The sequence below is a fragment of the Salvelinus alpinus genome, chromosome 16, assembly GCF_045679555.1.
Source record: "Salvelinus alpinus chromosome 16, SLU_Salpinus.1, whole genome shotgun sequence".
In the NCBI taxonomy this organism is placed as follows: Eukaryota; Metazoa; Chordata; class Actinopteri; order Salmoniformes; family Salmonidae; genus Salvelinus; species Salvelinus alpinus.
In genome coordinates this window covers 18,632,203-18,920,560 of record NC_092101.1, presented here as the reverse complement: position 1 = coordinate 18,920,560, position 288,358 = coordinate 18,632,203, and the positions used below count along the sequence as shown (strand labels likewise).

Genomic DNA, 288,358 nt, shown 5'->3' with positions numbered 1-288,358 from the left:
ATTCCCAAAGATTGGAAAGCAGCTGCGGTTATCCCCCTCTTCAAAGGGGGGGTCACTCTTGACCCTAACAGCTACAGACCTATATCTATCCTACCCTGCCTTTCTAAGGTCTTCGAAAGCCAAGTCAACAAACAGATTACCGACCATTTAGAATCCCACCATACCTTCTCCGCTATGCAATCTGGTTTCAGAGCTGGTCATGGGTGCACCTCAGCCACGCTCAAGGTCATAAACGATATCTTAACCGCCATCGATAGGAAACAATACTGTGCAGCCGTATTCATTGACCTGGCCAAGGCTTTTGACTCTGTCAATCACCACATCCTCATCGGCAGACTCGACAGCCTTGGTTTCTCTAATGATTGCCTCGCCTGGTTCACCAACTACTTCTCTGATCGAGTTCAGTGTGTCAAATCGGAGGGTCTGTTGTCCGGGCCTCTGGCAGTCTCTATGGGGGTGCCACAGGGTTCAATTCTTGGACCGACTCTCTTCTCTGTATACATCAATGATGTCGCTCTTGCTGCTGGTGATTCTCTGATCCACCTCTACGCAGACGACACTATTCTGTATACTTCTGGCCCTTCTTTTGACACTGTGTTAACAACCCTCCAGGCGAGCTTCAATGCCATACAACTCTCCTTCCGTGGCCTCCATTTGCTCTTAAATACAAGTAAAACTAAATGCATGCTCTTCAACCGATCGCTGCCTGCACCTGCCCGCCTGTCCAACATCACTACTCTGGACGGCTCTGACTTAGAATATGTGGACAACTACAAATACCTAGGTGTCTGGTTAGACTGTAAACTCTCCTTCCAGACTCACATCAAACATCTCCAATCCAAAGTTAAATCTAGAATTGGCTTCCTATTCCGCAACAAAGCATCCTTCACTCATGCTGCCAAACATACCCTTGTAAAACTGACCATCCTACTAATCCTCGACTTCGGTGATGTCATTTACAAAATAGCCTCCAAAACCCTACTCAATAAATTGGATGCAGTCTATCACAGTGCCATCCGTTTTGTCACCAAAGCCCCATATACTACCCACCACTGCGACCTGTACACTCTCGTTGGCTGGCCCTCGCTTCATACTCGTCGCCAAACCCACTGGCTCCAGGTCATCTACAAGACCCTGCTAGGTAAAGTCCCCCCTTATCTCAGCTCGCTGGTCACCATAGCAGCACCTACCTGTAGCACGCGCTCCAGCAGGTATATCTCTCTGGTCACCCCCAAAACCAATTCTTCCTTTGGCCGCCTCTCCTTCCAGTTCTCTGCTGCCAATGACTGGAACGAATTACAAAAATCTCTGAAACTGGAAACACTTATCTCCCTCACTAGCTTTAAGCACCAGCTGTCAAAGCAGCTCATAGATTACTGCACCTGTACATAGCCCATCTATAATTTAGCCCAAACAACTACCTCTTTACCTACTGTATTTATTTATTTATTTATTTTGCTCCTTTGCACCCCATTATTTCTATCTCTACTTTACACTTTCTTCCACTGCAAACCAACCATTCCAGTGTTTTTTTATTTATTTTTTACTTGCTATATTGTATTTACTTCGCCACCATGGCCTTTTTATATTTTTATTTATATATATATTTTGTTTGCCTTCACCTCCCTTATCTCACCTCACTTGCTCACATTGTATATAGACTTATTTTTCACTGTATTATTGACTGTATGTTTGTTTTACTCCATGTGTAACTATGTGTTGTTGTATGTGTCGAACTGCTTTGCTTTATCTTGGCCAGGTCGCAATTGTAAATGAGAACGTGTTCTCAATTTGCCTACCTGGTTAAATAAAGGTGAAATAAAATAAAATGTAAAAAAAACATCCAGTTTTGATTCTTTAACTACATTATTTATTTTATAGTTAACTGTAAATACTACAGTACATACTACAGTATTCACTGTAGTCTTTCCACAAAAACACTACAGTGAATACTACAGTAATGTCCACAAAAACACTAAAGTGAATACTATAATATTTATACCATAGTATAAAATAGTATTTTTTCATGTGGGAACCTGCTATGAAAATCACCTTGTATCAAAGTGGCGATGTGAAAAGAGTTTCCCGTGCCATTGCGCCGGAGGAAGCGCTCACTCAACTGTCGACCTCAGCCAGCTTGTAGGTGCCCGACCCGCCACAAGGAGTCGCTAGAGCACGATGAGACAAGGAAACCTTGCTGGTTATCTCTCCCCCACCCCGGACGGTGCTGGGCCAATGTGCGTCGCCCTATGGGACTCCCGGCCACAGCTGGACTCGATGATGATTTGTTCTCAGTGAACATGTGTTTGGAGTTACCTTTCTAGCTAATAGGCCATGTTAGAGTTTACACCTCTTCCAATTATGTGGGAAGGTCAAAATGATGAAAAACTATCTACCAAATCTATTCATTTCAAAATATTGATTATGTCTCCTTGCCATTATCATTCACCTGATAATAAGATCATTTGTTAATGTATGATGGAGTCCCTGGGTCGCAGGTTTGCCTGGGAGAGGGTTCCTGTGCAAAAAAAGGTTGAAGACCCCTGGTTTAGAATAATGTTTACTCATACCAGTGTCATTACAAATGTATTCTGACTCATAGCCTAATAGTAAATACATTTACTCTGATCGGGGTTAAATTGACTATGATCATGGTAAACACTGAAATGTTTTATTGTTACCCTAATACAGTGGCCTGAAACGCCTGTTTTGCAGTGATGTTTAATTCCTATCGGAATCCAGCCAGAGTGGGGATATCCAACAATTGTCATTTTTATTCACCCGCAACCTGCATTCAGAATGACTGCCAGGGGTAGTAAGATGAATAAAAGAGACTACCTAAACCATCTATACTGGAACAACCAGTGATGGGCGTAGTTCTGAGTGTTTTACTCAAAGTGAAAATGACACAATCACACTTAACTCTGGTAATTAACGACACCACTGAGTGTTAATTACACTCTTTGCAGAGTTAATTTATCTCTTTCAGTAAAATAATAGCAAATCTGCTGTAATGACTTTCTATTATTTCATGTGTATCAGAAGTGTGGGAAGAAAGCAAAATCAGTAAGTAGTCCGATTACTATAACTGCTATCAGTAAGTCAGACTACTATCTGTGAAATGTTTGAAAGGGCACTGGCCTAATGGTCCTACCAAGATACCCTTTGACCTGGGCCATTTGATCAACACAGTCCTGTTTCAGACTGACAGCAGCTAGTAGTTACTGAGTGTCTGTTGACAGTGTGAGAAGCACACAATGACTTTCTCAAAAAGCAGTTTTCCTGGTCTTAAGCACTGGAACCATGAACTGCACGGATGGACATAAACAGAGACACAGCCCAATGAAGCCGCAAAATAACAACGTAGGCCAAGGCGAAAAGAGACAATATGAGGCTGCACTTTAACATGCTCCAGTGTTTGCCCATGCATTCCAGCTTGGGACCACATGGTCGTCACAGTGTGAGTGAGTCTGACCAGAATTAGGTGTTCTGCAGGATGCAGCCACAGTCGCAAACACTGCAGCTAGAGCTGATTCTCTCTCTCAGATTTCTTCACTGCTTCCACAGCTGAGGTTTCTCTAACCCAGTGGTTCCCAAACTAGGGTTCATATGAAAATGGGGTTGTGGGAGAATTGACTAAATCCTGAAAAAAAATTATATACAGTATATACAGTACCAGTCAAATGTTTGGACACACCTACTCATTCAAGGGTTTGTCTTTATTCTTACTATTTTCTACATTGTAGAATAATAGTGAAGACATCAACACTATGAAATAACACATTTGGAATCATGTAGTAACCCAAAAAAGTGTTAAACAAATAAAAACATATTTTAGATTCTTCAAAGTAGCCACCCTTTAACTTGATGACTTTGCACACTCTTGGCATTCTCTCAACCAGCTTGAGGTCTCACCTGGAATGCTTTACCAACAGTCATGAAGGAGTTCTCACATATGCGGAGCACTTGTTGGCTGCTTTTCCTTTACTCTACGGTCCAACTCATCCCAAACCATCTCAATTGAGTTGAGGTCAGGTGATTGCGGAGGCCAGGTCATCTGATGCAGCACTCCATCACTCTCCTTCTTGGTTATATAGCCCTTACACAGCCTGGAGGTGTATTTTGGGTCATTGTCCTGTTGAAAAACTAATGATAGTCCCACTAAGAGCAAACCAGATGGGATGGCGTATCACTGCAGAATGCTGTGGTAGCCATGCTGGTTAAGTGTGCCTTGAATTCTAAATAAATCACAGACAGTGTCACTAGCCATGCACCCCCACACCATCACACCTCCTCCTCCATGCTTCATGGTAGGAACCACACATGCAGAGGTCATCCGTTCACCTACTCTGCGTCTCATAAAAATACACGGCGGTTGAAACCAAAAACCTAAAATTTGGACTCATCAGACCAAAGGACAGATTTCCACGGGTCTAATGTCCATTGCTAGTGTTTCTTGGCCCAAGCAAGTTTCTTCTTATAATTGGTGTCCTTTAGTAGTGGTTTCTTTGCAGAAATTCGACCATGAAGGCCTGATTCACGCAGTCTCCTCTGAACAGTCGATGTTGAGATGTACTTATCCTCTGCAGCAGAGGTAACTCTGGGTCTTCGTTTCCTGTGGCAATACTCATGAGAGCCAGTTTCATCATAGCGCTTGATGGTTTTTGCAACTGCACTTGAAGAAATGTTAAAAATTCTTGAAATTATCCAGATTGACTGACCTTCCTGTCTTAAAATAATGATGGACTGTTGTTTCTCTTTGCTTATTTGAGCTGTGCTTGCCATAATATTGACTTGGTCTTTTACCAAATAGGGATATCTTCTGTATGCCAACCCTACCTTGTCACAACACAATTGATTGGCTCAAACGCATTAAGAAGGAAAGAAATTAACAAGACTCACCTGTTAATTGAAATGCATTCCAGGTGATTACCTCATGAAGTTGGTTAAGAGAATGCCAAGAGCGTGTATAGCTGTCATCAAGGCAAAGGGTACTTTGAAGAATCTCAAATATAAAATATATTCTGATTTGTTTAACACTTTTTTGGTTACTACACGATTCCATATGTGCTATTTCATAGTTTTGAATTTGTCACGTTCTGACCATAGTTCTTGTGTGTTTTGCTTGTTTTAGTGTTGGTCAGGACGTGAGCTGGGTGGGCATTCTATGTTGTGTGTCTAGTTTGTCTGTTTCTATGTTTGGCCTAATATGGTTCTCAATCAGAGGCAGGTGTTTTGTGTTGTCTCTGATTGGGAATCATATATAGGTGGCTTGTTTTGTGTTGGGGTTTGTGGGTGGTTGTTTCCTGTCTCTGTGTTTTCTCTGCACCAGCTAGGACTGTATCGGTTTGCCACATTTTGTTATTTTTGTATTGTTGTAGTGTTCACAGTTCGTATTATTAAATATGTTGAGCACCAACTACGCTGTGTCTTGGTCCGATCCCTGCTACACCTCCTCTTCAGACGAAGAGGAGGAAGGCTGCCGTTACAGAACCAAACTCGGACCAAGCAGCGTAGTAACGGGCAGCAGCGACAGCAGCAGCAGCGGCCCAGTACACAGGACTCCTGGACATGGGAGGAAATTATGAACGGTAAAGGACCCTGGGCTAAGGTTGGAGAATATCGCCGCTCTCGTGAAGAGCTGGGGGCAGCTAAAGCCGAGGAGCGGTTGTATGAGGAGGAAACACGGCTGGCCAGGAAGCCCGAGAAGAAACCCCAAAAATTTATTGGGGGGGGGGGAGGCTAAAGGGGAGTGTGGCGAAGTCAGGTAGGAGACCTGCGCCAACTTCCCGGGCTTGCCGTGGAGAGCGAGAGTACGGGCAGACACCGTGTTGTGCGGAAAAGCGCACAACACGAAGAGGATGAAGAGGAGGAAGGCTGCCGTTACAGATGCCTTCACTATTATTCTACAATGTAGAAAATAGTACAAATAAAGAAAAACCCTGGAATGAGTAGGTGTGGTACTGTCTATACAAAAAAAAAAAATATTTTAATATCGTCTTTGTATCTCAAAATCATTGTAATGTGGTTAACCTTAAAAATCTAAATCTAAATTATTCAAATCTAAAAGATAAAATTCAACCAGAAAGCACCCTTAGATCATGGGAAAAGGCCGCACTTGACCGTTACACTTGAATCATTCCCACGGTGAATGTCTAGACCCGCTATGATATGAAACCGCACACTATTGCAGAGACTTTGATATTACTGGCCGCAAATGATACGGTGAAAACAATGTGTGGGGAGGCAGAGGCACAGAAACTCACATTAATACCTTTGTCAAATAACACTGTTAAACAAAGATTTTATGCTAATGCTAGCAACCAAGAGGAAACTGGCTAAACGACTCAAATACACTCCAGCTTAAGGCATCTGCATGCCTTAAAAAGAAAAAAGAAAAAGAAAGTGGAAATATACCCCCGGATAGTCGAGGGCGATGAGCTGCTAATAGCCATCTATGGTCAAACACGGAAGTAGGAAGACTCGGGAGGGAGAATAAAAGTATACACAGAGAGACACTTGGCTGGCGAAAAAATTGAAGTTGTGAGAATTGCCCTGGATCTACTAGATTTGATGTACCTAGCAACACATATAATAGTCGAACTACAGAGAAAGAAGATGCCCGCTACAGGTTCACAATGGGGGATGTAGGGGCATACGGCCGAGAAAGCTATGGTGGAGTGTTTCATGAGAGTCTTTTAGGTCCAAACTGCTGCAGAAGACCCTCGATTTACCCCCACCAGCTGTCCTGCCAGATACCACAAAGCCAAGTCCTTATGTTTTCCATGCATCACGTACCAAACAAACCAGCAGCAATATTTCTGGAGTAGCCTTTCCACCGGCATCTCCACTGTAGCCCTTGTTTCTTTTCCTTGCCTTGACAAACTTGTTGTGAACCCTACCCCACTTTTTCGAAGAAGTGGTTGGGTCGGACCCCAGTGTCTCCGATATCTCCCTCCAAGAATTGGCATTTACATGCTGGTTGTTATATAATGCATGGCTAGAATTGTAGTGGTGAAGGTACTTATGTACCTCATCGGTCCATCGATGCTCGAAGTTGTCGTTCACCATGTCGAGCAAAAACGACAAGAAGAAAAAACTTGAGTCACCCCTACAGTTGACCAATCACGGAATCGCTGAAGTTCAGCTGGCCTAAAGAAAAAAATGTGTGTGCCCGAACAGTCAACAAAGCCCTAGCCAAACACCAAAACTAACAAAAACGTCACAAAATGTTGTCATAATGTATGCACAAACTGTTCTGAACTGTTTCGGTTAGGAAGCATGCGGCCGCCTTTATGCTCTCCCAATTGGCATAAGCTGTGAGGGCCGAGATGCACATCTATTGACTTTGTTTGCTATACATGTCGTGGGATGCTATTTACGAGCTGTCATGTGACAAAATGCATTCATGGGTCACTACGGAGGAGTTTCGGTTCCTGACTCAAAGGGAATACCCTGCCGTCTCCCTCTGAGCATTAATGCCGCTTTCAAAACAACTGGGAACTCGGAACTGGGAACTCGTAAATCTCCGACTTGCGACTTCAAGACAACTGGGAACTTGGGAAAAAACGAGCTCCGACTGGAAAGAATCGGTCATCCAACTCGGAATTCCAACTCAGAACTCTGGCCTCTTTTTGGAGCTCCGACTTTCCAACCTGAAGATCACTGACGTCATGATTTGACTTCGAATTTCCCAGTTGTCTTGAGATCACCATTAATCTCATGGTACCCTTCGCCAGCTCATATCTGTGTGAAGCCGGATTCAGTGCTCTCGTCTGCATTAAAACCAAGTATCAATCCAGGTTGGATATGTCAGCAGAGATGAGATGTGCACTGTCAACCACCCCCCCTGACTTTGAGAACCTCCAACGTGACATGCATCAAGCACACCCATCTCATTAGTGGTGGTGAGATAAGATACATTATGTCAGACTAATTTACAATTGACTGTCAAATCCCCATATTAAAAGTATGTGATGGTGAGTTGAGAAGACAATCAGAAATACTGTTAGAATGTTTTTCAATTCACTGCCATAGCCCCAAATAAAAAAGTAAACATTGGCTGTTAATTACATAATTTATTTTACATTGTTGGGGTCACGAATATTATAAGATATCAAAATGGGGTCGTGTGCCAAAAAAGTTTGAGAACCCCTGTTCTAATCGCTCATTTGAGGAGCCACTTTTCACCATGCCCTGAGCCATTCACCGAATCTCAACTCCTGGACCATTTATGCCTTTGGAGCTCAGATGGGTTTTAATAAGGCATTGTGTGAATTGCTGTGTTATTAGTCATGTATGACAATTATGATGCCTGTATTTTGGATTCATATTGATATTTTTATAATACAAGCACACCTGCAAGGTTAGCACAGTCATATTTGTCAAGCGGTTACCTCCAGTCAGATCTGTGAATGTTCTTATTACAATGCTGAAATAAGGGGTTAAAATGTCGTAGCACTTCAGCTACAGGTCGGTAGCCTCTCACTCAGTGCTTGGAAACACAAAACAAGTTACTGTATATACATGAGTAGGACTTTCAAAATAAGTGACCAATATTGTTTTAAATGAGGGGTGACAGTGGTGTTCACTTGACCTGTCAATAAGACTTGCAAAAATGTCCCTGGGGTCTGATGCTCATGTCAATATAAATGTGTGTGTTCATTTTGGTTGAGACGTCCCATTCTACGGACCTTCTCTATGAGGGGGTAGGGGAGTCTTGCTCAACCTCTCCCAATCTCTGGCACTTGTTTTCAATTAGTCTTGCTGAAAAGCCAGGGATAAGTCAAGGGGGTTTTGTACTGAACTTGTAAAGCAGGACAGAGCTGGGGCTATGCATCAGCCACACGACAGGATGTCTCTAAGTTAGAAACACGTAAATCATGGATATGCCCAGTTGAGCTATATTCACGCCATGCATAGATAGCATCCTATGCAAAGCTGTGGGCTCTCAGGCACAAATCAAATGGATAACCTCATATTGCTACTGCTATGTCAAAATGCTCCGGAAATGTCAGTTGAAGCGTCCTAAGGTGTCCTGTGAATAGTTAGCATCTCCAAAGCTGTACTCCATCACAAACAAAGCTAACAACAGAAACCCAACAGCCATTCATGATTGTTACGTCCCTATTCATCTCATTAATGTACACAGGATACAATGGCTAGTGAAAATACTCATGGCCAAATGCACACAAACAGCGAAGAGGACACGGAAGAATCCCTAAACAGACCCTCCTCACACAAGAATAGGAAATCAGACAGGAGAACCATGGTAGTAGCAGAACTACTGGAAATCCCTTACTCATGGGAATTCCACTGTCAACAAGGAGGGATGTCAGGCTCATAGGGATTTCATTTCTATGGTCAGGCTTTTCTCTCTCCAAACAATACTCATTAAAGCAGATACCAATCCTTTATCAATGGATGAAAACGAGTTACTATGTGCATTTGTGAATTAAACCAAAACTTAATTTCTGAGTGAGACCTGCCACCTCGTATGTCAGTGCAGTGATTGAAATAATCAAGAGAACGGCAGGGAATCATGATTACTCAACAAGCTAGCTGGAGCATGCCCAGACAAGATGGCACGCTGATTTTATACCATCCTCATCACGATCTAAATCACTCAGAAACAATGTGACAACTCACAAGCCCCACAACCAATCCCATACTTGTGAAATATGTGTCGCAAGAGTGAAACCAGCATGGCATCTAATTATTTGATTACCTAATGACTGAATGAGTTCATTGGAATGCAAACTTATTTAATGTGGAATGGAATGCATGACAAATAATGTGTCAAAATTATGCATAAATCTAAGATTAAACCTTGATGAAAGCTACCCAGAGACCTTCCTGACAGGTCAAAATTTGACACAGCTGTTTAGTTAATATGAAAATATGACATTGAAACATCATGTATATTTGGTATTTATTTAGAATCCTTTTGTGTATACATAAACAGCTATGGCTAGATGAATGTACAGAACAGCATCATGTTTGACATACAGAGAATGGCCAACCAGGACCTATTCGAAGGCACCAATCCTAATGGAAATAGTTTGATTACATATGAAACACACACCACCCAGAACAAGGTTAACCGAGGGCCTTTTATGATGGAAACCTGGAGGTGACTCAAACACCATTACATTTTCATACTATTGTTTCATGGGTAAATTTGGTCTGGGGATTCAGTAATATACAGCTGAGACATTACACAACAACAACACTTCACTGAAGCTGCTCCAGGTGGTTCTCATTTCTGGAATTCAAAGCAGTCTTTAAAAGTCTGGAAGTCAGTAGGGACCAGGTCTCCGCAGGAGGCCCTTGCCATTCCACAGTCACAGGTCACTTCTCAGAGTCAGCTATCTGAGCCTCACAATCACTACCAGCTGACTGATATGTCGTCAGTCCTCCTGTGCCAAGCAGGGCCAGGCCGGACAGTCAGTGTACAGGAGCAGTTCTTCACAAATTAGCTCAATCAGTCCAGTCCAATCTTTGAACTTTGCACAGAACAGTATTAACAGCTTGCAACAAACGACTCGAATGGTAAGATGAATCATTACAACCCTTAAAGGCTCATGTTAAGGCATCTGGTTTGTGTTGTGAACTTGGAATCTGATCCATTTGTGGCAATCTTAAAGGGCACTAGTCCAGGAAGGCACTGGTTTGATATGGGCCACAGAACATGTACATGTGAGAAAAAAACAACATACTTACATGCATATTTACACACATTCTCCATGCAGTATGAAAAATGTCACAATATTAGAAGATACAGTATTTGTGGCTCATAGGGGCTAACAGGGGTGATCGTGATTGCAAAATAGCTGAACAGCGCTGGTATAATAGACATTTCCAACCTTGAGAATAAAGTAATCTATAATTAATCAATAAGGCACGAGGGGATGTGGTAAAGGGCCAATATTCCACGGCTAAGGGCTGTTCTGATGCACTATGCAACGCAGCGTGCCTGGATACAGCCTTAGCCGTGATATATTGGCCATATACCACAAACCCCCGAATTGCCTTATTGCTATTATAATCTGGTTACCAACATAATTAGAGCAGTACAAATAAATGTTTTGTCATACCCGTGGTATATGGTCTGATACATGACATCTTTCAGCCAAACAGCATTCATGGCTCAAACCACCCAGTTTATAATAGAAACTAAATTAGAAGGCCCTTCCAAATACCTTCAATTCATACCAAAGGAGCAATGTTACTGTTAAAACATTTATATATAAAAAAATAGAAAAGCCAGAATGGCATAGCTAAAAGCTGAATTTCTAATTTCCAAATTCAAAAATCTCTATGTCAAATTTTTGCAGTGATTGTTTGTGATCTAGTGGTATATGACTCTGGAACATCCAAGGAAAGCTTACACAATCAACAACATTTCTAACTCTCTGCACTCCATGTCACATAGGTGAAACATTCAACATATCAATCCCAAACTTCCACTGAAGTTCATATTACTCCTCCGACTAAGGTGCACTAATCTCCTCAGAGAACGGTCTCTTTCTTTCTAATGTGAATGTTTGCTACTCTCTCCTAATCTATTTTGTAAAATAACATTTTTTTTTAAAACATACAAAAAAATGTTTGTGAACATCAACCATGAGAAATATTAATGATTCAAAAACAGTCCTCTCCCATTCGTGGGGAGAGGGAGTCATGTCTTCGGAAGGGGGCTGGTGCACTCAGGCCATAGAGGGTTCTGGTATTGTGTGCAGCCCCTTCACTCAGCCCAGTGGTTTGTGGGAGTTTGTGGTGAGAGTGGTTGACATAGTCTGGGGGCCCCTGGGTTGGCCCCTCTCACACAGGCCCTGGGTAGCTGTAATGGTTGTTGTGCTCTGCATCTGCCATCTGCAGGCTGGGTTTGCGCTCCAGTTCCTCGCTCTCAGCCGTCTCTTGGCTGGAGCAGCGGGGAGGACGCTGCTTGAAGAAGTCTGATACGTGGCGCACCTGTAAGGAGAAGAGGGACATAGTGTGCGTCAGACAAAGTGAGAGGACCAAGGGCAGGGCTAGAAAGTATGATTGTATATGTCTGGTTGTGGAGGGCACCATGCAGCTGCTCCACATCTGACAGGAACACAGAGTTCGCTGCATAATCCCTCCAGCTCTCTAACCAGGCCAGAGACATCATAAAACATTGGGTCTGAGAGGGTTCCTAATTGCATACAGAAGTCTGAAATACGAATCGAGGCTTCGCTTTTCAATATGTATCCCCCACGTCTCCAAGACTTTCAAAAGGCGTTGCTGAAAGAGGTTCAATCAAAACAGGGAAGTCGGAACAATAAAAAGCCAGCAGGCAACACTCACGTTGAGGATGGCAATGAGAGCGCCTTGGAGGAAGCCCACCAGAACGTCGCTCCAGTGGTGCCTGTAATCAGACACGCGGGTGTAGCCCACGTACACCGCAAAGGCCACAAGGAAGAACTGGATTGTGGGTCTGAGAAGTCTTGCCCACTTAGCCCTCAGCCTCGCCTGGACGTACAACTAGAGAGAAAGAGGTTTTAGTTCTCTCATAAGTAGAGCTGTTTTGTAGACAATTTGCCTTTACTGCTGATTGAGGTCATTTGTGGTTTTTGTGTAGTAGTGAACCATCTTACCAAATAAGGCAATGTTATTTGACTGTAAACTGGCCCCAGTTACACTAAGCCTACCATCATGCCTCAATGAATGTCTCAAACACAGCATTTGTTAGTAAATGTTTCTTTCATGTAAACAGTGTGCAAGTCCATTCTTCAATTGGCTATGTAATATGAAAGCATGTTGTTTAGCTATTTCACAATGCTAACCATCACATCATCAGTACATGTAGACAAAAAAGGCAAGAATACATCAGTACATGTAGACAAAAAAAGGGCAAGAATGCATCTTTAAAGAGTTTGCCTTTTCATACTAAATCAACTCCCGAGCAAAAACAGATATGGTATGCTTAAAACCGCATAAAGCGTGAAAAGGTGTTGAATGTTGATCAAATTTATGCCTACGGACTGAAAACCCTTTTCACAGAAGAGGAGAGTTGCTGCCAGAATGTCTATCTGGCGCGCTCATTTCTCTGGGCTGCTACCAGGCTACTGCCGCAGTAGGTGTGTTAGTTGGCATCCATGCATGCCCCCCTACCACACATACACTCCATCTCAGAATTCAACACTGTAGGACACTTGTAGGGACATGGAGATATGAATCACGTATACTAGGGAACATCAAAGGGCCTGTGACATGACCAAATAAAGCAGAGGGAATGAATTACTAATTGCTTTGATTGGCATTGAGGGCCGGCCGTCTGCTCGAGGCGCCTGCCTGCTCTGTCTGTCCATAGACAAGGCCCAGCACACTTGAACTGGATTACTAGAACACGGGCCTTCATCTCCAGTCAATAACAGTCCAATCCAGCAGGGCATTAGCCTTTGTGTCCAAATTCCTCAGCTGAACTTCTGACTTGCCCTTATATGTGCACAATCCCTCTCTGTCTATCCTGTCCTATTCTGCATTTCATATTTTCCACATTAATCCTGTTTCAAATGGAGAGATATTGCATCAATTGACTCCCTTTGAGACGGCTGAATATGAGAGTGTGTGTGTAGTTTACTCACTGCTAGAAACAGCATACAGTACATCCCAAAGGAGGAGTGGCCGGAGTAGAAGGACAGCCTGGAAAATAGAGCGAAAACAAATATGCTGTTAAAACCTTTTTCTGTCATGGCTGTGTGAAGGCTACAGTGGATGTATTCTGTGTGTTTCTACCATAGCATAAAGCAGTGGTCACCAACCCTGGTTCTAGTCCTGCAGCGTATGCAGGCATTGGTTCCAGTACAGCACTAACCACTGGCATTGAGCAATGTACACATCAACAATATTTCCCTGACACCCTCTACTTCAGTAACTACCTGGACTCAGTGACGTCCCGAGGAATGCCGGTGCAGTTGATCTCCAGCATGTAGCCTTTGCAGACCTTGGGGTTGCAGACGGCCATGAAGTTGGGCCGAGGGCGTCCGATGGAGAACTTGGCCAGGTCCGTCAGTGATTGGCTGACAGCTGCCCCGAACAGGAAGGTACCCAGCACCTTGTAGAGTGCCGCCACGTACCCGTTGAACTCAGAGTTAGAGTGGATCCTCTTACTGTAGACGAGGTAGGCCTCTCCTGATGATATCTATTGGAAGAGAGAAAGAGGCTTAAATTACATCCAACACTCCAATATGACAGCTAATATCTGGTCCACTGGCTGCTCATAGAAACGGCTGTTTGTGAGACTGGTCTGGGAATCAGTGTAGTCAGATGTTATTTAGCTCACCTAGGTGTCAGCAAGGAAAGTATAGGGAGGGACTCACAATGATGACAGTGCAGGAGATGGTGACTGCAGCCAGCAAGCCGTGGGTGATGGTGTCAGGTTTGAGGGGGTACCTGATGTCCTCATCGTCACAGTACACACCCCTCAGGTAGGGCCGGAACACAACAGTCATGATGAGGAAGGGCAGAGCGGCTATGAGAAGAGAAAAACGACAGACAACTCGTTAATTCACTTCAACAGAGAATTTTATAACTGTTCGCAACACTGATATGCTCCCATTGATGACATCATTTCATACACTTTTTTCCTTTCAGGACCTGAACCAGCAGGATGTGAATTTTATTTATTTATTTCATTAATTCACTTCAACTACCAACATTGATTATTCCTATAATAAAGGGTGATAAAGTACACCGGGAATGATTGATGATAATGCTGTTGATCCAAGCTAACATACAAAGATTTTATGGGAGCATTCCATCTGTGAAATAACAGATATTTTCAATTTCCAGAAACCCAGACATTACATCACTATTCAATCTGGGAGGTTAAATGTTTCTTCAAGGTTTTCTGAGTAGATTTTTTCCTCCTTTCCTGAAGACCTTTTTCAGTGGAACAATGCTGTCCTGAAAATATACTACATTCATAGCCCAGAAAGGCACCGCATACCAAAGCAGAGCTCAGCACACATTGACGTAGGTTGTGAAATGTCATAGTACATCCGCACAGTAAGGGATTAAAAAACAAACAGTAGACTCAGATGTACACACACCTCCCTCCCCAGTGCACCTCCTTAGAAAACTGACTGATGTGGTGGTGTGCACAAACAAATATATCCGCTCAAGTTTACTGAGTGGATAGAAAATAGCCTTGAGACGTTCGGAAACGTCTCCAAAACCACACACTCTGGACATGTCTGATGTGTGATGCAAAGCCACAAACACACCATGAGGAAGGCATTACACGTTCGTTACTTCAGTTCCTGTTGATAAACTTAATGAATAATGCTCTTCCTAGTCTGCAAATTAAAACAGATATGTGAAAAAGACCTCATTGGCACAACTGTTAGGAATGTATTTTTTCTCTTCTCCTACAAGCCTGGAGCTCTTTTGTGTAAAACCAGGAGTGGAACAAAGAGTGGAACTCTCCCCACCCTGAAACCCTCCAGTCAGCTCCCCTACCCAGTATGGCAGACAGCCTTGAGTGTATAGAAATGCCATGAGTCTGCATACTAAATGAAAGAAAAATACTACATACACTGAAAAATGTAGTTTCAAAAGTATACATTTCTCATTCACTCCCACCCCTCCTCCCTTCTGAAGCACATCTGTTAATGACATAGTTCCAGGACAGTTTCCAGGACAGTTTCCAGGCAGAGTAACAGATAGAGCCAGGAGAACAATGCCACACTGAGAAGCTAACTGATGAAAATAATAATGTTGGATCTTAGACAGTGCTAGTAAAGCTGAGGCTCTAAACCGGCAGGGTTTCTCTGCTCTCTGAAGACATCTGTCTAGCTTATGGGTGTACAACTCCAGTCTAAGCATTGCAGTCCTTTTCATTTGTCCCTGGCAGGCTGGCAATCATAGATTGGTTTGCCGCCAAGAAGTCAACACATTTGCACCACAGGGAATGTTCTGGACAAACTACATTTAAGGTGGTGAGGACACATTCACTAGGACAAGGAATAAGCTTAGAGAAGAACAAGGTATATCTATCTACCTATATCTACGTAATTTGTGGTCTGGTTGACATGATTTCTACCTCACATGAGATGAGGAACGGCAATGTTTGGTTACATTTGCATGGCTATGCGGAAAATGTGCCTACTAACTAACTGACACCCTCCTTCTCTAAACAAAGAGAGCCATTGGATGTGTGGAGAATGCCAAGGACAAACAGTGAATACTAGAGCCTTTGTGTTCCTCAGAGAATGAACAAATGGCTACAGGATAAAGACGTATCAGTGTACACTGTGTCATACCGTCTAACCTTGCTAATAGGTTTCAGACACGACAAAACGCACAATGAGACAGACATTGGAGAGAGAAATCTCAACTAGAGATAGAAGATGAGATTCATAAAAGCTACAGTCCCTTCAGAGATTTTTTCCACATTTTGTTGTGTTACAGCCTGAGAATTGATTAAATTGAGATTGTGTTACTGATCTTCACACAATACACCATAATGTCAAGGTAGAATTGTTTTTAGAAATGTTTACAAATGAATAAAATTGAAAAGCTGAAATGTCTCGAGTCAATAAGCATTCAAATCAAACTTTATTTGCCACATGCGACGAATACAACAAGTGTAGACTTTACCGTGAAATGCTTACTTACAAGCCCTTAACCAACAGGTCAGTTCAAGAAGAAGAAAATATTTACCAAGTAGGCTAAAATAAAAAGTAACACAATAAGAATAACGAGGCTATATACAGGGGCACCAGTACCGAGTCAGTGTGCAGGTATTCAAGTACTCAACCCTTTTGTTATGGCAAGCCTAAAGTTCAGGAGTAATAATATACTTATCAAGTCACATAATAGTTGCATGGACTCCCTCTGTGTGCAATAATAGTGTTTAACATCATTTTAAAATGACTAACCCATCTCTGTACCCCACACACACACAATTATCTGTAAGGTCCCTCAGTCGAGCAGTACATTTCAAGCACAGATTCGACCACAAAGACCAGGGAGGTTTTCCAATGCCTCGCAAAGGGCACCTATTGGTAGATGGGTAAAAAAAGCAGATAGTGAATCTCCCTTTGAGCATGGTACAGTTAATAATTACACTTTGGATGGTATATCAATATAACCAGTCACTACAAAGATACAGGCGTCCTTCCTAACTCAGTTGCAGTAGAGGAAGGAAATCGCTCAGGGATTTCACCATGAAGTCAATGGGGACTTTAAAACAGTTACAGAGTTTAATGGCTGTGATAGGAGAAAACTGAGGAGAAAACTGAGGATGGATCAACAACAACATTGTAGTTACTCCACAATACTAACATAATTAATTCCGCTTTGTAACAACAAAATGTGGAAAAAGTCAAAGGGTGAGAATAGTTTATCTACAAAAAGGGTCCGTTGCGTTGCTAGCCTTCTGATATTAGTTCAAGAGGAATTTATGTTTATTACATGTAAATGCTAGCACCCACCATTATGAGCACCACAGACGGTGTCACCACCAAACAGGTGCCACTTAACTGGCTGATATTCCATATAGGAACCAAGTGGCAATGCTTTGTTCCCAACTAGCACCAACCATTAGCGTGTGTGTCAACACCAGCAGCTGTAGCCCACCTGCCAGCCACTCCATGTTTCCCACCAGTACAGGGCTGTTGTGGCAGTGTTTACACAGTGGAAGAAGGCCTTATGAGGGAATAGAACCACAGAATAAGTCTCAATGCCCCCAGGCCCTCAGCACCTTCATCCTGTCTGGTGGTGCCATAAGACAATGTGGCCATCCATAACATCCTGAGGGGATGCAGGGACATTGTGGGACAAGTGTGATGAGGCAATTCATTGGCCCCAAATCCTGCCTCCAGCGGGCATGGGCAAAGTCAGACAGAATCACACCAGAATGTCAAGGAACAAATGTCTCCAGCTTCCTTTTCCAAGTCCACACAGTGCTGGAAGCGAATCACAGAAAGAGTGAAGGACAAGAGGCTTTAGTGTTTCTTAGCTATTGTGACTATTCCTCCATCTCCCCAGATCCAGTGTCCACGATAACATGTGTTTGGTTTCTGGTTTCTGAATATTTTGCCATTGTTTTGTTCCAAACATCTGAGCTGAGTGTAACTTAATCAGGATAGGCTGATGAGCTCTCTGGAGGACACTAACTATCGTCACCATTTCACTTCTGAGTTCATCATAAAAGTCACTTTGAACAACACTTTGAACTACAACATACTCTTGATCTTTCATAATGTAACTTGCTTTGGATTGACACCAGCTGTCAAATTCTCTAATATATTCAGTAAAACAATATTTACCGGGAATATACATGGCCATAAATGTCTAATAAAAAGGGCTACTGAGGGCTACTGTGTGCAAGGCTGTCATTACTGTACAGTGGGAAATGTTTTAGACAGAATGACATGAAATCTGTCTCCACACACACACAGCCATTAAATACAAAATCCTATTTAGTAGGAATGTTCACATTTTGCAGGCAATCGAAAACAGAATAGAAATGCTGGAAAACTCCAGGCTTATTGATGCATGTATCTGGTTTGCATAGCCCATATGAGGAAACTTAGAATACATACAGCAAGTACTGTGAGCCTGAACACTGGTCTGGACCTCCAGCATGGTGGAAGTCATGTTAGAATGGTTTGTTTGTGCTTGATGCTGTGTAACAAAATCCGTGCTGCAATTGCAATCCTTTTAAGACAATCTTACAGAGTAGTCGGTCAGGACCATTAGTAGTGGCTAAGTAAGATAAAAATGTGATGCAAATTATGAAAGAAAATGTAAGTTGAAATACTGGTTCCTATAAGCTGATAGATGGAGGGAATGTCAAAGATGGAGGGAATGTAATTTTAAAATGGAAAAAGTAACAAGTTTCAGGGCAGAGCACAATAACACATAGGAGGGGAGAGAGGCAGGGTTGAATCTGAAACAAGTAAACATAACTCAAATATTTGTACAAAACTCTTCCATTAATATCAATGCATGAAAGTTGCATATAGTCTATCTCAAGTTTGGATCTAGCACTTCATTCGATATAGAGGCAACCATAATTTCCTTCACGCTGCCATTAGAGTAGACTGGGTATAAATCCCTGAATGCTTTGCCATGGTGTACGGGGTAGGCAGTGCAGCTGGCTTAAAACGACCCCGTCTAGGCTTCTTAGGTTGTGTACATCTTTATATTCTGTACTCATAACCCTGCATTTATACTGCAGATATCACTTTTAACAGATGAGACAAATCTAAAATTCAATATGAATATCTAGTCTGGTGTTGTGAAGTAGGGATGTCTAACAAACCTCTACAGAGGATATGAGACTTCCAAGCCTCTGAGCCCCAAAACATGCACACAGACAGACAAAAAGAAACACAGCCACACTGACAGGCAAAAACAGAAAAATAGGTCTCCAGGATACCACAAGAACATTTCACCGCCCAAACTGACAGTGCTCAAGAACGGCATCTTTACAGGAGGAAAGAAGGAAACTATGTCTTTTAACCGACCAAATGAAAGTCCTCACGGGAAAAGATAGAATAATAGAGGAAAGCAGGTTTGAAGGAGAGTGTATTCGCTCCATGATGACCATGAAAACACCTGACTCTACAGTTGGAGGAAATGAGGCCCTGCTGGGAATGCTGCCTGTGAAAGATCTCCTATTTGAGCCCATACTTAGGCCTTTTGAAGTCACAGGAAGCAGGAGTTCACATTTCCTGCTTCAGATGAAGGAATCCCATTTGAATAGCTTTTAGTCACACTTTGAGAAGCTAATGCTCCTTTTTCTCCTCTACCTTCATAATCATCTTCAATGCTTCTTAAAATGGGGTCTTGGGGAACAGAAATACAAGAGAGAGGGAAGGCAAATTACTCTTGAAGACAAGTGAGGGTTTAGACACAAACACATGGAACAAAAGCTTAAGTTAAAGCTATCCAGCACCTGCTCAATGCCATTGGATATGCATAAGCGATAGAGAGGGCTTAAGCTACCTGGCCTCTCTGAGCTGAGCAACAGAAATGAATTCTATTCCATCACACCACTAATTTCTCTCCTCCTTTGTGCCCCTCATTCTCTTATTTAGTCTCTCCATCTCATTCACTCTCGGTCATTCCTTCAATCCAAGTGTCCTCCCACACTCTCACACTCTGTAAATATAGAGGTCTGAATGGAGCCAGGCTTTTTTTAGACAGCTGATTACATGGGATGATTTTGGCCACAATCTTACTGGAAGCTAAGAGCCACTGAAATTCGTCACATCCTCTCTCTCTCTGCACAGTGGAGGGCAGGATTGGGGTCAATGCCCTTTCAATTCAGGAAGGGAATACAATTTCCAGCAAAAGAACCGAAGAGTCTTCATTGAAAATACATGGCTCTTTTTCAAATCTTGCATTGGAATTTAAATGTAAATTCATGCCACTGAGTGAACTAATGGAGGGGTCAGAGCCTGGACTCAAACACCTGGATCATTGTACTGCCCAACTCATCTGGACCACTGATTTAATTAGAAAAGCATTCTCCACCTGATACTTCACTGACACTGCACTATAGACCAGGCCTGTCCCTGCCTTTTACTCTGTGGAACCTGTACTGCTTTATGGACAGCCGGCCAAAATGATTAAAACATCCAGTCTGGGATTTCACTGTCCTTTGTGCCGATTATTTTTGACCTGACTGGTTCAGACTGGAGACAATGCTTTCCAACAGGGTCACAGCTGGGCCATGTGCTAGAACGCTCTCTGCTTTATTGGGATTGGATGGTCTGTCTTTCCACACTGCGAGGGTCATCTTGTGACTCTTTCTCCAGCGACTCTTCTCTGTCTCTCATTCAGTGCCTCTACTCTCTTTCTCCTTCCTCCAGTGCATCTCTATTCCCTTTCCTCTTCATGCCAATACTCTATTTCTCTGTCTATTTTCTCTCTCTTTCACCCACTGTTTAGTGTGTGGACCAGGGTCCTTCTCCCAGCACCACAGTCGACCTTGGCTAGACTGACTAATGTGGAAGGTATGTGCTGGGCGTAAAACCTAATTCACACGAGGAATGCCCAACTTCCCCTGTCAGTCACACTAAATCCTGCTACCCTTTGCATTCTGATCCCACTGTTTCTCTCTCGCTCTCCTCATCATTTACGCATTCTGAGCACCAAGTAGTGCGGATGGAGGGTAGTTAAATCTGGTCTGGGAAATAGTCTGAGTTTTGTTAGATCAAACAAATAGACCAGGCCACACATATTTTGATTATACATTTGGGAGCTAGATATATTAGTACAGTAGGCTCATGGTATAAAAAAACATGAAATCCCTTAAATGTAGATGCTGTTTATATGGTCATATGTTGTGAAATCTATGTTCCAATACTTCACCACACAAACCCATCTAAGGGTGTTTGTCCACCTCTTCTACTCTTTATTGAAATGTCTTCAGTTCCCATAACATTACTGCCTTGGGATAACCATTTCCTGTGCTGTCATCTGTGCATTTCTCATTGAGTGGAAACAGTTTGAGAACTCATGACAATACCTTTTCACAACCCAACTGGATGAGAATCCTGAATCCCCAGAGACAAGCTACATAGTTTCCTTCACAAGCCTCTTTCAAACACTTGAAACTTCAGGGCAGTCAGGTCAAAGAACATGGGAACATTTTATTGAGTCAAATCTTATTTAACATGAAGAGAAAAGCTTGCTTGCAGATGGCACTATGATGAAATGCCATAAAGTTCCCCTTGTGGCATTCATCAAAGGAGAAGGCACACTGAGTCATTCACTGATAGCACAGCATTTCCTTTGCTGTCCTGCACTCACTTCCTTGGTACTGCCAAGGATACTATGCTTAACAATGCTGTGCCTTTGAGTATGAGAGAAAAAAAAAACACAGCAAATCTCCCCAAGTCCCATGGTAAACCAGATGATTCCTCCTCGTTTCTCCTCAGTAACCGTGCCAAGCCCCTGGGGGTCCAGTAGTATGGATGTGGAGACCTAACACAACTCTGAGTCATACACTCACTCATATCCTCTGTCCTCTCAGCTGTCTCTGTGTTTGATTAGTGTACAACAGGGGAATAAAAATCACAGCAGAAGAAAAGCATCACCCTCTGGAGAGTGTGTGTGGTGAGTGTAACCTCTGCCTTGCTGGGGAGGCCATTTAGTCATCATACGTTGCTCAGAATACACTTTATTCATTAGAAACAGCACACAGCGATTCATATGGCCTGAAACGGAGTGCATAGAGTACAGCTATAAATGTAGACCATGCTATTCTCCTCTGCTGGCCTCTTTGTAGTGCTACCTATGAAAACTTCAGACAGGGAGAAGTTAAACCCAGCCCTTCCTCTGTGCAATAACCCAACACCCACTGTCTATTTGTGCTGAGTGTAGGTTTACACAGACAGAAGAGAGGGAGAGAAAGAGGGAGAGGGTGAGAGTGGTGGGAGTGAGGAGCCTATATTAAATGTCAAACTCAAGCTTAAACTAGGGCAGATATTTGAGTATCGCCCAAAACAGGTAACTATAGATGACTTACTAGCCGCTGAGGCCATCTAAGACATAGACAGAGAAAGAAATCTCTCTGAAGCATAGCGTCTTGTTTTAGGAACATCTAATCCCACAGTGAAATCCTGGCATGGGTGTTCCCTGGTTGTAAAGCAGGGGGCTTGTGAGGCCTCCAACTAGTGACTTTGAACCTGCCTCTTTGTCATTACTAATCACACACCTCACCTACCTTAAAGGTCCAATGCAGCTGTTTTTATCTCAATATAAAATCATTTTTTGGTAACAATAAATTACCTTTCTGTGATTTTTTGTTGACAATTTTAATTGAAAACAAAGAAAAATGCTTCTCAGCAAAGAGCAATTTCTCAAACACTAATTTTGACAGGACTGCCTGGGAGTGGTCTGAGTATGGAGGGGAAAACTGAAATATAGCTGTTATTGGCAGAGAGGTTTGGAACTCTTTCTTTCTGGTCTAAACAGGCTGAAATTTCAAGCGGCCTTTTCAAACAGCGCTTACACTTTATCATTTTTTAACAGTATTATTCCAACCTCAGTGTGGATACATATAAAACACAGGAAATCACATTTTTGACTGCACTGGGCCTTTAAGAACACATCAGCTGTTGATAGTTTGACCTGGGCTAGGCACTGGGCCTTTAAGAACACATCAGCTGTTGATAGTTTGACCTGGGCTAGGCGCTGGGCCTTTAAGAACACATCAGCTGTTGATAGTTTGACCTGGGCTAGGCACTGGGCCTTTAAGAACACAGCAGCTGTTGATAGTTTGACCTGGGCTAGGCACTGGGCCTTTAAGAACACAGCAGCTGTTGATAGTTTGACCTGGGCTAGGCACTGGGCCTTTAAGAACACAGCAGCTGTTGATAGTTTGACCTGGGCTAGGCACTGGGCATGATAAGCAATTACCCGCTTTATTGCTCTGTGATTACATCTAGCTTAGTGTAATGTCATTTAAATGTAATAATAGCCTACATTTATTAACAAATGATTCATTGAAAACCTTCGTTTTTTGGGGTGAATTTTTGTTTCATAATCTTAAAACACTCGTCATTGGCCGAAATTGAACACTGAAGGTTCCAGAGTATTCCAAAAATGTAAGTACCCCTACCCCACTACATTGACCAATTAGCAAGTGCTGACATGGAGAACTGGAAAGATAATGATTTGTGACTTGAATTGAGTTCCAGTTTTCCCACTCTACTTTTAATTGAACTGTGTTGTCATGGTAACTCAACCTAAACCCTAGGCATTAGCAGCAGGCTCTTTTTAACCCCAGGGCCAGCTGTAGAGAACCCAGCCTGAGTCCTGGTCTGAGAGCACACCTGCAGAGAGACCATGCAGAGAGCTAACCCTGGGGAATGGATAGCACCTCTTTGCGGTTCTGGCTTGTTACCATTCATTCACACTTCACAGTAACCTTCTAATAATTAAACTACAGACCACACCACTGCACACTCCCTTTATATCAACTTCCCCACGCCATTGTAGTGATTCAGTTTATTCTTAACTCTAACAATTTATGTCCTACGGGAAAGCCAGCAAAAACATTGTCATCATAGTATTGCTATGGAATTGGGCAGTGGAAAGACATTTTTGTGGTGGAACTACGGCCACACCATAACTGGTGTGTTCCATGCTTAAAATCTATTTTGTTAGGATCAGGAGCATGGATTTGACTTACTTCTCCTTTCTTTGGAGGGTGCATGGGGTGAGGTGGGTCATCTAAATTTGACCTAGAGATTTTAAGCCAAGGCTTGTGACATGGTGGGCTTTAGGAGGATTGGTGAGCCAGCGAGACTCTCTCTATGTAGCAGTCGGTCTGATGTTCTCACTCCTGGAAAAATCCCATGGTGGGATGGATCATATCCTGAAAGCCTGGGGATGCTGCTCTGGAGCAGGTCCCAAACAGCATTAGCCATTCTTCGCGAGAACGTGGAAGTAATCACACAATCCAGACATTAAAATGGAATTCAACAATATAAAAAACATGTATTGAAAATGAATACATTTTGGCCAAGTTGGCCAAGTTTATTGTAAGAATGCATCAACGGTTCGTATTTCCCGCAACTTTCTGAAGAGCCAATGAGAATTCCCTGTCTGTGTGGTGAGCCCGTCTACCACTTTGCGTAGCCGTTAGCGATGATGCTAATGAAAAGTATTCTGGTAGATGGAAAGGCTTTCCTAAAAACCTTCTCAATTAAATGTTAACTACAAAGGTCCCGTGTGGCTCAGTTGGTAGAGCATGGCGCTTGCAACGCCAGGGTTGTGGGTTCATTCCCCACGGTGGGACCAGGATGAATATGTATGAACTTTCCAATTTGTAAGTCGCTCTGGATAAGAGCGTCTGCTAAATGACTTAAATGTAAATGTAAAGTAGCCTATGCTTACTGGCAGAATGATATCATGATTATTTGCTTCAATCTAGTGGGTATTTGTTTAGCAAACTCTACCATCATGTGCACTACAAAACACTACTAAACAATATCCTCTTGCTAGGTGCACACTGGAATTAAAGGGCAACTACGCCCAAAAATATAAATGTATAAAAATGTTCCCAGACCTTAAAAGTAGTCTCCTGATGTGGTTTAAGCAAATATTGAACTGATTTTATAGGCATCTACCTTTGACCACACTGCACAAAAAACAAGGCAGGAATATGCCGCCAAAGGCCAGACCATCACGAAATCATAGTCTGCCAATGGTAAGTGCAGTTATCAGTTTACAGTTATCATAGCCCCCCAACCACACTCACTCAAAGGGACTGAGCGGGCCTGGATGACATGGGCAATGTGCTAAATAATAATGAGGAAGTCAGAGTGGATGATTGTTGTCATTGTCAAAATCCAACAATCTATGTATTTATTTAGCTTCACCTCAAATAACTGGAACATTTTCACTATAATTGATTCACTGTCACAACCTGCACTTTAAATGCCCAGCCAGAGTTCGTATTGAAGTAATTCAGTATTGAAGCAGCTGACCTGTCAAGCTGCTTCAATATCCTTGAAAAGGCTTTGAATGTGGAAAAGAGGCACATTGTTTGAGAGATTTTGGGCAAACCAAATATTGAGGAAAATAGGGGTGCATACCATATTTCCATAAACAAACATTGCATGATTTTACAGAGTTTCAGGAAGTTCAAACCCAGTCAGTGCAGAAGGAAAAGTCCCATCATGGGAATGATAATTATCTACGAACGATGCAAAACCAATAACAACGATAACAGCCATGGTGTGTGGGTGTATGACACTTGATGTTTGACTCCTGTCAAACATCAAGCGCGTCACATGTTAAGGGATCACGACAATATAATCCCAGCTACCTGGGGTGTGAAATCTTTAACATTCTAGCAATGGAGTTCATTTGCGTTGGGTCTGAATATGCAAAAGATACAGACCTAAATGCTGCGGTCACAAAATTCCAAGATTAGAATTTTGTATTTTTACCGCTGTAAAATTCAATAACAGTGGAAAAAGTACAATGATTACATCCTACAAGGACTTTCAAGCCTGATGTGAAGAATTCAACAACAGAGCTGGCTTGTATACACGGGGGCAAATAATTATCTTCGAAATCCAAAAGAGTGCGTCCGAATACTGGTTTTGGTTATTGGTTTTGCATTCAATATCTGATGACTTGCTTGTTTTTTGCTAGCTGTGTTATCACTAGCAGGGATGTAGATGGGATAGGCCTGATCTCAGAACATGCTCTTTATAATCTGCTCCAAAAACCTATTTCCTGGAATGGTTTACGATTTATTTGGTGTGCCTTTGAATATTTCTTGCATGTATTTTAGATGCGTGTCATGTATAGATTTATGCGTGTTTTATAGCCTGATAATGGTTCAATACTTATTTTAGTGTTTTTTTATGTATTATATATTTTCTGCATGTATTTTAGATGTGTGGCCTGTAGGGTTTTATGCTGTTTACACTCCCCTGCCTGAAAAGTAGCCAGATGGCTCTATTATTCCTTAAGTCGTTTCAAACTATTGCTTTAGACTGCCTACTATTTGTGATAATCTTCGTAGTTATGCTGCCATATAGAAGCGAGAGTTGCTGAAACAAGAACTAGCCAATGTTTGCAGTGGCGGAGCACTCACTGCACAGCAGCCTATCAAGGAGAGGAAGTGGCAGCGTAGGAAAATATTGTCCGTACTCGACAAATAAAAAATACTAGGCTCCCGTAAATTGTATGGTATGTGTGAGATACGTTCATAATAAGCAAGCTATAGCCTAGGGGCAATTCCAGGATAACGGAATTACGCTTTGACTCAGTTTTTTCACTTTCAAATATATGCCAAATAAAAACCATTGATTTCAAAAGTTTAACAAACCATTGATGTGGTTTGGGTTACTTTGAACAATTTCCACTGAAAATCTTTAAAAAATGTATTTTGTAGAAGAACTGTGCAGATGCAAACTTTGGTAATGTAATTACAGTCAAATCTCCCTGAGGTTTATATGCGACCACATTTTCCAAAAATGTTCATATCTGCTACGAATTAAGATCCAAAGATGTCTGCAGAAAGAATGTGGTGTCAGCTACGAAATGGCACCTTGAGTTTGAAACAATCTCTTTTGGTTATTGGACTACAGTAAGTGAAGTGGATTCAGAAGTTTGGACAGCACAGTAGAGTACAGTAGAGCACAGTGCAGTACAATACAGCTGTACTGTAATGTGCTATCCAAACTTGTATGTTTCACATCTATGATAGGTTCAGATTTGGTCCAGATTTGGTCCAGTCGGTGGACATTAACATCAAGGCCAGGGTGGACTAACCAAATGTTGAAAAAAAGTTTACATCCATGGACGTCCAGTGTCGGTGGGTGCTCAGTGGGTGAGGATGCTGGTTACAGTAAATGGAAAGACAGGAGGTAGGTGTCAGTAAGAGCTGGGAGAGGTGACATTAAGAGAGTGAGGGGTTGTCCAGGCAGACTGTTTTAACTCTTGGTTTCACCACCAGACAACAGAAAGAAAACAGTTATGAGCTGAATATAACAGTATGCCAGTGGAAGGGAGGACAGTATAAGGTGACCCAACTGTGAACTATTATGATTTGCAATTGTAGCCATTCTTTTGCAGTAATTCCGTTACAATTGTTTTTGTAATTCTGTTACCAAATATTTTTTTTGGGGGGGATTTTATTTAATATTTTATAAACAATATAAAACATATACATGCAAACATCATCATACAAACATCAACCACATTACACCTGCCCAGACCCACACCCCGATCTCCAGCGCCCACATCACTTTATGCCACATTGCCTCAAACTGCACCATTTTGTTTCTCTCCGTCGCCCACACACTTTACATTTTTTGGATAATATCACCCACAATAATAAAGCATTTGACCTTCTCATTGCGTTAACAATGGAGGATTGGTTGACTTCCAGTTAAGTATATGCTTTTTTAAAGTTGACGAGAAAAATATCATCCAAACCATCAGGTAAACTCACTCATATGCCATGTCTTGAAATATGCAGACAGACGGATTAACAGCACATTTACATTGTAATACTTCTGACAGCCAATGTTCGGACTTTATAACATTCCCAGAAGGCATGGATTATTTAGTCATTGTTAGTTTTACACTTTAGACATGACTCTGCTGTTGTGCTGTATAATGTGAATTTTGTCTCTTGTATAATAAATTCTATACATTAATTTATAATGGATTAAGCGTACATTTTCATTAACTAATTTCGTTAGTTACGTTCCAACATTCCCTCCCTCTTGTGCCAATATCAGTTAGTATATATATTTTTTAAGAGTTTGATAAGCTATAAAATAAAAACTTGGAGAGAGCCTACCTATCATATGAATATCATTTTCTGACTCAAATAAGATTCCCTCAAGATTGCTCTGATGTCCAAAAGATTTCAATTAAATTTAGTGATAAAACTTTCAAGTTGCATGTATTTGAAAATATATACATTGGTTAATCCAAAATGTAAAAAGTTTTTTCTATTATCAAATCATATTTGTCACATGCGCTGAAAACAACAGCCCTTAACCAACAATGCAGTTCAAGAAATAGAGTTAAGAAAATATTTACTAAATAAACTAAAGTTTTTTTTTAAAGTTACAAGAAAATTCCAGCACAATAACGAGGTTATATACAGGGGGTGTGCGGGGAATGTGCGGGGATACAGGTTAGTCGAGGTCAGTTGGTAAAGTGACTATGTATAGATAATAAACAGTGTGTAGCAGCAGTGTAAAAACAAAGGGGGGGGGGGTCAATGTAAATAGTCTGGTGGCCATTTGATTAATTGTTCAGCAGTCTTATGGCTTGGGGGTAGAAGCTGTTAAGGAGCCTTTTGGTCCTAGACTTGGTTCTCCGGTACCGCTTGCCATGCGGTAGCAGAGAGAACAGTCTGACTTGGGTGACTGGAGTCTTGTCTTTGACAATTTTTACGGTTTCTATGCCTTTAGTTTTTCTTGTGGACCAATTTATCGGTGAATTCTGAAAAGCGATCCAAGGATTGTTCCATAAGGTTGCAGTTTTTAGGGAGTGATATTGGTTCTTCTAGAATACATTACATTTAATGTTCTTAGATTCATTGTTTGAAAATAGACACGTAAAAAGATTTTGGGGATAAGCATGTGCATCTTCAACATGTACCCAATTGTTACTCTTTAGTGCTTTTAACTAACTATATGTCACAAGTAAAAGCCCAGGGTAGCAAGTTGATACAAATCTGGAAGACTAAAACCACCCTCAGATTTACGAAAATGTCCTTTTTATTCTATGAATGCATTGCCCATATAAAAACTTATTACTGAGTATACTTATTTAAAGAATATCTTTGGTGGGGTAATTGATATTACCGAGAGTAAGTATAAAAGCCATGCCATTCTGAAGAGGTTTATTCTACCTGTAAGATTTATAGAAAGATTGTACCATTTACAGTGGGGCAAAAAAGTATTTAGTCAGCCACCAATTGTGCAAGTTCTCCCACTTAAAAAGATGAGAGGCCTGTAATTTTCATCATAGGTACACTTCAACTATGACAGACAAAATGAGAAAAAAAATCCAGAAAATCACATTGTAGGATTTTTTATGAATTTATTTGCAAATGATGGTGGAAAATAAGTATTTTCAGAAGCTCGTCAAAGGTAAGGCATGAATTATATTTTTATTTCTGTGTTTTGTGTCACGCCTGCAGGGTTGAAATATGCTTCTCTCTCTTTGTTTACTATGGTGCTAACTCAGATAATAGCATCGTTTGCTTTCGCCAAAAAGCCCATTTGAATTCTGATATGTTGGCTGGATTCACAACAAGTGTAGCTTTAATTTGGTGTCTTTCATGTGTGATTTAATGAAAGTTAGATTTTTATAGTAATTTATTTGAATTTGGCGCTCTGCATTTGTACTGGCTTTTGGCCAAGTGGGACGTTAGCGTCCCACATATCCCAGAGAAGTTAAATAAAGGTGAAATAAAATTTAAAAAACTTCACATTGGTTTAGGTAGGGCTTCTAGTAGTTTTTTAAAATATAGATTGGATACAAAACCCCCACTTGTGTTCTAGCTACCTAAAAAGTGTATGGAATGGGAGTGGTTGACTCCATAAGTGCACATAGCGGTTCTTAACAGCAAATACATGTAAAAACTAATGAACCAGGTAAATTATACATGTTTTTTTTAGGTCATGAAAGGATAACAAACCATCATTCCTTTTGTCTGAAAGTTTATGAATTCGTTGTTCAGAACAGTGTTTAAAAATGATAGGTTTCCTTTCCAAAAGGTAGGGAGTCATTTATAAATATTATTGTTTGGGTATGCCATTGCACTTCCCAATTACCCAGTTTTTCGATTTGTTGCTAGGTCTGTATTGAGTGGGCAATGATTGGTCCAAACTGAGTACGGCAAAACTTAAAGGAAATTAAGGCAGAGAATAGTACATCTTCCATCTAGACCCCCAAAACCTTTGGGTTGCTGGTTCTTAGTAATTTCAATTCTGGGACGTTCCCCTCTCCATATAAAATTCAAGACTGAACTGTGAATCTTTACCCAGTACCCTAATGGCGTGGACAAAGGAACCATGCTAACAAAGAAATTTAGTCTAGGCGAGACATTCATTTTGACTATCGAGTTAGTAAGGATAAAGTGGACTCCAGTTCTTTTAATTTTTTTACTTGTTCAAACCAGAAGCAAATGTTATTTTAACTGAAAGCACGAACCACTGCATTTAACCAATGAACCCATTTTGTCAACCCACAGGAATCTATCATCATTCACAGGCTCTTTGTTAAGGATAAAGTAATGTAAATCATACCTGAATTTATTACAGAAATCCAAATTTTTTAAGAGTGTGAGATTAAATCTCCACCTTGTGGCACGATTTGGAGTATTGGTTGTAGACAATTTGCACAAGTTTGCATGTATGTACAATTTCCACCTTCTGAACAAAAATATAAACTGTTGCTGTGACGGTCACAAAATTTTGCCAGCATATGATTCTCAAGCAAATAACTGGTCGGTCTAATGGTAATTGACCGAATGATGAACATAAACACATTTAGCATCTCCTGGCTTCCTACAAGCCACTGATGCAGACCTTTGGAACATCTGAATGTTTTAAAGGTCTATTAAATCCATGTAATATAGCCAACACCATTACAATAAATATTCTGGTCAGACTTCGGAGGCGTGCACACCACCCACCGCTTCTGAGCATATTACTCGCTAATGTTCAGTCTCTAGATAACAAGGTAGACGAAATTAGGGCAAGGGTTGCTTTCCAGAGAGACATCAGGGATTGTAACATACTGTTTCACAGAAAAATGGCTCTCTCGGGATATGCTGTCGGAGTCGGTACAGCCACCTGAATTATTTGTACTTTGTGTGGACAGGAATAAACATCTCTCTGGGAAGAAGGGCGTGTATGTATGTATCATGATTAACTTTTTAGTGACGGGGCAGTATTCGGAAATTTGCTTGAATGATGTGCCCAAAGTAAACTGCCTGTTACGTACAATCTGAAATGGTCCACCCACACAGTGTGATGAAGGCGCAATAGCGTCTCTTCAACCTCAGGAGGCTGAAGAAATGTGGCTTGTCACTTAAAATCCTCACCAACTTTTACAGATGCACAATTGAGAGCATCCTGTCGGGCTGTATCACCGCCTTGTACGGTAACTGCACCACCCATAACTACAAGGCTCTCCAGAGGGAGGTGCGGTCCACACAGCGCATCACCAGGGCAAATTACCTGCCCTCCAGGACACCTACAGCACCCGATGTCACAGGAATGCCAAAAAAATCTAAGACAACAACCACCCGATCCACTGCCTGTTCACCCCGCTACCATCCAGAAGGCGAGGTCAGTACAGGTGCATCAAAGCTGGTACAGAGAGACTGAACAACAGCTTCCATCTCAAGGCCATCAGACTGTTAAACAGCCATCACTAACACAGAGAGGCTGCTGCCAACATACAGACTTGAAATCATTGGCCACTTTAATAAATGGATCACTAGTCACTTTAATAATGTTTACATATCTTGCATTACTCATCTCATATGTATATACTATATTTTATACCATCTATTTCATCTTGCCTATGCCACTCATCCATATATTTATGTATATATTCTTATTCCATTCCTTACATAGATGTGTGTATTAGGTAGTTGTGGAATTGTTAAATATTGCTGCATTGTCGGAACTAGAAGCACAAGCATTTCACTACACTCACAATAACATCTGCTAACCATGTGTATGTGACCTATAAAATGGTATTATTTATTTTAGACAGGACTAAATAAGCATGGTATGAAGAAAATGTAGTATTCTTCAGAAGACCAGAATAGCATACTCCTAATTGTCCTTATGTTAGGTCCTGATCTGGCTATGCCAAATGGCTGTGGGCTACACTAGTTCATTTAGCAGATTTGCTTAGATTTGCTTAGAATTCCGTAGCATTATTTTATAGTATAAAGAACACAATTGAATAAAGCTGAATAAAATAAAAAGGATATTTTCTCCAATCAATTTGAGGGAGTGCGCACATGCGGCTATTCTGTGTTGAGCAGTTAAAGAAATAGGTATTCCTATATGCTTAATTTAGTGTTATTAAATGTACGTTTAGTTGTGATAAACGTTGGGCTATATGTTTTGATTCTTAATACATTGTTAGGCTGCACGATGTCGAGTGAACTATCCCTTCACCTTGTTTTTTTAATAAAAAATGTTGTGACAGACGCTTACGTGACAACCAGAATGCATTGTATGACGTCAACAAACATGGCGCCACACATAGCTGCCAAATAGCTAAGCATTAGCTCACCATAATCAGCATAACCTTGAAAAAAGTATTTTAGATATCATGTGTCCATTACAATCTATGCAAGAATTGGAATGCATGAGTTGTCACCAGTACTTGAAAACATGTGAATAAAACAGTAAATGCATGATGCTCCATACATGCATACGGTATGTTACAGTATAAACACAATATACATAAAAAAATGCACTTACTTTGACAGGAAAGCACACATGTCCAAAGTTATTATTTGTAAGGAAAACAACAAAAGGTAATGTGGGCGCCAGCCAGAAAATGTGCCTGGGGGAAAAAGTTAGTGCAAGGCCTGTTCTGACTAGAGATGCGCAAATGTCTTCCTATTTGATCTGGGGAAACACTTGGGAAGGGATGGGGCTCTCGTTGAAGTGAGAAGTTTGTCTGGCTCAGTAAAGCCTCAAACATAAATTGTCCGCAAGAGTGAAATGTGAATTAATGAAGAGGAACACACCTCAATTCAAACTTTTGTTAGAAAATAAAAAACTTATTTGAAACTGACAAGTTGAAACATAGCCTATAGATAATTAGCAGGCAGCGTGCCTTGGTTTGAGGGCAACGCAGGTTAACTGTCCTGTTTCATAACAATCACATTTTGGAACAGTGATTGCATTCTGATATCACGTGTATAAAAAAAAAACTCACACTGGGGTGAATGTTAGAGATATGTAAAACTCACTCGTGGGGAAAAAAATAAATATATTTGTGGTGAAAAACTCATTCAGATTGGCTGGGCCTTGCTCCCCAGTGGGTGGGCATGGCTCCCAACTGGGTGGGCCTATGCTGTGCCCCTGCCCAGTCATATGAAAGTAATAGATTAGGGCCTAATTTATTTATTTCAATTGACTGATTTCCTTATATGAACTGTAACTCAGTAAAATCGCTGAAATTGTTGAGTTTATATTTTTGTTCAGCACAGATGCACTAACTGTGATAAAGTAATATGTAATCGATCCTTAAATGATCGGTGCCTAGCAGAGTAAAAATATATTATTCTACTGTATATGAAATATTCTTTCATCTGTGGATTATGCACTCTACATATATCTGCTAGTGCAAAATCAAAGACCATATTTCAGAACGCTATGGTGGATGGTGGTGCGGTACCCGATTTGTTAGATTTATCCATTGTCAGATTGAGTGTAGTATTCAAGTTACCATCCAAGACCACATGGAAATCAGATATTCCTGTAAATATTTTGGATAAAGAAACAAAACAAATAATCGTGAGTATTGGGGGCATATGCAGAAATAAAAGCTTTTCTTTGCCAGAAAAAATGCATTTCACATAGAAGGATTGCCTATCTTGATCATTGCCTTGGTCTAATATATGAAACTTGAGATTACGCTGAAACACAATAATTACCCCTTTTGTTTTATTATTAGCAGAAGAAAAGGCAGCCACCTTGGAAGTTGTTGTTTTTGATTTTGCTTATATAATCCTTCCTTATACGAGTTTCCTGGAGCATGGCAATATCTACTCCTTTCCTATTTAAAATATCAAAACAACTAGTATGCTTTTTATTTATTTTATTTATTCCAGGAAAGCATAGATAGCTTAACCATTACATTTGGAAAATACTTTGTTGCAAAGTTAGTGAGTACAATCCCCTTTAAAGTAAATAAACTCAGCAAAAAAAGAAACATCCTCTCACTGTCAACTGCGTTTATTTTCAGCAAACTTAACGTGTAAATATTTGTATGAACATTACAAGATTCAACAACTGAGACGTAAACTGAACAAGTTCCACAGACATGTGACTAACAGAAATGGAATAACGTGTCCCTGAACAAAGGGGGATATAAATCAAAAGTAACAGTCAGTATATGGTGTGGCCACCAGCTGCATTAAGTACTGCAGTGCATCTCCTCCTCATGGACTGCAACAGATTTGCCAGTTCTTGCTGTGATGTTACCCCACTCTTTCACCAAGGCACCTGCAAGTTCCTGGACATTTCTGGGGGGAATGGCCCTAGCCCTCACCCTCTGATCCAAAAGGTCTCAGACGTACTCAATGGGATTGAAATCCGGGCTCTTCACTGGCCATTGCAGAACACTGACATTCTTGTCTTGCAGGAAATCACGCACAGAACGAGCAGTATGGCTGGTGGCATTGTCATGCTGGAGGGTCATGTCAGGATGAGCCTGCAGGAAGGGTACCACATGAGGGAGGAGGATGTCTTCCCTGTAACGCACAGCGTTGAGATTGCCTGCAATGACAACAAGCGCAGTTCGATGATGCTGTGACACATCGCCCCAGACCATGATGGACCCTCCACCTCCAAATCGATCAGGCATCCAGAGTACAGGCCTCGGTGTAATGCTCATTCCTTCGACAATAAACGCAAATCCGACCATCACCCCTGGTGAGACAAAACCGTGACTCGTCAGAGAAGAGCACTTTTTGCCAGTCCTGTCTGGTCCAGCGACGGTGGGTTTGTGCCCATAGGCGACGTTGTTGCCGGTGATGTCTGGTGAGGACCTGCCTTACAACAGGCCTACAAGCCCTCAGTCCAGCCTCGCTCAGCCTATTGTGGACCGTCTGAGCACTGATGGAGGGATTGTGTGTTCCTGGTGTAACTTGGGCAGTTGTTGTTGCCATCCTGTACCTGTCCCGCAGGTGTGATGTTCGGATGTACCGATCCTGTGCAGGTGTTGTTACACGTGGTCTGCCACTGCGAGGACGATCAGCTGTCCGTCCTGTCTCCCTGTCTCACAGTACGGACATTGCAATTTATTGCCCTGGCCATATTTGCAGTCCTCATGCCTCCTTGCAGCATGCACGTTCACGCAGATGAGCAGGGACCCTGGTCATCCTTCTTTTGGTGTTTTTCAGAGTCAGTAGAAAGGCCTTTTTAGTGTCCTAAGTTTTCATAACTATGACCTTAATTGCCTTCCATCTGTAAACTGATAGTGTCTTAATGACTGTTCCACAGGTGCATGTTCATTAATTATTTATGGTTCATTGAACAAGCATGGGAAACAGTGTTTAAACCCTTTTCAATGAAGATCTGAAGTTATTTGGATTTTTCCGAATTATCTTTGAAAGACAGGGTCCTGAAAAAGGGACGTTTCTTTTTTTGCTGAGTTTAGATGAGTAATCAATAATCCGCATAGAATATGTAAAAAGAAAAAAAACATTTCCCAAGAGCCCTCCCAGATTGCAACTCATATAAACCTCCTCCTTTCCCTTCCCTTCCCTCCCACCAAAAAGGGAATACTTGTCAGTATATTGCAGCTGCATTAGCATCTTTGGAGGATCTCTAAATTTGCCATTTGTATTACTACGTCTGTCAATCTTATCAAATCTATGATTTTTGTCACCTGCTAAAATAAATAACTATCTGGATTTGATTTAATATAGCTTAAATCTAAACACCCCAGATTTGCCAATGTTGGGATATTGAGTTTTTGTATTTTATCCACTTTTTCTCTCCAATTTCGATCTTGTCTCATCGCTGCAACTCCCCAACGGGCTCGGGAGGCAAAAGTTGAGTCATGCACCCTCCGAAACATGACCCACCAAACTGCGCATCTTAACACGCGCCCGCTTAAAACGGAAGCCAGCCACACCAATGTGTCTGAGGAAACATTGTTCAACTGACGATCGAGGTCAGCCTGCAGGTGCCCGGCCCGCCACAAGGAGCTGCTACAGCGCAATGAGCCAAGTAAAGCCCCCCCCGGCCAAACCCTCCCCTAACCCGGATGATGCTGGGCCAATTGTGCGCCTCCCTATTGGACTCTCGATCACGGCCAGTTCTGATACAGCCCGGGATCGTCCCCGGGTCTGTAGTGACGCCTAAAGCACTGCGATGCAGTGCCTTAGACCGTTGTGCCACTCGGGAGGTCCCGTGTATTGAGTTTTAATAACTCAACAAAATTGACACTAATTGATAGGTGTACCTTCTTTACCTGTTACTTCTGTGAACTTTCACTATCCTCCCTCATGAGGGAGATTTTTTTTTAAATATCTTAAAGATATGTGGGTTTTTGGTAACGGAATTACAAGGCACGAGTCAGTATTTCTTACATACTGACCAGACGCACACGTGCGTGCGTCTGCGTGCGCATGTTGATTTTGTCCACCCACACCAGACGCAACCAGGACACGCAAGTTTAAATATCAAAACAAACTCTGAACCAATTACATTAATTTGGGGACAGGTCAAAAAGCATTAAACATTTATAGCAATTTAGCTAGCTAGCTAATTTGTCCTGGGATATAAACATTGGGTTGTTATTTTACCTGAAATGCACAAGGTCCTCTACTCCGACAATTTATCCAGTTAAAACAGTCAACCAAGTTCGTTTCTAGTAATCTCTCCTCCTTCAGGCTGTATTTGGGACAAGTCATTCACTAAACCTCAACAAAATCTTGTAAGAAATAATGTGGAAATTGAGCAAGTTGAGGTGACTAAAACTACTTGGGAGTAACCCTGGATTCTAAACTGTCATGGTCAAAACATGTGTATACAACAGTAGCTAAGATAGGGAGAAGTCTGTCCATAATAAAGCGCTCCTCTGCCTTTTTAACAACACTATCAACAAGGCAGGTCCTACAGGCTTCTAGTTGTCACACCTGAACTACTATTCAGTTGTGTAGTCAGGTGCCACAGAGACCTCGGGAAACTACAATTGGCTCAGAACAGGCAGCACAGCTTACCCTTAAAATGTACACGGAGTGCTAACATAAATAATATGCATGTAAATCTCTCATAACTCAAAGTGGAGGACAGATTGACTTCATCACTACTTGTTTTTGTAAGAAGTGTTGACATGCTGAATGCACCAAGGTGTCTGTTTAAACTACTAGCACGCACTTGACACACGTACACATGGATTTTGTATTGTAGATATGTGATAGTAGAGTGACCTGAGGGAACACACTTAATGTGTTGTGAAAAGTGTTATGAAATGTAATGTCATGTAATATTTTAAATTGTATATACCTGCCTTAATGTTGCTGGACCCAAGGAAGAGTAGCTACAGCCTTGGCTAATGTGGATCCTTATAAATACAAATTAGCACTGCAGGTAGGCCTATGTCACGCAAAAGCCTCACGAGTAGATATTTTTATAAACCTTTTATGGATAGGCTACTTGGCTAAAGAATGGCCAGGATAAGAAAGACACCGGACACATTGCTGTTGAACCAGCTTTCGTTACAGTAGGGTAAGAGTAGCCTATAAGGATTAGACCCACCCGTTGTATAATTGACATTAATGGAATGGTCTTTTTGAAACATTTCTTGCACATAACTGGTATGTTCCTATGAAAACGTTAGGTAATAACTTGAGACTCTTAAAGGAAAGTGCTCTAAAGTTGTGTTTACGTTTGTTGTTAGCTGGGTGGATAACCTTTCTATTTTACATCTATTGGTACTTCATCAGTCCAAAACTCAAATCAATATGCTATCGAGGCACATACATAGGTCTGGCTTGTGTAGACTATAGAATCGTTTCTATGTTCAAGCGCAGTGTGAAATTGATGCACGTCGCTACTGTAGGCTACTTACCTACTGCCACGCACATCACGTCCACCAAGACATACATCTTCTTTTTTCTCAAATCCATCATTTTATTCTATTGATAGAGGCTGCCAGTTGATAGGACACGTGTTTGGAAATTTAGTTTACGAGTGTTGCCATTGAGTCCGCTGGGTAAAACGTATGCAGCCAACCTGTATTGCGAGTTCTTCCGGTTTTTAAGCTACTTTCCTACCTGCCCACAGATGTTGACACCTATGTGTGCAATTTTGAAGTGCGAAAAATGCCTTCCAAACTTAGACTCTAGTCATCTCAATCGGCGACAGTGTTAAATTCTTACCCTCATATTTTTGTTGTAATGACAGGCTTGAAAAATAAACCTTCGTTTTACAGTAGTTGAGCCGTCCTACAAACCAATAACGTTACAACCCTCCACGCCACAGATCCCTCCTTCCCACTTCCTTGAAATTTTTTACTCCAACAATCTGACGTCGAATAGTAGGCCTACATTATCTGCTCCAAATTTGAATGTAAGAATTGACACTGACTTCAATAATAAAAGAAAGCTGAGCAGAAGTCTGTCTTGCTGGTGGTAAAGTAGTTAGTTTGAGTAGCCTACAGTGGACAGCAGCTGATTTGTGTGGAGGCGGATGTACTTCACTGTACTGTGTATTGATTGATAAATGAGCCATACAACTTTGGGGATATTTAAGAGCATTTCCATAGATCAGTATAAACTTACTGGGATTTTGGGGGAAACCCATGGTACTACATTCATGTTGACACGTGTGATAAATAATGTTTTATATCTTAATTAGAGTTGTTATATGATATTGCCTTGAGGGCATTCAAGGCAAGTAATAATTTATCACTCCAAACATGGCAATAACAATATCTTATATTCAATCATGACATAACCCAAATCTATCGACTGTAGCCAGTAGGCTACATACCTCAGCAGGCACGCCATTAGAGCTGGGCGATATGGATATTACGATAAATTGCCTGAATTGATGCAATAACAATAAATAGGACGATAAGTTTATAACAATGTGCACCACAGTTTTATTTATTTATTATCCTTTAAACTACTCCTACTAGGTTGATGGTTGTATCCATCAATTGTGCCATCATCCATATTAACAAACTTATTTCATTTCAAAATTAACATTTCTCTGGTATAGGCTACTTAACGTAAATAACGATATCAGCAAAATGCCTGCGATAAGTGATCGGTATGGTCAGGGGTGGATCATTTTCATTTAATCGTCCCAGCTCTACACCCCATGCATAGTTTCACTGTCCTGGGTCAATATTGCTTACTTGAATAACACGTGCATAGATTTCCATACAGTGCCTGATCCTTAATTCAGTAGGCTGTACAGTATTTAACATGCTATCCTCCAACAACAAAAAAGCCACAGGGATGCTGATTCACACATGACTGGAGTTGGCCGGTTGACGCTGGGTAGTAAAAACGAAATTGGGTCTAAATGTGACATTAGTTGTGGGCATTAATCAAAGCGGGGTGGACCCACGCTGAGTAATGGGCTCAGTATGTGGAAACATTAATACTCTGCGAAACAAGACAAACTTACAGTCTTACAAAAGCAAAATTACATTTACAAATCCTGCTGGGACTGTATAATTAACATTACCAAGCAACAGCAGGACTCCAAGAAGCTGGGATAACTTAAGGATTTCTGTTTCTTCATTAGGACTAGACTGGGGGTAGACTTATGTTCTAGCCTGGCATGACACCCTTCTAGCCTCGCTTATAACACAGGAGTAGCTAAATACCAGGAGTTAGACATGCATCAGTAGATAAGATGATATTTCAGCATATATTTGTAAAAGTTTATATATAGAACATATGATTAATATATTTTGAAGTACTTTTCATGTGGCCTTGCACTTTGACTTTGCCAGAAAGCACAGTAAGACACAATGGAAACCTCCGTGTGTAAAGATTTAGATGCACTATTGTAAAGTGGCTGTTCCACTGGATGTCATAAGGTGAATGCACCAATTTGTAAGTCGCTCTGGATAAGAGCGTCTGCTAAATGACTTAAATGTAAATGTAAATGTAAATAACAGAAACAAATGGAGGAAATCTGATAGAATAGCAAGGAACAGTAAATACAAATTCAAAACATTGCAGCCAGGGATCAGACATCCTAAGAAATGGAACTATCACTTATACTGACATGCAACAATTTCAAAGATTTTACTGAGTTTCAGTTCATATAAGGAAATGTAAATTGAAATAAATTCATTAGGACCTAATCTATGGATTTCACATGCCTGGGCATGTCTTGGCAAAGGAGACACACACTAACACCGATGTGCAAAATAATTGAAAGGAATAAGCTTTTGCATATGGAATTTGAAATGAAAAAAATTCAGATCATGAAACATGGGACCAACACTTTTTACATGTTGCGTTTATATTTTTGTTCATTGTGCATTCAAAATCAATAGGTTTCTGCCCCCTACTGGGTGAGTGGGGACAATGGGGCTGTATTTGAAATTATAATAATAACTTTAAACATGTAATATTGGCTTGACTAACAATAGCATTAAAGTGCAATACAGAGTAATCAATGAAAATAATACTTTCACAAAATGAGTCCTACTCTGTGTAGTTTCTTTTGACTTCCAGAGATCTTCAATGAGAGCATTTGTCTACAGATATGTGTAGTGGATCTGTGTTTTTCCATTTTGTAGTGCACAGTCCCATTTTGCTATCTGGCATTCAAAAGTACCCACCCCCTCAGTGAAAAAGACTGTGGTGTATTTAGTCTCGGTGTTCCAGGTTGACAGGCTACTATGTGCGGTGTCAGGGACTTAAGGTCAGAGATTCTGCTTTATCCTGCAGAGAACAGACACTGTTATCAGACTCTCAGACTAAGTGGAGGCCAGTCTGCAGTCTGCTGCTAATCAGCCAAGGAAACATGTGGGTCTGGTAGAATGCAGGAGGCTGATAAGACATGGGGAGAGTTGCACTGCAGGCCATCTAGGCTGCTCTCTCTATGGCTCTCTCACCTCTGTCTCCAATGTAGGCAGGTCAGCAGTATCAGGACAGTGAGCACATCAGGAATGGAACACAGCAGGATGGTGTCCACTGAATCGATGCCCTCTGGATTGGAACAAACACACACAACATACAGACACACATATGGATTAACATCCACAAACACATAAACAAGTGCACATAAACACACACATATGGATGAACAGCTGTCTACTCCAATGGAGGTAAGTCAATAGAATAGTTCCAACATCTCTGCCTGTCTTAGTCCTCACCTACAGCTGTTGGACCAACAGGACTCCTTCAATGTTGATCCTGTACAGTCCAGACAAACCACTCAACTGGTACCACAGCCGTTCTCCTGGTGTAACTACAACCTCAGGATTTCCTCTTCAATCTGGACGTAGAGGCTGTAGTTGCAGCTGAAGCCATGCCTCTGCTCCAGAGGAACAGACTCCCACTGCAGGACAACGTCTGCTCAGGTTCTGCACCACTGCCTTTGGGCCAGCAGAGTGGGCTGAAGAGTTAGTGTAAGAGGGTGAGTATAAAGGAATACAATACATCCACATAAAAATGTATTCATTATGGTGACAGCTACTGACAAATCAATGAATGAGCTGAGCTAAAGCCTAGGACATACATTAGGTCTGTGTTGTGTGTGTGTATTTTACCTCCTTGCCTGGTGTAGGCTTGTACTGACAGCTCCTACCCAGTCACTGCACCATACTCAGGCCTCACAGTCTAGCTGTAGCACAGCTCCGGCCACACGCCCTCTGACAACAACAATACTCCCACCCATGTTTAGAATGCCATTCCATGCAACAGCACATACTTGTCTGTCAAGTCTTTGTACATACAACACATACTGTAAAAGGTAGGGCCCAGAGTTTTTCCTGATCACATCACCAAATAGGGCCTTGGGTGCTGGGAGATCATACCATCAGTAAGACATATGTACCATTTTACATTGCATACACATTGGACACAATACAACTAAAACTATGCAAGTTTCTGGGCATTTGTTCAACTTCATATCAAGATCTGCACAAAGCTATCATCTTAATATGTTGCAAAGGTATTGACATCAATGATCAAATATAGTCAGAGTCTGTACCTGTGGGGGTAGGGTCAGGTGACAGGAAGTGTTGGACACACTCAGGGCATTGCAGTCACCTGTGTGCAGTGCATTCTGGAAACCCTCAGTACAGCAGGACATGTTAAACCACAGGACTGAGCATTTCACCTGACTCCTGGGCGAGGACTGCAAGACACACAAAGACAACTCAAACTGAATGTTTATAGAATACGCATGTAGACACTTTAAAATGAAATGGACCTGATTGAGCAGAGTGACTAGCTCTAGCATAGTGCCACCTCACCTTCCACAGCAAAGTCACTCATCTCATGTCTGCCCCACCTACAGGCTGAACGGTACTCCCGGCCAAACTGAACAATCTGGGGAGAAGGGCCTTGGTCAGGGAGGTGACCAAGAACCCGATGGTCACTCTGACAGAGCTCCGGAGTTCCTCTGTGGAGATGGGAGAAGCTTCCAAATGGACAACCATCTCTGCAGCACTCCACCAATCAGGCCTTTAGGGTAGAGTGGCCAGACAGAAGCCACTCCTTAGTAAAAGGCACATGACAGCCTACTTGGAGTTTGCCAAAAGGCACCTAAAGGACTCTCAGACCATGAGAAACAAGATTCTCTGGTTTGATGAAACCAATATTGAACACTTTGGCCTGAATGCCAAGCGTCAAATCTGGAGGAAACCTGCCACCATCCCTATGGTGAAGCATGGTTGTGGCAGCATCAAGTTGTGGGGATGTTTTTCAGCGTCAGAGACTGGGAGACTAATCAGAGTTGAGGGAAAGATGAACGGAGCAAAGTACAGAGAGATCCTTGATGAAAACCTGCTCCAGAGTGCTCAGGACCTCAGACTGGGGCGAAGGTTCACCTTCCAACAGGACAACGACCCTTAGCACACAACCAAAACAACATAGGAGTGGCTTCGGGACAAGTCTCAATGTCCTTGAGTGTCCCAGCCAGAGCCCGGACTTGAACATCTCTGGAGAGACCTGAAAATAGCTGTGCATCGAGGCTCCCCATCCAACCTGGCAGAGCTTGAAAGGATATGCAGAGAATAATGGGAGAACCCCCTCCCCCCCAAATACAGTTGTGCCAAGCTTGTAGTTCCGAACCCAAGAAGACTCGAGGCTGTAATCGCTGCATAAGGTGCTTTAACAAAGTACTGAGTAAAGTGTCTGAAAACTTACGTAAAAAGAAAAAATATATATATTCTAAAAAACAGTTTTTGCTTTTTCATTATGGGGTATAGTGTGTAGATTGAGGGGAAAAAACTATTGAATTAATTTTAGAATAAGGCTGTAACGTAACAAAATGTGGAAAAGTCAAGGGGTCTGAATACTTTCCGAATGCACTGTATGGAGGAAAAAACGGACAAAAACTTAATGCCAACACCTGCTGTAGACATACGGTGCCTTTAGAAAGTATTCACACCCCTTGACTTTTTCCACATTTTGTTGTTTTACAGCCTGAAACTTCTTCAGTCAATAAGTATTCAACCCCTTTGTTATGGCAAGCCTAAATAAGTACAGGAGTAAAGATTGCTTAACAAGTTACATGGATTCACTCTGTGTGCAATAATTGTGTTTAACATGATTTTTGAACGACTACCTCACCTCTGTACCCCACACATACATTTATCTGTCAGGTCCCGCAGTCGAGCAGTGAATTTAGAACAGATTCAACCACAAAGACCAGGGAGGTTTTCCAATGCCACACCTATTGGTAGATAGGTAAAAATGAAATCTCAGACATTGAATATCCCTTTGAGCATGGTGAAGGTATTAATTACACTTTGGATGGTGTATCAATACACCCAGTCACTAGAAAGATACCTTTGTAACACAGTTGCTGGAGAGGAAGAAAAACACTAAGGGATTTCACCATGAGTCCAATGGTTGACTTTAAAACAGTTAGAGTTTAATGGCTGTGATAGGAGAAAACTGAGGATGGATCAACAACATTTTAGTTATCCACAATACTAACCTAAATGACAGAGTGAAAAGAGAACCTGTACAGAATAAAAATACTACAAAACAAGCATCTTGTTTGCAATAAGGCACTAAAGTAAAACAGCAAAAAATGTGGCAAAGAAATTAACTTTATGTCCTGAATACAAAGCGTTATGTTTGGGGCAAATCAAACAACACATCATTGAGTACCACTCTTAATATTTTCAAGCATGGTGGTGGCTTCATCATGTTATGGGTATGCTTGTCATTGGCATGACTATGGAGTATTTTAGGATAAAAAGAAACAGAATAGAGCTAAGCACGGACAAAATCCTAGAGGAAAACCTGGTTCAGTCTGCTTTCCAACAGACACTGGGAGATGCTTACCAAGACAACAGTTAATGTTCCTGAGTGGCCTAGTTACAGTTTTGACCTAAATTGCCTTGAAAATCAATGGCAAGACTTGAAAATGGCTGTCTAGCAATGATCAACAACCAACTTGACAGAGCTTCAAGAATTTTAAAAAGAATAATGCGCAAATATTGTGCAATCCAGGTGTGCAAAGCTCTTAGAGACTTACCTAGAAAGACTCACAGATGTAATCGAGGCCAAAGGTGATTCTAACATGTATTGAATCAGGGGTGTGAATACTTACGTAAATGAGATATTTCTGTATTTAATTTTCAATACATTTGCAAACATTTCCAAAAACAGGTTTTCACTTTTAATCCCTTTTGAAATGAGTCTAACACAACAAAATGTGGAATATGTCAAGGGGTATTAATATTTTCATAAGGCACTGTACATATTATACACATCACACTCTATACCTTATATAGTCCTACAGTAACTGACAGATTGGAGATCACAGTGGGCCACACACCTGCTCCTTTGTGCTGTACAGCAGCTAGTACACCAGAGCACCAGAGGAGATACGGTTCTTGGACACCGGGAAGCTGGAATTTGTAGTCAACTGCAGCTTCAGGCATCTGGGTCTGCCTTTCACCGCTGACAGACTGGAGCTTGGGAGGACTGGGGTGGGCAGCTTCAATGAGGGGAGAGAGAGACCTAAAGATGTAAAGTAAGATTTGTGTTAAACGTGTGTATAGTCTATTGTATTTGACACTGTGTATTACCTGCGTATATTGTAACGGCTGGAATGGAATAAATGGAGTGGTATCAAACATATGGAAACCACATTTGACTCCGTTCCATTTATTCCATTCCAGCAATTAATGAGCCTGTCCTCATAGCTCCTTCCACCAGCCTCCTCTGGCTCCCATAGTAATAAGCAAAAAAAGAAACGTCCTCTCACTGTCAACTGCGTTTATTTTCAGCAAACTTAACATGTGTAAATATTTGTATGAACATAACAAGATTCAACAACTGGAGACATAAACTGAACAAGTTCCACAGACATGTGACTAACAGAAATTGAATAATGTGTCCCTGAACAAAGAGGGGGTCAAAATCAAAAGTAACAATCAGTATCTGGTGTGGCCACCAGCTGCATTAAGTACTGCAGTGCATCTCCTCCTCATGGACTGCAACAGATTTGTCAGTTCTTGCTGTGAGATGTTACCCCACTCTTCCACCAAGGCACCTGCAAGTTCCCAGACATTTCTGGGGGGAATGGCCCTAGCCCTCACCCTCCGATCCAAAAGGTCCCAGACGTGCTCAATGGGATTGAGATCCGGGCTCTTCACTGGCCATGGCAGAACACTGACATTCCTGTCTTGCAGGAAATCACGCACAGAACGAGCAGTATGGCTGGTGGCATTGTCATGCTGGAGGGTCATGTCAGGATGAGCCTGCAGGAAGGGTACCACATGAGGGAGGAGGATGTCTTCCCTGTAACGCACAGCGTTGAGATTGCCTGCAATGACAACAAGCTCAGTCCGATGATGCTGTGACACACCGCCCCAGACCATGACGGACCCTCCATCTCGATCAGGCATCCAGAGTACAGGCCTCAGTGTCATGCTCATTCCTTCGACGATAAACGCGAATCTGACCATCACCCCTGGTGAGACAAAACCGCGACTCGTCAGTGAAGAGCACTTTTTGCCAGTCCTGTCTGGTCCAGCAACGGTGGGTTTGTGCCCATAGGCGACGTTGTTGCCGGTGATGTCTGGTGAGGACCTGCCTTACAACAGGCCTACAAGCCCTCAGTCCAGCCTCTCTCAGCCTATTGTGGACCGTCTGAGCAGTGATGGAGGGATTATGCGTTCCTGGTGTAACTTGGGCAGTTGTTGTTGCCATCCTGTACCTGTCCTGCAGGTGTGATGTCCGGATGTACCGATCCTGTGCAGGTGTTGTTACACGTGGTCTGCCACTGCGAGGATGATCAGCTGTCCGTCCTGTCTCCCTGTAGCACTGTCTTAGGCGTCTCACAATACGGACATTGCAATTTATTGCCCTGGCCACATCTGCAGTCCTCATGCCTCCTTGCAGCATGCCTAAGGCACGTTCACACAGATGAGCAAGGACCCTGGGCATCTTTCTTTAGGTGTTTTTCAGAGTCAGTAGAACGGCCTCTTTAGTGTCCTAAGTTTTCATAACTGTGACCTTAATTGCCTACCGTCTGTAAACTGTTAGTGTTTTAACGACCGTTCCACAGGTGCATGTTCATTAATTGTTTATGGTTCATTGAACAAGCATGGGAAACAGTGTTTAAACCCTTTTCAATGAAGATCTGTGAAGTCATTTAGATTTTTACGAATTATTGTTGAAAGACAGGGTCCTGAAAAAGGGACGTTTCTTTTTTTGCTGAGTTTAGAATGAATCATTCTGTGGTGGCACCAGTGCTGGAACATGTCAGTCTGCCTTTGTTTCCCTCATGGTTGGGGAAATACATGTTGAAGGATTTACTGGCCTTTATTTCTAACTAATGCTGTCTATTTTTTATTTAACCTTTATTTAACTAGGCAAGTCAGTTAAGAACAAATTATTATATACAATGACGGCCTTCCCCAGCCAAACCCTAATCCCGGACAATGCTGGGCCAATTATGCGCCACCCTATGGGACTCCCAATCACGGCCGGTTGTGATACAGCCTGGAATCAAACCAAGATCTGTAGTGACACCTCTAGCACTGAGATGCAGCGCTTTAGACCGCTGTGCCACTTGGGAGGGGCCTAATATAATCACAAGCAGTTACTTGTGCAGTAGTATGTGATGGCATCTTACATATTGACCTACAGTGTGTAGTGTGTGTCTGGGGGAGAGCCCTGTCCAGGTGTCCAGTAGCAGGTCACATTGGCCCAGGCCATGAAGACACACTGAGGCTTGCTAGGGCTGAGGGAGAACTCTGCATGGACCAGACGGAAAAGAGAGGATATAGATGATTAAAGGTGTGTAGAAATAATGTTTCACTATTAAATCACAAATGGGAAGAGCACATTCTATATGTTATTGCTTGTCATTGGCTGAACAAACCACAGCTCTCCTTTTAGAGAGCTCTCAAGAAATACCAACAAATTATAGCCCTTTCTGATATACTCCCGGATGTTACTGTGCATTCCTTATTAATGTAATTATCTATTTAGTCTATATCATTTATATATCCAGGAAGTCATGTTGAGATTAACTAATCTCTTTTCCCCAAAAAAATTTATTGGTCGGCATACACATATTTAACAATGTTATTGTGGGTGTAGCGTAATGCTTGTAACAAAGTTGCTTAGGAGCCAGAAACAGAGCGGCCATGTCTATCAGCGCCATCAAATGAGACCTACAGTGAGGGGGAAAAGTATTTGATCCCCTGCTGATTTTGTACGTTTGCCCACTGACAAAGAAATTATCAGTCTATAATGTTAATGGTAGGTTTATTTGAACAGTGAGAGACAGAATAACAACAACAAAAATCCAGAAAAACGCATGTCAAAAATGTTATAAATTGATTTGCATTTTAATGAGGGGAAATAAGTATTTGACCCGCTCTCCATCAGAAAGATTTCTGGCTCCCAGGTGTCTTTTATACAGGTAACGAGCTGAGATTAGGAGCACACTCTTAAAGGGAGTGCTCCTAATCTCAGTTTGTTACCTGTATAAAAGACACCTGTCCACAGAGGCAATCAGTCAATCAGATTCCAAACTCTCCACCATGGCCAAGACCAAAGAGCTCTCCAAGGATGTCAGGGACAAGATTGTAGACCTACACAAGGCTGGAATGGGCTACAAGACCATTGCCAAGCAGCTGACAACAGTTGGTGCGATTATTCGCAAATGGAAGAAAAACAAAAGAACTGTCAATCTCCCTCAGCCTGGGACTCCATGCAAGATCTCACCTCGTGGAGTTGCAATGATCATGAGAACGGTGAGGAATCAGCCCAGAACTACACGGAAGGACCTTGTCAATGATCTCAAGGCAGCTGTGACCATAGTCACCAAGAAAACAATTGGTAACACACTACGCCGTGAAGGACTGAAATCCTGCAGCGCCCACAAGGTCCCATTGCTCAAGAATGCACATATACATGCCCATCTGAAGTTTGCCAATGAACATCTGAATGATTCAGAGGACAACTGGGTGAAAGTGTTATGGTCAGATGAGACCAAAATGGAGCTCTTTGGCATCAACTCAACTCGCCGTGTTTGGAGGAGGAGGAATGCTGCCTATGACCCCAAGAACACCATCCCCACCGTCAAACATGGAGGTGGAAACATGCTTTGGGGGTGTTTTTCTGCTAAGGGTTCAGGACAACTTCACCGCATCAAAGGGACGATGGACGGGGCCATGTACCGTCAAATCTTGGGTGAGAACCTCCTTCCCTCAGCCAGGGTATTGAAAATGGGTCGTGGATGGGTATTCCAGCATGACAATGACCCAAAACACACGGCCAAGGCAACAAAGGAGTGGCTCAAGAAGAAGCACATTAAGGTCCTGGAGTGGCCAAGCCAGTCTCCAGACCTTAATCCCATAGAAAATCTGTGGAGGGAGCTGAAGGTTTGAGTTGCCTCGAAACCTTAATGACTTGGAGAAGATCTGCAAAGAGGAGTGGGACAAAATCCCTCCTGAGATGTGTGCAAACCCGGTGGCCAACTACAAGAAACGTCTGACCTCTGTGATTGCCAACAAGGGTTTTGCCACCAAGTACTAAGTCATGTTTTGCAGAGGGGTCAAATAGTTATTTCCTTCATTAAAATGCAAATCAATTTATAACACTTTTGATTTTCTTTTTTGTTATTCTGTGTCTCACTGTTCAAATAAACCTACCATTAAAATTATAGACTGATCATTTCTTTGTCAGTGGGCAAACGTACAAAATCAGCAGGGGATCAAATACTTTCCCCCTCACTGTATATCCTGAAAGACAACACAAAATCAAGAAACAACATGTGGAAACATAAAACACAAAAAAGCAATACATTACAAAATTATTTTAAAAAACACAATGAAAATAAAACAATCCAAAACAATTGCATTCCTCCACAACCAAGCTCTGAATTAAGGTCCTGAATTCATTTAAAGGGGAAATCTGCAGTTGCTACAGTACATTAATATATACCCATTGATTCTTGAATATATATACCAGATGCTTCATCAGAGCCCAAAATATAAACGTGTTTGTTTGTATCATTTGTATTTAATGGTCAATCCTTGTATCCATAGCTCTGTCCGTGAGTCCATGAAACAGACTGCTGTAACCTAGCCTACTTCAGGTTATTGAGGGTCTAGCCTACACTCTGATAAGAAAGAAACCCTGTCGAGGTAGCAGCATGCCAATTTCACAACACCTAGTCCATCAAGGGCTCTTAAATAGCTAGTCTTTTTAAGAGAAGCAAGACTTGTTCCAACTTCCAATGCCTGTAGAACCACCACTCTGAAAAGTAAGACAAATTCTCACCTGAAGCAGTGCAAATATGAAGCCCTACAAGAAGAGCCATTAGTGCCAGACTCCTGTCGTCCAGCCTGAGTTAAGGTGAATCCCTATACCTCCAGCACCCCGAGTCTGCCTATCTGAACCCTCTCATTGGCCTGAGATATGGGTTATAAGAAGCTTGTCTTGCCTGTGTAAACAAATCTCAACACGCCTCATTAGAAAGGGGTCCGCTACCACGCATGGTGTACTCGGAGTCACACGACACAGAGCTCTGTGTAGACAGTGTGTAGAGATGTGTGACAGTCCCAAGAACCCCCCCCCCCCCCCCAGTTATGACAATGTCCTGTAGTAGCCTCTCATACAGTGGGCCAATAGGCTACACATACCAAGCTCACTATCTTGTTTATCAAATTGTGGATCACAGATCACAGCTCACATTAGAAAAACAATGTATGGGAATTAGTGGATGCCATATCCCTCCCACATTTCCTAATGAATGGTTATCGCTTCTTGCTAGGTGTTCACCTGTCAGTCACTTAGTCACTTTCCAAGGAATTAAGAATAATGAATGAGTTTACCTTTGAGGAAGTAAGCCTGTAATTTCTTGCTCTCTGTTGCATCAGTTCAAATAAACCAGATCCTGATTCAAAATAATGTAATGCAGAAATGTACAGAATATCCAGTTGAATTTGAAGCCTGGTTATATTGTAGGCATAGTGTAAGGCCAGTACATGAGTACTGTGGAGATTTGTTTGGGTATGTGTTATTCAGCTACTGGGTTATTCAGTGTGAGTTCCGGGTTAACCAAGTTTCTGAATCACTACAGATCTCCACAGTGTGGGTTATTCAGCTACTATACTGGCACCACCCAATCACAGGATATGTAAAAACATTTTGGTACAATCTTGGTTAGCCCAGAATTAAAATCTTGCATAATTTGGTCAGATACATAGTCTGTCCACAAGAGATTCATGTGGATACAATGTTGTTGGAAATTGAATTGAAGTACTAAAGTATTTTTCAACAGATTTGCACACAAGACTAAGATTCAAGTACTGGTGTGTGTATGCGTGCAATGACTTTCATTAATTGTCAAAATGTTTAATATATTTTGTTTGTACTTTTTAAAAAACAAAATATAATAATTATAATTACAAACCAATATAAACAGAAGCAGTATGATATAAATGCTAAAAAATAATAAACAAAAGGCAGTGTTTCTACTCCCCTTCCTGTCCCGATAGTCAACGTCCAGAACCTCCTGTAAACGGTTGAACAAAAACAAACAGATCTAGAACAGCTCAGGTCAGAGCAGGGAGTAGAGGGAAAACCCCACCTATAAAAATAGAAAATGGGGAATAAATAAATAAATTGAGTTTTCCTGCCGTCGGGACAGAGAGCACAGGGGACAGATTCTCTCCCCCTGAGCAGGGGGAACAAAGCAGGCAGGCAGGCTCTCTTCGGACTAAGCGACAGCCAAGGTCCTCTAGTGGCAGAATACAGTACAGCATCAGTGAAAAATGGCGTCTGTTCAGGAGGGTGCAACGGTACGGAATAAGCAAGCGTGTTAGCTCTGTATATCACATTCTCCATCTGCAATGTTCATAATGTTTCACCCTTCTGAACACACCCCTTTTGGGTCGATGTCCTTCAATGCCGTTGGGCTTTTTCAATGACTGTTATCCACAAGGTCGGATGGGTGGTTCAGGGCAATATTCAAACCTTAAATCACACAAAAACTGGAGTTGAGATACAGGGAAGAAGCCAGAGGCTACAGTACCTGTGTATTCAGTGACTTACCTACAGTAGCATGTACAATAATGCGCAAAACACACGCTAATGTGCCTTCCGTGGTTGTCAGGCAATTGTGGGAGTTTGGTACTGTACAAGACCTTTAAACGTCAACATAAACTGGAAAGAGAGAACACAAGGACTCCCATCACAAACTCAGGTTCCTTATTGCAAACCTGCCAATGAATACCTGAACAACTGGGAACAAATAACAACAAAATAAAAACATTGTGACAATCTCAAAAGCATAGTTTCATGGTATTCCTATACAGATCTTTCCTCTTAAACGTACTGTATACAAAACCTTCAGTTTCAGTTGTAGATGTGGAATCTCTCACAGTGAACCAGGGAGGCAGATCCTACCTAAGAGATCCACAGTCAGAGTGGTGATAAGTCATACAAGTGCAGACTGAACCCTGCTTCTAAAAACAGCCTTATCAGAACTGATAGAGAGGGAGAACATCTCTTGTGGACATCTGCTATAGTACAGCATCAAGGATTCCAGGTCATGCCTGTCTGCTGCTCACTGTTCCCAGTAAACGATGGGAAATCAGTGAGGGAGGTTAAATCACAGTCTCTAGTTCTGCTCTGAACGAGGCCACTGCAACAAACATCAGGCTAACTGTTTTGGCCTTGGAGCCATCAACGAGCCCACCAGCTTTTCCAGTCCCAACATTATATCTAAGAATTGTCTAAGAACTGGGAACGTCTCTGTAGAACTCCTGCTCTTCCAGAATAGACAGGTAGGTAAGCCATTGTGCTTGTGAGCAATGGGAGTCCCCTAGTAAACACTCTGATACAGGTAGGCCTATCTCCCGCGCAAAAATACCGTTTCTCTCCTGGGGAGCTTCACACCATCACATGGGTGAGCTCTGGTCCAAGTTAACTTCAACTGGCAGTACTTAGAAGTACAAACTACCCAGGCATTATTGGAATGTTCTCCAGGGTAAAGACACCCTTCTTTCTCCCCTCACTGGGTGAGAGAGCGGGAGTGCTGGACGGGAGGGGGGCACAGGGCCGAGGGACACAGGTAACTGCTGATGGCCCCAAAGTCAGAAGTGACGGAGGAGGATGGGGCAATGGCAGACAAGGGTGGGGGCTGGGGGACGGAGGGCAGGGAGAAGTCCACCTGCAGCCTCTGAGAGGCCCCACCCTCTGGCTCCATGGACAGGCCGTCTCGAAGGAAGGGCCCCAGCTGCACCCTCTGAGAGGCCCCACCCTCTGGCCCCATGGACAGGCCGTCTGGAAGGAAGGGCCCCAGTTGCAGCTGGTAGAAGCCAGAACCCAGGAGATGAGGCTCTGCTGGGGAGGATGTGGGGCTGCCGCTGGGCCGGGGGGAGGGGTGGAGCTGGGCAGGGGGAGAGGTGGGACAGCGGACCGGGCTAGGACAGTTCAGAGAGGGCTCCTGCTGCAGGTCCTTCAGAGAGGGGAGTGGAGATAAGTGTCTGAACAGCTGCTCCCTCTGTGGGCTTGGGCTGGGACAAGGAGCACCACACAGCTCCAAAACCTCCATCCGCAATTCAGCATCTAGACAAGGAGAGAAGAATTACAAAGAAGGACTTGAACAAGCACTACCTCAATGGTAACTGATCGAGTCATCACTGGCATTGACATTGGACAGTGGTTTCCCTTTTTTCTCCTTAATGTTACAATCAGCTCCACACAAAATCTTAGTTTCAGACAAAGTACAATTTAACAAAGCTGGTAAACATGGTAAGATAATTAGAACATAATTATAAAAAGAATGTTAATAAAATACTCATCAATCATTTTAGGTTACAATTCAGAAAGTATTGAGAGGAAGCCAATACAACATTTCTAAAATGCTAAGCCTCCAATAAAATAATTTTCATGAGCCCTGAGATTTGATTATGGTTTAGTATTTTATATTTCATACTTTCAACTTCCTGGCCTGAGAATCATAATGCCCTCAAAAATCTTTTGGAAAAGACCCTCTAGTTCTGACCACATGAAACTTGACCTCATGAAAACCTGACCTCATATCAAGCACTCCAGTGGGGTTAGTATAAGCTAGGTAGGGTTAGTGAAGTTTGTCCCCAGACCTCCCTCACCCCATCCCCTCTATCCCTCTCTCTGTCTGTCTTTACCTGGTGGCCCTACCTGTTTAGAGTCTTTACCTGCTGGCCCTGTCTGGTTAGAGTCTTTACCTGGTGGCCCTGTCTGGTTAGAGTCTTTACCTGGTGGCCCTGCCTGGTTAGAGTCTTTACCTGGTGGCCCTGTCTGGTTAGAGTCTTTACCTGGTGGCCCTGTCTGGTTAGAGTCTTTACCTGGTGGCCCTGCCTGTTTAGAGTCTTTACCTGGTGGCCCTGCCTGGTTAGAGTCTTTACCTGGTGGCCCTGCCTGATTAGAATCTTTACCTGGTGGCCCTGCCTGGTTAGAGTCTTTACCTGGTGGCCCTGCCTGTTTAGAGTCTTTACCTGGTGGCCCTGTCTGGTTAGAATCTTTACCTGGTGGCCCTGTCTGGTTAGAGTCTTTACCTGGTGGCCCTGTCTGGTTAGAATCTTTACCTGGTGGCCCTGCCTGGTTAGAATCTTTACCTGGTGGCCCTGCCTGGTTAGAGTCTTTACCTGGTGGCCCTGTCTGGTTAGACTCTTTACCTGGTGGCCCTGTCTAGTTAGAATCTTTACCCGGTGGCCCTGCCTGGTTAGAATCTTTACCTGGTGGCCCTGCCTGGTTAGAATCTTTACCTGGTGGCCCTGCCTGGTTAGAATCTTTACCTGGTGGCCCTGCCTGATTAGAGTGGCCTGTGTGTAGTGAGCTCAGGGCTTTAAGAGAAAGCGGGGCGTTCGTCTGCGACGAGGTCGGCCCTCCTCCTCTGCACCGCCATGTCAACACACAGGTAGAAACACCACAGACAAACACACACAAAGCAATGGGAAAACAGACACATAAAACAACACATAAAAATGCTTTAAATCATATGTTAATAAACACAACCCATCAAACAGACAAATAATGTAATCAAGAAAATAAATAATAAGACTCAAGTAATAAGACAGAGACAGGTGGATATGGGGTGATTTGGCATGACATATCTTTGAAATGGTACAGCAAGTGGGTGGATTCTAGAGGTCGATCGATTAATCGGAATGGCCGATTAATTAGGGCCGATTTCAAGTTTTCATAACAATCGGATATCGGTATTTTTGGACACCGATTTGGCCGTAAATTTTTTTGTTATACACCTTTATTTAACTAGGCAAGTCAGTTAAGAACACATTCTTATTTTCAATGACGACCTAGGAACGGTGGGTTAACTGCCTTGTTCAGGGGCAGAACGACAGATTTTTACCTTGTCAGCTCGGGGATTCGTTTTTGCAACCTTACAGTTAGTAGTCCAAAGCTCTAACCACCTGCCTTACATTGCACTCTACGAGGAGCCTGCGTGGCAGGCTGACTACCTGTTACTCGAGGGCAGCAAGAAGCCAAGGTAAGTTGCTAGCTAGCATTAAACTTATCTTATAAAAAACAATCAATCTTAACATAATCACTAGTTAACTACACATGGTTGATGATATTACTAGTTTATCTAGCGTGTCCTGCGTTGCATATAATCGATGCGGTGCCTGTTAATTTCTCATTGAATCACAGCCTACTTCGACAAACGGGTGATGATTTAACAAGCGCATTTGCGAAAAAAGCACTGTCGTTGCACCAATGTACCTAACCATAAACATCAATGCCTTTCTTTAAAATCAATACACAAGTATATATTTTTAAACCTGCATATTTAGTTAATATTGCCTGCTAACATTCATTTCTTATATTTAGGGAAATTGTGTCACTTCTCTTGCGTTCCGTGCAAGCAGTCAGGGTATATGCAGCAGTTTGGGCCGCCTGGCTCGTTGCGAACTGTGTGAAGTCCATTTATTCCTAACAAAGACCGTAATTAATTTGCCAGAATTGTACATAATTATGACATAACATTGAAGGTTGTACAATGTAACAGCAATATTGAAACTTAGGGATACCACCCGTTAGATAAAATACGGAATGGTTCCGCATTTCACTGAAAGAATAAACGTTTTGTTTTCGAAATGATAGTTTCCGGATCCAACATATTAATGACCAAAGGCTCGTATTTCTGTGTGTTATTATGTTATAATTAAGTCTATGATTTGATATTTGATAGAGCAGTCTGACTGAGCGATGGTAGGCAGCAGCAGGCTCGTACGCATTAATTCAAACAGCACTTTCGTGCGTTTTGCCAGCAGCTCTTCGCAATGCTTCAAGCATTGAGCTGTTTATGACTTCAAGCCTATCAACTCCCGAGATTAGGCTGGTGTAACCGATGTGAAATGGCTAGCTAGTTAGCGGGGTGCGCGCTAATAGCGTTTCAATCGGTGACGTCACTCGCTCTGAGACTTGGAGTAGTTGTTCCCCTTGCTCTGCAAGGGCCGCGGCTTTTGTGGAGCGATGGGTAACGATGCTTCGAGGGTGGCTGTTGTCGATGTGTTCCTGGATCGATCCCAGGTAGGGGCGAGGAGAGGGACGGAAGCTATACTGTTACACTGGCAATACTAAAGTGCCTATAAGAACATCCAATAACTACAACCTAAAACTTCTTACCTGGGAATATTGAAGCCTCATGTTAAAAGGAACCACCAGCTTTCATATGTTCTCATGTTCTGAGCAAGGAACTTAAACGTTAGCTTTTTTACATGGCACATATTGCACTTTTACTTTCTTCTCCAATACTTTGTTTTTGCATTATTTAAACCAAATTGAACATGTTTCATTATTTATTTGAGGCTAAATTGATTTTATTGATGTATTATATTAAGTTAAAATAAGTGTTCATTCAGTATTGTTGTCATTATTACAAATTATTTGTTTTATTTAAAAATATTTTAAAAAAAATCGGCCGATTAATCGGTATTGGCTTTTTTTGGTCCTCCAATAACTGATATCGGTATCGGCGTTGAAAAATCATAATCGGTCAACCTCTAGTTGATTCCTGCGACTTCAGAGGAGAGGGCATACAACTATCACTTATGGTTCTAGCTAACTCTTCTGACCGCAGTCCTTCAAACAAGCTGTAGTGTTTGTGGTCTGTCGGTCTCAGTAAAATTATCTGATGCAGGAATCAGGGCCAGAGCTGAGGTATAGGACTGGGGCTGGGACTACGGCTAGGGACCAGGAGTTACCTTGCTTGTCCAGGTCCATGACTGGTGGGGGTGAGTGGGGCTCAATCTGGGAGCACCCCTCCATCTCCCCAACCTCTCCATCCTGCTCTCCATCCTGCTCACCATCCTCCCTGGAAGACAACACAGTAGGAAACTTGTGTAAACAGTCCCAACTGCACATGAACTTGTCCAAGAAGAACATTCATTTCCGTTTTGAGTTTCAAACTCCCAGCATGATATGAGCTAAACATAATACAAATCTCTGGTCTGAAAACAATGACAATTGGGAGGTTATATTGTTTACTTGTCTCTACACCTGTTGTTTACATGCAGCTTTCCTGTTCTGATAAAGATGATCCTGTCACATTCCCATCATGGTAAAGATATGTCTACTGTGTCCACACTGTGTCCACTTTTCCTTTTCCTACACCATATTTAAATAATATATTCTGAGAACAATGTCATGCCAAGGAGAAGATCATAACAACAACAACATGATGGGGGCATGTGCTAATTTAGCCGACATTTAAATGCAGCTTGAGTGTCAAGTCTAGAAAGCAGGGATACAAACTGGTGAGGGCCCAAAAAGGTGACACTTTTTATTTTTTGCACTGAAACATGCAAAAAATCCCTGCCAGTGGGAAATGTAGGTTTTAACTAATTAAACAAAGAATATGATCTACATGATCAGTCTCTGTGTGTAAAATAAAAAGTGGTTAATGTGAACCTAACACACAGCTAAAAAATGTAAAGGAAGCATTCCAATGATATGTGTTGCCTAGACTTTACTGCAAATGACACTCAAGTCTTAAGAAGAAAAAAAAACAATACACTAATATTGCAGTTAGCCATGACAGCCTTTATAATAGAACACTTGTGACCACACACATCTAAATATTGCACTTGGGAAAAAAACATCTGAAGTAGAAATAGAATGAAACAAATAGGCATTCTATTTTTGCTCTATTCTAGTGGTCACTATAGCAGACATCGATCAAGTGCACAAGGCTACATGTGTGCAAAAATAATGTTCACTGAGTAAAAAATGTAATAATCCCCCCTCACTCACACAAGTGTTACTGTCAAGTTCAACACAACAAAAGCAATCATCTTTAGGCTACACTGCATATTATTACATTGTACAATTACTGCCAATTACAATGTGCCAGCAGAGCATGATACCCTTTGTTGGCATAATTGATCTTATTTCAGGCAGAGAGTACACCTGGCATACCCCTTTTTATTCACTCTATTGAAAAAGTGAGAAAGAGGGAAAGTGTGTGGCATCCAGTTTACCTCTATAGTGGCACCCAGTTTAAGCCAGGCCCAGCTCCACTTAACTGTTCAACAAGCAACGCCTCATTTTCACCTAATTCTCTCATTCTGAAAATGAACCACATAACTTACTGTAGTGGGAAAACATTAGTTCACAGATAGTAGTTCGTTCGTTAAGTTAGTTAACGTTAACATTTCACACAGATCGCCAGGGTCCAGTAAGTAACTAACGAGTTATAACTTGAGGAACGGCAAGGAGTCGTATAACGTTAACGTTACCAGTTAATACTATAGCGAGCGAATTGGTTAGGTTACTAACGTTAGCTCATCTGATGTTAGCTGTCTGACTTTTTTTAGCCTGCTAATTTTCACACCATAAACTCAATTATTTGATCAGTTCAGTTGGCTGATGTTGCTCAACATTTCTCTGGAAAGCTATAACGGATAATTCGATCCAGCTAGCAAGATACTTAACAATGCTAACAATACTTGTTCCACCACACTTTCTCCCTCACCTCAAACTTTCCAAATGACAGTTTTCGGTTACAGCTCATGAAGTACGCTTCATCACCTTCTCACCCCCGTCTCCGTGGTCAGGCTTCTCACCTACCTCTTCGTTATAGTTCAGGGGACCCGCTGCTGTAAATTAACAGTCAAACTGCCTTCCACGCCTCTTTCCAGAGCGCACACTGACGCTGTAACTAGCACATTGGTCGTATGTTCTCTCTTCAGTCGTGTCCTGCATTCTGTTTTTATGTGAACGATTGGCTGAGCCTTGGATACAGCCAGTACTGCTCCAAATGCGCATCACTCGTTCGCATACAGCCAGTAGTCATCCAAAGCACCCCACACCCATCGCCCAAAGTTTCCTCATCAGATCTACACGAATCACGTAGGTCACCTATTTTGGATTCAAAACGGTGAATTCTGCTGAAAGGTGACTAGTTTGCATCCCTGAGAAAGGGTCATTGAGAGACCGTCTCATATCTGCAGTGCTACTTACATGTTCCCTGACTGCAGACTGTACTTCTTGCGACCCAGCTTGGTGGTCTGCTGGGTAAAGTACTCATGGCGGTCCGACTTCTTCCACATGTAGTAATACTCCACACACTCCCCCACCGACCGTGTGCGTACCTGACATGTAAACACAGTGTGGTTTACTGTTTGCTGCAGTATGGAAATCAGTGAGTTTCCTGTCTGATCAATGCAGACAAGCAGGTTTGTACAGGTACGCCTCAGGTTATGACGAAGCAGCTGTCAACATTTGCATTTAAGGGGTAATGTATGATACCAGTCAATGTCATGACTGAAAAACAGAGAATTTCAGCTTTGTAGCAAATCAGGTTCTCCCCAAACCTGACGATGGAAGTTTCTGTTCTGCTCACCTTATTGGCCTGAATGAGGTGGAAGTTCTTCCCATGAACTCGATAGCCATGTTCAAAGTTTCGACACTCCTCCTCGCTCCAGGCACACAGCTCCTCTACACAGAAGACAACAGCAGTTAGGTGGGAATATACCCTAAAAGGAGACTTGAATTATTTGTAACTCATATTACAGCCATATTATAGTAACTCACCATGTCAAGATGATAACTGTAAATCCATTCACCCCATAAGCGCCACAAAGTTTGAATGCAATGATTTCCATTATCTATATTATAATACCGCAAAACAATCTCCCTATAGAGGTGGTCAGACAGAGACAAGGTCTTATTTAGAGAGTTGTTGCGTTGTTGAGAGTTGTTGTTACTGAAATAATTTGTCAGCCTACACTGGAGCGGGCACAATTAGCTACATTTTCACCTACACTCCCAGCTTGGATGTGCACAACGGAAATGCAGGATCAAAAACATTTTATAGCCTTAGTCAAGATGACAGACCATGGCCCATATTCAAAAAGGGTTTCAGGGTAGGACTGCTGATACGAATAAGACTCTTTGTGAAAATGAGCCCCGAGATTTAGCCTACATATTTGACCTAGGCCATTATATAGAATGAGTGTGTCTTCAAGTTGTTGGTAACATGGGTTCATGTTAGGTCTATCAAATAATTGCATTTCCAAGGGAAAGCAGAGGAAGTTCCAAAGATACCAAAGAAGTTCCATGATCCCACAAGAAATTTGGGACATATTTTTTTAAATGCTCTGAAATTGAAAATACTAGTAGCATCCAGAGACTAAACAGCTGGAGAGCATTAACAACACATTTTTGATTTACAGGGGTGGTTATTGAGTTGAAGGATCTTAATTCAACTCAATACAATTTTGTTTTTGAGGACCAACCACCACCACCCCAACATTGTATTGAGCTGAATTAATCAATCGCTTCCACTAGTGAGTTATTATTGATATTAGTTCATAGAGTTGTTGTTACTAGTAAGGTATCGCAAGAAGATGCCAATACATACTAGACAGCAGTAGTAAATGTGTAGTGAAAGGTCTTACCGCTGAATACTTTCACATTAAAGCGCAGTCTTCTCAGTGCCTCCTCTGCATTGAAGCTGCATTTCACCAGCTCATACAGAACCTGAGGGAAAGAGAAAAAAGGGGAAACAGTTGTGACTGAAATCTGTGACCTCGACCACAATGTGAACTGTGTAGAAGTCACTCAACATTCAAACAAAGTTAATTGGCCAACAAACGTATACTGGACAAAAATATAAACGCAACATGTAAAGTGTTGGTCCCATGTTTCATGAGCTAAAATAAAAAAATCACAGAAATGTTTCATACAGCAAAAAGCTTATTTCTCCAAAATGTTGCGCACAAATTTGTTTACATCCCTGTTAAGTGAGCATTTCTCCTTTGCCAAGATATGCCACACCTGTCAGGTGGATGGATTATCAAGAAGCTGATTAAACAGCATGATCATTACACAGGTGCACCTTGTCCTGGGGACAATAAAAAAACACTCTAAAATGAGCAGTTGTCGTCACACAACACAAAGCCACAGATGTTTAAAGTTTTGAGGGAGCGTGCAATTGGCATGCTGACTGCAGGTATGTCCACCAGAGCTGTTGCCAGATAATTTTATGTTAATTTCTCTACCATAAGCCACCTTCAATGTTGTTTTAAGGAACTTGTCAGTGTGTCCAACCTGCCTCACAACCGCAAACCACATGTAACCACACCAGCCCAGGACCTCCACATCCGGCTTTTTCACCTGCGGGATCATTCAAGACCAGCCAACCGGACAGCTGATGAAACTTAGGAGTATTCTGTCTGTAATAAAGGCTTTTTGCAGGGCAAATATTATTCTGATTGTGTCAGCGCCCCTGCCCAGTCATGTGAAATCCATAGATTAGGGCCTAATGAATTTATTTAAATTGACTGACTTCCTTATGAACTGTAACTCAGTAAAATCATAGAAATTCTTGCATGTCGCGTTCATATTTTTGTTCAGTATAGCTCTAGCCCCACTAAGTCCCACTCTGTTCCTGCTTTAGTCCCCAACCCGCTACAGTACCTGATCATTGTCTTTGATTATGTCCCCAGTGATAAGGGTGTCTTTAGTGCCCTCCTGGCCTCCCCATCTCTGGGCACTCAGTAAGAACTCCTCTACAGCCTGGCCTGACAGCATGTCTGGGGTCCACAGGAGCTGGTCCTCATTCTCATAGACTGGGAGCAGGAGATGGAGAGACACAGGTATAAGGATGTTTGTGAGACGGAGGCGAATCAAAAAGTGTCAACACACTAATCCAAAATATGCACTGATTCTGAAAGGGGAAATTTGGGGTTACCTCTCTCCTGGTCTGAGTATAGGCTGAGAGTAGGGATTTTGGCTTGGTACATTGAGCCCACCATGATGTCCTGGTAAAAGAACAACCATAGTTTCAGTCACACAGACAACAGGTTTTTATATTTACCTAAAGAGTAATTGTAGGGGATTTGAGCGCTGTTCAGTAGTCCCCAGTGTCTCACCTTGCGTCCATCGTTGGAGGGAATGGAGGTGTCGTCATCATTGTCTGAATCTTCTTCTGAGGTGCTGACTAAGGTGCCTTTGTCTCCACTTGCCAGGGAATGGGCTGGAGAACAAAAATGGGATCATTTGTTACACCACTATACAGTGGTGGAAAAAGTACACAAATGTCATACTTGAGTAAAAGTAAATACACCTTATTAGAAAATTATTCAAGTAAAAGTGAGTCACTCAGTGAAATACTACTTGAGTAAAAGTCTAAAAGTATTTGGTTTTAAACATACTTAAGTATCAAAAGTAAAAGTATAAATCACTTCAAATTCCTTATATTAAGCAAACCAGGCAGCACCATTTTCTGGTGTTTTTAATTTGCTGATAGCTAGGGGCACACCAACATAATTTACAAACAAAGCATGTGTGTTTAGTGAGTCAGCCAGATCAGAGGCAGTAGGGATGACCAGGGATGTTCTCTTGATAAATGTGTGAATTGAACCATTTTCCTCGCCTGCTAATCATTCAAAATGTAACAAGTACTTTTGGGTGTCAGGGAAAAAAGTACATTATTTTCCTTAGGAATGTAGTGAAGTAAAAGTAGTCAAAAATATAAATAGTAAAGTAACGTACAGATACCCCAAAAACCTTAAGTAGTACTTTAAAGTATTTTTACTTGAATACTTTACACCACTGCCAATATGTAGCATTCTCATAATACTACCCAATAACACCTTCCCGGTACAACAAATCAGTCTTGCCATAAATGAGCACTCGGACCATTTAAAAAAATATATTGATGTGATATGACAGGAAGGGGAATCTCCTGAGTGGTGGGCTGGGTGGGTGGAGGTCTGTTAATGGAAAGTGGTAGCTGTGCTGGGAAGGGAGGAAGTGTGTCATACCCATTATATAGTATGATACTGTATAAGACATCATTGGTTGTACCTCTTAGGTGGCGGCGGAGGAGGTCGGAGGCATGGGAGGTGACAGAGGGAGTGAGGTCATCAGCTGATGACTCCTCTTCATCTTCTCCTGAGAACAGATCCTTAGCTATCTGGTCCTGGAAGAATGGAACAGTCAATTACTGTCTCAATGGAACAGTCCACTACCTTCTCTCAGCATCACACACAGTAAAGTAAATGGCATTTATGATATATGAAAGTGATTCTGTAATTGTCATGTTTTCTGAGTGTTTATAGACAAGACAGGCCATCAAGAGGCAGTCTTAACTAATTTCTTTACGGACCAAGTAACAATTATCCATGAAAGAATCAATAGACATCATGTCAATGCCAAAACATGTATCATGCAATGCTTTTGAATGCAGGAGTACACAGCTCCACGACAATTACAGCTTACTCTATGCCTGTTTTCCACCTTGCCTTTTAATAAAATAAAAAAAAGTTTATTATTTATATATATTTTTTAATTTTTCTCCCCTTTTTCGTGGTATCCAATCGCTAGTAATTACTATCTTGTCTCATCGCTACAACTCCCGTACGGGCTCGGGAGAGACGAAGGTCAAAAGCCACGCGTCCTCCGAAGCACAACCCAACCGCACTGCTTCTTAACACAGCGCGCCTCCAACCCGGAAGCCAGCCGCACCAATGTGTCGGAGGAAACACCGTGCACCTGGCCCCCTTGGTTAGCGCGCACTGCGCCCGGCCCGCCACAGGAGTCGCTGGAGCGCGATGAGACAAGGATATCCCTACCGGCCAAACCCTCCCTAACCCGGACGACGCTAGCCCAATTGTGCGTCGCCCCACGGACCTCCCGGTCGCGGCCGGCTGCGACAAAGCCTGGGCGCGAACCCAGAGACTCCACCTTGCCTTTTAACTATTGATTGATTTCTGCCTGGAAAACCAGGTAGGTGCACCAATAACCAATTACTAACAAATTAATCAATGAAGTACTAAGAAGAAACAAAAACTGTCTGGACTGTGGAATTCGAGGGACTCAGCACCCTTGATCTGATGCTTTTTCTGGCTGTTTTTTCAGTTATCTGTCTCAGCTATGTCTAGGTATACCCAGGTCTCACCTTGTCCAGTGTCATGTCAGGCAGACTGGCTGACAGCTCATTGGGCTCCCTGTCCTGCTGTAGGAGGGGGTCAGACACCTCGTAGCCATACAACGCCAGCAGCTCCTCCAGGGGCATCTCACTGCCCTACACAGAGAGAAAGGGGGACAGAGAGAGAGAGAGAGTGATCGCTCTGGGTCAATGTGGGATTGGGCGATATAATTTTGAATGATGGAATAATTGATAATCTATTACATAGAATAATGTTATTCCCTACTGGTCTGGAGGGGTGCAGTGTGGTGAGGCTTTTGAACCTAGTTGGTTTAGCCACGGAAAAATACAGGAACCTTCCCGCTAGCCATGATTGACTGAGGTAATGGCTGGGCTGGACATGCCGAGAGATGAGTTCGGATTGGTCTGTCATGTAGCATCCGTCTGTCTATAACATGAGCTGCTCAGCATGTGTAGGTAATCCTTTATAATTCTGCTTTAAAAAAAAAAATCACGAAGAACTGCAAAAGTGTTGCTAATTTTCAGGAGGACCGAGTTTTGAAATCAGTGGAATGTCCGGTGGAAGCAGAGTATGATAGCTAAGGAGATGGAGAAAATTCTGTCGTTTCATTGCAAATATGCAGAGGGAGTTGAAACGAGAACACACTGTTGTATAAAACACCTGTCTCCGGATTACATCTTCAAACTAAGGGCAACCATGGCATCCGTGACAGAGAGGGAAAATCGTTGAACCATGTATACAGGTAAGAGAGTCTAGCTAGCTACATTTTAAGATATTCTGCATTTCTAATTTGTCAGAAAGTTGTTTTCATTGTTAGGTAAAGCGCACTGTTAGCTAGCTAGCTAACGTTACGTGTATGATCTGTGTAGTAATATTATTTGGATGTCAGTGTCACGACTTCTACCGAAGGTAACTCCTCTCCCTGTTCGGGCGGCACTCGGCGGTCGGCGTCGCCGGTTTACTAGCCACCACCGATCCCTTTTTCCTTTTCTGTTTGTTTTGTCTGTGATTCTTTTCACACCTGGTTTCAATTGCATTTATTTCTGTGTGTATATAGGGTACCTGTTGCCTGCCTTAGTTCGTGCGGGATTAGACTTGTGTGTATTGCGCTCGATTGTATTTGATGTTTGTTGTGTTCACGATTTACGCACGTTTATGTAAAGTGTCGGAACTGTGTTTGTTCCTCCGTGTGTTTGCACGAGTTGCTGAGTATCGTGAGCGTAGTTTTGGGATTTTCATCTGTGCCATTTTTGTATTGGTGGACTATATGATTAAACACGCTTCTCAGACATCCCTGCTCTCCTGCGCCTGACTCCTACATCTCTCACCGAGACGCACGTTATCACAGTCAGAGCCATTTGCATTGCTAGTTATAGCCTAATGTTAGCTAGCTAGCTAACATTGAACCTAGTTGGTTAGTTTTAGCTACCTGCAGATTCATGCAGGGTAGTAACGTTATGAATTGGGATTATGGATAATTGTTTAGCTAGCTAGCTACATGTCTTAACAAAAGACTCCACTATGCAAGTAACCATTTCACTGTACCGTTTACACCTTCTGTATCCTGTGCATGTGACAAACAAACTTTGATTTTATTTGACACTGTGTGTTTACCAGAGACAGTAATGTGAAGAACAACATGACCTGCACCAAAGTCAAATTAGGCTATAATGTTAGGCCAACGAGACAGTGTCCAAGTTCTAAAATTCTCCGGTAGAATGCCCTGCTTTAATTTTGTCAAACTAACAACCATAAGCTATTTTCTGTAATTAGCTCGCCATTAACTTGTAAATATTGATATTGTTGTGAGTTTATTTTTCTGTAATAATGACTACAAATTGTCTAAATTTAAGACGTTGTCAGCCATATGGTATGGTCATTATTTGAACTGGCTCTAGCCAGCTAACTTTACTTTAACTAGCTAGCTAACAAACCAAAACATTATTTAGAAAGTTGCTTTTAGTTGCCTGGTTTGCTAGATTGACATTTACTAAATTCATTTTTAAACGGATGGGTTTATTGGTGTTAACATACACCAGTTATGCTATTTTGGACAACCAGGCTGCTGATGTCATGCAGCCTGTCGTTTTTGTGTTTATACTTTTTCATAACGACAAGTTTGATGTCGGACGACAATAGAATGTTCATGATGTCCCTGCCGACAACTGTCTACAGACATGTCGATAGACGTAGTATAAACCAGCCTTTAGTCTTGAAATCTTTGGTTGTTTAGTACACTACCGTCGTACTCACTCTGTTTAGCATATGGCCTCGCATGTGAATCCTTAAAGAGATGGTTTTGGCTAAGGCTTAAGAGGGTGTGAACAATGCTGAATGGGTGTAGACAAAGCAGGGCTCTCCAGTAGGTGTACCAAACTTTCAAGGGCCATTTTCTCAAAAGTGGGGTTACAAGTTTATCAACTTTCAAAGCATAATTACTTTCCCATTGTTCCTCAACTGTAGTGTATGATATACATTTTTTTTTTAAACTTTTAACCAATGAAAAAAAATAAAAAATTCAAATGTTGCTACTTAAGACCGAATCAAGCCGGTTGGTCACATAGGTTATTTTATTTGTATTATATAGGCCTAAATCATAATTATATTGCAGGACATGTCTCTCCTTTTCTGACATGACTGGTTTATTCCGATTTATCAATCGTTCATTCAATACTATAGCCAAGCATGCTCGAAAGTAAATAGACTGGTAGCCTATTTAAAATATTTGAAAGTATGTGTAGGCTACAGCATTGTTGTGAGATAGAAGCACAACATAGCCCATTTAATCTCTGAGCCTACACCAAGGAAACAAAATCATCTACTGACAAACAAAATATTGAACAATTCGTATTTTGCATAGAAGTGTGGGCTGTAGCATTTACTTTTTAATTGTTTGAGAGGACAATCAATCTTGCAGAATGCGTGGCCAGTGTTTGAAAGTACCATCAGTCCTGCAGAATGCGTGGCCAGTGTTTGACAGGACAATCAGTCCTGCAGAATGCGTGGCCAGTGTTTGAAAGGACAATCAATCTTGCAGAATGCGTGGCCAGTGTTTGAAAGGACAATCAGACCTGCAGAATGCGTGGCCAGTGTTTGAAAGGACAATCAGACCTGCAGAATGCGTGGCCAGTGTTTGACAGGACAATCAGTCTTGCAGAATGCGTGGCCAGTGTTTGAAAGGACAATCAGTCTTGCAGAATGCGTGGCCAGTGTTTGAAAGGACAATCAGTCTTGCAGAATGCGTGGCCAGTGTTTGAAAGGACAATCAGTCTTGCAGAATGCGTGGCCAGTGTTTGAAAGGACAATCAGTCCTGCAGAATGCGTGGCCAGTGTTTGAAAGGACAATCAGTCTTGCAGAATGCGTGGCCAGTGTTTGAAAGGACAATCAGTCCTGCAGAATGCGTGGCCAGTGTTTGAAAGGACCATCAGTCTTGCAGAATGCGTGGCCAGTGTTTGAAAGGACAATCAGTACTGCAGAATGCGTGGCCAGTGTTTGAAAGGACCATCAGTCTTGCAGAATGCGTGGCCAGTGTTTGAAAGGACAATCAGTCTTGCAGAATGCGTGGCCAGTGTTTGACAGGACCATCAGTCTTGCAGAATGCGTGGCCAGTGTTTGAAAGGACAATCAGTCTTGCAGAATGCGTGGCCAGTGTTTGACAGGACCATCAGTCTTGCAGAATGCGTGGCCAGTGTTTAAAAGGACCATCAGTCTTGCAGAATGCGTGGCCAGTGTTTGGCACTCACTATAGGCGGCATGCGTTTTTAGTTTGAAAAAAATCACTGCAAAAGATTAAAACATTTTGCCCACATCTCTACAGAAATGTAATAACATCTGCCATTGCGCTTTCTTTTATCATGGCCCAATTCCAACATCTCCAAATCATACAGCAAATGAGGGTGCTTTTGTTACCATGAAAGGTCAATGGAGATTGTTTTCCAGGCGGGTTTGTAAATATAGTATGTCTCTGATTTACCAATGAAAACATGCATATATGTTGCGTGCGACAGTTTGTTGTGGATGCAAATCCTAGAATCTCCACGTACGCCAGAATTTACAGTAGTAAGAATTTTATACACGGTTGATAAATGAAGCCCCTTAAGCCAGAGGAGCCGTACTCACAGTGTGGGGGCGTGCAGCCATCCTCATTGGGCGGCCGCTAGGCTCTTCTCCAGTTCCACTAGGGCCCTGGACTCCTCCTCCGGCCCCTCATAGCCCTGCCTCAGGATCTCCACTAGGCTGCGTCTGTGATCTCCAGAGCCCATCGAACCAGCTAACACACACACACACACACACACACACACACACAGTTACCATGGTGGAGGATCAAGAGGTGCCTGTTCATCCCATTATAGATCAGCTGAGCCTTGGCTTCTTCTGAACCGCACTTTTTCAACTGAAATTGAGAGCTGATAACTGGTTCTACAGTGGACAGCTGGACACACCCACAGACTGAGGAGCAGCAGTACAGGTATAATGCCCACAGATATTATGCTTTCTTACTTGTTGAAGCATGTATAAGTCTTTTCATGTCTGATTATAATGGTATGTCTTAATGTAGCAAATTGTCAATTCAAAATTACTTTTATTTAGTCAGGATCATTATGAGATGATAATAAGACATAAGACCTGTCATACTTGCTTAAGACAAGTCCTCAAATGCATTATAGAGCTATAATAAAGCAATAAGGCCCGAGGGGGTGTGGTATATTGTCTATATACCACGGCTAAGGGCTGTTCTTATGCACAACACAACGCAGAGTTTGACCATATACCACAAACCCCTGACGTGACTTGCTATTATAAACTGGTTAACAATGTAATTAGAGCAGTAAAAAGAAATGTTGTCATACCCGTGGTATAGCCAAATCAGCATTCAGGGCTCTAACAACCCAGTTTATGATTAAGCAATAAGGCACGGGTGGGGGGGGGGGGGGGGGGTATATGGCCAATATACCACGGCTAAGGGCTGTTCTTATGCACAAAGCATCGCGGAGTGCCTGGACACAGCCCTTAGCTGTGGTATATTGGCCATATACCAAATACCCCAGAGGTGCCTTAATGCTATTATAAACTGGTTACCAACGTAATTAGAGCAGTAAAAATACATGCTTGGTCATACCTGTGGTATATGGTCTGATATACCATGGTTGTCAGCCAATCAGCATTCAGGGCTCGAACCAATAATGCATAGGCCCAACTGTCATATTAAGTAAAGTGTTACCAGTCTTTCTACTTGCCTTACAGCCACTCATGAATTAAAGAACGGTCAAAGTTTATCCAACAGTGGAAACTAATGGTATTACAAAAATGTGACTGTTTGGCCAAAAAGACAATCCATGAAGATAGGACGAGTTGACCTATGACAGTGGTTCTCAAACATCTCCTGGGGGACCCCCAGCCATTCCACCGCGTATTTGATCTATTCCAAAGCTAGCACACCTGATTCAACTTGTCAACTAATCATCAAGGCTTTGACTTGGTCAATCAGGTGAGCTAGTTCAGGGCTACAACAACTTTCAAGAGTTACTTTTGACCTTAAGCAAATAGAGCAGTGGTCTACTTAAAACTCTTGGTCGGATACTTTCACAAACAATACATTAGTGACAGCCTGGTAGCCCGACGTTTATGGCCACTTTGTAAAGCTAGGTCCACTCCACTTTAGGACGCGTTGACCAGGGCCAGGGCGCTTTCCTGTAACTTGGTGCTGAACGTTCCTTCCTCTGACACACGAATGACCCGAGAGAGGAAATAGTTCTAGAGGTTGCGTTTTCACCCGAAAAGACACCAAGAGAGTATCTGAAATAAGTCGGACTTCTCTCAAAGTTTGTAGTCAAAATGCCTTTCTATAACGGAGCACACCTGGACCACTTCTTCAGCACCACCATCTAGCCGGTCTCCCATTGTTTTCTATAGCGCACGATCTGGCAAATTGGGAATGGCTTTTTAACGCGAAGAACGCGGAGAGGCGAGACGGACAAAATACCCCCATTTTACTTCGTTAGTTATCAACCCATGGCTAGCTAACTCACAACACTGCGTAACCCGTTGATACGATTGCCAACATCGATATATGCCGTCTAGGATGACAGAGGCTCTCAAATGCGGAGCTGTTTCAAAATCATTAGTCCTCATGTTCCTCCCCAAGCCTTTTTGCTCACTTACCTCCGCCATTCCGTTTCTGCGCAGGCTGAGGAATGCCCGGATGTTGTAGCGCTATGTCTCTAATCTAGCCTATGTACAGCCAGCCGCTGAGCCTCAGCAACAGCAGCCCTATTTTATTGCTGCAACGTTTCAGCAACCGCGATGACAGTAAACTACATGAAAAAAATAAAGAAATGAGACAATACCCCGTGTACTATTCACACAGACGTCTGGTATTGTTGCTGAAAATAAGGAACAAAGCACAATGATTGCAGTTCAGATTTTTGTAAAGTAGTCCTTTGAAATTGATATCACATGTTTGTTCACCTATGACCCTGAATAGCCAATGTAGCCAATCTGATTATCATGGGCTATATTTTCCCAATAATGAATTGACAGTCATCTAGTTTAGTAAAGAATTATGGTCTACCCATGTGAGTAGGCTCCAGTAGGCTCAAAGAGATATAAAAAGAGATATAAAGGTGACCATGAGCATGTATTCTCGATTTGTCTCCTCTTTGTTTTCCTTCAATTTCCTTGTGTGGTCAAAATTCCAGCAGGTATGATAGGAATTCAGTTGATAAGGAGGATACAAGGTTTTTCTTCATGTACTGTAATAACTCTATCATTTCAATCATAACTTTGTAAATTGTCTTGCACTCTGTGACAGCCACAGATTGTCATTCTTTGAATGCCTCTGGTATAAGGTACCCTGATGTCCTCTATGTAAGTGTGCTGTGTGGGGCTGTGATGAATCTGTATTTGTGTGTGTGTGTGTGTGTGTGTGTGTGTGTGTGTGTGTGTGTGTGTGTGTGTGTGTGTGTGTGTGTGTGTGTGTGTGTGTGTGTGTGTGTGTGTGTGTGTGTGTGTGTGTGTGTGTGCGTATATGGTGGAGTGCCACATGCTGTCCTTTGTCACTGTGACAAGTGCTGACATGACAGGTTAAAATGGTTAACAAAGGCAAAACGCAGTGACTACTGTTTTTTTTATTATTGCAAAATCGGACAAAATCGAAATTTTTCATCAAATCAGAACAAATCAAGCTTTATTTATACAACACATTTCAGATATGGAATGCAACACAATGCGCTTCACAGGAAAAAACAATAAAATGAAACATTTACTACTCATCAAACATAAGAGGATAAAAAAACAAAAGAATAACAATAAAAACTGAATAACTAAAAAGCACCCTAAGGAAAAGCAAAGCTAAACATGAGTGTTTTAAGATCTCTTTTAAAAATGTCCACAGTTTCGGCCCCCTTCAGGTTCTCTGGCAGGCTATTACAGAGGCTGGTGGCATAGTAACTAAAGGCTGCCTCTCCATGCCTCTTGGCTTTGGGATAGTTAAAAGGCCAGTGCCAGAGGACCTGAGGGACCTACTGGGTACATAACTTAAAAACATGTCTGGCATGTATTGGGGTGCACAATCGTGGATTGATTTAAAAACCAATCTTAAAATGTATTCTAAAACTCACAGGTAGCCAGTACAGAGACCTTAAAACCGGTGTAATGTGTTTCTCTGTTCGGTCTTGGTCAGTACCTGTGCTGCAGCATTCTGCATGCTTTGCAGTTGACCAATGCCTTTCTTGGGTAGACCAGACAGGAGAGTATTACAGTAGTCAAGCCTGCTTGTAATAAAAGCATGGATGAGTCTCTCTGTATCAGCCTGAGAGAGAAACGCCTGCACCTTCGCAATGTTCCTCAGGTGGTAAAAAATATATTTTGGTTACATTCCTAATGTGTGATTTGAAATTGAGTTCAAAATCTAAAATAACACCTAGGTTTTTTACCTGGTGTTTTATCTTTATTGCCCGTGAATCAAAATATGTGGCTAGATTCTTTCTCTGTGCTTTGACTCCAACAATAAGTACCTCTGTCTTGTCTTGATTTAGCTGGAGGAAGTTGTGAGCCATCCAAGTATTTAAATCCCTAATACAATCTTGTAATTTATCCGTGGAGCTAAAATCCTCTGGTGACACAGAAATGTAAATGTGTGTATGGTCTACGTAAACAGTTAAAATAATGCTGTGCTTTCTGATGATGGAAAGAAATACCAAATTCATCAGATAATATACCTGGCCATTACAACAGATCAAAGATTTTTGACCACATTCGTAGTTACTGTGTTTTGCCTTTTTAGGGCAATATAGGGCTGCTGATACTATACTGCCCATAGGACGGACGGACACACACACGCACGCACGCACACACACACACACGCATGCACGCACACACACACACACGGTCCAATTAATCCAGCCAACAACAGAAAGGGTTAATTAATCAGAAGGAGTGAGAGATTTGCATGTTTCTCATTCATTTCTTTGTTCTGTACAGGACACCTACAGATTACACAGCTCTGCCAAATTGCCATGTATACAAACGTGAGTAAATCACAACAAGTTTATGTGGTCCCTCTTCCCTCCCTTCCACTCAGTCTCATTGCCCCTGTAGATGACTTTCATTAGTAATGAGCAGGACACAGGAGGAGATGAAGGAGGAGGAACAGAGACACGGCCAAATGTCTTCTGACTTGATTAATATACATACCTAATTCTGTTATTTTATACGGCCGGCAAATTAAAAGAGCTGGCCACTTCATTCCGCTGCTCCGTGTTTCCATTAGCCAGAGTGTGGGGAAGGGGAGGACCAGGTTAGGGATGACGCTGGTGGCAGCCTGGCTGTGTAAATTAGTGGGCGTGTCCCAGGGCTTGATCAGTACAGTATGTAGAGTATTCATCAAGAGGCAGCTCCTCCCTTACACACGCCCTGGATGGTTTTAATTGTTCCTGGTAAAATAACTTTAAGAGGCGTTACAGAGTGGGACATGGAGAGGCTTCCTTTGCTTTGTGTGTGTGTGTGTGTGTGTGTGTGTGTGTGTGTGTGTGTGTGTGTGTGTGTGTGTGTGTGTGTGTGTGTGTGTGTGTGTGTGTGTGTGTGTGTGTGTGTGTGTGTGTGTGTGTGTGTGTGTGTGTGTGTGTGTGTGTGTGTGTGTGTGTGTGTGTTTGTGTGTGTGTGTGTGTGTGTGAGAGAGAGAGAGCGAGACAAGCTGTCGGGATCAATTTCGTTTTTTGGTGCAGATGCACAACTGTTGGGGGTGTGTTACGTGTGTATGTGTTGACTCAAATTGGGAGGGAAATTGCCCACAGACACCAGCAACAAGTTTAGTGGTCCTGACCTATGGGGACAGATTCATTACGAGAGGGAGGATCCAAGGACAAAGCACTGCCCTAACAATAGAGACCATGCCTGCAGTAGCACAGCAGAGGTGCAACAGCAAAGGGGGCCTATTGTATTAACTCTGAGAGCGGAGTCCCATCTGAAGGACTGTGTGACAGTGTAACTACTGCAGCACTGAATGGTGCTTGTTTGGTAGGACACAGAAGTTTACAGGATATATACGTTCCTGTAGGGATTTACCCAGACAGGTCAAATGGCCAGAAAACACCCCTGGAAAACTCCTGCCCCTGATGAGAGTAAAAAAATGAGAGTAAAAAAAATCAACACTTATATTGAAAAATAAAAGTATATATTTTAGTTAAGGTGCAAATCCAGGTGGCAAAATCATAACGATCAAACGAAAGTTCATTAATAGGGGAAAAAATAAAGACCTTGAATTTTCATCAGCGCACAGGCTGGCACTGGTGTCAATGTTATCTCTGGTATGGATGCCCCCATCCTTCCCTCCCCCATCTCAGCCCATCTGTGCCCACCAGCCTCCTCTACTCAGAGCCCAGCGCAAATTAGGTCTGATTTTAATAACCCAAGGGAAGGGTACTGTTGCATTGTTTTACTAATAGGGAGGAGGAGTGTTTGTTGAGAGTTAATTTAATAGATTGCTTTGAAGAGTAGGTATGTGTGTGTGTGTGTGTGTGTGTGTGTGTGTGTGTGTGTGTGTGTGTGTGTGTGTGTGTGTGTGTGTGTGTGTGTGTGTGTGTGTGTGTGTGTGTGTGTGTGTGTGTGTGTGTGTGTGTGTGTGTGTGTGTGTGTGTGTTTGCCAACATGTGGTGGTTGTGGGGGCGTTGCACATCTCTATAAAATTGAGAAGGTTGAGTGTTGCTCCAAGACACTTGTGCAGAGCCATGCTTTGTGACGGACCAATGTCAGGAGAGAGCCTACTGAGTCCAGCTCAGACAGAATTCCACTCACTGGGGACAGTTGATGTCTTGTCAGAATACACCCTGATGTTACCGGGGGAAACCTTGGAGCACCACAGCAATACCAGCAAATGTGAGTTTGATAAACGTGTTGTAATTTACATAATAATAAAAAGTGACAGGTTTATATTGTATCATGTACACATAATTATGTTTTATTATAATCATTGTCTTATGGTTGAGGTTAAAGTTTTGATTGCTATAGTTGGTTTTGAATACATTTACATTTACATTTAAGTCATTTAGCAGACGCTCTTATCCAGAGCGACTTACAAATTGGTGCATTCACCTTATGATATCCAGTGGAACAACCACTTTACAATAGTGCATCTAACTCTTTTAAGGGGGGGGGGGGGGTTAGAAGGATTACTTTATCCTATCCTAGGTATTCCTTAAAGAGGTGGGGTTTCAGGTGTCTCCGGAAGGTGGTGATTGACTCCGCTGACCTGGCGTCGTGAGGGAGTTTGTTCCACCATTGGGGTGCCAGAGCAGCGAACAGTTTTGACTGGGCTGAGCGGGAACTGTACTTCCTCAGAGGTAGGGAGGCGAGCAGGCCAGAGGTGGATGAACGCAGTGCCCTTGTTTGGGTGTAGGGCCTGATCAGAGCCTGAAGGTACGGAGGTGCCGTTCCCCTCACAGCTCCGTAGGCAAGCACCATGGTCTTGTAGCGGATGCGAGCTTCAACTGGAAGCCAGTGGAGAGAGCGGAGGAGCGGGGTGACGTGAGAGAACTTGGGAAAGTTGAACACCAGACGGGCTGCGGCGTTCTGGATGAGTTGTAGGGGTTTAATGGCACAGGCAGGGAGCCCAGCCAACAGCGAGTTGCAGTAATCCAGACGGGAGATGACAAGTGCCTGGATTAGGACCTGCGCCGCTTCCTGCGTGAGGCAGGGTCGTACTCTGCGAATGTTGTAGAGCATGAACCTACAGGAACGGGTCACCGCCTTGATGTTAGTTGAGAACGACAGGGTGTTGTCCAGGATCACGCCAAGGTTCTTAGCACTCTGGGAGGAGGACACAATGGAGTTGTCAACCGTGATGGCGAGATCATGGAACGGGCAGTCCTTCCCCGGGAGGAAGAGCAGCTCCGTCTTGCCGAGGTTCAGCTTGAGGTGGTGATCCGTCATCCACACTGATATGTCTGCCAGACATGCAGAGATGCGATTCACCACCTGGTAGGAGCGACCTGAATACATCAGATTCAGTATTTTCCTCATTCGTTATATATATATATGATACAAATAATGTTACTAGATAAAACCTGTAACCTAAACACACCAGTGAGATGAGAACGTGTTTGCTGAGAAATGTAAAGATTGAAAGTTTAATGTTCCCTCGTTGACTTCTTCTTGATTACTGTTGATTATGAAAAAAGATATAAGTCTCTTATCATGAACATGCTGTAAGAAAGACTAAAACTTCACAATGTTTATGTTGATGTCACGGAAAGGTCATTTTCAGTACAGTATTCCCTGTAATTCCAGTGGGGCCAGGGTGCAATGAGAAGTCATGTCCACAGGGGGCGGTATGGCCCTGCGCTGGCTGTGGAGAGTCCATCAGAGACCCTGTGGTGCTACGGGTTGGGTCAAACCAGCAGTGGCACACAGGGTGTCTGTACTGTGACGAGTGCCACTGTCCCCTGGGAGAGAGTGTCAGCTGCTTCCTGAGGGACGGGAGGACCTTGTGTAGGACAGACTATGCACGGTGAGTCAGCAGCTTTGGTGGGACAGTAGAGAAGTTGTAACGATAAAGATGAACATTGTAAGGTCAACTTAGTGTGTATATTATGTTTGTATTTTTTAACTCTTTGAATGTGTTTGTTGATGGTGTGTGTGTATGTTTGTGAACAGCTTCCAATCTTTAGTTTTGTAACTTTTAACCATCTGAATGTCTTTGTTATTGATTTGTGTGTGTGTGTTAGACTATTTGCAGAGAAGTGTGGAGGCTGCGGGGAGGCAGTACTGTCCTCTGACCTGGTTGTGAGGGCAGGAAGACAGAACTATCACCCTGACTGTCTGCACTGCTCGCTCTGTGGTGCATTACTCATGCCTGGGGATAGCTTCACCCTGGGACCAGGAGGACCATGCTGCCAGGCAGAGCACACGAGGCCAGAGCAACAGATACAAAAAGCAGACACACTAAAGAAAAGAAAAGGTCTGTGAAGTTTATATGCATAATAAAATATTGAGAATTTTTTTCCTTTAGAGTTAATGATAATTATGAAACTGTCTCAAAGGTCTGTCTCATCTTTCCCTGTAATCGGTAAGTTTAATGTTCCTTAAGTTAAGTTGAATCATTCTCACCTATGTCAGGGTCAGGGAGAAGAGGAGGAGTTTGGGAGAGAAGGTGGTTGGACAGGGGTAGGAGTAGAGGGGTGCGGGTGCGAGTGCGTACCGTCCTCAGTGACACCCAGCTGAAAGACTTGTGCACCTGCTACTCCCAGACCCCCCGGCCCGACGCAGCGGTCAAGCTCCAGCTGAGTCAGCTGACTGGCCTAAACAAGCGGGTCATCAGGGTGTGGTTCCAGAACAAACGCTGCAAGGACAAGAAGAGCCACTCCAAAAAAGGAGGCACACCAGTGTCAGACTCGGACTTTACAGTGAGTAGTGTGTGTGTGTGTGTGTGTGTGTGTGTGTGTGTGTGTGTGTGTGTGTGTGTGTGTGTGTGTGTGTGTGTGTGTGTGTGTGTGTGTGTGTGTGTGTGTGTGTGTGTGTGTGTGTGTGTGTGTGTGTGTGTGTGTGTGTGTGTGTGTGTGTGTGTGTGTGTGTCTGTCTGTCTGTCTGTCTGTCTGTCTGTCTGTGAACACAGTTGATCATCACTCACTATGTTCCAGGCCCTGCTGTGTACTGTAGCCAGACCGATGGTGGTCCTCTCTCCTGAGCCCCCTGACTTTGCCCTCCAGATTTACGTCTATGAGTCATCATGGCAACCACTTGACAGCCAAATCAAGCTCTCAGCTGACCACGACGAGCTGACCCTCACTCATATTCCCCAGGTAAATCAGAGTGTGTATCCGGTAGTGTAATGACCCTTTGTGTGACATATCAGACCCTGATTATGACTGCAACAACCTAACCTTAGACCTACACCTTATACTGTAGATTGAGACTATAACTGATTGGTATTAGCTACTCCTTTATCCAGTTCCATTAGTCAGCCCTGACTGTGTTGGCCAACACTCATAATTTCTCTTTCACTTCCCCTCAGACAACGTGTTTTTCAGAAGACCTGGGTTGTCCACCGCAGCAGGGTGATGAGCGGCCCGTCACCATTCTGACTATCTAGACAGCCACCATCCCAACATCCTCACTGAACTGTTACTGTAACTATGCAGAGTTCTCAAGACCCTGTGTCTAATCTGAAGGGGCTTCAAGCAGCTGTAAATCATGTAATTAGTTATTTAATGTATGCTATAATTATTAAACTAGTTCCCAAACAGGAGAATGTTGTGTTGGGAAAAAAAGATGACATCATTTGGGTCCCAGTTCTGCACGTTCTGTTTTCTGTATGGGTAAATGGATTAAAGGTTATGGATCAATGAGACAAAACAAAATGTGCTCCACTATACTATGGCCCATGCAGCACACAGTGGTTTTCGACCATGAGGTTTCATCCAGACCTCCAGTCATCACATGAAGCTTTATCTTCTGGCAGACTATGGTGTGATCTGTCAACATGTGATTTAAACACAGTCTGTTTGTATAGTCACAGTCTGGGAGTTTGCGTTTGGGAATTAATTAAATCTCCACAAAACCAAGCCGTCAGATGTCATCTCTATTGGAACATATTTCACTCCTAACTGTGAAACTCGGATTCTGAACTGATTGATATTTTCTGATTGGTTGTCATGGAAATGATTATTCACTCTGTCTACTTCCTCATCCACTTAACAACAACTCTAGTGTGAAACCTATTATTGTAGAAAGCAAATCTGAACAACTTCTTCCTTCTTCCTGTTTGACTTAAAGAAAAAGGCATTTGTGTTTCAGCAATCCTGCTGCAGGCAGATAATGTTAATGGCCATATCACCCCACAAGGGGGCAACTTTTTCCAGTTCTTCAATGGCAAAGGTGCAAGATCGAACAACAAGTTGACACAATAACCCTAAAATCCATCTAGGCTGTGTGAAAATTGCAGACCGACATCTTCGAGGGACTCTGTTAGTACAATCTGTATGTCTGCTTTGCATGCCCATTTGTACGAGCCCTCTCAACGTCACAGCTCCCACTACCACTACATGCATTCTCCCATAATGTCTTTCAGACATTTTATCACTTCCCACTCAAAACAAACAAATACATGTTCACTCATTTTCATCTATAAGTTTTTAACTCTTTCATACACTTCTTGTATGAAGAATAGAGTGCTACCTCATCTCTCTTTGTCTCTTTATCCCAAAAGTCATTCTACAGCTGCACCATTGAGAGCATATTGACTAGCAGCACCATTGAGAGCATCTTGACTAGCTGCATCACTGCATGGCAGTGCTTGACTTGGGATGGAAGAAGTATAGGAGCTGTCTTTTTCGAAGTCGGTCCATTAGACTATGTTCACCGAAATTCACATAAAACTATAGAGACCTCTGATTATTCACTGTTACTCTCCATGACATTTAACCACATTTTCATGACTATTACTATAGCCTACATGAAAAAGTAAGCAATATTGGCACTGGAAAGCTGCTGTGTCTGATCCCATGTAGACCTAACACCTCCTGCCGTTTTGCCCTTGATCAAGGCACTTAGCCCCCCACATAGAACTGCACTGTTAGCTCCTGGGTGTGCAGGCTTTTTCAACATTACAACCAAATAGTCAAAAAAATATATATATTCCCTCATTCAATAAATCAGGGATGAAATGGATAAGGTAGGTTACTTCAAAGCAAGGTATCTAACTAGACATGTATACAGTTGAAGTCGGAAGTTTACATACACCTTAGCCAAATACATTTAAACTCAGTTTTTCACAATTCCTGACATTTAATTCCCTGTCTTAGGTCAAAAAATTCCCTGTCTTAGGTCAGTTAGGATCACCACTTTATTTTAAGAATGTGAAATGTCAGAATAATAGTAGAGAGAATGACTTATTTCAGCTTTTATTTCCTTCAACACATTCCCAGTGGGTCAGAAGTTTACATACACTCAATTAGTATTTGGTAGCACTGCCTTTAAATTGTTTAACTTGGGTCACACGTTTTGGGTAGCCTTCCACAAGCTTCCCACAATAAGTTGGGTGAATTTTGGCCCATTCCTCCTGACAGAGCTGGTGTAACTGAGTCAGGTTTGTAGGCTTCCTTGCTCGCACACGCTTTTTCAGTTCTGCCCACAAATTTTCTTTCGGATTGAGGTCAGGGCTTTGTGATGGCCACTCCAATACCTTGACTTTGTTGTCCTTAAGCCATTTTCCCACAACTTTGGAAGTATGCTTGGGGTCATTGTCCATTTGGAAGACCCATTTGCGACCAAACTTTAACTTCCTGACTGATGTCTTGAGATGTTGCTTCAATATATCCACATAATTTTCCTTCCTCAGGATGCCATCTATTTTGTGAAGTGCACCAGTCCCTCCTGCAGCAAAGAACCCCCACAACATGATGCTGCCACCCCCGTGCTTCATGGTTGGGATGGCGTTCTTCGGCTTGCAAGCATCCCCCTTTTTCCGCCAAACTCCAAATAACGATGGTCATTATGGCCAAACAGTTCTATTTGTGTTTCATCAGACCAGAGGACATTTCTCCAAAAAGTACAATCTTTGTCCCCATGTGCAGTTGCAAACTGTAGTCTGGCTTTTCTATGCTGGTTTTGGAGCAGTAGCTTTTTCCATGCTGAGCGGCCATTCAGGTTATGTCGATATAGGACTCGTTTTACTGTGGATATAGATACTTTTGTTTCCTCCCGCATCTTCACAAGGTCCTTTGCTGTTGTTCTGGTATTGATTTGCACTTTTTGCACCAAAGTACGTTCATCTCTAGGAGACAGAACGCGCCTCTTTCCTGAGCGGTATGATGGCTGCGTGGTCCCATGGTGTTTATACATGCGTACTATTGTTTGTACAGATGAACGTGGTACCTTCAGGCGTTTGGAAATTGCTCCCAAGGATGAACCTGACACGTGGGGGTCTACAATTTTTTTTCTGAGGTCTTGGCTGATTTCTTTTGATTTTCCGATGATGTCAAGCAAAGAGGCACTGCGTTTGAAGGTAAGCCTTGAAATACATCCACAGGTACACCTCGAATTGACTCAAATTATGTCAATTAGCCTATCAGAAGCTTCTAAAGCCACGACATAATTTTCTGGAATTTTCCAAGCTGTTTAAAGGCACAGTCAACTTAGTGTATGTAAACTTTTGACCCACTGGAATTGTGATACAATGAATTATAAGTGAAATTATCTGTCTGTAAACAATTGTTGGAAAAATGACTTGTGTCATGCACAAAGTAGATGTCCTAACCGACTTGCCAAAACTATAGTTTGTTAACAAGAAATTTGTGGAGTGGTTGAAAAACAAGTTTTAATGACTCCAACCTAAGTGTATGGAAACTTCCGACTTCAACTCTATATATGGCAAAAATATTCATGTTTCAGTGGAGATCTATGGACAGCAAGTTATTTGTCAATTAGGCTATTCTTAGTTGTTTTAGTTTGTTTTACATTGTCACAATTACATGGCTACTGTTTAATAGAGGGAAATCCCAGATTTCCAATTTTCCAATTTTATTGTCAGTCATTTCCAAACAGGCTATAAATTCTTTAATTTGTAGTAGAATTATAAAAAAAATATATATTTTATGTGTTTAGTGTAAACTATATGCTAGCTGTAATACTAGCCAAAGCATGCTAAGCAGTCTGTCATTTTTCTCCAAAAACAGTAGAAGCATCATTTCCATCACAGAACATGTTGGAAATCACAAAAATCCATTATATTATTACTTTTAATTACTTTAGTCTTATTTAATCATGCTTTAAATTCCTTTAATCTAGAAAATGCTCCAAGCTGTGCACAATTTGAAAACTTAAGTGGTATTTTTCTTTGTTCTTAGAAGATGCCACATAAAACAGCACAGAGCTCACAGACATAGAAACAAAATAAAAAATGATCCTATATGATACCAGGAACATCTGCAAAAAGACAGCTTTTACCTCAAAAGGCTAAAAGAGAACATTCCATATGGCCAATTCCAAAGAGTCCGCAGAATTTGCGATCAGGAAACAGACTACAGTGTCAAATCTGCTGAATTGGAGAATCGCTTCTTGAATCGGGGCTACAGCGCTCAGGTCCTGAAAGATGCTGTAACGTCCTGACCAGAGTTATTATGTGTTTTGCTTGTTTAGTGTTGTTCAGGACGTGAGCTGGGTAGGAATTCTATGTTGTGTGTCTAGTTTGTCTGTTTCTATGTCCAGCCTAATATGGTTCTCAATCAGAGGCAGATGGTAATCGTTGTCCCTGATTGAGAATCATATATAGGAGGCTTGTTTTGTGTTGGGATTTTGGTGGGTGTTTGTTTCCTGTCTCTGTGTTTGTCTGCACCAGATAGGTCTGTCTCGGTTTTTGCACATTTTGTTATTTTGTATGTTGCTTGTAGTGTTTCACTTGTTCTTTATTAAACATGTTGAACACTAGCCGCGCTGCACTTTGGTCCTCTCCTTCACCTATGGAAGAAAACCGTTACAGAAACACCCACCAAACCCGGACCAAGCAGCGTGGAAATGGGCAGCAGCAACAGAAGCAGCGGTACCAGGAGGAATGGTCTTGGGAGCAAATATTCAACGGAGAAGGACCCTGGGCTAAGGTTGGAGAGAATCGCCGCTCTCGGGAGGAGAAGGAGGCAGCCACAGCCCAGGAGCGGTGGATTGAGGAGGCAGCACGTAAGAGAGGCTGACAGCCCGAGAGGCTCACCCAAAAATGTCTTGGGGGGGGGGGGGAGTGTGGCGAAGCCGGGTTGGATACCTGAGCCAACTCCCCGGGCTTACCGTGGAGTGAGAGGGCGTCGTACTGGTCAGACACCGTGTTATGCGGTGGAGCGCACGGTGTCCCCAGTACGCGTGCTTAGTCCAGTGCGGGCTATTCCACCTTGCCACACTGGTAGGGCTAGGTTGGGCATCGAGCCGGGTGCCATGAAGCCGGCCCAACATATCTGGCCTCCAGTACGTCTCCTCGGGCCGGCGTACATGGCACCAGCCTTACAGGTGGTGTCCCCGGTTCGCCTGCATAGCCCAGTGCGGGCTATTCCACCTCGCCGCACTGGCAGGGCTACGGGGACCATTCAACCTGGTAAGGTTGGAGAGGCTCGGTGCTCAAGAGCGCGTGTCCTCCTTCACGGTCCGGTATATCCGGCGCCACCTTCCCGCCCCAGCCCAGTACCACCAGTGCCTACACCACGCACCAGGCTTCCAGTGCATCTCCAGAGCCCTGTTCCTCCTCCACGCACTCTCCCTATGGTGCGTGTCTCCAGCCCAGTGCCTCCAGTTCCGGCACCACGCACCAAGCCTCCTGTGCGTCTCCAGAGCCCTGTACGCACTGTTCCTTCTCCCCGCACTCGCCCTGAGGTGCGTGCCCTCAGCCCGGTACCTCCAGTTCCGGTACCACGCACCAGGCCTATAGTGCACCTCGAGAGTCCAGTGTGCCCTGTTCCTGCTCCCCGCACTCGCCCTGAGGTGCGTGCCCTCAGCCCGGTACCTCCAGTTCCGGCACCACGCATCAGGCCTATAGTACGTCTCAGCCAGCCAGAGTCTGCCGTCTGCCCAGCGGCGCCTGAACTGCCCGTCTGCCCAGCGGCGCCTGAACTGCCCGTCTGCCCAGCGGCGCCTGAACTGTCCGTCTGCCCAACGCCGTCAGAGCTGGCCGTCTGCCAAGCGCCATCGGAGCCATCCGTCTCCCCAGCGCCATCTGAGCCATCCGTCTCCCCAGCGCCATCTGAGCCATCCGTCTCCCCAGCGCCATCTGAGCCATCCGTCTCCCCAGCGCCGTCTGAGCCATCCGTCTCCCCAGCGCCGTCTGAGCCATCCGTCTGTCCCGAGCCGTCAGAGCCGCCCGTCTGTCCCGAGCCGTCAGAGCCGTTCGTCAGTCAGGAGCCGCTAGAGCCATTCGTCAGTCAGGATCTGCCAGGGCCGCCAACCAGACAGGATCTGCCGGAGCCGCCAACCAGACAGGATCTGCCGGAGCCGCCAACCAGACAGGATCTGCCGGAGCCGTCAGTCAGCCATGAGCGTCCAGAGCCGTCAGCCAGTCATGAGCTGCCCTACAGTCATGAGCTGCCCTACAGTCATGAGCTGCCCTACAGTCATGAGCTCCCCTACAGTCATGAGCTGCCCTACAGTCATGAGCTGCCCTACAGTCATGAGCTGCCCTACAGTCATGAGCTGCCACTCAGTCATGAGCTGCCACTCAGTCATGAGCTGCCACTCAGTCCGGAGCTGCCACTCAGTCCGGAGCTGCCACTCAGTCCGGAGCTGCCACTCAGTCCGGAGCTGCCACTCAGTCCGGAGCTGCCACTCAGTCCAGAGCTGCCACTCTGTCCTGAGCTGCCTCTCTGTCCTGAGCTGCCTCTCTGTCCTGAGCTGCCTCTCTGTCCTGAGCTGCCTCTCTGTCCTGAGCTGCCTCTCTGTCCTGAGCTACCTCTCTGTCCTGAGCTACCTCTCTGTCCTGAGCTACCTCTCTGTCCTGAGCTACCTCTCTGTCCTGAGCTACCTCTCTCTCCTGAGCTACCTCCAAAATCATGTGGGGGCCTTGGGGAGGATTCTTAGGCCAAGGTCGTGGGCGAGGGTCGCCACTCAAAGGACGCTAAGGAGGGGGACAAAGACAGTGGTGGAGTGGTGTCCTCGTCCACCGCCGGAGCCGCCACCGCGGACAGATGCCCACCCAGACCCTCCTCTTGAGTTGTAGGGGTACGTTCGGAGTCCGCACCTCAGGAGGGGGGTACTGTAACGTCCTGACCAGAGTTATTATGTGTTTTGCTTGTTTAGTGTTGGTCAGGACGTGAGCTGGGTGGGAATTCTATGTTGTGTGTCTAGTTTGTCTGTTTCTATGTCCAGCCTAATATGGTTCTCAATCAGAGGCAGATGGTAATCGTTGTCCCTGATTGAGAATCATATATAGGAGGCTTGTTTTGTGTTGGGATTTTGTGGGTGTTTGTTTCCTGTCTCTGTGGTTGTCTGCACCAGATAGGTCTGTCTCGGTTTTTGCACATTTTGTTATTTTGTATGTTGTTTGTAGTGTTTCACTTGTTCTTTTATTAAACATGTTGAACACTAGCCGCGCTGCACTTTGGTCCTCTCCTTCACCTATGGAAGAAAGCCGTTACAGATGCAGGTATAAGGGCCAGACGACTTGACAGAGAGAACTTGTTGCGAAGGGGAGTGCCTCGTGATACATCAGAGTGTACTTTGTTACAAAATACGGCACTGAAGCAAAGAACATTAAAATAATCATTACAAATAATTGGGGAATCATCCAAAGTGATACTCTACCACGCCAAGTCTTCCTAGAGCCACCAGTCATAAGCTTTAAGAGATGTCCTACAATAAATGACAAATTAGTCCACAGCTATCTTCCTGGTGACTCTCAAAAAACTTGGCTAGACCACAAACCCAAGGGCTCTTTTAAATGCAACCAGTGCAACCATTGCAGAAATATTGCACAGAAGAAAAAAAATTGTTGACAAAGCTTCTAAAATGGAGTATCACGTCAAGCATTTCATTAACTGCAAAACCACTCATGTCATCTACAGATTGGAATGTCCACAGTGCAAGGTGTTCTACATTGGACGGACAAAGAGACGCCGCAAGACCGCTTAGCGGAACACAAGTACTCCATACGGGTAGGCAATGAAGAACAATGAAGCACCACAAGTTCTTACACCATGGCAACCCTGCCTCCCTACAAGCTATGGGTATTGATCATGTTCCGGCCTCAATTAGAAAAGGGGACCGTCTTAAACAGCTAAACCAAAGGGAAAGTTTTGGGATTTACAAACTACAGGCCACTAAGTACCCTGGTTTAAATGAAGATTTGGATTTACAAACTACAGGCCACTAAGTACCCTGGTTTAAATTAAAATATGGATTTCTCACCTTTCCTGTAGGGTCGTGATAGGTCCATTTGCTGTCATCTAGTGGACATTTTGCTCTATTGCTGCCCTCAGCTATGTTAAGACTGTTGTTGTCCACGTTTGCTGTGTTCTAGTGTACTGTGGAATAGATTGCTTTCCTATTCTTGGCACTTTGCCCAGTCATATTTAAGGTTAGAACTACCTTTCAAGGCGTTCTGATGCTTCTTGCTTGGAGTTGAATTTTTTGATAACATATCTAAAGTATTTCACATTCTAATGTGTATAGTATTGCTTACTAGGTGTTGTCCAATCAATTTTGTCACCACTTCCTCTTCAAATTAGAGCTAACTGGAAAAAGCTGTTCAAAAGAGGACATTGTATTATAATTTCTTTGTACTCCCTGACAAAGGCCATGCAGCCGAAACGTGTCGGATTTTTAAAACTTTGTTTCCATTGAACATGCTATACAAACAAAGGCATTTTAATTAATTATATGAAGAGTGCCTTGGTCATCCTTTCTTTTTGATAGACAGGGGGAGATACTGGAAGAAAAAAGAGAAGGGAGAAGTGAAATCTATCTCTGAGCTTACAAAGCGAGAACAAAGAAACAAGAGATGGAAATGCAACCAACGGAATACAAGACAGACTTTAAAGAAAACTGTTGCAATGGAGAACTACCTATCAGGCAACACATCACCTCAGCCACCAGATGACCTGCAGCCAGAACATGAGGCCATCATACCTGCCCCTAACTTACCTGCCCCTGATGCACACCCTGATACCCCTTCCTCATCGTCGGCAACAGGAATGAGAAGTCGAATACTTGCTGGAAGGAAAAAGGTTGGAAGAGGTCGCTCAAAAACATAGAGATCTTTGCATGACAAATGTCAAACTTGATAAAGCTTAAAGGAAAATTGAGAAATACAAAAAAAATTGTGATCAACTGATGAAGAAAATGGAGGGATAAGATTCCCCAAAGACAAAACAGCAAATGAAGGGAACTCCGAAGAACCTGAGAAGGATTTTATTGTTTCAAAATGCCATCATTGCAGAGTTAAAGCAAAAGTATTTAAAAAATGCGCAGTGCAAAGGACAAACAAGTGTCTTCAAAAATGCTCAGATGCAACATCCTGAGAAAGTATGGCCTGGTCAAAGTCGCAAACAGAGAATTTGGATTTTCAACAAAAGCAATGAGGGCAAATGAAAACAGGCCATCAAGTCTTCAATACTCCAGGAAAAAGCAGTGTAACATAATTAGCACAGCCACAGAAGAGAAAATCACTAGATTCAATGAACGTGATGTCAACTGCAGAGCAACAACAGGGAAAAAGGACACACTAACGAGGAACAAGAAAAAAAAGCAGAAGCTCTTCTCGAATGGCACAATTCAGAACCTTTATCAGAATTTTAAGAGGGAATATTCAGGGATTAAAATGTCCTACTATGAATTCTGCAAAAGACGTCCTTTTGGGTTGTCAAGCCAACAGTCCAGGATAGGAACACATGGCTCTGCAAAACCCACACCAACCTCCAGTTCATGGTGGACAAACTACAGCATCACAAAGTGATCAGCTGCAGCAACAATGACAACCTTATTGAGTCTTTGTGCTGTGAAAACCTGAAGAAAGATGGCATGTAGACAGAGTGCTCCCTTTGCCAAGCAAAAGAGCTTAAAACATCTACCTTTGATGCTGGTGTGCAGACATGGTGGTTTGAGTGGAAAAACAAAGCTGAAGAGAGAGAGAAGGAAAAACAAAGAGGGAAACATGGAGAAGTTCACTGTACATTTGACAGTAAAAGAAAAGGTGTGGCACACTGCAGATTCTACTGGAGGACTTCTCCAAAGGATTGAAAGATAAGTTGGGGAAACACGTGTACAACATTCGACACCAATACTACAAACAGAGAATTAAAAGAGAATCTGCTGAAAGAGGAGATCACCACTTCTAAAACCAAAGTTGCGCCCCTGAGAGAACTACCTGTGTAAATACACCAGTGAAATCCAGGCAGTTCACTTTGGTGATTCTCATAAGCAGGTGACCCTCCACACCTGTGTTGGGTATACCACAAATGGTACAGTTAAACTTTGTTTCTATGCAGATTACCCCATCTGGGCTCATCTCTCAAAAACACTGGCCTACTTTCTTGAGCTCTGCCCATCGGCTACTTTTGGAATCTTACTTTGTCTTAAATTAATTAAATGTTTAACAGAGGTTGTTGTTCAAAATGTTTGCAATAAAATAAACTTTTCTTTTACATAGATTTTGTTTCCACCACACCCATATTTTTTGGGGTAAAATATTATATTATGTATAATTTACATTGATTGATTTGTTTTAGATAGGGAAATCATATGGTTGTTATCATAATCTCAAAGAAAAGTTGGGTGGAAATATCTTATTTTCTCATGATAAATAAATGTTTTCAGCTGTCACAAAGGCAAGTTTATATAAAGAGGCGTTGTGTTAAATTATTAATATTAGGAAAACCTTAAAAAGCATAAAAATAATATTCAATGCAAGTTCATGTACAAATGTATAAGAAATGTGTTATAAATTAATTGTATGATATTTAATTTTCAACAAAAATGTATGTTTAATGACGTGATGTAAATTACATTTGTGTATGGCTGTCTGAGAAAAATGACAAAAATATATAAATTCCTGAATAGTATGATCGCAGCCATGATCAGATATTATGTCTAGACAAATCAAAGACAATTATAATACTGGTAAAATGGTGTTTCAATAAAAATTGGCCAAAGTGGCCAAAGTGCCCAAAGTTGCAGAATCACCCAAATACATAAGTATTCAGACCCTTTGCTATGAGACTCGAAGTTGAGCTCAGGTGCATCCTGTTTCCAATGATCATCCTTGAGATGTTTCTACAATTTGATTGGAGTCCACCTGTGGTAAATGCAATTGATTGGACATGGTTTGATAAGGCACACACCTGTCTATATAAGGTCCCACAATTGGGAGTGTATGTCAGAGCAAAAACAAAGCCATAAGGTCGAAGGAATTGTCCGTAGAGCTCAGAGACAGGATTGTGTAGAGGCACAGATCCGGGAAAGGGTACCATAACATTTCTGCAGCATTGAAGGTCTCCATCATTATTAAATGGAAGAAGTTTGGAACCCCCAAGACTCTTCCTAGAGCTGGCCGCCTGGCCAAACTGAGCAATCGGGGGAGAAGGGCCTTGGTCAGGGAGGTGACCAAGAAGCCGATGGTCACTATGACAGAGCTCCAGAGTTCTTCTGTGGAGATGGGAGAACCTTCCAGAAGGACAACCATCTCTGCAGCACTCCACCAATCAGGCCTTTAAAAAAAAACGGGTAGGCCAGTTGAGAACAATTTCTCAATTACAACTGTGACCTGGCCAAGATAAAGCAAAGCAGTGCGACAAAAACACATGGGATAAACATGGGATAAACAAACATACAGTCAATAACACAATAGAAAAATCTGTATACAGTGTGTGCAAATGAAGAAAGGAGGTAAGGCAATAAATAGGCCATAGTGGCGAAGTAATTACAATTTAGCAATGAACACTTGAGTGATAGATGTGCAGATGAGAATGTGCAAAGTAGAAATACTGATGTGCAAAAGAGCAGAAAAAAATATGGGGATGAGGTAGGTAGTTTGTTGGATGGGCTATTTACAGATGGGCTGTGTACAGCTGCAGCGATCGGTAAGCTGCTCTGACAGCTGATGCTAAAAGTTAGCGAGGGAGATATAAGTCTCCAACTTCAGTGATTTTTGCAATTCGTTCCAGCAGCAGAGAACTGGAAGGAAAGGCAGCCAAAGGAGGAGGTGTTGGCTTTGGGGATACCTGCTGGAGTGCGTGCTACAGGTGGGTGTTGCTATGGTGACCAGTGAGCTGAGATAAGGGTAAGATAAGAGCCTTTATTGTAGAGTGGCCAGACGGAAGCCACTCCTCAGTAAAAGGCACATGACAGCCTGCTTGGAGTTTGCCAAAAGGCACCTAAAGACTCTCAGACCATGAGGAACAAGATTCTCTGGTCTGATGAAACCAAGATTGAACTCTTTGGCCTGAATGCCAAGCGTCACGTCTGGAGGAAACCTGGCACCATAACCTAACAAAATGTGTAAAAGGTAAAGAGGTCTGAATACTTTCCGAAGGCACTGTATGCCCACACACACATAACACTCACACACATGCATACTGACACCAGACACACACTTTCACACTCACCACATACGCTGCTGCTACTGTCTATTATCTATCCTGTTGCCTAGTCACTTTACCCCTAGCTATATGTATATAGCTACCACAATTACCTCATACCCCTGCACATCAACTCGGTACTGGTACTCCTTGTATATAACGATGTTATTTTGACTCATTATTGTTATTCATTACTTGCTATGTATTTATTCCTTATGTCACTATTTGTTGTATCTTTAACCGTAAGTAACCATTTCATTGTTAGTCTACACCTGTTGTTCACGAAACGTGACAAATAAAATGTAATGAGATTTTTCATCACACGTCCCCCCATCTTCCTATTTTTCTCCCCTTCTCCATTCCCTCTCCCCCCTCTTAGGTCCCCCCATCTTCCTATTTTTCTCCTCCTCTCCATTCCCTCTCCCCCTTCTTAGGTCCCCCCATCTTCCTATTTTTCTCCTCTTCTCCATTCCCTCTCCCCCCTCTTAGGTCCCCCCATCTTCCTATTTTTCTCCTCTTCTCCATTCCCTCTCCACCCTCTTAGGTCCCCCCATCTTCCTATTTTTCTCCTCCTCTCCATTCCCTCTCCCCCCTCTTAGGTCCCCCCATCTTCCTATTTTTCTCCTCCTCTACCCCATTCCCTCTCCCCCCTCTTAGGTCCCCCCATCCCTTGTTCTCCCCACATCAAGCCTCTCTCGCTCTGACTGTGTTAGTATAAACAGGATGTTAATGCCTCTGTGGGCCGCAGTCAGAAGAGCACAACACTGATGATCTGATAGTAGCATAGAGGAGTAGAGAGCTCAGCTCCCGCTGTTCCCTTCCTCTCCCATTCCCAGTGCAGATTAACTGGGATTTAAAGGTTCCATTCTGCTGGCCACTAAAGCAACACACAGCCTGAGACAGCACAGGAGGTCACCCAGCCAACCGCACGCTCACCCTTCCTTTGACCTGGCCACTGTTGCCGTGAAGATCAAGCCCCCCCTCCAGATCATTATTGCTCAGCCCATGTTTATTACAAACAGCGTCACAGCAGGTCAGGGACTCTAAGATACATATAGCCTACATAGAATCACTCGCACCAATATCAGGGCTATCACCAGTAACAATCACTTCTAAGACTGAGACATCCTTTGTGTAACTGGGAAAGAGATTTGACAGATCACCATCATTCTGTTGACGAAGAGACAAAGGGGTTAAACCTTTAGAGATCTTACAAAAACTCAGTCATGCCCATTCTTTGGTAACCACATGTCATATGGCAGATCAGCTGCTTGTGGATTTTGAGTCACTGTGCCACAGCAATGTCACCATGAAATGCAGTAGACTCAAAGAGTCAACAACCTGAGGAGGCATCATTAATGATTCATGGTGGCGATAAAATGAAGTGGTTATGGCATCATTGAGGACCAATGATGAGGACCAATGATGAGGACCAATGATGAGGACCAATGATGATATTAGGGTGGTGCTACTTGGCAGTACTTAGTGTATCAGTGTCGTATTAATAAGCTGTTGTTATTAGAAGGACCACTTGTGGAAACATTGGAGGGCATTTCCTGTGAGACGCAATCGGCTCAAATAAAACCACTGGAGGGGAAAGACGTGTACGGCTCTGCCCTGTTTTGGTCTTTCCCTCTCTCCTTCCCTGTCCTTTCTGTGAGGGAGTTCCACTCCTCCCTCTTCAATATTTATTTTCCATCCACTGTTTTTTTCTACCCCCAAAACCCTCCACACGCCGTAGGTTGAATTGGATTGAAAATAATCAATTGAAATGTGTAACACTTTTCACATTCCTGCTATGAAAACAGGCTAAATGAGTTTGATGCAATAAAAGGATCACCTGAATTCAATTTTATCATATCAAAAAAGCTCAAACACGCCAGTGAATGTATCCACTTCCACACTAAGTGACACAACGGATTCTGTGTTGGCTCAATGTCTATGTTGTTTTTTCAAGCAAGCACACCGACCCGAGTGTGAATTAGAGAGTAAGTAGTGTCATTAAGTCAGTGACGCACAGACACACACAGGGCTTTCAGAAACTTTTAGAGGACTTGTGTATACACATGTGGCACAGATACTGGACACAATCACACCCCTGTTAGGATCAGCCTAATCGAACATGACCTGCTGTCTCTCCAGATTGGTATGAGCAGTTAGAAATGTCACTTCTCAACGGTTTTCTCTTTAAGAGTTCTCACTGCTCAGCAGCTTCTTCTAACGGCTCTTAAACGTGTTTGCCATTGTTAACTACATGACAACTTGACAAAACAATAAAACTGGTTAAGATATATAGATGTAAATGTTCTCGGACTGGGTTTGCTTGTCAAGTAAGTCAAGTCAGGTCATGGCATCATTACATGATTGTCAGATCTTGTAAGCTGTAACTAATCAAACACAACAATGTTTTTTTTCTTCTGTTAAAGCAAGGTTAGTCACCTTATCCTTTTCAAATCTCTGTTGATACCTCAGTTCAAGAACGGACATGGTCAAGAACAGACACAAAATCCAAGGAAACTAACTCATTGAACCAATCATACTTTGTCAGATACATCACTGCTGGTATCAAATAATGTACTGTTATGTGAAATTATGTTTGTGATATAAGGCATTGATTACTTTTAGAATCCAAAATAAAGTATTCTATACGGTAGGTAGTGATGTTATAAGACCTTTATTATTTTTGGTAGTCGTCACTCTTCAAGTGCACCCTTTCCTTTAAGCATCTGTGACTATTTCTTTAAGTGAAACATTCAAAGGCAAAAACAATGCAAAGTAAGTACTGTGGTGGCCGTCTGGTAAGACACAGTCCACTGAGAGCAGCTCACTCACATCACTTCTTCATCTTTTGGATCTCATCCATGGAAAACAATTCTTTAGGCCTGATGCAATATGGAAACTATTAGGTTCAATGACCCATTTAGAAACACACATTTGATTTAATGTGAGGCTATTCAGTGTTGATGAAGTCTTTCCTGATGGCCACATCACCCGTGTGGTTGATGAGAAAATGCCCAAGTTATGATGTGTGTAGGCAAATACTACTGGAGAGTGTTCTAGTGTGACAAGTTGAGATTTCAGAAAAACTGTATCACCATTCCTCAAAGTGATTTATGATGTATATCTCCCATGCCAGTACTCACAATCCATATTAACACCATCAAAACATTATTACTTAGTTCTTCATCATTTTGTGTTGTGTTAGTATGAGCACATCCGCTGTGCATAGTGTAAGTATGATGTACTGTAAGTATTATTCTAACTGTGAGAAGGGGCAGTAGGAACAGTTCACTTAGCTCTCCTCAACAGCACGGGTGTGGCTGTGTATGGTGCTAAGTCTGTAATGTTATGTAGGAACAGTGAAAGTTGCTCTAGTCCAGTCTAATAGGAAAGGATGAGCTCATGAAGATAATGCCTGTGTTTACACAGAGGGCATCCAGCAGGCCGGTCCGGCTCTGAAACATCATTGTTCCCTCCGCTGTCTGCGGCCAGACTCGTTTATTTTCACACCAAATTCCGCCTGCAGTCCTCCTCTCTTCTGTCTCCGTCCACCTCCATCAATAAACAGAGCGGCACCGTGCTCACTGCAGCTCTTTTTCATCAAGCACTGTGGCATGACGCCCTCTGTAACCCCAGAGTACTGACACATGTGCACAGGCCACATTTATAGACACCAACAGATGTTTGGCTGCAGGGGGCTGGGCACTGCAAATTCGTCAATAACCATTGCCTGTCATGCTGTCCTACTCTCATAAACACAGATGGGCCACACCGGGCCAACACTGGGCCAACACCGGGCCGCAGACAGGCACACCTGGAGGTACATGTGCCACCAAGATGCCCCGGGGCCTTTATCCATGCCATCAACTCCTACATGGGCCCACAGGAAGGCATGGGACCAGTGAAATGGGTCATATAAAACACAGCCTGGTTACACAGTACAGTTACAAGCCTTGACATTTACAATAAGGTTTTATGAATCGCTGTAGGCTACTGTAGAATGGCTGTTGTTGTATTTTCAAACCATTTAGGAAATTGGCTCCATATACAGCCTCATATGTTGAAGATCTGACCCACAAAAACATAAACCATCCTCATTGTCATATCTACCAGATAAGATGTGGATTCATAGTCACGTTCATGCTCAAGTGTTATGATATGGGGGGGGGGGGGGGGGTGGTAGTTTAGTTGCTGCTAGTTTTCTTTGGTGGCCATGAGGCCTTTAGTTTTAGGCATGCCTTTGATATTTTTTCCTATTTGTACATATTTAGGTTTCGTCACCATCTGAACAAATAATAATCCACTTGGACTGGCCGACCAAGAGGTCTGGACCTAAGGTAAGGTGGCTGGTTGCATACGCTTACTTCTCACATTTTTGCACACATCAAATCAGGTTAGTGAACAGTTAACTAGGCCTAAGACCCCTAGACTTAGCAGGCTAGTTATTGGTTTCTTAACACAAGCAACACTGCTTGATCAAATCTAATATGTTACGAAGGATGGCAATGTAGTGATTGTCATCTTAAGGACAGCTAGGGTCTGGAAGAATGGCAGCTGAGTCAGTAGCTAACATAATTTGACTGCTGTCTGGGATATGTTAAGTTTTCAATTAAAACACTTAAAACATTCTCTCTAATGCAATTAAATCATGTGTCAATCATGTGTCAATCATCATAAATCTATTTATAGATAACCAAACTGATAGGTTACAACATGGATCATTAAAGCTGATTTTTTTTCTCACAGCCAGTTCCTTTCTCACAAATCTCTGGAATTCCCAAGCCAAGAAAATTCAAAACAACATATCTTGCTGGGAAAAAGTGTACATTTCTTATCTGATGGGAATCTCAGAGGGAAAATGTGAAACCAATTTTTTTTCTTCCTTTCTAACGTCTCTCTTGTGAAGTAGGAAAATTAGTCTTACGCTCACCTTCCTAAATTGGGTCACATTGCTGTAAGTGGTGTAGTTTAGTTTGGGGCTATCAGATGTCAGAGTAGTGCAGGGTAATTAGATGTGAAGTGTGTTTTTAGCCTAGTGTTCTGGAGACTTGTCTCTGGTGCCAGAGAGCTTTGGGGAGCCCTGCTCCTAGCCTCTTTTAGAATCCAAGAGTGAAATACTTACATACTTGTCTCTAACATGTAGGCTCAGCATTCCTGAACAGTCCCATTACAAGTCAGAATGTTGAACAAACATTTTAACTTACTTTACCTGTTGTCTGCCGGTTTTGTCCCCATGTCAAAGGTAATCTAATACAAAATATCCACAGGGAAGTGTTATCAACCTGACCTTCAGTACACTGGTCTATATATTGGTTTAACGATGTGCGCTGAGAGTCGGGAAGCAAGTTTATGGAGTGAGTGTTTTAATAAATAAACACAACATAATGCAAAATAAGACACACAAACAACGCACAGACATGACACAGAATAACGCCTGGGGAAGGAACAAAAGGGAGTGACATATATAGGGAAGTGACAGAGTCCAGGTGAGTCTGATGACGCGCAGGTCCGCGTAACGATGGTGACAGGTGTGCGCCATAACGAGCAGCCTGGTGACCTAGAGACCGGAGAGGGAGCACAAGTGACAATCGGTTTGTGTTTCCTTTTTTAAAATGTTCAATGCTGATGCAATTTGCAGGTGACAAACACTTGCACAATATGGCTGAGCCTAACCGAACCCCAGACCGATTGGCATTCGGTCAACTACATTCGGTTACATTCGGCTATTGTTTACATATTGTGCATTACGTGCAATGTGTCGAGATTGAAAATACAAGTGGCAAAACCTACCGGCACCACAAAAAGGTCGGGTAAACAACACTTTCTTGGGAATCTCCACCTCCTACCTTCAAAAGTTCCAACAGCACAGACAACCAGTAAATTAATTGTAAACTAAATTGTCAACATTCTGGCTTGTAAAGACCGAAAATCCATGGAGTCTGTTTGGGCAACCTTGTTCCATACCCAGTCTGTCTTATTCTTGTTGCTGGATCAGCAGAGCCACTGCCTGCTACCTCTGCAGATCTCCATCTCAGCTCTTTGTTTGGTGAATCACTCACTGTGACTCCCAGTCAGAGAAGCTAACGTCAGCAGCCAGAGGCCAGGGTCCGCTCTATTCACACAGTCACACACAGCAGGGTCACGTTCTGGGAGACCCCTGCCGCAATCACAAACACACACACTCTATGCACAAATATACACAGCCAAGCCTATACACGCATAGACACCCTCCACACCACCTAACCTCTCTCCCTCACAACTCCCTCTTTAAATACAGACTCAAACAAAATCAAAGGCTCATTCAACAAACAACTCCCCCAAAAGCATTGCTTGCTTGTCCAACCCAACCAGCATTGCTGAACCAAACCAAACAAACAAAGCAGCTGCATTGATGTGCAGTGAGGAAGTTGTAAGAGTTTGCGACGCATTCCCTGAAACCAACCACTGCACAGTAATAAGTAAGGAGTACAATTGGGCTTGGCCTGGGTCTAGTTGGTGGGTAAGCCCTTTCTCAGGCTCCAGCTGCAATCCCTAGGAGGCCCAGCTGGTCAGGCCCAGGGTGAGGGGGCCCTCTGGTCCCGCTCTCCTCCTTATGGAAAAGAGGAGTCTGGAGCGACACACACTGGAACACTTGAGCATTCCATAGCCTCTTGGGACTATCATGCTCTGACCTCAGCCTATGCGGCAGCAGACTAGATATTGTCCAGACAGCCAAAATATCCCCCCCCCCCCCTCCCCCCCGAGAGACGCAGTTGAACTACTTTTCTGTCCATAATTGGCTCATTGAAGTCACATTTAGGTTATAGTTCTGTGCACAGACTGGAGTCAACCGAGTTACAGTACCCTCAGACATACTGTACACTCATACACACCTGTAGATGCGGGAACACATACCAGCAGAGATGAAAACACACATACACATGCAGGAGTCTGGCTTATACAAAGGGAAACCCAGACGCAAGCTGCCCATTAACGCGAGCCTACCAGACTAGCTAAATGCCTTTTATGCTCACTTCGAGGCAAGCAACTGAAGCATGCACGAGAGCACCAGCTGTTCTGGATGACTGTGTGATAACGACCTTTAAACAGGTCAACATTCACAAAGCCACGGGGCCAGATGGATTACCAGGACATGTACCCAAAGCATGCATGGACCAACTGGCAAGTGTCTTCATTGACATGTTCAACCTCTCCCTGATCGAGTCTGGTAATACCTACATGTTTCAAGCAGATCACCACAGTCCCTGTACCCAAGGAAGCGAAGGTAACCTGCCTAAATGATTACCGCCCCGTAGCACTCACGTCGGTAGCCATGAAGTGCTTTGAAAGGCTGGTCATGGCTCACAACAACAGCATCCTCCCGGAAACCCTAGACCTACTCCAATTCGCATACCGCCCCAACAGATCCACAGATGACGCAATCTCAATCGCACTCCACACTGCCCTTTCCCACCTGGACAAAAGGAACTCCTATGTGAGAATGCTGTTCATTGACTACAGCTCAGCGTTCAACGTCATAGCGCCCACAAAGCTCATCACTAAGCTAAGGACCCTAGGACTAAACACCTCCCTCTGCAACTGGATCCTGGACTTCCTGACGGGCCGCCTCCAGGTGGTAAGGGTAGGTAACAACATGTCTGCCACGTTGATCCACAACACTGGGGCCCCTCAGGGGTGTGTACTTAGTCCCCTCCTGTACTCCCCATTCACCCATGACTGCATGGCCAAACACGACTCCAACACCATCATTAAGTTTGCTGATGACACAACATAGGGAGGAGGTCAGAGACCTGGCAGTGCGGTGCAAGGACAAAACCTCTCCCTCAATGTGATTAAGACAAAGGAGCTGATCGCGGACTACAGGAAAAGGCGGGCCGAACAGGCCCCCATTAACATAAACAGTGCTGTAGTGGAGCAGGTCAAGAGTTTCAAGGTCGTTGGTGTCCACATCACCAACAAACTATCATGGTCCAAACACAACAAGACAGTCGTGAAGAGGGCATGACAACACCTTTTCCCCCTCAGGAGACTGAAAAGATTTGGCATGAGGTTCTACAGCTGCACCATCAAGAGCATCCTGACCGGTTGCATCACCGCCTGGTTTGGCAACTGCTCGGCATCTGACTGTAAGGCGCTACAGAGGGTAGTGCGTACGGCCCAGTACATCACTGGGGTCAAGCTTTCTGCCACCCAGGACCTATATACTAGGCAGTGTCAGAGGAAAGCTAAAAAAATTGTCAGAGACTCCAGTCACCCAAGTCATAGAATGTTCTCTCTGCTACCGCACGGCAAGCGGTACCGGAGCGCCAAGTCTAGGACCAAAATGCTCCTAAATAGCTTCTACCCCCAAGCCATAAGACTGCTGAACAATTAATCAAATGGCCACCAGACTATTATCTATGCATAGTCACTTCCCCCCTACCTACATGTACAAATTACTTCAACTAACCTGTACCCCCGCACACTGAATCCATACCGGTACCCCCTGTATATATATATATAGCCTCGTTATTGTTACTTTATTGTGTCACTTTTGGTAAATATTTTTTACTCTTTCTTGAAATGCACTGTTGGTTATGGGCTTGTAAGTAAGCAATTCACGGTAAGGTCTACACTTGTTGTATTCGGCGCATGTGACAAATGTGACAAATAAAGATTTGATTTGATATCCAAGCATTCCCAGGCATCAGCGTAGCAGTGCTGAGAGAATCGGGCAGAATCAAAGGGCAGGCTTGTTTACATGACTGAGGTCCAAGTTATTTTTAAGTTATTTGGTAAGGCAAAGGCCAGAACTTTATTTAGTGTTTAAGGCCATGATCACAAGGAAAATAAATGAAGGCCACAAAAAATGTATGTTCTAACCGACAACAGATTACATGTGAAAGAAGATAATGATGGGTCAAAGATGGGACAGTGATAATAAAAAAACTTATTTTGATGTATTGTAGCACCATGTTCACAAGCACTTTAATGTAAATTTTTGAGTAATAGGACATTTTATTATTATGTTTTGTTTGCTATTAAAACCTCCCTGCTGGGTCACTAAACTTTAAGCTCAGTTTCCACTGGTTTCTTACCACATTAAACTCAACATAGTAAACTCTCATCAGTACATTATCTTCTGCTTTTTTTCAAAAATATTGTTCTTCATTCCTTCGTCTATTGTGCCACGTTTATGAGCTAGTTGGAACTAGGAAACTCTGGGATTTTCGACTTGCCAACTGGTTGAACGCAGCACGTGTAGAACTACAACCAGTTAGACAGTCGGAAATGTCAGAGTTTCCTAGTTCTGACTAGCACATAAACAAGGCATTGTCACCGTAAGATCATCAACCAATCAATGTCTTTGCTCAACTTGATTGTGCGTTTTATCTGCTGTCTGATTGTTTTGCTCAGTATGGAAATCTACACAGCTCAGTTGAGTAAACTTTCATCCATCTTGTCATCTGTTTCTCTCATCAGACTTCCTGTTAACTGATTACTTCTTTTCAGGAACAGGAAGTGACCTCGACAACCCACTTTCTGGAAGAAAATTGGATTTTTCGAAGAAAATTTCAGTGACATTCTGTACCCATACAAAAAAAGCACATACGGGCTTACAGTTAGAATCTAGGGAGGGTAAGCTGATCCTAGATCTGTGCCACTGCCTACTGTTAAGTGCCTACAGGAAACTTCAACCTGCAGTCACGTACACATACCTCTCCATTATGTACCTTTGATGTCATTATTTCCAACCAACCAATATAAATAGCTATCTCAGGAGTGAAGCAGGGCTGCTCCTCAGACTGTCTGCCACCTGGACCCTGTAGGGGCCACATACTGTCCAGATAACTGTTAGGTATACAGGTCCAGATAGACTATCAGCTCTCAGAGCTCTAATCAAGACCACCTATAGAGGGATATCAGACTGACTGAAATGTGATGGAGAAACAGATGCTGGCCTCACAGTGATCTAAAATAATACTTCTCTGATAAAATCCTATCTGTTGTGCTAATGTTGTGTTTGTCAGAGTTCCAGGATATCCTGTACAAGTCTGATGAAATCCAAACTCAAAGGGTAAACATTGAGAACGTGAGGGTTGGTTGAGAAGCATGTTTCATTCTTGTGTAACTGTTTCAGTGAGGAGCGGAGGAGGAAAGGAGAGAGGGTAGATTGGGGGGGGGGGGGGGGGGGGGCAGAAAGGTGAAGGCACAAGAGGGCCTCCCTTTCCACCATAGAACCACCCCCCCAGTTCCCACTAAACTTTAAATTCCAAACAAGCTAACTCACTGCCAAACTGTGCGTCAGACAGCCTTAACTCACAGTGCCACACACGTACACAACAAAAGCATAAGCGTACACACACACACACACGATTGTAAACCTAGACTCTTGAAAACCCCAAATGTTCTCTCTTGACCCATAGCTGAATTTCCTCTCCCAACGGCGCCATGCTGTATATCCAGGAAATCACTATGCTTGCAACAACAAGAGCTCTGGTGTGTTTTAATATGGTTATAAATGAGTTGTCAGAGTGTCTGCACATATCTTGTCGGTCAGGGTAAAGTCAACAGTGCTGGGTGCCATTCATTAATCTGCAGGACCTGGGGCTGACGTGTGAGAGGGCCAGACCGCCTGTAACACTTCACACTCACTTACACAGCCAAATCTCACAGTCCCCTCCACCCCTTTACCCTCTCTTACCCAATCCTTTGCTCTCACAGCCTCATACACATTCTCGCAGTCTCTATCCCCTCTTCTCTCCATCCCCCTCTCCTCCTATTCAGTTGTCTGCGCTCAGTCCCATCCGTCCTCTCCTCCTCAATTCCCCTCGCTCAGTCTCTATCTCTCCCTCCATTCTCAGCCTCTCTGTTCAAACCGCTCTGGACCTATTGCAGAGGCCCGATAATGTTTTGGAGGGGTTTGTTAGCCAAGTATAGCCTCACAACCTATTGTAGGTCTAACTACTGTGCGTATGTCACAGTTTGTGTTGTAGTAACTACCTTCTTGGACCTGAGTACTTTTGATGGACTTCATTTGATTAATGTTTACCCTCGGCCTATAGTACACCTTTATAACATTAATTATGCAACCTTCTATCGATCGGGAACACTTTTGCAATGATAAATAGTAGAAAATTATTACTGCTTTCAGATATTTCTTTAATTCGGAGAACAAGAATACAACTCACTTCTATAAAATGTTTGATTGCCATTTCGTACCAATTCCTCTTTGACAAACAGATAATGCATCATGTCTTTTCATGGTTACAATACATATCTGTTGTGCCATTGCACTAGATGACAAATAATACCGTTTTGATCGTTTAGAGAGTCTTTACTGAGAGAGTCTCTCTATCGAGAGTCTTGGATTTGTTTTTGGGGAGGCAGTGTTGTTTTCCAAAGGTGAATACTGTACAGCTGCACCATCGACAGGTGCACCATTGCTTGGCATCCGACTGCAAGGCGCTACAGATGGTAGTGTGTACGGCACAGTACATCACTGGGGCCGAGCTCACTGCCATCCAGGACATCTATACCAGGCAGTGTCAGAGGAAGGCCCTACAAGTTGTCAAATACTCCAGCCACCCAAGTCATAGACCGCACGGCAGGCGGTACCGATGCAGCTAGTCTGGAACCAACAGGATCCTGAACAGCTTCTACCCCCAAGCTATTAGACTACTAAATAGTTAGTCCTGGTAGCTATTGATTAACTATTTGCATTGACCCTTTTTGAACTGTTTTGACTCATCACATACGCTGCTGCTACTGTTTTATCTATCCTGTCGCCTAGTCACTTTATCCCTCTGATTACCTCGACTAGGTACGGGTACTCTGTGGATATATCCAAGTTATCATTACTCATTATATATTTATTCCTTGTGTTATAATTTTTCTATTATTTCAAAAAAATTCTCTCTGTATTGTTTGGAAGGGCCTGTAAGTAAGCATTTCACTGTTAGTCTACACCTGTTGTTTACGAAGCATGTGACAATAAAATTGTATTTTGAGAAATGTAGCAAGCAGCCGAGAAAATGGCATGCAATGGCAACCTAATTCTCCACTTAGCATTTTCCTGCCAGTGTACTATCTAACGGTCATAATAATAGATTGGGCCACTTTTCCCTGGGGAATACTATACTAGGAATGTGCTGCCTGGACTATCAACACAATATGGGAGAGAGCCCACTGCGAAGTGGAGAGGGGGATGGGGACGAGGGGGACGGGGGTGGGGCTGAGGTGACAGGGTCAGACACAGCACTCAGAATGTCTGCCTCAAGTTCCAAAATGTTCAGCTGTAGTTTTTCTGTGTCCCCTGTCCCTCCTGTTTTGGTCATTCTGTTCAAGTCAGCCAGTTCATGTCACAATGTGTTAGGCCAGGGAGAAACTTCACATCCTGTAATTTAGAGAGTGTGAGTGACCATATGATCCTGTGTGAGAGAATGTGTGTGACCGTGTCACCTCATCTGCTGTGGACAGGCATGGCAGTGGGAGAGGGGTAACCTATCCCACACACAGGAAGGGCCAAGAGAAAAATGAATTCTTCATTCTGAACATGAAAAACTATGTCTGATCAAAGCATGGATATGAAGGTTTATAAACTGTTGTTTCTTGACCTGTCAGCTGGGAGAATATCCCAGAAGGCAAATAAACAAACCATCCGAGCATAAACATTATTTTGTTTGTTTTATATCACCTTGCTTTCATCCGAGCTAATCTTTTTTCTCCCTTTGTTTGGCAATGTGTGTATGTGAGCCATTTCAAAGTGGATTCGATGGTTGTGGTATGGGTGTCACGTTCCTGACCTGTTTTCTTTTGTCTTGTATTTATTTAGTTGGTCAGGGCGTGAGTTGGGTGGGTTTGTCTATGTGTGATTTTCTATGTTGGGATGTTTGTGTTCGGCCGGGTATGATTCTCAATCAGAGGCAGCTGTCAATCGTTGTCCCTGATTGAGAATCATACTTAGGCAGCCTGGGTTTCACGTGTGTGTTGTGGGTGTTTGTATCTCGTGTCAGTGTTCGTGCCACATGGGACTGTTTTCGGTTTTGTCATGTTTGTTGTATTTGTAAGTGTTCAGTTTCGTTTTGATTAAATCAATATGAGCACTAACCACTCTGCGTGTTGGTCCGATCCATGCTCCTCCGCCTCGAGTCTTCTTGGGTATGACACTACAAGCTTAGCACACCTGTATTTGGGGAGATTCTCCCATTCTTCTCTGCAGATCTTCTCAAGCTCTTTCAGGTTGGATGGGGAGTGTCGCTGTACAGCTATCTTCAGGTCTCTCCAGAGATGTTTGATTGAGTTCAAGTCCAGGCTCTGGCTGTGCTACTCAAGGACATTCAGAGACTTGTCCCAAAGCCACTGTGCTTAGGGTCGTTGTCCTGTTGGAAGGTGAACCTTCGGCCCAGTCTGAAGTCCTGAGCGCTCTGTACTTTGCTCCGTTCATCTTTCCCTCGATCCTGACTAGTCTCCCATTCCCTGACGCTGAAAAACATCCCCACAGCATGATGCTGCCACCACCATGCTCACCGTAGGGATGGTGCCATGTTTCCTCCAGACATGACATTAGGCATTCAGGCCAATGAGTTCAATCTTAGTTTCATCTGACTAGAGAATCTTGCTTCTCATGGTCTGAGAGTCTTCAGGTGCCTTTCGGCAAACTCCAAGCTGGTTGTCATGTGCCTCTTACTGAGGAGTGGCTTCCATCTGGCCACTCTACCATAAAGGCCTGATTGGTGGAGTGCTGCAGAGATGGTTGTCCTTCTGGAAGGTTCACTCACCCCTCTCCACAGAGGAACTCTGGAGCTCTGTTAGAGTGACTATCGGCATCTTGGTCACCTCCCTGACCAAGGCCCTTCTCCCCAGATTGCTCAGTTTGGCCAGGCGGCCAGCTCTAGGAAGAGTCTTGGGGGTTCCAAACTTCTTCCATTTAAGAATGATGTAGGCCACTGTGTTCTTGTGGACCTTCAATGCTACAGACATTTTTTGGTACCCTTCCCCAGATCTATGCCTCGACACAATCCTGTCTTGGAGGTGCACGGACAATTCCTTCGACCTCATGGCTTGGTTTTTGCTTTGACATGCACTGTCAACTGTGGGGCCTTATATAGACAGTTGTTTTCCTTTCCAAATCATGCCCAATCAATTGAATTTACCACAGGTGGAATCCAATCAAGTTGTAGAAACATCTCAAGGATGATCAATGGAAACAGGATGCACCTGAGCTCAATTTCGAGTCTCATAGCAAAGGGTCTGAATACTTATGTAAATAAGGTATTCCTAAAAAACCTGTTGTAACTTTGTCATTCTAGGGTATTGTGTGTAGATTGATGAGGAACATTTTTAATTTCATCAATTTTATAATATGGAAAAAGCCAAGGGGTGTGAATACTTTCCGAAACTGTATGTATGGTAGGCAACCAAAGATAAGTACAGCGTTACACACAAGGAGACAGTTAAGTGTGTTTCTAGCCTAAAACTAGTAATTTACCTTGGCATTTACTGTGTAATGGAACCAAAAAAGTGAAAAAACAAACCACTTAATTTCAACCCCAAAAATCTGTGAAGACGTTGAATCAACATGGAAAACGAATTGGATTTGCAAAAAGTCAAAAAATTGCAAAAAATTGGATTTTGCAAAAAGTCACATAAGGTAATTTAATCTTTTTTTCACCCAACTTTTAACCTAAATCCAATTACATGGTGAAATTAACTTTTAATTCACGTTCGTTTACAACTCAACCAAATGTAAATAAATCAAAACTAGACGTTGAAATGACGTCTGACATAGAAAACTACACACAGAGACTACCGGAGTCTAAAAGTAATTAAAAATCAAACCTCTCCACCCCAGCTACAGTAAGTGATACCTTGCTCTATTTAGCTAGTCAAACATCAGCATCCCATTCGACATTTGGCCGCTCATGACTCTCTTATACTAATTGCTTGAGAATGGGTTTGGGAATACGGGATGAACCCGCCCTATTCCAGGTTGGGGAGAAATTAGTTGAACGTTTCAGAGAAGTCACAGAAGGACCACTAAAGAGTTCGACGTATGGAGTTGTGGGCTTTATCGGAATGAAACTCTAGCGGGAATTAGCCTACAATAACAGCTTTATTTATATTGCGACTTTTAATATCCGGAATAAAATATGGAATCGATGCCACGACGCAATGAATATTTGGTTATTGAAGCACCGCTTTTTTAATCACCATATCTGTCAAGAAAATATCCATATGCTACAAGTTATCTGCGATGGAGTTGTAAACTGTCCGACAGGTAAGATTGATTGATTGATCTTTATAATTTGAACTAAATTCACCTTTTCATAACAATGATAAAAATGCTGTTTCATTCTAGTGATATGTGTGGCACAGTGAACATAAATGTTTCAAACGTTAGAAATAAGGATTTAAAAGTGCCTCGAAGTAATTATGGAACATGTAAATTACCATCCATGACATCTTCAGTCTAATTCTATTAAAATGGGAAGATTGGGAGAAACACATTCTATCAAATATGGAGAATAGTATGTATCCACATGTTCCTAAATAACTTATTTGAATACAAATATAAATACTATTACATAAAAAATCGAATCTTAAATGGAATTTATGATTTTATCATTATTAATTTAAACATTACCATAGAATATACATTTTAGGCTACAAAAGTTTTCAAACTAACTGAGGTGTGACACAAAATTATTGTATCAGTGTATTATTATAATTATTTGACTAACTTCCCATGAGTTTAATCAGCATATTTAATATTTCAATCAGAATAAAGTTCTTACTTAATTAGCAATACTCATTTTAACACATTTTATCCAACAGCTCCCAATAAAGAGTGTGATAACAACAGTACCAGATGTCAGTAGATCCTCTGTCTGCAGTCTGCTGTGTTGTGGCGCCCTCTGCTGCGTGAAGGGGGAAGGCCAGGGCCAGGCAGGATGGAGAATGTGTTTGAGGAGGGGATGAACCCTGTGATCGTGGCCCACTACAACCACTCTGGGAAGTGGGGTCGGCCGAGGAGCAGTGGGGTCTGTAAGACTGCTGTCCTCCTCCTCATCTGTATCCTCATCGTGCTGGAGAACGTCACAGTGCTGCTGGCGTTATGGAGGAACAAACGCTTCCACAGCCGCATGTACTTCCTCATCGGTAACCTGGCCCTATCTGACATGCTGGCCGGGGTGGCCTATGTGGTCAACATTTTCACCTCTGGCGGCAAGACCTTCTTTCTGACACCGGCCCAGTGGCTGGCAAGAGAGGGCAGCATGTTCGTGGCCCTCAGCGCCTCCACCTTCAGCCTGCTGGCCATTGGCATCGAGAGACACATGACCATGGTGCGGCTGCGTCCGTGCGAGGCAGCGGGGCGTGGGAGGTTACTGGGACTGCTGGGGGCATGCTGGGCCGTGTCGGTGCTGCTCAGCGCCCTGCCCTCCCTTGGCTGGAACTGCCTGGAACACCTGGCCTCCTGCTCCACCGTGCTGCCGCTCTATGACAAGAGCTACGTGGCCTTCTGCATCAGCGTCTTCAGCGCCCTGCTGGTGGCCATCATCATCCTCTACATCCGCATCTACCGCCTGGTGACGTCCAGCGGGCGGAGGGTGAGCAGCAGGCCCTCGGAGCACTCACTGGCCCTGCTGAGGACGGTGGTAATAGTTCTGGGGGTGTTTGTGATGTGCTGGGCCCCACTGTTCCTGCTGCTGCTGCTGGATGTGGGCTGCAGCCCTGAGCGCTGCCCAGTGCTCTACCATGTAGACTGGTTCATCGCCTTGGCCGTGCTCAATTCAGCCGTCAACCCCCTCATCTACACACTGTCCAGCATGGAGATGAGAGCAGCCTTCTTCAGGCTGCTGTGCTGCTGTCAGCCTCACCTGGAGGCCCCAGCCTCCATGGCAGGCAACCCCCACCTGGGGACAGTCATCCCCACGGCCGAGAACAGCAAGTCCAGTGTGGGTGGAGGAGGGAGTAGGATAACGGGGGCTGCCAAGTCTCTGACCCGGGGGAAGGTGACCACGCCCCTGAACTCTAATAACCAGGGCCGGCCGACCTGGTGTCAGCGGTGCTGGTCAAGGCTGGTGCACTGCCGTCCCTCAGCAAGTTCTGATTTGACAGCTAATTCACTGTAGACTGGTCTGTATGTGCTCTAGTAGTCTAGCCAACTCCTCTGACTATCGTTATCATGCGATGTCTGTCATAGTTGGCTAAAGCACATGCAGATCTTGGACCAGGCTAGATTCACACTGCATGGATAACTGGCAATGCTGTGAGTGGGCATTGTACAGGCATGGACACTGGGGCTATTTCAGTATGCATTGGTGAAAGTATTGACTGAAGAGACCTTGGGTAGACACTCGGATGAGGTTTGTACTGATGAACTTGCTGTAAAGCAGGGGTTCTCACGTTTTTTTGGCCCGTGACCCCTTTTATTACTTTTTTATTGGGTCTATGACAGTCTATTACAAATCAGTCTGACAGTATTTCAATCTGAAGTGCCTGAAGTGGCTGTCACTCAGAAATGTATTCCAGCTTCTGCCTGCCAGCTGTAAAACTTTGTGTAGACTATCTGCCCCTCCCCTTTGAAGCTTAGGTTACTGTAGCCTACTGACGATGTTACAAGAGTAATTCAGATGTTAGAGAGATATGTTTATTGGAGAAGAATGGATTTACTTTTTTAAATGTTAGTTAAGGATACTATAGTTATCACATTTCACAATGGATTTATTAACTACAAAAAGGTAAGACGTGTTTTTAATTCTAGTGCTGCTCTGCACACACAAGCTAGCTAGCTAACGTTTGCAATACTACAACGTTAATAAACCAACTCGGAAGTTGAAAGACATTTAAAGTTCCTCTATAGAACCCGCTCCTCCGTAGGTATAATTCTGTGGGCCAAATTCAGATAATGCATGTCATAACAAGATGCACAGCGCTTCAAAGGAAGCTTCCTCCATTCTCTCTCCCTCAAAATTGATGTTGCATCTTGTGTCCTAAACTGTGACTGACAGCACAGTGTGTGTTTGTCTTTCATTGTGATTAAACCATGCTGTTAAAATGTGCTCTAATAACTTTCCTATACAGCTAAAATCGCTTACGCGTTCCACAGCAAGCTGCTTTATCCGCACTGATTGTTGAAGTAATTTAATGTCGAGCTAAATGTAAAAAATATATACACTACAAAATATGTGGACATCCCTTCAAATTGGTGGATTTGGCTATTTCAGCTACGCCCTTGCTGACCAGTGTAGAAAATCGAGCACACAGCTAAGCAATCTCTGTAGACAAACATTTTCAGTAGAATGACCCATACTGAAAGGCTAAGTGAATTTCAGTATGGCAACGTCATACGATTCCATCTTTCCAACAAGTCAGTTTGTCAAATCTGGGTTTGGCAGATGCAAGGATAACGCTAGTGCAACTGTAAAGTTTGGTGGAGGAGGAATACTGAAATAATGTCTGGGGCTGTTTTTCATGGTTTTGGCTAGGCCCCTTGGATCCAGTGAAGGGAAATCTTAACGCTACACCATACAATGACATTCTAGATGATTCTGTGCTTCCAACTTTGTGGCAACAGTTTGGGGAAGGCCCTTTCCTGTTTCAGTATGACAATGCCCTTGTGGCTGAATGGAAGCAAGTCCTGTAGCAATGTTCCAACATCTAGTGGAAAGCCTTCCCAAAAGAGTAGAGGCTGTTATAGTAGCAAAGGGGGGAGAAACTCCATATTAATGCGAATGATTTTCGAATGAGATGTTTGGCGTGTAGTGTATATTTCAGAGGTTTAAAAAAGAACAGAAAGGAACCATATAAATTGGTACTTTTTGGGGTTTGAACGTGTTCAGAACTTTATTTTTCTGGTCGAAACATTGGAACAGAACGGAAAAAAATATGCTTCGGTTCGAAACTAAATGATTGGAAAATAATTTTGGATCCTAACCTGTGGTTTGAAGTGACTGAAATGCATCAGAAAGGTATTGGGAAGTTCAGAAGATCATCAGGCAATAATGTTGATGATGTATGATCTGTGTTGAAAATAACATCATTGTTGAGGATGTTCTTTTCTCCCCCAGTCTAATTTAGTGCCTGGCCTTGTCCACTCGGTTCTAACTGCTTATGGATATAGTACAGGGAAACAGTACAGTACGTACCTTCGTGTTCCTGAGAGCCTTATCTTTCAGCTTTTGTAGGAAGGAAACAGAAACCACTCTGTTTATTACAATCGCATCTAGCGGCTACTGGAGGTTACTGACATAACCCCGGTTCTATGAACCAGGCGCGAATGTTTCATTAATAAGACTGCAAAGCAAAGGGATGCTAAGGATCTACTCTTACCATAGCTCATCTAAAGCCACTATTTTGCAAAGACATTCAAATGACTCACATTGAACCTTTGGGCATGCCTTGTATATTAATTTACTTCATAGTTCATAACTACGGAACACAATGAAAAATGTTCCCACAAGACATGTAATAGAGCATAATATAGCTTTATCAACTATCTATAGTGTGGGAAAAGTGGATTAATTGTGATAAACTGTTCATATGTGTGCAATAGAGGATGGGTAGTTTGCAAATGAAAGTTGGATTACTGTGTATTGCACATACAGTGTATATATATATATATATATATTCCAATTCACCTGCCTTTCTCTTTCTAGGACAGTACAGTATATTTATTTTCAATGAAGACTAGGCCTTCCCGGTATGATGAACTGTGTACTAATCCTTTGTGTTTACGCCTTAAATGGTACAGTGAGTCAAATATTGATTTTGTAATGATTTGAAGTTTGCTGTCAGAGTAAAGAACATGTGTCAATGTTGGTTCTGGTTCCTCTCAGCAACATAGATACAAGTCACTCACGCTTCCACTAACCACTAGAGAGTTGTATTGGAATTATTTAACCAACAATGGACTGTAAATTACCTTTACATCATGTGTGGTGTCTAAATACCAATTTAATAAAAACTATAAGCTTTGGTAGCTTGTCATGATTTTGTAGGTTAGGCTTTTACTGTTAGTCGTCGTTTATTGGTTGAAATATAAGCAGATCACAACCAGATTAAGACATCATGAAAAATTGCTTATTTTGGTTGATATCTGGTTTTTAGTTGATATCTGATTTAACTACTGACCAGTTATTTAAAAGCTACTAAATTAATACACACCAATCTATATAAACATGTGCATAGTGTTTGTGGGCCATGCACCCATTGCATATAAGACACTGGAACCATTACAATGATTAAAATTGGAGTAATGTTCTTTTTCAGCAGGGTTTGCAATTTTCTAGCACAGTTGGCAAACAGCTGGCAGTTAGGGTCTCATGAAATACTGTATTTAGCTCAGCCATTGATGCATAAAAACTCAAAAATAGCCAGATCATTTTGGTTAATCAAAACCACAATTGCCAACCAATGCTTGTTATTTGATATAAATAAACAAGTACATTTTCAATGTGGCAGAGAAGGTCCACGTACATTTAGGTCATCAATTTCTGTTCAGTCAAAATACATTTTCAGTCAAAATTCACAAACCACAAACGTTTCAACTTGAGAATTCATCAGGTGTTTGAGACGCTGGGATCGTAAGCCTATCAAAACAAAAACATAAATACATTTTATACTTGGCGAATGTACTTTCCTCTCTGACAAGCCTTTGTGTAGCCATTTTGTAAGACGGAAGAGCTGACTGTCCGTCTCAACGTCCTTCTGCTATTCAAAGATAGTCTTTGTGCTAGTAAAGCAGTTTGCATAGGTTCTACCTAGTGGGCAAAAGCTGGTTGAAAAGACGTCAGTATGAAGTATGGTTGAGAAAGGACAGGGTTTTTAAAATATATATTTTTACTGACCAGAATATTACATATTTTTCTCAGCACCATACGACAAGTTGGTCATAATTGTGATCACTATATTATGTGGTCATTATGTAGCCTACTTGTCATAGCTAAGACCTCATCATAACCTGGTAATGACCACATGACTACAGCTTATTACCAACACTCTTAGAAAAAAGGGTTCCAAAAGGGTTCTTCAGCATCCACCATAGATTAACTCTTTTTGGTTCCAGGTGTTGGGTTCTGAGAATATGAAATATACTTATTCATGTCACCGATGGAGAAAGGGTAATGTATAACTTTTACATTATGTCAGAATATGTTATTATTAGCCATCAGGGATCCTACTGTATGGGAGGGATCCGCTGGGAGGAGAAGAGACAGTCTGGTACTAGCCACCATGACAGCTGTGAGTTGGAGAGTAGTGAGCACTTTGGGTCAGAGGTCAGGTCAGATGAACTGAGGAAGAACAGATATCACTAAGGTTCTGTCTAGCAACAGAGATGCATTGGCTGCTCAGATGTGTAGGAGGAGACTCAGCAGGAGAAAGGGTTAAATGTCAGTGCTTGTGTGAATATGTTTTTGTTGGTTCAGCTGTTCGATCCTTTGGGATGAATAAACTTGGTTTAAGCTTTCATAGTGTCCGTCGAGTTCTTACTCTGATATTTAGAACCTACACCGGGGGAAGCCATTTTGGTTCCACGTAGAACCCTTTTGTTTCCATGTCGAACCCTCTGTGGAAATTGTCCTATATAAAACCCAAAAGGGTTCTACCTGAAACCAAAAGGGTTCTACCAGGAACCCGCAATCTACTATAATTTGTATTTGTTTCTACGGTTCTCCGATGGGGACATCCGAATAAACCTTTTAGGTTCTAGATGGCACCTTTTTTTCTAAGCGTGTACTGTAAAAAGTATTGCAGAGGATAAAGTTGTATATTGAAAACATTTTTCATTTACATTTGTATTTGTTTCCATAGTCACTAACATATTCTTACATTTTAAAATAGATCAAGCAATGGCATACAGTAATTGTTTTATAAATGTCATGCATAGAAATACTGGGAGTGTATAAAGGCCCAATGTTTTTGTGGACTCAGCTGGCTAAAAGTATTTCCATGGTACTAGTTGAAGAATTTTGTGGCAGTTATAGCTTAGGGATGTTTAAAAAAAAAAAAAAGAGTAACTTGCTCATATACATACTTTGCGTCCTTCTCCAACATGGCTCAGGGGCATATTTCAGGACTTTCCAGAGGGCCCGCAACACATCAACCCCGTGAGTTTTCTGGCTTTTCATGACACTTACTGTAAGCATAAAATAGAAATAAATAACGATTGGCATAATGTGAGCATGCAGGACACAACATAACAGTAACACACAGTGAAATATCTAACAGTCAATCTACTAAAAGTGGTAACAAAGGTATGTTTGCTCCTCTGTCCCTTCGTAGTGAAGTCAGACATGAATTAATTGGTCATCAATATGAAACATTTTAAGAAAGAGGATATCACAATTAGACTAAATGTTTTGCTTAATACCAATAAATGTTGTAATATTCAAATAACTTTTTATAAACACACCACTCCATAATCCTGAGGACATTGCCCCAGACAGAGGTTACCCAATTGAAGACAGCTTGGCAGTCTTAAAAAAAGGAAGTTAAATGCAAAAATGTTAATGTGTAAACAGGCAATAAAGAGAGACAATCAATTATGATATTGTTCAAAAGTTATCTGTCATATCATTCCTGCAACAAACAGTGTTAGACATGGGTGTAATTGTCAAATCTCTTCATCTTCTCTGCAACTGCACGTGTTTTCGAGTTAGCGACAGAGCGAACGAGCAAGAGAGAAATGGGAGAAACTTTACATGACACACCAAGGGTGTAACGGCTGTTCTCCTCCTCTTCGCTTGAAGAGGAGGAGTAGGGATTGGACCAAAGCGCAGCGTGTTGTGAAGACATAATGCAGTTTATTAAAGTAAAGTCGAAACACGAAAACACTTAAACAAACTACAAAACAAATAAACGATGTAGACAGACCTGGACTTGATTGCTTACAAATAAACGGAGAACGCACGAACAGGAACAGACTACATACACGAACGATAAAACGAAACAGTCCTGTGTGGTAAACATACAGACACAGGAGACAATCACCCACAAACAAACAGTGTGAACAGCCTACCTAAATATGGTTCTCAATCAGAGGAAACGTAAAACACCTGTCCCTGATTGAGAACCATATCAGGCTAGTTAACATGAACCCAACATAGAAACACATAACATAGAATGCCCACCCAACTCACGTCCTGACCCACTAAAACAAACAATTAACACAATAACTAGGGTCAGAACGTGACAGTACCCCCCCCCCCCCCCCCCCTTCCCCCAAGGTGCGGACTGCGACCGCACCACCTAAACCTATAGGGGAGGGTCTGGGTGGGCATCTGTCCGCGGCGGCGGCTCTGGCGCTGGACGTGGACCCCACTTCACCCTTGACTTTGTCCGCTTCTGTGGCCTCCTCAAGGTGGCGACCCTCGCCACCGACCTTGGACTGGGGACCCTAGACATGGGTCCCGCTGGACTGAGGGGCAGCCCCGGACTGAGGGACCGCTCCGGACTGGCTGGCGGATCCTGACTGGCTGGCTCTGGCGGATCCTGGCTGGCTGACGGCTCTGGCGGATCCTGGCTGGCTGACGGCTCTGGCGGATCCTGGCTGGCTGACGGCTCTGGCGGATCCTGGCTGGCTGACGGCTCTGGCTGGTCATGGCTGGCTGACGGCTCTGGCTGGTCATGGCTGGCTGACGGCTCTGGCTGGTCATGGCTGGCTGACGGCTCTGGCTGGTCATGGCTGGCTGACGGCTCTGGCTGGTCATGGCTGGCTGACGGCTCTGGCTGGTCATGGCTGGCTGACGGCTCTGGCTGGTCATGGCTGGCTGACGGCTCTGGCTGGTCATGGCTGGCTGACGGCTCTGGCTGGTCCTGGCTGGCTGACGGCTCTGGCTGGTCATGGCTGGCTGACGGCTCTGGCTGGTCAAGGCTGGCTGACGGCTCTGGCTGGTCATGGCTGGCTGACGGCTCTGGCTGGTCATGGCTGGCTGACGGCTCTGGCTGGTCATGGCTGGCTGACGGCTCTGGCTGGTCCTGGCTGGCTGACGGCTCTGGCTGGTCCTGGCTGGACGGCTCTGGCTGGTCCTGGCTGGACGGCTCTGGCTGGACGGACAGCGCTGGGCAGGCAGGCAGTTCTGGGCAGACTGACAGTGCAGGTGGCTCTGGGCAGACGGGCACACCTGTAGGGAGGAGACGGAGAGACAGCCTGGTGCGTGGGGCTGCCACAGGACCCACCAGGCTGGAGAGACCTACAGGAGGCTTGATGTTAAGAAGAGGCACCTGAAGGACCGGGCTGTGGGGGAGCACTGGAGCTCTGGTGCGCAGCCTTGGCACCACTCCCCCAGGCTGGAATACTACTCCAGCCCGTACCCTCCAGAGTGCAGGCACAGGTTAAACCGGGCTGTGGGTGAGCACTGGAGATCTAGTGCCTACTACGCGCACCTCTCCCTTAGGCTCCACTCCCACATTTGCCCGGTACGAGCGGAGCGTAGGCATAGGACGCACTGCACCCTCCCAGCGCTCCGGAGACACAGCACGCAGAGCCGGCGCAGGATACCCTGGACCGAAACGGCGTACCGGAGACCAGACACGCTGAGCAGGCACAATACGCCCCGGCTGGATGCCCACACTCACATGACACTTTCGGGGGGCTGCCCTATAGCGCACCGGGCTATGGGCAGCACTGGCGACACCGTGCGCTTAACCGCATAACACGGTGCCTGACCAGTAACACGTTGCTTATAATAAGCACGAGGAGTGCGCTCAGGTCTGCTACCTGGCTTAGTCACACTCCTCTCTAGCCTCCCCCCCAAACATTTCTGGGGTTGCCTCTCGTACCTGTCGCGCTGCCGTGCTGCCTCCTCATATCGCCGCCGCTCAGCTTTCGCTTCCTCCAGCTCAGCTTTGCGGCGATACTCCCCAGCCTGTGCCCAGGGTCCTTCTCCGTTCAAAATCTCCTCCCATGTCCAGGAGTCCTGGGATTTCTGCTGCTGCTGTCGCTGTCCTTTTCCCCGCTGCTTGATCCCTTGTTGGTGGATGATTCTGTAACGGCTGTTCTCCTCCTCTTCGCTTGAAGAAGAGGAGTAGGGATTGGACCAAAGCGCAGCGTGTTGTGAAGACATAATGCAGTTTATTAAAGTAAAGTCGAAACACGAAAACACTTAAACAAACTACAAAACAAAAAAAAACGATGTAGACAGACCTGGACTTGATTGCTTACAAATAAACGGAGAACGCACGAACAGGAACAGACTACATACACGAACGATAAAACGAAACAGTCCCGTGTGGTAAACATACAGACACAGGAGACAATCACCCACAAACAAACAGTGTGAACAGCCTACCTAAATATGGTTCTCAATCAGAGGAAACGTAAAACACCTGTCCCTGATTGAGAACCATATCAGGCTAGTTAACATGAACCCAACATAGAAACACATAACATAGAATGCCCACCCAACTCACGTCCTGACCCACTAAAACAAACAATTAACACAATAACTAGGGTCAGAACGTGACAAAGGGGGAGGTGTCTGTTGAATCAGGACACAAGGGTTTTGCACCCCCACCCCCCAAAAAAAGCTGAGTTAAAATTGGATTTGATTTGCTTTACAATCTTATATTAGAGGCGGAACTATTTCAATTGGATCTACTTACACTAGACTTTTCGAAAAAAGGGATCCAAAAAGGTTCTTCGGCTGTCACCATAAGAGAATCCTTTTTGGTTCCAGGTAGAACCCTCTGTGGAAAGGGTTCTATATGGAACCCAACATAGTTCTACCTGGAACCAAAAAGGGCTATTTAAAGGGTTCTCCTATGGGGACAGTCAATGAACCCTTTCAGGTTCTAGATACAACCTTTTTTTCTAAGAGTGTAAGATCAGGCAATCATGAGCAACTGAATAGCATGTCTCATGTCTCTCTTTAAATTGTTTAACTTGGGTCAAACGTTTCGGGTAGCCTTCCACAAGCTTCTCACAATAAGTTGGGTGAATTTTGGCCCATTCCTCCTGACAGAGCTGGTGTAACTGAGTCAGGTTTCAGGTTTCTAGGCCTCCTTGCTCGCACACGCTTTTTCAGTTCTGCCCACAAATTTTCTATAGGTTTGAGGTCAGGGCTTTGTGATGGCCACTCCAGTACCTTGACTTTGTTGTCCTTAAGGCATTTTCCCACAACTTTGGAAGTATGCTTGGGGTCATTGTCCATTTGGAAGACCCATTTGCGACCAAACTTTAACTTCCTGACTGATGTCTTGAGATGTCGCTTCAATATATCCATATCGTTTTCCATCCTCATGATGTCATCTATTTTGTGAAGTGCACGTCCCTCCTGCAGCAAAGCACCCCCACAACATGATGCTGCCACCCCCGTGCTTCATGGTTGGGATGGTGTTTTTCGGCTTGCAAGCCTCCCCCTTTTTCCTCCAAACATAACGATGGTCATTATGGCCAAACAGTTCTATTTTTGTTTCATCAAACCAGAGGACATTTCTCCAAAAAGTAAAATCTTTGTCCCCATGTGCAGTTGCAAACCATAGTCTGGCTTTTCTATGGCGGTTTAGGGGCAGTGGCATTTTCCATGCTGAGCGGCCTTTCAGGTTATGTTGATATAGGACTCGTTTTACTGTGCATATTGATACTTTTCTGGAATTTTCCAAGCTGTTTAAAGGCAAAGTCAATTTAGTGTATGTAAACTTCTGACCCACAGGAATTGTGATAAAGTGAATTATAAGTGAAATTATCTGTCTGTAAACAATTGTTGGAAAAATTACTTGTGTCATGCACAAAGTAGATGTCCTAACTGACTTGCCAAAACTATAGTTTGTTAACAAGAAATTTGTGGAGTGGTTGAAAAACAAGTTTTAATGACTCCAACCTAAGTGTATGTAAACTTCCGACTTCAACTGTACCTCTACAAGGTAAAGAAGCTTGTGAGAAACTCCAACAACCCTGTTGCTCAGATACGTAACTACGGGGTTGTGTGAGGTTGACAAAACAAACAGAGGATAATCTGCTGCTCCAACACAGGAGAAAGGGTTCTATCTGGCTGCAAACAAAATAAATGGCACATTCATGTTGAGCAACCAAAATGTTGCCATTGTGGAGGAGAACAGACTAGATGGGACATTATTGTACAATGTCTTAAGCAACAATGACTTGGAGTGCTTTTTTCGCTCACCCTGCAAATCTACTTTGCTTGACATTTTATTTTTGAGTAGCACTAAAAAGGGTAGAAAATAAGTTGTACGTGTAGATCAACTTCAGTGGAAATACAGTTCATTAACATACCACGCAGGACAGGAGCAGTTTTGGACCATTTCCTTCATTAAGAAGATCATTAAGGAACTTTTCATTCTTAACCTCACCAGTAAGGTATAGATAGAGGCCTATTTGACTTTTGGAAGTGCAAACATTTTCTAACGCGTGAATCTGTTCCAAAAGTTTGTGGTACAGAGTGGTGTGGAAGGAGTATGGACGAGAGAAGGATGGAAACTAGGAATATGTAAAGTTACTGAGAGTAGAAGATTCATTTTCTGTTCCATGTTTCTGAGGAGAGAGGTGAAAGGCAATTATTAGTCTCTGATAAGGCAGACCGGCTGCGGAACTATGGAGGAGTGAGGAATGCGTCTCGAGGTCAAATCAACAGATGAAGTGAGAAGGAACCTCTGGGAGGGGGGCCCTAGAGGCCCACCACAATGTCTCTCCTACTGCAGTACTATCTGACACATACCCTTCCACGCCCACGAAGGTTTTAGTAACAGGCAGGGCTGTGACAACACCAGTGAGAGGAACCAATTAAATTCCTACCTAGCAACAGAGAGGTATTGGTTGTCTAGATGTGTAAGGAGTTGACCACGCCTATTAGAAGGTTATAAATATATGTGCTTGTGTAATCATGCAGCTGTACGACCCAGTGGGTGAATAAACTTGGTTTGAGCTTTTTCTAATTGTCCGTTTTAGTTTTTACTCAGTTTGTTCAGAACTGTATGTATTAGACACGTTAAGATGTGCAGTAATTTGTAACACCTCATCAAGCAAGTAGCTTCGGGGGCTTTCTTTATGCGCCCTTTTTATGCTCCCTTTCAAAATGAATTTACTGAATATTTTTTTCTTTAAATGTCTAGATATTGGTAGACCTAGTCCTCAAACAGAGGAATACAAAACAAAATGGTTAATATTTTGAAATAAAACCCATGTTCATGATGATTAAAATGTTGGAGCTTCATCATCATCTATTTCTAAATACTCAGTTTCCAAAGCCCCCTGACAAACTTGTCGTGGAGGAAACTGTAATGCCTTTTGATGAGGTCTTCACGACTGTCTTGGTATGTTTGGACCATGATAGTTTGTTGGTGATGTGGGCACCAAGGAACTTGAAACTCTCGACCCGCTCCATTACAGCCCCATCAATGTTAATGGGGGCCTGTTCGGCCCTCCTTTTCCTGTAGTCCATAATCAGCTCCTTTGTCTTGCTCACACTGAGGGAGAGGGTGTTGTTCTGACACCACACTGCCAGGTCTCCTCCCTATATGATCAGGCCTACCACTGTTGTGTCGTCAGCAAACTTAATGATGGTGTTGGTAAGAAGGCACAACAGTGCCTCTTCAACCTCAGGAGGCTGAAGAAAGTTGGCTTGTCACCCAAAACCCTGACAAACTTTTACAGATGCACAATCAAGAGCATCCTGTCGGGCTATATCACAGCTTGGTACGGCAATTGCACCGTCCTCAACCGCAAGGCTCTCCAGAGGGTGGTGCAGTCTGCACAACGCATCACCGGGGGCAAACTACCTGCCCTCCATGACACCTACAGCACCCGATGTCACAAGAAAGCCAAAAAGATCATCCAGGACGACAACCATCCGAGCCTGTTCACAGCCAGCATCCCGGAGTCGCGTCTTTACTGTTGACGTTGAGACTGGTGTTTTGCAGGTACTATTTGATAAAGCTGCCAGTTGAGGACTTGTGAGGCATCTGTTTCTCAAACTAGACACTCTATTGTACTTGTCCTCTTGCTCAGTTGTTCACCGGGGTCTCCCACTCCTCTGTCTATTTTGGTTAGAGCCAGTTTGCACTGTTCTGAGAAGGGAGTGGTACACAGCGCTGTACGAGATTTCAATTTCTCGCATGGAATGGCCTTCATTTCTCAGAACAAGAATAGACTGACGAGTTTCAGAAGAAAGTTCTTTGTTTCTGGCAATTTTGAGCCTGTAATCGAACCCACAAATGCTGATGCTCCAGATACTCAACTAGTCTAAAGGCCAGTTTTATTGCTTCATTAATCAGCACAATAGTTTTCAGCTGTGCTAACGATTGCAAAAGGGTTTTCTATTGATCAATTAGCCTTTTAAAATTATAAACTTGGATTAACTAACACAACGTGCCAACGGAACACAGGAGTGATGGTTGCTGATAATGGGCCTCTGTACGCCTATGTAGATATTCCATAAAAAATCTGCCGTTTCCAGCTACAATAGTCATTTACAACATTAACAATGTCTACACTGTATTTCTGATAAATTTGATGTTATTTTAATGGACAAAAAATGTGCTTTTCTTTCAAAAACAAGGACATTTCTAAGTGACCCCAAACTTTTGAACGGTAGTGTACATATTCTCATTCACCCCTTTAGATCTGTGTGTATTAGGTAGTTGTTTGGAAATTGTTAGATTACTTGTTACATATTACTGCACTGTCGGAACTAGAAGCACAAGCATTTCGCTACACTCGCATTAACATCTGCTAACCATGTGTATGGGACCAATAAAATTTGATTTGATTTATGTGGTGTCATTCAGCCATGACTCGGTGAAACATAAGATATTACAGTTTTGAATGTCCTGTTAGTAGGATAGTCTTGATTGTAGATCGTCCAGTTTATTTTCCAATGATTGCACGTTGGCAAATAGGACGGATGTTAGCGGCGGTTTCCCCACTCTCGACAAATTCTGACAAGGCATTTAACATAGACAATGAGACATTTTTTGTAGATTCTGACTGTTGAACATATTTTATTTTACGTTACTGTTCTGTCGTGTCCTGCATGCCCACATTATGAAAATTGTTAATTTATTTTCTTGTCTTTTTATGCTAACAGCAAGTGTCATGAAAGCCACAAAACTAAAAAAAAAAACTCGAAAGATCTCAAATGCCTCTGACTGCCATGGAGGAGGACTCAAAGTATGTACAGTGCATTCGGAATGTATTCAGACACCTTGACTTTTTCCACATTTTGTTACATTACACCCTTATTCTAAGATTGATTAAATCAATCTACACACAATCCCCCATAATGCCAAAGCAAAAACATGTTTTTAGACATTTTTGCAAATGTAAAATAAACACACAAAACCTGAAATCACATTTACATAAGTATATTACGGCCTTGAATCATTTTGGGTATGACGCTACAAGCTTGGAACACCTGTATTTGGGGAGTTTCTCCCATTCTTCTCTGCAGATCCTCTCAAGCTCTGTCAGGTTGAATGGAGAGCATTGCTGCACAACTATTTTCAGGTCTCTCCAGAGATGTTTGATCGGGTTCAAGACCAGGCTCTGGCTGAGCAACTCAAGAACATTCAGAAACATGTCCCAAAGCCACTCCTGCGTTGTCTTGGCTGTGTGCTTAGGGTCGTTGTGCTGTTGGAAGGTGAACCTTTGCCCCAGTCTGATGTCCTGAGCACTCCAGAGCAGGTTTTCATTAAGGATCTCTCTGTACTTTGCTCCGTTCATCTTTCCCTCTATCTTGACTAGTCTCCCAGTCCCTGCAGCTGAAAAACATCCCCACAGCAAGATGCTAACACCACCATTCTTCACCGTAGGGATGGTGCCAGGTTTCCTCCAGATGTGATGCTTGGCATTCAGGCCAAGGAGTTCAATCTTGGTTTCATCAGACCAGAGAATCTTGATTCTCATGTTCTGAGAGGCCTTTTGGCAAACTACAAGCAGGTTGTCATGTGCACTTTTACTGAGGAGTGGCTTCCCTCTAGCTCTCTACCATAAAGGCCTGATTGGTGGAGTGCTGCAGAGATGGTTGTCCTTCTGGAAGGTTCTCCCATCCCCACAGAGGAACTCTGGAGCTTTGTCAGAGTGACCATCGGGTTCTTGGTCACCTCCCTGACCAAGGCCCTTCTCCCCCGATTGCTCAGTTTGGCCGGGCGGCCAGATCTAGGAAGAGTCTTGGGGGTTCCAAACTTCTTCCATTTAAGAATGATGGAGCCCACTGTGTACTTGGGAACCTTCAATGCTGCAGAAATGTTTTGGTTAGGCCTCCCGAGTGGCGCAGTGGTCTAAGACACTGCATCGCAGTGCTAGCTGTGTCACTAGAGGTTCTGGGTTCAGGCTCTGTCGCAGCCGGGCCACGACCAGTAGACACATGGGGCAACGCACAATTGGCCCAGCGTCGTCCGGGTTAGGGGAGGGTTTGGCCGGCAGGGATGTCCTTGTCCCATCGTGCACTAGTGACTACTGTAGCGGGCCGGACGCAGTGCACGCTGACGCGGTCGCCAGGTGTACAGTGTTTCCTCCAACACATTGGTACGGCTGGCTTGCCGGGTTAAGTGGGCATCGTGTCAAGAGGCAGTGCGGCTTGGTTGGTGTTTCGGAGGATGCATGGCTCTCGACCTTCACCTCTTCCGAGTCCATACGGGAGTTGCAGCCATGAGACAAGACTGTAACTACCAATTGGATAACACGAAATTGGGGAGAAAAAGGGGTACAATTTTCTTTACCGTTTTGGTACTATTCCCAGATCTGTGCCTCGACATAATCCTGTGTCGGAGCTCTACGGACAATTCCTTTGACCTCATGGCTTGGTTTTTGCTCTGACATGCACTGTCAACTGTGGGACCTTATATAGACAGGTGTGTGTATTTCCAAATCATGTCTAATCAATTGAATATACCACAAGTGGACTCCAATCAAGTCGTAGAAACATCAAGGGTGACTAATGTAAACAGGATTCACCTGAGCTCAATTTCGAGTCTCATAGGAAAGGGTCTGAATACTTACGTAAATAAGGTATTTCTGTGTAATTTTTAATACATTTGCAAAAATTTCTAAAAACTTGGTTTCGCTTTGTCATTATGGTGTATTTTGTGTAGATTGATACGGGGGAAAAAACGATTTAATCAAATTTAGAATATTTTTTTATTTATTTAACCTTTATTTAACTAGGCAAGTCAGATAAAAACAAATTTGTATTTACAATGATGGCCTACCAAAAGGCCTTCTGCGGGGACGGGGGCTGGGAATAAAAAATATATTAATAGGACAAAACACACATCACAACAAGAGAGACACCACAACACTACATAAAGAGAGAAGGGGTCTGAATACTTTCCGAATGCACTGTACATGAGCAAGTTGGTATTTTTTAAAGACAACTCTAAGCTATAACTGTCACAAACCTCTTCAACTAGTACCATGGAAATACTTTTAGCCAGCTGAGTGCAACATTTTTTATTCAGGAATGTCGTTTAGATTTCTTAAAATCTCAAATTGTAATGTGCTGATTCTCTTCACTGCAGATCTGTCCCATCACAGAATTATTCAAGGGGACCCATACAGGGGATGATACTGACTGTGCTACCCAGACGCTGAGCGAGTGTGAGACAGAACTGAGAAGATGTAAAGGAGAGTAGGTGTAAGTTGTCAGCATACTACCCTGTGGCGCCGAAGGACACGAGAATGGTGTCCTCTCCTCCGACTCACCATGTCTGTGATAATAAGAGAAAATAGTTTAGTTCACCCACGTGGTTGTATGCTCCTAAAAAACTGAGGAGACGGGCGAGGCAGGACTTGCAGAACCAAGTTCTATTTTAGCGCCTGGCTATGCAGACGCTCGTTGGCGCGTGCGAGCAGTGTGGGTCCAATGATTGAATAACGTGTACATTTATTTTGCAACAGGATCGGTGTGGTGAGTATGTACAGTTATGTAAGAGTTATGTTATGTAAGAGTTATGGAGCGTAGGTAATAAGCTGTACCTGTAATAAGCTGTAAATACATAATATAGTAATATAGTGGTACGAATGATGACCGAATGATGTTGGTCAGAAAATACATAATATTTTGGTCTGTAAAAATACAACCAGAATAAGACTGACATCTTTTCAACCAAGTTTTGCCCACTAGGATGTATTCTCAGAGCAGTTACTGTACACATTGCAGCATGTTTTCCCACATTGTTTTAATTCCATTTGCTCTACTGTCTGTAGACGTGACATCTGTCACATTACAATCTGTTCAAAGCCTTAATGAATCTTTCCAATGGAACTATAACAGATCCCAATTCAGAGATAAACATACTATCATTAATGACACACAGCTGTTAATTGTAATGGTTTATTACACTCTTCAGATGATACCATTTAATATCCTAATAGAAAGCATCCATGCCATTCATTCAACCATTTCACACATCATATGGAAGCTCTGCTTTCCAGCAATTAATGTTACATATCACAAGAGGATGATGCATTTCAGCAACTCAATCTGTTCCATGAGAGATTGGCGTGGCCACTGGTACAACCCTGCCACCTAGTGAGGGAAAGATGAATTAGTGGAGAGGGGAGACAGCTATAGGATAAACATCTTATTCAACCTAGTGTAAAATGACTTAATTTACCACAACCTGCAAGATAAGAGGGAGAAAGGAGAAGTGTATGACAAGAGAAAGCCCAACAAATGAGTACACACACAACCAACTGCATTGGCAAGTCACACAGGAAAGTACAATAACATTTTGAAGCTAAAACAAAGTTAATATAATCAATACAAATGGAAACAGTACTGTAGAAATAGGTATCCTGTCCCTATCTACTTCACTGGTACAAAATCAGGTTAATTCAGCACAATGTTGCAAACCTACAATACCATTACCAGATTCATTTGCCTTATTTGTACTCATGAAGTTCACCAATCTCAATGTATTAACCCCATTTTTAAACACTAACCAATGGGTTGCTTAATTTAACCTAAACTTAACCTATTATATACCTAAATTAACCTACTCCAAATGTTGTGGAGGCATGTATGCTGAAAGGATAGGGGGGTGGGGGTGTCTGCGGGATGTGGAGCAAGGTTGCAAAAGGGACAGAATATTCTCTGTAATTTAATGTAACTGTCCAGTGAAAAGCTCATATCCTGTCAACTCATACCAAAATCATGTTGTTGACTCATCATTTAGCCAATTTGTTGAGGCTACAGCAAAAAGAGAAATATCTCTGTAAAACCCGAACATTTGCGTGCGATTCTCATTTAAAAAGTGACGTCACAGACAGGCTATCTTTCCCAGTAAACTAGCCAAATGACATCTTTTCCAGAAATTATGTCCATTATCAGTTCTGAATAAAAAGTTGATGTATTTGCCAGATGTTGAAAATATGCATTTTAAGGAAGTTAAGAAGCCTTTTCCGAACCTAAAAAATATTGTATTTGGCCTTAAAAAAAAAAAGATTTGCTGGACATAAAATAGAATATTAGGTGTATCTACATGACAAGAAAGCATGATCAAATTCACAAAATGTAATCACCATGTTTGAATGACCTGTTTAGTTGCTACTACTACTACTTACATGTTTAATTGACATGAGTGGGACACTCCCCTACCCTTTTCTACTCAATGCTCTGATGAAGGCGATTCATGCCTAAACGTAAGCCTATTGTTTGTTAGTCCCGTTAATAAATCTCATATTTACACAGAAAGAGTGCTCCGTTCTCTTTATTCTCCTGGATAGTCACCAGTTGAAGTATCCTTAGGTAAGTAATGTTTTTTAGATTGAACCCAGCTAGCACAGTGGATCTGGTCCAATTCTGGCTGAGAGTCGGGGCACTCGGCTGAGAGTCAGACTCGGCCAAAGTCATGTGGCCCGAGTCTGTGCCGCCTTCGGCAATATTACTTATGGCTAGGATGCCGGGCATTGAGCTCGGGCCGATTCCGGTGTGAGTTATCTGGCCCAAGTGTAATACTTGGGGCTCGGGTCGATTGCAGCTACTCTGGCAGATGATTACACAGGCTGCTTTATATTATTAACATTTTGTTTATTTTTCCAACTGCGTTGCTACAGATGCTGGTTTGAGACCCTTGCCGGCCGCGACCGGGAGACCCATGAGGAGACACACAATTGGTCCAGCGTTGTCCGAGTTAGGGGAGGGTTTGGCCGGCCAGGATGTCCTTGTCCCATCGCGCTGTAGTGACTCTTGTGGCGGGCCAGGCGCATGCACACTGACATGGTCACCAGGTGTATGGCGTTTCCTCCGACACATGTTTTATTTGTGGATGGGTATAATAGTAATATTTAAAATGACTAAATCGGGTAACTTTGTATACATTTACTTCAATTTGTATCAGGCCGCTTCTGAGGGGGAGGGAGGGGGGTTCTGGTAAGATGCCGGCAAAGTTAGCTGAATTCCGGTAGATGGAAACGGCCCGATGTACCTGGGCCGATTCTGGGCAGTCATTCATTTAGATTCTGGGCCCCCAGAAGAGGTACACCTCTGGGCCGATTCCTCATTGCTAGCTGGGAAGTCCATCAGTCAAGTACCTGATTCACCCTTTTTGTTTAAACTTGGCTGAATCGCTTTTGGAGTATAACTTTTTCCCTTCTGAGCCATGGCTTTCCTTCAACATCCAAACGGATTATACACAACATGGGCTTTACAGTTCATCGAACAGATAGGAAGAGGGCTCTCTCTGGCAAGAACAAAGGTGGAGGGCTCTGTTTTATGAACACTAACAAGTGGCACAACAGGGGAAACGTACAGGAATTCTGCTCTCCTGACTTGAAATACTTGGTCATCAAATGTCACCCATTTTTACCTTCCAAGTGTTTTCAGAGATTATCGCCACAGCTATGTACATCCCGCCCCAAGCCAACACCAAAAATAGTCTATGGTTAAACAGTACAAATATGACTTACGCAGCTCTAAAGATAGAGCGACACAAGTATAGGACAAAGTGAAGGAGCAATTTAGCGGGTCGGATACGAGGCATATGTGGCAGGGGTTTCTAACGATCATGGATTACAAAAAGCCAGTCACGTCATGGACACCACGTGGCCCTACCGGATCAGCGATACACCTTTTTCTGACGCTTCGGGCAAGACAACTTCGAGCTGCCGAGGAGTGCCTGAGGACGACGAGGTTTAAGTGCTTACGGTCTCAACGGAGGACATAAGTCATTCAAAGTTACCCCTCGCAAAACTGCCGGCCCAGACGGCATCCCTAGTTGCACTCTGAGCAAGTGCTGACCAGCTAGCTCTCTCTAGCTCAGGCCATTACCCCCACCTGCTTCAAGATGTCCACGATCATCTCCGTTCCCAAGAAAGGGAAAGTAACGGAACTGAATGACTACCGACCTGTGGCACTCACTTCAGTCATCATGAAGTGCTTCAAAATAGCTAATCAAAATCTACATCACCTCCTGCCTCCCTGACACACTCAACTCTCTCCAAATCGCCTACCGCCCGACAGACCTATAGACAACACAAATGCCATTGCACTGCACAATCCCCTTACCCAAAGGGACAAGAGGAATGCATATGTGAGGATGCTGTTCATCGACTACAGCTCGGCCTTCAATACCATAGTGCCCTCTGAGCTCATAGTCCTGAAACTGAACTCCTCCCTATGCAACTGGTTTCTGGACTTCCTGACGGGCCGCCTCCAGGTGGTGAAGGTAGGCAATATTACCTCCACACTGATCCGCAGTGTCCTCCTGTACACCCACGACTGTGCGGCCTCACAGTTCCAACTCCATAAAGTTTGCTGTCGACACGACAGTAGTAGCAGTGGTCTAGCGTCGTCCGGGTTAGGGAGGGTTTGGCAGGTTAGGGATATCCTTGTCTCATCGCGCACCAGCGACTCCTGTGGCGGGCCGGGCGCAGTGCGCGCTAACCAAGGGAGCCAGGTGCACGGTGTTTCCTCCGACACAATGGTGCGGCTGGCTTCCGGGTTGGAGGCGCGCTGTGTTAAGAAGCAGTGCGGCTTGGTTTGGTTGTGTTTCGGAGGATGCATGGCTTTCGACCTTCGTCTCTCCCGAGCCCGTACGGGAGTTGTAGCGATGAGACAAGATAGTAATTACTAGCAATTGGATACCACGAAAATTGGGGGTAAAATTTTTTTTTTTAAGAAAAAAGTAGTGCCCACAACATAACCCCATTGACACAAGGGTTAGCCAAACAATCACAAAGCACTTTAATTTGAAATCCCACTTTAACCAGTTAGCAAACGCTACCAAACAAACACAATTCAAGGGAGTAACTCCACAGAGATCCCAGATGAGCCCCACTTGTTACAACCTGGCTCAACATTGTAACAATGGGAAACCACACACTGAGTAAAGGAATAACTAAATAAAGTAAACACTCACAACAATAATTAGATGAGGCATGAAGGACAGTAAATTAGGTGTCAACTGCCAAAGCCACAACAAAACCAAAGGTATGCATGGAGAGAGGAATCTCTTGCTGAATGGTGAAACAGTGGCTTTATGCCACAGCTGAACTTTCACAGGTGTGCCCCATCAGCACTGACGACCCCCCCACCCCCCCCAGCTCCGCCCACCTCTCCTACGCCACCCATCAATCTCCTGCAGGAAGTAAGCACAGCAAAACCCAGTAGACAGAGCAGGAACGGGCCGTCACAGACCCATATTAATGGTTACTACAGTAGTTGGATGAACAAAAATGTTCCTTCTGCTCCTTGACTGAATGCATTCAAAATGTATAGTCTGTTGTTGCTATCCCTGTGAGGCAATCCAGGTGTGCATTGGTCAGTCTGTTTCTCTGTTTTTGTTTCACAATGTTCATTGTTGAAAATATTGCTTCACATGAATGTGCTGACAAAAAATGTCACCTTTTGCACACCTTCAGAAGTGGATACTCTGTGTCTGACACAAGGCTCCAGAAATGGGTAACACCTGACCATTGTTCACCTTGCAATGTGTAATTTGCCTGCAGCTCCACTATCTCACTCTATTCCCGCACAGTCAGGACAGAGGGCTGTGATGACTGGGGTCAAAGATGACACTGGCACATGAAAGGGGTTCTCAATGAAGTTGAAAAACTCCTTGTACTCCATGATAATCTTGACTCAAACTCCAACTTCAACTCTTCCAACACACGCACAAATGCATCATGGCTAAAATGTTGCAGTATGTCTGGGTTGGATGTGGTGACTGCTCTGAGTTTTGGGAAATGAACAAACTGTCTGTCAGGTATGAACAGTGTGGTGATTTATTTTGAAATACTGTGACCACATGTAGCAGTTTGCCCGGGGTTTTAGCTTTCCCTTGAAACTGGAGATTCACCTTGTTCAGGTGGCAGGTGATGTCAGTTAAAACAGCCAGCTTTAATATCCACTGTGGATCATCCAGCTCTGGCTCCTCTCTCCCCCTGCTTGCAAGAGAGAGAGAAATCTTTCCAGCCATCATCTCACCTCATTGTGCAATATCAAGTTGCCGTATTATGTCTGGTATTCCTCCAGCAACTCAGAGAATTGTCAGTGATTCAGTGCCCTCGCGATAATGATGTTCACCATGCGCATGACTTGCTGCATCACATTCTGTAAGTCACAGTCTGAGTTTAGCCACAAGTGCTTCCTGATGAATGATACAATGAAACGTAACAAATTCGGGAATATCCTCTCTCTTTCTCATCAGGCCTATGAGTCCCTTCTCCTTCCCTCGCATGTTTGGTGCGCCGTCAGTGCACACGGATGCCAGATTTGACCAGTCAATATTATCATCAGCAAAAATTATAACAAGGGCTTTCAGAATATCCTCCTCGTGTTTGTCCCTGAAGGGCCAGTAAACATAGAAGTTCCTCTCTGAACGACTCGTTTTGAGGGAAGCGGACCCAAACACATAATTGTGCAATGTCATTTATGTCAGTGCTTTCGCCAAGCGCAATACTAAAACACGGCGCCACGGATATGTCAGTAAACAGTTGCTTACCGATGTCCTCGCCCTTGTCTTCTATGCGTCTTGTTATGGTCGAGTCAGAGTTGCAGTCCCTTAATTTTCTTTAAAATAGCTTCCTTGTTTGTGAAATCGGCGTACAATATTCCGGCTGACGCCAAAAAACATTATTTGACCATCTCCGAGTCTGTGAAGGCCTTCTTGTTTCTCGGGAGTATTCAAGCAATCTCATATGTTGCCTCTGTTTTTTTCTCTGCAACAGTGCTAGATCTGTCCATCATTTGTTGCTGTCCGTTGAGCTGTCCTTTGAGTTGAGCTATTTTGTTGTTTCTGAGGTTACTTTGTGGGGGATATGTTTTGTCAAAGTGCGCATGGTGTGACTGCAAATGTCGCTCTAAATTTGCTTGTTTAAAACGATTGACTGCCTTCTGGCAAATAAGACAAAGAAAGCTAGTCTCATCATGCAGTACAAAAAAATACTTGTCTGTCCATTTCTCTTGGAACTTTCTGTGTTCTTCTTGAATCGACTGTATCTTTCTCTTAGCCACCAGAGCCATGTTAGACACGTTAACTACGTTAGCAAGCTGCATTTCCCCGCCGCCATCTTCCTGATTTTCCTGGCTCCGGTGGTTGTTCATTCATAGCTGTCACGTTGTTCTCCAGCTCTTCCCCCTCATTATCATTGTCAATAGATTTACGTTTCTTTTTTACAATAAATCAATCCATGTCAACCAGACTGCAAAATTAGCTAGTAGCAAACTGATATGTGTCGGTTCTTGTAGCTGAGCAGTTGCATTCTATTCAGTTAAATGTTCTATTTCGGCCTTTATGTTCAACAGCTGCGCTATACTGCCATCTATCTGCAGTCCATGGAACAGCAGATATATATAATGAAGTGATTCAGGCCTGCATTAAACACATTGAATTGAAATTGTATCATTGTTATGTATTATGAATGGAAAATAGGAAAATCACAGCGAGCTGCAAATTAATAGCTCGGGCCGCGCAATGAGTACCACTGCGCTACAGAATAAAATTACATTCTAAACAATTTTGTGCTTCCAACTTTGTGGCAACAGTTTGGGGAAGGCCCTTTCCTGTTTCAGCATGACAACGTCCCTGTGCACAAAGCGAGGTACATGCAGAAATGGTTTGTCGAGATTAGTGTGGAAGAACTTGACTGGCCTGCACAGAGCCCTGACCTCAACCCCATCGAACACATTTGTGATGAATTGGAACGCCGACTGCGAACCAGGCCGAATCGCCCATCATCAGTGCCCGATCTCACTAATGCCCTTGTGGCTGAATGGACGCAAGTCCACGCAGCAATGTTCCAAAATCTAGTGGAAAGCCTTCCCAGAAGACTGGAGGCTTATGGGGTTGGGAAATATGTTTGCTTATCTGTAAAACGTTGGGCAGGGCTACAAAATATGAAGATGTCTACAATAAAGAGAATAGGCTATCCTATGTTTTTGCAATATTCATATTCAACACAAAAAATGTAAATAAAGATCAGCAAATATGGCCACACAAATGTCATTTCCTAGTGTTGAGTAGTGACATTTCAGACATAGGTGGATCCGATTTTTGCTGACATGACATTAAGAGCAGACACACCTAACCCACAGGCAGTCTCTCATTTCATCCATCTCTCAGTCTGAGGAAAAAGTGGAAGAGGGAACTCAAGTGCTTAAAGGTCAATAGCTATGTTTCCATTAACTTGTCCAGTAATTTTTTGTCGACATTTAGAAAGTTTGCATAGAAAATAGACTGCTATGGTGCTTTTCTATTGAACTGTCGTGTCGATAAAAAGAGCTGGCCGTGATGTCACACCTAGTGTCGATTAAAAATGAACTGGTTTAAGTGTTTCCATGATCCATTTAGGCAAATTGCGCATTAATAAATTGGTGACAGCCTGAATGCCCTCCCACATCTGTTTCATGTCTCAATTGATAGTAAATTCTTGCATTTTAATATTTGCCATATTCAAACAATTCTCATGTGCCAACGAATCGCAATAGTCTGTGCCATGGTCAATTTGGCACTCCTGTAGATCTGAAATAATTAGATGGTGAAACTTGTATCCAGCCAACCAGAAAGCAAAGGGAAGAGATTCAGCCATTCTTGAAAATCCTTGTCCTGCAAAGAAACATTTTTATAGTTACATTTTTTTTTTTTTGCAAGAAGTAGGCATTTTGAATGAAATGTGGCAATCATGTATTCGAAAAACACAGTTTCCATAATTTGTCGCAATAACTTTTTTTCTTCCTCAAGCCTGTAGAACGGATACAATTTTTGTTGACCTTTAGAAAATGTCTCCTATATCTCCTATACCATTTCCATTACATGTGATTTTTTGCGACATTGCTTTTGGCTGCCAGATCATTTGTACCGTCATCGGTTTGGTATTTTCCCCATAAATGTAAGTATTTACAGTGAGAATTATAGTAACTTACGTTCAAATTGAAAAGGGGAAAGCAGGAAAAAGTCGTGGCGCTACAATGATAGTCCGTAACAAAGTAGGAGAAGCTTAAATCGTAGACGAGGCAGAGCTCGATAACGCAAACTAGTTAGAACCCTCATACCGTGAAGTGACAGGAGGAATTGCGCGAGATGCTCGCTAGCTTTTGAGAGGAACTTCGAGAAGATGTATGAAAATAACTGAATGAGTTCAAGAAGGACCTTAACCAGAAACTATCTAACAAGAATGGGGAATGCAGAACAGCGCATTGGGGAAATAGACACGTAGAACACTGTGGTCAAGGAGGCACTTGTGAAGTCTTTGAAAAGCCAGGTCGCACTACAGGCAAAAGTGACAGAAATCAGGTTTTTCACGTTGCAATAACATTAGACTGGCTGAGGACACAGAAAAATATTTTATGCCCAATTTTGTGGAGGGTCTATACAAGGATATGCTTTAAGATGACAGTGACTTGGGAATCAAGAGCACACCGAACTCTGGCCTCAAAACACTGGAGTGATAGATGTGCAGAAGATGCATGTGCAAGTAGAGATACTGGGGTAAAAGGAGCAAAAAATAAATAACAATATGGGAATGAGGTAGTTGGGTGGGCTGTGGGGGTGACCAGTGAAATATACCTGCTGGAGCGGGTGCTACGGGTGGGTGCTGCCATGGTGACCAGTGAGCTGAGATAAGGCGGGGCTTTACCTAGCAAAGACTTATAGATGACCTGGAGCCAGTGGGTTTGGCGACGAATATGAAGCGAGGGCCAGCCAATGAGAGCATACAGGTCGCAGTGGTGGGTAGTATATGGAGCTTTGGTGACAAAACGGATGGCACTGTGATAGACAGCATCCAATTTGCTGAGTAGAGTGTTGGAGGCTATTTTGTAAATGACATCGCCGAAGTCAAGGATCGGTAGGATAGTCAGTTTTACGAGGGTATGTTTGGCAGCATGAGTGAAGGATGCTTTGTTGCGAAATAGGAAGCCGATTCTAGATTTAATTTTGGATTGGAGATGCTTAATGTGAGTCTGGAAGGAGAGTTTACAGTCTAACCAGACACCTAGGTATTTGTAGTTGTCCACATATTCTAAGTCAGAACCATCCAGAGTAGTGATGCTAGATGGGTGGGCGGGTGCGGCAGCGATCGTTTGAAGAGCATGCGTTTAGTTTTACTTGCATTTAAGAGCAGTTGGAGGCCACGGAAGGAGTGTTGTATGGTATTGAAGCTCGCCTGGAGGTTTGTTAACACGGTGTCTAAAGAAGGGCCAGAAGTATACAGAATGGTGTCGTCTGCGTAGAGGTGGATCAGAGAATCACCAGCAGCAAGAGGGACATCATTGATGTATACAGAGAAAAGAGTCGGCCCAAGAATTGAACCCTGTGGCACCCCCATAGACTGCCAGAGGTCCGGACAACAGGCCCTCCGACCCATCGAGACTGCCAGAGGTCCGGACAACAGGCCCTCCAATTTGACACACTGAACTCTATCAGAGAAGTAGTTGGTGAACCAGGCGATACGAATGCGGTAAGGAAGGAAGGAAAGGAAAGAAAACACTCCTATTAAGAAGGCACTATAAGATAAAGGGATTCACTTCCAAACACCATTCCTGGCAAGGATGCGAGTATTTCTGGATAACAGCCTGGGTCACACGAGCATCCGTCTGAGGACCTGAAGTCGAGGGACATCCCAGTGGATATACCTCCAGGAGACAGCTGGCTTCACCAGCGGAAAGACTCAACCAGCCCCTCTCATAGATCGTGGTCTGAAAGATGGATGTCACCTTGGCGAGAGGACGTTCTCATTAGAGAGAGACTCAGTCATCTCCGACTAGAAGATACTGAATCGGATTTAACGGACTTAATAGTTACCCCGAGGCGCAAGCTGTTTGACATATTAGGCCGTTATGGTTGACTTTGCAAGGAGTAGAACAGCTCCCCTATTTTCCCCCTGGCTGTGTAATGGTGAGAAGCCTAAAGTATGTGGCCTATATGGACACATTACGTATGGTCACGTTAATAACAGATCTGTTAGCTAATGATGAATGACACTGACAACAAGTTGACAGAAGGCTATAACATGGGGAGGATTCAATTAATGGACAGCATATGGTTGATAGCTTTTATTAACACATAGTAGGCTATTATAGGCAATAAGATACAGACAATACTGTTTTTCTTCCATTATTTATCCTAATACATTATACTTACCCCCTTAGCACACAGAAACTATACACCTTTCTTTGTAATTAACCTGTGCGTGTAGGCGATGAAAAGGGCGCCCTTTTTATTTTTGGTTCCAATAGGTCAGGGTTATGAAACACTGGTCATTACATTTATATTTACATTTTAGTCATTTAGCAGACGCTCTTATCCAGAGCGACTTACAGTAGAGTGCATACATTTTATTACATTTTTACATACTGAGACAAGGATATCCCTACCGGCCAAGAGCAGACGCTCTTATCCAGAGCGACTTACAGTAGAGTGCATACATTTTTATTACATTTTTTATTTTTATTTTTTACATACTGAGACAAGGATATCCCTACCGGCCAAACCCTCCCTACCGGCCAAACCCTCCCTAACCCGGACGACGCTATGCCAATTGTGCGTCGCCCCACGGATCTCGCGGTTGCGGCCGGCTGCGACAGAGCCTGGGCGCGAACCCAGAGACTCTGGTGGCGCAGCTAGCACTGCGACTACGGTCATGGAGTGCCGTAGTCACTTTGTGTCTTTGATTTAACCAACCTGAAGACCACACAGTAACAATGACAGTGAATTGAACTCTATTTGAAGAAAATTTTACTCTGCCAAAGATAATTTGGTCCCAGTCCAAAAATAGTTTTTTTTTTCAGAGTTGTATTTGTTAAATTTAATTTTGAAATTGAACTGTGTCATTGCATTTCACTCTGTACAGTATTCATTTAAAATAACTGTCACTTGTTTTACTCTGCAGTGTTGTTCAGTATTCTAGAGTTAATTGTTGAGTAATGTTTACTCTTACCAGTGTCATTACAAATTTACTCTGACTCATAATGCTAAATAAATTGACTGATAAGGGTAAACACAGAACAATTATGACTACCATAAATCAGTCAACACAAAATATTGCATAACAGCATTTGTTTATTACATAAGATGCCCACAACAGCACAAACACTACTTGCATGGTGTGCAATTATAGAAATAAAATGAAGCAATAGGGACAGTACAAATTAAAAACCACACCCGTGGTGTGCCTCCGTGGAGGAATTTCTCAATTGTTCTGATACTGTGTATAAGCGTGGAAATAATATCACATGAAGCAGTACAGGACAACAAACAAACTTGAATCATCACCACCATATGACATCGGTATGTCGAATGCTTTGTGATACAAAAGATCTTCAACATCAACAACATGGGATCCCTTTAGCCATACAACTTTAAAATGCATTTACATTTTCTCAAAGACACAGTGTGTCTAAAGCAAAGGTAACCAGCAATACATTGTCATCTTTTGCAAGAACAGACTGGATTTCGTGAAATAAGGGCATCACAATGAACGGTATACATTACCTTGATGTTTGGCCCATTTTACACTTAAAACCTTAGTGGAAGAAGGCACCCAGAGTGCTTTTGCTATCTCATTAGCTCCTTCCATTGCATTCAAGGACACCATTTTCCCTGGACCAATATCCAATCTCTCTCAGTCCAATGTTTGCCAGTTGTATGCCATGTCACTTTGATGTTTCTGGGCCAATGTTTTAGTTATGTTAAAGCTTTTCTCTTGTTTAAAAAAATAAGTGTGTTGCTTAGTAGCGCCTACACCAGCTATGGAGAATTGGCCCGATTTTCTGAATACATCACGGATGATGCACCATAAAATGCTTTGGTAATAACCTTTTTCCAGGAAACAAATGCATAAACAATATGTGGTGTTCTGCAATCAAGTGGTTCAAATATACTGTAATACCATCTGATAACACTGGAGAAAATACAAAAGCCAGTGTTGATCATTTGGAAACACCAAGTCAACAAAGATAAGTGTTAGATTGCGTAGTAGACACCAAGACTGAATGGCTTTTAAGCCCAAATCATTGGAACCCTCAAGTGACTTCACTTCTGGAGTCTGTTGCTTCTTTCCATATAGCCATAAGTGAAGCCCTGAATTCTCATGTCAATTTCTTTTGAGGTTAAATGCTCGTTTTGCAAGTGCTGTAGTAGCAATTTCACCTCATGTTGCCCAACACCCTCCAAGATGTCATGCATTGTATGAAAATACTGTAATGAATTTAACAGGCAGGATTTTTTAACACCTATCACATAGGGCAGAGTGGGAATTCTCCCCATTGTTTGGTAGTGTTCCACATGCATCTCTTTAGTTCGCAATACTATCTTGGCATTGTCTTCACTAAACTCTGTCTAAAAGTAGTTTTTCTCAGCAAGGTAGAAACAGCAGCAATATCGTGCAATAAAAGAGTCCACAAAACCAAATAAACTATGAATACAAAGGTTGTCACCTGTTACTTGGACGATAGTTCCATGAATTTGGTGATCGTACAAGGGAACCTTAATTCCATCATTTTCCAAAATGTTTACATCTCATACAATTGGGTCAAGTAGTAAGTGAAATCCATAGGTTTTTATATCTTGAGCATGAAATAGAGAAACCAGGTGAATATTGAGCAGAGAGGAATTCCACTTGAGAGATTTCTTAAAGTAAATGGCACCCACATGATGTATGCCACGCTTGGATCCAAGAGGATTAGTAGTTTCAAAGTCGTCATAGAATAGAATAATTTGTATCGCATGTTTCTCTTTTGAGAAAAGAGCATGATTCTTAAAGATCCATCACGCAAGTCATAAAGTAGACTTTTTTTGGGACCATCCACAGGCTGCAACATTTAGTCATAAAGTAGACTTTCTTTGACACCATCCACAGGCTGCAACATTTAATCATAAAGTAGACTTTCTTTGGGACCATCCACCGGCTGCAACATTTAATTATGAAGTAGACTTTCTTTGGCACCATCCACAGGCTGAAACATTTAGTCATAAAGTAGACTTTCTTTGGGACCATCCACATGCTGCAACATTTCATTTTGTGTGCATTTTGCAACTAGACTAACGTCTGCAAAATGGGTATGTAAATACATTTTTATCTGCAACAATAACCTGGTCATAATATATGTTTCAGTGGTTGTATTGTGTCACGTGTCAAATCTTTTGCCAATAACATATTCAACTGGATCTACAGTTCCCCACTTCTCTGAGAAATATTTCAACCTTTTGGTTTCAATCCACTGAAAGGATTTTCAATTTGCCCAAAACACTGATCTCTTTTACACCCAACATTTATTGTTTCCAGATTCCTGTAAAGACAGACACTTCACTGACTCTTTAGCTTGACTGTGGATATCATCAACAATATCAAATCAAAATTTATTAGTCACATGCGCTGAATACAACAGGTGTAGATCTTACAGTGAAATGCTTACTTACAAGCCCTTAACCGACAATGCAGTTAAGAAAAAAAGGTGTTAAAAGATTTACTCAAATAAACAAAAAAATAATTAAGGAGAAACAAAAATATTACAGTAGCGAGGGTATTTACAGGAGTTACTGGTACAGAGTCAATGTCAAGGTATTATGTACAGTGGCAAAACAAGTATGTGAACCCTTAGGAATTACCAGGATTTCTGCATAAATTGGTCATCAAATTTGATCTGATCTTCATCTAAGTCACAACAATAGACAAACAGTGTGCTTAAACTAATAACACACAAATTATTGTATCTTTCTTGTCTATATTGAATACATCATTTGAACATTTACAGTGTAGGCTGGAAAAAGTGTGACCCCCTAGGCTAATGACTTCTCCAAAAGCTAATTGGAGTTAGGAGTCAGCTAACCTGGAGTCCAATCAATGAGATGAGATTGGAGATGTTGGTTAGAGCTGCCCTGCCCTATAATAAACACTCACAACATGTGAGTTTGCTATTCACAAGAAGCATTGCCTGGTGTGAAACAATGCCTCAAACAAAATAGATCTCAAAAGATTAAGAATTGTTGACTTGCGTAAACCTGGAAAGGGTTACAAAAGTATCTCTAAAAGCCTTGATGTTCATCAGTCCACGGTAAGACAAATTGTCTATAAATGGAGAAAGTTCAGCACTGTTGCTACTCTCCCTAGGAGTGGCCATCCTGCAAAGATGACTGCAAGAGCACAGTGCAGAATGCTCAGTGAAGTTAAGAATCCTAGAGTGTCAGCTAAAGACTTACAGAAATCTCCGGAACATGCTAACATCTCTGTTGGCGAGTCTACGATATGTAAAACACTAAACAAGAATGGTGTTCATGGGAGGACACCACGGAAGAAGCCACTGCTGTTTAAAAAAACATTGCTGCACGTCTGAAGTTTGCAAAAGTGCACCTGGATGTTCCACAGCTACTGGCAAAATATTCTGTGGACAGATGAAACTCCGGTTGAGTTCTTTGGAAGGAACACACAACACTATGTGTGGAGAAAAAACAGCACAGCACACCAACATCAAAACCTCAACCCAACTGTAAACTATGGTGGAGGGAGCATCATTGTTTGGGGCTGCTTTGCTGCCTCAGGGCCTGGACAGCTTGCTATCATCGACAGACAAATTAATTCCGAAGTTTATCAAGACATTTTGCAGGAGAATGTTAGGCTCTGTCCGCCAATTTAAGCTCAACAGAAGTTGGGTGAATCAACAGGACAACAACCCAAAACATAGAAGTAAATCAACAACAGAATGGCTTCAACAGAAGAAAATATGCCTTCTGGAGTGGCCCAGTCAGAGTCCTGACCTCAACCCGATTGAGATGCTGTGGTATGACCTAACAAGAGCAGTTCACACCAGACATCCCAAGAATATTGCTGAACTGAAACAGTTTTGTAAAGAGGAATGATCCAAAATTCCTCCTGACCCGTTGTGCAGGTCTGATCCGCAACTACAGAAAATGTTTAGTTGAGTTTGCTGCCAAAGGAGGGTCATCCAGTTATTAAATCCAAAGATTCACATACATTTTCCACCCTGCACTGTGAATGTTTACACGGTGTGTTCAATAAAGACATGAAAACGTATAATTGTTGTGTGTTATTAGTTTAAGCAGACTGTTTGTCTATTGTTGTGACCTAAATGAAGATCAGATCTAATTGTATGACCAATTCATGCAGAAATCCAGTTAATTCCAAAGGGTTCACATACTTTTTCTTGCCACTGTACATGTAGGTAGAGGTAAAGTGACTATGCATGGATAATAAACAGAGAGTAGCAGCAGTGTAAAAATGGGGGCGGGGGTCAATGCAAAAAGTCCGGTGGCCATTTGATTAGCTGTTCAGGAGTATTATGGCTTGGGAGTAGAAGCTGTTAAATAGCCTTTTGGACCTAGACTTGGCGCTCTGGTACCGCTTGCCGTGCTGTAACAGAGAGAACAGTCTTTGACTAGGGTGGCTGATGTCTTTGGCAATTTTTTGGGCCTTCCTCTGACACCGCCTGGTATAGAGGTCCAGGATGGCAGGAAGGCACCAGTGATCTACTGGGCCGTACGCACTACCCTCTGTAGTGCCTTGCTCTCGGAGGCCGAGCAGTTGCCATACCAGGCGGTGATGCAACCAGTCAGGATGCTCTTGATGGTGCAGCTGTAGAACTTTGTGTCAGAGTCCTTAAAGAACAGTGGGTTGGAGTCAGGCGCAGAGAGCAGAGGGTTTGAATAAATGTATATTTATTCCCGGGAAAAACGGTCATGCCATAAACACAAGGCGCATAAACTGACCGGCCCATACACAGGACCCAAAATAACCGGAAAAACAAAATACCATCGAACATCCACAAACTAACAGAATAACAATCCCGCACAAACCTAGGCGGGCCTAACAGGCTTAAATAGACAAAAATCAAGAAACACAATAAGGAACAGGTGCAACTAATAAGACCAAACGAACAGAAAAGGAAAAAGGGATCGGTGGCGGCTAGTAGACCGGCGACGACGACCGCAGAGCACCGCCCGAACAGGCAGGGGAGCCACCTTCGGTGGGAGTCGTGACACTTTGAGGATCTGAGGACCCATGCCACATCTTTTCAGTCTCCTGAGGGGGAATAGGCGTTGTCGTGCCCTCTTCACGACTGTCTTGGTATGTTTGGACCATGATAGTTTGTTGGTGATATGGACACCAAGCTCTGTCGATGAGAATGGGGGCGTGTCGGTCCTCCTTTTCCTGTAGTCAACAATCATCTCCTTTGTTTTGATCACACTGAGGGAGAGGGTGTTGTCCTGGCACCACACTGCCAGGTCTCTGACCTCCTCCCTATAGGCTGTCTATCTCTTCCATGAAACTGACTGAAGTGTTTGCTGCAAAACTGTTAGTAGCGGTAGAGGGGCCTCCACCACCCTTATCAGAAACTTCTGTTACACTCTTCATGTGCCTTGTTTAGATGCTTTAGAAATCTAGGAAAAGTGGCAAATACATGTGAACAACCAACCTGACCACACTTTGAATGCAGAAATTTCCCTGAACAAAGACCGCGGATTAACTTCAGATGTTTTACAAGGCTGTTGGCATTTGCAAACAAAACTAAAAAATTGTGTCTCAAACAGATCTGTTTAATGCAACATTCTGGCCTTCAGCTCTGCTACCCTGGGATTCACCTTAGTTGTATCAACGTCAATTTCGTAGATTGTTGTTTGCCGAAAAGTGTACATGTTTGCCAGACCCTGACTGTATGAGGTACAAAGCTTTGAAAAGCTCATTAAAACAGCCCAGTGAGCCAGATGCCTTACAAGGTACCGCATGTTTGTCAATCACAATGAAGTAGGCGTGAATGCTCGTTCTCTCTGGGTCCCCACGGCAAACAGATAGGGCTGTTGACTTCCGGTGATGGCATCAAGAGGATGCTGGTCCCTGCCTAGAAGACAATAATGTATCGTTAGAACATCTACTATAAGTCTCACAAGCCAGACAGTAGTGATTCTTATATGTATACTGCGACAGTTGTAGTAGTTTAACTAGTAAGTGCTATTATAGCAGTAAAGGTCATGATAGTGCTCTTTGCTGGGGTAAGTGGTGAAGGGGAAGAGGGGGAAGGATCAAGATACAGCGACACAATTTGCCTATAATTGTGTTGAATTGTAGCCTGAACTTTAGGAACTTCACAAGATGTTCAGCTGCGTGTCTTGCTGACATCTTTCCTGGCTTGTTGTGGCCTTGAGCAGAGGAAGGCAGAAGATGGTCGAGGAGAAGAATGGATGACGTGTCACTGTCCCAGCCTAGAAACAATCATTTAACCCACTTCGCTTTCAACCACAATCCTAAAATTCTTCTCCCTCCCACATGCCCATACTAGAACTTAATATTATAGTGTAAAATGGTATGTCTGTACCATTATCCACCTCAGCTGCGAACTCAGCATTGTGTATCACGTCCCGAAGCTCAGTTTTTGGTGGGAGTCCATGGCTCTGCAGGATGACCTTCTGTTTGAAGACAGTAGGCCATTTCTTCAGGAATTTTGTGGAAGTTGCATCACCAAACATCAGTCCAAAATCTTGCTCTATCTACAGACAAGACACACAAAGACAAAATTGCGACATGGTCATGCTTTGGAGAAAACAATACATCAACATGTAATTTATGCGTTCTCACACGTGCATGCTATGGAGTTGACAGAGTCAATTTCATACATACCATGCTTGGTATGTCCAGGAACCGCAGAAACACTGAGTATGTCGGAGGTGTTCTGTGGGTCATGGACCATTTTTTGGTGCTAGGCAAAGGTCAGCTTCAGGTAGTCTAGTGGTTAGAGTGTTGGGCAGTAACCGCAAGGTTGCTGGATCAAATCCATGAGCTGACAAGGTACAAATCTGTCGTTCTGCCCCTAAGCCCACTGTTCCCCGGTAGGCCGTCATTGTAAATAAACATTTGTTCTTAACTGACTTGCCTATAGTGGTTAAATTAAAAAATATATTTTATTTTACGGTTGCTTCATCAGACGTGTGTTTCATCAGTGCGATGGCTCTCGGCACTGCCCTTCTTCACTCAGCCAGTGTTCGTCCGTGAAGGGGTCTCTGTCTACAGCTGGTCCACCTTCAACCAAAAGATGAAAAAGGACAGGAACACACAACACTGGTATAAACAGTCCAACCAAACCCCATTACACTGAATCATGAGAAAAACACGTAAAAAACAAGTCTCACTCCCTTGTGAACACACCGTCACATGCCTACACCCGAGCGAGCACAAACCATACACACTCAAATAAAATACTTATGCATGCCAACTAGCTGACCCACCCGTTAGTGACTTTATTCTTCCCTCTGCAGCCTCCTTTTGCAGGTGCTTCAGTCTCCATACCAAGTAGCCACTCCAGTCTTCTGCATTGTAATGGTGGGCCTAGATAAACACAGACAAGAAATAAACAAACCTTTTGTTCACATGAAGCAAATGTGTCACTGGTGCATGTTAGAATCTGGAAGAAAAGTTTAACAGTAGCAGGGACTGTAATGTTTAATGCTCCTCAGTCACCTTCACATACACAAAGCCTGATTGATGTTATCTTCAATTACAAGTGACCAAGGATGAGCATATAAACAACAACAGTGTCATGTCAGACAGCTTTGCACCTTGAAAAGTGATTAGGAAAATTCTGTGTTTATCATTTGATGTGGCAGTTTCACTATCGGCAGATTGTGCCTTTTAAAACAGCAAAATCATTAAAAAAAATAGTCACCACTTCCCCTTGGCCCTATAACCTATCAGATCCATAAGGTGAAAGCTCCACAACTACACTGCTTACATCTATCCACACCCTTCAAATCTGCAAACATCAAAGGGCTAAGGTGAAGTGAATTGGGACCCAGATTTATTTCGTACTCACAGTCTGTCTTGCTTTTGCGGTCAGCCAGATAGGGGAACAAGGAAACTATTCCTGTTGCATATGCCTCCTCCTTCCCATGTCGTGGGGAACTTGTTCTGAAGCCCACAAATATACATAATTACTAGATTGGCAATAATACATGAATGCAAAACATTGATCTTAATGCATAAAATATGTGATGGTTTACCCATGATCCTCTGTCATATTTGCAACCAATATCTTGATCATATCACGTCTGGTGCGGTAATTCAAGCTTTTTGTCTGAGCATACTCGTTCATGATCCTTTCCCCTCCAGCTTTGCTCTGGAGAATGTCCTCAATCATCTAACAAAAAAACACAACAGACACAGACCCTAGTACACCAGGGTTCTTTATCAAAATAGTTTATTGATTCCTCGCTTCCTAAAATCCCATTTGATAATGAGACCCAATGTTCCTCTCCTAATTCATTCTTCTGTAGTTGGTTTTGAGAAGGATGAGAAGAGGACACAAGGAGCCAAGGACAGAAAAATTGAGAAAGAGCTCAGTGGTAGCCAGCCATCCTCCTGGAGAGCTACTGTGCAAGCATTGGTGTCAGCCCTGCTCCAACACCTGGCTATATCACTAAGCTGCACATTAGGATCTTCTAAGATGATTTAGGTCGATAAGAGCAGGACTGTAAAAAAAACACACTCTGTTGGAGTAGGCCTACCCAAGATCAAAGATGGAACCTCAGGAAGATCAATACAGTTTTTAATTATAAAAAGACAATCAGAGCAAATAATGAAAGGCTTACTTTGGCTGCACCGTCTTCCTCTGCTCTCCTTTTTCTGTTAGAACTTTGTGTCAGGGTAAGAGTGTCAGTCTGACGAACCACAAACATCCATGGAGCAGTTTGCAGAAGAGTTAACAGAATCTGCCTATTAGATTAATAAATGAATGCTATGTTCTCAACAATGCTACAGGGATAATACAACCAAATTGCATATCTGTGTCTTTACATTTGATTGTTAGTCATACACTAACCCTATTTAGCATGCTTTAAATGTCAGGCCAAAATAATATTTTAAGAAATCATTAACCTACAATTCTATTTTTCAAATCCATATTACTTACCTGAGGCGAATGCGAGGAAGAAAATATCAATGGCGGCAAAATCTAAATGTAACTGCTAATCTGTGGGCGGGATCACATTGACTCTAGCAATACTTACTTATAAACACTCTATTCGAATTAACTCTGTTTTACCTCGTGGTCACAATCAGTCACTTAATTCCAAAAACTGTTAAAGATGCTCTTTGAGTAAAATAATAATAGTAAATCTGCTGTAATGACTCGTCATTATTTGCTGTGCAGGTGTTTTGCATTTTGTCAATGCGTCACACATTTTGATAGTTGAGCGAGGGGCCCATCCAGCGGGCAGGCTCATCCCCTCAAACCCCAGAGGCAGGAGTCCTCTGACATGTCCTTATAGTAAAGTTGTTTCCCTTTTGGTTAACTTTTTTTATTGTTCTTTCATTATTTTTGAGGTTCATGTTAAGCAGACTGTTATGGTCCACTTTCTTTTGGTCGATATTGATGCATCATTGGGAATTTAAGGTGAATGTGAACGGACTGGGGAGTGCCATAAAGAGAAGGTAATATCAAAGATGAAAAAAGAGCTGACATGTTATTCTGGAAGGAAACTCACTTATCCCGTCCTGAACACGAGAAACTTGTTTTCTCTTATAAAACAGGTAGAAGGGGTGTTGCTATTTGGGTCCCAAATTCAGTTCATTTTGAGTTGAAATCAGAAATAAAAGACAAGGACTGTAAATGTATATTTGTTAAATGTAAACTGTTTCATAAGGGAGTTACATAATTTTATGTACAGTATATGCACCCCCGGGGAGTGACATGGTCTTCTTTAAAAAAAGTGTTTGATTTAATTGCCACTGAAACCTCTGGCACTTATCTGTGGAGGGGATATTCCACATGATTTTAAACAAAAATGGACAGCATGAATCAGAATAGGAAGTCTGGTTGCTAAATGATCAATAGGATATTACAGGATTTAGGACCGATTGATGTATGGCGCAACTTCCATATGTCAGAAAGGGAATATAATTTTTACTCAACCTGCCACACTGAATACTACAGGTTAGACGTCCTTTTCATGTGCAGTCCAGATAGGCACAGGTTTAAGGATTGTAGGATCAGGCAGAGGGACTTATCAGACCGTAATGGAGTTTACTTAACTGCACATTTATAGCCAACCAAGAAATACTCTATAAGGCTTAATACAAGCATGCTGAAGGAAACAGCTTTCAAGAAATCAATAAAAACAGAATTAAACATCTATCTGGAGAATTATGAAAACGGGGAATTATCTCCTGCTACACTGTGGGATGCAGCTAAGGCGCTTATTAGAAGGAAGATCATAGCCACATCATCACTCAAGAAAATGATTACAGTACAGAAACGAATGAAATTACATTAAACATTAGGAAGCTTAGAATGCTCTCATAGTGATCTCAAAGACCCTGTTATATTGTGTGAGATTCCAAAGGTAAAACAGGAAATTGATCCGATCTATAGTGAAGAGGTAAAGAAAAAGCTCAGGTTCCTTAAGCAATGATATTATGAAGCAGGCTCAAAGGCAAATAAATAACTAGCTTGGAGACTCAGAAAACAACTTGCACAGAATACATTAAAAAAAACATAATCCCAGAATTGATTGATGGGGATCAAACTGGTTTCACACAAAATAGACAGATACAGGACAGCATAAGGAGAACACTACGTCATGGACCACATCACTCAGGATAAGACGGGTGCTATATTAATCCATCTAGATTTTTATTTTTTTTCACCTTTATTTAACCAGGTAGGCAAGTTGAGAACAAGTTCTCATTTACAATTGCGACCTGGCCAAGACAAAGCAAAGCAGTTCGACACATACAACAACACAGAGTTACACATGGAGTAAAACAAACATACAGTCAATAACACAGTAGAAAAATAAGTCTATACACAATGTGAGCAAATGAGGTGAGACAAGGGAGGCAAAGGCAAAAAAGGCCATGATGGCGAAGTAAATACAATATAGCAAGCAAAACACTGGAATGGTATATTTGCAGTGGAAGAATGTGCAAAGTAGAGATAGAAATAATGGGGTGCAAAGGAGCAAAATAAATAAATACAGTAGGGGAAGAGGTAGTTGTTTGGGCTAAATTATAGATGGGCTATGTACAGGTGCAGCAATCCGCGAGCTGCTCTGACAGCTGGTGCCCAAAGCCAGTGAGCGAGATAAGTGTTTCCAGTTTCAGAGATTTTTGTAGTTCGTTCCAGTCATTGGCAGCAGAGAACTGAAAGGAGAGGCGGCCAAAGGAAGAATTGGTTTTGGGGGTGACCAGAGAGATATACCTGCTGGAGCGCGTGCTACAGGTGGGTGCTGCTATGGTGACCAGCGAGCTGAGATAAGGGGGGACTTTACCTAGCAGGGTCTTGTAGATGACCTGGAGCCAGTGGGTTTGGCGACGAGTATGAAGCGAGGGCCAGCCAACGAGAGCATACAGGTCGCAGTGGTGAGTAGTATATGGGGCTTTGGTGACAAAACGGATGGCACTGTGATAGACTGCATCCAATTTATTGAGTAGGGTATTGGAGGCTATTTTGTAAATGACATCGCCGAAGTTGAGGATCGGTAGGATGGTCAGTTTTACGAGGGTATGTTTGGCAGCATGAGTGAAGGATGCTTTGTTGCGAAATAGGAAGCCAATTCTAGATTTAACTTTGGATTGGAGATGTTTGATGTGAGTCTGGAAGGAGAGTTTACAGTCTAACCAGACACCTAGGTATTTGTAGTTGTCCACATATTCTAAGTCAGAACCGTCCAGAGTAGTGATACTGGACGGGCGGCCAGGTGCAGGCAGCGATCGGTTGAAGAGCATGCATTTAGTTGTACTTGTATTTAAGAGCAGTTGGAGGCCACGGAAGGAGAGTTGTATGGCATTGAAGCTCATCTGGATGCAGAAAAAGCATTTGATTCAGTGGGTTGGGATTATCTATTCGAAGTTATGGGTAGATGTGGTTTCAACAAAGAAGTGATACAGTGCATCAAAACACTGTATTCATATCCAACTGCCAGAATAATGATTAATGGACATTTGTCACAAACAATAAGTACCTAGATTGATGGATGTTTTACAAACATTTGGAACATATTTAGGGTATGTGCTTAACGTACACAAGACCCAAGCCCTAGTATTTCATTATTCCCCACAGCAAGAGCTGAAGAGCAGATATATCATCCAGTGGACCTCTTCATCCATTAAGTATCTTGGAGTAAATCTACCAAAAGATACAGGCAAATTTTATGACATAAATGATGTTGCTATCTAGAAGAAAAAGAAACGCACACCTATTTAGGCGAGGTGCTGGCTAGCGGAGTAGAAAACTTAAAAATAAAGGAGAGCCGCACACTCTAGGAGCTCAGATGCAAAAATATTTAAGAAAATATATGATGACCTGGACAGGTGGAATTCACTTCCTTTGGATCTTAGTAGTAGAATTGAAACAATCAAAATGAATATCTTGCCGAGGTTACTCTATTTGTTCCAATCACTGCACCTCATAGAAATCCTACCTAAACAGTTTAGGGATAAATGGATATCAAGGTTTATCTGGAACAGTAAGAGACCACAAATTAGATACACAACATTTAAAATTACTGAAAGCCTGGTGTGTTGGTGCAATTCAGAATTTGAATCTAAATGGAAAGACATTGAGACTACTTTGATAGAGACACCCACAGTCAGTTTTGGGTAGTAAGGACATGATAATAGAAATACACAATAATTTCTCTCAAGACATGGTTTAGGGTAGTCAAGCAACTTCATTTAGACAGAGAGGTGCCCGCATAAGACCCCAGATTCATCCATGCAACTCAGGATAACAGATTTAAACAGTGGACGCAAAGAGGCATCACATCATTTTGTACAATTATAAGGAATGGGGCTCTAGATCGCTTTCAGGACCTAAGTAAAAAACATGGCTTGGATAAACAAGATCTTTACAAATACCAGCAGGTTCGACAGTACTTTTAAAAATAATTAAAAGTGATTGACCCTTCGAGCGTACCAGATTTATTCAATAACGCATACAACTTGGAGTACAAAAAAAACTGTTTCAAGAGAATATGGGTTTTCAATGGCGGATCACTCTCATATCTTTTGGTTATTCCCCGCTATTGAATCCTACTGGGGAGAAATAAGATCTTTAATTAGAAATGGGTTTTGACAGAGAACAAACATTCATTACTCTCTAGTTAGGGGAAATACCTGCAATACCTGTTGAAAGTCCTACTGGCAGCCAGTAAAAAGGCTGTCACTAGGAAATGTTAGAGAAATACACTATATGGAGCCCATTACTTTAAGAAGACAGAGAGAGGCCAGGAATACCGGGAAAATAGGTTTCGTACTTCAATGTGGTCTAATTCAAACATGGTGTTACTGTAACTCATTTGATGTACGTGGGATGAGTGCTGTACCTGCCCGCCCATTTTGTGTTTGTCTGTTCTTCAATAAAAAAAAAAACTGGGTCAATACAAACCTGCCTACTGTTGGTTTACTGTCAAAACAAATCTACTCAATGTCATCATGTAATCTCTCAACAAACTGTCTGTAGCCTGAATGAAATGGCATGCACTTCAATATTTAGTCAGTCCAGGTGAAATATGAACGTGAAAATGTATAGTGGCCACTCGAATATTGAAGTGTGTTTCTACTGGCAGACACTAAAATCTGTCACCCAGAGAGACATAAAATAACATGTTCAGTTAAGTCACTGAAATGGTTCTGGATGACTATTCCTTAGATATAATCAGCAGTTAGGACATTTTCACATCACTTACTGATACCAGATACCAACTGCTAATAAGCCCTGCTTCACAATAAACATCCACGTCAAAAACAGTTTGGATCTCCAACTGGGTCAAAGTCATATTACACACCTTAAATTGTGCTATCATAGTAAATAAGCATCACCAGTGTGCTGTGATGGTCTTAGACATGGTGGATTTGTATCATTCTCTGTGAATAATGGCTATTAGCACATGAGTCATGTGAACATGGTGGAGGACAAGAGAGTTCTGCTGGCATTCCACTGAGCCCATGGGGTCTGTGTGTTAGAAGACAAAGACTCCATCTGGCCTCCACCAAAGGCTGTGCCAGTGTGGATAATTTCTGCCATTCACAAGACCATGGGTTCCTCTTCACAAGCTCAGGGGTGGAGGGGGTCAGAGCATTGTGAGGGTGAGGGGGCTGGTTAGTGTCACTCGCACCCCAGAGTCCCAGATTATCCTCCCGTTCGCTGCTTTCTCCATCACAACTGAATCTCTCTCTCTCTCCCTCACAAACACACAAAGCTCCTCAATCCAATGTAATTGTGTCTGGAACAATAAGAGCTGGTATCCAGGCAGGCTTTAGTGATAAGCTTCCCAGGATCAGAAGATTTATCTGGGAGCAGGCTGTAGGAGGGAGTTCAAAGGTTATTGCACAGGATATTATAGCAGTGTTGAACACCCCACTTACCCATGCCCCATTGCCTTTTAATCACCCCTAAACATTACCCAAGCATAACCCCTCAACCAGCTATGCACTGAGGAACACTGAAATGTTGCTTACACATTATTGCCAGAAATATACATGTAGATTCTCAAGTGCCTCCTCTCATCCTTAATGTAAAAATCGAATTGTGACTAGGGCTGTTACGGTGACCGTATTACCGCCACACCGGCGGTCACGAGTCATGATGGCAGTCAAATTCCATGTGACCGTTTAGTCACGGTAATTAGGCTTCTCCAGGCTCCGATGATGCTGCTAGTCATTAGTAGCCTACCAAACTTGCTAACTGCCTGGTACTCAGCATTCTATTATCCCTCTAATCACTCTGACATCAATGCAAATCAAATCAAAAATCAAATCAAACACTTCATGAGAGCCCATGAGCTCATGTTGGCAACATTTCTAAAAGCTATGCAATTGCGGGAGAAAGAGTGATGGCCTCTATTAAAAAGAGGTGGATCCCATCAGCTTTCTTTAGGCTAGGCCTACTATATTTATTTCTCAACATTCCTAATATTAAGCACATTGCTTCTCTTTAAAACAGGAGTATAGCCTACCTGGCTGGCATGAACAGGAACCACGGGGAAAAGCGTCCTCCATGCGCTATTTAAATGCATAGATGACATGTATTTTTCCCCCCGCTGCCCGTTTCAATACAGGCGCATGATAATAATTTAGTATATGTAAAGACAAGATTAAATCAAGAATAGTGTGATGGGTGACAATATTAGCCTACCACTTTTGAATGACATTATCACTTGTGAATGATGCCCAGCTTAAGGCAAACAGCACATGCTTTGTTTTTTGCAACTTTTTCAAAATTACAGTCACACACCTCATGTAGCCTAGCCCATAGGCCTATATGTTTTGATGAGGTTTGTATCACAACTAAAGGTGGTCAAATAACTTCTTAAAATGAAGCACATTAATCCACTTTACAATGGGTGTAGAGCCTAACTGGCATACATACGCAGCGCGTGAGTTTCATGTTTGGGTAAGCTAATTTTCACCATAAAAATGCACTTTTATAATAAAAGCATTACATGCATAATCGCATTTGTGGTCACTTTTGAGAATGGTGTTTTCCTGCTAATGGAACATTCACACTTATAGCCTACTGCTGTGTGCGCATTGCTGCGTTTATAATGTGAAGAAATAGCCTAATAGTTTATCAACATTTTAAGCTAAACGTTCTCATCTGTTGTATTAGGCTCATTGCTTAAAACAGGTTTTTTTTATGCTAGTGGTTGTATTAATTTGGGATCTATCGCATCCCGCAACTGTCCCGGACTATGTTTGGAATATTTATTTCTCACACAGAATAGGTCAATTTATGCACTATGGGGGATAGTAGATTGACATAGGCTAATGCTTTTGCTGTTTGCTAGGGCTACTCATCATGTTGAATGGAAAAGTAAATCTAAATGTGGACAGTTCTTACAATATCTTCAATATGCTCCTCGGAATTGGATAAGGACGCACATGTCCATCTTCACTTGTAGCCTGTGAGAAAGACCCGAGCGGGGAGAAGGGAATTATAATTATTATTATATTCAGCCCAAGGGCATAATGGCCACTGGGTGCAAAAGGCATGGATTTCTTTTAGGGGGATTATGGCCCCATAAAGCAGATGCAGCCAGGAAATTTGAGGCATTATCGAGTGCTTGTCAAATTGTGAATGAGAGACTGATGAAGTGTGTACAGCCTGCACAAAAAGCAGAGCTCATCATTAGAGTCGCAGCCTTAGAATGTATTAAAAATCAAAACATATAGGCCAAAGTTTGTAGAACTAAAGTTACATAAATAACTAAATTAAGCATTTAGGAGTACCGGTTTTTGTTAACCAATCAACATATTTTATTTATCTATGCTCAATTGTATTCGTCATACTATAAAACAATATAAAATAATACTAAGGATATATGGCATAGCCATATGCCTGTGGGCCTAACAGGGCACAACATAAGGCAATACAGAGTATGCTATTCTGTTCTTCTGAAATAGACTACATTTTCTTCATATCATGTTTCTTTAGATCCGTCTAAAATAAATAAGGGATTTATTGTGAAGGTGTAGGCTATATTACAAGTATTTATTAGACTTTTTAAAATGTAGATGGTCCAAAAGGTCTGCATCAGTGGCTTGTAGGCTATGCGTGGAAGCCACGAGATGCTAAATGTGTTTACGTTAATTTACGGTCAATTACCGTGAGACCGGCAGTCATTTGCATGACAATCACAAGCTATCAAAATTTCATGATCGCCACAGCCCTAATTGTGACTGATAAGATTATTCTCCATTAAGGGAAAGGGGGATACCTAGTCAGTTGTACAACTGAATGCCTTCAAGTGAAATGTGTCTTCCGCAATTAACCCAACCCCTCTGAATCAGAGGTGCGGGGGGCTGCCTTAATCGACATCCACATCTTCGGCACCCGGGGAACAGTGGGTTATCTGCCTTGCAGGATGACAGATTTTTACCTTGTCAGCTCGGGGATTCGATCCAGCAACCTTTCAGTTACTGACCCAACGCTCTAACCACTAACATTATTGTCAGCTAAGTAAAGTTATACCCATTTTATAGGGATTAATGATGAATGCTGTCAGTGTTCGTAATTGTAGACCTATGAATGGTGTCCATCCATTTCCGACAGGGGCAGGCAGTGTAAAGTGGTCTAAGCAGCAGCCCCACTCCACCACTCACACCCTACCTACTCTATCCTCAATCCCCCTCCACCTCCCCCATCCAGCTGCTTTTGTGACCCATCTCAGATCGCAGGATCCGGGGCCTGATGGCACGCACACACCTGCCCAGACAGACAGCCACGCTCCCCCAGTTGGCTGCCCAGCCTCATTGCTGCAGCACAACTGCAGAGATTAGTGTCTGTGGGGGCATGTGACAGGGGAGACTGTGTCCCTGGCTCATCATGCGTGGCCCCCACTTGTGGCAGTGCGTGTGCACACAGCTGGGTATTTTTCTCTGCACCATGCATGCAAGCCTCGAGCTTTATGTGCGTGTGTGAGAAATCTGTGTGTGGTGGTGTCACCCATGACTAGCCTTGAGTTTGTGTGTGTCGGTGTGTGTGTGTTGGAAGTGTAAATCTCAAGGTGTGTGCGTCTCTGTGTGTGTTATGGGTGCGACATTTCTCTGGCTCCACAGTGATCACAGATGTCTGTTCCTCTCAGTCTAAGAGATTACCAGCTGCTGCCATATTATAATCCACACCCCACACACCTCATATAAAAAAAAATATTAAAAAAATGTTTGTATTTCATTTTTTAACTTACACCCTTTTTCTCCCCAATTTCGTGGTATCCAATTGTTAGTAATTACTATCTTGTCTCATCGCTACGATTCCCGTACGGGCTCGGGAGAGACGAAGGTCGAAAGCCATGCGTCCTCCGAAACACAACCCAACCAAGCCGCACTGCTTCTTAACACAGCGAGCATCCAACCCGGAAGCCAGCCACACCAATGTGTCGGAGGAAACACTGTGCACCTGGCTCCCTTGGTTAGCGTGCACTGCGCCCGGCCTGCCACAGGAGTCGCTGGTGCGCGATGAGACAAGGATATCCCTACCGGCCAAACCCTCCCTAACCCAGACGACGCTAGGCCAATTGTGCGTCGCCCCACGGACCTCCCGGTCGCGACAGAGCCTGGGCGCCAACCCAGAGTCTCTGGTGGCACAGCTAGCGCTGCGATGCAGTGCCCTAGACCACTGCGCAACCCGGGAGGCCCCCATATTACAAACATTCTGATAAGGCAGCTGGATATTCCGTGCAATGCATGTATACGTATAGGTGTACAGTCGTGCCCAAAAGTTTTGAGAATGACACAAATATTAATTTTCACAAAGTCTGCTGCCTCAGTTTGTATTATGGCAATTTGCATATACTCCAGAATGTTATGAAGAGTGATCAAATGAATTGCAATTAATTGCAAAGTTCCTCTTTGCCATGCAAATTAACTGAATCCCCCAAAACATTTCCACTGCATTTCAGCCCTGCCACAAAAGGACCAGCTGACATGTCAGTGATTCTCTTGTTAACACAGGTGTGAGTGTTGACGAGGACAAGGCTGGAGATCACTCTGTCATGCTGATTGAGTTCGAATAACAGACTGGAAGCTTCAAAAGGAGGGTGGTGCTTGGAATCATTGTTCTTCGTCTGTCAACCATGGTTACCTGCAAGGAAACACGTGCCGTCATCATCTCTTTGCACAAAAAGGGCTTCACAGGCAAGGATATTGCTGCCAGTAAGATTGCATCTAAATCAACCATTTATCGGATCATCAAGAACTTCAAGGAGAGCGGTTCAATTGTTGTGAAGGTGGCTTCAGGGTGCCCAAGAAAGTCCAGCAAGCGCCAGGACCGTCTCCTAAAGTTGATTCAAATGCGGGATCGGGGCACCACCAGTACAGAGCTTGCTCAGGAATGGCAGCAGGCAGGTGTTAGTGCATCTGCATGCACAGTGAGGCGAAGACTTTTGGAGGATGGCCTGGTGTCAAGAAAGGCAGCAAAGAAGCCACTTCTCTCCAGGAAAAACATCAGGGACAGACTGATAATCTGCAAAAGTTACAGGGATTGGACTGCTGAGGACTGGGGTAAAGTCATTTTCTCTGATGAATCCCCTTTCCGATTGTTTGGGGCATCCAGAAAAAAGCTTGTCCGGAGAAGACAAGGTGAGCGCTACCATCAGTCCTGTGTCATGCCAACAGTAAAGCATCCTGAGACCATTCATGTGTGGGGTTGCTTCTCAGCCGAGGGAGTGGACTCACTCACAATTTTTCCTAAGAACACAGCCATGAATAAAAATGGTACCAACACGTCCTCCGAGAGCAACTTCTCCCAACCATCCAGGAACAGTTTGGTGACGAACAATGCCTTTTCCAGCATGATGGAGCACCTTGCCATAAGGCAAAAGGGATAACTAAGTGGCTCGGGGAACAAAACATCGATATTTTGGGTCCATGGCCAGGAAACTCCCCAGACCTTAATCCCATTGAGAACTTGTGGTCAATCCTCAAGAGGCGGGTGGAGAAACAAAAACCCACAAATTCTGACAAACTCCAAGCATTGATTATGCAAGAACGGGCTGCCATCAGTCAGGATGTGGCCCAGAAGTGAATTGACAGCATGCCAGGGCGGATTGCAGAGGTCTTGAAAAAGAAGGGTCAACACAGCAAATATTGACTCTTTGCATCAACTTCATGTAATTGTCAATAAAAGCCTTTGACACTTATGAAATGCTTGTAATTATACTTCAGTATTCCATAGTAACATCTGACAAATATATCTAAAGGCACTGAAGCAGCAAACTTTGTGGAAATTAATATGTGTCATTCTCAAAACTTTTGGCCACGACTGTACAGTACCCACCCACATGCAACCATATTTAAACAAAACCCTTACAGAAATCCTCGGCCCACAATAATAACATATGACGCTTATCTGAACACACAAAACAAGCAGTTTAGGGAGAACGCTGAAAATATATAATCACTGTGCTTGTGGATTACTTAGTACACTTACGACATTCGTATTACTCATCGCTATTGTTATTAGTCTTGTGTTTGAATACAGGAATACAGAGACGACACTCTTTTCCTCCCTTGCGCCTACGCTCTTTTTCCCTCTCTCAAGGGTGAGTGATCTCGCTCGTCTCTGCTCTTCGTCCCACTGGTAATCAGCTGCTGCATTTGGCTCAGTAATGAAAGCAATCCCAGTGCCTTTCACTCCAGCAAACCCTAAATAATGAGACCTGCCTTCCTCTCCTTCTCGCCACACTCGCCTCTCCCCCTGCTGCCTAATGGCTGGGGAAGAGCCTGCGTCTGCTGGAGTAGAGGCAACATGGACACGTGCATGCTTTTGTAGTCCACCATCCTCTCCGTGTTCCACTCAGAGTTCTGCAAATCAATGTCTAATCTCAAGGTAGGTACAGTACTGGCTATTCCCAAAAGGCCAAGATCATGAGTGTTAAACCGTGTGAGTTTGTTTTTTTCTGAGAATTAACATGTCAAAAAATGACACCACATCAGATAAGACTGAGGACTAATCTACATAATCAGACACTGATGCTCGTCGTTCCACATGATGCACAAAGCACACACGGCTCTTTAAGAAACTGTTTATTGTTTTACCACGTGAAACGGTTGAACACAGCAGGTAAATGAGAACGCGTCTTATCCATAATTACAATCAGAGACGACAACAATGCCATTGATTATGACGACCCAGGTAATAAGAATAATCATTAAACCATAACACCCATTACCACTGATATGGCCATTTATATGGCGGTTTAAACCTTTGTCTCGCCATTGAAAATTGTTCTGGTCAACTACAGAGCACTGCAACCAGTCAGTGACAGTGTCCAGACAAACAGATCATATGACAACCACACGGCAACAGTAGTACAATCAGACACAGCTGCTGCTACAACAGCCATACAGTAAGTGATGCGGGTTGACACCAGTTCGTCAACATAAAGCATTGACAAATAGGTTTACTTAACAATACAGAGAGAATCAAATCAACAAAGGTTTGTGTGAGTAGAACCACGTTTCCCCTCAGACTGTCAACCAGTGGAGCAGTACAGGCAGCAGCACTAGCTCAGTGAGAGGCTCATTCTGCAACAGTCAGTCCAGATAGCATCCCAGGTAGGCTACAGAGAGAAGGCGTTGGTACAGTCCAGGTATTGCGTTTCATATGAATCTGTTCCCAGATCAGAGAGATTTGGCACAACAGAAACGAGAAGGTCTGTGAAGGTACTGACAAGCCAGCGGATGCTGAATCCTCAACAAAATAGTCTAGTCCAACGAGAGCACAGATGGCCTGATTGACTTGAATATTAAAGGAATTTACACAATCTAAAGTCAATGTCCAATCACAATGTGACCCAGTATTCCAGGACCATTGTCCCAGCAAATCAGAGGGTCTGTACGAGCACAGGGAAGAGCAGAGACAGGTGTTCGGCTCCTCTGATTGGTAGCTTGTGTGTGGTGTAGAAGTGGATGACCTCTGGGATGGTGTTGAATGGCAGGCTGTTCTGCCCCAGGACGTACTTCCCATCCTTACACTGGCTGAACTTTATGTGCATGAAGCCTTGGCAGCACCTGAGAGAGAAGGCCGAAGGGCAGAGTCATGGACCACATGATGACACACTGGAAGTGACATATACAGCCTGCTTATTTCTGGCATTTTATGAGGTATTTCTTACCAAGATTTAACAACATATAATGTAGGACTAGTAAGGAGAGAGGGAAGGGGGGAATTATACAGTATAAATTAGTCATGTAATGGCTTGTGAGAGACAAGACAAAGATGATGAGAGAGAGAGAGCGACGGAGAGGAAGCAAGCAATACAGAACTAGCAGTAGAGCAGCGCTGCACCTCCCCTTTAAGAGCTAGCTGCCATCATGATGTATGTCTAATTATAGAAGGAGAGGGAAAGACATTTGGCTCTAATTGGTCATCATTAGTTTGCAAAATCAACAATGGAAGACTAGGGAAATCTGTTGTTCTACACAATGCAATAACAACAAACAGAACCAGCATCACTACATTGCTAATTAGCTATGGCTTATTTTTTGTGTTCTTTGGAGCACATCAACCATCAGGATTGAAAGGTACACTACATGACCCAAAATATGTGGACACCTGTTTGTTGAACATCTCATTCCAAAATCCTGGGCATTAATTTTGAGTTGGTCCCCCATTTGCTGCTATAGCAGCCTCCACTCTTCTGGGAATGCTTTCAACTAGATGTTGGAACATTGCTGCAGGGACTTGCTTCCAGTCAGCCACAAGAGCATTAGTGAAGAAGGGCACTGATGTTGGGCGATTAGGCCTGGCTCGCAGTCGGTGTTCCAATTCATCCCAAAGGTGTTCGATGGGGTTGAGATCAGGGCTCTGTGCAGGCCAGTCAAGTTCTTCCACACTAATCTCGACAAACCATTTCCGTATGGACCTCGCTTTGTGCACGGGGGCATTGTCATGCTGAAACAGGAAAAGGCCTTCCCCAAACTGTTGCCACAAAGTTGGAAGCACAGAATCGTCTAGAATGTCATTGTATAATGTAGCATTAAGATTTCCCTTCACTGGAAGGGAAAGATTAAGATTCGACCGTTGGACTGCCAGATGGTGAAGCGTGATTCATTACTCCAGAGAACGCGTTTCCACTGCTCCAGAGTTCAATGGCGCCAAGCTTTACACCACTCCAGCCGACAATTGGCATTGCTCATGGTGATCTTAGACTTGGGTGCGGCTGCTCGGCCATGGAAACCTATTTCATGAAGCTCCCGGCAAACAGTTCTTGTGCTGACGTTTCTTCCAGAGTCAGTTTGGAACTCGGTGGTGTTGCAACCAAGAACAGACTATTTTTACGTGCTACAGCACTCAGTGTTCTCATTCTGTGAGCTTGTGTGGCCTACCACTTCACGGCTGAGCCGCTCCTAGATGTTTCCACTTCACAATAACAGCACTTACAGTTCACCGGGGCAGCTCTAGCAAGGCAGAAATTTGATGTACTGACTTGTTGGAAAGGTGGCATCCTATGACAGTGCTACGTTGAAAGTCACTGAGCACTTCAGTAAGGCCATTCTACTGCCACTTTTTGTCTATGGAGATTGCATGGCTTTGTGCACCTGTCAGCAACGGGTGTGGCCGAAATAGCCAAATCCACTCATTTGAAGGGGTGTCCACACACTTTAGTATATATAGTCTATGTTTCATATTAAATCACAGATCCCTGACAAGCTGTTAGAGAAAAATCTCTCTTGAAGAGACATGATTTGTCTGTGTATTTGCCTCATCCATATTGGTGTGATGCTGGGCTGTGTGTCAGTCTGTTTCCATGCCGACTCACTCTACTGGTTCTCTATCGCTTTGATTCCATCTCCAACTACCTCTGGCATGTCTCCCTCACAACCATTTAGAGACACAAAGCACCTGCCAGTCTAAAGATCAAACCACTGCTTCTTTCAGACCCCTGGACCTCCTATTGTGAGACGAGGGCCACATACTGTAGCTTTGTCGTTTCACACAATGTCAGCCTGTCTATTTGAGCTGTTAACATCGGCGGGTGTGTGTTTGTGTGTGTGTTTGAGTGACATTGTATCCGTGTGGTGTCTGTGTGGCTGAAAATGAGAACCTCTAATGTAGTGTGCGTGCGTGCACTCAGGCGTGCCTGTGTGTGGCCCACAGAAGGTGATTCATATTCATTAGTGATTGGAAAGCGGCTGATGTGAGAGCTGCAGTGTGCTGTATCTGCCTGATTACCACTCAGAGAGAGAAGAGGTGCTGGGGGAGAGAGGGGGAATGAGAGTGAGGGAGGGAGAAAAAAGGGGGAGAGTGATGGAGAAGGGGATTTAAGGATCAAGCTAGTAATTAGAGAGAAGAGATTTGACCATATAAGCACTATTACGCAGCGTGAAGGACTATTGAGAAGAAAATCAGTGTGCCAATGATCTTCAACGGGTTGAGGGAGGAGAGAGAAAGCAGAGGAGGTTAAGAGAGACAGATGGAGGCCTACACAGATGGAGGCCTACATACAGTGAGATAGAAGCTCAGTAGGGAAGGTGGCTGCAAGTATACTGTACACAGTATACTTGCCTTTATTTAAATACGCAAGTCAGTTAAGAACAAATTCCTATTTTACAATGACGGCCTACCCCTGCCAAACCTTCCCCTAACTCGGACGACGCTGGGCCAATTGTGCGACGCCCTATGGCACTCCTGATCGTGGCCGGTTGTGATACAGCCCGGGATCGAACCAGGGTCTGTAGTGACGCCTCTAGACCGCTGCGCCACCCGGGAGACAATCAAGTCATAAAGTAGTTAAATCGGAGGATGATTCAATAAATATTCTAACCTACTATACTTATTGGACTGTTTGACTCATACCAAACTGTATTTAAGTGCATTAGCAATGATTTGATGTTGCTGTTCAGATGTAAATGGTGTGATTATGTTGAGCTTTATACCGTAGTGAGAGAGAGTAGTCATTGAGGCTGGTCTGGCTGTTCCTCACCAGGTAGCTACACTCCTTACACAGGGTCAACAGAGACTCTGCCTCTGACCGCGACAGTGCCCCGTGGTACCACCTGACAGATACACAACATGAATGGAGGGAAGGAAAAAGACATGGGGCCTTATTTATCAAAAGGTTGATATTTATCAAATTTGAACTTGACAGGAAAGTGTGCGTATCTCCAAGCAAATCTCAGACCATGCGTACGCACAACTTCAGGGTTAAAGAATTGTATTACAAGCAAACATTGTTATTTTTGGGGGAAATGGAGGTGTTTGACGCACAGAATTTGATATTTATTGAAGGCTAACAAAAGCACTAAAACGTAGGCTAATTATATAACAGATGCATTTGCCGTCGGTAAGGAGTTTGCAGAGCAGCATGTAGCCTAATATGTTTCTATGAGTCTTATAATATGGTCTGAAATCATAATCATATTTACTGACATAACTGGTTTATTCCACACTACACACAACAAATATCAGGCTACTACTTATTCATCGCTCATTCAATAGCCAAGGAGCACAACATCATAGCCCACTTAATCTCAGAGCCTATACCAAGACAGGAAATAGAAACACAGTCAATTGACACAAAATACTGAACAACAATTTGTATTTTGCTTTGTGTGGGTTATAGTATTTACTTTACATTTTTTTAATAAAATACGCAGCAAGTGTTGGTATTCGCTATAAGCAACACGCAGTTTTTGTTTGAAAAAGTAACAGCAAAAGATGAAAACATCTCCCACACCTCTACAGAAATGTGTTCCAATTTGCCATTGTGCTTTCTTTTAGAAACTGACATGGCCCAGTTGCAATATTTCCAAATCATACAGCAAATGAGGGTGTTACCGTTACCATAAAGGTGAATGGAGGGCGTTTTCCAGGCAGGGCTGTATACAATATGTCTCCGATTTATCAATAAAGAAAAATTTGGATTTGTTGCGTATGACCGTTTAATACATCCCAATAAGTTGTGATGGGCGCAAATCCTAGAATCTCCACCTACGCCAACATGTTGTAAGAAATGTACACACGGTTGATAAACTAAGCCCCTGGAGTACTGTGCAATGTCAAACATTAGTGGTAAATTAAGGGATTTTCTTGTGACATACAGTACACAGATGTGAAAATAAAGTGACGTGCAAATATTTGATTGTCACCATTGTTGAAATGTGTTTCTGTATGTGCAAATGTGTCATGTAGTGTGTTATAACCATGTTTCTTCTCACTTTAAACAAGCATCGTCTCCTTTAGTCACTGTTTACTAACTCTGGCAGATGGCACAGGGGTCGGACTGAGACAAGACCACACTCACTCAAACATGAGTAGGGCTCTCCAGTGGATCCTATAACAACCCTTAAAAGACCACCTGGGAGAGTAATGACAGAGTAATGTACTACCCTCTCACTTCATGTACCATGGCCTGGTGTACAAATATATGATTGATTAGTAGAGTTTGTTAATTCATATATTGTATATCGAAACATACTTAATTCTAATGATATACATGTATAAAACAAAACCACATTTACATTCTACTGTGATGCTTTCAGTATTACTGTGTAGACAAAGCAATAACACCCAACCCAAACAAGAGATATCAAAGTAAACAATAAAAATGTCATTACAAAAGAAAAGAGTACGGTACGTACACTTGTTTCTCCAGGGGCAGGTTGGGGTCTACTCTCTCCCCCATCATGTTGTGAGGGTCAGAGCAGGGCATCCGGAACTTCATGCTCCCTCCTGCCAGGGGACTGGACCTGGGTGGACGCAGGCGCTCCGTGGGGGACGAGGACCGGTCCCACTCAGCACCATCAAACTGCACTGAAAAAAAGAAAGTGAGTCAGACAGAGTATCTCATTAAAAAGGGAAAACTCAAGCCAGGCCTGGGAAAACAGTGTAGATACTGTTGTTGGTGCAGATGGAAAAAGGGTTGGGCATGCCATAGCAAAGAGAACAGACTGTTTCTGCTGAAGGGGTACACAGTGGAGAGGAGAGCTGGTAGCACAGATCTGACTGGGTGCAACATCATCATCCAATGGTTGGCTGGGACTAGGAGCTGCTCCAGGGCAGATCTGCAGGGTGACCTAATGAAAGGAGGCATGAGAGGACCACATAGCACAGGGGGCTTCTGGGTAGTGGCGGAAGCGGGCCCTGAGGGGCTGCAGTGCGGTGTAGAGGGAGAGTCAGTGCTGTGTGGCGACAGGAAAAATATCATCATGACCCAATGTAGTATTATGAGACCCATTGCTGTGTGCTATCACCAGTATCTGGCTTACCATTACGGTGCGTTACAAAAAAGTGCTCCAATAGCCACTTGTTGCCAAACCTATTGTTGGGTTGTTAGGTTATGTGACCCATTGATGTACAGTACCAGTCAATGGTTTTTCTTTATTTTTGCTATTTTCTACATTGTAGAATAATAGTGAAGACATCAAAACTATGAACACATATGGAATCATGTAGTAACCAAAAGTGTTAAACAAATACAAATATATTATAGGGTCTTCAAAGTAGCCACCCTTTGCCTTGATGACAGCTTTGCACACTCTTGGCATTCTCTCAACCAGCTTCACCTGGAATGCTTTTCCAACAGTCTTGAAGGAGTTCCCACATATGGCTGCTTTTCCTTCACTCTGCGTTCCAACTCATCACAAACCATCTCAAATCGCTGCAGAATGCTGTAGTAGCCATGCTGCTTAAGTGTGCCTTGAATTCTAAATAGATCACTGAGTGTCACCAGCAAAGCACCCCGACATCATCACACCTCCTCCTCCATGCTTCACAGTGGGAACCAGACATGCGGAGATCATCCATTCACCTACTCTGCGTCTCACAAAGACATGACGGTTTGAACCAAAAATCTCAAATCTGTACTCATCAGACCAAAGGACAGATTTCCACCGGTCTAATGTCCATTGCTAGTGTTTCTTGGCCCAAGCAAGTCTCTACTTCTTATTGGTGTCCTTTAGTAGTGGTTTCTTTGCAGCAATTCGAACATGAAGGCCTGATTCACACAGTCTCCTCTGAACAGTTGATGTTGAGATGTGTCTGTTACTTGAACTCTGTGAAGCATTTATTTGGGCTGCAATCTGAGGTACAGTAAACTCTAATGAATGTATCCTCTGCAGCAGAGGTAACTCTGGGTCTTCCTTTCCTGTAGCGGTCATCATGAGAGCCAGTTTCATCATAGCGCTTGATAGTTTTTGTGACTGCACTTGAAGAAAAGTTTTCCGCATTGACTGACCTTCATGTCTTAAAGTAATGATGGACTGTTGTTTCTCTTTGCTTATTTGAGCTGTTCTTGCCATAATATGGACTTGGCCTTTACCAAATAGGGCTATCTTCTGTATACCACCCCTACCTTGTCACAACACAACTGATTAGCACAAACGCATTAAGGAAAGAAATTCCACAAATTATTAACAAGGCACACCTGTTAATTGAAATGCATTCCAGGTGACTACCTTATGAAGCAGATTGAGAGAATGCCAAGAGTGTGCCAAGCTGTCATCAAAGTAATGGGAGGCTACTTTGAAGAATTTGTTTAACACTTTATTGGTTACTGCATGATTTCATGTGTGTTATTTCACAGTTTTGACATCTTCGCTATTATTCTACAATGTAGAAAAATTGTAAAAATAAACAAAAACCCTGGAATGAGTAGGTGTGTCCAAACTTTTGACTGGTACTGTATGTTAACATCCTACAAAAAGCAGGCAGGGCAGATGCAGGACACTGGGGGTTCAGGCTGGTGGGTCCTAGGGGGTCAGGGAACAGGTTGGGGAGTGAGAAGGTGTTGTCCTGGGTAGGTGTTGTCCTAGCAGGAGCTCCACCTCCAGCTGCTGCCCCACTGGAGGGGGCCAGGGTAGCTCAGGCAGCTCTGACATCTCTACAGGGAGCCAGGTGCAGAGGAGAGACAGATAAAAAATAATCGATGGATATGGGTGTGAGAATGGCTAGGAAGATATTGTAGTATAGAGAATATGAAAGTCTTGGTGAAAATAGGAGGGGAAGTATAATGAATACGGAGATGGATAGAATATGGAGGAGAGGTAATAATTCTAACAGGAGAAAGAGTGAAGGTAGCCAAGTAGATGCTGTGTGTCAGATTGACAATGATGTGGACTGTGCGTCTAGGGTGGTGAGGACAGGGCGAACAAATGAGGCAGGAGAGGACCAAAATAGCTCATTACAATCCGTGGCAAGCAACCACGTAACTAATTACTGCAGTCTCAATGGCGCACACACACAGAATCCGCCACAGCTGTGCTACACACCACACAGTGAAGCAGAATTACTAAACAAATGAAGGGGGGCTGACATCTTGATGATCTGACAAAACCAAAGACCCCCTGGGTGTGTGACATAAAAGGGCAGCTGAACAGGGCATTAGGAGAGACCCCAGTGATGCTGTACATACATCCCTCACTCTCATCCCTCCCTCTCTCTCTCACTGGTTCCTTATTGAGCAGGGAAAACACACTCCGCCACTTTCTCTGGCTCTCTGTGAACTATTGACGCAGTACAATGGCCCCATCTGGAGAGCCCTCCCAGCCCTGCAGAAGCCATCATTAAAGTGTGACCAGCTCAGAGAGAACAACAGTGAGGGAGGGCTAGAATGAAAGGAAGGAGGGAATGAACTCAGTGAAGAGAATCATACATTTTTTTGAAAAGGGATTGCAGTTAGAGTTAAGCTTTGCTTGTCACAGTTAAATGACAAAATTCCAACAGAATTCCTGCCCTGTTTAGGGGGAGTTCCAGACAGTATGCAATACCAAGGACATACAGTACACCATGTACTTAGAAACCAGTTGCACTAGCAGTACGAGTGGGTGTGCATATTTTATGATTCCACAGTTGCTGCTATTTGTAGCACACAAGTGCCCAGTATAAATGTTTGAATGTCTGGAAGGCTGTTTGGGGCATCTGTGTTTCAGTGCGACCTCCTGTCTGCAGTGTAACATTTACCCTAAATGGCCCCTTTATAATCCCCTCATGACATCACCTTTACCTCCTCCTACACATGTCAGCACTCATCACTGTGACAAAGGGCAGGACGTGACCTTTTGCTGGCGCGCGCACACAGAGCTGTCATTCAAACAGAGGGAACATCTGGGCTCCATTTACTACTAATGGGAACCTGTGGATCTATCACACAGGTTGTGGAGGCCATTTGCCCGAAGGTCTTTCTTGTGCTGTTGTTCTCTCTGAGCTGGTCACACTTTAATGATGGCTTCTGCAGGGCTGGGAGGGCTCTCCAGATGGGGCCATTGTACTGCGTCAATAGTTCACAGAGAGCCAGAGAAAGTGGCGGAGTGTGTTTTCCCGCTCAGCCCAGTCAAAACTGTTCGCTGCTCTGGCACCCCAATGGTGGAACAAACTCCCCCACGACGCCAGGTCAGCGGAATCAATCACCACCTTCCGGAGACACCTGAAACCCCACCTCTTTAAGGAATACCTAGGATAGGATAAAGTAATCCTTCTAACCCCCCCCCCCCCCTCCCTTAGAGTTAGATGCACTATTGTAAAGTGGTTGTTCCACTGGACATCATAAGGTGAATGCACCAACTTGTAAGTCGCTCTGGATAAGAGCGTCTGCTAAATGACTTAAATGTAAATGTATATATAGACATTCTGACAACATCATGTTCAGAGAGAGAGAGGGGAGAGAACTAGCAGGCAGATTGACATTTCAGAATAGAATATTCAATAATATATTTGAAAACCTGTACAAACCACTCAGCAGACACAAAAGACAACCTCACACTGAAGTGGGTCCACTGATTGAACCAAGAAAAAGGCATTTCAGTATAAAACAAGTTTTCAATCCATTTTACTCTTTCAGTGTGGAAGACAATGGCACTATAACCTCAGAGCTCATAATCTGAGTAAATATAAAAAGCAATTTTATTTTTTATCAAAATAACTATCCTGGAATCAAGTGACAGGAGCATTGGATAAATCCTGCTGTATTTCGTCATTAAACACAATTATGAAGACATCTGCTTTGTAACAAGCCCAGCTCCCCATGTTCTCTCTGCCAACAAAAGGCTTTTTGCCGGGCACAACTTCTTCCTACTAATGACAGATAATTAACACCCCTATCCATGAATACACACTAAGGCATATAAAATAGGAATATGACATGGCATTTGAAATTCATTTTCATGGACAGAACTTCCATTTTCTTATTCAGCTCAAACCAATGGCTTTCTACTATTCCTCCCTTTCCGATTTCTCTTCTTGGCCTCAATTTTTCTGGGATTGTATATTCTGTTGGTTCCTGCGCACACACACACCTCCCTCTCTCCCCCACTAAGTGGTGCATTATCTATCCCTTCACTACTTCTCTCCCCCCTCCCCATCTCACTCTGCCTCCCATCCAGCTCACTTGAGGGAACGAGTCTGGATCGTGGAGGACATGTCTTTTCATTAACATCAGTAACGCTTCACATGGAGCGAGAGAGCGCGAGGGTTGGAGGAATGTCGTCACGACACATCCTGTAAATTGATGGAGAAGCCAATTGGGAACCCCAGGGCCAGCTTAGAGTGAGCTAACAGACCAGGGACACACCGGCCATGGTGATGGAAATCTCATGATTGCTGCGTCGCACGCACACACACACACACACACACACACACACACGTGCACAGAGGTGTCTTTGTAGACTTTCCAGACGCCAGTCTACAGTACATTCACACCTGGAAAACCAATCCAACATTCCGTATCTGCAAAATATTGTGTGAAAGACCTTTAAATTATATTTAAGGCCTCCTACTTGTGGAGGGAAACCAGATATCAGAGATCAGATACTAACAGCACATACTGTAGATCAAATACGCTGTGCACCTAACATCATTCATCTACTCATTACACAGGGCATTCTGTGTGGAGTAATGAGTGTCCATTTCATTAGCTCACTAATTGGTGTTGCATGGCTGCAGGGCTATCTATGCAGCTCTCACTGTTGAATGTTAAAACATTCACAGGAATGAATGATGGTTGTAATAGGGGGGAGCTAGGTGCTAGTGACAGATTTGTAGTATTCTAATTAAAACCTACTGGACTGAGGCATGTCTGTCTGCCAGCAGCAGGCTCTCTCACACTGCTGGTGTCACGTAATTGACTACCAACTCACACCCAGACACTGATCTCCACCTGAGCTGGACTCCACAGTGAAAACTGTACATCCCACTCTAAAAGAGGATATGCACAGCATTTTACTTCCTGATTATCATAATTGTGCATGTAATATGCAACTATCCAAAAAGCCACCTCTAAATGTGCCTTTCTTTTATTAATGAGCATCCTGTTCTCACTCCTGACCAATGTTCCCTCTAAGCTGCGCTCGTTCGCAGGACTGCAGCTCCCCAGGACTGCCGTGCAGAAGAAATATCAGCACGCGCAGAGAAACACAAGATTGAACTTAACTTTCTACAGTTTTTCCCCTTAGTTAACACTACCAACATTTCCCTTTACTGTGGGAATTGTGATCGAATCAACGCAACATACCAAAACATAACTAACTATACAAGACTAAGTATGCAGAAATAACTATGCAAGAGGCAGAACGCAGTGCAGCATAACCAATCAGAGCTGCAGTAGACCAATATGCAAATAGACCATTGCCATATATGGATATGTGCTATTCACTTTAAACTAGACTGTGTTTACAGCATGAGTAGATGCGCTTGTTTTGAGATCCAAGCAAGAGCTGCATGTAGCCAAGTGTGCACGTGTTCATATTAGCCTACTTATAGATCATTTGTAGTCAGCAATGGGAGAGTGATTGCTTCCTATAAGAGCACAAAACGTATACATTTCTTTCTTTCAAAAGTGAGTCGGATAAACAGCTTTTTTTTGTCTTAAAAGAGCAGTGTTGTATTTTGAGAGAGGCTTGAATAAGCTAAGTAGCCAATTGGCAGAGGGTAGCATAATTTATCTAATTCTCTGTAATAATGTTATGGGAATAATAATGCATTTTAACTTTGTATAGTGGTTTCTTGCATCAAAACAACACAACATTTTCAGTCACCTTGTTTGAAGGACAAGTGGATAAACAGGTTAATGTCAAGCCCTGCATATTCTTTTCAAAAGTCTCATGGAATGTGGGCCTACATTGAACAACACATTGGCTGCTACTGTAGGCTGAATGATAGAACATCCATTTCCATGTTAAAATGTAATGGGATGCATTTTCTCCATTGTTTTTGATGGAAGGCCACTCTGGTAGGCCTACATTATGATCAACTGGCCACAGTAGCCTACTTGACCATTGTCTGAAACTAACTTAAAGCAGGTACAGCCTCAGTGTTCACAGTAAACGCTTGCTGGAAGTTGCACAAAATTTTCACAACATTCAAGTTTGCGCTCAGCAGACCTGAAATTTTCTCAGCGCTGAAAGAATTTAAGGGAATATTTCTCCTGTCTGTGGTAACTGTTGATAATCAGTGCGTGTGGTGATGAGGTGAGAGCTGAGGCACTGCTGGCAGATCGTAGGTTATCAGGCGGTGTGTCACCTTGGCAGGGAGGGAGGACTGCAGGGACAGTCCTGTCACCGCTGTGGGAGGAGAGGCCGCAGTGAAGGCGAAGGTGTCAGCGCCGCGCGTGACTGATTGCTCCCTGTCACAATGGCCTCTACCCCCCCCTCACCCCCTCCCTGATCCTCCACAGCCAATGTCATTCATTATCTTCTGTCCCCTCCCCTCGGAGTCGCTGGGCTCCACAAACATCCGCACTGAGCTCACATCAAATCTGCCATAACCTTGGAAGTCCCCCCCCTCTCTCTCTACAGCTCTTCAACTAACCCTCAGTGCTGCCATACCAAGTCTGCCTAGTAATGCCATCTGACTGGGAATATGGATTAAATGTGAGAATGGAACATACTGTAGTGTTTCTGTTTTTCACTCCAACCAATCTGTTCACACAGGCCGGGGTGCTGGCAGCTAACCGACTGCAGGTAGAAAAACAGGTGCCAGAAAATCATGAGTGAAGGTTTCCCCCCCCCCCCCAATCTGGTACCATTTCTTATTGGTGTTGTAATAGATCCTGTCCAAGAGATCTGGGAATTATCCCTTAAATCTTCTGAGAGGGTCACTCACCCGATGGAAGTAATCCTCTCCGTCAACGCTACGTTGTCTATTTAATGCCTGCGAGGTAATGTGATTTGAACATGTTCTGTGTGTTTGTGTCTGTGTCGTGTGTTGCTGTAGCAGTTCTGCTGACCACCTGCTTATTAACACTGGATCAGTCATGCACACGCGAGCATGTAATTAACTGAGAAGAGGGGGAGGAAGGGAGAGCGAATGCATGAAAAAGAGGAGTGAAAGCAAGCGTGTTGATTTATTCTCCTGTCACCTTGACCTCCTGACTGAGACGCAGCTCAATTAAGTAGGCTTGCCCTGCCGTATCGTAACTGATCTACTGCCCACCGTCCAGTCTGTCAATCACACACAAACCAGAAACGGAGACAGGGCCTCACAATATAAAAAACCCTTGTATTGTTTATGATGTACACTGAGCATTCCACAGGGATGCTGGCCCATGTTGACTCCAATGCTTCCCGTCATTGTGTCAAGTTGGCTGGATGTCCTTTTGGTGGTGGGCCAGTCTTGATATACACAGGAAACTGTTGAGTGTGAAAAAACCCAGCAACAATGCAGTTCTTGACACCTACTACCACAACTACTACCATACCCCACTCAAAGACACTTAACGATAAGTATTTTGTCTTGCCCATTCACCCTCTGAATGGCACACATACACAATCCATGTCTCAATTGTCTCAAGGCTTAAATTCTTCTTTAAAAACTAGTCGATTTCAGCGGCCCAAAAAAATGTAATTAGCATTTTTTTTTTAATCCCCATAGAAATCTGTCAGTTTAAGCTAGAGATATGAGATATTTTTTGGCATCGGATGCGTCTCAATCCATCACATCCGCTGATGTCGCACTTCCGCATCTGCGGTGAAAGGTGACAGATATAGAGCAGTGTTTGTCAGATCATGAGACATCCCGAAAATCAGTCTTCTCACAAAATCGTCTATAGCGTCCAAACGGTTTGGCCTACAAACTATGACTCCCTCTATGGAAAGATGAGACTCACGAAAACGATGGTGTTCTGTTTCTCTGCGACAACCACAAGCACATTGACTCGCCTGAAGTCGGTACAGCCAATCTGCAAACTTCTGTGTGTAGCATCCGAACAGTTCGGCTACACACTAATTTTGCTCTAGGATGCCCACAGGCCTCATCTAAAGGTCGGCCGGTGACAGTTTAAAAAAAAAATGAAGTGTAGTGCATTCAGAAATTATTCAGACCCTTTCCCCACTTTGTGATGTTACAGCTGTATTCTTAAATGTATATAAAAAAAAAAATCCTCAATCTCCACACATGAGAAACAAGATTCTCTGGTCTGATGAAACCAAGACTGAACTCTTTGGCCTGAATGCCAAAAGTATGGAGGAAACCTGGCACCATCCCTACGGTGAAGCATGGTGGTGACAGCATCATGCTGTGGGGATGTTTTTCAGTGGCAGGGACTGGGAGACTAGTCTGGATCAAAATATGAACTGAGCAAAGTACAGAGAGATCCTTGATGAAAATCTGCTCCAGATCGCTCAAGACCTGACTGGACAGCAGGACAACGACCCTAAGCACACAGCCAAGACAATGCAGTAACGGCTTCAGGACAAATCTCTGAATGTCCTTGAGTGGCCACAGTCAGACTTGAACCCGATCGAACAGCTTTGGAGAGACCTGAAAATAGCTGTGCAGCGACGCTCCCCTTCCAACCTGACAGAGCTTGAGAGAAAATGGGAGAGAAGAATGGGAGAAACTCCCAAAATACAGGTGTGCCAAGCGTGTAGCGTCATACCCAAGAAGAATCGAGGCTGTAATTGCTTCCAAAGGTGCTTCAACAAAGTACTGAGTAAAGGGTCTGAATACTTATGTAAATGTGATATTTAAAAAATATATTAAAAAAAATAAGACTGTCAGGAAGGCCAAATTATATATATATATATTTTAATTAAGCATATTTCTTGATACTTCAAGGGGTCTTAAAATTCCAAATCAAATAGCTAAATTATCCTTGGTATGACCTTCTTAAAACAATTCCATATAGCTTAGTAGAACCCCTCTACAGTCTGAGTCCTGTAGAACCCAGCAGCGTTGTAGTTGAAAACACAAATGGGTGCGCCTGGCACCTACTACCATACCCCTTTCAAAGGCACACATACACAATCCAAGTCTCAAATGTCTCAAGGCTTGAAAATCCTTCTTTAACCTGTCTCCTCCCCTTCATCTAAACTGATTGAAGTGGATTTAATAAGTGACATCAATAAGGGACCATAGCTTTCACCTGAAATCACCTGGTCAGTCTATGTCATGGAAAACGCAGGTGCTCTTAATGTTTTTTTATACTCAGCGTAAGTGTCGGATACAGATAGCAAATTCATTAACACACACAGCAAAGTCACCCTTATCATCCAGTCTTGTGTTCAATTGGCAAGTAGTCATGAATGTGATCATTCAAAGTGTGTGGGTGTGCAATGGACAGTGTGTGGAAGTGGTCATTCAAGGTGTATGTTTAGTAGGGTGAGAGTAAAAAGTGAAAGATTATTCATTGAGTGTAAAAGGGTGGTTGTGAGTGTTAGGGATGAGTACTCGAACAGACGTCAAAACTAGCTTTAACCAGAGATAAGAAATAAAAAAAATGAAATACTCTAAAACTATTTGGTGGAATGTGCTTTGTGGCTTGTCCTGGGGGGGGAAACATTTTGTCTTGAAGACAACGTCAATTTGCTTTGACTCTAGTATTCCATTTGTACATGTGCATTTGAGGGGCAAAAACAAAACAAGGCAAGCATCACTCAGTTCTTCTCCCTAAATTCCCTTTCCCGCACTCAATTGCAATCCAACCCTTCCCTCTAGACACGCGTGCTGAGTTGGCACACAAGCTCCCGTTAGGCCTACAGAAATAAATGCCTGTAAAAACGGAGGAACGGTGGGCATAAAAAAAAGAAGGTCTCTAACTGATAGGATGCACAAGATACATTCCTTGCCAAATGACGACAGTTTTAATCATAAATAAAACATTGACTGGTTGATTGAAGTAGGGAAATATGTGTTCTAACAATGAGCTGCAGTTTGGGAATAATTGTGTCCAGTCTATTTTCTGCTATGGCTGCTTTGTGAACTGCTGGTGCCATTTAGAATTGATTAGCCTAAGCCGTAACCCCCCTAAACATAGAGAGGTTCCACACTGAAAATATGCAAAAACATTAGGTTAATAAAGACAAAGAGCATATTTTCATCAGAATCATTAAGCCTAGGCCTACTCACCAAACAGATGCCGTGCTGTAATTCATCACCATGCAGCGTGCAATGTGGAATTGTTCATCCATTTAAAAAATTCCAAAGAACAGGCAGAATAAACTAAATCGAACGTCTGTAGGCCTATATCGAAAAGACAGATTTTGGTTTGTAACCCTGCAAAAATGGTCTTTTAACACGCCAAACTAAGCCCCGTTTCAAATTATCACTCTTTGAAAATAACAGTTCCAGACACGCAAGATGCGCGCGCATCACTTCGCACTGGCAACTTTTTTTTCATTTGGAAAAATATTTTGTCATATTAAATCATGTTTTTTGCAATAATATAGGTGCATCTTGACTGTGATAAGTGCTCGGGAAATAAGAGCGTGGAAAAAATGTGAGGGAAAAAAAATCCAATGCAGTCCTTGCTCTTGTGTTCTAAAAATAGACTTGAAAAAAAGAATAATAGTGTGAGATAGCTACTCAGGTTGCTGAGGATGGGACTGAGGTCAGTCAGTGCTCCCGAGTGGTGCAGCATTTTAAGGCACTGCATCTCTGTGCTAGAGGCATCACTACAGACCCTGGTTCGATCCAGGGCTGTATCACAACCGGCCGTGATTGGGAGTCCCATAGGGCGGCGCACAATTAGTCCAGCGTCGTCTGGGTTAAGGGAGGGTTTGGCCGGGGTAGGCCGTCATTGTAAATAAGAATTTGTTCTGACTTGCCTAGTTAAATAAAGGTTAAATAAAAAATATATATAAAAATGTTTAAGTAGGTCAGTACCTGCGAAGGCTTTAGAGATGTTCTCTTTTTTCCACTCCCAGGGCTGGTCGTACTCGTCTGCTGGCCGCTCGTCATCCTGCGGCAACCGGCTCTCCCTGCCTTCCTCCAGGGGGTCGCCGTACCCCAGCCCCACCCCTAGCGGCCGCCCCCGCCCCCGCTCATTCTCATAGGGGGTGTCGTAGAGCTGCACCTCGCCTCGTGTCCGACCCACTCCGGGACCGTGCTGCAACTCTGTTAGAGAGAACACAAACATTTGACTAATTTCAATGAATAGTGTGCGACTATTCCATTTGTTTTTCAAAGAGAGAACACACACACATTTCAAAGTCAGATTCTGACATGAAGGATTTATGAACCAGCAGTTAATAATTTAGAAGAAAACACAGAAACAGAAAACAAACTGTTATTATGGTTAGAAAACACAAGATTCCTACAACAGGAGGTCAATTGCATCTGTCACAGCAAATTATATGAAAAGCCTGTTGAGCAAAAACAACATGAGTTGAATTTGAGGATGGGAAACAAATTATGTTTGCACAGCTTGCTGAAGGCTCAACGCGTCATATGGAGAGGCTTAACTAAACTCTGGGCTAGACCCGGAGCCGTGTAGCAGAAGAACAGCACTTCTCTTCACAGTTACAGCAGCAATCTAGTTGCTGCATCTCACAACAGCCAGTCTCATTTGCATTTTCATCAGAATTCTCAGCATGTAGCATGTTCTATAAAAATCTTTCCCAACACCGTCAACCTTCAGAGAGTTACGTGTGACTTTGAGCTGAGAAGCCATAGATTATTGAAATAACAAAACACCTGAAGACAGACTTCTGAAACAACTGCTATGTCAAATTGATGTGGGCTGTGAAGCCCAAAGCTTCAAAAACCAGGCAATATTGGATGGAAGGAAAGTGGAAGAATCTTTTGTCTCCACCATCAGCCTATCTATGGAGGTGCAGTGATGTGAGAGGGAAAGAGTGCTGGATCTTAAATGGAAGGGTTGGCTGGTGAAAAGCAGAACAGGCTAACTTTAACCTTCAGACTAAAGACTGCTATTGGGCGCCCCTGCCGTCTCCATGGCGACAGAGGCAGCCCTGGGGACAGACCCTGAGGTGGGAGGAGGTGAGGAAGGGAGGGCTGGGTTGGTTTGATGTTAAATCATTGAGACAGATGCAGGCTTGGTGTTGTGGCATGCTGCTGTACCTGTGCAGGGAGCATGGAATGTCAGGGAACAGAGAGGAGATGGAGGAGATTAGGGGAGGGAGATGAAAATAGGCAGGGTGGGAATGAGAAATGGATGGGAACATGAAGGGAGAGAGAATTGAGAGAACGTATCTTGAAGGGAATCAGGAATCTATTACGGTATGCAAATGTATGTCAGACCAGCGGGTGACAGAGAATAGAAACTGAGTTCTGCCTTTATTCTCCCCAACTGAACTTTCAAAAACGTGACAGAAGCACATTTAAGATACCTTGGGGACGACATCTGCCAAAAACACACATCAGTTGATAATCTGTCTCTGGGGGGGTATAATAGCTGTTCTACTTGAGAATCAGAGCGATATTCAGTGTCACACCTGGCTTTCCCTCTTCCACCATGTTTTTAATGGAGCGCCCACTGACATACCACAGTAACTCAGTCCTGGGTTGACTGGCTCACTGGCTTAGGCTCCATTGTGTATTTACCAAGCTGAAAGACTAAGAGCCCCTTTGTCCTAACCCTGTGACTATGAACTGCTTCTGACTTGAATGAAGCCAGCAAAGACAACAGTCAAACGCACACTGACTCTCAGACGGATTAAAAAGCTACCCAGAGTCCCGAGGGCAACTAGGGGAGAATCCCTCCACCACTCTAGTGAGAGACGCTTCACTGCATGGGTCTGACAGACAGTGGCTGAGGAAACAGAGTTGTTACTACAGAAAGGCAACATGAGAAACGATAGATCTGAACCAAGGGATGGAGGATGAGCGCAAGGGAAAGGGCATAGTAGGATAGAGACATTTGTAAGGCTGTGAGTCAGACAGAGGACAATCTGACTGGGGAAAAGTCTCGCTCCTGCAGTGGAGGGTGTAGTGGCCTCGTCGGCAGATCTGTTTTTACTCTAGGCTCTAGCCAACTCTCCTATCTAAGGCATGATAACCAAAGTCAGAGGAGTTGGCTAAACCACAAACAGATCTGGTAACAGGCTAGAAGACAGAGATATATGAACAAAAACGCCATGGAGAGAATATATTCCGTCAATTGTGATTAGCCTACTTGTCCTGTGACAAAGAAATACTTGGTTCATCCAAAAACCAAAGCCTACTAACAGACTCACCTGTGATGACGCGTTGGGCCTCGTAAGGCTCCATGTAGCCGTTGTTCTCGCAGTGCACAGGTCCCAGATCAGGCTCTGGCCGGGGGTTTGGGTGAGCATCAAACGGATCAGAGTAATCTGCATCTCTTACTGCTGGGGCTGACGGAACCACCTGGGGTATAACAGACACTCATTAAGACACAGTACATTACAATGTATCACTCATACAGTGCATTCAGAAAGTATTCAGACCCCTTGACTTTTTCCACATTTTGTTACATTACAGCCTTATTCTAAAATGGAGTTAATAAATTGTTTTCCTCATCAATCTGAACACAATATCCCATAATGACAAATCCATAATGACAAATCCTTATTTACATAAGTATTTAGACCCCGAGCAAAAACCAAGCCATGAGGTCGAAGGAATTGTCTGTAGAGCTCCGAGACAGGATTGTGTCAAGGCACAGATCTGGGAAGGTTACAAAAACAAATCTGCATCATTTAAGGTCCACAAGAACACAGTGGCCTCCATCATTCTGAAATGGAACAAGTTTGGAACCACAAAGACTCTTCCAAGAGGTGTCCACCGGGCCAAACTGAGCAATCCGGGAAAAAAGGCCTTGGTCAGGGAGGTGACCAAGAACCCAACGGTCACTCTGACAGAGCTCCAGAGTTCCTCTGTGGAGATGGGAGAACCTTCCAGAAGGACCACCATCTCCGCAGCACTCCACCTGTCAGGCCTTTATGGTAGAGTGGCCAGACGGAAGCAATTCCCTCAGTAAAAAGGCACATGACAGCCCGCTTGGAGTTTGCCAAAAGCCACTTACAGTAAAGACTCTCAGACCATGAGAAACAAGATTGTCTGGTCTGATGAAACCAAGACTGAACTCATTGGCCTGAATGCCAAGTGTCGCGTCTGGAGGAAACCTGGCGCCATCCCTACAGTGAAGCATGGTAGTGGCAGCATCATGCTGTGGGGATGTTTCTCAGCAGCAGGGACTGGGAGACTAGTCAGGATCCAGGGAAAGATGAACGGAACAAAGTACAGAGAGATCCTTGATGATAATCTGCTCCAGAGCGCTCAGGACCTCAGACTGGGGTGAAGTTCAACTTCCAACAGCACAACGACCCTAAGCACACAGCCAAGATAATGCAGGAAGGGCTTCGGGACAAGTCTCTGAATGTCCTTGAGAGGTCCAACCAGAGCCCGGACTTGAACCCGATCGAACATCTTTGGAGAGACCTGAAAATTGCTGTGCAGCGACGCTCACCATCCAACCTGACAGAGCTTGAGAGGATCTGCAGAGAAGAAATGGGAGAAACTCCCCAAATACATGTGTGCCAAGCTTGTAGTGTCATACCCAAGCAGACTCAAGGCTGTAATCACTGCCAAAGGTGCTTCAACAAAATACTGAGTAAAGGGTCTGAATACTTATACAAATGTGATATTTAAGTTTATGTACATTTAAAAAATTGTCAAAAAAGGTTTTTTGCTTTGTCGTTATTGTGTGTTATTGTATATATATTTAATCTATTTTAGAATAAGGCTGTCACGTAACAATAAGGCTGTAACGCAATGTTTAAAAACTCAAGGGGTCTGAACACTTTCCGAATGCACTATACACTAACAGCACAAACCGTCATTCTGTTACCAAACTTTGCATCTGCACTGTTCTTCAAGTAAATGTGTTTTTGTAAAATTTTCTGAGGAAATTGTTAAAAGTAGTCCTTGTACATAGAATTGTGGTTTGTTTAACTTTGCAATCATTGGTTTTGTTTGACATACATTTTTAAGTGAAAAGACTGCATTTTAGCATCATTGTTACCGTGGAATTGCTCTTATCGAAAGCCCAGGATTGAAATTGCAATGTTCATGAGGGGATGGATGTTCTAACACACCAGAATTCCACACAGACATTAATGAGGGCAGCCAGAGCACCCACGCAGAGTGTCTGTATCGACTCTACCTTCCCTTAGACCTTCAATGCACTTTAGGAGCTGTGCACTTGAGGCTTTTCAAATGAGAATAAGAGATGGATTTTAATGCATTACCTTAGTGATGATGTGTGAGCTGATTTGTTAACTGAATCAATGTGCATTCCCTGCCTCTATAGGCAAATACTATCTTACTCTCTGTCTCTGTCTCTCTATGAAATTCTGAGCATCCCCGAACCTTGCAGCTGTGCCTGTGTGTTCTCCTGCCAACACATACTGTACTCATCCAGGGTGGGTTTATGTGCCTGATGGCAGCACAAGTGTGGCATACGGTACTATAGCAGCCTAAGGCCTGTATGGCTTTCCTCACCATGTGTTCACATGGCGATCTCTCCCTGCTTGCTAAACCAAATACCATGTATTATTTATGTCTGGACATAAACTCAGGGGACTGTGACACCCCACTCAACGAGCCATCCATCCCATCAATAACGCTTCCTTCCATTAGTCATCGAAGACCGGTCAATTTATGGGCCACTTCAAACATGGCATGATGTATTGAAACATTGCATACTTCTGACTCACATTACCAGTCACTTGCATATGGGCTTAATCAATAAGCAGAGAGGTCTTTGTAATGGTAATGAATGTTAATGTGGAACAGGAAATGACTTACAGGCTCTTGATCTTCTAGGGAGACGGCACTCAGTAAGATCTTAGTTCTCCCCAGGTCCTGAGAGTCCATCTTGATGAGGCGATGTTTGGGAGATACAACCTTCATATCCAGGCTGGCGGACTTCAGAGGAGAACCAAAGGCAGGGTAGGAGGAGTCTGAGGACCCAGACTCGTTTCTGGCCCGGTTCTCAGAGTCCTCATATGGGTCCTCAAAGTCTAGTTTCTTCTGAGCCCGATAGGCTTTCAGTATCTCACTCTCTGTGTAGTCTGGTTTGGGTGGCTGAGGAGGCATCCTCCTGCTCCCAAAACTCAAATAGTCTTTGAGCCACTTTGCCATTTGACCTCTGCTCCCTCAGGCACTTGATGGGTTGAAATACAGGTTTCTGTGAAGGGAAAATATTATGATTCTGGTTAAACTACTTGCTTTCCTTTTAGTGACCTGATTCTAAACCTCAGACTCACTAGACAACAGACAGTGGATGGATTAACATTGTGTGTCCTGTTCTGAAGTTAAGTAAAACACTTTAACATAATGTCATCATTCATTCAAAATGCAGGACTACTAGGATATCCTACAATAATCATCTCTGTGTGCACATGGACACTTCTCCCACTGGTCCCAGGGGCCACTGTGCAACAGCCAGTACAAATTTAAGAAAAAAAACTAACCCTAGTCTCGGTGACAGCTGGACTTTAATTACTACTAATCAGTAGTAACTACTAATTACTACTAATGCTCAGAGAAACAATAAAGCAGTCTTTATAGCAGACTTTGCCCGAGAACAGCAATTAAATTGTAAACCCAGTAATAAAGTCTGATTTAATTAACAGATACTGAATCCACTAGGAACAACTGCAAGTCACGGATAAGAACAAGCAAAACCGTTTTCCTGACCTGTGTCAAACTTTAAAACAGAAGGCAATCAACAAAGATAAGTAATATGTTACATCATACTTATATTTCACAACAAAATACCACTAACATAAAAGCAACAATACATGTAACTGTTTAACACGCATTAAATACAATCATACCTAATAAAATTGTCTTTATATGCTAAAAACATTTTGGTCCAAAACATCCCATTGTAATTATTTTTTCCTCTCGTTCTTGTCCTCTTTGATATGTTCATTATTTCACCATCGACAACGATGATAACATTGAAACAAACTACAATTTAAGCACTTAAATCTGTAATTCTACTTCCACGTAAATTCTGCAACTTTTAAAATAAGCTTTTCACTAAATTCCAGTTTTTATAATGAAAGTGCATTGCGCTGAGACACACCTTCAGTCCTACCACTCAGTGTGCGAGCGTTTTATTCCACTTTTCTTCATTTTGATCGTAGAAAGTAGTCCTATGTTAATAGCTTTAGTCAATGAACGTAACGATGGAAAGAACAATCATTTCGCTCCAGTGTGACAGCCTGCGTGCGAGGGTGGAGAATAACAGCAAAGTTCCGCTAGGAAACGACTGATCGCAAGTGAGAGCAACTACGAGGGAAACCTATAGAAACCAGAGAGAAACCACGCAATTAAAGGGGAGGGGTTCATTCCATGATTCACAATGGATTATCTCTTTTACAGTCAGCCGATTTTTCATTTAATAATTCTGCATAGACCAGTCCCATATCATAAGATTAATTGCTTATGGAAAATGAAGTAGGCTGCATCTAAAAAAAAAAATATGTAGTAGCCCTACAAATTAAATGAAAATCAGGTTTAAAATACTCAGGCATTCAGATACTTGACCAGATCAGTGAAATGCTTGTTCTCATTGAACAACAAAACGATTCCAAACGCATGAAAAGAGAATACAAGTTTTGTATAATTGCAATGTTTCCTCCATCCCTCTCAATTTGTCCTCATCCCAGCACTCTCTTGCTGATTTGCCTGCCTTAATAGCAAATTAGGCTATGCCATTCAAAATTCTGTAAATGAGTTTGGTAAATTGGTAAGAGAGAAAAAATAATTTCCTCTGCACAATAATTAACACTTACACCCACAAACTGTTATCAGTCTGACAAACACATTTTGAGCAAGCAAATAGATGTGCGGTGCCTGCCTGCCATACCCTCCAGGAAAAGCATGGTGAAGCAAAATCTGCAAATAAACACATAATCTACATAATAGAAAATATCCTTTCTGTTCAAAAGATAGCACATTGTTATATAGAGAAGTGTGCTTCATACGTCCACAGATGTCCTTTTTTGTCCGGACCACAGAGTTGTTAAGAAGCTAATTGAATTTCAGCGATCCAGTGGGTGATACTGTTATCTGGGCCAGTTAAGACACCATAAATACCTCATGATAGCCATGATCTCACTATCTCCCCGGGAGAACGGAGGATGATGTCATAGCTGAGCAGCAGCCTTCACTGCCATTACCACAACTCCCCGCATCCCCCACTGCTCCCACACTCTTCAAATTCCTTCTTCCAGGCTGGTATGCCTGGCAGGAGGGACAGTGGGGAACAAAAGAGTGAAGTAGAGTAAGAAAAGAAGGAAAGACAGTACCCTCTGGCCGCTGCAGAGAGAGGAGGACACTACATCACATTTACTCATACAATGTTGTGTTTGAGTAAACAACATGCCTGGGTTTTCCACCAAGGACTCAAATTAAATCAAATGTAATGAAAACCCATTTGTGTGGAAATACTTTTACACAATCATTAATGAAGGCCAGTAACAGCATAGTAGATGTAATGCTTGGCATGTATCGCCATCTCTTGGTGATTTGAAAGAACTGCATAAAGTACAGTCTGTTATTAACCTCATTCTCATGACAGACACCGGTTCAATAAACTATCTGATTAAATACGACGTGATACCTGTTGCAGGGGGCTGACCTGACTGTTTGGCTGGTATGGTTTGTCTGTGCTGATCCTGGGGTTGAGTCTCTCCCGTTCAAGCGACACCAAAGTTCCTAGAGACAGGCTAAAGTGCTCTGCTCTCCACCATTCAGGTCTCTGTTATGGGGCAATCCACATATGCTGTGTTCACACCGGCAGCCCAATTCTGATATTTTTGTCACTAATTGGTCTTATCGACCAAAACTTTGGTACTGTACTACGCTGGGTACATACCCCCGTGCACTCAACGTTGTCGAGATACAGTACATCGTTAGTGGAGAAACTGTGAAACAAGCTGTAGCCTATTGCCTGTTTCTGTTTATGAGTCTTTTGTTAAAGAAGGTGAAACAATGTTGTGTTTATTTGCTGGAGTTCGCATCTGCTGCAGCCTTCGCTGTAAAATATAGCACGTTGCCATGGTGCTTCGGATGTGATTGGTCAAAATACCAATTTGTGGAAAAAAGATCCGATTTGGACTGCCTGTGTGAACGTAGCCATTGTCTCGTCCATCCTGCTGTAAAGAACATATTTCAGTGATAATTCAGTTTGCTTTGGGGGGTTATACACAGAATGTCCAGTAGTTTCAATTAGATAGATATATTTTATTTGTAAGTAAATTATTGTAGGGCATTTATAATGTTATAATTGCATGAGCCATGTTCAGCTAAAATATGATCTTTACAAGAAAACATGAATATGTACTATCATGTAAGCTAACCTACCCAGCTCTCTGTACAAGCCAAATTTCGTTTAAAGTGCTTTGTACCTTTTCAACTTTTTTATGCGACGCTGTTTACTTTCTTCTCCATCTCTTGTCCTGGTGCACTACTGTACTTCCGGGCTGATCTTAAATCCCACCCCCCAATTATCATCATTGGCTACGTCTTTTTGCTTTGGTCTTAGTGATTGGCTATAATTTATCAAATAATGTATCCAAGTCCCGAAGTCATCCAAAACTGCAACATTTGACCTAATACGTTACAGTGTTACAATTTGGGATATGCGGCAATACACTCTGTGACGACAAACTGCAATGCAGTGAAACATGGTTTATCGCAATAAACCAGATTATTTCTAATGAGAAATTACTTTTATTTGATATAAAAGTTGAATCGTTATCCTCAAGTGACAAATATGAGTTATCCCAATATTTACATAAAAAAATGCATACCACACTAAATCGGTCATGTACGCCTGCCAATCAAAATCTGATCCGGCTTCTGATGCGTAGGTGATTGGAGGATCTGGAAGAAAGGGCAGGTGCATTTGAAAGTCCAAAAGGGATGGGTCAGTTGTGTACTTTGCGGCAGCAGGCAACTCATGGGACAGAAGAAACCCCCTCCAAAAAACATCACTCTATCTCAGGTATTTCTTTCTATACCAATTGAATGTTGAGGATTTAGCCTAATGTGTGTAGGCCTACTACATGCTTATCACCTATGTACTACCACTGTAATATTACCTGTAAATGTATTGGTTATGTTTTCCAAAAGGCAAAATGCTTCTTTAATCAAACTGAGAATAGCCCTGTGTCTCAATGATGCCATTATAAAAAATATATGGTGGTTTATCACACAAGACTCCATCAAACCTGGTTATTGTTGTATTGTATGCTATGCAAAGGGAAACCTGTTTGAATGCATGTTAAAAGCTAGCAACCCACATTTGTTTGGCAGATTGAAATGCTATGGTGAGTAAATTGGTGTATTTCTTTTCAGTTTCCCTTTCCTGGATGCAAAGTGCTATAAACCAAAATGAAGAGCCTCAAGGCAAAATTTAAGAAAAATGAGGTAAGAGGCAAGAGTATTAGACGGTCTCTTACAAAACCATCCACCTCATGCACTGATATCTACATACACTGAGTCCGGTTACGTTTAGAGTCCGTAGGTGTATTTAGGTGCAGTAAAAAGTATTATTCAAACTTTTTTGGGACCTGATATTGACTGCTATCGGTGGTGATAGGGTGTTCTTTGTCTGATGGCTATCTGTATATTGGTCCCAGTGCTCACAGGCAGTATGTTTGTGGGGGGCACTGAGCTGGGTGTCAGTATCACTGAGCAGCAGGGGAGCAGGCCAGTCTATAGACTGATGCTGTAACCAGAGCTCTCAGGTAGCCTTCAATTATTCAGCCCCCCCCTCCACAAACACACACACACACACACACATTGTGCTGGACACACACATACACACACACACACATTCAAATAATCCTTCATTTCCTGCTATCGTCCCCATCCCATTATGCAGGTGGTTGTAATGTCAGGGTGAAAATAAAGTAATGAATCCCAAGACAAGAACCAGTCTGTACTAATTTTGTATAGCCTAATGTCTTAAATGTCCAAGCAACTGGAGCCTTGTGTTTGGTAGCAAGTAGCCGGTAGCTATAGCGTTGTGTGGCTATGCTATACAGTAAGCTCTGAGTAGAAATTCAACTCCTGTGTGCCTTGGCCTGTTTTAGTGAGAGATCCCCAGAGCCTGAGTGATATGGCTGCTCTGCTGGGGTGAAGCTGAGAGAGAACAGAGTAAGTTATTAATCAGTCGATGACTTACCCTCTCACTGGGAGGGATGCTCAGATTTTCATTTAGAGAGATAGAAGGAGAGAGAGCGAGAGAGAGAGCGAAAGGGTGGGAGAGATATGGAGGGGGAGTGAGGGGGAATCACACTATATGGACTAGATGGAGCACAACTCAGGTAGCTTATCATCCATCTTAATTTGTCTCACGATCTTGGTCACACACAGACCACACATAAGCACACTATAGAGAATAGAAACAGCCTACTTAACTGGTTATTAATGTTGGTATACACTTCCCTCCGTTCTACAGAGTTAATCAATTGATAGAACAATGCATAATGCAAACAGAAAAGGATATAATTACTTTATGACCTCATCTCAGTTTAAGAAAATAATAGATTATATTATTTCACTTATTGTGACAGTTACTTCTAATGCTGTAAGTGGCTGCGTCCAGGTCAGACGAGAGTCGAGTCAGGATGTTATTATTCTATAAAATATATATATAGGGTTGAGGGTAGCCTAGCGATTAGAGCGTTGGGCCAGTAACCGAAAGGTTGCTGGTTTGAATACCCAAGCCGACAAGGTGAAAAATCTGTCGATGTGCCCTTGAGCAAGGCACTTAACCTTAATTTGCTCCAGGGACGACGTATTATAACAAATTTCACTGCGTCTATCCGGTGTATGTGACAATAAATCGTTCTTTTTTTTTATCAGCGTGTTCCCTCTGCCCTACCTTGGCATTACCAGCCCTGTAACAGCCAGCTATTTTCTCCTCTTTCTGCTGAGCATTCATCTTCTCCTGGCCCAGAGAAAGAGTGTGGCTGGGCTGCCTAGTCCAAGTAGGACAGCACAGGGAGGGAGAGAGCTGACTGAAATAAATGGACAGACTGTGAGAGGAGGGAGAGGAGGTAGAGAAGACAGTACTAGACTAGGCTGGGGTGAAAAATAAGAAGGGCACCAAAAGAGGGAGGTGGTGTGTGTATGTATATATGTGTGTGTGTGAGAGAGATAGAGAGAGAGAGTGTGTGTGCCAGGTTGAGACTGCAGACTGAGTACGTAGGTCCCTGAGAGCAGCAGCACAGGAAGAGGGGAAGGTGTTTTGGCTGAGAGAGCAGAGCACTGCGTATGGAGAGCGATGTTATCGTGAGACTCAGAGGGCTGAAGCAGTGTGTGTGTTTGTGCAAGGAAGTATAGCCTAATGTTTATCTTTAGTATGTGCATCATCATGGTTCTGTTTTGATACATGCATGGGGTTGTCGATTGTTTTCAGTGAGGTTTATGCTGTGCATTTATGCTTTGTCATTAAGTCAGTGCTAAGTTAGTGCTAAACTCTGATGCTGTATTTAAGGCCTAGTGGCATTTGAGTAGTGTGTATATTTGTGTGTGTCAGAATTCTGATCAGGCTGTGCACCGCTCTATGGTCTATGGATCCTTCCTAGCTCTATCGATCGTCAGCTCTGAGCCTGATGAAGCGTTATTTCTGTCCCTGTTTCAGCTTACTGGTGGTAGGTACACTCTCTTTTACATCTGTTTGACCTCAGCTGTCTTTTCATTGTACTTTCTCTCAAAGGGTTACTTTTTCTGGCAAAAACTGTTCAAATAAATGTTGTGTACTGTGTGTAATGTCCCATAGAAGCAATCAGCTTGTGCCGTATGTCCATCGTCATTTCACTTTGACGAGGCACACAGTGTTAGATCTGGCAGTCTCATCTAGACCTATGGTCAGTCATCACTCAGGTATTTGTATAGTATGTAATTAGATATGGGTCCGTGTCTATTCTGTACTGTAATTTGGTTAGCTCTGATCATGAGCCCCAGGTTGCGACTGAGTCGTGACCCATCTGTCCCTGTCTCCTCAGAGTCAGGACTGGAGTAAGAGCGATGAGAGACTACTGCAGGCTGTAGAGCAGAACGAGCCTGAGAAAGTAGCTGCCCTGATTGTGAAGAAGGGACTTTGTCCCACCAAACTGGACGTGGAGGGAAAGTCAGCGTAAGTACCAGCACTTAGGGCCAGTTTCCCGGACACAGACTAAGCCTAGTCTTAGACTAAGGAGCACTTTCAATGGAGAATCGTTATTGAACTTGCTTATTAGTCTAAGGTTAGGTTTAAATGTACCACGAAATGGCCCTTACTGTTCAAGCTGTGTCACTGCGGGTAAATAGTTGAAATTCTCCTTTCTACTTTCTTTGTTGCAGTACTAAACTTAGCAAAAAAAGAAACGTCCCTTTTTCAGGACCCTGCCTTTCAAAGATAATTCATAAAAATCCAAATAACTTCACAGATCTTCATTGTAAAGGGTTTAAACACTGTTTCCCATGCTTGTTCAATGAACCATAAACAATGAATGAATATGCACCTGTGGAACAGTCGTTAAGACACTAACAGCTTACAGACGTAGGCAATTAAGGTCACAGTTATGAAAACTTAGGACACTAAAGAGGCCTTTCTACTGACTCTGAAAAACACCAAAAGAAAGATGCCCAGGGTCCCTGCTCATCTGCGTGAATGTGCCTGAGGCATGCTGCAAGGAGGCATGAGGACTGCAGATGTGGCCAGTGCAATAAATTGCAATGTCCGTACTGTGAGACTCCTAAGACAGCGCTACAGGGAGACAGGACAGACAGCGGATCATCCTCGCAGTGGCAGACCACGTGTAACAACACCTGCACAAGATCGGTACATCCGAACATCACACCTGCGGGACAGGTACAGGATGGCAACAACAACTGCCCGAGTTACACCAGGAAGGGTGATGGTCGGATTTGCGTTTATCGACGAAGGAATGAGCGTTACACCGAGGCCTGTACTCTGGAGCGGGATCGATTTGGAGGTGGAGGGTCCGTCGTGGTCTGGGGCGGTGTGTCACAACATCATCGGACTGAGCTTGTTGTCATTGCAGGCAATCTCAACGCTGTGCGTTATAGGGAAGACATCCTCCTCCCTCATGTGGTACCCTTCCTGCAGGCTCATCCTGACATGACCCTCCAGCATGACAATGCCACCAGCCATACTGCTCGTTCTGTGCGTGATTTCCTGCAAGACAGGAATGTCAGTGTTTCGCCATGGCCAGCGAAGAGCCCGGATCTCAATCCCATTGAGCACATCTGGGACCTGTTGGATCAGAGGGTGAGGGCTAGGGCCATTCCCCCCCAGAAATGTCCGGGAACTTGCAGGTGCCTTGGTGGAAGAATGGGGTAACATCTCACAGCAAGAACTGGCAAATCTGGTGCAGTCCATGAGGAGTAGATGCACTGCAGTACTTAATGCAGCTGGTGGCCACACCAGATACTGATTGTTACTTTTGATTTTGACCCCCTCTTTGTTCAGGGACACATTATTCAATTTCTGTTAGTCACATGTCTGTGGAACTTGTTCAGTTTATGTCTCAGTTGTTGAATCTTGTTATGTTCATACAAATATTTACACATGTTAAGTTTGCTGAAAATATACGCAGTTGACAGTGAGAGGACATTTCTTTTTTTGCTGAGTTTACTAGTGTTGATGATCTTGTTGATTATCTTCTTGTTGATTATCTTCATCACCATAAGGACATGATCTCTTCCTGGTAGGTTCCATCTCTGTGCGTCTCGGGGTCGTCTGGACTGCTTGGAGGTCATCCTGGCTCACGGGCCAGACATTAACGTGACAGATGGTACAGGTGAAACGACAGTCTCATTACCTGAACATGTTGTTAACACATTTAGTGTCACGGACTGCCAAGGTAACGCTTTGTGACTATACCTGGTCAAAACAATTACAACATGCTCTCTTGCTACTCTCATTCTTTCCTTCTCTCTCTTGATGATTGAAATGGCCTCATCAACCCCAAGGCTTCAGTGCCCTTCACCTAGCAGCCAAGAACTGCCAGCCTGAGTGCCTGAAGAGACTATTACAGGTGCAATAGACAGTCAGACACAGTTAATATTACTACGATACGTGGAAAATAAGGTATGCAGTTATCATGCATTTTTGGTGAAATGCGTCTCATACTCCCACAGGAGAGATTGCCTGTAGACTCCACAGACAGCTTTGGCCGGACAGCTTTGCATCACGCAGGTCTGCAATGCACTAGCTACTGTATAATACAATTGATTACAGCACTGTATGTGTAACACTGTAAACAACTCAACCATTTTGTACCTTCCATTTGTTTCACTATGGTGTCTGTCCATCTTCCTGCAGCTGTGAGCGGCTGCTTGTCCTGCACTGAGACTCTGTGGGACTTCAAAGCCAGTCTGGATACCCAGGATGGGGTAAGTGGCATAGGCCTTAGACTGTCTCTGTACGGCAGCAGCCACCAAGTTAGATCCAGGAGAGCTAAAGGGTGTGCAGGGTTTTGTTACAGACCATTACTAACACACATGATTCAATCAACCATGTTAAATCATTGTGGACTTGCTATCTCAGGATGGGGTGACCGCGCTGATCCTAGGAGCCCAGATGAGCAGAGTGGAGCTGTGTGCTTTCCTGTTGGACCGAGGAGCCAATCCCAACATACAGGACAGCCAGGGCAGGTATTTCAACAAGACTCAACAAACAAGGCTTTGTATTAGATTGACTTATGCAAAACAAACTGAACATAAGACAAAGGTGATGGCTGGCTATGTAGTCAGATATACCTGCAGTGTTTCATAAGGGGCTAAATGTATGTTATGTGTCCTGATCTTATGTTCTTAATCTTGTGTTTTTTTGTGTTGTAGGTCAGCCCTGATGCTGGCCTGTGAGAGTGACAGTGCAGAGACTGTGGAGGCGTTGCTAAGGGGAGGGGCTAACCCACATCTGGCCGACGCCCTCGGACACCACGCAGCCCACTACGGCGCAACCGCCGGCAACCAGCGCATCGCACAGCTGCTGCAAAACAGAGCTCCAGGTAACCAACGGTAACCTTTGGTTGTCTCACCTGCCGACTGCAGCAGGATTGGGCTCAATTCCATTTCAATTAGGATTTTTACAATGGTTGAATTGGAATTTCCATCCACCCTCTGAATTGAAATGGAATCGACCCCGACTATGCACTGCAGCCCTACTCTGGGCTCTGGCAGTGGCAGTCTGGTGCATAGAATTATAATCGATAGAATAGACTAATTCAAATCAACATTCCCTGCTGGGTGTACGGAGGCCATATTTGGTGTACCATTTCAAATGTTTAATCAATTGACATGGTAACTGCCACAAAACGATGTCTGCTATTGGGTGTACTGTACCAAAATCCATGGTGCTTTATCCTTTCTATCAGCTGTAATTCTATGGTCTGGGTTATGGCCTCAATCTGGTCCCCCAGGAAATGGCTGTAATGTGAGGAAGTCGATGAAGGAGACAGCTGGGAGTAATTGTAACAGGCTGAAACAGAGGGAAGGCTTGCTGCACTTTTATCTTTAAACAAAGGCTTGCTGATTTACGAAAAACAGATGTGTGCTTCGTTTGAAATGGAGGTGAATGAAAATAGAGCAGTCCCTAAAATGTCTCTGGTGTATCTGATATATGAGGAGTCTTGTAGCTTACAGCTTACAGTAGGGCTGTTGTGTGGTGGTATACTGTGTGCGACAGGATATAGGAGGATTTTTTATTTAGCTTTTTGGGGTATGCTTTTGTGGGTAGTGGGTATGCTTTTTAGCTTTAACTGCAGTGTAAATCATTGTGTGTGTGTGTGTGTGTGTGTTTGTGCGAGTGTGTTGAATCTCAATGGACCAGAGGTTAAAAGGCCTGCTGTTTGTCTCTCCCATGCATACGTAGCCACTGAGGGCAATGGAGAAGAGGTAACTTACCACTCATCATTTATTTTTCATTTTCACTCACTACACGTACATGTGAAAACATAGCCAGTATTACTGAATTGTACATAATAGACTTTATGACATAGGAACGAACACCAACTTCTTATCACATGTTCAATCTACAACAACTTTTGAACAACAACAGCTGAAGTAACATCTCACAAGGAAAACACGTAAAAATCTCATTACAAGACATTTTAGGCTACAGTACTGCTTGCTTTGTTTTGGACCTTGCTGCTCCTCTCCTCCTGCTTTCCCCTGTTCCTTCTGTTTGTTTGTGCCTCCAGCGACAGCCTCCTCCTCCCCCTCCTCTACCAGGGGGTACGACCCCCCGCAAGAGGAAAGCCCCCCCTCCTCCGCGCTCCCCTCCCCAGGTATGACTGCAGCTCCAGAGATGGATGACATAGTTGTTACTTTGACATATCAAAATGCTTTTTGTATGATTCTTACTAACTCTTACTTATGCTGTGATAATCATGCTCATAATAACTTTGATAACCATGTTCCCGGGCTCCCCGCCATCTCCTGCTTCCCAGAGCCCTCCTCCCCCTGCCTCTCCTGAGCCTCAGACCCAGAGACCCGCTCCCCTTCCTCAGTCCCCAGAGACGCAGCGCTCTGCTCAGGCTAACCTTGTGAGTTACGTCCCCTGCCACTGCATACTGTATGCATAGCACCTAGGGTTGCAAAACTACCGGTCATTTACCAAAGTTACCAAAATGTTCTGCAATTTTGGTAATTAATAGGTCATCTATTTGATATCTTTGTCTATATTGTCCATGAGTTTCTAGTAGATGGTTCAAGAGATAATAGCCTAATTTATGAAAAAAGTATCTAATCAGCAATGGCATTATTTTCAATTAACTCTGCAACTCTTCCAACTATTTACTTTTTTTCGCAACTGCCACCAGTTTGGCGGCAAAAGAAATGAACAACAAAGACCTATTGACAAAGCTAGTAAAATATATAAGTGTGTAAAAAATATAAAGGATATTTAATGCTGTAACCCTCATTTTAAACATCAATGTTATTCAACAAGTTGATTGGTTATATTTAGGTTAATGTTTTACAGTTTTGTCATATTTTTTTACATTTAAAAATTATTGTATTATTGTATATATTTTACAAGTGATAAGGCCACACAGAAGACCAGAGATAATTACAGACACCTGTGATAATCTGAATTAACCAAAAAGGCCACTAGATTCTGTTAGTTTACTGGTAAATGTTACCAGTAATATACCCTCCATTTGCAACGCTAATAGCACCTAAGCATACAGGAGATAAAATATGCTTATCCTTGTGGTATACAACCTTAATACATCTCAATTCAAGGTACTCCTCTTTAGATATCAATTTTTAGGATCAGTATTTATGACTGTAGCAGACAGTAACAAACAATACATAGTGAATGACTATCTACTGTATTCAATTTGAGACTGCTAATGAGTACGGTGCTGCTGTGCGACTGTGATATTACTGATAGGTATTGCTATGTGTGTGTCTGTGAGATGGAGGATGAGGAGGTGTTTGAGGAGATCCGCAGACTGCGTCTGGAAAGGGGACGTCTGCTCCAGAAGATCAAAGGTCTGGAGCAGCAACAGAACAGCGCCCACACTGCCCTGGAGGAGGTACTGCATGCAATGTTCACTTCCGAGCCTGTGCTCAAGCTCAAACGCCTATTCCCTAGAAACCTCTCATATATCTGAAAAGATATCCACTGTGAACTCACTCTCTCCCTGTGCTAGCTGACTCAGCTGAGAGAGCGTCTGCAGCAGGCGGAGGCAGAGCGGGACAGGCTACAGACTGAGCTGGAGGAGCTGAAGGCAGGTCAGGTGATCGGTGCCAGTGACTCAGATGACGACATGCTGGACTTCCAAGGTGTGTGCGGGTAGAGAGGGAATACTGCTGGCAGTTTGTTAAATTTGTTAAACTGACCAAATGTTGGATAGATGGACTAAGGCTATAGCAGCCTAATGAGAGTCATACCTAGATGATGAATCATCACTCAAATTCTAGCTACTGACATGGCAATGGCTGATGTTTTGTTAGTCAAAATATGGCATTGATTTACCTCCATCTATCTTGAAGGTGCTGAGAAGCTGCTCTCCAGGCGGTCGAGAGAGTCTCCCTCTGCTCTGGACGAGGGGGAGGCAGACTCCCTGAACCCCACCTCTCCTGGTGCTGCAGACCCAGACACTGTGGCTGAGCTATGCAGACAGCTGAAGGAGCTGGCCTTACAGAATCAGGAGCTGGTCCTGAAAGTGCAGGTAACAAACACACACACTAAACACAAACACACACACAGCATCGGCTAATGGATTGATAGAGAGGGAGTTATTAAAAGGCCCTTCAGAGTCCAGAGTAGTACTGATGATGCTGCTGGTTCAAGGCTGGCTGAGCAGCGTCAGATTGGACCATTAGTCATAACCACTTTATAGGCCTATGATGTAGCATCCAGCTAGAAATAGAATAGTAGCATCACAGAGAGGCACAGAGACTGGTTGCAGGCATTCTTCACTAACTGGGTCATGGTCTGTACAAGTAGACAGAATCGGGACAAAGGGTTACACCCAGGCTACCATTGGAGGGTGTGTCTGAGGCTGTGTACTGCATGAGGGCTAGTACAAGGGCTGGTATAAAGTCTGAACCTGTCACCAAGGAGGAGTAGAGGAGTTCTGTGACTGGCGACTTGAGTTGATAATGTTTTGACAATAGGAAAATAGGATGCTTAACCAATGATATACATATCACAGCTGCTAGAGAATAAACAAACACTCACTGATTATTTCTGTACTGTGATCTTGTGTGGTTTGCAGATGCTGGAGATGTTTGAGAAAGATGACACTGACATGCAGACATCTGGCCCAGACTTTGTCCCCACGGCTCTGTATGACTCCCTGAGAAGGGAGTTTGAAGCTCTGCAGGTGCACTACTCCCAGGCCCGGGCTTCAGCTGAGGCCTCCAGCATGGCAGGGGAACAGGGGTAAGGATTACCACCCACACCATCTTACACCAGCCACCTTATACCTTCTGGATAAGAGCATCTACTAAATGACTAAAATGTCACATTCACACCACCCACTAGGGTTCGAGTTCCATTTGTAGAGGTGCCCTGGGGTGCTGAGCACTACCATGAGGGCACCCCGGTAAGGACTAAAGTATTAAATCAACATGGGCACCCCCATAAGGGTTCAACATATTAACACTGGCCCAGCCCACTATTTTTAGCATCTTTAAGCCCACTATTTAAGAGTCAGTGTGTAATTTGAACCCTGCTAGCCACAGTATTGTAATTATAAGATTCTAGCTAACATAATATGCCTCTACAACCATAGTTAAACCTCTCACTTCACTTCGGTTCTGATGTTTGTTGTCTTTTCTGCAGGTGTGAGGAGGTGGAAGGGGGAGGAGAGGGGGTGTCAGGGGCAGAGGGGAAGGAGCGGACAGAGGAGATGGAGGGGGAGAGCAGTAAGGAGCTGAAGGAGAGGCTGTGTGGGCTGGAGGAGCAGCTGGCAAACTCCCAGTCTGAACTGGAGGAGCTGAGAGAACAGGTGCACCTTGGGATCTACTCCGTGGAACAGGCGGGGGGCCATGGGGGCACGGTGGGTGAGACGGAGGGGGCGAGCCAGGAGACGCAGCAGCTGAGAGAGAGGGTGAGGGACCTGGAGGCGGCGCTGAACGAGCGAGAGAGACAGGGGGAGGGACAGAGTGAGGGTGAGGGCGAGAGCGCAGGGGACAATGACACAGTCAAACAACTGAGAAAGAAAGTTAAGGAACTACAGGCAGCCCTGGAAGATAAAGGAACAGAAAAAGAGAGCGAAAAGGAGGACGGAGGAGGGGAGAGTGAGACAGTGAGGAGCCTCAGGGAGAGGGTGAGCGAGCTTGAAGCCGACCTGGCAGAGAGCAAGGAGTCAGGGAGAGCGGGGGAAAGGAGAGAGGGTGTGGTAAAGCAAGAAGGGGAGGTGGTGCGGAGGCTGCAGGGGCGTGTGGGGGAGCTGGAGGAGGAGCTGAGGCAGTGTGTTCCCCGTTCGGAGCTGGACGAGGTGCAGGTGACCCTGGGTCTGCAGTGTGAGCAGCTGGCCAGGGAGAGGGCTGAGGCCAGCCTGAGACTGAACGAGGCCTTACTGGAGCTGGAGAGACTACGGCCTCCCAGCCCCACACACCACCAAGGAGACGAGGAGGAGGAAGAGGAGGAAGATAGGTCTGAAGGGTCAGAGCCCTCCATCACATCAGGTGTGTTTCCCTGGTGTCTAACTGGTGTCCTGTTACTGTTATACTCCGTTATTATAGTGTTCTCTACCTTATCTATCATATTTGCTCTCTTTGTGGCACAAGGACAAATTATTTCACTGTAGTCAATCACAGTGGTAAGCTTTAAATAACTTGTTTATAACCATTCATTTGCTGTCATGTAATGACTCATGTCTCTCTGAGTTTGACGGCAGTTCTGTCCAATCAGAACACTTTCTGAGGCTTTGCGTGATGACACTTCTAACCAATCAGAGCACTCTCTAAGTCTGTGATATTTCTTCTCTCTAATTAGAGCCCTCCCTGAGACGGGTGAGAGAGGAACTGGAGGTAGCTAGGCAGGAAGCAGCTCAGGCACTGGACTGTTTGTGTGCGGAACGCGAGGGCCGGGCTCAGGACACCCTCCACATGAGAGACGCAGTATCCCTGTCCCAACACACAGAGGCGCTGTCGGCCCTGTCGGAGCAGCTGGCACAAACAGCCCAGGAGCTGCAGGCAGAAAGGGCCCTGCGATGCCATGCCCAGACTGAGACGGCTAGGCTAGAGGCCCAGCTACAGGACACACAACAGAGCCGTATACCCAGGGAAGAGCACAACAAAGTTAAGGTTAGCTTGAAGAGAAATGCATGCAAGCGACGAGGGAGTTAGCCTCAGATCATATATATACAGTATATATTGAGGTTTTAAGTAAATGGATATTAGGCTATCATAAATACAACATATGTTTTAGCACAAATGACTAACCGCCAGAATTGTGTATGACCCACATTTGGCCACGTATGGCACCACTTCTGTCAATCATATACAGCCAGTCCCTCCAGGATTCCGCGATTCTGCAATCACAATTTCTTTTGCAAAATCAACAATTCCCTGCATATTATCGGAGGGCTTGAAAATTAGACTAATCACTGTACTATTTCCGCATAAAACAGTAAATCATTGCAATTTTATCGCAAAAAAGCGAACCTATCACCGCAGTACAAAAAAGGGCACGCAATTTCAATCGATCCATGCACATTTACTGCATAATATAGTTCAATCAAGCCACATGTCAATAAACTCTTTCCCTCGTCCACACATTTTCGTGACAAATTGGACAAAATCATTGCATATTGCCATGCAAAATGTCAGAATTACCCCAGCAAAATCAAGCATTTTCCCCCGCAAATATCACAAAAAATCCCAGTGAAATCCTGGAGGGGGGTAGCCTACACTACAGTACCACAGATAGATCAATGAGACCGATATTTCACCGGATGTATAAATGTGAAGCATCCAGTGATGAGAGGAAGCCCAGTGGCCGGCAGTGGGAGAAGATAGAGAAGCTGGATTTTGGCCAACATTCTGCTAATTTTCTCATCGATGAAACATTTGATCTCCATACAGTTTTCTGTTTCCAAAATTAAAATCTGAAAAAAACTGAGTGGACTGCGTTTTGTGGACTTTACCATTTGCCAAAGTTTCAAAAAATTGCGTTGTTTAAGAGTGCAAAGGGCAGATTGAGTTATTGCACACACGCACGTCACAGTGTGGGCATTCGCCAAATGGAAATTTTCCAATAAATTCTAAAACGCACCAATAGGATCTCACTAGCTCGTGCTTTGCTCGGCCCAACTCCTTGCTTGGTTTGCCCACTGTGATTAATTTTCTCCTATTGAAAACGACATGCTCTGGTCTATCCTGGGTTAGTTGTAAAAATCTTTGACAGTACTATGAAAGTAGTACTTCCTGACTTCATGCTGTCTACTGTTCCTGATGTATCAGTTGGAGCTGCAGCGCGCTCTGCAGGCCAGTGAGAGCAGTGCGGCAGAGGCCAAGGATGCTCTGAGTGTGAAGGAGACAGAGCTGAGAGACATGAGGTCACAGAAGGCTGTGGAACAGGGCCTGGTGTCCAAGGAGGACCATGAGTCACAGCGCCTCTCACTGCAGGCCGATATCAACACACTCACCGCCCGATTCAACGACCTCACACGCAAACATGAGAAGACCTGCACCGAGGTGTGTGTGTGTGTGTGTGTGTTGTTTTTGTTCTTGTTTACCAAAATACTGAGAATTTGAAGAAAGTTAGAGACTGAAACGTTAACTCAAGAGTTGACTAAAAGTCACATGCTACAGACTACAGGTTGGACTGTTGCCACAATAGCGGACAAACTGATGTGCACCAGGGTTTCCTTTCTCCTTTTGCGTTATTTATGTGTGTGTTCTATATCTCCTTACAGCCTCTTCCCTTACGTCGTCTATCTCCCCCCTTTCTAGGGGCGCTGTACTACTATGGCTGACCCTGTAAAACAACACATTTCACTGCATCTATCCGTGTGACAATAAAACATCTTTCTTTCTCCCTGTCTCCCTCCCAACAGGTGTTCCAGGTGCAGCGGGAGGCTCTGTTTAATAAGAGTGAACGTCAGGTGGCCGAGGCTCAGCTGGCCACGGCGCAGCAGCAGCTGGCTGACCTGCAGGCCCAGTCCAGCCACGTCCAGGAGCTCCACAAAGACATCCAGGACTCCCAGGGCCTGGTCAAGGAGAAGGACCGCAAGGTGAGACAGAGACACAGATGGTAGAAGTTAAATTGAGCGACACTGTACTTTATTTGGAAATCGACCCCTAGCCCTTACCTCTTTGCCTGGCTACCCATCCACATCGCTTAGGCCAAACGCCACACCAGCTAATGTTTCTTCTCCATGATGAGTCTGGATTTGATCTCCTCCCTCATGACTTCTCGAATGCGAACACATTCAAACCATTTTGATTGGTCAAAGAAACCGATGGGTTGGGCTAGAGCCTGAACACATGTGGGTAAAATCATTGGCTTTGATACTCTGATTGGTTAAGAGACGATCCAATCGCTGATGACTTGTTTTGTACAATGCCCCACTCTTTTACATCAGCAGAAACAACTTTTACGATGGTGGTCTCAGACTGAAAGTACGTAGCGATAAATAAATAGAGCAGTGGAATTAAATTCAGTATGTCATCAGGCAACCTACCCCTTGCCCTCTGGTAATCTGGGTGGAATTTGGCCATGTTGCTGTCCATTCCTTTTAGATCAACACATAGTGCTAAAGGGTGAGGGCATGAGTGTGATTTGGAACTGAGAAAAAGACCATGGGAAATGAAGGGATCTGTGATCTCTCTTGTTGTGTGTAGATAATGGAGCTGTCTAAGGAGGTTTTCCGTCTGAAGGAAGCTCTGGGGGCCCTGAGTCCTCCTCTGGGACTCTCCTCCTCCCACTCCTCCTTTCACTCCCACTCTGAGAGAGTCCCCCCTGTGAACCCTGGCCAGCAGGTGGCGCTGCAGAACAGAGTGGCTGTACTCTCCAAGGAGCTCCAGGTGAGGGCATCACTGAGCCAAAACAAATACCAAATACCTAGGTTCATGGTATAAAGAGCACTGGAGCATACTGTCTGTATTGTATATCTTATTACAGGATTGGGAACGAAAGCACAGACAAGTTGTAGCTGTATACCGATCCCATCTACTGGCTGCTGTACAGGTAAGTCCAACTCTATGCACCTTTGTAGAAGACGTCCTTATCGGGTCAGTGCAATATGAAGTGTTGTTGTGTCGTTGAGGGGATGTGAATGAGACTTGTTGTATCTTCCTCAGGGCCGGATGGATGAGGAGGTCCAAGATCTCTTACTGCAGATCCTGAGGATGTCACACAAGGACCAGGGTTACTGACCCCCATAGGCAGTGTACTCCCTGTGCAATGGAAGACACAACGGGCTATGGGACCCATCACTGTACTACACCATCTACTAACTACAGTATGTGTACACACTTACTGAAAGCAACTGGTCTGTTCTGCATACAGTACAGTACGTGTAGCTTTGGAAAGACATAGAGGCTAGCCCCTTCATGACTAGCGTTGAACTGGATAGACATGGACAGGTATGGTTTTCTGGTATCAGAAAGAGAAATGTCTGTATAGATAATTACTTGTATTGAGTAACAAGAATGTATCTTGTCTCAATCGTGTGATGAGCCTACTGATTGAATATATTTTGTATGATATTCTTACAATAAAGACGTAGAAAGAAACCAAAATCCTGCCTCTACCTCCTTGTTTAGATGTTTATTTATTAGATAAATAAATACTAAAAGCTCAAAAGTGATAGGACTGACATGCAGAAGCTTTTCATCGATTTCCTCTAGCTGTTTTAGGCTAGGCCAGGGATATCAGTGGGGGCTGACATGTGCTCCCATAAAGCCTCCTGACATCCAACATTAGCCTACATTCCTAATAAATCCAGATGAAGGGAGAGTGCTGTGAATTAGGTCCAACACACATTACACACCCTTTAGTTTGTCCATTGTCATCTCACACAATTTTACATGATTTTTCAATGTTTTTCAATGTTTCTAATTTCAATAGCTCCTTGGTCATGTGACCTACTGACCTCAAACAAGGTTCAGAATGTCCACTAACTACCCCTCTATATTACACACCCTTTAGTTTGTCCATTTTCATCCCACATGATTTCGTAAACATTCTAATTTCAATAGCTATTTGGTCATGTGACCTACTGACTCCCAACAAGGTTCCGAATGTCCACGGACTATCCTTCTATATTGCACACCTTTTAGTTTGTCTATTTTCATCTCACACGATTTTACATGAATTTTTCCAAATGTAACATTTCAATAGCTCCTTGGTCTTGTGACCTACTGACTTCAAACAAGGTTCAGAATGTACAGTCAATGGACAAACTAAAGGGTGTGCAATATAGAAGGGTAGTCAGTGGACATTATGAACCTTCTTTGAGGTCAGTAGGTCACATGACCAAGGAGCTATTGAAATTAGAATCAGTGAAAAACATAGAAAATTAATGTACAATTGTGTGAGATGAAAATGGACACACTAAAGGGTGTGCAATGTGAAGGCCCACTGAGTGTACATTCGGAACCTTCTTTGAGGTCAGTAGTGTGCAATGTGAAGGTACATTCGGAACCTTGTTTGAAGTCAGTAGGTCACATGACCAAGGAGCTAGTGAAATTAGAAAGTTAAAAAATGTAATGTAAAAATCATGTGAGATGACAATGGACAAACTAAAGGGTGTGCAATATAGAAGGGTAGTCAGTGGACATTCTGAACCTTGTTTGAGGTCAGTAGGTCACATGACCAAGGAGCTATTGAAATTAGAAAGTTTAACATTTTTATGTAAAGACGTGTGAAATTAAAATGGAAAAAATAAAGGGTGTGCAATGTGTAGGCCCGCTGAGTGAACATTCTGAACTTTCTATGAGGTCAGTTGGTCACCAGACCAAGGAGCTATTGTTTGTACTTTGTTTACGCTCCCTAACTAATTCAACTGGAATACAAAATACTGCTTACATTTCCACATGTTTATTAGCTTTGCAAAGCGAATTAAGGTCCAAATCGTGAAAATAAGACCTGTACAATGTTGTGCGCAACATCATGACACTTATTTGGAGTCTGTGGCTCAAGTGCAGTGGTGGGCCGTCAGGGCCAGCAAGGCCTTCTCTGCTGGCCTAAACATCATCAGAATATAATTTTTTTTAAATATATTTTCCCACAAATATGTATTAAATTATTCCCCAGAGTAAGAGTTATACTCTTCATTTCATAGCTTTCCTCTTGGTTGCACTGCTTCCAGCCCCAGGTTGAGATTTGGAGGGCTGGTCTTTATGTTAGATCTTTTATCCAATCATATTCAGCCATCATGTGTTGCCAGGGGTCTAAAATCTGCCCTCAGGCCTTCAGAATCAACAGTGCGGGCACTTGTAGCTTAAAGTGAATGGAAATGAAAATTTAGTGTCAACCAATCAGCTTTAGAGTTGGCTATTGTACGCCTGCTGGCTGGCTCCAGTGTTACACAGGAGCCAGCTAGCAGGCGTAGTGCGTGCACGTCTTTTGATTGGATTACCAATATTGAGAGGCAGGTCTATGCAGAACCTCAGAACTAGGTAACTGAATTTGATAAACGAATTAATTTGCGTACTACTAAGCTGTTTTTTCAACCCACAATGGCGGAAGGAGGAGAAGATATCGATTTGGTCGAGGATATAATTATAACGCCATTCTCAAGACGAACTTTTCAAGAAAAGTTAGACATTGTAAGGAGAGGTCGCCCGACGCCGATGCTACAAAGCCTGTCACAGGCGGGAAAGGGGTTCGTTCGCCACTTTCAAAGTTCCAACTACGAGCGCTATCAATGGCTCACAGGCTCCGAGAAGCACTGCAAACTGTACTGCTGGGAATGCCTATTATTTGCAAGTGATCGATTTGGTGTTTGGAGCCACACTGGCTTTGCAAACTTGAGTTGTCTAACCAAGGCAGCAACGAGACACCAAAGTACGGCTGGGCACTTACAAGCAATGGTGCTTTTGAAAACTTTTGGGCACACCCGAGTGGATCTACAGCTCAACGAACAAGCGCGCAGGGCAACGGAGCTGCACAATGAAAAGGTGAAGAAAAATAGGGAAATATTGAAAAGATTCATTGATTGTGTCATGTTTTTGGGTAAACACTGTTTTTTGGGTAAACACGGCATGCCACTGCTCAAGTGGTTTGAAAGCGCGAATATCCGTTGAATATCCAACCTGAAACTGTTTTTACCTCGGTCAATTTTTGGTTTGTTTGTTTTGGCACCTCTCAAGATCTGTCATTATCACCATCTATGCACGCAACCACTCACTTTTTAAATGTTTAATTAATGTATTTTATTTTGCAACCACTCACTTACACTACTGATTACTGACTACACACACCATTGTTACTTGTTTATTTTTTACTTCAGTTAGTAAATATATTTTTGTTGTTGCCTCTTTGTTACGGGAAATGAGCCGGTTCGTGACAGGACCTCAACGGAGCTGAATACCAGCACCTCAAATGTTCTACTGTTTATTAAGCTCCTGTTCCCCTTAAAGAATATTAGCAACTCAAAGGTATTGTGGAGCTCCTGCACCTAATTATAAACAGTACCAGCACCCAAAATGAGTACCGGAACCTATTTCAGTCCAAGTTAAGCCAAGCACTGATAAGAAGCCTATTGTATTATGTTTCCACCGGATCAGAGCATGACATTTTTCCCTTTCACGCTGAGTGGTTATCGAAAGGGAGAGAGCTGGGAAAAAAATTCAGATACATTGAGGAACTATTGTAATTCTCAATGGATGTAAAAACAGGCTTCGTTTTCTTGCTGTTTGAGGTGAAGAAAACATTACTTTGAGAAACTCCACAGGTCATTAGTGGTGGTGCGTTAAACCAATCAGAAATACTATCAGATCCCCAATGGGCACAATAATATGACTAGGTTTGCGCACAGGCCAGATAGCCTATAGGCCTACTTACTCAACATTGACACGGGCGCTCTAAACAAAAGACAACGACTAAATTGACAGAACGGCAAAATGAACGCCTACTTGTTTCTCACAAGTGTAGCATAGGTTGTCCACTCTGCAAACAATGTGTCCACTCCGAGAATGAGAACAGGAGGATTGGAATAATAATATTGAATGCATAAAGAAAATGACCATAACCAAAGTAAAACATGTAGATTAGACATTATCGGAATTAATGGTAAATGTACTAATGGTGACATATTGATATACAATTGATATACAATAACAATGAAATGCAAACAATTCACACAATTAAGTTATGAAACAATGAATGTGCACAAATTGGCAGGAGAGCGTGCATTCTGGACTGAGAAGTGCATTGTGAATCTGGGCGCATTTGCCATGCAGCATTTATGGCATTTACGGATATGGCCTCAGCAGAAGTCAGGGCAAGAAGGGCCTTGGTCAGGGAGGTGACCAAGAACCCGATGGTCACTCTAACAGAGCTCCAGAGTTCCTCTGGGGAGATGGGAGAACCTACTAGAAGGACAACCATCTCTGCAGCACTCTACCAATCAGGCCTTAATGGTAAAGTGGCCAGACGGAAGCCATTCCTCAGTGAAAGGCACATGACAGCCCGCTTGGAGTTTGCCAAAAGGCACCTAAAGACTCTCAGACCATGAGAAAGGCCATCCCTACAGTGAAGCATGGTGGTGGCAGCATCATGCTGTGGGGATGTTTTTCAGCGACAGGAACTGGGAGACTAGTCAGGATCGAGGGAAAGATGAACGGAGCAAAGTACAGAGATCCTTGATAAAAACCTGCTTCAGAGCGCTCAGGCCCTCAGACTGGGGCGAAGGTTCACCTTCCAGAAGGACAACGACCCTAAGCACACAGCCAAGACAACGCAGGAGTGGCTTCGGGACAAGTCTCTGAATGTCTTTAAATGGCCCAGCCAGAGCACGAACTTGAACCCGTTCGAACACCATAGTACCCTCCAAACTCGTCATCAAGCTCGAGACCCTGGGTCTCGACCCCGCCCTGTGCAACTGGGTCCTGGACTTCCTGACGGGCCGCCCCCAGGTGGTGAGGGTAGGTAACAACATCTCCACCCCGCTGATCCTCAACACCGGGGCCCCACAAGGGTGCGTTCTGAGCCCTCTCCTGTACTCCCTGTTCACCCACGACTGCGTGGCCATGCACGCCTCCAACTCAATCATCAAGTTTGCGGACGACACTACAGTGGTAGGCTTGATTACCAACAACGACGAGACGGCCTACAGGGAGGAGGTGAGGGCCCTCGGAGTGTGGTGTCAGGAAAATAACCTCACACTCAACGTCAACAAAACAAAGGAGATGATTGTGGACATCAGGAAACAGCAGAGGGAGCACCCCCCTATCCACATCGACGGGACAGTAGTGGAGAAGGTGGAAAGTTTTAAGTTCCTCGGTGTACACATCACGGACAAACTGAATTGGTCCACCCACACAGACAGCGTTGTGAAGAAGGCGCAGCAGCGCCTCTTCAACCTCAGGAGGCTGAAGAAATTCGGCTTGTCACCAAAAGCACTCACAAACTTCTACAGATGCACAATCGAGAGCATCCTGTCGGGCTGTATCACCGCCTGGTACGGCAACTGCTCCGCCCACAACCGTAAGGCTCTCCAGAGGGTAGTGAGGTCTGCACAACGCATCACCGGGGGAAAACTACCCGCCCTCCAGGACACCTACACCACCCGATGTCACAGGAAGGCCATAAAGATCATCAAGGACAACAACCACCCAAGCCACTGCCTGTTCACCCCGCTATCATCCAGAAGGCAAGGTCAGTACAGGTGCATCAAAGCAGGGACCGAGAGACTGAAAAACAGCTTCTATCTCAAGGCCATCAGACTGTTAAACAGCCACCACTAACATTTAGTGGCCGCTGCCAACATACTGACTCAATTCCAGCCACTTTAATAATGGGAATTGATGGAAATTATGTAAAAATGTACCACTAGCCACTTTAAACAATGCCAATTAATATAATGTTTACATACCCTACATTACTCATCTCATATGTATATGTATATACTGTACTCTATATCATCTACTGCATCTTGCCATCTTTATGTAATACATGTATCACTAGCCACTTTAAACTATGCCACTTTATGTTTACATACCCTACATTACTCATCTCATATGTATATACTGTACTCTATACCATCTACTGCATCTTGCCTATGCCGTTCTGTACCATCACTCATTCATATATCTTTATGTACATATTCTTTATCCCTTTACACTTGTGTGTATAAGGTAGTAGTTGTGGAATTGTTAGGTTAGATTACTTGTTGGTTATTACTGCATTGTCGGAACTAGAAGCACAAGCATTTCGCTACACTCGCATTAACATCTGCTAACCATGTGTATGTGACAAATAAAATTTGATTTGATTTTGATTTGACATCTCTGGAGAGACCTGAAAATACCTGCACTGCAATGCCCCATCCAACCTGACAGCGCTTGAGAGGATCTGCAAAGAAGAATGGGAGAAACTCCCCAAATTTAGGTGTGCCAAGCTTGTAGCGTCATACCCAAGAAGACTCTAGGCTTTAATCGTTGCCAAAGGTGCTTTAACAAAGTACTGAGTAAAGGGTCTGAATACTTATGTAAATCTGATTTTTCAGTTTTGTATTTTTTATACATTTGCAAAATTTCTAAAACACTGTTTTGCTTTGTCATTATGGGGTATTGTGTTTAGATTGATGAGGGGGGGGGCGACGATTTAATGCATTTTTTAATAAGGCTGTAATGTAACAAAATGTGGAAAAGTCAAGGGGTTTGAATACTTTCTGAATGGACTGTATATATCTGTTACTGCTCGACTAAAACATTCTTGGTCGACCAACAGCCTAACGACCAAACATCGACCAGTTGACTAATTGAGGTCAGCCCTAAATCAGGCACATTTGAATAACCTTAATTTGACATATTTTATTGCAAAAAATGCATTTAGTTCAAAGAAGAGTAGATACAAGAAAGCCCTGAGAAAGCAAAGGGGTCATTTTAGAAAAGTTGCATAAAGTATACTAACATCACAGAAAGCCATGTCCTCTCTCTTTCCCCTTTGAGACAAAGATACAGCAGAGACCAAATGATCCCCCATCTATTGATCAACCATGGTTCCATTAACAACACAGAATCCTGATCAAATCAGTTAGGGCCCATGCCTGCAAATATTTTTGATTGGAGGACTCGTACAATAGAACAGGAAGCACATAATAGGACAACCAATCAGAACACACTGTGGGAGGTGCTACAGTATACAGTATCCCCCCATTAATCAGCAGCTTATAGAAAGTTTCACAATAAAAATGGATGATTTCTTTCAGTCCACTCTATCCATTGATTAAAGTATGGTTTGGCATGGCAAGAAAATGTGTAATTTGCTCTCAGGGCATACATACATTCCACACTACTGTATTTCTTCGGTGGTAGATGTAGAATGTATGACACTGTACAAGCGATTTGAGAGGAAAGATATGAAACACATGGACAATTAAGGCACTGAACTGAACTGAGGAGATGTTCATTATATATACACTGAGTCATTTGTAGTAATGTAGTCTGCCTTCTGAGAGTACAGGCTCTGACCAGTGCTCTCTTCATACAGTAGGCTTGATAATACACAACTCGGGTAGGTATTCAATGACGAGCTATGACTGTCCGATAGAAACACTTTGACAAGTATGTGGTTATAATTGAACAATCACATTCATATTCAGAGTTCTGCCCATGTATTTTGTGTTATGTAGTCTTGTGGATATTGAGGTGACAGACACATTTTTGAGGTTTGTGTCTGGTTAGTACTGTATCTCTAAAGCATATGCTATCAGATATTTAAAGCCTGCAGAATTTGGTCCTGAGATTACATATGAATAAATCTCATGAAGGTGCAGTTGCTACTGCTGCAGATGAACAGTATATAAAAGTCCATTAAAGCATCCCAAAGTCTGAGGAGCAAAGAACTGCTTTCTGATGAAACAATTGAGTGATATTTTTCTGCCAGGAGTTTCTTACATATCATTTACAATGTTTTTGTCTATGAATGTTCACATTTGTTCAGTGAAAGACACAGGGAACCCAAATCATTCTGGGACTGTGCATGACTACAGCAGTTTGAGATTCAGTATGAGGTGCAACATCATCATGCACTCGAAAATAATGATTTCCTATGGAACAACTACTGTTTGTCACTGTGATGATGTCATCTGACCTCGGACCATCTGTGACCTCTGACCTAGAATTCCATCCTTGTGATTGTCTGGTCTGTTACCTCCCGTTCTGAGGCATCCAGGTGTTTGTTAGCTTAATGACTGCATGCTGAGAGTTCAGGCGGAAATGGTGGACAGTTGTGGGCACTGCGGGAGGAAGCCGAGTACTGTAGCGATGCCCCTGTGTCCTGGGCAGAGGGAGTCGCCTGTGTCCTCCTACCCCAGTGAAAGCTCTGATTCTGGGGATATGGATATGGCAGTGAAGATCTTCCTCCCTTGGGCTTACATGTACACACCTCTGACTCCTGGTGAAACAGGCAAAATTGGAAAACTTTCAAAGGATATCACTCAAACACATATTCGAGAACTAGACCAGTAGAAGACTAAAATCTAGAACATAAACTTTATTAATACAGTATCATGTATCAATAATCTGCCCACACTGAAACAATGGTTATCACAAGACAGTCATTTTAATCTAGAACTAGGCAGTGCTGAGCACAATCACTTTGGGCTGTCATTGCTGTCTCTTACCATTCCAGAAAGTCATCCCCTCCGTGGCTGGCTGGGTCACTGTTTCCTCCGGACCACCTGTTTGAGGTGCAGCTCGCTCTCGGCCGCAACGATGGGCAGCTCGTTCTTCAGGTGGTAGCTGATCAGGTGACTAATGCTCTCAAACAGCATGTCTTTGGTGCGTACCTGACAGTGACGAGGAGGAGTGGGCTAACAGATGTTAGCAGGTCACCGCATATGTAAGGATGCTAACAAGAATGCTTCTGATACCATTGTTTTGCACTCAACAATGCTAATGCTAGGCTATAGCTAAGTGGCTGACACCATTTCCATATAAAAATATACACTCTATGGAGCAAATCCTAATTTCCACTTAAGTATAATTTTCACTTAGTCATGCATTGATGTCAATAGGTGACTGTTGTTAAATGCCAGAAGGTGATTATCACTCACCACTCCCTCTGGGTCCACCAGTAGCAGGTGTTTGGGCAGACCACAGTGCATGCCCGTCAGGACATACTGGCCTGGGTTGGTGGCACTGTCTCGTACCAGGAAGTCCCCGTCTCGGACCAGCAGTTTCTCAGCATCACGGCGGCTCATACGACCGTGGTACCAGGCCTCCCGCCGGAGCTGCTCCTCTGTAGGGGCGACAGGGGCACGACGTCGGGGTGGGCTGGGCCACTGGTCCTTCAAAACACACACCCCACCGTTACCACCGACACCACCAGCCTCGTGCATCTTTAGAGCATCCTCAAAGGGTCCTGCAGAGAACCAGGAAAAGTGAGAACACATGCATGGCACACACATGGAACCTGTAACATGAATGACATCCTCCATACATGCCAACCCTATTTCCCAGATACTCCCTTCATCTTGAATAATAATATCTCTATTGTGTCAGTGGCTGTGTTCAGTGGATGGATAGCTGTTGATGAGACTCACTCATGTCAAAGATGTCTTTCATGGGGCTGTCTGGCCCCCTGGCCCCCCTGTGGTCCTCTGCTCCCTGCTCCAATCCCTCCAGACTCTGGGTGTTCACATATAGGTGCTCCTCATAGTCCCTGCTCCCCGGAGGCTGGCCGTCTGCCCGCTGGTAACCATCTGATGTCAGACCTGTCAATCACAACTCAGTTTACTAATACATAGCTACTTACATACTCTCTGCAATATTCTTACTTAAAAAATAAAGTATCCACAGACATTGTAATATCTGTGACTTGCAGTATTGTGACCTGCAGTACCGCATCAGACCACATGGTGTCTCACCTGAGCTGCCGTTGTTTTCAGTATCCCAGTGAAGCTCGTAGCACAGCTGACCTGAAGGGCAGGAAGCTGTGTCTCTCCTGGACGGAGAACCCATCTAAAAACAGATGCCCAAAACTCACATTAGCATTACTAATAGTAGACATGTACTTCTTTATGACTCTTCAGACCACCTGGTAATAAATAGTTCCACTTCTACAGACACCATATGTTTGAATCCTCTGTATAGGCTGCAGGGTATGAGCAAGGCTTTCCTCTCACCAATTAGCTAACCCAGAGGCCTGGTTTCTATCTCGAGTGATATCAATCTCTTGTAATTATGTACCTTGCACATCTACAAGACAGTTATTGGGTTCCCTGCTACTGTATGCTCACAGTTCTCTCTCTTCTCTGAGATTTTATGTTGAAAAGCCAGGCAAGGTCGTTAGTCATGTGTCCAGAAATACTATATCAAAGGGTTTGGTGGTGAGGCTGGAGGCTGGGGAATCACCTGCACTGCCTTGCTCTCTGGTTGGCTGTGGACGTGGCCCAGCAAGGCCGTACAAGGCTTCAGCCTTGAGTCCACCACTCCCCCAAAAGGAGGCACCTTCCCAGGGATGCTGTTGTAGTAGTCGTGCTCCAACGAGTCCTCGTCATCTCCCCACGCTGAGTCTTCTGTCCTGATGTTCCTGAGGTGGCACGGTTAGAATAGAGGTAATTTAATTCCCAAATATGACAAGGCAAGGGATCAGATACCTCCTCCACATTCGATAACGTTAAACACTAGAGTTGAATGGTTCTATTGTTGGTAGCAGGAGATACACACTCTGCTTTAAATAACAGTTTTGATTTCGATGGACTGAAATCTGAGCACAGCATATCACATTTCTAGCAAGTGACTGAGCTAAACATTTTTGAGTTTCATATTGAGTTGAGCGTGTGTCTGTGGAAAATGCAAGTCAACGCTTTAAGTAGCACACCATGCTTGCACTGTACCAATTCACACTGAACACACTGAGTGCATGTGTGTGTAGAGTCTTTGTCTTTCCAGACACAACCCTATATTGAGTGCAGTGCTTGTGCACACAGACCATGGTGCATGTGGTTACATGTCGATTGTGGTGCTCATTTCAAGCCTGTGTGTCATTGTACACACTGTCAAACAGTCCATCCAGTGGTGTGCGATGGATGAGTGTTGGTTTATTGACTACAGCTAAGTTAACACATTACAACAACAGCCAATGGTCTCGGATTCTGGAGCAGTTTGTAGTGTGCTAGTCTGGAAACCTGATGGTTGCTGGTTCACTTCCCTCTATCATCCCATATTCACTGCAGTGGCCCTGTCTCACCTTTCCATGGTGGGGATGGCTTTGGGAGGGCTGTGGAGGTACTGTTTAAACTGCAGTTCGAAGGCCTGCCCGATGGTGCTGATGACATTCTGAGCTAAACCATCACAACACTCCAGGATATGGCATGCTGAAGAGAACATAGAGGATATGAGTGCCGCAACCCCACTGTGAGGATAACAACTTATATTTTCAAGAAAAAATAGAAAAACCTATATCTTTAAGTTAAACAAGCATTAGTAAACCATAATGCCAGCAAATCCTAATGCGTTTAACGCCAGGAAGAAACTGCATAGCTTTGTTTCTGTTTATTAAATACAATAGTAAACTGAATAGTGTGTAAGGAGATACCTCTCTGATTGACTGGATCTTTGGCCACATAAGCAACATAATCGGGCGTGTCCTGCAACAGAGGGAAAAACCTCAATAAACTCTGATGAATTAGGATATAATTGCATTAGAGGCCTTATTGATCATGAAGTCATGGGATTGGAAAGTGGTCAAAAGCAACCAAGTCAGACATGCAGTCTACCAAGCGGCCCATGTCAACAAACAGACAGAGAAAGGAAAGCACAAAGTGCACTTATGCTGCAAACTCTCACCATGTCTCCCCCAGAGGCAAAGGAGATGGACTGCATGGGATGGTGTGCTATCACCTATGAAAGAGGAAGAGAGGGAGGTGCAGCTTTTATATCAGTCCTTCATCACATCAAATAATCTACAAATCAGCTATCCTGTTAGGAAAACAGGTTTCTAAAGATTGAAATGTATTGTTTGTGTTGCATTAGTTGAAGAGATCTCCAACCTGTCGTGTGGTGGGGATGAGCAAGCTGAGACCCTCTATAGAGATGTTGACAGCAATGCTCATACCAGCGAAGCGCAGGTTACTCTTCCCCATGACGGACTGCAGGGCCTTGTTAATGTTCTACAGGACAGGAGCACAGAGCCTGGGCTTAGCATCACACACACACACGCACATACACAATTTAACTAGTGTTGCTTCAAAATACGTTCGCTCACCTTCCTCCTCCAGGCCCCTTTACCCCCAGGCACAGCTTCACACAGTCTGTTGATGGCCTCCCTGGGTGGGTGGAGAGGGGGAGAGGAGAGGTGGAGGGGTCAGAATGACAACACACAGACAGTTGCCCCCATAATGAATCCCAAATCTCACCAAAACCATACCCTTTACAAACAGTAAATCTGAGAGCATCATGGTAATAGTTCCATCTTGCCCTTTGATAGGCTAGAAGGGCATCTTGCCATATTGGATACATCTAGCCAATCCTTTCAGATCAACTAAAGTGCCTAGAGGATAGAGGCCAGGGGTCCATTTGGAATTCAGCTTCAAGCAGCTACATGGGAAAAGGTTGAAAAGTCTAACTGTACTCCATCATCATCATCATCATCCTATAGACAGCGTACGGGTAAAGTGGTTGCATAAACTATAAAAAGAGCAGGTCAGTCGTCCTTCCCTCAGCCTCAGGTCATGGTCAGAGGTCAAGAGTCACCAATCCATTTCAGTTCAAAGGACACAGAGGCCCTCGGAATAAAGCAGGACAGCAGACGTCTAATCTCAGTTTATACACGGCTAACAGGAACACGTAATATCATAATCACATTTAGCTGAGTTCACATAAACAAATTCTCCCCAGTAAATTCTATTAGGGTAAGAAACACAAGTATCTCAGCATGATTGAAAGTAACAGCGTAGTGTCTTGGTCTGATGATTTATGTGCTCATCAAGCTCTATTTGATTTGCATTCATTTTCCTCTCCATTTTGTTTCCAATCAGAAGCGTGTGGTGTACTACTGCAGTGTATTCTATGTCATTAGGCTGTGAGCATGGGGACTTATGAGTGATGATGTCTGATGATGTCCCCTTGTGTGGTGGCAGAGATAGCCGGAACACAGGGTCTGTCAGGGGACAGGTGCGGCTGGCTGCTAGAGTCAAGGACCCGGCCCCTATCAATTGACTCGTAAATATTTAAAAAGCAGGAGCGGCCGTCTCCAGTAAAGGACTTCTCAAAGAGACTCAACTCACCGCCTGGGAGAATATTAGTGCATGCAATGTGTGAAACTTACTCTTCAGCCTGAAGTGTCCCCACTTGCACTACCAAATATCTAGCTTTTCATGTGGTGCGACTAGTAAGATGCTTCAGGAGGGCTGTCATGTGTGCTAGCAAAGCAGAGGTCCTGGGTTCGTGCCTCGTGTGAGACGAATCAGGAGGAAGTGGTACTCGCTATACAAGCAGCGTGACGTCCTTTACACATGGATAATGGACGTGAGTGTTGGTTTGTTTGCAGTATCTCTCCTGGCCATGTACAGTCCCATCCCACATGAAAAAAATACTATAGTTTACTACATGATGTAGTGATACTGTAGAATACTATACTACACATTGTAGTATCCCTCGATCATTTGTAGTACTTACTTACTATAGAATGTTGTAGAATACTATAGTAAACACTACAGTATTATCAGTAAAAAAAACACTGTAGTAAATACTACAGTAATGTCTGCAAAAACATTACAGTCCGCAACTATAGTAAATATTATAGGATTTCATTGACATATGCCCATTCCCCTCACCCATATTGCAATTTGTGCCACCCATAAGTGAGAAACCTACATGCCAAGTATAGTCCATATTGTGCTGCCTACAGGTTATGGAAAAGCGCAAAAGCTCTGAACTATCTGTTCAGACCCCAGTCCTACAGGTTATGGAAAATGTGCTCTTTTAGTATTTCTCCAGTAAGTTTCCTGAAGGAGAAATCCCCCACTTCTATGATAATCAAAGATAACCAAACAAAAACACAATAGTAAATACTACAGTAATGTCTTCAAAATAACTACAGTATGCTACAGTCTGCAAAAACACTACAGTAAATACAATAGTATAGTACATTCTGAAAAACAATACAGTAAATACTACAGTGTACTAGAATCTGCAAAAACACTACATTAATTACTTTAGTATATATTACAGTTTTATTTTACTACATTATTTATACTATAGTTAACTGTGCATACTACAGCATACTACAGTTAACTGTGCATACTAGTGTTTTTGTGGACTTAACAGGAAAAAACACTACAGTGAACACTATAGTATTTACATATACATAGTATAATATAGTCTTTTTTCATGTGGCTTTGTAGCATATTGGCCCAAAACCATCATACTTTGACACCTGTCAAAGAGGACCTCCAGACTCATGCTGGACCGAATGATAATCAGTGTTCTCCAGTCAGTCTTTGAAGATGTGTCATGGGGAATGTCAGGCTCTTTCTTACTCTGCCAATAACAAGTGACTCCAGAAAAGACACAACAGGAAAAACCAAATAGAAGCGGAACAGGAAACCTCAACTAAATGTAATTGAATTAATTAATCCGGAATGCACGGTAAAATGGAGACATCCCCAATCTCTTCTTCAACATCCTTAAACAATAACAGTATAATGTAAACAAATGTCATTCTGAAAGCAATGACAATATTGAGCTTCTTATTATGCTACTAAGTAATTCAAATGGAGCATTGTTAAATTCATTATTTCATAGATCTTGCCATAACACTGTCATAAATACATAAATTTTCAATCTCTGCTCTTCTCCCTCTTCCTTGTTGTCTCCTACAGGCATATTCCAGCAGGCAGGCAGGCAGGCAGGCAGGGGAGTGTCCGCGTGGACCCCTGCAGCTCAGCTCTCAACAGTCATTAGCGAACATCATCAATAATAGATCTCTCCATCACTCCATTTCTGCCTCTCCTCCTGCACTTAAGCCGTGTGTGTTGGGGGGCTCAGATTACTGGCAATCGATCATGGAGGATAGAAAGATCAGTCTGGTGTTCAAGATTACACACAATGTACTATCACCACCTCTGAGGGTATTTTTTAACCTCTGCTCAGACCAAAATAGCAGGGTCACAAACAAGTAAACAAAAACTGAAATGAAAATAAAATAAAACCATCATAAATTATGTTCAGTTGTAGGTTTTTGGGGGGCAGGAATATAATGGTTTTTTTTAAGTTGTTTTTTTATGTAGTTTTCAAACTTCTGAATCTGGCGGATCACATTGACATAGACTTTCTAATTTAAAGGTAGAGAGCGAGATGACGTTGCCACGAGCTGCACCGCAGATATCGGGCATGTTTGAATGGTAAAGCGAAAGCAACAAACTGCAAACGACAGTCGAGGAATGAAGTCAGGGGTGGTTCATCTGCGACAGATAAAAATCGGACACTACATGCTGACTACACGTCTGGTGTCGTGTGCGCGATCGTTGCAAAATAAATATATACATACATGTTATTCAATCATTGCACCCACACTGCTGGTGTACGTCAACGAGCGTCTGCGTAGCCAGGTGCTAAAATATAATTTATACAAATTAGCTAGCAACAGCAAGCTAGCTGGCTAAATTGCCATAAATGTTTAATGCTTTTCGACCTGTCCCCAAATTAATATAGTTGGTTCAAAGTTCGTTTTGATATTTCAACCTGCGTGTCCTGATTGCGTCTGGTGTGCGTGAGATCGCGTCGGATTGCGTCAAAATGCGTGCGATGGCGCACACAGCAAGGCTCAGATCAACATGGCAGTGTTGCCATTGTTAATAAAATGTGTTCTTTATCTTGGCTAAGTAAACATGTATTTTATTTATTTATATATATTTTATTTAACCAGGTAGGCTAGTTGAGAACAAGTTCTCATTTGCAACTGTGACCTGGCCAAGATAAAGCAAAGCAGTTCGACACATACAACATCACAGTTACACATGGAATAAACAAACATACAGTCAATAATACAGTAGAAAAAGTCTATATACAGTATGTGCAAAAGAGGTAGGATAAGGGAGGTAAGGCAATAAATAGGCCATAGTGGCGATGTAATTAGAATATAGCAATTAAACACTGGAATGGTAGATGTGCAGAATATATATATATGCATATATGAATGTGCAAGTAGAGATACTGGGGTGCAAAGGAGCAAGATAAATAAATAAATACAGTATGGGGATGAGGTAGTTGGATGGGCTATTTACAGATGGGCTATGTACAGGTGCAGTGGTCTGTGAGCTGCTCTGACAGCTGGTGCTTAAAGCTAGTGAGGGAGAGATGAGTCTCCAGCTTCAGTGATTTTTGCAGTTCGTTCAGTCATTGGCAGCAGAGAACTGGAAGGAAAGGCGGCCAAAGGAAGAATTGGCTTTGGGGGTGACCAGTGAGATATACAGTGGGGAGAACAAGTATTTGATACACTGCCGATTTTGCAGGTTTTCCTACTTACAAAGCATGTAGAGGTCTGTCATTTTTATCATAGGTACACTTCAACTGTGAGAGACAGAATCTAAAACAAAAATCCAGAAAATCACATTGTATGATTTTTAAGTAATTAATTTGTATTTTATTGCATGACATAAGTATTTGATCACCTACCAACCAGTAAGAATTCCGGCTCTCACAGACCTGTTAGTTTTTCTTTAAGAAGCCCTCCTGTTCTCCACTCATTACCTGTATTAACTGCACCTGTTTGAACTCGTTACCTGTATAAAAGACACCTGTCCACACACTCAATCAAACAGACTCCAACCTCTCCACAATGGCCAAGACCAGAGAGCTGTGTAAGGACATCAGGGATAAATTGTAGACCTGTACAAGGCTGGGATGGGCTACAGGACAATAGCCAAGCAGCTTGGTGAGAAGGCAACAACTGTTGGCACAATTATTAGAAAATGGAAGAAGTTCAAGATGACGGTCAATCACCCTCGGTCTGGGGCTCCATGCAAGATCTCACCTCGTGGGGCATCAATGATCATGAGGAATGTGAGGGATCAGCCCAGAACTACACGGCAGATCCTGGTCAATGACCTGAAGAGAGCTGGGACCACAGTCTCAAAGAAAACCATTAGTAACACACTACGCCGTCATGGATTAAAATCCTGCAGCGCACGCAAGGTCCCCCTGCTCAAGCCAGCGCATGTCCAGGCCCGTCTGAAGTTTGCCAATGACCATCTGGATGATCCAGAGGAGGAATGGGAGAAGGTCATGTGGTCTGATGAGACAAAAATAGAGCTTTTTGCTCTAAACTCCACTCGCCGTGTTTGGAGGAATAGAAGGATGAGTACAACCCCAAGAACACCATCCCAACCGTGAAGCATGGAGGTGGAAACATCATTCTTTGGGGATGCTTTTCTGCAAAGGGGACAGGACGACTGCACCGTATTGAAGGGAGGATGGATGGGGCCATGTATCGCGAGATCTTGACCAACAACCTCCTTCCCTCAGTAAGAGCATTGAAGATGGGTCGTGGCTGGGTCTTCCAGCATGACAACGACCCGAAACACACAGCCAGGGCAACTAAGGAGTGGCTCCGTAAGAAGCATCTCAAGGTCCTGGAGTGGCCTAGCCAGTCTCCAGACCTGAACCCAATAGAAAATCTTTGGAGGGAGCCGAAAGTCCGTATTGCCCAGCGACAGCCCCGAAACCTGAAGGATCTGGAGAAGGTCTGTATGGAGGAGTGGGCCAAAATCCCTGCTGCAGTGTGTGCAAACCTGGTCAAGAACTACAGGAAACGTATGATCTCTGTAATTGCAAACTAAGGTTTCTGTACCAAATATTCAGTTCTGCTTTTCTGATGTATCAAATACTTATGTCATGCAATAAAATGCAAATTAATTAATTAAAAATCATACAATGTGATTTTCTGGATTTTTGTTTTAGATTCCTTCTCTCACAGTTGAAGTGTACCTATGATAAAAATTACAGACCTCTACATGCTTTGTAAGTAGGAAAACCTGCAAAATCGGCAGTGTATCAAATACTTGTTCTCCCCACTGTACCTGCTGGAGCACGTGCTACGGGTGGGTGCTGCTATGGTGACCAGTGAGCTGAGATAAGGCGGGGCTTTACCTAGCCAGTGGGTTTGGCAACGAGTTTGAAGCGAGGGCCAGCCAACGAGAGCGTACAGGTCGTTTCTAACCCTCAAATCACACACTCACAAACTGAAATCATAATATAATATGATGTGTGTACACATTGTACAATCAATTAGTGAGACAAAGCCTCAAATATCACATTTATTTGTATATCCATTGTTCACATATATCACGGCAAATTGGTTCCTGTTCACGTGGGTTAAACTGAAACACCCTAATGATTCGTTGGCAATGAGCCACCCACAATGCAGGCGATGGTTGCAGGATGAAGTTGGTAAAGAGCAACTGCAAAAACTTGCAGTCTTCTGCAGTCAAAACTTAATGACCTTTGATCACATGATTTTTGTAAAGTTCATGCAGTCTATATGTAGGAGCCAGTCGGACAGTTTTTATCTCCAGAATGAAAGGCGACTTGACAAAAGTGATCTGGTCGAACACGCCCATTGAGATGAGCGCCATGCAAAACTTTGCTCTCACACAGTCAAACAGACTATCTGCGCATGTGCATGGATTCTTCACCCTGCTACAACGTGGTAGCTACGTGTCAGGTTTTGGCCAGGACTGTTCTGGTTTTTTGTCACTAGATGTCCCCATTGCACCTTTTTTTTGTACCTTTTGTTTTTCCCTTGCTCTAATTATTGTTTGCACCTGTATGTCGTTCCCTTGTTAGTATTTAATCCCTGTGTGTTTCTCAGTTCCTTGCTCAGTGTTTGTATGTTAGCACCCAGCCCAAGCCTTGTTGTGAACATTTATTTTTCTCTTGTTGGATTTTCCAGAGGTTCTCTGGTTTTGTTCTTTTGTATTTTGTATTAGTCTTTTGAGGTTTGTTTTTCCCTTGCTGTTTTTACCACTTTGTGGATTTTCTTTGTTTTTTGGAAGATATCTATTTTTTATTAAACCACCATCTCTAGTACTGCTGTGTCTGCCTCATCTTCTGGGTTCTGCCGTTTTAGTGACTGTTTCTCGCACCGGGTCCTGACAGAAACACTGAGCCATTAAAATGAACCCAGAGGCAGCCAGTACCCAGGACTTTTTTCCCATGCTGTCCCACCACGAGGGGACTGTCCAACGTCACGAAGCTGCTCTGGTTCAGCAAGAGGCCTTAATGGCTGGACATTCTCAACTTCCGTCGGAGATGATGACTTCCATAAAGCAGATTTCTGATCAACTTTCTCCTGCAACCGCTTCTGCTCCAGTTCATCAGATTCAAGTGCCCGTGGCAGTTAACCCCCTGGCTGAACCTCGTCTGCCGCCTCCCCAACGGTTCTCAGGTGATCCGAGTGGTTGTAAGGGGTTTTTCACCCAATGTTCTCTCTCCTTCGAGCTGCAACCCTCGTCATTTCCCACCGACCGGTCCAAGATAGCATATATCATCACCCTGCTGTCGGAAAAAGCCCTAGCCTGGGCTACTGCTGTGTGGGATGCCCAAAGTCCCTGCTGTGCCAGCTACTCTACCTTTGCTGAAGAATTCAAGCGAGTGTTTCAAGGTCCTACCAGCGGTCCTGACTCAGCCAAACAGCTCCTGACTCTCCGCCAAGGTCGGCGCAGCGTGACGGACTATGCCATCCAGTTCCGCACGGTGGCAGCAGCGAGTGGCTGGAATGACGAGGCGCTCACAGTGTGCTTTTTGAAGGGTCTTTCCGACACCATCCAAGATGAACTGGCCACTCGGGAACCACCGGACAACCTCGAGTCCCTGATCAAGTTGGCTTCACGCATAGACCAGCGTCTGAGAGAGAGAGAGCTCAACCGTAGATCTCTCACCCTAGCTCCTATCGGTCCCAGCTCCGAGTCTCCACCTTTATCCCCGCTGACTCCACCGGAACCCATGCAGGTTGGACGCATCTCCCAGGCTGAGAGAGACCGCCGGATGAGGGAGCGATGCTGTCTATATTGCGGCAAACCGGGCCATTTCCTCTCCACGTGTCCCGGGCTCCAGGGAAAACGCACTCTCCCGTGCAGGCCTGGGAGGACGGTAACGGGAAACATAACCTCCTCTCATCCATCCAACTCCCGCCTGCTCATTCCAGTTACCCTTTCCTGGGACAACCACGAGCTTCCCCTTCAAGCCTTGGTAGACTCTGGAGCCGCAGGTAACTTCATGGATGGTGTCTGGGCGAAGGAGAATGGCGTTCCCTCTGAATCTCTAAGTGACCCCATAAGGGTTACTACGTTGGATGGAAGCCCTTTGGGATCTGGACTTGTCACTCGTGTCACTACCCCCTTGCGTCTTTCAGTTTCCCAACACCAGGAAGTGATGAACTTTCATCTGACCTCGTGTTCCGAGTTCCCTCTCGTCCTTGGATACCCCTGGCTTCACAGCCATAACCCTCACATCGACTGGTCTGTGGGCACTATCAAGCAGTGGGGTCCTACGTGCCAAGCCACTTGTATCTTCCCAAGTTCCCCGAGTTCCCCTCCCGAGTCTCTAGAATCCATCGACCTGTCCCGAGTTCCCAAGTGTTACCATGACCTCAAACCGGTATTTAGCAAACAGAGGGCCACCAAACTACCACCCCATAGACCTTACGATTGCCCCATCGACCTGTTTCCGGGCACCTGCCCCCCCAGGGGTCGGATCTTTTCCCTATCTCCTCCCGAACGAGCTGCTATGGATACCTACATCAAGGACGCTCTGGCAGCAGGCCTCATGCGTCCATCCGACCTCGCCGGCGGGAGCAGGGTTTTTCTTTGTGGCCAAAAAAGACGGGGGATTACGTCCTTGCATCGACTACCGGGGACTTAATGCCATAACCGTCCGTAACCGCTACCCGCTACCCCTTATGGCCACAGCCTTTGAGCTGCTCCAGGAAGCAGTGGTCTTCACTAAGCTTGACCTGCGGAACGCATACCATCTTGTGCGGATCAAACCCGGTGACGAGTGGAAGACCGCTTTCAACACGCCTACTGGTCACTACGAATACTTGGTGATGCCCTTCGGCCTGACCAACGCCCCGGCTGTGTTCCAAGCGCTCATAAACGATGTGCTTAGGGATATGCTTAACATTTTCGTGTTTGTTTACTTGGATGACATCCTCATCTTTTCGAGCTCCCTTCAAGAACACACTAAGCATGTCAGACAAGTGCTCAAACGACTCCTAGACAGCCATTTGTACGTTAAGCCGGAAAAGTGTGAATTCCATTCCTCTCGAGTACAGTTCCTGGGATTTGTAGTGGAACCCGGTCGAGTCCAGATGGACCCCAAGAAGGTAGGGGCGGTAGCAGATTGGCCCACCCCCAAGTCCGTTAAGGAAGTTCAGCGTTTCCTGGGCTTCACTAACTTCTACCGCAAGTTCATCAAGAACTTCAGCTCGGTGGCAGCCCCTCTCTCAGCTTTAACCAAGGGTGGCAACACAAGGTTTCTGTGGGGAAGAGAAGCTGAGACGGCCTTCCAAGGACTCAAGCAGCGCATCCTCTCTGCTCCCATCCTGACACTACCGACGGCGGATGAACCTTTTGTGGTGGAGGTAGACGCATCAGAGGTTGGTGTTGGAGCTGTCCTGTCTCAGAGGGGTGAAGACAAGAGGCTTCATCCTTGCGCCTTCTTCTCTCACCGGCTTACCCCGGCCGAGAGGAATTACGATGTGGGGGATCGTGAACTCCTAGCGGTTAAGATGGCATTGAAGGAATGGAGACACTGGCTCGAGGGGGCTTCTCAACCGTTTCAAGTGCTTACGGACCACAAAAATCTGGAGTATATCCAGCAGGCGACGCGGTTGAACTCCAGACAAGCTCGATGGTCTCTTTTCTTCAGCCGATTCCAGTTTATTCTCACCTATAGACCCGGGTCGAAGAATCTCAAACCGGATGCCTTGTCACGAGTCTACTCTCCTGCCATTCGAGAAGATACTGACATGACTGTTCTTCCTGCCGCTAAGATCGTGGCTCCGATCTCGTGGCAAGTGGAGGATACCGTGAAACAAGCTCAAGCCATCGAACCGAGCCCTGGAGGAGGTCCTGCTAATCGGTTGTTTGTTCCCAAGGCAGCAAGGTCCCAAGTCCTTCTGTGGGGGCACTCCTCTCGCCTCACCTGTCACCCGGGCGTAGGTCGCACCTTGGAGTTCATCCAGCGTAAGTTCTGGTGGCCCACCATAAAAGAAGACGTTGCCACTTTCGTTAAGGCCTGTTCCGTGTGCTGCCAGGGCAAATCTTCTCACCTCCGCCCTCAAGGACTCCTTCACCCTTTATCTATTCCCCACCGACCCTGGTCCCATATCTCGCTGGACTTTATTACTGGCCTTCCTCCGTCCCATGGTAATACTACGATCCTAGTCATCATCGACAGGTTTTCTAAGGCGGCCAGGTTTGTTCCCTTGACCAAATTACCTTCTGCCAAGGAAACAGCTGAGTTGGTGATTAACCATGTGTTCCGAGTCTTTGGCATCCCGCAAGATATGGTTTCCGACAGAGGTCCCCAGTTCGCCTCAAGGTTTTGGAAGGCCTTCTGCCAACTCATAGGGGCCACGGCCAGTTTATCTTCAGGGTACCATCCGGAGTCCAACGGCCAAACTGAGAGGATGAATCAGGAGCTGGAAACCACCCTCAGATGTATGGTTTCCAACAACCCATCCACATGGTCATCCTTCATTGTTTGGGCCGAGTACGCGCACAACACCTTGTGCTCCTCCTCCACTGGTATATCCCCGCACGAGTGTCAGTTTGGCTATGCTCCTCTATTGTTCCCGGACCAAGAGGCAGAAGTCAGAGTGCCTTCAGCCTCGAGGTTCATCAGACGCTGTCGGCTTACGTGGAAGAAGGCCCGTCTTAATCTTCTGCGTTCCTCACAGCAGTACCAACGACAAGCCAACAGACGTCGCCGTCCCGGTCCTACCCTGTACCCCGGCCAGAGAGTATGGCTCTCAACAAAAAACTTACCGCTACGGGTGGAGTCTCGCAAGCTGTCCCAGAGATTCATCGGACCCTTTAAGATTGCCAGGAGAGTCAATCCCGTTACTTTTCGCCTGCACTTACCCAGATCCCTTAAAATCAATCCCACATTTCACATTTCTTTATTAAAACCTGTTGTCTTTTCTCCCCTTATTCCGGCAGGCAGACCTCCCCCTCCGCCCCGTGTCATCGGAGGCCAGTCGGCTTATACCGTCCACCGGATACTGGACTCCCGCCGGGTGCAGCGGTCCTGGCAGTATCTGGTGGACTGGGAAGGCTACGGTCCCGAGGAGCGCTCCTGGGTTCCTGCCAAGGACATACTGGACCCTGACCTCATTCGTCAGTTCAGGGCCCTCCACCCTGAGAAGGCTGGTAGGAACGTCAGGAGCCGTTCCTAGGAGGGGGATTCTGTCAGGTTTTGGCCAGGACTGTTCTGTTTTTTTGTCACTAGATGTCCCCATTGCACCTTTTTTTTGTACCTTTTGTTTTTCCCTTGCTCTAATTATTGTTTGCACCTGTATGTCGTTCCCTTGTTAGTATTTAATCCCTGTGTGTTTCTCAGTTCCTTGCTCAGTGTTTGTATGTTAGCACCCAGCCCCAGCCCAAGCCTTGTTGTGAACATTTATTTTTCTCTTGTTGGATTTTCCAGAGGTTCTCTGGTTTTGTTCTTTTGTATTTTGTATTAGTCTTTTGAGGTTTGTTTTTCCCTTGCTGTTTTTACCACTTTGTGGATTTTCTTTGTTTTTTGGAAGATATCTATTTTTTATTAAACCACCATCTCTAGTACTGCTGTGTCTGCCTCATCTTCTGGGTTCTGCCGTTTTAGTGACTGTTTCTCGCACCGGGTCCTGACACTACGAGACCAAAACAGCTGAGAAGTTTAGCCTTGCGCTTCAACGCTCCTGGTTGTTGTGGAAATTGACTCACTACTACTGTTTACTTCCCACATCTACGTCATCTCGCTTCTGTAAGTCTACCTTTAAACCTAACCTATCCTATGATTTGACCCTTCACCTTATGCATTTCTGCCCGACAGTGGCAAGAAGTAACATCTCTCCCCCTATAAAAAATAAATAATCAAGAGTGTACAAAGCTGTCATCAAGGCAAAGGGTGGCTACTTTGAAGAATCTAAATTATAAAATATATTTTTATTTGTTTAACACTTTTTTGGTTACTACATTATTCCATATGTGTTATTTCATAGTTTTGATGTCTTCCCTATTATTCTACAATGTAGAAAATAGTACAAATAAAGAAAAACCCTTGAATGAGTAGGTGTGTCCAAACTTTTGACCGGTAGTGTATATACAACACGTAAATGTCTCCTAGCCTCCCACACAGGATACTTTCTGTCCCAAACACTAAAACAAAAACTGAAACAAAATAATATAAAAACATAATATATACAACTTAAACAACTAGTAAAGTAGATCTGAAAAATAATTGAAACTAAATAGAATTTCAAATACAAATCTTAAAACGTATAGAAATAAAAACGAATATAAAAAACACAAAACTATAATAACCTTGGTCACAAGAACCTCCACCAGGGGGGACTGCAGCGTCCCCAAACGAACCACCACCTTTTCCCAATTTGCTTTCTCATACGGAGCTATTTTCATGTTTATATGTTCACCTGCCCGGGACTGCAGATGTAAATTAGCTGTAAAATATAATCTGGTGCAACGCATCACTTCTCACTTCTCACTTCTGAGATGTTTTTGTTGTACATTGTCCCTGTCCAAATAAACGTAATAAAACAAGAAAGAAAGCGTGCACTGCTCCAACTCAGACAAGGAGCCCCGCCTGGCCACCTTCGTGCCACCAGCATCACATGTGTACACGTACACAAATAAACACACATGTAAACGTGTGAGTGCACACAGTCACACAAACACACAGCAAAGGCTCATATGTGCCATTTACATGCATCCATGGCTTGTCAAAATAATGTTTACCAGATACACAATATTCTGGGCCTTGCTAGTAATATCATTACAGTGAAAAGCAGGACTGGCGTGCCTGTGAATTTCTACCTGATTTGGTATCACTGTGACTCTTCTGTGTACCTTATCCTTCTAATCAGATCGGGTTCTATTGACTCATCACTAGCAGGGCAGAATCAATCCTCCCTTACCTCGTCACCTGGGTCCGAGTGTTGAAGTCCAGCGATCGCATCGACTTTAACACCTCAATGCAGCCCATGTACTGCAAAGATAGAAAAGATAGAAAAATACTTTATTACATGATAGATTTCCAACCAGATGTATTATTATATAGATCATTTTTCTCAAGCCAATTAAAGCACTTTAGGTCATGAGACTTGAACTGTCATGACAGCCTTTTTCACTGATACATGGTGCTACGGCAATAGCATGTATCACACACAGAGTAGCATGTATTTCCAGAATGGTTAACACATAGCATGTATGACAATCATTTATACCATAGTACTAAAGGCCCAGTTATTTGCAGGCAGTGTGAGTGGCGGAGTAATGGCCACATTAAGGTGGTAATAATGTCTCCATGACTAGATTAGCAACACTGAGAACTCAGTGTATTCAGGGAACTGTAGCTGCAGAGGAGCAGAGGAGTGTGTGTGTGTGTGTGTGTGTGTGTGTGTGTCACTGGGGACCAGGCAAAGTGCTCTGGGAGAGGGGACTCCATCAACTCCTACTACACCAAAAATACTAATTATACAAGATACGTATGCTAAATATACTTGGACATTAAATGTGCCACGTTACTGAACCATATCAGTATCGAGGTCATATAAACATCATAGGCATAGGCCAAATTAGATGATGTTAAAATAGGCCACAACGGAGTCCTCATATAGCTCCTCCCACCAGCATCCACTGAGATAGGGTATGTATACTGTACGGTAGTCCCCTTTACTTTCAAAGGTGTAAGAGCTTATTCGACGCTCTATCATTCATGTCCATGCATCCTCATTTGACTCAAGCTCAATCAATGTCTTCTTAGTTTGTTGTCTGGATCTGTTGTTGTGGCTGGCTGCTGCCAGAGACAGGGAGATAAATAATCAGGCTAACTCCTCTGCCTGAGAGCTAAATGAGCACCCTAACCAGATTAGGAGACTGGGGAAGTCTTCCATCAGGCAGACGGTCTTCTTCTTCTCCCTCTTTCCCTCTCCTTCTCTCTCTCAATGCCTTCATTGTCACACTCTCTTCCGCACGATTCAATGTCCCATCGAGCTCTCAACTTTCCTTCCGCCCCCCGGCAGAATCTCTAATACTCCCTTCCTGGAACCAGTGATGCAGCGTTTCCAAGAAACATTCCAGAGAAATGGCGAAAATGTGCCTTTATTCTCTGAAAGAGACGCCATCTCAGCCACTGCCTTGCCTTCAAGGAAGTGAACATCAACGAAGGATATCTATCATATTACTGGGGCTAATCTGGCCCCACTATCACTGCAACAGAGAACATCCTGTTCAAGTCTCCAGCCAAAGTTTATTATCTAATATCTCTGCTGCTGCTGCTCGGCTCTCCAGATAGAAGCAGGGGTCAGCAGGGAGAGACTGGCAAGGGGCTCATGTTGCTCAGTGGAAAAGGTATACTGTACTGTCGCCACCTGTCAGTTGAACCAAGTTGCAATTTTATTTTTTATTTCTTACGTTGCGGTTTGCCAGGCCAGGAAGTCTGCATTGCAGTGGCTTGGCTTTTGAAGTGGCAGATGCAGGGCCGCCACACCACAAATGCTGGTTCAACTTGCCCGGCTGATTGGCTGGCCGCGGTGGAAGAAAGGAAGTGACTGGGTGGAAATGTGCAGGAAAGAAGATACACACTACATGGTAAGTATATGGCCACCTGTTCGTCGAACATCTCATTCCAAAATCATGAGCATTAATATGGAGTTGGTCCCCCCTTTGCTGCTATAACAGCCTCCACTCTTCTGGGAAGGCTTTCCACTATATGTTGGAACATTGCTGCGGGGACTTGCTTCCATTCAGCCACAAGAGCATTAGTCGGGCACTGATGTTGGGTGATTAGGCCCTTGGCTCGCAGACGGAGTTGCAATTTATCCCAAAGGTGTCCGATGGGGTTGAGGTAAGGGCTCTGTGCAGGCCAGTCATGTTCTTCCACACTGATCTCGACAAACCATTTCTGTATTGACCTCGCTTTGTGCACGGGGGTATTGTCATGCTGTAACAGGAAAGGGCCTTCCCCAAACTGTTGCCACAAAGTTGGAGGCACAGAATCATCTAAAATGTCATTGTATGCTGTAGCATTTCCCTTCACTGGATTTCCATTAACATTTCCCTTCACTGGAACTAAGGGGCCTAGCCAAAACCATGAAAAACAGCCCCAGACTATTATTCCTCCTCCACCCAACTTTATAGTGGCACTATGCATTCAGGCATTCTCTTGGCATCCACTAAACCCAGATTCGTCCATTGGCCTGCCAGATGGTGAAGCGTGATTCATCACTCCAGAGAACAAGCTTCCACTGCTCCAGAGTCCAATGGCAGTGAGCTTTACACCACTCCAGCCGACGCTTGAGCCGTTGCTGCTCCTAGACGTTACAATAACAGCACTTACAGTTGACCGGGGCAGGTCTAGCAGGACAGAAATTTGACTGACTGATTTGTTGGAAATATGGAATCCTATGATGGTGCCATGTTGAAAGTCACTGAGCTCTTCAGTACGGCCCATTCTACTGCCAATGTTTGTCTATGGAGATTGCATGGCTGTGTGCTCGATTTTATACACTTGCCAGCAATGGGTGTGGCTGAAATAGCGGAATCCACTAATTTGAAGGGGTATCCACACACGTTTGGCCATGTAGTGTATGTCATGATGACAAAGAGATAAGCAGAGAGCAGCATAAATCTGCTGTCATACAGACTGTAATAGATTCACTGGTGCTCCTCCCTGCACACCACATTATATAGAGAGGATGAAAAGACACAACGCCCCTTATATACACACATCTTATCTGCCTGTCTTGCTGCAGGGGCCATTTATGTAAATATTATTATAACGGATTAGGCTAGAGCAAACTGCTAATGAAAACTTGTGCAGGGCACAACCATAATGAAATATTTCCTGTAATGCTCTCTGGTGTTTCCTCTCAGTGTAGCATGTTTAACTGTGGATTATATTAGGCATGGCAGAGTCAGAGGCGTTAATGTGAGGAAAGCACGGTTAGGGAAGCCCCTGGCTGAGTGTTCACTCTATGCTGTCTGCTACTACTACTCCTCAGTGTTAATGCAGATGGACTCGTTGACCCTGCTATGTCACCCTAGTTCTTCCCTACCACGTGTGATACAAATGACTGTGATTAAATGTAATGGTGTATAGGAATGAATGGTGCCTGTGTGATGTAATTAGAAAGCGTGCTTGGGCCTAGACTGTGCTAATAAAGAGCCATGTCGTTTTGTTGAGGCTGGGGGGAGTAGAGGAGGGGGGGATGGGAAGAGCGAAGGGGCAGAGGGAATTGCTGAGGGGAGATCATTGACGTCAAACAGTCTGCCTTGGATGTAACCCATTGTGAGCCAGAATCACGGGCTTAGACTAGGAAATTACATCTTACTCACTAAAAGACACAATGGTTTTTAAAATGACCTATTTCATTGGACAATATTATCATTTGTTTTCTATATTTCTCAGATACGCTTCTATTTGTAAGTCAAATTTCAATAACATTTATTTATAAAGCCCTTCTTACATCAGCTGATGTCACAAAGTGCTGTACAGAAACCCAGCCTAAAACCCCAAACAGCAAGCAATGCAGGTGTAGAAGCATGGTGGCTAGGAAAAACTCCCTAGAATGGCCAGAACCTAAGAAGAAACCTAGAGAGGAACCAGGCTTTGAGGGGTAAGTGTAGTTTGACCAAATGTGTGATAACACCTAATGTATCCACTACCATCAGGATTTGTAAAAAGATCATTACCATTGTCACTGATTAAGACTGTATGTATTGTATGCATGTCTGTCCAAAATGATATGACATCCAATATTTAACTTAGGTGGAAACAATCAAACTAAGATCAAGAAACATGCCACTCACTCACACACACACTCGCACACTAGCACACTCGCACACACACACACAGACACACACACAGACACACACACACACACACACACACACACACACACACACACACACACACACACACACACACACACACACACACACACACACACACACACACACACACACACACACACACACACGTCTCTCATTCATCACATGCAATATGTGTTGTTCTGTTTACGATTCCATTCTGTTTATTTCCTCCTTCCCACCCACCCACCCTGAAGCCTGAAGCCTGTAGGCTGACGCAGTCTCCCCACCACACCACAGCAAACAAAGCAGAGAGAGCCATCTATCTGGATTAAATCATGTATTCCTCCTCAACCTCGACCCATTGGGTGCATAACACACTGCCTGACATTTGCATGTCCAATTGTATCCAAGAGACACCTTTAGGGTGGTGAATCATCTTAACGTTGATATTATTTCTAAGGAATGAAACGTCCCAAATGTTAACTGCAAACAGGATATCTTCTTACAGTTTTGTCTTATTAAAGCTTTACTGAGGGGATTTAAATGATTCACTATTCTACAGGTTTTTTTGTGAACAACATAACATGAACTCTGGGTGGAAACCATCAACAAGCTGTCAAATTATCGCTGATAGATACAGTATTTAACTGCATGGAAGACGACCCTTAAAAAATGCAATGCAGAAATGCTCAAAGGTATGCTGAACGATAACAACATTTGGGTAATGCACAAAGCTGTAGAGGGGCTGCATGTATGGTTACTCACCCTGACTATGTAGGAAGCCCCAGGGCCTGTGATCTTCTTGTCTGGGTGCAGCCAGCCCTGGGAGGGCTTGTGGATGAAGCTGCCCTTCTGGTTGAAGTCCTCCCCTCCCAGCCACATGCCCTCCACCCTTGTCCTGCGGTTCATCCCCGTCCTGGATCCGCTGTGGCCCCCGGGGCTCCCTGTGCACTCTGCAGCCCCTGCGCCGTGGCCGCCTGGACTGGCTGAGCCCGCTGCAGATCTCTGCCTGCTAATGGCCTGTAGGGAACAGGGGTTGACACACACAGGGTCACAGGAGTTCAAAACAGAAGCCAGACTGGCCACGGGACCATTGGGGGCAGAAGTTCCACTGGGGCCGTGCGAGCCCTGCGATGAGGGGGCTGCAGCCTTGCCCGAGTCCTTGCTGGAGCTGGAGTTGGAGGGGCTCCTGCTGAGCAGCGAGTTAGAGAACTTCCACTGAGGCATCCTGGGGATGAGCATGCAGAAAGTGGTGGTGGCGTCCTGCTCCCCGTCCAGGCAGGGGGAGTCGGCCAGAGCAGGGGCTGCGGAAGAGGACCGTGGGATGGACTCCAGAGGAGGCAGGGGGGGCAGTGGCAGGCTGGGGGCGGAGGGGAGGACCACCGGGGTGGCCACCACTTTTCCGCTCATAGCTAAGCTCTGCATCAGGTCGTCGGAGGAGGTCACAGAGTCGTTGCGAAAGCGGCCATACTTTGGCTTAAGTAGCATGCCCGGAGGAGCAGCCTGAAGCAGAGGCTGAGAGGGGCTGACAGAGGATGAGGGGAAGGGGAAAGGGGGAGGGGGAGAGGTGCAATGGAAGAGAGGGAAAAAATCTGCAAAATCTTCCGGAAATAGCTGTATCCCCTGTTGAGTGAGTGCTGTATGGTCCTCTCCCACTCACACAGGCTCATTTCACTCTCCAGCCTCTCTGCATCTGAGCTGGCCTGCTCCAGCCTTCTCCCTTTCTCTGGCTCGCTCACACTCTCCCCCACTCTCTCTCTCTCTCTCTCTCTCTGGGTGATGTCATTGTGTTATTGCTTGTCTATTCGCCCTGCCCAGCTGCTCTCAGACAGCATTAGCTATCACACATCTGCCTGAGCCTCCCTCCTAGCGCACACACACAAGCATTCACACACATACACGCACGCACGTTCATTCGTTCACACAGTCAGCATCTACATGCAGAGCACAGACACCATTTACACATTATATTGTCCCTGCATGTGGCAATGACAGAAAGACAGAGCTTCCGACCATAAGACATACCGTAGGCAATTGCTGCAAAAGCAAAGCATGCATGCCTGCAGCCATTTTTAACAAAGACCATCAATGAATTATTTAGTGAAGAGAGTCAATACACATCATATTTTAGCTACTATACATTAACATCAATATTTCACATTTATGGGACTGAATTGTGCTGCCGGTATATTAAGATAAAGCAGCTGTGACTTTGACAAAATGCAATTAATTATCAGTGGTTGTAGAGATGTAAAACATTTGAGAAAAGCCCACTATACCTGAATGTCTTATCTCTCTGCTCGCTACACTTCTGATTTCATAATGGGATGATGATGACTGAGAGCCGGGACTTGACTGAGGAACATGATCTCTTTGACAATCTTTTCTTGTTTCGAATGTGAGAGAGTCACACGTCAAGGGAAACACATTCATTAGTATTGTGCAATATGGGGTGCTGTGACGTTAGAAACCCCAATTTCCTTTTGGTGTTGACGTCAATGTCCCCAGTATCGCATCCAAACTGCATCCTCTGTCACAGGCAACAAATAACAGGAAGTACTCTCCTCTGCTGTGTGGTTGGTATGTGTTCTGTGTGTAGTGTAAGTGTTCACCACCCATCTCCCTACAGTATATAGAATACAAAGGTTTGTACTTAATCCATAACTACTAAAGAAAATAATTATTTAGCAAATGGTTTGGCACAGCACCTAATTCAATAATAAGGAAAAAGCAATAATGAATGTGCACCTGTCAACAATAAAGTAGCTGAAATTAACTTATTTTCTATCTAGCATATGTAAAATTGTAATGAATGAATCTATTTATTTTTGCTATAGAATATGAAAACAATTCATATTCAGATTGACTATATAGACCCTTTTCCAGTACACAACACACTGACGTCAAGCACAGATGCGCCCAACTTTTGGGGGCAGTAAGAAAGCCATCGCCATCCGTGCCCATTCAACATAGCCTAGATTTACGTTTGTATTACTTCTAAACAAAACTACTTTTTTGGGTTCTCATAATATGCTTACAATGATGTTTTGATTCTTGCTTGAATAGTCGCTAAGATTATATTTGGTTGTGTTCTTTGCAAAATAACTATTTTGGATGCAGCAGTTGTTAGCTAAAATGCTAACTCTCATTGATATACTGTAGGCTGCAGCAAAAGCTAGCCAAAGAGACATTTTACTGGTTGAAGTTGAAGTGTTTTTTAAGTATAATGCAGTTGATTTGCAATGATGACACAAACATTATATTAAGCAGGACATTCACACGAGCCTTAAAATTCAATTATAATACAAAAGTAGTATGACATGCTTTTTTTTGCTGGCGTTCTATAAGAACTCCCCCTTGTTCTGACACCAACTTGCGCACATCACCCTCGTGCTGCAATGTTTGCAAACACAGAAAGGGGTCTATGAGTTCAAATCATTCGGTGTGATGGGGAAATATGGCCACGGCATGTGACTCATGTCCAATAATGGTGGAATGTAACATCCAATGTCCAAATGCACACATATTTATTGCATTTGTCATGAAGCAGGCAAAAACGAACAAAGCTAACAATAAAGTTCTACTGAGAATTACTCCCAGTAACAATCCCAGCCCGTCCTATCTGTGTGACCTCTCTCCCCATGTCTCCACTCTCTCAAGAGATCTATCCACAGTCTTCTAAAGGTGCCTACTGGAGGAAATCAGACCTTTTAGCTCCCCACTCTAAACTCGTAGAAGAAAATGTGCTATCTAGAACCTAAACTGGTTCTTCGGCTGTCCCCATAGGAGAACCCTTTTGAAGAACAATTGTAGGTTCCAGGTTTAGGTTTGGGTTCCACGTAGGACCCTTTCCACAGAGGGTTTTTACCTGAAAACAAAAAGAGTTCTCCTATGGGGACAACCGAAGAACCCTTTTGGAACCCTTTTTTCTAAGAGTGTAGTCCTCTCTCATTCTCTCACTTTCACATTACCACAGAAGGGGGAAGAGTCATCTCAGAAAGCCACAACAAAGTGGGTTAAGCAGGGATTTGTTCTGCTCACCTTTCTGGGAAAAATATTTTGTCACGCAGCAGAAAACCAAACCCAAGGTCATATTATCAGACACACAGGAAGTGGACTTAGAATATTAATAGAGTGAAATACAATCATTTAAATCTGAAGCCATTCTGCTCTGGAACACTGCACTACTCAGCTCAAGTGATACAGTGCCTTCAGAAAGTATTCATACCCCTTGACATATTCTACATTTTGTTGTGTTACAGCCTGAAGTCAAAATGCATTAAATATATGTGTTTTCTTACCCATCTACACGCAATACCCCATAATGACAAAGTTAAATTATTTTTTAGAAATGTTTGCACATTTATTGCAATGAAATACAGAAATATCTCACTCACTTAAGTATTCACACCCCTGAGTCTATACTTTGTAGAAGCCCCTTTGGCAGTGATTACAGCTGTGAGTCTTTCGAGGTAAGTCTCTAAGAGCTTTCCACACCTGGATTGTGCAACATTTGCCCATTATTTAAAAAAGGTATCAAGCTCTGTCAAATTGGTTGTTGATCATTGCTAGACAAAAATTGTCAAGGCTTGCAATAGATTTTCAAGTAGAATTAGGTCAAAACTGTAACTCAGCCACTCAGGAACATTCACTGTCTTCTTGGTAAGCAACTCCAGTGTAGGTTTGGCCTTGTGTTTTAGGTTATTGTTCTGCTGAAAGGTGAATTAATCTCCCAGTGTCTGATGGAAAGCAGACTGAACCAGGTTTTCCTTTAGGATTTTGCCTGTCCTTAGCTCCATTCTGTTTCTTTTTTACCCTGTAAAACTCCCCAGTCCTTAACGATTACAAGCATACCCATAACATGATGTAGCCACCACTATGCTTAAAAATATTAAGAGTGGTACTCAGTAATGTGTTGTATTGGATTTGCCCCAACCATAAAACTTTGTATTCAGGGCAAAAAGTTAATTGCTTTGACACATTTTTTGAAATATTACTTTAGTGCCTTACTGCAAACAGGATGTATGTTTTGGAAAATGTTTTATACTGTACAGGCTTCCTTCTTTTCACTCTGTCAATTAGGTTAGTATTGTGGAGTAACTACAATCACAGCCATTCAACTCTGTGACTGTTTTAAGGTCACCATTGGCCGCATGGTGAAATCCCTGAGCAGTTTCCTTCCTCTCCGGCAACTGAGTTAGAAAGAATCCCTGTATCTTTGTAGTGACTGGTTGTATTGATACAAAATCCAAATTGTAATTAATAACTCAAAGGGATATTCAATGTCTGCTTTTTTTTTTTTTAACCCATCTACCAATAGATGACCTTCTTTGCGAGGCATTGGAAAATCTCCCTGGTCTTTGTGGTTGAATCTGTGTTCAAAATGCACTGCTTGATTAAGGGACACCCTGTCACGTTCCTGACCTATTTATGTTAGTTTGTTGTATGTGTTAGTTGGTCAGGACGTGAGTTTGGGTGGGCATTCTATGTTGTCTGTTTCTATGTTGGTTTAAGGGTTGCCTGGTATGGCTCTCAATTAGAGGCAGGTGTTTGGCGTTCCTCTAATTGAGAGTCATATTTAGGTAGGTTGTTTCACAGTGTTCGTTGTGGGTGGTTGTCGCTGTGTCTGTGTTTATTGCACCACACGGTACTGTCTCGTCTCTCGTTCGTTCTTTCCTGTTCATGAGTACATTGTTTTTTATGTTCACCAGTTCAGGTCTGTTTAACGTCGTTTGTTGTTTTTGTAGTTTATGCAAGTATAAGTTTTTGTGTTCGTCTTCGTCAGCAAATAAATCTATATGTATTCACAACCCGCTGCACCTTGGTTTAATCCCTGCTCCTCCTCTTCGGAGGAGGAGGAGAGTCGTTACAGAACCACCCACCAAATTACCAGAACCAAGCAGTGGGGAAAAGGGAGAGCTCAACAGAGCAACCAGGACTTGTGGACTTGGGAGGACGAGTTGAACGGAGAAGGACCCTGGGCACAGGCTGGGGAGTATCGCCGCCCCAAAGCTGAGCTGGAGGAAGCGAAAGCTGAGCGGCGGCGATATGAGGCAGCACGGCAGCGGGACAGGTACGAGAGGCAACCCCAGAAATTTTTTGGGAGGAGGCTAGAGAGGAGTGTGGCTAAGCCAGGTAGCAGACCTGAGCGCACTCCTCGTGCTTATTATAAGCAACGCGTCACTGGTCAGGCACCGTGTTATGCGGTTAAGCGCACGGTGCCCATAGCCCGGTGCGCTATAGAGCAGCCCCCCGAAAGTGTCATGTGAGTGTGGGCATCCAGCCGGGGCGTATTGTGCCTGCTCAGCGCGTTTGGTCTCCGGTACGCAGTTTCGGTCCAGGGTATCCTGCGCAGGCTCTGCGTGCTGTGTCTCCGGAGCGCTGGGAGGGTGCAGTGCGTCCTATGCCTACGCTCCGCTCGTACCGGGCAAATGTGGTAGTGGAGCCTAAGAGAGAAGTGAGCGTAGTAGGCACTAGATCTCCAGTGCTCATCCACAGCCCGGTTCAACCTGTGCCTGCACTCTGGAGGGTACGGGCTGGTGTAGTATTCCAGCCTGGGGGAGTGGTGCCAAGGCTGCGCACCAGAGCTCCAGTACTCCCCCACAGCCCGGTCCTTCAGGTGCCTCTTAACATCAAGCCTCCTGTAGGTCTCTCCAGCCTGGTGGGTCCTGTGGCAGCCCCACGCACCAGGCTGTCTCTCCGTCTCCTCCCTACAGGTGTGCCCGTCTGCCCAGCGGCGCCTGAACTGCCCGTCTGCCCAGCGGCGCTTGAGCTGCCCGTCTGCCCAGCGGCGCCTGAACTGCCAGTCTGCCCAACGGCGCCTGAACTGCCCGTCTGCCATGAGCCTGCAAAGCCGCCCGTCTGCCATGAGCCTGCAAAGCCGCCCGTCTGCCATGAGCCGCTAGAGCCGTCCGCCAGACAGGAGCCGCTAGAGCCGTCCGCCAGACAGGAGCCGCTAGAGCCGTCCGCCAGACAGGAGCCGCTAGAGCCGTCCGCCAGACAGGAGCCGCTAGAGCCGTCCGCCAGACAGGAGCCGCTAGAGCCGTCCGCCAGACAGGAGCCGCTAGAGCCGTCCGCCAGACAGGAGCCGCTAGAGCCGTCCGCCAGACAGGAGCCGCTAGAGCCGTCCGCCAGACAGGAGCCGCTAGAGCCGTCCGCCAGACAGGAGCCGCTAGAGCCGTCCGCCAGACAGGAGCCGCTAGAGCCGTCCGCCAGACAGGAGCCGCTAGAGCCGTCCGCCAGACAGGAGCCGCTAGAGCCGTCCGCCAGACAGGAGCCGCTAGAGCCGTCCGCCAGACAGGAGCCGCCAGAGCCGTCCGCCAGACAGGAGCCGCCAGAGCCTTCCGCCAGACAGGAGCCGCCAGAGCCTTCCGCCAGACCGGATCAGCCAGAGCCTTCCGCCAGACCGGATCAGCCGGAGCCTTCCGCCAGACCGGATCAGCCGGAGCCTTCCGCCAGACCGGATCAGCCGGAGCCTTCCGCCAGACCGGATCAGCCGGAGCCTTCCGCCAGACCGGATCAGCCGGAGCCTTCCGCCAGACCGGATCAGCCGGAGCCTTCCGCCAGACCGGATCAGCCGGAGCCTTCCGCCAGACCGGATCAGCCGGAGCCTTCCGCCAGACCGGATCGGCCGGAGCCTTCCGCCAGACCGGATCTCAGCCGGAGCCTTCCGCCAGACCGGATCAGCCGGAGCCTTCCGCCAGACCGGATCGGCCGGAGCCTTCCGCCAGACCGGATCGGCCGGAGCCTTCCGCCAGACCGGATCGGCCGGAGCCTTCCGCCAGACCGGATCGGCCGGAGCCTTCCGCCAGACCGGATCGGCCGGAGCCTTCCGCCAGACCGGATCGGCCGGAGCCTTCCGCCAGACCGGATCGGCCGGAGCCTTCCGCCAGACCGGATCGGCCGGAGCCTTCCGCCAGACCGGATCGGCCGGAGCCTTCCGCCAGACCGGACCGGACGGAGTCCCTCAGCCAGGACCGGACGGAGTCCCTCAGCCCGGACCGGCCGGAGTCCCTCAGCCCGGACCTGCCGGAGTCCCTCAGCCCGGACCTGCCGGAGTCCCTCAGCCCGGACCTGCCGGAGTCCCTCAGCCCGGACCTGCCGGAGTCCCTCAGCCCGGACCTGCCGGAGTCCCTCAGCCCGGACCTGCCGGAGTCCCTCAGCCCGGAGCTGCTGCCCCTTATCCCGGAGCTGCTGCCCCTTATCCCGATGCTGCCCCTTCATCTAGGTGGGTTTAGTTGGAGGGTGGTCATTGGGAGGGGGATACAGAAGCGGGGAGTGACTATGGTGGTGTGGGGACAGCGTCCGGAGCCTGAGCCACCACCGTGGTCAGATGCCCACCCAGACCCTCCCCTAGACTTTGTGCTGGTGCGCCCGGAGTTCGCACCTTAAGGGGGGGGTTATGTCACGTTCCTGACCTATTTATGTTAGTTTGTTGTATGTGTTAGTTGGTCAGGACGTGAGTTTGGGTGGGCATTCTATGTTGTCTGTTTCTATGTTGGTTTAAGGGTTGCCTGGTATGGCTCTCAATTAGAGGCAGGTGTTTGGCGTTCCTCTAATTGAGTCATATTTAGGTAGGTTGTTTCACAGTGTTCGTTGTGGGTGGTTGTCGCTGTGTCTGTGTTTATTGCACCACACGGTACTGTCTCGTCTCTCGTTCGTTCTTTCCTGTTCATGAGTACATTGTTTTTTATGTTCACCAGTTCAGGTCTGTTTAACGTCGTTTGTTGTTTTTGTAGTTTATGCAAGTATAAGTTTTTGTGTTCGTCTTCGTCAGCAAATAAATCTATATGTATTCACAACCCGCTGCACCTTGGTTTAATCCCTGCTCCTCCTCTTCGGATGAAGAGGAGGAGGAGAGTCGTTACACACCCCTTAGTATGTGTGGGGTACAGAGATAAGGTAGTAATTCAAAAAACATGTTAAACACTATTACACACAGAAAGTGGTGGTCGACCACTTTCTGCGGTGGTCGACGTCACCGGCTTTCTAGCTACTGCCGATTCACTTTTCATTTTCCATTTTTGTCTTTGTTTCACACACCTGTTGTCAATCCCACAATCACTTGTTCATTATTTAACCCTCTGTTCCCCACATGGTTTTTGTGAGTGATTGTTTATTTGTATTTTCGGTCTGTCATGGTGTACGTGTGTTCATTACTTTGTATATTTTACTTTTTGAGTAAAGTACGTTTGATTACTCATATCTGCTGACCTGCGCCTGACTCTCTACACCAGATACACCTAGGACCTATTACACAGAGTGTGTCCATGCAACTTATTAGTCTAAACATTTTGAAAAAACATATTTCCACTTTGACATTATGGGGTATTGTGTGTAGGCCAGTAACATAAAAAAAAAACTACATTTATGCACATTTAAATTCAGGCTGTAGTACTACAAAATGTGGAAAAATTCAAGGGGTGTAAATACTTTCTGAAGGTGCTGTAGATTAGAAAGCCAGTGGGCCTAATATAAACTTATAAAATGTTGAATTAACAGGCTTTTACAAGAATAATTAGAATGGCCAACATACTCACAACACACTGTGCATGGCCCGAGTTATATGTATTCATGCAATTATTCCACAGTGACCTACATTACAGTACACAAACAACAACTAACGCTTTAAGGTTAGGCTTTGTATCCAATCATGTGATTTTTTGTAAAAAAATTAAATAAAAAATAACTTTATTTAGGAGAGCATGTTAACATGGATGACCAAATATTTAACTGAATCACCTATTATCTAAGTAGAGGGAAATCAACCAACTAAAACATGCCACCCACTCATCCAAGGCAGAGCAGAACTCCATGGCTAGCTGCTCATACTGTAATACGCTGTAAAAACAAGTTAATTTGAATTTAAATTGGATAAAGCCATCAAAACAACCTGGTTGCTTCCTCCAACAACCCAGACTTTGAGATGAAAGACAAACATTTAGTTTTGCCCCACAATATATCACCTTAGTCCGCAGTAGTTCCTCAGAGGGCATAGTCTTGTTACTGCTCATGACATGGAGACATGGTTCAAAATAATTCAAATATGACACTATTTGAAAAAGCAACACTGGGAACATTTGATTACAATTCAAAAGGTCACATACAAATGTCAAAAAACATCTTGGTTCATTTTCAAAGGCCAACATTTGCGGAGGTGGAAGTTGAAAAAGCTTAGCGCACCATAAAATTGATTGTGCAAGGCAAAAATTAAACGCACTAGATTTAAAGAGTGCATACGCTCAGAGATAAAATAGCAAACAAATACAATACACTGTCATGCAGTAAACATAGAAATTATGAGGGGCAGCAATAGACTCACCTATATCTCAGAAATTTGGAGAGCAGAGTGAAGATGCCCTGACTTGAACAATAACCCAGAAACCTAAAACTCAAAATCAAAAGCAATAAAGGAAGTTCAGAGTATGTGAGAGAGCATACCGGCTTGATGAGCATAAGACCCTTCTGCAAGTCATAGACTGAATGAACAAACTCGCTCCAGCAATGGCAACAAGCCACAGTTAACACAAGTTACACACAAAAACACACACACACATGCCAACTCCTCGACAACCAATCACATCACTTGGTTGTTTGTGGCATAAGAGAATTGAGAAGTTACTGATAAACCAAATGTCATCAATATGTAGGATGTGACTGATGACTAATAGGGAGAGTAGCATCAGACCATACTACTAACTAGGTCTACCACTTCTATGATAAGTGGGAGGAGAGTGAAAACAGGCTCCACGATATATCACCAGATTAATATAAATCTATCAAAAAAGTAAGTAGCGTTTCAGACCAGACAGGCCAGACCAGACCAATGTAGACTTTTAATACACACTGCAGACACAATGAAAAAACTTCTCTGATCAAATTGAATGCATCTGTATCTGTAACACTTACAGTGTGTTTGGAATGCAACTAATTTGTTTGCACTGCAATACAAGGAGCTAATTTTCACCTGGTTTTCAGCGTGCTGTACCACTGCAATAAGCAGTGGAATAAGGCAGGCTTTGCATGCACTATGTCTCATTAGCAACCATTACAGAGCCCAGAGATGTGATAACAACGTGCAAACACACTCTCTGAGAACTCAGGCTGTTTCTATGTAACTAATTCACAAGGGAAACTATCATACATGGGGCCTGTGGAAACAGATGGGTTTCTAAAGTCACAAATCCTCCACTTTTAAAACAGCCCAGATTTAAACCTGTTGTTACATTGCAGTTATAAAGAAGACAATGTCTTTGTATGTGCATGTATACTATCGAAAATTATTATTATTGTATAGGTGATGAATTTCAAATAGATGATAAAGCACAGAAGTAAAATGACAGTATTTGTTTATACAGCACTCTAACCCTCAAAGGTCACAGGAACACATGTGGTTCCTTTGACATTTAAGTGTTATTTAGCAACTCAAAATAAACACTGATGGCTAGCTACATTACGTACAACACAAAAATAAGTGCTTATGACTTTATGAAAGAGTGTGACTGATGTTATCAGTGGAATAACTAGGATTCCTTAGGCAACATTTATGATTGAATATTCATGACATGATTGTAGTACTAAAGAAGCACGCTAAATGGACATTGACTCTATTTCTATAACTAGTTGGCTAGTGTGTCATTATTTCGATTAATAACAAATCAAAAGAAAAAAACATTATTTCACAGGAAACATTTTTACAAACAAATCTAACGTTACAACTGTCAACTTCAGAAGATGGGGTCGGGGCGGGGCGCCTCACATGTCGTTTTGATCCGCGCGCGCCTTCACCAATCCGGGCCAAGAGAGGGACGGTTTGAGTTCAAAATTTGCCGATACACTTTAGATGACAACTTGCGCCCATTCCAAGCTAGTTAGCTAAGCTTATCGACACCTTTCTGAAAATACGAAAACGAATCCAGAAGATTGTGTAATATATTTTTGTTTGATTAAACATGTCGAAGAAAGACATTTATTACTCTGACAAGTACACAGATGAAGCATTCGAGTACAGGTAGGTTGACTTTGTAGCTAGCGGAGCAGCTAATATGCATGCACGCTTGCTTGATATGCTAGCGCAGGCAAGTGTAACGTTACACAACCCCCAGGTTGATTAGCTAGCTAGCCAACGTTGGCTTTTGACAACTTGCTAGCTAGCTTTAGCCGAGAAACAGCCATAATACTTTATTTGGCTAAAATTATAATGATACTTAGCTACTGATATTACATTTATATTTGTTTGCTTTTAGCTGAAGGCTGTATTCATGTGTTTATTTTGCAGTGAGTAACGTTAACTATCAGGTGACTTGGTTAACGTTAGCTAATAATATCAGCTGGTGGTGCCACATGTCCAAAGTTATTTGGGCTACTGCACTGGTACTAAAGTTACATGTAAATCACAGAGGCCTTTCTATTTAGGTAGTAACTAAATTAATTGGTTGAACTCAATGTCCCTTTCCTACACAGGCATGTTATGCTACCGAAACCGTTATCCAAGCTGGTGCCCACTTCTCATTTGATGACAGAAGATGAATGGAGGGGTCTGGGGGTGCAGCAGAGCCAGGGCTGGATCCACTACATGATCCACAAGCCAGGTGAGCTATTGACTGATGTTTCATAGAGCAACATCTCAGCATTACTAATGTTATCTGTTTACTTGTGTCACAAGTCTTCTCATGACTGTTTATGAACAGATTAATCAGGAATTCTTGCTTTTCCGACATCCTCTTTAATACAATTGAAATGTACTAGCCATATTGTATTGCCTATTACATGACTCTGACACAAACCATTGACCTCTTTTCCCCAATCTTATGTTGTCATGATCACATCCCTACAGATGTAAAGCCATTGTTCTGCCATCTGCATGTTTGAAAATAACATAGCTATCTCTGGTAGCTTGAAGTGAGTACTGAATAACTTTACTTGTTTTACTTCTAGAGCCGCATATATTGCTTTTCCGAAGACCTCTTCCAAAAGATTGAGTGGAAATCATCTTCCACATCCCGGAAAACCGCCTCAGTTGAATTGTATGGTCTTTGTTGACTAAACAAGATGTACATCTCTCCATGTGTTTTGGTGTATAGAATAGACCATTTATTTTCAGTTTTTTGAAACTCCTCAAAATGTTGGAGGTATGATAGAGGTAGCCCAAGGAGAGTGGAAGGCAGAAGGCTCGGCCCTGACTAAGAGATGGTGAGCAGTTCTGCTTTGATAAGTGGCAACAATATGAAGATGGAATTTCTCTCATGAGACTTTACCAAGCTTGAATAACATTTGCTACACTTTTATTGATGTTTACTTGTCAATATATGTTGTATTAATGAGCATAGTGGTCAAATGTAGTTATTCTTTTCTTGAACGTGGTATATTTTATTCAAAAAAGAAATGATTTTATTTGTTTTTCTGTGTGTGTGTGTGTATATATATATATTCTTATCAGACAGTACACATTTTGACTGACTAGAGTCACATTTCTGTTCATTCTAAATAGCACTGTTGCTGGATAGTACGTAAATACAATATTTCTTTACTTTCTGTGTGGAAGTTTGTATATGTTCTTTTTCTGTATCTAAACGTCCTTCATTTAATATTTTATAATAAGCCAGCACGGCAGTAGAAATGGTTCTCATTTGTCACCTCATCGAGTTGTTTGTTTTGCAGATAAATCCAACCTTGGTTAGGCCTAGTCCCATATGACGGAGGAACATGGTTGTGTAGTCAGCTACATTGACCACCAGTGGGGTGACAAACTGTCTGATGCCCAGAGAGAATGCTGGGTCCCGGGGCTTGTGGACAATCACCTTCTCAGGGTTACGAGTTCCAGGGCCAGGCTTTAGAGTGGCATTGTTGGGGAAGCCATGGCGACCTAGCATGGAGAAAGCTTGTTGCTTGGGCAGGTAGACACTTGGATCTGTACTGTTGTATCTACCAGGGCCTGTGGTCTTGGACATGTCCTCTGAGGACCCCTGGCTAGCTTGGTGGGGACCTGGGGGCTCATGAGAGCAGGAAGACAGTGCTTGTTAGTTGCTGCTACAGTAGCGAGTGTGGAAGCACATGGTATAGGATGGGGGTCTGCGCTGGATGTTGCATGGAGGAGCATTCTCAGGGCTATATGCCCCTAGTCCAGGAGTCTGGAAAAGCCCTGCTGGTAGAAATGGCTGCAGTTAGCTTTGGCTTTCTAAAAACAAGCAACATTTTAAAGTGGAATGCAATAGGTTAATTTAGAGTATGCATATTTGTGAAGTACGTTCAAGACGTTTAGATCTAACAGCAGAAGGCAAGGCTTGAGCTGTCACATCCAGCTGTATCTTGTTGCCCTACTTCTGTAAGTGGCCTATAAACAGCCACACTCAACAAGGTCCTTATGTAATTAACATCTCTATCAGGAAAATCAACATTTTCACATATCCAATAAATAGCGCCCTGAGCCTGCAGTCCTCTAGTAGGATGCTTTTGATCTGTCAAATAAAAACATGGTTATCCTTGATTTATTGCAATGTTATAGGCACATTAACGCATGAAATCAGCTCTGAATTAAAAGTGTATTTACCTGAAGTTGGTGGGAACTTACTTGATTATCCTCTCACTTTGCCCAGCGTGGAATATGCAGTGTTGCCTTCCCTGACGAAACGGGTGGTTTTTGCATCAATGTAATACTGAGGCTGTCGTTAACACCTTACACTACACAAACAAGAGAAACAATCAAATAACTAGCTGACATACAATACTGTAGTAAGTTTGCCAGTACCCTAAGGACAGTGTCACATTTGGTTGATAAGTGGTATACTGTACTGTTATAGGGTGGTTCACAGCTTAAAAAGTGTTTGGGGTGTCTCCCCTTAGTGGATTTACATTGGCATTACAACATTCAATATTCCCTTTCATGAGCAACTACTTGTTGGGGTAGTTTTCCATAGACCATTTAGGACTTGAATAGAGTAGCTTGGGATCTCTATTGTGACCTCTGTAGTACTCACAATTGTTGCTTATCCTGCCGTGGAAGGAGTAAGCAGGGCTGGTTGGCTTGGTGAAGTCATGGCTGATGAAAGCAATGGTCAGTGGCAGAGCATAATGCCCAGGTCCTGGCCCTGAGCCTGTGGGTTGATGTGTTATGCTCGACCCATTTTGTTTTCCACCAGAAAATGGCCAAAACCAGCTCACTTGCTTTTACACTATGATTTGACTATTAGATGTTAAATTTTTCACCATATTAAAACAACAGTTAAATTCACATTACAGGGTTGACCTTAAAATGAGGGACAGACATATGTGAATCACTAATCACATGAAATAAATAATCTTTTGAAATGACTTTCTCAAAGCAGTAATATAACTAGGGCTTTAAAATGATGGTGAACATTTTGAGAAATCTTGGGATTAAGTTGGTTAAAATCTTCCTAGAAGTCACAGAGGGATGTCAAAATGCTGAAGTCTTAATTCATACACAAACTCAGATTAATTCTTTATGTGGTCTATATTAAAGGGCACTTCATTCAATATAACAGGCTTTTAAAAGTAAAATATTGATGGCACACATTTTGTGGAACGAACCAATATACAACCTGGGGAATGACATTACGTCAGCATACAAATGTTCATATGCCTGTGCACACTACAAGCAGAGCTACTGGGAACTGAGAACATTAACACTGAATAAAGCGAGTTCTGGCTAGTCCAAGCTCTGAGAAATGATCAAATCCTCCAGTCAATGTTCCCTCTCTGACATGATGAAATACATTAAATTACTAACTAGCTAAACATGTAACATTTACATGTTAAATTAACTCATCTCAGAATACACGAGTGATCTGTATTGAATAAGTACAGTACCGTTTCTTCCATTCAGGAAGCTCATCTTTCTCTGCCGGCAATGATGGGGCGCTTTTTCACCTCCCCACAATGGTCAAAGAGATTTACGGTACTACAAGAAGTACTACAAAAAAAATCCTCCAAATCATTACATAAACTGCTCTATTCAATCAATAATAAGATGGCATTTGACAATACAGTATGCACAAAAACACAGGTATAGGGAGCATACTACTGTAGATGTGGACACAAACAGGCTCTAGAGATGCTTCATAGCCAGCAGGTCTTCCTCTCTGTGAGGTGATCTTCTTTGTCAGATGGATGTCAGCTCTCCACTCAGCAGCAACATCTCCCAAGTCCCGAGTTAAATACAGTATGGAGCTCACCTATTCAGAAATGCATACCTTGAAACAGTCTGTGCAGTTAATCACTCCAAAATAAGATCCATTACCATCAAATAGGGCTGGGCGATATGGCCAAACTATCATATCACAATATTTTTCAATTTTTTTACAGTATGGCGGTATTTTATGTTTCTAAATCATAAAAGTTCTTAATATGTTTTATGAGTAGTGCATGGCCCGAGTATGGCAACAAATTAATTCTAAGTGTTTTTTATGGGCTTTCTGCATTCTGATTATACTCAAACAAACTAGGACAAAACTGACAGGGAAGTAGTCCAATTTGTAGAACGTTTTATTTATTTAGCACTGTACTAAATTACTTTTATAGGCAGTATAGTAAAATCTATATCTACCGGTATACCTTAAAAGACGATATATCGCCCAGCCCTACATCAAAGGCCCATGCATACCACTGCTGGCTTGCTTCTGAAGCTAAGCAGGGTTGGTCCTGGTCGGTCCCTGGATGGGAGACCAGGTGCTGCTGGAAGTGGTGTTGGAGGGCCAGTAGGAGGCACTCTTTCCTCTGGTCTAAACAAAGATCCCAATGCCCCAGGGCAGTGATTGGGGACACTGCTCTGTGTAGGGTGCCGTCTTTCGGATGGGACGTTAAACGGGTGTCCTGACTCTCTGAGGTCATTAAAGATCCCATGGCACTTATCGTAAGAGTAGGGGTGTTAACCCCGGTGTCCTGGCTAAATTCCCAATCTGGCCCTTAACCATCACGGTCACCTAATAATCCCCAGTTTACAATTGGCTCATTCATCCCCCTCCTCTCCCCTGTAACTATTCCCCAGGTCGTTGCTGCAAATGAGAACGTGTTCTCAGTCAACTTACCTGGTAAAATAACGGTAAAATAAATAAAATAAAATAAAGGCCATAACAAATAGAGCATCTTGTTTAGAAGGGCCTTTAAAATGAACAAATGTTTGATCTCACTCCAATGCTGTCTCCAACTAGTCCATCATCTCAGCCAGTTAAATGGCAGCCCAGCTCTCCTGGTGCTTAGAAACAATGTCATTACTCGAATTCACTGTCATGTAACACTATCTCCACAGAGCAATTCATGAAACCAAGATCTCCCTCCTTACTCTTTCACTCTCGCTGTTCATCGCAGCGTGGAGGCAGAATATTACACTTCAACCATGCATGCAGTTGCCAGGGAGATGTTCCATGATATTCAGTCTCAGAAACCAGGGCTTCAGCATCGCTTGGTCAGCGAAGTGAGTTTCCCTACTGTACCTTCCCCATTCATACAGCAGACCTCCCACTTGTAATGTAGATATACCATTCACACTTTATATCACAACAGTATCCCTTCGAGACCTGCAAAGCAGTGGAGTGAACAAATAGTATCCTTCTTGACATAGCACAGTATATGAAACACTGAAAGTGAGAAAGACAATGCATATTATAACATATGTAATGTGTAATCTGACAGTTTTCCACCACCATTCCTGTAGTTTGATCATACAGTGGGCTCATGACCCATTCAATAACCTCTACATTGAAAAGGCATATCCATGTGCCGTTTTGACCAGGTATTCATTTTAAACAGCAGCAGAAGCACACACTATAGTTGCCAGAAACTATATTATAACTGAGAACATTGACAAGTGCCTTAACCAACATTAAACATTAACAGGCTCCAACTCTCTCCTGGCTGCTGTTTAGGTAACCTGAGTGTGTTGTTAACAGGGGCAAACACACGGGTTGGTCCAGCTGCACACAGCCATTCCAGGGGTCACAGAGTCACAGCCTTCAAAGCAGAGGGTATTCTGAAAGGCCGCAGCGCTTCATAATGACACAGCTAACTGCTGACAGGATGAGAGGAAATTCTCCTCAGGCTAAACTACCGTATCAAAGGAAATGGACCAACACAACTCCTTAACCACCAGGTCTGCTCCTCGTTTCCTATGTAACATATAGGCCTATACATATAGGGAATAGAATTACTGCTACCTGAGGAGAGACTTACAGTAGCATGTAAAGTTAACTGCAAACAGAGACGTGGATTGTATACAAAGTTTATTCTCTTGTTTTTCAAAAGCAGCTGTATTGAAAATGGATGTGGGGTTACATTGGTTTAAATGTGGTAAATGTACCGTAGTTCCAAACCTTTATTCTTGTTTTAGGATATCAAGAATCAAAAATTTAACAAAACAAAATAGCTTATGTACTGTACAATCAAATCCCTGTCTGTTCAGGTGACAGCTATACCCAAATAGGACTTATTATGTGGAGATATTGGTAGCTTGGTAAAAATGTTTAGAAGAATTGAGCTTATCTTAATCCTCCAGTTTAAGGCTGCAGAAATTCAGTCTCTAGTAGGTTAACACACCAAATAAGTACATAAAGATATCCACTGTACACCTCAGTGTTCGACCTAAGGCTTCCTCAAAATAAGAAAAACAGGTCCATGACATCTTGACATATTTTTTATGAATTAAATGAAGACATCGGTGTAGGTGACAGGACAAAAAGGCAATAGGGGGAGGCATTGGAACAAATAAACCAAAAGAAGCACTAGCTACAAATAAATACCACAGTTAAAAAAAACATTTGTTTTAACTCGGGTGTAATTACACCTCCATCTAGAGGTTACAGAAAAACAATGTAAAGGCACTACAGTGAATATCAAAGACGCTATGGTGTCTACTGTTGAATAGGAGACTGGAGATATAAAAGAGAGAAATACAGAGGGCTGGAGGGGGACTAGCATAGTAACACACACACACACACACACGCGTAGTCCTTCAGTCATTCATATGCGCGCACGCACGCACACCCCCCCCCCCCCCCCCCCACCACCATCTCTTCCTTTCAGGATGGGCAGTCCCCACTTTTCCTTCTCTCTCCACCCACTCTAACATATTAACAAACAATGTACAATTTGGAGATCTGGCTGGTGATGCAGTCGGGGGAAGTTTCTGTGGAGGAGAGAACAGTACACTGAATAAGATCTCTGATGATGTTCATTGCAATTTGATAGAAAGGTATAGATATGCTTTCTTTGATGTAGAGCAGTGGAGGCTCCTCAGAGGAGGAAAGGGAGGACCATCCTCCTAAGTGAATTTCATAAATATAGTAAAACATTTAAAAAGTTATCCTTTTTAGATAAAATTATACTAAATATATTAATGTCACCAAATAATTTATTAAAATATAATGTTTTGCAATGAAGGTCTACAGTAGCCTCAACAGCACTCTGTAGGTTAGCACCTTCGTGTAGCCGGAGGACAGCTAGTTTCCGTTCTCCTCTGGGTAAATTGACTTCAAAACAAAACCTAGGAGGCTCATGGTTCTCACCCCCTTCCATAGACTTACACAGTAATTATGACAACTTCCGGAGGACGTCCTCCAACCTATCAGAGCTCTTGCAGCATGAACTGACATGTTGTCAACCCAATCAAAGTATCAAATATTGAATCTAGTACTGAAAGCATAAGCTACAGCTAGCTAGCACTGCAGTGCCTACAATGTGGTGAGTAATTGACTCAAAAAGAGAAAAAGACAATACTTTAACAGTTTTGAACAAATTAATTTCTTCCAAAATGAAGGAGAAGCAAGAGAGAGAGGGTTAATTAAAAATAAATCACTTTCAGTTTAACTTACTTAGCTAGCAAATGCAGCCTACTTAAACAGCCTGCTCAAACAGAGGGATGCCATTTTAGCTAGCTGGCTATGACTATCCAACACAACACTGGAACTCTTCCAAGTGAAGGTAAGCTTTTGGTTTTACTAATTTATTGCCCCCAGGGCCCGCCGGTGTAAGTGCTCAACTGCTTACTGACTGTACACTGTAACGTTACTGCATGATTGTAGCGGGTTTATTAACGCGTTAGTTCTATTAGCTATGTTGACTATGACTTTACTTTAGCTAATATGGTGACAATGATTTAGCCTGTGTGTAGCAGTTATGATATGGTTTGGCTTGGATATGTTTTTTCATCTGGCCACATATATCTGATTGTGTTGTGCATTGAAGTCCACAAGTGAAGTGAAAAGTTGAGAGGAGGAGAGCGCATAGATGCTAGAAGGAATATAATGTGGCTGCTATGAAAGTGAACTGTGTTTACGCATGATCAGGGGTGTATTCTGTTGAAAAACTTTTCTTAAACGGAAGAAAATGGAACAGGGATTAACATACCTGAATTTGTCCAATAAAAAACGTGTTTGCAACTTAATGATTACACCCCAGATCAGCTAGATGCAGGCAAGAGTGTGCAAGGCAGCATTGAATGTGTCACTGTCTGTCTGTGTCACTGTCTGTCACCTCAAATGTTTCTATCAACCTGTGTGCACCTACGTTGTAAACTTTCCGCCATAAGCTTGGTTGTAGCAACCTCATGATGGGTATAGGGAAAATGTGAGTATCACGTAGTAGCTTCAACCTATCGCTGTTTCATTGAACTGGGTGAATGGAATATGAATGACAGTCTTCCAATATGCTGTAAAATAAATAAGGCAAATCGTCATCACTCATCTTAAACGGCACTGACTGCCACTGATACCATCTATTGCATCTTGCCTATGCCGCTCGGCCATCGCTCATCCATATATTTATATGTACTTATTCCATCCCTTTACATTGTGTGTGTATAAGGTATTTTATTTATTTTTTATTTAACCTTTATTTAACTAGGCAAGTCAGTTAAGTTAAGAACAGTGGGTTAACTGCCTTGTTCAGGGGCAGAATGACAGATTTTTACCTTGTCAGCTCGGGGATTCGATCTTGCAACCTTTCGGTTACTGGCCCAACGCTCTAACCACTAGGCTATCTGCCGCCCCAAAGGTAGTTGTTGTGGAATTGTTAGATTACTTGTTAGATATTATTGCACTGTCAGAACTAGAAGCACAAGCATTTCGCTACACTCGCATTAACATCTGCTAACCATGTGTATGTGACCAATAACATTTGATTTGACGTAGAGGTATCTGAATACACTTTGTTATTACTGAGGAAATAGACTGAAACAGGTTTGAAGGTACAAAGTCACAGTTGAGTTAATTTCAAGTCCTATCCATATTACCACCGTGTTAACAGTTCCAACTCAGTGTTGTTGTGCAAACAGACGGAGAGGTCAGAGGGCCATACCATCGCTCATGGGTGTCCTTTGTGTCCAGTGTGGGTAGCTGGCTATCTGATGGACTGTCCTGCTCTCCCCCCTGCTCCCCTTCCGCCAGCTCAAAGTGGTCCTCCCCCTCCGCAGCGAAGGGTTCTGAGTCTGGGTCATACTCATAGGAGTAGTAGGACACCTCAGCCATGGAACCCTGCTCTTCCTCACCTACAGCATAAGAGAGGGACAGAGAGAGGGGAGGGATGTTGAAAAAAATATAAATAATAAAGATGTGAGACAATTGTTCAACACACTTTTTTTTGAGAGAACACTAGTTTTGGATAAAAAGTTAAGGGGTATAACAGTATGTTTCCACAGAGAATCTACCAAAAATGAGTTAATTGTACAAAGTGGCCAGTAGGGGTCACTATGTCCTTTAAAAGTTCAGCCTCACGTAAAGCACTGCATGCACACTGTTCCTTTTGGAAATCATATATTTCAGATGACTACACACACTACATTCCATTTATTTTAACCAGTCTCTTAAACATAGTGTTTTGTTGAATTAATCGTGCACTCAGCTCTGATGCTGTTTCACCACTAAGGGAGGAACTGATTCCAACGTCTCAATGTTTTCACTAAATCTGTTGAGAATGCTGTCAGATTCTTGGCACACAAAATCACATCCATCACAATCTACCTAACCTAACACACAGTGTAGCTCAGGTCAACAACATATAATAGCTCAGCATTACAGTTTGCACAATGTTCATTGAGTGTAATAACATGTTTTCTGTACGTGTGTACCGCTAGAGTTTTAATGGCATTCCTGTGGTGAGGTGTCTTCCAATGTGAAGCATCAGTCTTTGTACTGAGGAGACCTTTGACCTTTGTGGAACTCCATTACGGCTACTGTGAGCTGCAGGCTGGGAACAAGTCAGCACATGCATAGGCCACATCAAACACACACGCACGCACACACGCACGCACGGACTTGAGCCTACTCTATATCACACCCACGATCCCTGCTACACACCAACATAAAGAATGATATATCTGACCAGGAGTTCTGTAACAAGTTATTTCAGCATGACATGTAAGTGAACCCTGTGGTGGAGCAACAAATATCCCCTTTAAGAAAAACGATCCACCTAAGTGAAGCCTATACTCTTGTTTATCTGAATGTGAGAGTAGCCTGTAGAGGTGATCTACTGAGGAGTCAGTGCTCTACTTCCCCCTCTCCTCACCTTTCCTGCAGACTGGGGCAAGTCCCAACAGCCCCCAGCACACTGCAGGCAGACAGAGTGATCAGACCTGGAGGACAGGAGGGAAGGAAGGGCAGGGGCTCTCATCTACACCTCTAGCTCTTCTACAACAATGATCAAACTCCTTAGACTTATTTTTACTTGTAAAAATGATCAAACTCTTTATAAGCCAGAAGAAGCAGATGCATGTTGGTGGACATATACTTTACAGTGGGTGTAGGTTAGAGCAAACTATTGTAGGCAGTCTGTATGTGAATGTTCTCAGAGGGTTGCATGTGTATAGTCTGAGCGGGAATAAGCTCCAATCCCTCATACGATACAAATCAATGGATACATGCAGATATACATTTACAGTGGGCACAGTAGAGGTCTGGTCCTCCTCTGTCAGGTGTGTATACAGTGTTTCGAGAGTGGGAACAGAGCAGAGCAGGGTTCCCTACAGTATGAGCCGCCTGACACGCCTGCACATGTCAACGCAAGCTTCACTCAGAGGTGATATGCCTGAACTCTCCAACCCCTGCTTTTGGCTGGCACTCACAACACACACTCTTCACACTCCTCAATTCTCACACACACTCCCTCCTGCAGCTGGGAACAGCTGGCATCCAATGAGAGACAGGGGTGGGGGAGGTGTAGAGAGAGGAAAAGAGAGAGTGGTGTGTGTGTGTGTGTGTGTGTGTGTGTGTGTGTGTGTGTGTGTGTGTGTGTGTGTGTGTGTGTGTGTGTGTGTGTCTGTATGAGTGTGTGTGAGTGAGTGCTTTGCCTGGCACTGTATTTACCTTTGTGTACAGCCACAGGAGCTTGCCCTGGTTCCTCGCCTGTTGTAGTCTCTCTGTCCTCCGTGGTGGATTCCGCTGTGTGAACAAAGACACAACACAATGACAACAAGCCAATGTTACACGGACCACATATTAAACTGTACGGTTACAGTACAAGTGTGATATCTTTTCCCGTATTTCCAACATGGGTGCATATCTCTAAATTACCCATACACAAACAAGCGACAATAGGAAGGTCTAAACACGTATCCGTTCCTTCTGATAATCTACTGTATGAAACATTTGGCACAGGCAGCCTAGTGTTCCCACACAGGTTTTGTCTGTGTCTTTTCCCAATCCGCTCCACAACAAGAAGGCTCCTTTGTTGTTGGTCTGTGCGTCGGAAAGGAATGTGACAGGGTTTTCAAAGGCCTGGACAAAAGCACTCTGTCATTTGGGGTGCCCTGTAATATAGCAGCGCTGGGAAGCTCTCCTCACAAACTTCATCCAGCCTGCACCTGAACAGCTGTTACCAGCCACACACACACACACACACACACACACACACACACACACACACACACACACACACACACACACACACACACACACACACACACACACACACACACACACACACACACACACACACACACACACACACACACACACACACACCACCCTTTCTTCTCCTACTTTTGTGTGTGTGTGTGTGAGATAGATTATGTGCATGTTGGGCTGCCCTGCACCCTCTTCCAGCACATCCTCTCTTCAATTCCTCAAAGGGTGTTTCTAATAATCAAAACATTTTGGAGACATATTTTCGGTGGATGTAATGTTTGACTATGAAATAGATCATGTTTTAGCTCTTCAATGTGTGGCAGCTGACCGATAAATTAGAGCCACATGTGAGCGTGGCTGGCAGAGACACTGGGAGGGTTCAGAGCCTGGCAGTGTTATTAGCAGTCAGTGGGTGTGGGGGCACAGCTGTAGCAGCTTTTAATTAAATCCATTCAGAGGATGAATTCACATCAAAGTCATGAATTGATTAATTGGCCATTACTGTAATTAAGGATTTTTCAACTAATTAACTTAATTTCAAATGGAATGGAGCCCATCCCTGGTAGAGTAGTCTTACTCTCAGGACACTGGGACATGGGCACTTGTTCTATGCGGGTCCCGTTGCGGCAGGCAAAGACCTCCATCTGGCACTGATTCTGGTAGAGATGTCCGTCTGAGCCACACACCAGCTCCCCGTCATAGCCACAGTCCCTGTAACAGGTGCAACGCTCAAACCTCTCCTCCTCCAGACAGCCAAACACGTTGTTACATTGGTTCCCCTGGACAAAGCCTGGGTCAGAGGAAACACACAGGACAGGATCTTTTGCATTTTTCTAACAATGTTTATCAACATTGTGTGACTTTAGTTGTTACATTTAACCATCATAATAGAGCTCATCAGCTTGTCGCCCTAAAAAACGGAAATGAGTTACCTCTGATTCGTTCAGCCATTCCTATGGGGAACATGAATGGGGAAAGAATAGGGTTTTGGGATAAACGCCCAAATAAGGTCTGAGGTAAATACTAGTGCTTTATGTGTTTTTTTTGGTTACATAAACGCTTCAAAATTCACAAAAAGTGATGCTAGCTGATGCAGATTATCATAGACCAAAATGTATACGATTTCTTAAGCCTGCGTTTACCACAGACCTTATTTTCTACGTTTATCCAGTGCCGACATGGGTCAGGTAAAGGGTAGGAAATAGAGAATACATATTTCATAGGGAGGAAAGTTGAGAGAGAGAGAGAGAGAGAGAGAGAGAGAGAGAGAGAGAGAGAGAGAGAGAGAGAGAGTGAGAGTGTGTGAGAGGATGTGTGTGTTGATGAGAGCGGTTCCCCAGGGTCCGAGCATGGTCTTGGTTCCAGCTGCACGGGGTCCCAGCCCCTCAGCCTCTCTCTCTTTGCCACTCTCTCAGCCAGGCCGGCAAAACACAGTGCCAACACACACAGGGTCATCCACTCATCACCACGGTGACAGAGGCAAACTTCAACATTTGTTGTAGCAACATCGGTCCTCGCTAATGAGAGAGTGTGTGTGTGTGTGTGTGTGTGTGTGTGTGTGTGTGTGTGTGTGTGTGTGTGTGTGTGTGTGTGTGTGTGTGTGTGTGTGTGTGTGTGTGTGTGTGTGTGTGTGTGTGTGTGTGTGTGTGTGTATGTGTGTGTGGTTGTGTGTCGCTGAAACGAAAACACTCGGCTCGGCACGATGACAACCAGGGCCAGTGGGCATTCCTGTGTGGGCCTGTTTTTCTGTTTCTTCTCTTTCCAATATCGGCCCGTGCCAATAACAATTTAGGCACGACACACACGCTCTTAGAAAGCATAGGGACAGGGAGGTTTACAGAGGAGCCCCGTGAGACATGTCACACTTTCACTCTCTCTCTCTCTTAGCTAAGCTTAATGGGCACTCACACAAATATAATGGTGTAGTTCCATTAATGGAAATACAGTAGAGTGTTGTAACTCGGTGGTGTAGCTCTTACCTATCCACTGGTTGGTTGAGCTCTCCACCTCGTTGCACGTGGTGCCATCACACAGCTCGCGGGCCAGTGGACTGCTCTCGCTCACGTTGTAAAAGCGGGTGGCCTCAAACGCTGTGGAGAAAGAGAGAGTGTGAGAGAGAGAAAGACAGAAACACACACACACAAAGATTTGTATGAGTGGTGGATGCACCTCTCTCTCCACAAAACAACGCTGTCTCTATATTTTAAACCACATACTATTGAATTCCAATTTCCTCTGAGAGAAGGCTGTCGGTAAATCATACTAAATCATTGTGAAGATGGAGGAGGGTTTCCCTGCTCGCAAAGTGAGCATATTCATAACATCAGAGGCACACCTGGTTCGTAGTAGTCGTACACCTTGACTGGAACAGGCGCTGTCTTGCCCACTATGTACTGCCTGACAGCCTGGAAGGCCACACACGTCATACACTGACTGGAGATCTGTGTGGTGGGAAAACACAGAGACAGGTCAAATGTTAACCAGTTAGAATTGATCACACAGTACAGTACACCACAGCTATAAACAGATCACAATGGTGATATACTGGTACCTCATCAAAGTAGAAGAGGACCTTCCTTCCATCCACTTCGTACCTCTTCAGACCAACCCTCTTGTCCATCAGCAGCTGTTTGATGAGAAAAGGGGAGAGGATGGGGTTCAGTACATATTCTAATCTAAAATTAACCAAACATTCAATAACATCCCTTTCAACAAACACTATTATACAGTACAGAACCACTGTCAAAGCCTTTTAGTTTAAAGGGGTAAATACAAAGCTTTTTTGTTGTCTCAGTATTCTGGTGACTTCATTTCAGCCTAGTTGTACAGTAGGTAGGTCAAGTCTGTTTACAAGCTGAAGAGAGGGAGCCAGAGACAGCTTCCAATAACAGTATCAGTGTCTATGAGGGAGTTGCTGTTTCCAGCGTAAGGGGTTGGGTGTTGGGGGGAGCATGGGGGCACGGGTGTTAACTCCTCCCACAGGGCTCTCTAGAAGGTGGCAGTCCTACGGACAGATGAAGTTTATGAGGTGCTCAGCCTGAGCTGGCGCCACTGGGACACACACACACACACACAGAGTTCGGTAGAGAGTAATAGAGTGTGTGTATGTCTGTGTGTGAGTAGGCTGTGTGTTGGCTGTGTTGTTTGACAATAACTATAATTATAGTAACAACTTGAAATGTATTCCATTCACCTTCTCTTAGCACTTAAAGTAAAATAAAATAGGTAGCATAGTTAATGTGAGGCATTTTGTTCCATTCAGCTCAGCCCCATTATACTGATAAAAAGAGCCATAGAGACATAAGCCAAAGTGTGTTGTGTAATCATTCCAAGTAACATTGATGAAAACAACAACACATGACTGCATAAGCGAGGCTCCATCTCGTAAAGTGAGGAATCCTGCTGGTCAAGGCAGTCAGGCAGTCGTAAGGCAGGGAGGCTAGCAGAGGTGGCTCTGTAAACCTAGCTTGTTAGCCACTAAACAACACAGGTCAGCACTGACTCCCTCAAGTCTCAGGGAGCTAGTGTGTGTGTGATTGTGTGTGTGTGTTATCTCCTCCCAGGTAGGTAGGTCTTTATAAAGGTGTATAGCTGGAGTCTGTGGCCCATAACTCTGCAGTAATGGGGGAGATAAGCATTTGATGAGTGCCTGGGGAGGTGACCTCAACTAACCCCTCCCTAAGATGGCTGCTATGGGTCCCTGGGTCCCTCTCCCCTAGCTCTCAGAGGGGGGTAGTTGGGATAAACAGTGGCAACCCCCTGCCCTGGCGGCTGGGTTTTAGGCCAAGAGAGGGTAGGTGCCCCCTGCCCTGGCTCCCTGTGGAGCCCCAGAGACACAGTAATGAACACTGGGCCAGAGTTGGCCCTCATCCAGACAACACTACAGTCCTTAAACACTGCAGTAAAAATACTCTCTCAATAGTGATTACCCCACTGCTTCATAAACACACACACGTAGATCCAGTCGACCCAGTTTTGGCTATGTCTGTCAAGAGTTCCAGCACACTCACATGAAAAAATACTATAGTGTATACTATGGTAGGAATACTATAGTATTCACTTTAGTGTTTTTGGAGATTTTACTGTAGTATATAGTAGTATTTATTGCAGTATACTATATTATCTACAGTTTATTATAGTATAAATACTGTAACAAAATAGTAGTATATAGTATAGTAATTACTGTAGTGTTTGTGCGGACTGTAGTATACAGTAGTATTTACTAAAGGGTTTTGGTTTTATTATCTTTGACATAGAAGTGGAGGGCTTTCTCCTTGACGAAACCTACTGGAGAAATAGTAAAAGAGCAAATGTTCCATAACCTGTAGGTAGATAGGACTGGCGTTTGGGCAGGGAATATACAGTGTGTGTGTGTGTGTGTGTGTGTGTGTGTGTGTGTGTGTGTGTGTGTGTGTGTGTGTGTGTGTGTGTGTGTGTGTGTGTGTGTGTGTGTGTGTGTGTGTGTGTGTGTGTGTGTGTGTGTGTGTGTGTGTGTGTGGAAGAAGTTAAGCTACACTAAAGCTACACTTAAGAAAAAAAAGAAGTTACTTTGAAAAACTACTTCACTACATCCAAACTACTTCATGGTAAATAATCATATTTAAATCTGAAATATCATAGACTACAAGTTGCAAGAACTGATCGCTCTGGAGTAAAGGTTTAATTTAGCTTATTAAACACAAAAACTATGTTTCAAGTGAGGAATCCGAAAAAGAAAGGAAATCCTTGCCTAATTCACCTGATCAATACGACGCCACACCGCCTCATCTGAAATGGTCTTCAGATTTAAGTCTGTCTGTCTGTCTGTCTGTCTGTCTGTCTGTCTGTCTGTCTGTCTGTCTGTCTGTCTGTCTGTCTGTCTGTCTGTCTGTCTGTCTGTCATTGTAATGTGTGTGTGTATGTTTATGTCCTACCCTCTCCAAGCTTTCCACATCGGAACGGAAACCTGAGAGCAGAGTGAACTCCAAGACAGCCATGTTGGAAGAACCTGAGTGGAGCCACCTGTAGAGAGAAACAGAGTTAGATGCTAAGCTAAATGCTAGCAGAAATAGGCCACCTACCAGCCTAAATGCTAGCTAGGCTAAAGGCTGCTGCACTGAGCCGACTGTCTCTGCCCTACCTGGCGCAGGCTTCCAGGGTGATGCGGTAGTCCAGGTTGTCTTGGTGAGCTGCGGGGTCTTCATCATCGGTGGCCGCCCGGCGTTTGCGGCTCAGCTCTGAGCGGTTGTCGGCACGGGAACGGGAGCGAGGACTAGGGTGGTGGGGGGAGGGTGGTGCTGGCGGGTGCCGCTCCTGCCTGGGTTCTTTCAGGTCCACCTTGAGCTGGAAGGCTGGCTTGGCCAAGGGGTCGGGCACATTGTAGGATACATCAATCTGAGGAGAGACAGAATGTATTCCAGATTGTGGGTGTAGTAGGTAGTGCAGAGAAAACCCATTGAATATGGAAGCTAACGCACGCACACACACACACACACACAGGCTCCCTCTCATCATGCTAATCTGGAGAGAGGGATGTGCTGAGGGAGGGATAGAGGTGTGAAAGCAGGAAATGAGGTGTGTGAATAGATGGAGGGATGTATGGAGGAGTGGAGGGGGGCAGAGATAGGCAGCAATAGTGGCCTTCTTCAGCCATGGCCCCTATATACACTGAGTGTACAAAACATTAAGAACACCTGCTATTTCATTGACATCACTGATGAGTTGAATCCAGGTGAACATTATGATCCCTTATTGATGTCACCTGTTAAATGCACTTCAATCAGTGTAGATGAAGTTGAGGATTTTTAAGCCTTGAGACAATTGAGACATGGATTGTGTATTCAGAGGGTGAATGGGCAAGACAAAAGATTTAAGTGCCTTTGAACAGGGTATGGTAGTAGGTACCAGGCGCACAGGTTTGAGTGTATCAAGAACTGCAATGCTTCTGGGTTTTTCACCCTCAACAGTTTCCCGTGTGTATCAAGAATGGTCCACCACCCAAAGGACATCCAGTTAATTTAACACAACTGTTGGAAGCATTGGAGTCAACATGGGTCAGCATCCCTGTGGAATGCTTTCGACAACTTGTAGTCCAAATTGAGCCTGTTCTGAAGGCAAAAGGGGTGCAACATAATATTAGGAAGGTGTTCCTAATGTTTTGTACACTCAGTGTATAAAGTGCCTTTGGAAAGTATTCAGACCCCTTCCCTTTTCCACATTTTGTTACGTTACAGCATGTCAGAGCAAACAATAAGCCATGAGGTTGAATGAATTGTCCGTAGAGCTCCGAGACAGGATTGTGTCGAGGAACAGATCTGGGGAAGGGTACCAAAAAATGTCTGCAGCATTGAAGGTCCACAAGAACACAGTGGCCTCCATCATTCTGAAATGGAACAAGTTTGGAACCACCAAGACTCTTCCTAGAGCTGGCTACCCGGCCAAACTGAGCAATCAGGGGAGAAGGGCCTTGGTCAGGGAGGTGACCAAGAACTCGATGGTCACTCTGACAGAGCTCCAGAGTTCCTCTTTGCAGAAGGGAGAACCTTCCAGAAGGACAACCATCTCTGCAGCACTCCACCAATCAGGTTTTTATGGTAGAGTGGCAGACGGAAGCCACTCCTCAGTAAAAGGCACATGACAGCCCGCTTGGAGTATGCCAAAAAGCACCTAAAGACTCTCAGACCATGAGAAACAAGATTCTCTGGTCTGATGAAACCAAGATTGAACTCATTGGCCTGAACGCCAAGTGTCACGTCTGGAGGAAACCTGCCACCATCCCTATGGTGAAGCATGGTGGAGGCAGCATCATGCTGTGGGGATGTTTTTCAGTGGCAGGGAATGGGAGACTAGTCAGGATCTAGGGAAAGATGAATGGAGCAAACACAGAGAGATCCTTGATGAAAACCTGCTCCAGAGTCTTCCGGATCTCAGACTGGGGTGAAGGGTTCACCTTTCAACAGGACAACGACCCAAAGCACACAGCCAAGACAATGCAGGAGTGGCTTCGGGGCAAGTCTCTGAATGTCCTTTAGCTGCCCAGCCAGAGCCTGGACTTGAACCCGATCTAACATCTCTGGAGACCTGAAAATAGCTGTGCAGCGCTCCCCATCTGTCCTGACAGAGCTTTAGAGGATCTGCAGAGAAGAATGGGAGAAACTACCCAAATACAGGTGTGCCAAGCTTGTAGCATCATACCCAAGAAGACTGGAGGCTATAATCACTGCCAAAGGTGTTTCAACAAAGTACTGAGTAAAGTGTCTGAATCCTGTAAATGTGATATTTCAGTTTTACATTTTTTATAAATATGCAAAAATGTCTAAAATCCTGTTTTTGCTCCGGCATTATGGGGTATCGTGTGTAGATTGATGAGGGGAAAATAGACAATCCATTTTAGAATAAGGCTGTAACGTAACAAAATGTGGAAAAAGTCAAGTGGTCTGAATACTTTCCGAATGCACTGTATGCTCGGCTATGAAAACCAACTGATATTTACCCCTGAAGTGCTGAACTGCTGCACCCTCTATAACCACTGTGATAATTATTTGACCCTGCTGGTTATCTATGAGCATTTGAATGTCTTGAAGAATGATCTGGCCTTAATGGCCTTGTACTCTTATAATCTCCACCTGGCACAGCCAGAAGAGGACTGGCCACCCCTCAGAGCCTGGTTCCTCTCTAGGTTTCTTCTTAGGTTCCTGCCTTTCTAGGAAGTTTCTTAGCCACTGTGCTTCTGCATCTGTATTTATTGCTCTTTGATTTTAGGCTGGGTTTCTATAGCACTTGGTGACAAATTGTTTTATAAAATACATTTGATTGATTGATATATACATATATATAAATGCAGCATTACAACAGTAGTAATAGTAGTAATACACATAAGCTTTATGTCCTTTTTCAAAGGATCCAAAAACTGTTAAGTGTTATCTGAAGGATCACAGAGCCCATTTGAGACCAGCGTAATGATCACCTGTCATGTGAAGAGGGATAAGGTTGACACACTCTTCTAAACATCCAGCAGAGGAGAGGAGAGAAGAAGAGAGGAGGAACTGGCCCCCCAAGAAGTTGTTTATGCACCCTGGCCTCAAAGAGCCTTTTGTTTTTAGTGACAAGGTACAGCGAAAACAGCATCCTATCCAGGGGGTCAGTGTTATTGAGGAACGAACAGTCCCCGCTGAACAATTGCCTAAGTTTTACCAGATCATTCCAATTTACAGTCAGGAATTTGGGCATTAGAGCAATGAGTCATGGGAATGGACTGGCTTTTCCCCTCTGGTGGATTCTCAGTGTGACTGAAGGATAGAATGATAGAAGAGGAGATCAGTAGTAACATACCTGCATTAGACAGCAGCCCTCGCCTTTAGCACTGACAAACAGCCCTGTGGGAATACTGGGGATCTAGACAGAGCGAGAGGAGAAAAAAATGGGGGTGAGAGAGACACTTATCAAGTGAATTAATGCTGTAGACCCAAGCAGTAGCAGTCAAATAGCCTGGCCACTAACCAGCACAGCTAAATTGCCCCCAATTAAACTGACAGAGCTAATTACAGCAGAGAATTACATGCCCGGCAGAGGGAACAAAAGTTCAAGCCTTCACCTGAGCTACTCCCTCACTGTGACTGATTGGCAGGTGCTTGGGAATGAGAAGGAAATGTAGACGAACAGCCTGAAAACACTCACTGGTTCATTCACTGGGAAACATATTCCATTGCTCTTAGATAGAGTCTCATTGTCATCGTCAAGTGAATTGACTTTGTGGATGTTATTTAAGGTACCTTTCATCATTGAAAACAGACAATTGTGTAACTTGAGTTTCTGTGTGTAGTGTGTATCTTGGTCCAGTAGGAGTCTCTTCACTATCTCTCAGAAAGAAGATGCCCTTAGAAACAGATCTAGGATCAGATTACCTTCCTCCAATCCTAACCTTAACTATTAAAGGAAAAACCATAACTGACCTTACATTAGAGTCTAGTGGCAACGTGGCACTACTCCTTACCGAGGCGCTCTGCAGCATCTTTTGGTTGTCGCGGTGCAGTTCAAAGCTCTCCTGGAAGTCCAGGTTGGTAGAGGCCAGAGAGATGGTCAGGTTAACTCCTCCCACGTACGACAGGATGGCGTACTCAGACAACGCCTGAAGAGCTACACACGTGTCCTAGGAGAGTGGATGGACAGACAGTTATTAGAAGGAGGCTTTGGACACCAGATGACCAATTACCAGTTGTTTCAAATAGACCTTGGTAGGACAGTTCTCTCTTCTAAAAGAGATTATCAGGCTAACCTGGTAAAACCTGGTCAAATAAAACCACATTTGGCCGCTTAAAAAACCACAATACATATGGGAGAGATGCATCTGGGAGAATACTTTAGACTAAGAGACTGAGAGGCTCTGGTTCTCCAGGGTTTGTGAGGGGTACCTGTGTGGAGGAGAAGCCCCCGAGGGCGTTCCTCTGCTGGGAGAGCCACTTGACCACAGGCAGGGCGGAGGCCACGTCACCCAGCAGGGCGTAGGTCAGCAGACCGTATGCTGTCATCTCCACCTCCGCTGACACCACTGGGACACGGAGGAGACTATTAGCGTACAAACACTAGACAGCCACACTAACACTAAAAGTCCCGATCTGAGAACATCAGATTCATCCATCATAGAGGACAGTCAGGCTGTGGCCTGACAGTGTGTGTCTACCTGACTGAGAAAGACCGTCACTAAAGCCCATGAAGGTGGCCTCATCTGTCACCGTGCTGCCAGTCAGACTCCAGTGGGTAAAGCCATCTGATTGAAAGAGGAGAGAAGTAAGAGAAAGAAGGAAATGGAGAGAGACGAAAGTGTAAGAAACAGTATGAGGGAGAACAGTGGGTTAGTCATGTCAGCTTAGTGTTTCATATGAATTGGTAGGCAACCAAACTTCCTAACAGCTGAGTACCTTGTGTGATGGCCATGTGGTTGAGGCGTCGAAGGGCGAGGGTGGCGTAGGGGCTTCGTAACAGGGCCAGGGCGTAGGCAGACAGGGCTGTGGTGTACGGGTCATCAGCTGTGTATGTGTTACTCTCCAGGAAACCCTTTGCCTTGGCCACAGCAGTCTTCTCCTCCTGGGGAAGAGTACACATATTAATTTAAATAGACATAAACACAGGTGCACTAACACATGTCACACATATGTGTGCACAGAGACCAAACCTTCGTATGAGTGATGGATACACCTCTCTCCACAACTCCCTCCATCCCTCCGTATTCATCTTTCACTTAAGTCCGGCATATTTGATCTTTGCTGAGTGTTCAAGATCAGTCCTGTTCCAACTCATACTCCCCAACTCAGATGTGCTGCTTATCAAAAGGCAAATAAACATCGACTTTGCCATTAAAGGCAGGAGCTTTTCCAGATGTGCTCAAATGAGAGACCTCAACAGTCACTCACTTTAATCTGCCCAGTTACCTTTTAATTAACTGAATTTGGAAGGAAGAAGGAGTTTTGCTTTGATGTCAAGTATCCCTTTTCAGTTGGTATCAGTTTTAGAGGCCTGATTCTCCGGAGAGCCCTTCAGGATAGATAGGGAAGGATAGGAAGACTGGAAGAGGAGGGGGGTTTGGAGAAGGAGGAGGGAAATGGATGGAAGGGGAACTAGAGGGAAGAACTACCTTGTGAATACTTTGCGAAGAGCTGTGCCTGAATGAACAGAGAGCTGACACAATAACAATCTGGATTTTAACATTGGTATTGGCAACACACTCAATGTAGAACAAAGCATAAACATTACATGGACTCGGTCACTGTACACATAAACAGCAACATTCTTCTGCAACAATGACTTTGGCAGATAAAGAGCATTCCACACTTGGCCCTAAAATAAGGACACTGCTACCTTTCAATAGCCAAAGATCTCTTTTTACTAGAGCGACCATGACGGTGATCAAATGTTCAACTGCCAGTGTGTCCTATGGGTTGCCTCAATGCACACTGGAGAGAGTTCAACAGGTCGGTAAGCACGTCGTCAAGGGTTCAGCACCAGGGTAAGAGCATGGCGAGGTGACAGGAATGTGGCCGGGGTGTACTACCTTTCACAGGCATCCTTGTCTCTGCATGTCCTCCTCATAAATCTCTTGATGCAGTCAGCCAGGGATTAGATATTAAATTACAGCCACTAGAGCATAACAAAAATGAATGGGCTCTGTGCCAGGACATCCACATTTCCAACTGATGGGAATGTACCGGCACACACAGTCACACACACACACACACACACACACACACACACACACACACACACACACACACACACACACACACACACACACACACACACACACACACACACACACACACACACACACACACACACACACACACACACACTATATATCTGGGTGAGAGAGCTGTATTTACAAAAGTCTGGTATTAGGTCTGAGCCTGAAAGTGTAATTGAAAGTCCAATTTACACTAACATATGAATGTTAGGTTAAGATTCGCCCCTTGAGGAATACTGTGCTAAATAATACTGTTTGGGAGGTGAGGGTGTTTAATGGGAGAGGTCATGGTCCCCCCACTGATCCTCTTACCTCTGAAGTTATTCCTGTCTCCAGGAGGGCTGCAACCACGTATGCCGTCAACGAGATCTTTCCATGGATTCCTCCCTTTAGATGGAGAATAACACTGGTTAATGGTGCTTATGAAAACATGCAAACGCACGCAGGAAGGCACGCACACACACACACACACACACACCTGCAAGTCTTTGTTGAGGATGCGTCCCATGGTGGGGAAGGAGCCTTCCTCTCTCTGGTGGTTGATGAGCCAGGCCTTGGCAGCTTGCAGCTCCTCTGGGTCAATGAAGATGAACCCACGAGACTGAGCAAAGGATTTCAACACAAACGCTGTCAGCCTGGAGAGGAGAGAGGAAGAGGGAAGAGACAGAGACAGAGACAGCGAGAGAGAGAGAGAGAGAGAGAGAGAGAGAGAGAGAGAGAGAGAGAGAGCGAGAGAGAGAGAGAGACAGAGACAGTGAGAGAGAGACAGAGAGAGAGACAGCGAGAGAGAGAGAGAGAGACACAGAGAGAGAGAGACACAGAGAGGGATTGGGTCTCTTTCAAGCATGTGCTGACATATCTTTCAAAAATACTTAGCAAACTTCACATCGGAGTTCACATAAACCATTTGAATGGGGTGAAATATTCCCTAACCAGTCACACCTTTTAAATCTCTCAACAGTAACAGGGATGAGTGAGATGGCAGCTGATACATGCCAAACTACACAGCACGTCATGCTGAGAAGATCAAACTACATCAAAATCCTGTCAGGCAAAAACAGACTAACTGACAGAGAGGGGGTTGGAGGGAGAGCAGATGAAGATGAAAGAGGGGAAGATGGAGGAGGAGTGGGAAAAGCGCATATTGCCACCACAGGATACAGCAGCTGTTCCGTCTCAAGAACAAGGAATTTCACAATACAAAATCAAGTATGTTTCTGCATGCCGGAATATCCCGTAAGCATTCTGAACTTATACAAACAGCCATCGCCAGGGTTGGCATTCCTAATCTCCAGCAACAGTGTGTGACCTGTAGTTTCTGAACTGGAATCACAGCGGGAACCACAGAGAAGAACTCAAGACCCACAGAGAGGCCAATGGTGATGACTGAGGGACTGGGCTAGGCTAATAAACACACATTCATACATAAACAACTGCCCTTCAGTAACCCCTGCACACAACGGCCAATGCTCTTCAATTACAGACTGGCATTCCATTACAGCATCCTCCCCAGAGCAACCAAGTGATGAGGCAAGCTGCTTACCATAAAAAGGTGAAATAAATAAATAAACCATGTGTGTTTTTCCCCCAAACATACATTTGGGCTGTAACTGAAGGAACAAACCAAGAGAGTAAGAAAAAACGCTCTCCCATAAACCACGGTACTAAATCTTCCCTTGCTGGGCCCTGGAAGTTATGTCTCCCCAGAGAGCCAGCAGGGATGGAGTCTTAAGCCGGCAGGAATTTTTATAATGTTAAGTAATATTGTGTCACCGGCTTTAACTGCCAGGCCCCAGGGAGAGGTGCTGGGTAGCGTATAGATGATTTAGTGTGTGAGGAAACGACAGAGACAGGGCTGCTTCCTCCACTCTGGCCCGCTGAAGTCCCTCCCTCCGGGCTTCCACTCCCCTTGTATTGCAGTTTGGGGAGGTTGTTGACATGTTTTTCTGGATAGCACGCAGAGGTCATTCAGAACAGCACACTGGAGCTGGATCCTGCAACGTCAATGCAAGTCGAAACCAAGGTTTTTATAACTGCCTACAGGAACGACCGAGACTTACTGACAAATACGGCCCATGTTAACAACTCCACAACATGATAAATTCCCTGGCTACTGGTTATTTTGATGCAGGTTTTATAAACATATTTATCGTTTGAGTAGCAGTTGTAAAACTTGGGGCATATGAAGTCCAAATAGACTGAGGTTTTCTATAGAAGTCCAAAACATAAGATTTTTTTTATCTTCAAATTAAAGATAGTCAAAATGATAGTTTCTCAAAGTTAAAATGATAGTTCAAGTTCCTTAAAGTCTTGAAAGGCAGCAGATTAACCTGGTTCTCACACAGTCGTTACTGCAGGCAGTTTCAGTTTGAATGAAGGACAGAGTGCTCTGTTTGTGGTTAAACCACATGGATACACACACACCAGGGCTTCCATGGCAGTGTGTGTGAGAGGGGAGAGAAAGGGTTACCACATCCAAGCACAGAACAATAACAACCATTCTCCATTTCAACATGTAAACATCTATCAATTCAGCACCCAGTTATCTAAGATCTGGCTTGATAAAAACACCAAATTCCTGCTATAATCACCCAATGTTTGGCATTGGATTGGAAATAGATAGTTTAACAACACTGTAGATCAGTTCTCTCCATCTCTGCTATCCAATCCACTCTAGCGCCACTGCCAGATCAATCTCATTCACAGGGAAATGCCTTGCCAGCCTCAACACGTCCCGTGTGTATCTAATCAGGCACCACTAACATAGTCTTGAAAACCAGACCCTAGGAACATTTGAAAATTGTGGGAGGCAACGCGGATATCTAGAGTGACTACCAATAACAGACCCACAGTGTGGAGCTGTGGAGCCCTCCATCGGGCTGCATATTTACCCCATGCCAGGGTATTAAGTAGGCTACGGGGTTTGAGGGGGTGGAGGGTGGTGATGGTGGGGGTTCTGCAGATTACAGCAGCATGTGGCTCTCATTGGATCCAGACGGAGACAGGTATGCAAGCGATGCCGGAAGAGGGGCTGCCACGTCCGCTCCAGGCCCCACCACAACACCCCCACCTTCAATCCCGCAAAGATATGTTGATATATCCCAACACCACCCCCCTAAACACACACACACACACACACACACACACACACACACACACACACACCAGTGGTATCTGCATCTGCCTGAGAGGCAAGCAAGGGTTAGTGATGAGAACCAGCCCCTCCTCATCCTCAGCTCTGTGCCCCGAGGTCCTGTTCAACCCACAGGGACTGTTCAACCCACAGGGACAGACACAGAGACCAGAACAGAGCAGAGCAAAGTAGAGTAGACTAGAGCAGTGTAGAGCAGAGTAGAGTAGAGCAGAGTAGAGTAGACCAGAGTAGAGCAGAGTAGACCAGAGTAGAGTAGACCAGAGTAGACCAGAGTAGAGCAGTGTAGAGCAGAGTAGAGCAGTGTAGAGCAGAGCAGAGTAGAGCAGTGTAGAGCAGAGTAGACTACAGCAGTGTAGAGCAGAGTAGAGTAGACCAGAGTAGAGCAGAGTAGAGCAGTGTAGAGCAGAGCAGAGCAGAGTAGAGTAGACCAGAGTAGAGCAGAGTAGAGAAAAGTAGAGTAGAGTAGGGCTAAGTGCCTTGGCATCACCCAGACCCAGCATTAGCCTATGGAGACATTACTGCCCGTGTCATTATGTACAATCTTTTCATTAGGCCCTGCAATTTCCGCTTAGATACCATTTTACAACTGGAATACATTAACACTGCATTAAGAACGCTGTTTACCTGCCCATAAATGACCTGTATGAATGACTAACTCTGGAGGCCAAACAAAAGGTGGGTTGTTCTGACATATAAACACCAAGCTGATGGATTAATAAAGAGTTTGTTGCTACAGGTTTACATAAGGTTCAACATCTGTGTCCTGCCATGTTGCCCGTGGCTCCAAAACCGACGCTTACACTATTATGACCGTTACACTTCATATCTTCATAATATCCTCGTCCCGCATATGGAGGTTTCAAGGGTTTTCATGGAAAAGTTGAATGATATTACCAATTACACCAGAGCAGTGATTCAATTGTTTTGGACAAGACATGCACTAGTTCCAGTTTCTAGGGCATGTCGAAAGTCAAAATGCTTTTTTCGTTAAGTGGCCGAGCGCCTAGCAAGCTCCTGTGTCTCCAGTGGTAGTAGGGGACTGAGGAGGAGGTTGAGAGGGGGTGGGGGGGGTAGTCAGTGTAGCCTACATACAGAGGTGCTACTTCGCCCCTGGGCCAAAACAAACAGGGGCCATTCTGTTCCATATGCATTAACCCTCTTTAACAGCAAATAGCTTACTGGAGCCCCACGGCTGCCTTGGGAACCAATTAGAAGTTTGTGTATGATTCTCCTGGGTTTATTTAACCTACTGTTTCACAGTCTGAGCTCTATTAAATATCATAATACCCACATCAACTAATAAATCACCCTGAAGGTATGCAAGTGGCCCGAATATGCAAGCAGAACATTGGAGCCTCTCATTCGCTCCGTATTCACTATTCCAAATATTATGACATGGTCGTGGCCGCCTGCCTGCCTCCAGGGATGTGTAAACATTAAATAAACACTCAGCGAGCATAACTCAGACCGATTTAAACACAGGAATATGAGGGTATGAATGTTGAACATGCGTATACAATGTTACTGATAAGAGCTCCCATTGTTTCTGCCAATAATCCACTTCAGGTCAGGGTAAGTGGAGGAGCAGTATGCAGTTTTAAACTATGTACCATCGGGAGTGAACTGACGTGCAGGATGTAAACCTAAGGAAAGAGTAGAGGACTTACAGAGGGATGTTAACCTAAGTGAAAAGTAAAGGACTTACTGAGGGATGTAAACCTAAGGAAAGAGTAAAGGACTTACTGAGGGATGTAAACCTAAGTGAAAAGTAAAGGACTTACTGAGGGATGTAAACCTAAGGAAAGAGTAAAGGACTTACTGAGGGATGTAAACCTAAGGAAAGAGTAAAGGACTTACTGAGGGATGTAAACCTAAGGAAAGAGTAAAGGACTTACTGAGGGATGTAAACCTAAATGAAAAGTAAAGGACTTACTGAGGGATGTAAACCTAAGGAAAGAGTAAAGGACTTACTGAGGGATGTAAACCTAAATGAAAAGTAAAGGACTTACTGAGGGATGTAAACCTAAGGAAAGAGTAAAGGACTTACTGAGGGATGTAAACCTAAGTGAAAAGTAAAGGACTTACTGAGGGATGTAAACCTAAGTGAAAAGTAAAGGACTTACTGAGGGATGTAAACCTAAGGAAAGAGTAGAGGACTTACTGAGGGATGTAAACCTAAGGAAAGAGTAAAGGACTTACTGAGGGATGTAAACCTAAATGAAAAGTAAAGGACTTACTGAGGGATGTAAACCTAAGGAAAGAGTAAAGGACTTACTGAGGGATGTAAACCTAAGGAAAGAGTAAAGGACTTACTGAGGGATGTAAACCTAAGGAAAGAGTAAAGGACTTACTGAGGGATGTAAACCTAAGGAAAGAGTAAAGGACTTACTGAGGGATGTAAACCTAAGGAAAGAGTAAAGGACTTACTGAGGGATGTAAACCTAAGGAAAGAGTAAAGGACTTACTGAGGGATGTAAACCTAAGTGAAAAGTAAAGGACTTACTGAGGGATGTAAACCTAAGGAAAGAGTAGAGGACTTACTGAGGGATGTTAACCTAAGTGAAAAGTAAAGGACTTACTGAGGGATGTAAACCTAAATGAAAAGTAAAGGACTTACTGAGGGATGTAAACCTAAATGAAAAGTAAAGGACTTACTGAGGGATGTAAACCTAAGGAAAGAGTAAAGAACTTACTGAAGGATGTAAACCTAAGGGAAAAGTAAAGGACTTACTGAGGGATGTAAACCTAAGTGAAAAGTAAAGGACTTACTGAGGGATGTAAACCTAAGGAAAGAGTAAAGGACTTACTGAGGGATGTAAACCTAAGTGAAAAGTAAAGGACTTACTGAGGGATGTAAACCTAAGGAAAGAGTAAAGGACTTACTGAGGGATGTAAACCTAAGGAAAGAGTAAAGGACTTACTGAGGGATGTAAACCTAAGTGAAAAGTAAAGGACTTACTGAGGGATGTAAACCTAAGTGAAAAGTAAAGGACTTACTGAGGGATGTAAACCTAAATGAAAAGTAAAGGACTTACTGAGGGATGTAAACCTAAGTGAAAAGTAAAGGACTTACTGAGGGATGTAAACCTAAATGAAAAGTAAAGGACTTACTGAGGGATGTAAACCTAAGGAAAGAGTAAAGGACTTACTGAGGGATGTAAACCTAAGGGAAAAGTAAAGGACTTAGTGAGGGATGTAAACCTAAGTGAAAAGTAAAGGACTTACTGAGGGATGTAAACCTAAATGAAAAGTAAAGGACTTACTGAGGGATGTAAACCTAAGGAAAGAGTAAAGGACTTACTGAGGGATGTAAACCTAAGTGAAAAGTAAAGGACTTACTGAGGGATGTAAACCTAAGTGAAAAGTAAAGGACTTACTGAGGGATGTAAACCTAAATGAAAAGTAAAGGACTTACTGAGGGATGTAAACCTAAGTGAAAAGTAAAGGACTTACTGAGGGATGTAAACCAAAGTGAAAAGTAAAGGACTTACTGAGGGATGTAAACCTAAGTGAAAAGTAAAGGACTTACTGAGGGATGTAAACCTAAGTGAAAAGTAAAGGACTTACTGAGGGATGTAAACCAAAGTGAAAAGTAAAGGACTTACTGAGGGATGTAAACCTAAGTGAAAAGTAAAGGACTTACTGAGGGATGTAAACCAAAGTGAAAAGTAAAGGACTTACTGAGGGATGTAAACCTAAGGAAAGAGTAGATGACTTACCACATGCTTCCAGAGGAGTCCCTCTCTCCAAAGGCACTGTAGGATCCATCCTGGCGCTTATAGGTCAGCTGTCTCTGGTACCCTGGGATAGTACATGGGAGAGGGAATTATCGGGTTGATGCTAAAGCACTTTTTCATTAATATTGCTATCCAAACCAGTGCCCAGATTCACAAAACACTTACGCAAAAACGTAAGATTCTTAAGAAAAAAAATAAGAACTTCATAAGATAGTTTGTACGTGCAAATCCTCAACAATATCTTAAGATGTAATGATTTTCTTAAGAACTTCTCAAATATCTTCTTACAAATTGTCTTAAGATGTTTGTTGCTAAGCAACCATTTTAGCTAACTATCTAGCAATAGCAATCATGTTAGCGTATTTCTTACTGAGATTACTGTTCTAAAACATGTTCTTGGGTTTAAAATAATCAACACTGAAACATTCAGAGGAAGTCTGAGTGAATAAAACATGTTCAGTTGCTTTCCTGAGCTTTTTCCTCACTGCCCTGAGTTTAAGACAAGGGTTAAGGCTATCTTGGAATGAACAACATTTCCAATAACTTTATTTTCAAGAATCTAATTTCTTCTTAACTTTTTGCTTAAGGAGAAGAAACATAGGAAATTGCGCAATAACATTTCCAATAACCTTTTGAGGAATAGCAATTTTTCTTAACTTTCTTCTTAAGTCTATAGTTAAGGAAAAAAATGGCAGTTAAGAAGAAATTTCTTCCTAAGAAGGTTTTGTGAATCTGGGCCCTTGGTGAATATCAGAGAAACACTGTTTTAGAACTAAGTGGACAGTAAATGCATTGACTTTATAAGATGATCTTCACAGGGGTAACTGACATCACCCAACGGGAATATCTCAAGGTTCTCAAGGTAGGATTTGGCCCTAGGTCTCAAAGCCCTTGAACTACTTGATCTCTCCGGTGGTTACCTTGCAGCAAGTAGTCTGTGGCCTCAGCCTCCACCTCAGGGCTGAGCTGCCTGGTCTTCTGCAGGTACTTGAGGACAAAAACATTGGGGGCGAAGTGGATCATGTTCTGCTCCCCACAGCCGAAGGGCAGCCGCAGCAGCTTGTCCAGGTTGTTGAGGGTGGGGCCCATCACGTCTCCTGGCACATCACAAAACACAATACAGAAACTGTTCAGCAACACTGCTACACTGCCTCACATAAAGTTAGTTTCATTAAGATAACATCTCTTCTTCAACACAGCTGCAGGGTCAACAGTATTACAAATGGTAGGTTACAACTGTTCCATCAAACGTCATTCAGAGAGAAATGATTCATTCCAACTCTAATTAACCACACGGACAAGGTATGTCAAAGTGAATAGGAGGAGGAGAAGCAGACATTCAGATAATGGAAATGATAGGTCTTTAAGAAGGATGAGAAATAAATGGTGTCCCTCCTCACCTATCATGGAGGCAGTGGCGGTCTCAGAGCCAGGCACCACGTTGTGAGGGACGCCCAGGGTGAAGGCCTCGTTGTGGTTCTCATCAGAGTCCTCCTTCCTCCAGATCTTAAACTCACCCACCGAGCCCCAGCCCGTGGAGAAACCTATGTGACGCACCTGGCCAGGGAGGGGGCCAGACCACTGTAGGATCACCGACTCATTGGATGGCTGCAAACCATGTCCGACCTATCAGAGATCGATTTGAGAGATTTTAGGTTTTTGACTGGAGTGAAAGAGTGAAGTTGTCCCTAACCACTGATGCAGGGTCAGGTGTCTTTCATTGACCTAATGATTAGGATTGAGGGTAAGGTATCTGATTCTAAATCTGTGCTTAAGGGCAACTTCTACCTCGAGTACTGGTCAAACTCAGAGAGATAAACCAGGATGTTGTAATTCAAATTCTATGGTTGTTACAACAATGTGTAGTGACCTGGTTTTTGCCAGGTTCAAATAAAAGCCTGACACGATATAAATGTGGTTCTGAATTTCACCCTGATTAAATGAATATCTAATAACATGATAGAAATAAGTGTTTGCTAATGCTGTATAGAGGAAGCCCCTGTGGCTTAAAGTCAATAGTAAAATACTGGAAGCCAATAAGATTCTACTTAAAAGCCATTTGGGTTGCTTTTGCATTTCAAATCCTAGGCACACATAAAGTCAATTTCCAAGAGTTGGCAACAGCAGTCTGCATCACCTTTTTCCTACATCCACTCAATCCGTAGTTCCAAATGAACAGATGGCACCCTGGGTATTTCTAGGCATTTTGTAATCACATTAAACCATAGACCATGCAGAGCTGAAAATGAAATGCAATCAGTCACTAGAAAAATAAATGAATCTTATTGGGCCATACTGGGTTCTAGTGCAAGGTTTTAATTGCTCCCTTTGGTGAATGGTACGAGGCTAATGCAGGGTTCAGGCCCGTGTGCCAGGCAGCGCCATGCGGACGCCACAGATCACAGAGTGTCCAGCCCGTTAAGCGTGACCTCACAAGCATGTCATTAAAAGTGGTGCCAGTCCTCTTGACTACACAGCCCCTGTGCCTGCCCAGTCGAACACTCCCTCTCTAACTTACTACCCCAACTCACTACTATACTCTACCTCAAGCCCTGACTGAGTGACTGAGTGATTGTCTGAGTGTCTGTCTGTCTGTCTGTCTGTCTGTCTGTCTGTCTGTCTGTCTGTCTGTCTGTCTGTCTGTCTGTCTGTCTGTCTGTCTGATTGTCTGACTGTGGCTCTTTGTTGGAAATGCCACAGTGGATCTGTATAGGATTCATATGAGGACACAAATCCCAGAACTCATTATATAGAATAGATGCTACAATAACCAAGAGAAAGAGGCTTGACCACCCCCCCTCCTCTCACCTGCACCACACCACCCTTAAAGCTGACCCAGAAGCTGCGGAACTCATCCCATGAGAGGATGCCCGGGGTGGGGGAGCTGACCACTGGTTCACCCATCTTGCCCAGGGAGATCCAGGAGCGGGTGTTCTGTCTGCCCCCCAGTACAATCTCCAGCATCTCAGCACAGTCGTGGGGGCTGGGTGAGAGGGCAAAATGGGCATCGTTGTGGGTCTTCACTGCCACCTCAAAGTGAGTCATCTTGGCCGGCTTCTTTACGTACTGGTACTCATACTTGTTGGGTGTGGAGATATGGATTCGCTCTGAGAATAGAAATGTCAGATTCACATTAAATTGTGGCCCAGTGCAGAAAATAAACCAGACTGTAGAGGCAGAAAGGTATTGGGTAACACTTAAAATCTATTTGCTCTTATACCCGTGTAGTACTATAGTACAACATATATCAAATCAAATTGTATTGGTCACATACACATAGTGCTTTTAGTTCCGACAGTGCAGTAATATCTAACAAGTAATTTAACAATTCCACAACAACTACCTTATACACACAAATGTAAAGGGATGGAATAAGAATATGTACATATACGGATGAGCGATGGCCGAGCGGCATAGGCAAGATGCAATAGACGCGCAAATAACTGAATACTGACCGTTGGGGCAGAAGAAGACACTGTAGGTGTACTGTCTGGGCAGGCCCTCTGGCTGTAGGGGGAGAAACAACATGTTAGAGCTGACATCACTCTCTACTAATGACAGTACATGGTACAGCAGTACATGGGACAGCAAGCATCTGCTCCCCATCTCAGCTCTCTCCCCATGCAGTCTCTCCCCTATTTCTCATACCTCCACCAGGACACTCCTTCGGACATAGTCAAGGCCAATGGGGGTCCTCCGGTCCTCCAGGTCATCTATGTTTTTGCCTGTTTTAGTTGACTGGAGTCCATCTAAGCAGCAGCCCGGCTCACTATAGGCAATGGCCCGTGCTACGGCAGGAAAAACAGAGACATACTTCACCTCACCATACTTTATATCAGGATGTTTTTTTTTGCCTGTAAGTTCCCACTTAGCAGGACTTTTATTGCATACATTTTAAGTACAAATGTACTGTATAAAATAAACCGAACAAGCAGCCAAAAGACTATAGCGTGAAGAATGCTATTTGAAGAAAACATAGTTATGTTAATGAAATTGCTTTGAAATACATCTATCAGCAACACAATACCACATTGCACAACAACACAAATCATGGTTGTCAAAGAACATGTAGTTCCCTTTGCAGAGGAGCACATTGGAGACGTGGCTGTGTGCCAATGTGTTCTCTTTGTATGTGTGTAGTGAAAGGGAAAGACTAGGGGCCAGGGGAACGAGAGAGCCGTGGGGGGCCCATTGACCACCAGTGACCTGAAAACTCATCAACATGCCACTGAGTGTCAGTGCAAGGCCCCGGCTGCTCCCCCGCTGGTGGCCTGCTTTGTACCTTTGATGGGACTGTTTGTATCGCTGGATGACCAGATCACAAAAAGGCGTCAGCATGCTTCAGTTCGGCTGGCGGCTAGGCGAACCGAACGAGTGTGCTAGCACACTCCCTTAAAAGACCTTTGCGAGAAAAAAGCGGCAATAGTACTCATTGTCCAATTTGAGAGGCCGTAGCCAGTATACATTTCCTCAAAATAGTCACAATTAATCTAAGAGAACTCAAGAAAACTGTCATTAATTTTGAAGTTTTTGCAGAGGAAATCTTAGTCGCGCAATTTTACATCTAACTAAGATGTTTGGTGCAGTACTTCGCAATGTCGTCATAATATATGCACAAACTCTTCATAACTGTTTCGTCTGGGAAGAATGCAGAAGCCTTAAGCCTCAGGTCTTTTAGTAGTATTGAACCTCTTGGGCATACAGTACAGCCTTCAAAGGCCTCATGAATTTAGAGTTGGATGGAGAGGAGAGTTAAAAGGTAGGTGTTACTCATTCAGCATGTAACAACAGCATTCACAAAAGGGCAGTGTACCATACCAACCTGCAATATCCTATGAATCAAATAAATCCCTAACTTCAAGAGTTACTAGCAATACGCTTACAACATCAGAAAACTGATGTTTTCCAGAACCGTAAGAACTATGAGAGAACTTGGAACTCTTCCCCAGTGGTTCCCCAGTAACTGACTAGATGGAATAACCTGTGATGTTAGCCACGCCCAGCTCAGTGAAGGACAGCACTATGGATGTGGGTGTGGCCTCTCCAGGAGCCACACATTTCTTCCTGGTCAGGTGATGCTTCCCGGGGTGACCCACAAACTTGATGCCTTTGGGAACGGTGACTTTGACATAGACCTGAGCAAGATGGAGAGAGGGAGACACACACACACATACATACACACACAGGAAGGCACTGCATTAGTGCAACAGATATGGATATCTTCTGACAAGACATGATTTCGTCATATCTGCTCTCCGTTTCGTCCCTTCATGTAGCGTGACCTCCTCAAAGCTCTTAAAGGATTTTGGGGAATTTCAAATCACATTGCACATTTTCCATGCTGACTGACTCATGGCTCTAAGGCTCCCTGAAGGATTAAGTTCCACCCATCGTCCAAATTTCGCAGAGGGCTCGGTAATGCAGTCAGATTGTTTCACTGTTCTTTACCCACACGCTACAAGTCGTAAATAACTGCAGGAAATATAAGAATCACATGTTTTCAGGCAGACATCAAAGGCAGGGCTCCATTGGCTTACATAATCACCTAACATGACATTAAAGCACACCATGCATAGCCCTTCAACAGGCTCATCTGCCAACATCATGATGTCATCTCTGTAAACAGGAGGATGGACACACTTATGGTCATGTTAGGACCAGATTTCTCTGCTCCAAGCGTACATATTTCCTTGTGGTCGTCATGGTATAGGATCCACCCCTTCTTTCGCCCCCTCACCTCTGCGCAGGTAGACAGGTAGTTGTAAACAGTCAGCGGTACTTTGGTCTGCTCCCCACGTATCACACCGTAGGGGAGGGTGAAGTCGACGAAGAAGGGCTTGAAGGTACGAAGCTCCGCCCTCTTGGCAAGGCCCAGCCCCTTCTCCTCTGACAAGCCAATGGCCTCTGTCACCCAGGTGGTAATGGAGTCTGGAACGTCCAATCGTAACTCAGCTTCGCCGGTGACATCACTGCCAAAACAGATTTGGGTGGAACATTTTTACTCAAAAGCTAATACACCATTCCAACAAACAATGTTCTCTAATCATGACCCCATAGAAAACACTGTTTCAGACTAATGTTTGGAACAAGACCATGTTATGGGAATGAAGGGGATTGATCTAATATGTGTCTCATCTGGGAAACACCTGTAACTAAGTAATATTCTGCCCATAACACATTGCAATACATAGGTGTGAAAAACAGGCAGGTGTTCAGTAAAGCTGTAAATTAGTGAGATCATTGTTGGCTACCCGTACTGACGTTGGTTTTGGCCGGCTTTCACAGGGCATAATAAGTGTTCTCGGAAATTACTAACGCACTGCCTTTTGATCAAAGTCAACCCAAAATTACTTTGATACACTCAATAAGGGAAATCAAAGCGTTGGATTGAATAGGAAATTAGGCAGAACATAACTCTGCCCAAAGGAATCAAGCATATGGAAATCTATGGCCAGTTCATTTATATTGGCTGGAAATGAATAGCAGGAGCTGTTGAGAAAGCCGATGTGTGTTCCAAGACAACCCTGCTTAAATGGGCCACATTCACACCCACTGGGAGAAAGTGCAGTGGTGAAATATCCCCCTCTCAAATATGTGCTCCCTTACCCCTCCCACTCCTCCATCCTCACAGATCTGGAACACCACCAAATCCCAATTAAATACCCACAATCTGTTGCAGCTGAGACCATCTCCACCCACTCTCTCAAACACACACACACAAATGCATTCAGACACACAGGTGTCATACTCATAGGGGGCACAGGGGCACGAGCCAACCTCAGATTTGACCCGTAAAAAATATAAAATATATATATATATATTTTTTGTTGTTGTCATTTCTCTGTAATACTACAAGCCACCTAGCAATTTTATGAAGTTGGCTTTAAGCTAGCTCAGATAGGTTCCCAATCTCCAAACCTCATACCAAGAAGCCATTTCAAGTTAGAGTAGCTAGCTTGTCTAACTATCTCAGCTGGTATGCCTGCTGGCAAGGTTGGGAGACTTTAGAAAAGCAAGCAATTAATAAATAAGACTTACATTCCTTTCAATCTTTTACCCAGACGCATACATACAGACACGCACACACACAGATGATGTGGGTGTTCCTGTACCTGACATTGATGCACTGCCACACCCACGTCTCCGGGAAGAATGTCCGCCTGCGCTTCTCGGCTCTGCAACCAAAACAACACAACCTGACATCAATAAAGGCCTTCCATTATGGATCTGGATGCAATAACCTGTAATTGGAAAATGGATTGTTTTTAAACCCACGCTGACATTTAAGGCACATGTGTGTAATGTTCATCTCAAGGATTGAAGTCATTTGAAGAGTAAAGTCCTAAATATTTATGGTCCCCATCCCAACAGTCCAGTTTCTTGTTCAGAATAGTGGGCACATTGACTAGTTCTAATGGGCAAAAACCTGGCGTTATACTGTATGTGTAGCTACCTGGGCACAGTGCGCGAGTGCATGGCTGCCACCAGTGTGGATGTGTGAGGCTGAAAGGCAGGAACGGCCTCATCTGTGTACATCCCTCCAGTCTGTCTGTGGTTCAGGGTCACCATGTCAGTCATCACCACGAGACCAGTCTCCTGTTACACATCACAGACACACATTGTAAAAACGATAGACTGAGGATCTTATGCTACGCCTAATGACTGGTGATTGGGCGTTGTTCTCACCGTGAAGGCGAAGCGGGCATCTTTAGTGATGTCCCAGTGCCAGGGGAACACTGAAGAACGCCTCCGTCGCTTAGACGACAGACCCGGCCACCAGAAGTGCCCGTCGTCTTTGGGGACTCCAAAGCCATCGGACACATCAAAGTCTGCCAGTTCTTTAAACACCTACAGAACAGTGGACATGGATGGCTCACATTATTTTCCTGTTCGAATGTAGTGGTACTATAGATTAGAAACAAGGTAAGATGGAGGGAGACAGACCTTGTCTGGACTGAGCTGGAAGTCTGGCTTGAGAAGGTAGAGGCTCTTGTCCACAGTGGCGACACACACGCAGGAGCCCTTCTCACCAGTGACACGCATACTGATAGGGTCACCTGGCATCGACTCATTGGTAGACAGAGAGACAGACACCTACAGACAAACAAAGATAAAGATGAGAGTTCCTGTGAGACCCATAGCCATGATGATGTATTTATGGTCAGGAGTCAAAAGTTAAACGCAAGGCCTGAAGATGGACAATGACAGCTCTAAACTTTAGCCCTTTATGTGTTCCTGCTGACCTTCTTTTTCCAGCTCCTAACCTAACCCCTCATCATCCTGCCTGTCATGACCTTGCGCGTGCACACACACACACACACACAGTCTCTGTCTAATCATGCCCATGCAGGTAGCCACACACACCTCCCTACTTCATTGATTGCATACCAGGGAGCAGTAAATACTTCAGGGAAGGAGTTAACGCAGCCTGCCTAATGCAGCCAGCAACTGGGGAGCTCATGGGCCAATACAGCTGGTTGTTTACAGGGACTCACTGGCACTGGGGATCCCACTGTAGCATAGCATGAGACTTCAGTCAACTACACACGAACAGTGGGTAATGTCTCAGTCATCCCAAACTAGGGCTGCGCGATATTCCAAATGCCTGTATCGCAAGAATCAAGGTTTTGTTATTTTTCGTTTTTATGAGCGTTTATGTCCGCTTGTTCTCATGTTGTCTTTTTGGTCTCCTCTTGTCTCTTTCACGCCTTCTGTGCTGTGTGCAACTTCACATTTACACCAGAGATCTGTATATAATGACGAGATGCTCATGTCTCCGCCCTAACAATTGGAGCCGTTGTCCCAAAGGCAGGAAGATAGGTGACAAGCTTAGGTCCAAAATAAACCCATAGAAACACATTGGGCATATTTTGGACAGATTTTGGCAAGAGTGAAACCTCTTGCTTCGCCTCTTCCTTTCTGCTTACGCTTACACACACTCACACACACACACACCAAGCCCCTCTCCCGCCACTCACAACAACAAAGATGAGAGATCACTTCTTCCTCTCTGACAAGTGCTTTTAAATCGCTATTTGCATTTGATGTTTGGTCCAACAGAATTGGTCACATGGACACCGAAACACATTGAGGCATTTTACTGTAACAGAGGAGAAGTTAACCCTTTTTAATGTCTCAACTACTCAAATTGCACGCAAAACAGACACTACTAAAACAGGAGTATTGATGCACATTGGTTCTGGAAAATGAAGGCTCAGTTTGTCGCGCGCCATTGCAGTACCACTATAGCAGCATTTCTGCCAAAGACTGTTATACTAGCTGTCTAGTGTGTGTTTTATAAATGTGCAATAAGTATAAAAAGATGCATTTGTATAAGAAATTGCCAACTTGTTCTCATTCTGAGAAATAAGGTAGGCCACTTGATTTCAACATGTGAACAAAGTGGACAGGGTAGCATGCTGTTTAAACAGTTGGAGATGGACAGAAGGGTGTGTTCATAACAATTCAACTGTTCTACCTTGTCAGCTAGCAAATAGATCCAAGTTGGATAAACTTCAAATATAAATATTATCTGGATACTCACTAGCACGTGGGCTTGTGCTTGAGATATTGTTTATGAGACCTGTGTTAATTTTCTATAGTGCCTGTTTCAAGAAGTTAGTCATTATTAGTGAATGTGCATTCAGGTTAAATTGGTAACAAAAAGGGCCTTTTCATAGACTGACCTGAATGCCAGATCACTGATTATTGCAAAAAAAGCATCTATTTGAAATAATGAAATAATTAGTGGGTCTTATGGTTTTGTAAGGCTTATATTTAGTTTAGGTATCATTTCACAAGCCCTGAATTAATTTGATTATTGCTGACTGTTTGACATGCAGTGTATTTTACCTTTAATTGTACAGCAAAACATATTTTTTGAAAAATAAAAAATAATAATCGTGACAGGATTTTTAGGCCATATTGCCCAGCCCTATCCCAAACTGAACGTGGCCTGGTTGCCAGTATGTTTCTGATTTAGCCAACTCCTTTGTTGTCTGGTATGAGTTGGCTACCTATCATTCTGACAGCTACTGTGTGTACAGGTAGACTGTGTGTACAGGTAGGACTGTGTGTACAGGCAAGACTGTGTGTACAGGTAGGACTGTGTGTACAGGTAGGACTGTGTGTACAGATAGGACTGTGTGTACAGATAGGACTGTGTGTACAGGTAGGACTGTGTGTACAGGCAAGACTGTGTGTACAGTGCACATTGAGGGACGCAAGGACTCAGAGAGGGACGTCCTGTACGGTACCTGGTTCTCAAAGCTGGGCTGTACAGGGATCTGTAGACTGTCAGTGACGCCCTCTCCATTCTCCTTCACATAGTAGACCAGGATGCGGCTGAGGGGCGCCATGGAGTGGGTCACTGGGAAACGCAGCACCAACATACAGCTGTCTGTCTCACCCTGTGGGGAGGAGGCTGCCGGACCTGGAGAGCATGGGAAGAGAAGATGAGGGTAAACGGAGAGAGGAGATAAGGGGTGGAAGAGACAGAGAGGGGCGATTAAGAGCTAAATATGTACAGAGTTTGAACAACTATCCTCTATGCATTCTTAGCAGAATGCATTGAAACATTTGGTGCAAACATGGTGTCCATTGGTCAATGTTCTCTGCTCTTCATTATGGGACTCTATAGTACTGACCAGAGCCACTGGGTGGCGTGGTGGTGTGGATGTTCTTGTCAAAGGTGACCGCTGCCCTCTTGCTTCTGTGGGCTGTAGCGTTGGGCTGCTGCTGGCCGGACTGGACAATGTTTCCTCTGGAGGCGATCTCATAGTGGAGGGTGAAGTTACAGGGACAGGTGGACTTCAAAGTGACATCAGCCTCTTGACCGATCTAAACACACAAAAACACACACCACTATTACCCTAGGGACATCATTAAGGATCATAATAGTATTAGAAGTACCATGTTATTACTGCTTACATACAGTCTGTATATGATATGTGGCCCATGTCTCAACGATGGTGTTGGAGACCTGATGATCTGTAATGCTAGTAAAGTAATGATAAGTCGAGTGGAGTGCCTACCTTGAGAGGAGCGCTGAGGCTCTGGATCTGAATGTGACACTTGCTGGGGGAGTACCAGCTGCTGATGGACAGGTAGCTGGGGAGGTACTGGTCTCCAGCCGGACGGCCATCTATGGCTGTCACCTTGGTCTGGGGCACAACACACAACAGGATTTAACCCACCAATACATCAAGCAAAATCCTATCAAACAAAATCCTGATAGCTCGGGTTTTATGAATAGCTCTTATGAGAAGCTAACTAAGCTCTAACCATGTCCACGTCCATCTCTCTCTTCCTTCTCCACCTCTCCCTCTATATCTCCATTCCCTCTATCTCTCCCTCTCTCGCTCCACCTCTCCCTCTATCGCTCCACCTCTATCCCTCCACCTCCTCCATCCATCTCTCCAACAGCCTCTATCTGTCCTCCTTCCTCTATCTGTCCTCCTTCCTCTATTTGTCCACCTTCCTCTATTTGTCCACCTCCTTCTATTTGTCCTCCTCCCTCCACCTCCCTCCATCTCTCCACATCTCTCCACCTCCATGGTCCACTGACCTCCAGCCAGACGTACTGGGCAGAGTTGGGAATGGAGGGGATCTCAAACGTGGCCTGGCCATCCCTGGACGTCAGCTCGCTGGTGTACACGTTGTCCTTAGGGGTCAGCTCCGCCTTCACACGCACCCGCACCCCATCTGCTGGGCTACCGTCAGGGTAAGTTACCTCTACCTGGGGGACAGGGGGACAGACAATCAGGTCTCTCGCATTGAGACGCATAAGTGAACGCAAGTCTTGTACAGTCCAGTTTCCCTTGATAGAAGGTCACGTGAAGTCAATCATATGAATACCTTTGGCTGTCTCTTACCTTTCCCTTGTAGGGCAGGCCAGGCTTGAACTGTTTGCGAGTGTCCTTTGAGTATTTGATGTCGATAAGCTGCTTGTGAACTGGGGTTGAATCATCAAACATGGTTTGTCGCCCTCCGTCCTTGCTGGTCACTGACACCCACATGTTCACCGTGCCCCGGAAATGATCAGCCACATCCAGGGGCATCATGTCTTTGACACACAGGCTGAAGGTCGCTGAGCCTTTGATCTAATAATAGTGGAGGAAACAGACAGACTGTTAAATATCTGAAATTAATCCTAAAAGGGTTGAATGTGATTCCATTTTCCTGATAGTTTTAGATTATTCAGCACTGCAGCAGGGTTCACTCACCTCCATTGTCTTGACCACAGGATGGCCCACCTCATGCCGGTAGTACCCAACTCCATTCACTGTCATGTTCACTGTCATCTTCCCGGTCACTGGCTTCCCAAAGATATATCTAATAGACAGAAAAGTAGGTTGTGTTTTAACAAGAGTAGAGGTGCTACTTTGCCTGTCTAATATTCAATGAACAGTATGTGTTAGGAAATCACATTGACCATGTTGAAGTGAATGATGCGAGTCGTCACTCACCTGGCCCTCACAGTGGCCTGTTCACACATGTTGAGGTCCTGGATGTACTGTGGAGGGTTTATCACCAGCTCAAACTTGGGCATCACTGTGTGGAGCAGGGGGAGAGGAGTCCACATTATGCAAAGAGAGGCATGACAACTTGGCTGTACAGTCCCAGTTCAAACCTATAAATACCACCTCAAACAGAAGGGTCTTTGAACGTATCTATGTTATGTAATCATGCTGGAGTTCCAAAACCTTTCAACCCAAACCACATCCCAATCTGGATAAATGGTCACGCTCAGTTATCAACTCACCATACTTCTGCACTTCAAAGGACTTGTTGTAGGTGTGTCCCTGCATCTCTACAAAGATGAACCACTCTCCAAACACGGGCTGGTCTGAGAGAGGGAAACTCATGTTGACGACCCCTGAGGAGAAAAGCAGGGGTAAAAAACAGTGTTTTTGACACAGTCAACATCACATGATAACATAGGGAGTTTCTCTCACCGCAGCAGAGGGGTTTAAGCCCTTTCCACTGGACCATCCGAGATCCTCTTGGGTCCTGCAACCCAGAGTATGAATACACAGTTGATCAAGAGATTATACTTTCATCAAAACAAGCATCAATCTGTTTCTCCCTACGTGAAAGCTGTGGGGGATTGCCCTAAAACAGCATGAACTTACAAAAGTACTCATGAGTGAAGTTATGTAAGGGTTATGTAAATACATATATTGGGGATAACCCCTCCATGTCCCCCACTCCTACAGTAAGCTACTTCTTACTGGCCTGGCTCTGACTCTAGGAGAAAGACTAACACTAACTGCTGTCAATCAGGTAATTACAGCTACTCTTACAGAAACTCCCCTACCCAGAAGGCCACTGGTCTGCTGGCTGCAGGTGACAGAATAACACAACAGCTACACAGTTATTCTTAGTGTCTGAGCTGAGCTCATTTATACAACAACTTCTACTGGAATCTTAACACCAAGTAGCATATTTACACTACAAAGCCACTGCAGACAGAGCACTGGAGGACATGAGATGGACGGAGAGTGGGGGAGAGAGAGGAGAGAGATTGAGGAGCTAGTAACAGCAGGGGAGAGCAGCTGAGTCAAAGAGAGCAGTTCCTTTCATGTTCAGTGTTAGGTTGGTCTGCTTCAGGGGCCAGGCTGGAGCTCAGAGCACAGGCCTGTTATCAAAGTGAGCCCTTCCCTGCCCTGTAATCTTCTGCCTGGGGTTGGGACACTAAACACTCAGTGTCCGTGGCCCTCCCTCCCGGCCCAAGTGGTCCTTCTCCATCCACTCACCACAACGTAGGCTTCAATCTGCAACCAGGGCAAGAAGAAGATGGAAAAAAAAGAGTCAAGGTTGGCACACACATTAGACAAACTGCACAGCCACATGGTAAAATATCTCCTCCCCTCTCCAACAATCATCCATCTGTGAGTGCGATCGTTAGCCATTGCCAGCAGCAGACCTTTATAGCTCTAGCCATCAATAAACACACTGTCTACACAGTGGCAATGGTATATTTGGAGCCAGTTCAAAAATTCCAACAGAAATGACTCAAGGTTTGTGGAGGTAAATAGGTTACTGTACATTTAGTACACTCAGGCCAGGTTTCCCCCACTTCACTCCCCTCTGAGGGGTTCTTGAAAAAAATAAGTGTGTAAAACTAACATGATGCCGCCACCCTTCATTTGAAGCCGCTACACATCAAAAGAGAGGAGGCCAGCTGCTTGGCATCAAGGCCCACTGACACACATTAGGTCAACACACCTGATTCTCATAATTCATATCCCATCCATTTCCTGTAAGTGGGTGTGATGTCTTGGCTTTGATGTGAGAGACTGGTTGCATTACCTTGTCATTGGCCGGCCTCAGATCCGGAGTGACAGAGTACACGTTGATGAGCACTGGATTGAGAGGAACAGATTATTACCAACTTTAATGCATTTTTTTTATGTATAGTGGAATAGACAATCCATGTCATTAGCTTTTCTCCTGGGCTGCTATTAAGACATAATGGCCTATGAGTAAATCTATCTACTGTAGAAGGTTTATGCCAATGGTTGATACTAAATTCAAAATGGAATTCAAAAAATTTAGAACCAGGAACAGATATAGCCCTTGGTTCACTCCAGACTTGACTGCCCTTGACCAGCACAAAAACATCCTGTGGCGTACTGCACTTGCATCAAATAGCCCCCGTGATATGCAACTTTTCAAGGAAGTTAGGAACCAATATACAGGCAGTTAGGAAAGCTAAGGCTAGCTTTTTTAACAGAAATTTGCATCCTGTAGCACAACCTCAAAAAAGTTCTGGGACACTGTAAAGTCCATGGAGAATAAGAGCACCTCCTCCCAGCTGCCCACTGCACTGAGGCTAGGAAACACTGTCACCACCGATAAATCCAAGATAATTGAGAATTTCAATAAGCATTTTTCTACAGCTGGCCATGCTTTCCACCTGGCTACCCCTACCCCGGTCAACTGCCCTGCACCCCCCAGAGCAACTCGCCCAAGCCTCCCCCATTTCTCCTTCACCCAAATCCAGATAGCTGATGTTCTGAAAGAGCTGCAAAATCTGGACCCCTACAAATCAGCTGGGCAAGACAATCTGGACCCTCTCTTTCTAAAATGATCTGGAAAAAATTGTTGCAACCCCTATTACTAGCCTGTTCAACCTCTCTTTCGTATCGTCTGAGATCCCCAAAGATTGGAAAGCTGTCGCGTTCATCCCCCTCTTCAAAGGGGGAGACACTCTAGACCCAAACTGCTACAGACCTATATCCATCCTACCCTGCCTTTCTAAGGTCTTCGAAAGCCAAGTTAACAAACAGATCACCGACCATTTCGAATCCCACCATACCTTCTCCGCTATGCAATCTGGTTTCCGAGCTGGTCATGGGTGCACCTCAGCCATCCTCAAGGTCCTATTTATCGACCTGGCCAAGGCTTTCGACTCTGTCAATCACCACATTCTTATCGGGAGACTCAACTGCCTTGGTTTATTTGAGAAACCAAGGCAGTTGACTGCCTCGCCTGGTTCACCAACTACTTCTCTGTTAGAGTTCAGTGTGTCAAATCGGAGGGCCTGTTGTCGGGACCTCTGGCAGTCTCTATGGGGGTGCCACGGGTTTCAATTCTCAGGCCGACTCTCTTCTCTGTATACATCAATGATGTCGCTATTGCTACTGGTGATTCTCTGATCCACCTCTACGCAGACGACACCATTCTGTATACTTCTGGCCCTTCTTTGGACACTGTGCTAACTAACCTCCAGACGAGCTTCAATGCCATACAACTCTCCTTCCGTGGCCTCCAACTGCTCTTAAATGCAAGTAAAACTAAATGCATGCTCTTCAACCGATCGCTGCCCGCACCTGCCCGCCCGTCCAGCATCACTACTCTGGACGGTTCTGACTTAGAATATGTGGACAACTACAAATACCTAGGTGTCTGGTTAGACTGTAAACTCTCCTTCCAGACCTACATTAAGCATCTCCAATCCAAAATTAAATCTAGAATTGGCTTCCTATTTCGCAACAAAGCATCCTTCACTAATGCTGCCAACCACCCTCGTAAAACTGACTATCCTACCGATCCTCGACTTCGGTGATGTCATTTACAAAATAGCCTCCAACACTCTACTCAACAAACTGGATGCTGTCTATTACAGTGCCATCCGTTTTGTCACCAAAGCCCCATTTACTACCCACCACTGCGACCTGTACGCTCTTGTTGGCTGGCCCTCGCTTCATACTCGTCGCCAAACCCACTGGCTCCAGGTCATCTACAAGTCTTTGCTAGGTAAAGCCTGCCTTATCTCAGTTCACTGGTCACCATAGCAGCACCCACCCGCAACACACGGTCCAGCAGGTATATTTCACTGGTCACCCCCAAAGCCAATTCCTCCTTTGGCCGCCTTTCCTTCCGATTCTCTGCTGCCAATGACTGGAACGAACTGCAAAAATCACTGAAGCTGGAGACACATCTCCCTCACTAACTTCAAGCACCAGCTGTCAGAGCAGCTCACAGATCCTTGCACCTGTACATAGCGCATCTGTAAATAGCCCATCCAACTACCTCATCCCCATACTGTATTTATTTATTTTGCTCCTTTGCACCCCAGTCTCTCTACTTGCACATTCATCTTCTGCACATCTATCACTCCAGTGTTTAATTGCTATATTGTAATTACTTCGCCACTATGGCCTATTTATTGCCTTACCTCCCTTATCTTACCTCATTTGCACACACTGTATATATACTTTTTTTCTACTGTATTACTGACTATATGTTTGTTTATTCCATGTGTAACTCTGTGATGTTGTTTTTGTCACACTGCTTTGCTTTATCTTGGCCAGGTCGCAGTTGTAAATGATAACTTGTTCTCAACTAGCCTACCTGGTTAAATAAAGGTGAAATACATTTTTTTTAAAGGGCCTGGGAGATTGAGACCTTTGTGTTTGGGCTTGTAGACTGGCTTATCCGTCTGGATGAAGACGGCTGTGCCCTTGCTGTCCACAGTGACAGTGGTGTAGTTGTGGAAGATATATCCCCCCTCAGTAATGTGGCGATTCCCCCACACCTTCAGATGGGCCTGACCTCTCAGACCAGGAGGGACCTGGAACCAGGAAGGACACATACAGTATATCTTCAGGGTGCGGTACCTAACACAACACCACACCACACAGAGCAGTGGCAAACCAGATGCTAAAGTGCTTATCTAACACAGTGGACAATACAAGACTATATTTCATAAAGACAGGGGTGGGGGTTAGAGGGATGGGAGGAATCAAGTCGTGCATGTTGGATTGATCCATTCCAGCCTTTGGGGGCTACAGACCCTTACATGCACATAAACAGATGTTGCATATTATATTGAGGCTGTTACCTTATTCCAAATGAATGTGCAAAAAGGCAGATGTTCACATACAAATGATGTTAGTGTTGTTCTGTATGTCGTTTGTGGAATGTGGACAAACTGAATGGGATCTCACTACTGCGCAGCTGGAGCCACAACCATTTCAATGCATTTCAAATACACTCTTGAAACAACAATTGCGTTCTTTATTTATAACTCTACACAACAAAGACCTGATATAATCAACTGATGAATGATAGATAAAAATGCTGTTAAACACAATGACGTTGCTCTCACCTTTAATTTGATTGTACCTTTGTCTGAAATGGAGAAAAGGGAATAAAATCAATCAGTAAAAGTACACACAAAACCAAGTAAAACCTTCTCTCAAAATGATTAAGCTCTTGTGATTGAGGTGTGGTTTGATTCAAGGAACATTAACTCGTTTCAACACCGGTCCTTGAGGGGCACATTGTATACCGGTTTCCGTCCTTGCCGTTTACAGTAATCAAGAACCTTAGTTATATAATGTTTGGTTATACTGTACTTTAGGCTCAGCCACACGTCCAATAGCGTTTGCTGGCCAAGAGTACTTAGCACTAATGAACGTAATTTGCGAACCAATACGCACCGATTTTACATGTAGAATCGAGTGACAAATGTCTGAACGATTGGCAGACGAACGCTAGATCCACATTCGGTGCGATGTGTGCAAACATTTAGATACATCACAATAACCAGTTATGTGAAATCTCAATTTTACAGTTATCAATGAATTGCCAGAGGAAAGGATAACCAGTGGAACTGGAGCGATGCACTCTGCAGGAAATACAGCTACAGACTCTTTCAATGAAGTGCTGAAGTCCCATTAGTAGTGCTGTCAAACAAAGCCCACATAGATATACACAAAAGCCTGGTTAGACAAGCCAGGCTTTGCCATAAACCCCCTATCGTCAGAAACATCCGTTAAGGGCCCTGTGAGGTCAGGAGTTTACACTCAACCCGACAGGTCAGGGGTCAACCAGCCTCACACTGTCCCCTGTAAGAGCGTGTGTGTAATCCACTCTCAGTGTGTGTAGGGAAAGGTGCTGTGTTTTTCTACGTCAGCATGTGTGTGTGTGTGTGTGGGTCCTCACCTAGCACAGTGCCATGGCTGTGTGCCACCGTCTCACCCTTCACAGAGAGCTGGACTTGGACATGCGTCTCCTCCACAGCGTTGAAGATGGTGATGCTCAGGGCCTCCTCCACGCCAGCGCGGAAAACTGAGGGAGCAGCAATCAGGTAACCCCTAGTGACCAGGACAAAGAGTGGGCTTGGTCAACAAACAGTGGGCCAGGGAAACTTTTGATCAGACAGTACTTCAGCCAGTGGTTCACAACTCTGGTCCTTGATGGCTTGCTCTTTTTTACAGGTTCTGATAAATAATTCATTCTCATCCCACTATGCTTCCAGCAGCACCCAATATCAACACACCAGTGGCCCCAACTTCACCCTCCTCCTGCCCTCCAAATATGGCTGTTCCTAAGGCAGTATTGACGCGCACACACGCACACAAACACACCTCAAGGGATTTGTAAAGTGAGATGAGGTTTAACTGCGAGGTTAGCAGCGACACAGTACCTGTCAGCCAACACGGCTCTGCTCTAGTGTTCTCTTTGGGTGGTCTGAAACCACTTCTGATGTAACCTTATAGTCGTTGGTTTTTTAAACATAACCAACAAGATTCCAGACAGTCATTCTGATATTTAGTCGAGGGAAGACGGCTGTCAGAAGGGTTGGAGGCCAAAGGACATCCTCAGATGCACATAAACATTCTAAGTCCAATTAAACTTTGACCAATAGTAGGCAAAAGACCACCATAAATGAGAGCAAGGGGTTCAACTGGCTTTAGTTTGGAGACATACTTAGGTTTCCATGTTGTACTTTTATCACACTATTACATTACAATTACTACGGTGTTATTACATGCTCATTTCACCTTTTCATGAGTGAAACTCAATAAAAATGTGATTACATTATTTAAAAAGCAAGTTCTGTTTGTCATTCAGGTGACAGTTTTTCCAGACCTGGGAGCTCTCTTCTTAAACTTTAATCGAGATCACCCAAACTAGAATGAGCATGGAATCCACCAACGCAATTGCATGTCTGAGTGTCCGATCATGTGTTTAGCATTACAGTGCTGGGAGCCAGAGGCTATCTAAGGCTATCTAAGTCCAAGAGTCATGAGAAAATCCCTTGGATAAGGGGGGCTTTGAGAATAGCAAGATAATATGAGGAAATTGACTCTCAGGGTTTGATCTGTAGCAAGTTCAATCATCTCTTTGCTAGGCCTGCGTCAGGTGCTGAGGACCATGCTCACTTTAGTCACACAGGCAGATGCACTGAACTCACAGTGGTTTCTGCCTGCCTCAGAATTCAGTCTCCAATGCTTGAAGACTGATGTTCTTTTGTTAGGAACGCTGGTATTAGTCCTGTAGCATTCTCTATGGTGTGGTGTTGTGGCCCCAGCACAGCTTGTAACCCTTCACAATTAACACAGCCAAATTCTCCACTGTTCAGGATTAAGCTCTGTCATACTGTTGACAGTAGCCCAACTGATAGCATCAAAGAGCCCAAAGTCAAACGAATTTCAGTAGAGCTTTTTGTCAAACACAGGGAGGTGGAGGAAATAGTGGTATGGTACTATAGTGGCCATAAGGTGCTAAGTGTGGAGGATAGTTTTCCATTCATAGGAAATAATATGTACACAAATCAAGTAAAGCATTTCATTGCTCTTAGACTGTAAGCTTTTTGTCATTTTCTTCTCCTACCAGAGATAATGGTATATGAATGGTGTATTGTAAAATAAAACATTTACTGTTTTCTTGTTGTAAATGGGCTCTAAAACACTTCTCGAAGCAGAACAGGAGTCCTGATGGACCAATTTTATACAAATTACTTTATTTTTAACTGTTTAAATTTCAATAGTGTCGTTTATGCAAATAGGGAGTAGGTGAAAACTAATGAGAAAACACAAACTTTTATCAGGGTTGATATTTGCTGCAAAGTACTACAACGAAGTACTGCAAAGTACTACAACGAAGGCACAAATAAATAAACAATTGGGGCTCAACCATTCAATTTACATCATATAACCCAAATGTCGTCTGCTTATGGGACATAGTATCATTTATAAAGCGTTGTAATAACATTTTAGAATTTTAAAAATCCCATACTTCATGTGAAAACGTGTCGACAGCATCATCAATCCAACCGCAACTAGGGCGCTGAACGTGTCAAGTGAGTTCGATACATTGTTTCACGTTCATAGCATAATGAACAAACCCTCTTTATAAATCCATGTCATTCGATTTTTCCAAACAATCCTGAATTCATTCCGCAAATGCAAAATTCAGCTTGTACTGAAAATGAAGGAAAAAAACAATACAAATACAAAACAATGCGATGTGTAAAAGTAAAAATGTTTGCAATAAATTAAGTAGTGATTGATATGTTAAACTAGGAATGAGCAGAGTTGAAACAGTGTGGTTTTGCGTATTACAGTAAAGATGGCAACATGCTCATTTACAATAGAATTAGGTCAACCACTTACTGTCTTTCTTGTGCATAACTTCTGACGATGCAGATGAATAAAGTCCACGAGATACACGCTGTCCAGCAGGACCGCCACATTCTCAATGTTACCCCAGTTTGCTGTGACGAGAGTTCTAAAGTCGCTCAGAGTTATAAAGTTCAGACTTTCACTCAACGCTTCAAATGTACAGTAGCTTCGACCAGCCTCTCATTCTTACGTAGCCTATTCATTGAGGCACTAATATGTGAGCGCCAACTTCTGCCTCGAATCGGCAAGCAAGGATCATGTTATCAGCATCCCACTTCGAGAAATCCCGTTTCGGGGCAACTGGCTTTTTCCGTCAGAGCTCAAGGCACATAGACAGTCCTCTTTTTGCGTGCCTGATTCACCCGCCTCAATTTCGTTCTCTCATATAACAGCATTACAGATTATTAGTGTCCTCCCATCCCCTGAAATGTAGCACGATAGAAAATAGATCATGTTTATACATTTATTTCCAGAGCCTTGGTGTTGTCCCTTTCTTCTCCAACTGTGCCTCCTCGCCTCCTTGACGTTTCAAAGCTTTTGTCACGGCTGGTTCGAGTCAGAACAGCTCCTATAGCCTAGCTCAGGGGTTCCCAAGCTTTTTCACTCCGGGGCCCCTCTTCCAGAATTCACCCCGCGCGCGCACGCGCCACGTCTATTTCTATGAGCACAGCACTGTTCATGACACAAACTGCTTGTTGGTGGAAATAATTTAAAGCTTAACTCCTGCAATTCTACACATTTTGTCATGGGTGAAAAAGAAAATGTTGCAGTTTTAAAGCTACATTTCTTGCAACTTTATACATTGTGTCATGTCTAATGTGTATTCATGTGATACGACCAGTTGATCTGGACATTTGACAATGACCCTGGC

General features: G+C 43.7%; 9 protein-coding genes, 2 long non-coding RNA genes, 1 other non-coding gene and 1 pseudogene across 25 annotated transcripts; 4 read left to right on the top strand and 9 right to left on the bottom strand.

The window, feature by feature from the left end:
- Positions 1–9,914: 9,914 nt before the first annotated feature.
- On the bottom strand, positions 9,915–41,716 carry LOC139541045 (phospholipid phosphatase 2-like). Of its 3 annotated transcripts, XM_071345214.1 has the most exons (7): positions 41,596–41,716; positions 41,335–41,428; positions 14,346–14,497; positions 13,905–14,167; positions 13,611–13,668; positions 12,331–12,507; positions 9,915–11,973 (listed from the first exon to the last, which is right to left on the bottom strand). In XM_071345214.1, the coding sequence occupies exons 3-7, from the start codon at positions 14,475–14,477 to the stop codon at positions 11,824–11,826; spliced, it is 780 nt and encodes a 259-aa protein (XP_071201315.1). In that variant the 5' UTR covers positions 14,478–14,497; positions 41,335–41,428; positions 41,596–41,716; the 3' UTR covers positions 9,915–11,823. The 3 variants fall into 3 exon arrangements, with proteins under 3 accessions (XP_071201315.1, XP_071201316.1, XP_071201314.1); XM_071345215.1 differs by lacking the exons at positions 41,335–41,428; positions 41,596–41,716 and adding an exon at positions 38,630–38,779; XM_071345213.1 differs by lacking the exons at positions 41,335–41,428; positions 41,596–41,716 and adding an exon at positions 38,320–38,740.
- Positions 41,717–47,952: 6,236 nt separating this feature from the next.
- LOC139541044 (mesoderm induction early response protein 2-like) lies at positions 47,953–70,478 on the bottom strand. The gene is given in 13 exon segments (XM_071345212.1): positions 47,953–53,500; positions 57,142–57,251; positions 59,399–59,529; positions 59,781–59,875; positions 60,838–60,919; positions 61,859–62,010; positions 62,133–62,202; positions 62,314–62,417; positions 63,251–63,365; positions 64,344–64,469; positions 68,456–68,484; positions 68,487–68,606; positions 70,366–70,478. Coding segments are annotated over 13 exon segments (1,794 nt in total). The 5' UTR covers positions 70,469–70,478; the 3' UTR covers positions 47,953–52,943.
- Positions 70,479–74,528: 4,050 nt separating this feature from the next.
- Positions 74,529–78,393, top strand: LOC139541043 (insulin gene enhancer protein ISL-2-like). Its single transcript, XM_071345211.1, has 6 exons — positions 74,529–74,710; positions 76,121–76,340; positions 76,558–76,790; positions 76,949–77,235; positions 77,470–77,631; positions 77,844–78,393. The coding sequence occupies exons 1-6, from the start codon at positions 74,563–74,565 to the stop codon at positions 77,919–77,921; spliced, it is 1,128 nt and encodes a 375-aa protein (XP_071201312.1). The 5' UTR covers positions 74,529–74,562; the 3' UTR covers positions 77,922–78,393.
- Positions 78,394–95,217: 16,824 nt separating this feature from the next.
- On the bottom strand, positions 95,218–95,912 carry LOC139541776 (uncharacterized). Its single transcript, XR_011668406.1, has 3 exons — positions 95,836–95,912; positions 95,662–95,717; positions 95,218–95,428 (listed from the first exon to the last, which is right to left on the bottom strand). It is a non-coding gene; the product is annotated as an uncharacterized lncRNA (long non-coding RNA).
- Positions 95,913–104,774: 8,862 nt separating this feature from the next.
- LOC139541042 (sphingosine 1-phosphate receptor 3-like) lies at positions 104,775–109,831 on the top strand (annotated as a pseudogene).
- A 24,459-nt stretch (positions 109,832–134,290) lies between these two features.
- LOC139541039 (uncharacterized) lies at positions 134,291–142,201 on the bottom strand. The gene is made up of 3 exons (XR_011668310.1): positions 142,068–142,201; positions 141,484–141,583; positions 134,291–141,277 (listed from the first exon to the last, which is right to left on the bottom strand). It is a non-coding gene; the product is annotated as an uncharacterized lncRNA (long non-coding RNA).
- A 12,561-nt stretch (positions 142,202–154,762) lies between these two features.
- Positions 154,763–180,385, bottom strand: LOC139541040 (SH2 domain-containing adapter protein F-like). 9 transcript variants are annotated; one of them, XM_071345205.1, is made up of 10 exons: positions 180,311–180,385; positions 179,779–180,058; positions 179,524–179,661; positions 178,998–179,144; positions 176,694–177,075; positions 174,101–174,251; positions 171,789–172,019; positions 160,337–160,508; positions 158,633–158,752; positions 154,763–155,764 (listed from the first exon to the last, which is right to left on the bottom strand). In XM_071345205.1, exons 5-10 carry the CDS (start codon positions 177,027–177,029, stop codon positions 155,578–155,580), a joined length of 1,197 nt encoding a protein of 398 aa, XP_071201306.1. In that variant the 5' UTR covers positions 177,030–177,075; positions 178,998–179,144; positions 179,524–179,661; positions 179,779–180,058; positions 180,311–180,385; the 3' UTR covers positions 154,763–155,577. The 9 variants fall into 9 exon arrangements, with proteins under 9 accessions (XP_071201306.1, XP_071201303.1, XP_071201304.1 ...); XM_071345202.1 differs by having other exon boundaries at positions 179,542–180,058; XM_071345203.1 differs by lacking the exon at positions 178,998–179,144 and having other exon boundaries at positions 179,524–180,058.
- Positions 180,386–180,556: 171 nt separating this feature from the next.
- LOC139541038 (ankyrin repeat domain-containing protein 24-like) lies at positions 180,557–196,133 on the top strand. Its single transcript, XM_071345200.1, has 23 exons — positions 180,557–180,909; positions 181,263–181,334; positions 183,923–184,053; positions 185,634–185,722; positions 185,895–185,959; positions 186,063–186,120; positions 186,247–186,317; positions 186,472–186,578; positions 186,765–186,934; positions 187,798–187,820; positions 188,126–188,212; positions 188,375–188,470; positions 189,347–189,466; positions 189,584–189,716; positions 189,927–190,105; positions 190,655–190,821; positions 191,224–192,071; positions 192,382–192,692; positions 193,851–194,084; positions 194,447–194,623; positions 195,234–195,416; positions 195,514–195,579; positions 195,693–196,133. The coding sequence occupies exons 2-23, from the start codon at positions 181,299–181,301 to the stop codon at positions 195,765–195,767; spliced, it is 3,426 nt and encodes a 1,141-aa protein (XP_071201301.1). The 5' UTR covers positions 180,557–180,909; positions 181,263–181,298; the 3' UTR covers positions 195,768–196,133.
- Positions 196,134–202,353: 6,220 nt separating this feature from the next.
- LOC139541037 (SHC-transforming protein 2-like) lies at positions 202,354–235,113 on the bottom strand. Of its 4 annotated transcripts, none has more exons than XM_071345198.1 (14): positions 234,930–235,113; positions 225,374–225,628; positions 220,711–220,781; positions 207,775–207,835; positions 207,560–207,679; positions 207,357–207,410; positions 207,106–207,157; positions 206,758–206,884; positions 205,920–206,097; positions 205,433–205,526; positions 205,109–205,279; positions 204,620–204,927; positions 204,188–204,376; positions 202,354–203,958 (listed from the first exon to the last, which is right to left on the bottom strand). In XM_071345198.1, the coding sequence occupies exons 2-13, from the start codon at positions 225,515–225,517 to the stop codon at positions 204,224–204,226; spliced, it is 1,533 nt and encodes a 510-aa protein (XP_071201299.1). In that variant the 5' UTR covers positions 225,518–225,628; positions 234,930–235,113; the 3' UTR covers positions 202,354–203,958; positions 204,188–204,223. The 4 variants fall into 4 exon arrangements, with proteins under 4 accessions (XP_071201299.1, XP_071201300.1, XP_071201297.1 ...); XM_071345199.1 differs by lacking the exon at positions 234,930–235,113 and adding an exon at positions 226,888–228,812; XM_071345196.1 differs by lacking the exon at positions 234,930–235,113 and having other exon boundaries at positions 225,374–226,874.
- Positions 235,114–236,430: 1,317 nt separating this feature from the next.
- Positions 236,431–238,141, top strand: LOC139541036 (cyclin-dependent kinases regulatory subunit 1-like). The gene is made up of 3 exons (XM_071345194.1): positions 236,431–236,618; positions 237,071–237,198; positions 237,545–238,141. Exons 1-3 carry the CDS (start codon positions 236,560–236,562, stop codon positions 237,586–237,588), a joined length of 231 nt encoding a protein of 76 aa, XP_071201295.1. The 5' UTR covers positions 236,431–236,559; the 3' UTR covers positions 237,589–238,141.
- Positions 238,142–238,239: 98 nt separating this feature from the next.
- LOC139540598 (ciliary microtubule associated protein 1A-like) lies at positions 238,240–240,461 on the bottom strand. The gene is made up of 3 exons (XM_071344422.1): positions 240,437–240,461; positions 239,584–239,700; positions 238,240–238,592 (listed from the first exon to the last, which is right to left on the bottom strand). The coding sequence occupies exons 1-3, from the start codon at positions 240,459–240,461 to the stop codon at positions 238,240–238,242; spliced, it is 495 nt and encodes a 164-aa protein (XP_071200523.1).
- A 2,370-nt stretch (positions 240,462–242,831) lies between these two features.
- Positions 242,832–288,077, bottom strand: LOC139541034 (C3 and PZP-like alpha-2-macroglobulin domain-containing protein 8). Its single transcript, XM_071345191.1, has 43 exons — positions 287,479–288,077; positions 285,023–285,174; positions 284,184–284,206; positions 283,481–283,646; positions 280,880–280,932; positions 280,324–280,341; positions 279,523–279,577; positions 279,330–279,443; positions 279,034–279,118; positions 278,791–278,899; positions 278,440–278,667; positions 278,133–278,303; positions 277,600–277,728; positions 277,213–277,405; positions 276,823–276,998; positions 274,511–274,660; positions 274,253–274,414; positions 274,020–274,162; positions 273,679–273,741; positions 272,304–272,535; positions 271,548–271,701; positions 270,215–270,354; positions 270,022–270,073; positions 269,375–269,673; positions 267,967–268,192; positions 267,487–267,663; positions 266,549–266,630; positions 260,154–260,310; positions 259,988–260,062; positions 258,357–258,522; positions 258,119–258,205; positions 257,850–257,986; positions 257,432–257,587; positions 256,771–256,833; positions 253,580–253,833; positions 253,374–253,461; positions 251,012–251,086; positions 250,796–250,901; positions 250,440–250,550; positions 249,038–249,250; positions 247,921–247,995; positions 245,915–246,104; positions 242,832–243,746 (listed from the first exon to the last, which is right to left on the bottom strand). Coding segments are annotated over exons 1-43 (5,586 nt in total). The 5' UTR covers positions 287,559–288,077; the 3' UTR covers positions 242,832–243,745.
- LOC139541798 (U7 small nuclear RNA) lies at positions 252,722–252,776 on the bottom strand. Its single transcript, XR_011668415.1, has one exon. It is a non-coding gene; the product is annotated as a U7 small nuclear RNA (small nuclear RNA).
- Positions 288,078–288,358: the final 281 nt, after the last annotated feature.

Excerpts from the sequence above, each read along its gene's own strand:
- LOC139541045 (XM_071345213.1), bottom strand. The coding sequence starts at position 38,380 with ATGATGGATTTGAGAAAAAAGAAGATGTATGTCTTGGTGGACGTGATG. Across the intron at positions 13,669-13,904 it reads CGGGACGTCACTGAGTCCAG|GCTGTCCTTCTACTCCGGCC; the intron begins GTAGTTACTGAA and ends TCTATTTTCCAG. Across the intron at positions 12,508-13,610 it reads ACTGTATGCTGTTTCTAGCA|TTGTACGTCCAGGCGAGGCT; the intron begins GTGAGTAAACTA and ends CTTTCTCTCTAG.
- LOC139541043 (XM_071345211.1), top strand. The coding sequence starts at position 74,563 with ATGCTTTGTGACGGACCAATGTCAGGAGAGAGCCTACTGAGTCCAGCT. Across the intron at positions 77,236-77,469 it reads TGTCAGACTCGGACTTTACA|GCCCTGCTGTGTACTGTAGC; the intron begins GTGAGTAGTGTG and ends ACTATGTTCCAG. Across the intron at positions 77,632-77,843 it reads CCCTCACTCATATTCCCCAG|ACAACGTGTTTTTCAGAAGA; the intron begins GTAAATCAGAGT and ends ACTTCCCCTCAG.
- LOC139541040 (XM_071345203.1), bottom strand. The coding sequence starts at position 177,029 with ATGGCAAAGTGGCTCAAAGACTATTTGAGTTTTGGGAGCAGGAGGATG. Across the intron at positions 172,020-174,100 it reads GGCCCAACGCGTCATCACAG|AGTTGCAGCACGGTCCCGGA; the intron begins GTGAGTCTGTTA and ends TCTCTCTAACAG. Across the intron at positions 158,753-160,336 it reads CTGCCCCTGGAGAAACAAGT|GTGGTACCACGGGGCACTGT; the intron begins GTACGTACCGTA and ends TGTATCTGTCAG.
- LOC139541038 (XM_071345200.1), top strand. The coding sequence starts at position 181,299 with ATGAAGAGCCTCAAGGCAAAATTTAAGAAAAATGAG. Across the intron at positions 192,072-192,381 it reads AGAGCCCTCCATCACATCAG|AGCCCTCCCTGAGACGGGTG; the intron begins GTGTGTTTCCCT and ends CTCTCTAATTAG. Across the intron at positions 195,580-195,692 it reads ATCTACTGGCTGCTGTACAG|GGCCGGATGGATGAGGAGGT; the intron begins GTAAGTCCAACT and ends TATCTTCCTCAG.
- LOC139541037 (XM_071345196.1), bottom strand. The coding sequence starts at position 226,096 with ATGCTACTTAAGCCAAAGTATGGCCGCTTTCGCAACGACTCTGTGACC. Across the intron at positions 204,928-205,108 it reads GAAAGACATCTTTGACATGA|GACCCTTTGAGGATGCTCTA; the intron begins GTGAGTCTCATC and ends GGTTCTCTGCAG. Across the intron at positions 204,377-204,619 it reads TGGTGGACCCAGAGGGAGTG|CCCACTCCTCCTCGTCACTG; the intron begins GTGAGTGATAAT and ends AACATCTGTTAG.
- LOC139541036 (XM_071345194.1), top strand. The coding sequence starts at position 236,560 with ATGTCGAAGAAAGACATTTATTACTCTGACAAGTACACAGATGAAGCA. Across the intron at positions 236,619-237,070 it reads GATGAAGCATTCGAGTACAG|GCATGTTATGCTACCGAAAC; the intron begins GTAGGTTGACTT and ends TTTCCTACACAG. Across the intron at positions 237,199-237,544 it reads CTACATGATCCACAAGCCAG|AGCCGCATATATTGCTTTTC; the intron begins GTGAGCTATTGA and ends TTTTACTTCTAG.
- LOC139540598 (XM_071344422.1), bottom strand. The coding sequence starts at position 240,461 with ATGAGCTTCCTGAATGGAAGAAACG. Across the intron at positions 239,701-240,436 it reads CTTCCTGAATGGAAGAAACG|GCTCAGGGCCAGGACCTGGG; the intron begins GTACTGTACTTA and ends ATCAACCCACAG. Across the intron at positions 238,593-239,583 it reads CGGCAGGATAAGCAACAATT|GTCCCCACCAAGCTAGCCAG; the intron begins GTGAGTACTACA and ends ATGAGCCCCCAG.
- LOC139541034 (XM_071345191.1), bottom strand. The coding sequence starts at position 287,558 with ATGTGGCGGTCCTGCTGGACAGCGTGTATCTCGTGGACTTTATTCATC. Across the intron at positions 274,163-274,252 it reads ATGCCCGCTTCGCCTTCACG|GAGACTGGTCTCGTGGTGAT; the intron begins GTGAGAACAACG and ends GATGTGTAACAG. Across the intron at positions 270,355-271,547 it reads GGGCGTGGCTAACATCACAG|CACGGGCCATTGCCTATAGT; the intron begins GTTATTCCATCT and ends TTCCTGCCGTAG.